Source organism: Cygnus atratus, chromosome 2 (assembly GCF_013377495.2).
Source record: "Cygnus atratus isolate AKBS03 ecotype Queensland, Australia chromosome 2, CAtr_DNAZoo_HiC_assembly, whole genome shotgun sequence".
Lineage (NCBI taxonomy): Eukaryota > Metazoa > Chordata > Aves > Anseriformes > Anatidae > Cygnus > Cygnus atratus.
The window spans coordinates 40,574,146-40,817,971 of NC_066363.1; the positions used below are offsets into that span (position 1 = coordinate 40,574,146).

Consider the following 243,826-nt stretch of genomic DNA (forward strand, 5'->3'; position numbering starts at 1 on the left):
CCCCCATGCTGGTGACGGTAGCGGGGACACGGTGCATGATGGCATCCGTCCTCCCAGCGGCAGGTCACACCAGAGGTCTGACAGCAGCAGGGTGAGGATCTCCCGGCCCCGCGGATGCCCTGGGTTGTGCTGCTCCGTGCCTGCAGGCGAGTCACCAGCGGCGAGCCTCAAGCCCCAGCGCTTGCCGGCAACTCCCACGGGGCGTCCAGCACGGGCCGTGTCCGTGTGCGGGATGACACAGAGGGCGCCTCCTGTAATCTGAAATGGGAAGTGGAAATACAGCCTGTTGGGATGGGTCTGCTCCTGGAAGCTCACGGAGCCAGAGACTTTCCAGATGACTCAGAGCAAGGCGATTGCTCGCTGAGAAGTGCTGCATCAATGGTTTGGAGGGATTATATAACGAGCAGCTGTAACTCCGCCGCCGATCACGTGCCGGCCCTGCAGGATTTATGCTTACAATTGACTGTTTTTGAGGAGCCGCGATAAAACGAGATGGCAAGAGTCTGGAGGCACTTCGGGATGCAGCCGAGCTCCTGCCCGGACAGACGTATTGGCTGTGTCTGGATAGGGTGTTGGTGAAAAACTGCCAGTGTTTCTCACTGGAGGTGAACGAGATTCTTTCTATCCTCAGAAAAAGTGTTTACATTCTCCCAGCTCAGAAAACAAAACAAAACAAACTGGGAATGCTTCCTTCTGTTACCACCTGATGTGTTATTCAACATTGCCTTTGGAGATGAGAACTGATTGTGGCGGGGAATTCCAAGTTTTCAGTCCTTGGAGTTGTCTTTTAAACCCCAGCTGGGAATTACAGGCGTTCACTCATGTCCGTGTAACAATAGATGAAGCGACCCTGATGATTTGATTAAAACTGTACGTGCCTCACCAGGAGGTTTTTGCTCATCGTCACTGGAATGAAAGAGAGAATTTGCTTCATTCATTCTTTTTTGTTGTAATGGTTTAGGCCAGGAAACACTTCCTCTGACTTTCAGCAGAGAGCCAGTTCTGCCCCACGTGAAGCTGGTGGCTGACTCTGATGAAACACGTCCGACTACTCACCAGGCTGATCGTATCCAGCTCCGTTTCCAGCCTCGCTGCGTCAGGAGCGATCTGGGCAAGCTGCTGAGGCATAACACAGACAGCCCCAAGATGCAAGGCAGCCACAGAGCTCAGCATTTCCTCTGTTTGTTCTAGCACCAAAATTACCGGTGTAGGTTAGCTTGGATCCATAGCAACATTTGTATCCAGAGGTATCCCACAAGCATATTTCTACGACCATAGGAACACAATTTCGATCTGACACTGGTGTTATGGGATTATAACCCTTTCCCTTTCAATAGAGCTTTTCCAGATTTACCCGGAATCTGAGTTATTTTACGAAGGGTTGTCTATTTCCAAAATAGTTTGGATACCTACGGTTTGTTTCTAGCAAAATTTCCCTCTAGCTGCCAATGCCTCGCATAGAATTTTATGAGAAACTACATTTGTTTTAATGGTTAAATTTTTTATAGCTGGAAGCAATTTTCTTTACTGTAACATTTCAGAAGCCCTTTATGGCTAGCAATATCTCATTGAAAGCCTGAAGATTGAGAACGACTGCATGACTTTATCATGTATAAAGCTTATTATCTGACATAATTTGGTGCATAGCAGGCTTATTTATTTAAAAGGTCACACAATCATATTTCACCACTGGTAATGGCATTTTTATCCATTTAATAGGTTTATCCTAAAGCATATTTATTCCTAATGCATTTTATTCTGAAGGCAGTTAATAGCTTTAACTCTTCGGACCCTTGGCAGAACAGAGAAGACAGCATTTAGGAACTCAAGTTTCATCAGCTGGGACTGATCCAGGAGGGTACAAGGTCTGATGGGGTATTTCATGCTTTACCTCCTGATGTAACCCGGCACCATGAAGCATCAGGCCCTAAGTCATCTTCCAACCTCCAAGTTAGCCACACTGAGACAACAGTCGGGAAAAAAACTCAGCTCTACATGGAGCTGGTAAAAGTGTGAAGCTGTCCTGGCCTTTAAATTGCCAACTATCCTTTGGGTAGTTGTGTGTGATCGTTCTCTAGGCTGGAATATGCTTTGGTTTGTCCCCCAGAGAAATTTCACTAATTTCAGTGTAGTAGCTTTTGTTTTGTCTGGACGTAAAAAGGGCAACCCTCTCCCTCTGGACCAACACACCAGAACCAATGGTCCCTGTAATGTAAGGTTGGGACCCTGTGGCACTAAATCTTGGTATTTTGGTGAAAGTAAGGGGCAGTTTTTATGCATCCTTAACACAATCTGCTCTGCTTATCTCCCCAAAATTGCGATCGGCCCAATCAAGTAATAAATACTCTCATCTTTGCTTCATTAGCTGACGATTTCCTTGCTGGATAAGCAGATGATGTAGCGGCAGATGAAGTAATTTATAGCACAGAAAGGAAAAGGTGGGCAGCGATATTACTGCCATAAAAAAACAGGCTTTATTAATGCAAAATAATGTTTTGTCTTTCTAGAATAAAGGTCCAAGTCCTCACTGTCCATGAAAAACTGCAGGGGCAGCTGAGGCTAGGTGTAACGTGCCACTTTTACAAGAGATTATTTCCTGTACTTTTAATTCTATTATCACTTGTATTATCAGTTTCTGTGTATAAAAAGCACATCTGCAGTAACACTTGGTTAAGACAGAAAAGCTTAAGTGTTACATGCTTCAGGCCATAACCCGTCTGCTAAAGAGCTGAATCAGGAAGAAAGTTACCCTATGGGCAAATTAGCATTTAACTGGCTATTATGAGCTTTTATATCTTCCTCCAAGCCTCTGATACTTGGCACGGAGAGACAGGATGTGTGAGCGGGTGAACAATTTGCGAGCCAGTTCCTCTGTTTCGGTTATACTTAGCTCCATGACTACACTGCTCCTGGTACCCAAGCAAGTTGCATTCGTGTCATGTAGGCATGCCCTTAATGGGTAGGCTTTAAACTGGTCTATATTTAGCTTTTGCTTCTTCCTAAAGCGTTCTGCACACATTCGGTCCACAAAGGGATGCGATGACAAGCTGAAGACCCCTGGGACCTCCTTATCAGGGTTTTGCTTCAACAGGGAGAAAAACAAAGCGCAGCCAGCTGAACAGTTAGACGCGTATGTGAAACAGAAATGGAGAATAAGTAGGGCAAGGGGTCAGGAAACACTGTGTAGGACTTGACCCATTACAATCAATAGAAAAAAATTCTACTGGCTTCCAGAGGCTGAGATTAGTTAGGCGAGTTATTGCTATTTATATCGTTAATGTAGGTAAGAAGTCGTGGCCATAGCTATCATCATAGCAACTTTTAGAGAGCAGCATTTAAGCTAGTGACAGAAGATAGCAGGTAAATCTTTGCTGTAAAGAAGCTGGAAACGCTGGGGTAGGGTTTGGTATCAGCTGCCTCACCTAAGAGAAGCGTGCTTGTATGAACTGGTTCCACCTGCAGCTGCAGAGCACAAAATCGATCAGGACAGACAGATTACTGCGTGTTTCAGAAGGACCTCGGGAAGCAAACTGAGCAGACAGAAAAGCACTGACAAAGTATTTCATATGGGGCAAAAATAACCTTCATTATTTGTAAACCATCATTAGCTGTAAATTAGCAGGGAAGAGACCTTGGAGTCACTGTAGATCTGTGAAAATGCCAGCGTAGTTGTGAGCATCAGTCAACGAGAGAAAGAATAGGTTATAGGATTTTTTTCCTGGAGTAATAGGAACAAAGAAGCAGAAAACACCAGGAGGTGTTGAGGCTTGAAAAGATGCTGCTCCTTGGCACGCTTCGCGTAAACATATTTTTCCTCTTTGCAAAGTAGGTGTTTGGGGATCAAATGAATCCTGCTGTACGTGTTCCAGGCACTTAAGAAACCCAACCCCTCCAAAAGCAGGCACATCCCTGCTGACAGAAACTGGTGGGTCCCTGGCTGGCATGGTGTGGGTTAGGAGGGCCTCTCCACACGGACCGGCCTCGTGTCCTGACCTCAGCAACCACCAGGCCTGAGGAAAGAGGAGTCATCGGATGTTGCATACCTCTGGTGAGGTGGCCAAGGTGCATCCTGTCCCACCATCCAGCTATCAGCTGCAGGTAGCAGCCCAGTCAGCCTTCGTTGCGGCAATGCTGCTGTGTGGTCTCCCATCCAGGGGCAGGGGAGTGTTTAGCACAGGCGGGGAGTCACTCTGCTATCTCTGGAATTTAAAGATGCAGTTCGGGCTGCTCCACAAGCGTGGGGTGACGGGGGAAGAGGGGGAAATTCTTGTATTTCTTCCTAGGGGTGAGAAGGGAGTGTAGAAGCTACAGGTGGAAGCTTCCTACCTCACTTTCTGTGCTTTTCCCCATTTTCTGCCCCTTGGCACGTTGATGCCCTGCTTCAGTCTCTCCCCAGCACCGCAAGCCTCCTGCAGGGAACAGCAGATAGAATCACAGAGTCATTAGGGCTGAATGAGACCTCCAAGATCACCTGGTCCAACCATCCCTCTACCACCAGTGTCACCACTAAACCATGTCCCTAAGCACCACGTCCAACCTTTCCTTGAACTCCCCCAGGGACGGTGACTCCACCACCTCCCTGGGCAACCCGTCCCAGTGCCTGACTGCTCTTTCTGAGAAGAAATGTCTCCTCATTTCCAACCTGAACCTCCCCTGGCGCAACTTGAGGCCATTCCCTCTAGTCCTGTCACTGGTTACCTGTGAGAAGACGCTGACCCCAGCCCCCCACACCTTCCTTTCAGGTAGCTGTAGAGAGCAATGAGGTCTCCCTCAGCAAATGGTGGCTGAAGTACCAAAGACATGGACTCCAGACCGCTCTCCAGGCGGTCACCAAGAGCCTCCCTGACTTTTGTGTGGGGAAGAGAGGCCACATGAGCACAAACGCCGGCAGCACGCTGCCTCTCCGTGACAGGATTTATTCTGCCCTATGTGAAGGCAGGAACACAGAGGGAACCGTGTCCCTCGGGGGGCTGGGTGGGAACCACACCTGGAGGGGAGGGCTGAGAAGCCCCCCAAGCAGCAGCCCAGTCACTGGGGTGGCGGTGCCGTGCGGCCGCCATGTTGCCGCCGACCCTCCCCCCCCCACCCCCGCAGTGCCGCACGCGCCCGCCGCACGTGAGCGCGCCCGGGGCGGGCGGCGCGGAAAAGTGTGTCACTGGGTGAGGGGGCGGGGCCTGCCGGCGGGAGGGGGCGTGGCCTCGGCGCGGCGGGGGGCGTGGCCTCGGCGCGGAGGCGGGGCGGGGCGGGGCGGGCGGCGGTGCCGCACTGTGCGCGGCCGCCGCTGGCTTTTGTTGTGGAGGGGCGGGCGGCGCGGCGGGCTCGGCGCCGCGCTGACAGGAGCCGGGCCGCGGCCGCAGCCGGCACCCGGCGCTGCTCCGGGCACGGAGACACGGCCGTGAGGCAGGGCAGGGCAGGGCAGGGCGCCGCCATGGAAGTCAGCGCGGGTAAGCGGCGCGGCGCGGAGCGGAGCAGTGCGGCGGGTGCGCGGTGCAGCGCGCGTCCCCGTCCCCCTCCCCCCCCCCTCCCCAACCAGCCCTTGTGCGCGCCCCCGCGGGCGGCGCGGTCGCGCGCCCGGCGCCTCACATGTCCGGCGCGGCGGGGCCATGTGCGCGCTGTGTTTACGTTCCGCGCGGCGCGCCCGCTGATTGGCCGCGCGGCGCCGTGACGCGCGCCTTGCATAATCGCGGCGGGGCGGCGGCGCGGGGCGGCGGGCGGCGGGGACACGTGAGGCGGCCGCCGCTGCCCTGACCTACATTCGGGGGGGGGGGGGGGGAGCGGGGGGGGGGAGGTGACCGTTGGCGGAGGGCGGCGGCCGTTGGGGAACGGCGCGCGCGGGAGGGAGGCGCGCGGGGGGGGGGGGGCGCACGCGCGCGGCCGTGTGCGCGCGCCCCTCACGTGGCCCGGCCCGGTGCCGGTTAGGGAAGGGGGGGGGTTGGAGGGGGGGGGGCGTTGTGTAACGGGGCCGGGCAGGGCCGGCACCGGCCGCGGGGGAGGGCCTGGCGCCGCTTGTTCCGTCCGCGGAAAATCAACGTTTTTCTCTGAAATAAATAAAAATAATAATGTTTTGTTTTTTTTTTTAAATGGGTTTTTAACGGGGGTGATGAGCGAGGAGCGGGGCCCCCCTCAGGTGCAGCTGTCACCACGCGCTGCCTCAGGGAGCGTCCCTCGTAACGGCTGCCCGCACAAAACCGGGGTTTTTGGGGAAATCAGGCTTCAGAAATCACAAAAATACCACGGACCGGGGCTGTGACACGCACGGCACCGGGGGCCGGGAGCAGCCCGGCCCCGCAGCCCGGCCCCGCAGCCCGGCCCCGCCGCAGATAAGGGTGGCGCCTGCCTGCAGCCCGGCTCCTCCCGGGGCCCGGCGGACTCTGAGCTTTGCCCCGGCGGCTGGCAGGAGGCACGGAGCGCCCGTGAGATCCCTGAGGCGGGCAGCATCCCTCGCCCGGGGTCTGTCAGTCTGTCTGTCAGTCTGACCGACTGCTGCTGCGACCCCCGTGTCCGTGGCGGCTTCCGTGGTGCTGCCCTGCAGTCCCTAAAGCCTGACCCTGGCCGCGTGCCACGCTTTTTCGTTAAAAATGAAAATAAACCCACACAGGGATGAGGGCAGTGGCGTTCGGGGACGCGAGGAGCAGCCGAGCACACGTGTGTCGGGCGGCCGCCAGGGCTGACCTCTGCCACGGGGCTGTCAGGGTGTTGCGCGCCCAGCCACGGGGGCTTCCCCAGTAATAAAAACGGCAAGGCCAATACAGCTGGTGCAGAAATGCTGGGAGAACCGTTGTGGTTGATTAAAACTCCTGGAATTTTTGTATAACTCAAAATTTCTGCCTGCAAGCGCAGGTCGTGTGGCACCCCAGGGGCACATCGGCTTTTAGCCGTGAGGGGGCAAAGCCAGAGCCGCCACACAGCGCAGTCAGTGGTCAAGGGCTCTGCTGGCACAAACGCTTCTGACCTGCGAAGGAAGCCAGCCCGTGGCTGCTTTTACAGCTTTTCATTCTTGCTGGCGTGGGGAATTCCTTGCTCCAGTGTAACGAGCTCTCGCTGAGGAGGCTTCCTAGAGCAGCGCGTGAGTGAAGCGGGGAAGATGCTGGGTGTGATCTGTGCTGCGTGACTTCTGCTGTTGGACTCTTGTGTGCGAAATACAGAATGCTTTTACGTTGGCTTTGGAAATAGCGAGTCTTAGAGACAAACTCAAATGAAGTGAAAACAATTTCTCTTACTTATAAGCGAGAAAAAGGAGGCTGTGAAAAGCCGCAACTGCTCCCATGTCTGCCCGAGGACAAAAAGCTGTTTCATCTGAAGGATCCTCGAGTGTGTCAGATTGCAAACAGTCTCTGCCCTGCCGTGTCTTGCAAATAGCAGCCTGGCAGTCAGAGTTTGGCTGCTGCTAGAAGTGCTACAAAGGCTTGCCATAGGACAAATGGCATTTAATAGGCTAACCAGGCTGCAGCGCTATTTCTTCCGCTAGCTTGCTTCCCTTCTGCATCAGGAGTACCTCCCAGCCCTTCCTTTCTGTGCCTCCAGCTTGTAGCCTGCATGGAGCCTTGTGCTCTGCCCTATTTCTGTCCCTCACCTGTCCTGACCTCGCAGCGCTGAGGTCCTGTCTCTTCCCTGGCCTTTGCCTGTGCTCTGACAAGGTCTGCTCGGAGGGCTGCTGGGGAAGCCCTCCCTGCTGCCCCGTCCTGCCCGCACTGCGCCTTTCTGCTCCGTCTTTGGGTGCCGTGGCTGCGTGCAGTCGCGGCGCCGACTGAAGGCAGCTGATAAGGCGAGAGAGGCGGCTGGGGCAGGCGGGGAGGTCACCCGCTGCGAGCTGATGGGGAGACACGAGCGCGAGGGAGGGCTGGGAAGGAGAGCATCCGGGAACACGTGAGAGCCGGGTCTGGCGGTGCTGGGTCATGGCGTGGCTCACATGGCCGTGGTGCATGCCTGCTCGTTATGTCACTACATGCCGCCTTTTTTTCTTGCCTTAGGGGGTGTGATAGCTTACATCAGCTCTTCAAGCTCGGCATCTAGCCCAGCCTCATGTCACAGCGAGAGCTCAGACAGCGGTTTCCAGTCATCCTCTTCGCCTGTACCATCTTCTCCGAACAGCTCCTCCTCGGAAAGCAGCTGCAATGGCCGGAGCAGCGAGGGCTCTGATGGGGCACCAAAGAGCGACCGGCTGGAGGAGACTGTTAAACCAAGCCAGTCGGGCGTTGCTGGTTTGACAAAAGGCCATAATGGAGTCACAAGTATGTTCGGTGCCTCTTCGTGAAGCTGCCAGTTTCCCCTTTACATCCCGACAGTGCGGAACTATATGTGTATTACAAGCAGGTCCTCTCTCTGGCTTCCTTTGCTGGCGTGTAGCAAAGCCTTGTTGTTTTCTTATTTTTGTGTTACATTCCTGACAACACTTATGGTATGATACTACCATACAGATGCTCATGGATGAGGGTCTCATTGCGGCTAGCTTCAAACAGTCCAGAAATACAGTCCTGCTTTATCTCAGGTCTTCACTAATGAAAACTGATCTTTAATAAGAATCAAACTCCCGGTTAAAAAGATGTGATGAATTCATCTTGTATAACCTTGAAGCGTTTTGAATAATGCAGTGATAATAGTGATCAGAAACTGCCCTAAGGAGTATTTATGGAACTGTTTTGCAAATCTAGCTTGTCTGGTTTTTTTTAATACTCCAATTTTTTTGAGGAATAAAATAAATTACCAAAATGTTAAGTTATACCTACGTAGCTGCAGCTTGGACCTGCGTGTGTGTGCATGCGTGTATATATATATATACATATATATATACATGTATATATATATGATCCTAGGTCTTAAACTGTGGATGTTAAAGCAAAGTAATGGTAAGTTGGAACTAACAGATAGCCTTTTAAAATGCATTTAACAATCTAGCTCCTGCTATTTGCTTCATACTTTTTCTGATAATCACAGAAGACCACAATAAGGAAATACATTTGAAGAGTTTCAGAAGGGCAGGCATCATACTAAGTTCTGGAATGAGTATTTCAACAGTCAGCTGTTTTTTTGAAGGCTGGATTCTTTTAATTGGCAGAATCGTTTTATCACTTCAAATTGTTATTAAACTAGAATTACTATCTAACGGTTCTACCTTAAAAATCTGTCAAAATTATCTTTTTTTTTTTTTTTCAAAGTTTTACTACTCTAATTCCTTAGTAAGAAACTTTACTTACTCTTAAATTTGCTAGCAGCTAGGTTTATGGTATTGGCAGAGGTTTCTGAAGACAAAACCTGCTGTAGACTGTAGACGTGTGTGGATAGATAACATTTTAGCTCAATACTAGTTCTGTAAAATATGGAAATTTTGTGGTTTGGTTCTCTTTCAAAACCAAAAAAAAAAAAAACCTCTTTACAAATGAAACCCAAATGTCAAAGAAATTTGCTCTTCTGGTAGAACATGGTTCTGCTGGAGTAATTCCAGCTGTGTCTGCTGCATAGTGCCAAGGTAACTTTGTGGTTACTGAAGTCATTGGTAAAATTCCCATTTGCTTAGTAAAACCAGTGCTAGGCCAGTGCTGAGGATTTGCAAAAGTTCTTTATAGATAAACTGAAATAAAACTGGGCAGGCAGGAAGAAACTTCAAAAGCCTAAGCTATGAGCATATTTACAGAGCTGTGGAGGTATTTTCAAGTTGAAGTGTGTAAGAAAAGATGTCTGCTTTCAGTTGAGGAAACTGCAGCCATTATATGGGCTTCCTTGTCCTGATGCAAAGACAGATTGAGCTGAAACTTTGGTGGCCTAGTTACCTAAATGATCCTTTTAAAAATGTGTGAATGTAAGCAGGCTTGTTTTCCACAAATGAGTACAGTGCTACAGTGATTGAAAGTCCAGTGAATACATGCTTTCTCCTTATTCTGTTGAGTGCTTCATGTTTTTTCTTTTTGTTTTTTTTTCCTCCCCTCCTATTTGCCGGTACCTTCTGAACCGTTCAAGGTTTTCATACATCCTTGTTTTCTGTTCCCTTGCTGTACTTTTTTGTATGTTGAACTGACCTGACATATTTTGTTTTTAGACCAGGTTTTAAAAAGCTGGAAGCGTGTTCCTGCAGTTGTTACTGATTTTCTATATCCTTGACTTTTTTTTTTTTGTTCTGATTCTAGAATTCAATGGAATGGTTCTTCTCTGCAAAGTCTGTGGTGATGTCGCTTCCGGATTTCATTATGGTGTTCACGCCTGCGAGGGCTGCAAGGTGAGGTATATTTCTGCTCACCTTCCTGCTGGTGAAATGCCCTAGTTCTTCCCTTGAGGGAAAAATGGTGATACTGCTGAAAAAAAAACATATATATATGCACATATATATATCGGTATGATTCTCTGTTAAACAAAAATCTGAGAAGTTTCAGACAGCATATGAGCTGTAGGAAAAGGCGAACTAGTTAACAACACGCAGCATTTTCCAAAGTGTAGTACTTCCTGTTCTCACCCTTTTTCCAATCCTGCCTGACCTGGAGTGCATGGCAGAGAACAAAAACGAGACAGAGGTGGTAAGGACCATGGCGCACAAGATATGCAAATGTTAACTGCATTAGGAGACAGTGGGTGTGATTTGTGGGATGGGACACAAAACAAAACAGCTTTGGAAGAACAATTCTTCACCATGGGGGAAAAAAAAAAAAGGGATGCGTGTACATTCATGCATCAGTAGATGTGTATTTTCAGATATTGTAGCACTGCAGATATTGTGTTCTGTGAAGGAGTTTGTCAACTTAATGTGGAAGAACCACCTTCGAAAGTTATATGGTGCAAGAGGATGGTCTTGTTGCCAAACTATGGAGGCTGAAGTCAAAATATCTGATTTTGGCTTTCACCTTCGCAGCTGATGTCATTAGGAGGCTAAGGGCGTATCTCACAAACTGTCAGTACAGCGATGAAAGTAATACAGGAGATACTGTGCTCTTAGGTGCTGACTATGCAGGGAGCAACTTAGCATCTTCTGTAGTTAGAAATCGTAACTAGATTGCTTTATATGCAGATCACAGGCTGAGGGGAAGTAAGTCACGAGGAGTAGCAAGTTCTTTAAAATCACTCCAGGCTGTTGGCCTGAAGCAGACAGTGAGATGAGGTGAAATCCTCTGTCTTTTCAGAGGGGTGAATAATGACAGGAGGATTTGATATGTGCTGTAATAATAGTTGTGGGGGTTCTGTTGTTTGTTTACAGGGTTTTTTCAGGAGAAGCATTCAGCAAAACATCCAGTATAAGAAGTGCTTGAAGAATAACAACTGCTCTATAATGAGAATGAATAGGAACCGATGCCAGCAGTGTCGTTTCAAAAAATGTCTGTCTGTTGGAATGTCAAGAGACGGTATGTTCCTGTGCAGCGATCCTCTGCGAGTGAATCTGCTGCCCACCACAAAACTCATTGCTGAGGGTCTCAATGGCAGAAAACGCAGCTGACCCTATTGTCAGGGCCAGATTCCCCGTCAGAGTGCATTTAGATCAGCTTGCCACCTTGCCCTGTGACTGTCCCAAACTGGTAACATAATGCTGGCCAAGGAACCATCCTCCCTTCCCTGGAGGTTGATGGGGGGGAGCGCTGCAGTGGTCTGTTGGCACAGATGGAACAGGAGTCCTTATCTTGTTTTACTCAGTTAATATTTTAAGTGGTGTCCTTCCCGAATCCAGACAAGATTCTTTGTTGCCGTTGTTTTTTCAATGAAAGGGAATTCTGCCTGGGCTGTTACTTGTTGAACTGAACGGAACAGCTTTTTAATGTGAATTGAGTCAGGCCCACTGGAGTTTATGCAGTTGGGATAGCCTTGGAGTAACCATTATGGAGACAAATGAGTTAGTGTTGGGTGCACAGGGCACGTGTCTTATCTTCTCATGGTTTTGTTTTTTGTGTGTGGTTTTTTTTTTTGTGTCTGTGTTTGTTTTTTTGTTTTCTTGAGGGAGCAGGGAGGAAGGGAATAATGCTGAGCTGAGTGTTTGGTCACGTTGCTGACTATCTAATCCTTGTGACTTTTTTAAATGTAGTTCTGAAAGCGTAGCTTTTAGTCTGCTACAACTTACTGTCACAAACAGGACTCTTCCTTCTGTTTCACTTTTTAATTTTCTCTGGGTTTTTATTTCACAAGAACTAGGAATCTTGGGCTGCTAATAATCCTGTGAGTGGAGTATTAAAACTTATTTTAAATAATTGTTCTGAGTTCTTGTCGTGCATAGGAGTTATTTCATCCCCTAGGCGCTTGTTTGCGCACAAGGTTGCACCTGCTTTAATGAAAGAGATTTAGTTACATTAATGATGGACTACTGCATGAACATAATTACATCAGTCGAAACTGGTTGCAAGCCCTTGTAAGGCTGTGGTTGGACGGGATGGTAGAGGCAGGTGTAGATTCCCCAGGACAGGGTCAAAAGTGCTGCAGCCACAATGATGCCCATCCCTTTGCCAGCAGAAAATGTCTTTGTCAAGGCAGAGTTATCAGGAAAGTTTGCCAAGGTAAGCTTCCTTCAGCATTGATTCTCTCCACTGTTTTGGCAAGTTACATAATTGGTCCATGAGGAGCTGTCTTGTAGGACTTGTGTACAAATATGATATGAACTGTGTTTAAATTGAGCTAATTGTCAGCACACAAACTTGTAGTGATTTAATTGATCCAACCTTAAAGCCTGCCACTTAATTAACTAACATAACTGCGTGTATAGTCCGTAGCTAAGTTTGTAGAAAAAGGGGGAAGGACTTCAGAGATTATGTGCTTTGCAGCTGCCTTTTCTTTGTATGTAAACAGCATCATATAGTTCATATCTCATGCCTATCCTGTGCCCAGGAAACTCTTTGACTTAAGTGGTAATACCCCTGCAGTAGTGCTGCTGAGAGCAGTAAAAGCCCTTAAGCAAGGTTATTGGTCGGGATGTGTATTTTGTGCGTGTTCACGCTGTTTTTTTGTTCCGGTTTGATGTCTGTGCCTGCTCTAACGCTTCCAGGATTGACTTTAACTTTTTATTTCTCCTCCTTGGTAGCTGTTCGATTTGGCCGCATTCCTAAACGCGAAAAGCAGAGGATGCTGATTGAGATGCAGAGTGCCATGAAAACCATGATGAACAGTCAGTTCAGTGGCCACTTACCCAATGAAGCATTAGCAGAACATCAAGATCAAGCACCTCAAGAAGAGCTTTCCTCTAAACCCAAACAAGAGCGGGAAACCCTCAAAAGCCCCTCTCCCCCTCCTAGCTCTGACATGGCTAAGGAAGAAGTGATTGGTATGGTCACTAGGGCCCACAAAGATACTTTCATGTACAACCAGGAGCAGTCTCAAAACCCAGCAGAGATGATGCAGTCCCAGGGTGGGGAGCGAGTGTCAAAGAACGCCGAACAATATATGATGAGCAGTGAGCACTGTGTTAGTGGGCTCAGCGGCCCTCAGTACCCCGAAAGTGAGCAGCACCTTGGCGGACAATACAAAGGGAGAAGCACAGTGCATTATCCAAGCGGGCACGCCGTATGTTTCACGAACGGCCACTGTATGAACTTCAGCAACGGTTACACTCAGCGACTGTGTGATAGGATCCCAGAAGATGTCTTTTCTCCAAACAGGAATACCACTTACTCTTGCAGCACTGGAGGAAGAATGCATCTGGTATATTGATATCAATTGTTTGCTTTGGTGAAAGGCTTAGCCATAGGTGTGGGCTTTTGTTGGGTTGGTTTTTAAACCTTTAATCATTAAGAATGGATTGAGCTGTGCACCTGTAGACAGCGAAGCTCCACACAGTTAATCGGCACAGCTGCTGAAACTTAACATAATAGTACAAGTTTGGTAGCACAAGTTGTGATGAGGGAGAGTAATGGCTTGAGTTGCGTGTAGGATCTGAAATCATACAAGTGATGGAGTTCCTTGGCACGGTTTCTAGCCAGCTGAAAAATAGACTAATCTCAAAGGGCATTGGTTGCAGAAAGCTCCATTTCTTTTATTGATTTAGAAATGAAAAGGGTTGTTATGAATTTACAAATTCCCTTCTTCATTGAACCCTTTTGAAGACTTCATTTTAAAATAATCTACACAGTCAGATGTGTTATATTTTCCTTAAAAGATATTCAAAACAAATTCCTGGAGTGAAACCTCAGGGTTAGGATTTGAAGTCAGTCCAGTGGCATGCCTTGCTAGTGTGTTCTGAAATCTCTCTTCTTGGGTAGGCTGTATTTTATTTATTCATAATGGGTATAGGTTTATTTTGTTACAGGCCATGTAAAATAGAGGTTCGATGGGGGACCCATTGAACTAGGCTAAGCATCCTTCTCATGTAGAACATCTTCAAATCTGAACAGAGTCAGAAGGAAAATGCACTGCTAAAACACATGGGAGAAGTTCAAGGTCTTTCCTGTAGTGGTTGCACAAGTGAGGCTCTGAACACACTTCTAGGTATCTTAGACAACTTTGCTAGACCATTTTTTACACTCCATTCTTAATCAAGATGCTTCCTGTTTTCTTGCATACTTTTTTCTTCCTCTTTCCTTAACAAAGGTCCCTCCCCTTTGCCTTGCACCTGCTGTTTCCCTGCCATTCAGGCAGGCAGTTCTGTAAGCCCCTTAAAATAGATTGTCCTTCTTTTTATCATTGGAACTGCCTGGGATGAGGGAACATAACATCCTTGTCCTCATCCTGTGTTACTGTCGAGAAGCACAAGCCCCTGACCTTACTGAAGTGGTTGAGCTCCCCATGTTTTTCTTCTACCTAGTTTGTAAAGGTTCCTCGCAGGTTCTTGCAGGCCTCTGAAAAATCTCCACATTCTGAAGGTTGTTTGTGTTGAGGCGGGATTTCAGCGTTTCTCTGACTGTGGCAGATGTGGACCATGCCATCCCTAGCAGGCTCTGACCTCTAATTGCAGACTCAGGGCACTACACCGTGGCAAATAGTAATCATTCCCGACCTTTCTTCCTTGCAGGGAAAGTATGTGGAGTCATTATGACAACATTCTTGGTACTCCTGAGAAGCAGAGGTTAAACCTGTCAGCGTGGGCAGGCAGGGAGTGGCTGTGCCTGTAGAGACCCAACCAGTCAGTTTGACCTGCCTATAGCAGCTGCAGGGAGCTTTTACGTAGCCGGCAATAAGGAAACAAAACCAAATCAAACAGAGAACTGCAGGCCCCCGCTGCATCCCTGACATTAAGGAGAGTTTTGCCAGAGAATTCATGGAGAGCAGGATCTGACCAAAAGGAGTCAGTAGCAGTAAGGGAGTGTAACTAGACTCTGAACCAGTGCAGAGGCAGATGTTCAGGGGGTTGGCGGTTTTTATTTTGTTTGGTTGATTTTTTGCTCAGTGACAGCTGGACATGCACGCTTAGAAAAGTACTGCTTACAGTCGTTTCTGAAACAGATTCCCCAAAGAGAGCCAAAAACTTCCTCCATAGGAATGACTCCGGGGAAGAGATCTCTCGAGAGTGTGGACGTAACACACGGCAGGGGGAAAAGTGTCAGCTTCCCCTCAGGACCGTTTGCCATGAGGGTTAGGATGAACAGCCATAGTAGGAGAAGCTGAGGTGTTTTTTGTGTCAGGTCCACAGTGGGATGCTGAAACAGAAATACCTTATTTTTAGAGTACTATGTTTTTAACAATGCCTGCATGAACTTCAGCAGTGGTTAGTGTATGTCTTGCTTCTGGTTATGTGCCTGGACCTTTCCTTCTGTCAGAAATACTGCCAAATGAAAAACATTTCATTTTGATTCAGAGTGATTTTAAGCTTATGGAAAAGATCCTCTTCCAGCCCAGAGGTAATAATTTGGTTTTCGGGGTTGTCCTCAGAAACACAAAATAACATTCTGATTCACAAGTGAACCAAAAAAATCTGCAGTTCTCTTGATTCTCCAAGGTGAGAGCCTTCTGCACATTGAATGCCCATTTAATAACTGATACGTGGGGGGGGCAACACAGAAATATCTGTTTATCTAGTTTTCCCTCTCTGCTTAAAAATAAACACACATACCCACATTGAGTATGCTCTTGTGGTGGATCTCAGGACATAACAAGCAAAGAATTGCTGGATAGTTATCAGATTCAAGATGCCCTGTAAAAGCAGTATAGCTCTAAGGAATTACTAATTTATTTAATTGTTTTCTGTTTGGTTTACTAACATTATGTAGGGTTTCATAGACCATTTAATATACTTTTGAAGAATACTTGAAGGAATTCTTGTCCTTGATGAGAGGTGAAATAAATATTAAAATGTTAAGCTTCATTAAAAGATGTAAGTTTTATAAAGCAGAACTGAAAGTCTCTCAGAACACGTGGCTGAGTTTTATGTAGGGAATTTCCTGGCAGTCAGCCTTGACGAATGTGTCTTGATCTCATTAAATGTATTCAGAGTTCCTTATGAAAAGTTTCTGTAAGTTTGCTTAAAAGAGAGAGCATTTTATCTTTCTGTGATTGAGCAAAACTGGAATACGAGTTCCTCGGTCCTACCTTGGTGATACAAGTAAAAGCAAACATTTAGGATAGGAAGACTCTTCGGTAATGAGGGTGTAAGCCTGTGACTCAGTAAACCAAGGCTCGGTTCCTTGCTCTGGTGTTGACATCTTTGTCACCTTGGCTGAATTACTTAAGGTGCGTGCAAAGCAAGAAGGATCTATGAGAATACATGTAGTAGTGATTGTGAGATTACAATCGATTTTGAAATCATGATTAATTGTGAGATTACAGTGATAATGCAAGTAGGAGAAATCCAGGTGTCAGGTATGCGTGAGGTCAGGGAAGAATAACATGGATTCTCTCAAGTCTTTCATCATGAACAGTGTTTAGAAACAAACTGCTAATGGACTTTTTTGATTGCTTTCCTTTTTTTGAAGGGAGGTGGGGGGAAAATCCAGTTGTTTAGGGAGCTGACTGAGAAATACTGTGTTTTTTTCTCCTCTGTGCGCTATTGCAAAACTTTATTGAAGAACAGACCTGTTTCTTTCAACTGTTTGTCAATATTTGGAATGATATCTTTGAGTTGTTTTCTGTGTATGTTTTGTAAATATTAGGTCTGCCCGATGAGTAAGACTCCCCACGTGGACCCAAACAAGTCTGGCCATGAAGTCTGGGAAGAGTTTTCCCTGAGTTTTACTCCTGCAGTGAAGGAAGTGGTGGAGTTCGCCAAGCGCATCCCGGGTTTCCGAGATCTCTCCCAACATGACCAGGTTAACCTTCTGAAGGCTGGGACCTTTGAGGTGAGATCAGTGTGTGTGTATTGCCGACTTGACAAGCTGTGTGTCAGTTTGACCCCCTTGAGAACAAAAATCAATAGATCTGGGTAGTGTCAGGTAGCACCAGTTTGTTCACGAAAGCTCTGAGCTTTCCTTAAGCTGGTGGTGTCCAGTGCTGCTTGGTCAGGTATTGGTGAGCTCTCTTCCAACTAGCTGAAAAGTACTCAGCCCTCGCATTCCTGGGCATTAATAAATGACTAACGAGGAGCTTCTTGGTTTTATGTAGCAGCAGTTATTCTGATAGCTACCTTTGCTTAGCCTGGAGAGAAGCAGGCTGCACCTGGAAGGGTGGATAGCTTAGAAAGCTGTCCATTGACTTAACGTTTTTATAGAGGAATGCATTTATCACTCTGGATGTCCTTCCTCCTTCTATGATGTTCCATACCCTTGCTGGAGCACCCGTCCTTTGGTGGCAACTGGGGATCACTAAAGCCCCCATTGTTTTCCAGGGCAGTAACGCTGATAGCTAACTGTCCTGCTGCAGCTCTGTAAATACCATGTACCAGCTGCAGCCTGGCTTACCATCCACTTTAATCCCACCAGGTCCTCACGGTTGGTTTCACCCACTAGTGGTCATGACGTATATGTGCACTAGTGGTAGTAAACTGGAAATTATGCCAGAGGGCTTGGTGCTGCTTTGTAATTAGTGACCTTCGTGAGGGGACCTGTACTTAAGGTTCTAACTGCTCTTCTGGACTCTTGTGTATATTTATAGGTATCGTGCACATTTTATAGGTATACAAATGTGAAATTTAAGCATAGAGGACCAGATGACATGGAGCCCAAAATATTCAGTGTTACTATGCTTTTCTGGGGAGGGCAGGGTTGCTGATGCTGATGCTTTTGCTCTTGTTTACCTGACTTATGCTTTCAAAGAGCGATGCTGGATTTTGTATTTACCTGATCTGAAGACATTTCTCTAGTAATGTGTTGGGTCTTTTAAACAGCCCAGTTCTAAAATGGATAATAGTTAGGATGGAAGGTACAAGTTATACCGGAAGATTTGGTGTCTGGGGTGTGTCAGTTTCTCTGTACATTTCCATTTAGCTCTCATGTATTTTTTCCTGTTATTCTTGACCTTTAAATCTAAAACTCTTCTGTAGCTAGGGGCAGTATTTTTACTTCTTAAGTCTCAGCCTCTTACATTGCTGTAAACATTACACAAAAACGTTGGTTCCTCCTCTGCAAAGCAGAATAGCGTCCTGTGTCCTCAAAGGAGGTGGAGGGTGGAAAATCAGGCTCTAACTGTTCATATAAGTTAAAGCCAAACCCTCATGTCTTGCAAGTAAAATGTTTTGTCTTGGCATTTCTTCACCTCCAGCTTTTCTAAACCTTCATTCATATGCCTATTTGCCGGTTACAAGCACTGCTGATAAAAAGGTTTCTATGTCAAGGGGAATTAATAGTGTCTGGCTGCACGCTTATCCCTATTCACTCATTTAAAAGAAACACTAATAATGATTTCTGTTAGTGAGCTGGTACCTGTAGTTAGAGGCCTGTGTGGCATTTTAACAACAGAAAACATCAAAAAGATAATGCTGCAGAGCAATGAATAAAACCTACAGGATTAATGAAACCATTTCAGTAGAAGCAAAAGCATCTTCAAAGCCTGGTGTCTACAAGGTCATTTCTGTCTTCTGGGTAACTAAACTAGGATATCCCAGCATTTGCATGTTAATAGAAAAGCCTGAGAAAACTCCTGCCTCCGACCCTGTTTTGTCTCCCTCGGGCACTGGCGTGTAGCTGTCTTGGCACTGTGCTTAACAGCAGCTCGTGCTCAAGCAGTGCTTATTCATTTGAAGATGAGAAGATGCATGGACTCAGTGTGGGTGCAGAAGCAGCATAGCTATATATATATTCACACGTGTAAGCTACAAACCCGTCTTAGAACGGGGAGTACTGTGGAGCTCAGTATATTGTAGTTGCATTTGCATGGCTTTGTGTGGGAGCCAGCTCAGGAGGGCAACAATGAGCCTAAAGTAAGATCCTCAGCTGGGCTTGAGCTGGTCCTCCCCCACCCCAAATGTAATTAATGGTAGAGCTATCAAGCTCCTTAGATCCACGGGGCTAGTGGCTCAATTTATGTACAGACTCTCTTGGTAATTTGGCTGCAGGTGGTGCGGAAGTGAGCAAATACTTGACTGTGGAGTTTTATGTGCTTGTGTTGCTATATTCAGGTGGTAGGGTTGATCAGGTATGTTCTCAGCATGCACAAGTACGAGTCTGGCTTGAGGTGAAACAGGAAAAAATAATCACGTGCTATACCATAGTCTAAACTGTGCTTCCTTGGGTTAGAATTGTGACGCTGAAATCTCTGAGAGGTCTTTGCCCTATAATAAATCAACACAGCTTCGTGGGCTACAGTTTTGAAGATCAGCATTTATACTGGTCGGCCATTATCCGAAGTTAGTGATTTGTGCTTCTAAAGCCCATTCCAGTAAGGGGAATAGTGTTTTGAATGGGAAAGTTGAGTGTACAGCGGTGGGTCCCTGCTAATGCACGAGTTCAGCTTTGTCTGCACTTCCAGTCTCCTTTTGTTGCATTTTTGAGGGCTTCTGTAGAGCCTACGCTTCTGCTCCCTGTAGTAAGTGTCATCCAAAGACAAACAGCTTAGGTGACAAAGGTGAATAATATATAGTGTTTATGCGTCCATCAAGATTGCTGCATGTCATGTGGCTGTTTAAATTTAGCATCAGGTCACGTAATGTGCATGAATGGTGTTTGAATTCTCAAACCTTTTTCTTTTTTTCTGAACCCTCCTGTTTTTTAAGCTTGTCAAAGGCACTAGTCTTTTCTGAAAACCCAGTTCTTCGCTCATCTGTAGTAAACATCATTTAAATTAATGCAGTTATGTAGCATAAGTGAGAAGAGATGACTCATGCCAAGAAGGTACAGCAAGTCTGAAGTTTTAACCAGTGCCAGTTGGTTCACTTTCTCCAAATAAGAAGGCTGTTGTGTGCAACTTAAACCTTGAAAATGTAAATGAGGTTGTTGAACATGAGCAAATGAAACTTTACAAGCCATTCCACAGGGAAACATTTCACAATACGGCTGAGAAACCACAAGAGAAATTTCAGCCCAGAGGGGTAAGTTCAGCACATGTCAACTGCTCCAGCCCAGGTGCTTGTACCAAAGGGGTATTCCCAGCTGCAGCTACAGACCAGGTGCCGTTTCAAGCCCCGCTTCTGTAGCCTTTTGAAGGCTGTACGTGTGGCTCCTTTCTACCAGAGCTCATTAACATTCCTGTGGAAACAGTGATGCAGCATGGTACTTTCCCAAAGAATGCCTAGTGGGCCAGATCACCAGGTGGTGTAAATAAGCATTGTTTCAATGGAGCTGCTTCACTTTACACCAAACAAGAATCTGGTTCAATACCTTTACTTTGCTGCTCCTGAGTGTGGCCAAGAAAACAGTTCTTCTAATGCTCTATATGCCTTTGGCTGTTCAGTGGCTTAAGCAAGTTGTCCTCCTTGCATATTTATGAATGGCATTGTGTTCATGGCTCAGGCTGTCTGAGGCTTAAATTTTAATTTTCCTCCCTTTCATGGTCTATAGCCCCTTTCCTGCATCCACTCCCGAAGCTTTTTGCTCGTTTCTCTAATACTACTGTGGCAGAGCTTGCACTGTTTCCTACAACGTGACAGCATGCTGGGAGTTTCTATACAGAATGCTTGTACAGTGGTCAATAAGAATGAGGCAGTTTTGAATGATGTTAAATTGCTTAATTATTTTTTTTTTGAGAAATCCACCTTTATTTCTCTGCTTTTTGTTTTTGTCTCTTCCTCCACCAGGTTTTGATGGTACGGTTTGCATCTTTGTTTGATGCAAAGGAGCGTACTGTCACCTTCCTCAGTGGAAAGAAGTACAGTGTGGACGACTTGCATTCGATGGGAGCTGGTGATCTGCTCAACTCAATGTTTGAATTCAGTGAGAAACTAAATGCCCTGCAACTTAGCGATGAGGAGATGAGTTTATTTACAGCGGTTGTCCTGGTATCTGCTGGTAAGGAGAGAAGAGTAATTTACGTCTTGGCTAAATTTTGAATATGGTTCTCTACTAAAATATTTCTTTAAATAATATATCTTGTTATTTCAGGCCTAAGTCCAATTTAGTAGGTTTCACACTACTAGTAGCCTATAATTTGCTTTTTTGCTTATCTGTTATGGCTAATACGGTCTTTTGGAAAAATGTGTCAAGGGGCTTGTGTTTTCCTTCTGCTTTCTGTAGAATTCAAAAATACATTGCATAGTTGCCCAATGGCTATTTAGGAGCTAATTGTCTGACTCTTCCCTGACTCATCTAAGTTTCACAGGACGGCATCAATGAAATTACTCCTGACTTGAACAGCCTAAGTCTTGGGATAAGGTGGTATTTTTACTTCCGAGTATGGTCATCGAAGCCTTCTGTGTATCTTACTTAAGTCTAAATCCAACGGTTTGATCTCTGCCTATGTCAGCAAGAAAGCCCTATTTATGTGCATCGTGACTTCTGACAGCTGAAGGTCTGCCAATCCACTAACATCTCCACCAGCCTCGTATCTTGTTTCAGTCCCTGGATATACAGAACACCCTGGCCTGGATTCAAAGAAGGATTAAGCACCTACTTCTGTAGTATTATCTAAAGCCTCGCATTAGGCACATTAGCTTTGCATATAATGCCTGGAATACAAGATGCAGAATCCCTGCTTGGTGGATAAGGAGCTCTCTAGAGGTAGCTAGGAGGAATGCTGGCAGTGCCCATTATACAACAAGCCAGTGTCTGGGAGATATTCGCCTCTTGGCCAAGTGGTTTGCAACATGAGTGGTGTAGGCCCATGTCTGTTATCGGGGAGGGACACTGCAGACACGGTGCTGTAGGCACATGAAGCCTCTGTACACAAGGTGGGACAGTTCAGTCTAGCAGCATCGTGCATGGCCTTACTGAAATTTGACAGCAGAGGATGCAGCAGCTGTAGCCCCTTCAATTTGTAAGCGGTGGTAATGAGCAGTGGGTGGTAGGGAGACTGCAAGCTTCAAAGCTGGAAAGAAAGGTAGCGTGAAGGAAGTGTGGCATCTTAGTCTTTTAGTGAAAATGTTCAGGTAGCGGGCAGAAATCTGGGGGTTTGGTTGCTTTTCCAGATTCTGCTTTACATGTATCGTTCCAAAAATAAATTGACAAGAACTGAAGACAACCTTCAAAGTAAGGACTGAGAACTGGGCCTCCGCCCTCCTTGTGCAATGTCGTAACTAGGCCACAGCCGTTCCTGTTGCTCAGCTGCAGGGCCCTAGAATATCACGGTGTCTGTACTGCCTCTTTTGAGTGTAAGTGCTGTCTCTGCTCTGTTAGGTGTCCTTCTAGCACAGGGTCTCTCTTCCCTCCCCCAACCATTTAAGCACTGCTCCATGCTGTTGCTGGCTCTCAGTACAACTTAGCTGAAGGATGGTATCTAGCTTGAACACTTCTAGGCAGGTACACAGCCACAGTGTCAGAGCCATGGAACAGGACATAAAGATGAGGTGTTTTGGTGTTTAGGTTTTTCGCAGCTGCTGAGGTTTCTTCAGATTATGGCTTTGGACATTTGTGCTGCCTGTCTTAGCTTCCTTTGGACCCAGTCTGGAGTCTGATCACCACTTCACTGGAGCTCTTCACAAGATGTTTACAGAATTTTATAAAGTACAGCTTCATTGGTCTTTAATGTTTGGGCCCAAAGCTGAGTTTGTGCGGTGTTTCAGGCTCAGTGGTAACCTTGGCTGTCACTGGAATTTCAGAACACGCAAGGAATACAACAACGTTCTGACCAACGTTACATTGTCGCTTGCAATAGAATCAAAATGCCACAGTCATGACTTCCACAAGTAATTGAGCAATCTTCATAATTGAGCGTATGCCTGAGAAGCGCCCCCTGACAGAGTTTGGGGAAAAGGAAGAACCTTGTGGCATTCCTGGGGAAGATGCTTGCAGTGTGAGGGGCTTGCCAGAAGTAGAAAGGGCCTGTAGGACTGTGCACTTGCTGATGTGGATCTCTAAAGGCAGGTCCTCTGCACCCTACCCCTCAGGGAGAAGCATGACCCAGGGAGTCATTTGTCATGAGGTGGAGGAGGAGCTCAGTTAAAGGAGGAGGAAGAGTTTGAGGGTACAGCATTAGAGAAAATGACATGGAGATGCAAACAAAGGCAAAAGATGCTGTAGCTGGAAGACGAACTGAAGGTAGAACGGGAAGGCTAGTAAGATGTCTATTTCATGTATGTCTACTTCATATCAGAATGAAAGTTACAAAGAGAAGATAAAAAGGATGGTAGTCAAGATTCACATCACTTCCAGAAACAGACAGGAATGTGTGATTGTTGAATGCTCATTAAGTGATCCAGACTAAAATTCTGTGCTGTGCTATTTAAAAATCTTTTTAAAAGATTTTAACTTGCTTAAACTGTATTTATAAAAATGTAAATGGAGGAAAAAAAGAAGCACTCATAAACCTCTAAATAATGCTGGTAGGGAGAAAACTTGTCTGAAGCATTTCTGCACGACGCTGGTTGAATAATCACTCCTATGAGGAACATTGAGAATAAGCAGGATGAAGAAGCACGGTAGTAGCAAGGAATGTAACTGTGCACAACCCTTGTTTTGGTGCCAAGTGGCAAGGAAAGAAGAACCAGGGCCTAGAAGCAAAGCCATGGAAGTGCTTCTGGTGGTGTTGAGGAATTACACTGGTTCCATTCCAAAACTAAATGAATGCTTCACCTCTGGCTTCAGTTAGCTGGGATTGTTGAAGATGGAGGAGAAGTGGCAGGACAGATCGCTGGCACTGAAGGAGGAAGTGTGATGGAAGCAAAGCTGAAAGAATGCGGTTCGTGCAGGTCTAGAGACCAGATAATCTCTTTAACTGAGGGTGATGCTTTGTGGTAGAATATAAAATACACACCCTCTATTATTCTCCTATTTGGATAGCACTAAGGAAACCTTCAGCTGGCTGTTGGGAGCAACCAGAAATAGACTGAGAGGGGGAAGAAAAACTTAGATTTATTGAGCCAAGAAGGTTACAGCAACTCACCCGAGGCAACCAGGAAAGTCTGGACTGGCTTTGCTGAGGTGAGGAAGCACTGATATCATTGTACAGATTTCTTGAGGAAAAGTCAACCTGACAAACTTCATGCAAATGTCATCATCCCTGCTCGGGGCAGAGCAAAGCTAGAGGGTTTGCCGAGGTGGGGCAAGAGGAATAGTTTCCATAACAAAGGCAGAGAAGTTTCTTTTCGCTCATGATCTCACACACTCTCTCTTGAAGAGCAGCTATCAAACCTAATAGACAATTTCTACAGAAGAGTGGAATGGATGCTAATAGTCGTATCATGATGTTAATCGAGGTTCCTAACTGCTAGAGTGAAAAGTTCTGGAGCCATCTTCCTACAGGAACAAAAAAAAAGGTTAACTGCTTTAAGATGGATCCTTAAGTGGATTATATAATGCTTCTTCCCACAGTGGTAGGGAGCTGCACCGAATAGTCCAGGAGGACTCTGTAGATTCTCTTCACTTGAGAACTCTGATCAGGTTGGTGCTGACAGCGTAAGGAAGGGATTCCCACTCTGACTGTATGATTTGACTCAGTGCTACACCAGGAAGCTGTTGTAATGCTGTGTCCCAGTGGTTAAGTACACGTTCGCATCAAAGTACAATTATGTTCGTGTCTGTCACTCATGTGTGGGTCCTGCTGAATTTCCATGGAGTTTAAGAGCAGCTGGCTACAGCCTGGAAAAAACAGCTACTGTGCATGATTAGTAGGTGAGGTATCTTGCTTAAAATTTATCATTTTAAGCTATTGCTTCCACCTAAGGAAAACAGGCATGTACTTAAATACAGCTTTCTTGAAAGAGATGCTTCAGAAGCAAGGTGAGTGCAGTATGTGAAGATATATTATTTTTCATGATACTGAATTTTTTTCCTTTTGCTGGGGATTTTTGGGTGCATTGTGTTTCATTTAGTCATTGCTTGGAGAACACACTCAGAGATACTGTCCACTCATGTCAAGGCTTGTACGTCTTTGCCATTGGGGATCCCATTGTGCAAGAACAAGCATGACTTGTCCTGAGTGGGATTTCCATAACCAAAGGTGAATCTCAAGTTTAGGGTTCTGTGTCCTGCCTTGAGAATTACTTGTAAAGTCTACTTCAGAGTGCCCTGTCTCTTCTTTGTGTTGAAAGTTATGATTCAGCAAAACACTTAAGTGCATGCTTCAGTCTGTCCTTTTCTGGAAATGTGGGTAAGTGATTACAGGAAGGGTGACTGAATGCCACCAGTTCAGCATGGTGAACTCGATACTTTACATAGTTGATGCTAAATAGTGTTTGAAAAGGCTTCTGGTATATGTGTTTTAATTGTTCATTTGCTAATGGATTAATTCTTACAGTGGCTTTATGTTGCAAACTACATCTGTTCAGTCCTCTTTGTTTTTTTTTTTCCTCCTCTCTTCTCTCCCCTCTTTTCTTTTCTTTAGATCGCTCTGGAATAGAAAATGTCAATTCTGTGGAGGCACTTCAGGAAACACTAATCCGTGCATTAAGGACCTTAATCATGAAAAATCACCCCAATGAAGCCTCTATTTTCACAAAACTTCTTCTGAAGTTACCCGACTTGCGTTCCTTAAACAACATGCACTCTGAAGAACTCTTGGCCTTTAAAGTTCACCCATAGGCCTTTAGGTTTCATTCGTACCCGGACTTGCCTCGTGTTAAACTGTTTTGTGCTAAAATATGTATTTATACAGTTGTACCACTTGTCGGAGAGGGAGTTCACAGACTGTGAGCAATTGATAGCTGTTCCATAACCATGCAATAATGCTTCAGCAGGTGCTTTCAGCTAACAGCAGCGCAGCATTCAGAGTCCTCCAGGATGGCCAGACCCAGCTGTGCTGCACTTTTGCAGAAGAGGTTGCAACAAGCCTGAGTAAATATGGACTGTTCTTTCACTTGGAAGTAGAACCACCACTGCCCTCTCATGTAAACTGAACGCAGAATAGCTGTGTGTGAGCATATGGAAGGTGGGAATGGGGGGGAACAATCCTGTGTTAATAGGAAAATGGAAGAGCTGATTTAATTGGTCTTTCCCTTATCTAATATATGTATGTCTGTGTCTCTTGATAACTCACTCATGGTTTCACTGTTGTTATTCCATTAAACCTGATGGAATGATTTCAGCCTGCACCAACTCTTCACAGAGCGTGTGTTCATGCCATGTGTATATACTATAAATAGCTAAGTAATGGGTGTTCATGACTATATAAAGTACAGAGTTGTGTGTATATACGTGTATGTATATAAATAGTTCTATACATAAAGTATACATATAATTTCTTCACAATATTTTAAACTGTGAAGGAATTTAAACTTACGAAAGAAGGCGATCTATGGAAAGAACCAAATAGATGCACTTTGCGTATTGCTGAACTAATAATCTGAGCATTTCTAATTTTTAGAAAAAAAATCAAATTTGCATTAATACGCTGTGTTTGTTAATTTAAAAAAAAAAAAAAGAGTGGCACCAAAGGGACACAGTCAGATTCAACTTCTAGAAAGGCTTTGTAGAGAATCTCAAGTGGAGGTGGTTGTTTGTGGCACTACTGAGGTTGATTGTCCATGGCCACTGAGGTTCGTACACTCTGATAATGGTTAAAGAAGCACCAGATGCTCTTCAAAAACTTCAGCACAGCCAGAAAGAAACTATCAGATGAGTAACAGCATTTGAGGAAAAAAATGTTAAAAACCAACCCATGGTTGCATTTGGGTGTATGTGTGTTCTGTGACCATTTATTTCTTACCATGTGTCATTTTGCTGCTTCATTGCTAAATGAGAATTTAATATAGAAATGGGAGATTGCCCATGTCTCTTCACAGTTTGAGCTTTGTGGTTCCCATGCCTATTCTTCTGGAGCTCTCCATCGGGGTGTGTGTGTGTGTGTGTGTATGTGCAGAGAAGGTGCACTGGATGGTCTGGATCTTTTTCTTAAAAAACAAAAAAACACAAACAAATGGGACTTATTTTGTTTATGCCAGTAGCAAATTACAAAGCAGATCCTTAAGGTTTAAGATTCTGCTGCTTTGCCCCCCAGGAAGGCGGTTGTCTGTGGGTTTTCTCCATTTGTAGCAGGACCCAACGCCACAAAAGAGATTAAAAACAGTCAAAGCAGTTGTGTTAGCTGATTACGTTTGTTTTGCTAATGTGAGAAGGTGATGTTCTGTTACCCTTGTGTTTAGTTAACTTACCCGAGAGGTTAAGCCCTCTGGGTCTTTCACGTTTGGTAACACTACTCCACGGAGAGGCATCTCCTGTTCATTCGTTCCTGCGTTTAGACGTGCGCAGCAGCTGCGGCCACAGCCAGGCAGCCTTCTTTCCGCAGGGCTCCTGCTGGCCGAGTGGGAGCAGCTCCCCAGCAGCAGCAACTCGAGGGAGCCCTCAGTCCTGCGGTGCAGCTGGAGCAGATGCAGCCCTTCTCCTGCCCACCAGCGTCAGGAGCCAGGGTTTTGGGTCACCGTGGCTCTGCAGGATTTCCCTCGGAAGCTGGTAAGCCGTCCTGCCCAAGGGGGGAGAGCAGGCAGGGGCAGGTGTCCTCCAGAAGGGAGCTGGAGACAATTCAGCTTCAGCCTTGGCTGAAGCAGAGAAGCGCGCCCTTTCCCCTCCTCAGCACCGCAGGGAGGGTTGTCCTGCTTCAAGCTGCTTTAACCACTGGATCCTAGCCCCTGAACACCCATAGTTTTGCTATCCAAATATGCCGTCAGGGCATATTGTCCTAATTTCTGTTAACAGTCTGCATCCTACCAGTATTATTTGTATGAGAGCTTCACTGAATTATGCATTGAACCATTCAGACTTTAGAAAGGACACAGTCACATGTTTTGCATTATCTAGGAGCTGAAATGACTTCTTTGTAGACCCCATTTCAAATGCAGGAAGTAAAAACACTCGGTTGTTTTTGGAGGGAAGGAGGCTTCTTACAGAGGTTGCCACCCTACAACTGTGTTCTGTTTTGTTTTTTCTTTTCTTTTAAAACTGTATTATTAAGCCTTTAGGAATGTATAACCAGGACTGAGTAATTACCGCTTATTAAATTTTTAGTTAGATTGACCATGTATGCCTATAGATAGATATTCTAACTTGTGCAATTTCATTTGAAATGAATCTTCCTGTACATAATGGAAAAACTCGTGTAACAGAGAAAAGCCCCGCACAGATTGACTGAACCAAAAAAGTGGATTAAAGTACGGTTTCAAAGTGACCCGCGTATTACAAACCCTCGCTGGACTCGTAGAAGAAAATCTAAACTCATCGTATTAGCCATGTATTGTGAGCTCTTCTTTTACTGTGTCACTGGTTATACACTTGTTAAACGCTGAGATAATAGACTTCATGCCAGGCATTCGAGTACTGTAGATTGGGTCATTGCTGAAAGATTAATGTACTGTATGACTTAAATGAAATTTTTATTCTTGATTTTATTCTTGATTTTGTTCTTGTTTTAAAAGATTAAATATGGGCATTATGTCAGCAAGCTAAACTGTGTCTCTGTGTTCTTTGCATCTTTCTGTACAAAACCGGGAGGAGAGGACAAGGCGCAGAGATGAACAGAGCAGCTGCTGTAAGGTCACAGGGGCTGCGCTGGAGCACGGTGACTGGGGGACCGTATGTGGGTCGCCTCCGGTATGGGTCTGGGCAGGGGGCTGAATGGGGTTTACTGCACTGCATTTACTACAGTTAGCGGGCTTTTGGGGGTTACTTCATTAAAATAGCAATTTAAACATCTTCACTGCATTTCAAGAATATAACTTGGTAACTGGAAAAAAGACGCAAGGTTTAGTTTTTGGTAAAAGCAGTCTTAAAGCTGGGTTGTGAGAGAACTAGGTGGAAAATAGCATACCAAGGGAGAAGGTCTGTTTGGTGTGTTTTTTCATTTTTCTTTTCCCAGTGTGATTTCCTAATTTGAAGTGTTTACTGTTTTAGGAGATAAGAGAAGCTTTTCCAGAAAGCATTGTATCTATCAGTGTTTTAAAGGAAAACAACAAACCAAAATCAAAACAAACAAAACTGCAGCTACCAACACTGGATAAAATAATAGCAAAAAAAAAAAAAAAAAACACCCTTTTTTGGTTACTCCCTTGCAGGCTTTCTGTGGAGGCTTTTTTGTGTGGCTGTCCTTGGAGCTGCCACGTCCTATTCCCCCCGAGCAGGGCCATGAGCTGTGTAAGGTCCCAGGGCCTGGGAGGCCCTAGGGCAGGGCTCTTCAGCTTCAGCTGTGATGTTGCTGACAGCCCAAAAGTAATTTTTCTCTTAACACAACACATTGGGGGTTGGAAGAAGCTTCCCAGTAAAAATCCAGTTCCACCCCACAACTTCCATGAGCTGAGGTTCCCGGTTTGGCAGGATGCTCTGGGACATGGGTATTCACTATTTGTTTGTGTGGAGCTTGGAGGTGACAGCGCTGCTGTGAACTTGCCCCTGCCCCGCTCCCTGGGCCCTGCGTGCGCTCTACAAGGAAATGGTGAATTTTGCAAGGAAACAAAGGTATTAATGTGGTGGTGTGAAAGTATGAAGAGAGGAGGGTGTGGGCAGTTGCCTCATCCTGGAGTTTGTGAGTGACTGCTTGTACATGGGGTGGGAGGGAATAAACATTAATCAAAGCTCTCTTCAGTTCAGTTACAGAAACAGTTTGTACCAGGAAATAATTGGCACTTCCTTTTCTTTGATGAGTGCAGCAGGCAGCTGCATGATCCCTAATCACTGAATACCTTTTTTTTTTTTTTTGATTTTATGGTCGAAATGGGGAGGAAGGGGGAGAGGAGCATGCAGACAGCTCAAGAGCCTGGAGATGCCCACCCTTGGCAGTGGGCAGCTTGGGAAAACCCTGCTGGGGCTGCCTTTGCCAGGCAGGAGAGGTGGTGAAGGACACGACGGTGTCACCAGCAAGAGAGAGAGGAGCTGAGCAGATGTCGGTGGAGCCCACAAGGGAGCCCACAAGGCTGTGGATGCTCAGGGGGAAATAGATCTGTCCTCTCTAACAAAGTCTGTGCAAATGTTGCGCTGCCATATCGGGGGCCTTCGCAGAGCAGTTGCTACCTGCTGCAAGCGTACACAAGCCCGAGCACTTCTGCTTTTAATGCAGAGCTTGCGACAGCAGAGGGCTGAGTCTCTGCTGCTCTGCATTTCATTTGCCTACAGCTATGAAAATAACTGCGTCTGGCTGCCCTGAATCCCAGAGCAGGCTCTGTGGTTATGGTACAAACTGCACTGCTCTCCTGGAGAGCCTCTACTTCTGCCTGGAGGAGGAACCTCAGGTGGTTGCTGCCAGAGCGACTGCTGTCTTGTGTTTCATTTACCTGAACGGAGATACTGAAGGCTGTGGGGCGTGGGAAGTGGTGATGGTTTATAAAACGAGGCTGGCACTAATGCCCCCCCCCCTTATGCCCCTGTGTGGTTTCTCCTGCTCACATGCAGCTCAAGGTTGCCTCTGACTTAGGCTGGAGACTTACTCAGTCCCTGTGTAGTCCAGGACAGGGAGGATCTGGAGGAGATACTTGGTTACCCCTTGGTGTCCCTTCCTCCTCCTGTGGGCCAAACGCTGGTGCAGAAGCCCCAGGAAGCAACCCAGGTCCATGCATGGATGTGGCATCCTGGTGGCCAACTGCACAATGCTCTGGGAAAGAGAAAACACATGGATGAATGGCAACGGAACGTGCACCAGGGCCCCAAGAGACAGATGACATGAGTTATTTAATAACACCGCATCTCCACAAGGTCTGAACTGGGACCTCTTTGCCTGGCTTGGAGCAGGGACCCCTTAGTCCCCTCGGAGGAGCACACCCAAAACGGCTGGGTTAGCACAGCCGAAAACAGACGCTGGTCTTGTGTTTAGCCAGGGGAGTTTAGTCATCGTCACTTACAGCCACCCGCTGCCTGCCCAGTGAAGGAGCTGGGCTAAACTCAAATCAGGGCTCGCTGGGAAGCCCGGTGCTGTCACTCAGCTGTGCTTTTTGTCATTTGTCTCACCTTCTTTCAGGGGAGCCTCATGTGGCTGCAGGCAGGCAGCATGACAGCAGCAGTGCACATCACCCTGGGGAGGGCCTACCTGGCACCTGCAGCCAGAAAAGTCCTCGGTGTAAGCGAGCGGGCAGCAGGGAGCGGTGCGGGCTCTGTCTGGTTCCTGCACTGCACCCTGCACACGTCCAGCCCTGGAAAGCCTTGAACCGAGACAAGAAATCTTCCCTTCCTGCACAACATGCGTGGATGCCGGGGGCTTTCGTTCCACAGTGTTAGTCGGCTGCTGGGAGGGCCTTGTGCGGAGCCTGTGTGTTTTCCATGGCTGCCACAGGGCAGCCGGGTGCCTCCAGCACTGGGACCTGCATGCGAGTTTTCTGTCCTCTGGAGACTACCGCCAGGCCTGACAGAGGGCAAGGCTCCTGGGGCTCAGCTCCTCAACACACCGGGACTTCACTACAAACTAAAAGGAGCTCCTTGAAGGAAAACAGCGCTTCTCATGTATGAATACAGGCTAATCACAGTAACAACAACAAAAGGTTGCATAATTTTGCTAACTCACCTTAAGCCTAGAGTTATACTTACAAATGAACCATATGGGGCCATACCTCCCTCGAATGGGCAGCCAGCTTCCCTCATGCGTCCCCCGGTACAGGTTCAGCCACAGCCTCCCCTGTGCCGAGACCAGTGGCAGCGTGAAGGGCTGGCCCACAGCCCCTGGTCTGCCTTTCAAGGGGCAGAAGTCACCAAACCAAACTTTAGAAAGCACTGCACACACGTGGCCGCTGGGACCAATTCACACAGCAACCTGCAGCTCAAGCTCACCAAAACATTTGTTAGGATCTTGCTTCAGAGCGTGCTGACAGGGCGAGTGCTGCTGAACCTACAAACCAGCAGGTTATGAGAGCGTCATTCACGAGAGCATTGTAGTCCTGTCACCCATCCTACACCTCCACCAGCAACAAGCCATGCCCCACGGCTGCCACAAAGGCCATCCTCATGGCCAGGCCCCACCTCCCCAGCCCCTTTATCTCAAGCTGCTGGCTGCTGTTGGGTGCTGGCTGAAGCTGTAACCCTACAGCAAGGCTTGGCACCGGGCACAGCTCAGTGTCCCGGTCAGAAGCTCAGCATGGGATAAGGTGTTGTGAAGGGGAAAAAATAAAAAATAAAAATAAAAAATATGTATAAAATAAAATAAAATAAAATAAAATAAAATAAAATAATAAAATAAAATAAAATAAAATAAAATAAAATAAATATAAAATAAAAATAAAATAAAAATTAATAATAAAATATGAAATAAAATATAATAAAATAGTAAAATATAAAATAAAAGAAAAATAAAAATCAAAAAAGAAAATAAATAATAAAATGAATTTTAAAATAAAATAAAATTTAATTAAAAAATAAAACCTGAACCTGCCGGCGCACGGCGCAGCGTGGCGGCAGGGGGCACTCTGTCCCCAGGCTGGGCGGCCCGGGGCTGGTTTGCAGCCGGCTTTGAGGCAGGAGGCACTGGAAGAGGCTGAGCTGCAGCTCCAGGGACGAGGATAATGTGGCAGGGAATTTATTGAAATGTCAGGGCAAATGGGAATGACATAACCGAATAATCAGGGAAAGAAAGTAACAGAGAGGATAAAAAATTAAAATGGCAAACCCAGCACGACAAGGAGCAATTACCCCGGGCTGGAAGGAAGGAAGACGCACGGCGTGGGGATGCACTGACAGCAGCGGCAGCGCAAAATGAAAACAATAAAACACAAACATAATTAAGAACAATTCGAGCCGCCCGGATGCGCCGATAGTTCAGCTCCGGTGCCAGGCCCGGTTAATAACCGCTCCCAGCTGCTCGGCCCTGCGCGGCCATTCCTCACCCTGCCAGGCGGGAGGCAGCGGCCGGGCGCTGGAGGAGGCCAGGGGTCAGGGGCAGAAAGGGGCCCAAATGGTGCTGAGCACAGCTGGGGGGGGGGGCGAGGACACAGCCTCGGCAGCCGAACCCCTTGTGGGGTGGTGGCCGGGGTGCCAAGGTGTGCCGAACCCTGCCGCCTGCCCCGTGCTCAGCTTCTTCCAGCTGGAGGAAGTTGAGGGCGTGAGCCCTAAGAGCAAGCCCCTGGGCTCCTTCCCAACATGGGGTCAGATGATAATAACACTAGATACCTCTCATTTTCCTACTGTGTTTTTTTTTTTTTTCTTCTTTTTAATCTTTAGCTGTGTACCAGGATCCATATTTTCTGAGTTCTTTTCATTTTCTTCCCAAGCCAGATGGTCTCACAATGTAACTTTTCCATCTTTAACCACAGAAACTCCCCAGCCACCGTGTGAGCGTGCACACACATGTACACATATGCACACACACCACACGTACATGCATGCACCAGCACCAGGGACATGATGGAAACCATCACCCACTGGTGTCCACGCATGAACTTGCAGCATTAGCTTCTCCTAGGCTTTCCCAGAGGATGATCTGTGGTGACAAACAGTCCCAGGAGCATCGCACAACCTTCATATCTCTGCTGGAAGACAGGGCATGAGAGTGAGAACAAAGCAAAGACAGAGAAGAGGCAGGAGGGGAGGTGAATAACTTTTTTCCCTCTCCATCCCCGTTCTGAACTAGCAGAAAGTGTATTAGGGTGAGATGAATAGTAGTAGCAGACCTGTCCTGCAGATACCCTGTGACTCCAGTATTGTCCCTTGGGTCTGATCTGAAGTTCAGAAATGGCTTCAGTGTCATTATACCATGTGCAAGGGTGAGCAAGATCACATCTACAGGAAAAAATATTGAGGCTGGGAAAGTACTCGCTAAGATTTAAAGGACCTGTCAACAGTGTGTTGTCGGGCTCAAGGATGTAATGATACAGAAGGGAGCCTCCATGGAGAGCTCTGCCCGTTACACCTGTCTCTGCTGAGGTGAGCTTCTCTAGGCTGCGCTGGTGCCTGCTCATCACCGAAGAAGTCTCGTTGTCTCCTGGAGCATGGCTCACTGCTGGTGTGTGGCTGGGGGAGCAGCATCCCATAACGAACAGCAGGAGCTGCTATCTGAGGTTAGAAAGAGGGCCATTTAAATTCGTAGTCATCGGATGATTGCAGATGAGTATGAGAAGCCACCAAAGGTTTAGCACGTACGGGTTCTCCGGCCGTGCTGCAGTGATTCACAGCTTCGTATCCTCATTCCATGCCTGACAGAGATTTTACATCAACAGGAAGGGGTTTTTCCTCCATCATCCCAGAGCCATTGTGGACTACCTCAGACATTTCAACGCCCTCAGAGCTATATGGCTAAGTCAAGGAGATGGTGCTCGGCTATTTAGCAATATGTGGATGTGGCAATGTGGTTGTACAAGGCTAAGGATTTCTGTCATACAGTTTTCATCAGTGTAATAGAAAGAAATATCAAGTCGATCAAATCTAATAATGATTATGCCTCTAATTTTTGTTCAGCCGAAACAACGCCAAGGACAAGTTTTTCAAGAGCCCTTGACGATGACAAAGTGCTAGCTCCATTTTTTGGCTGCTGCTCTCATTAATTAAAAAGATTTGTGCTTCCATTGTGATGAGAAGCACTTCAGAAAGATGCCAAATATAAACATGAAAATTAACAGCAAAGTGAGATGAAGCCAGAAGACGCTGGATGAGGAGGACACAGCTAAACTTTCCCATGCCATCACTTTATCGTATTCCTTTCCTTATCTGTCCCTTCCCTTCAGAGATCATAAATCCCCCAGAGAAGAGAAACCTTTATGGCTGAGGCTGCAAACGTGAATAAAGATTGCTGAAGGCCCCTGGCCTCCTCACCTATCTGCAGAACTTCTAGAACCCTTTGAGAGCAAGGGCAAATGAAGAAAAGGCATACACCTGACAGGTCGGTTTTAAAGCTCTTCAAAGGTAAACTGTTTTCCCTGAACCTTCTGAAACCACAAAACTGTACAGAAATAATATTTAGGTAGAGTTCAAAAGCATCCAAATCCCTTTTCAGACTCCAGTCTACCACTTGAATGCCACACATCAGTGAAAACCACTACAAAGCCACCTGGGCTCAGCGAGCACGTGCCCCTGAGCATCCCCTCCAGCCAGCAGTTTGAACCTTGGGAGGTGGAGTTCATCCCAAAGCCCTCTTCTTCCAAACCTCCCTGGCAGCCCTTGTAACACCGGGGTGTGGCATCTCGAAGTAGTGCAAACAGCTCACATCATCCTTATCGAGAGAGAACATAAACAACAAATTCAGCACCAGGCCTAAAGTCCTAAAATAACTCATTAGCCTCCTTTTCCTCTTCTAGTTCTCTTTCCCCTCCAGAAGTTTATACCTCCATCTTCTCATCCAACAGCCTCGGAATTAAATTATGTGCATTTAATCTGACCTTATTAATTCCTGCAAAACAGTATACTTCATTTTTGGTAATATACCATGGGCATTTTTGGTAATATACCATGGGCTGCAAAAAGTGTTGAGTGTGGTGATAATAGTCAGCTATGGCTTCATATAATCTTTAACCTGAGCATTTCTGCAACCTGGGCATTCATTTGCTCTCCCACTTTTTCTCCCCTCCCACGTGGAAGCCTTTCTGTTGAATAAGTGCTGAGCGCCTCTTACACCATTGTGAGGGGAACGCGGCCTCTCCTTTGTCTTGAGGCCTCTTGACAGGCGCTCTTGAGACCTCTGTTCCTCTAGAAAACACCATGAATCAAAACGTGATGGGAGGGAAGGGTAAACTTGACAGAGGTATGCAAAAGCAGACAGAGAGACACACACACACAGGGCATGACTGCAGGCACCTTTAGAAGCTGCAATAAAAATTACCTGTATATTTCATTTCCTGTATATTGTATTTCCCTTCCTCATTTCTTCATGATGCTTATGCTTCTCCCACCTTTCTGCTACTTGCAGGGCAGAATTCAATTTGCTGCCCACTGCAGGTCACTGGTAGAGGTCAGAGAACTGCTGATCACACCTTTAATGCCCACCAACACCCAACCCGCAGTGTTTCAGCGTCCTCCGTCTCCACGCGTTATGCCTTGCATCCAGCACGGAGATACCAGTCTCCTGAGGTCCTTTCCTGAGCTGAAACCAGTGACAGCAATTTACCCAAGCTCCCGAATGGCAGAGTAATGAACTCACTCTGAGATTGATCTCTAGACCTTATCTTGCCAGCACTGTCAGCCATCAATTAGTGTAATGGGAAGCACATCCGGAACCTCAAACTTGTGTGCTGTGAGCATTTCTCCCTCAGCATTTATGCACACCTGCTAATGCCACAGCCCAAGAAATCACAGGGGAAATATTATTGGAATTTAAGTTACCTGACCTGTGAAAGCAAAGCACCAAATGTAGCAGGGGCAGGAGCAAACTTTCTGCTCCTCGTGGCTCGTTCCTGGCAAGAAGACCTGCCATTAACACGGGTGCATACTGAGATGGGAGGTGCTTTTGTCTGCTGCAGACATGGAAAGGTGGCTGGGGCACGTGGACCAAACCACTCTCTGCCAGGGCAGCAGCAGCCTTCTTCACTTCACTGCTTCTGTTTCTGTGTCAGAACAGCACGTGCAAAATGCCTGCACTTGCCAGAAGGAAAGGTCTTGTCCTCTCAAAGACTCTTAATTCTTAATTGAACTCTGTTCAATTAGTTTTATTAGCACCCTGTAGACTCAGACCTTGAGTCTTCAGATGACGTCTCATCTTGACAATTGTTTCTTAATAGGAGCCATGCAAAACCTAGTAATGATGCCTGTGCTGCTATTAATTGCCCTGTCAGAAAGCCTGGAAAATCCTGATAAAAGGAGCTGTTTTAAATCCACCATCCAGAGGAATTCATTCAAAGAAGCAAACCTGATTAAGAGGACTGCAGAGAGTTTTGCTAACAGTGTTATACCCAAGGGGTGATATTCAGTGTAGCATGTCTAGAAGAGACCAGTCTGTCCTGCGCTGCTCTTACAGGTGTAGATATGACTCTTGTTGTTGTGCTATTGCTATATCATCAGTGCTCCAGGAAGGCAGGGATATGTTGCTTCCATCTGGCAGGCAGGTTAGTGTTAGACACATGCCCAAGATCCCACAAAGAAACCCCGGATAAGGCAGGAATTTACTTTGGACCTCCTGAATTCCAGTCCTATCATCACCATCATCATCATCCCCTTCCTATCTCAGCCTCAAATAATGCTTAACAAGCTCTGCACCCAAATTGCAACCATGGTGTGTCATGTAAGCCAGGCCAGAAGTCAGAGGGCAACAAGGGACAACTGGGGAAGCCATGGTGCAGGCATCACCTCCTGGTGGGCCTCAGATCTGCAGGCAGAGAAGCTGCCCAAAGGTACCCTGGGAGCAGATACACTTGGGATGGTCAAGGCCCACGGGAGGAAGGAGAAGTACAAGAAGAAACCCCTAGGAACAATCTCTCACTGACCCACACTCCTGGGTTCCCATTTACAGACAATACATCAGAGGCAGGATGGTCCCGCCCTCCCCTACAAAGCTCACTTTGTGGCAAATTGGTAAAAATCAGCTCTCCAGACACAGGGCATTGTGAGGAGAGAGCATGATCTGTACGACTGGAGTGCTCAGCTGAGGGCACATATCTTTGTGGTATAGGACTTGGAATTTTTTTATAGCTCTCTACTACTTTTTCCTACTGGTTTGGGCAAAACTTCTCTCTTTAAAGTAGCAGAACTTGTGATATCAGATGACTGCTGAGAGGTAGCAGAAGGGTAACGTTGTGCAGGCAATTTCTACATCCAATTCATAGTATAGTCTGGCAAGCTCCTTGTCCTGGGGTTTGCTGTACTGTAGACTAGCTGCAGTCACAAATGTTGATCCAAAGAGAACAGCATAACAACTATCTAAGCTTCTCAGTGCGTTTCTGTGTCGACACTCCTCACAGGGATACCTGCATCCTGCACCTTACAGGCCCTCTCTGGAGGCTGATCGCTCTCATTATTTCTTGGCTGAAAACCAAAAAACCTTCCAAGGTGAGTCAGTAAAATACGCACAGCGTTTCGAAGCAGGGCAATCAACCTGTTATGAAGTGTGTTAACTAACACTCATATCGTGAATGCTGGTAGGCTGATGCTAGACTGATAGGGAGATGTTGATGCTGTCAGGCCTCAAACAGATACCGACGTGGTGATGCTGGGATGCTCGATTTGTCCATCCCGGGTGTTCTTCTGCTGGCACGGGAATGCACCCCAGGCCTCCTGGCTGTGGAAACAAGTCAGACGTGTGGGATGATCAGAACAACAGGTTTGCCTTATTGGCCTGCTCCAGGCTGTAGGGATAAAGAGCAGGTACCACAGACAGCTGGGATTACATCATTTACATCTATTACCTCTTTTCCCATGTCTTGATCCTCCTTTTCTCCACCTCAGATAAACAAGTTGTTCCTAATTGCTTTTTTCCCCTCAATCCAAATTTGGTTACATCCATACCCAAACTCTGTATTTCTGGTAACGAAATGTAGGAACTCTTGACTTAATGTGACATGACTGATATGATTACATAGGCAGTATGGACCTCGCATGATCCCACTCCTCAGAAGGTCCCTAACACCCCCTTACTTTTGGCTTTGAAGTTTGGTTATTCCTCATATAACTCACTTTTAACCATCTGTGAAATCCAACCATTCCTTATAGCACTACACATAACTTTTGTTGGCTTCCCACACTGGTAGCTGTCATGTGGCAATTGCTTAAATCATGCCCTGTGGTTTCTTATGTCCTGTTCAGTTAGCCCAAAGGCAGGTCAGGATATAATCATCTGCCTATGCCCTTAAAAATACTACAGGATCTTCAGGCAGCCCATGATGTCCACCTCAGCTGTGTGCTGCAGAAACTATGGAGTGGTCCACAAAAGTCTGGGCAGAATCAACCTAAAATCCCCCTGGATCTCTGACATGAACCCAGGTGCACCAGCCAGGCTGTATTTCTCAGCAGGGAGATTTTGGACAATAACCGGTTCCCCACACCTGTTTGTTGGTATGTCTGTCACAAAAGCTCTTTTATGCTACATAGGTGTACGACCAACATTCACACCACAACGAACCCACCATTCCATGTGAGAACATTTTGAACAGCTGCAGTGCCAGCTTTGCCCCACAGCTGCCATGGTCTGACCAAGCACCCAGCTTCCTAGTCACGAATCAGAGGTGTAGGTCAAGGGCAAAGGCAGGATTCAGTAACATCCATACCTGTACTCTGGCTTTTTGCAAAAGCAACAGACACGTTCTGCTTTCTGACAAACAACGTGATTTTTTGTGAGTGCAGTACTTTTAGAGTGCAGATGGTTTTCATTCTACAGAGAGGACTGGCGTACACCCAGAACAGCCCGCTCTCTTACAAAACCTTGGCACTTGACCTCTGACCAGGAGCATTCCTTCGCTAAGAAGGAAATTACCCAGGAGTCAGGGTGTGCAGGTGTACAAGAGGTAGGAAAGAAGGCTAAATGATCAGTGCAGAAAAGCATCTCCCCTACAGATAAATCTCCACATAACATTCACATAGAGCAGGAGGAAAGTGTTTCCTCTACAACAGACACCACTAAAAGGGATTTCTCCCTTCTCAAATCTGGCTGTTACACACCTCAAGAACCTAGAGAGGCTCACCAGTGGAAATTAAATATCTTCTAAGTTTGTTCTGAATCCCAGAGAAAGGGAAAAATCTTCTTTACTTCCTTAGTAATATCAGGGGAATTGCAAAAGTAGTCCTTAACATATTCCTGGGATTGGCTTGCTGCAACAGTTGAGTAGATGTGCAGCACTGCAGCTGCTGGCTCATCAAAGCAATTCTGAAACCTGACTTATTTGCCCTGACTCTTGTCCTGTCCTAGACACCTATCTTGTCTTGATACCTACTGATTGAAGCCTTTATAACCACTCCTTTTTTGCCACAAAAAAAGAAGAAAAAAAAGAGAAAGAAAGAGGAAGAGGAAGAGGAAGAGGAAGAGAGAAGAGAAGAGAAGAGAAGAGAAGAGAAGAGAAGAGAAGAGAAGAGAAGAGAAAAGAGAAGAGAAGAGAAGAGAAGAGAAGAGAAGAGAAGAGAAGAGAAGAGAAGAGAAGAGAAGAGAAGAGAAGAGAAGAGAAGAGGAGAGGAGAGAAGAGAAGAGAAGAGAAGAGAAGAGAAGAGGAGAAGGATTACATTGCTGGCTTAGTTCTGAAGCTGAAAACACTGTCATCATCCCCGGTTCAGGAAAAAACACATGCGTGGGAATAATGGCATGTGTAGGTGCGTTCAACTGTCTGAAGCCAAGGCTAGAGACAAATCAGATCAGATCAGATCAGCATGGTGAGAAATGTGACAAGGTGTAATTAACATTGGATGACTACTTAATTTCACTATTGATTCTTTTAATAGATCTTTAAATACAAATGCGATTGAGAGGAATCCCACACCAGTAGCCCCAGTGATCTCCGTGTGCCCTTTCTGCTCTGAGCTCAGCTCAGCAGCCAAGCCCCGTGCCCTGCCGCAGGGCACCTCTAAAGGCCCCTGGCTCTCCAGCTGCTGCCCAGGGCACATGTTGACTTCATGTGGTGACTTCACGTGGTGACTTCACGTGTATGTTCCCGGCCTGGGGCTCACTTGCTCTCGCTGCAGGGCAGCGCAGGACTCAGAGAGGTCCTCGGCAACTGAAAAGAGCAGCCAGCCCCAGAAGTACCTGGCATCGCACAGCGCAACAGTCATTAGTTGCCCACTGCCCTCCGTTTGGCCAAGCCTGGGTCTCACTTCGTGCCTTCACCTACAGCTCTGACTTCAGGGTGCACAAGATCTGCCCGCTGACACCCAGCAATATTTCCCCACCTTTTGCTTTAAGGAGCCTGCCCGGGAACTCGCCACACTTCACCCTCCACAGCTGAGGGTGGCCCAGAGGATGCTCACCTGTAATGAAGTGGCACAACGCCAGGAGGGGAGGTTGGCCCCTTCAGCCTCTCTCCCTCCCTTCCTGGCAGTTTTGGCACCAGTGCTCACCACAGGCCCCTGGCTAACGCGGCCCTGAAGCAACGCGTACTCGCAGCCACGCTCACTGACAGAGCTGCAAAGCCCGTCACCTGCGCTTGTCACAGCTGGTCTCTTGCACCTTGCAGATCCAAGGGGCAAGCCTAGCTTACTTTGTCCTTTGTGTTCTCCAAATTCTGCAGAGACAGAGTGATAGCCTACAGCCAGCATGCGTTTCCATCCTGAGCAAACCAACCTCAGGTTGCTTGGACCATGTGAAGTCCCTGTGCGTGTTGAATTGCTCACCCCTGGGCACGCATTTTGTCTGATCTTTGTGTTCTCCTATCAGTGCCGTTTCCTCTTCCTTTCTTTCATCAGTCTCCATTTTTTCAGATCTTTATCTTCTTGTCAGGACTTGTCACAGCCTCAGATATTGCTGTATTGGTGTGGTTTATCCAGGTTGGGCTCCTTTTTTCCTTTTTATTTTCCTGTTGTCCTGCTCCTTAGAGTGGAGAGTCTGTCTCTGTGATTTCACTTCTGTCGTGTTTTCAGCTTTAGACAACGTTTGTTCCCTTCCTTTTTTAAAATATATACATTGAGGACACTCAAAGCTCCAGTAAGTATTTTCTCTATGCTTAACATAATTTTTTGTCTTCAAACTTGTACAGCATTTTTAGATACACATCCAGGTATGCACCAGCTCTCATTTCCATTTTAAATATTAGATCAGGCAGTGAATATTCCTACCTCTATAAGGTGAGCAGAGAGATACAAAGACTGATCTCTCTTCTTGGAAACTATGCAGCATCCCTCTGAACTGAAATGCTTTAAGCTATGAGTTCTTCCATATTCACTCACACTGCCTTTTGCAAATTCACATTCTTCTGGCATTTGGGAAATGACTCATTTGTGGTTTTGCTTTTGATTTGTCTAGGTCCTTTTCTATGTTTTTTAAACTGCGTTTTCCAAACACAATCTACTATAGGTTTTCCCATGTTAAAGGCCACCCTCATCCTGCAGAGCAGGTAGTGAACTGGTATCACTTTTCCAAGTTTGTGATTTTCCCAAGGTCATGAAGACACCACAGGGTCAGGTTGATCTAGGAGCCTTTTTTCTCCCCTTCAAAACTGCAGGGCATATGCCTCACATGGCCTGGCTAATAGGGCTGAATATTTGTTCCAGTAAGCGTCATAATGGATGTTGCTTTTTAATTGAAAAAATGAAATGAAATGAAATGAAATGAAATGAAATGAAATGAAATGAAATGAATATAATATAATATAATAATAATAATAATAATAATAATAATAATAAACAAAACAAAACAAACAAACAAACAGGTTTTAATATACACACTAGACTGCAGAGCTAGTCTGGTATGATTTTGGCAGTGACCTGTTGCCCTGAGATGCAGCCCAGTGTATGGTGGGGGAGTGGAGAAGGACCACTGGGATTCTTCTGAGCCTTTGGACAGTCATGTTTACCAACAGAGGTGAGCAGAAGCACAGGTCACCTCCCAAACCATATTGTCTTGGTCACTTTAAACCAGCTTCTTCTGTTCTCTTCTCTCTGGTGCCATCTGCTGAACTAAAAGCAACCAGCTAGTCCCTGGTGCTGCAAAAGGCAGCTCACAACAGACTGAGAACGTGCTCATTCCAGCAGTGCCCAAAGCACAGCCTTCCCCAGCAGTACAAGCGGTGGAGCCTGAGAACATCACTGCCAGCACACTGAGGTTTGTGGGAGCAGAATTATCTCCTCACCTCAAGCAAACAAGTTTAAAAAGGGATTTAATTTAAGGGAGAGCACGGATTCATTGCCTTCCCCCATCTATGTGAGAGGGATCTTCTCCAACAGGTAGCTGATGATGAAACACAATGTTTAGCAATACAAGAAGTTTGTTTGGACTTGAGTGTCTTTGTAGTGCTATTACTCAAACCTTCTGTAAATGATTGATTGAAAGTGTATTTTTCATATTTAAATATTTCCCCCTCCAAGTTGCATTTAAAGACAGTTTGGGCTATTTTATCCATAGCGTAATTTCATTAAGATAGCTGCCTTTCAATACTTGCCTCTTTAAAGGTAGTAAGGTCACAACTCACCTGCATTTTGGAGCTGATAGTGCTTCACTTTCTGGGACAATTGAGTGCATTCACAGTGCTGTGGAGATGAAACAGTTTTGACAACACTAGAAAATGGTTCAGAAGGTGCTCCTCTTCAAAAATGCAAGGCATGCTTTATCATTATTAACTTTGTATGGTTCAGGCAAACGTGGGCCTTAAAAGACAGTATCTATGAAAGTGCCAGACATGAACTCCTAGCTATATGTATTAGAGACAACACTGAAGTAATATTAAATAAATACTTATACTGATACTCTTAAGATATCTCAGGCTTTCTTTCAATTGTTTCACCCTGGATATATCTTGGAAAAATACTGGAATTATTTTTCCTACAGTACGCTTCTCTAGACTTTCCAGTTCAATTTCCTTCCACTAAGAAAATTCTCTTGTTGTATTGGGTGTCTATGGATGGTCCAAATTACATCTATAAACTACATCCTGAGTTCTTATCTCTGAACAGGAGTGCCCAGCGGATGTACGTTTTGGTAAGATATTATCAATTGGCCTCTACTCTTGAAAAAAACATCTTCCAGCTCTGACACTGGATTGTCCAGGTGGAAAATCTGATGCATGCCTCTATAATTGAAAAGAAAAAAACAAACTAAAAAAAAATATTGAAGCAACCAAAATAGACTTTGTTTAACAAGTCTTTCAAAAAGAAACTTTTAAATGGACTTTTGATTGAGAATTCCTCTAAACAACAGCAGTTTGGGAATTTTAGCTGCAGGCCACATCTGTTTTCTTGAATAGGTCGTCTAAATCTTTTGCTTTGTAACAGCTGTTGACTACATAAACACTAATTGCACCACTGAACAATAGTTGTCTCTATTGAGCTGTTTGGTAGATAATGAAAATAGACTGCAGAGATAAGAAAATGCATCTTCAACTTCTTCTATTCTGCTAGGCATCTCCATTCAAAAGGTTTATCCTTTACTGACATTAATGTATACTTTTGATGATAATAAGTGAAAATTACTTCACAATTACTTCAAAAGCAGTAATTATGTTTTAGAAACAATGCCTAGCTCCTACTTAGATTTGTTTACCTTTGTCTGGAGTCATTTTCATTAAGGAAATGGCATTGTCAGACTGCTGGCAGACCTCTGAAATACAATGAGAAGGCTCATTTCTATTATTACCAACCTCCATTTCACTTCCAAGTACTTCACCGTCTCCAGCAGCACATTGTGGAAGTCCTTCAAGGAAAAAAAGTAGAATTTAATGAACAGCAGTATTTTTTGGGAGAGCAATCAATTGCTACTGCATTGAATTCTTCTACTTTTCCAGTCAGAAAAATGTGTGCTGTATAGAATTTTCGAATGTAAATACAGGTCTCTGAAATTACCTAGTTGATTCATAATTATATTAGACTAAGCTTTCTAGTTTTTCTAGCCAAACAGCAGCTGGCCTAAGCAAAATAATATTTCTTCCCAATAAACTTTGCCTTAGTTATGGCTAACACATTTTGCATTTGGTCAACTAGCAATTAGTGGTTTCTAGCAATGCTGATAAGGTCGTTTAGCCATTACTCATCCATGTGCTTCACACAAATACACTGACTATGATTAAATGAACTGTGTTTGATTGCTTTCCTCTTTGCCATCCAAAAGCCAGTCCTAGTAACTTGCTCCTTTTTTTCCCAAGTATACTTATCAAGATAAAATACTTTCTCATCACTTTTTTCTTACTACTGTTTTTAGTGGTGCTGACAAAGCTGGTTGCAGCTCTTAGAAACACTTAGAGCTTTGTTTCTAAATTTCTAGGTTTTATATTCTGATAATCTCCTCTTTGTTTTAACTGTTACCAAATTGTGCTTATTTCTACATTAGTCATATCTTAAAACATTTGCATTTCTTTGTTACTATATTAGCTTATCTGCAAGCTACCTCCGCTTTATTATCTGATACTATTTATAATGTCTCTTGCCTCTTTCTAGCTCAAGTGACTCTTTACTGTAAGCAAAATAAAGTTTTTCTCTATGAAGACTGATGCTACATTATGTCTGGATTAGTTTATCACAAGTAGGTGTATTCATGTGGCAAAACAGTTGTTACAGTAATGGGAGGATTAAAAGATGCAACATCAGCTCAGGTTTGATTTCACCTCACTGAGGCACACAGGCAGAGTTACATCATATAGTTACGTTACATTAGAAGAATCAGAGCTGTGGTGCTGGGAGCATTCAAGGCACTCCTCACTGGAATTTGAGTCTGAATGTGATGCTACATACTGTTGTCCAACACGTGCTAGAGGGCCAACTAAAGGGCTTTTAAGTCAGAAAAAAAAATGTTTTTCCCATCTAAGCAAGCAGTTGGATCTGAAATATTCTATGCAATATTAATTGGTTGCTTTAGTATGGCTTCCATGATCAAAGTCTCAAAATAAGTGGATTCATAACATTTTTATTAATGTGTGTAAAAGAAATTGATAATCCAGCCCTTGGTAGAAAATAGTTTAAAAATTCACACTGACTTTGAACAAGGGAGCAACTTAAATCACTTTGTCAAGTCAAATGGTTAGACCCACTGTATTTGGTTGTGTGAACTCACTTTTAGTGATGTCCATTGATCGTGTAGAGAATGACCAGAGCAGAAGGGCAGCCATGCTCTGGTGCCCCATAGCAAGTGTTTGTCGATGCAGGCAGCAGGGTATGCTCCAGAAATCCAGCTAGGATACCCACCCATGGCTGCGGTTGCCTCACAGATAGCCCCGGCATCAGGCAGCTGTGATGGTGGTGTAAAACCACGAGGGTGGCTCAGCTTGGTCAGTACAGTAGATATGACCCATATTTCACTACTTTTATCAAAGAGGTGGGTCAAAAACTACAACAGATACAAGAAGGTGCATAGTATGAGAATGGAGAAAAAGGTAAATGTAATACAATGTTAAGTGTAGTATCAAATCTAATTATACTGCAAAGTGTCCTCTTTGTTCCTGTCCTTAGCTGGAAGGGGCATTTTCATGTTTTCTACCCTGGGATAGAAGGGGGGGTTGGTTAGTGAATGGCACGCGGGGCTGTTGTACTTTCAGTTGCCTTTGTAATTTTGGAATATTATTTTATTTCTTACTGCTATTTTTTTTTATGAATTTCTTTAGACAATTTATGTGGTTTTTTTGTTTGTTTCTATCTAAAGCTTCTGAATATTTATAATTGAGTCTGCACATACAAAATAAAAGCAAACAAGCATGAGCTAACTGAAGATGGGCCAACATATGTCTCTTTAAGATAAAATGCATATGCTCTAAATTATCATAGCTGCATTAATTATATCAATGTCTTCCTGATGTACAGATTTGTTCTGAAACATTTTTAGTTATTCACCAGTTTAGAGTAAATAAGTAGATAAATTATGAATAAACATTTTGATCTATTTATGGAAGAAATTCCAGAGAAGAAAATATATACAGGGGTTATCAGATACAGTTGTCTCTTCCACTAGACATAATTTATTATTAATACTTCAACACACACTCATCTAAGTTGCCACAGAAGCTGTCATTTTAGATTCAGATAAAATCTAGAATCCCAGGAGGATATCTTAATCCCATGGCACCGTTACAAAAATACATATACCAATTACTAACATTGGTATTGTTAGTAATAGAATGGTAACACGTATGTTACTATATATAATGAGCAAAGGGGGAAACAGAAGTCAATAAAATGTATATTAGCACTTTTTCTGAATTCTTTCATTGAGGGTATGTCATTAAATCACCCACCAGTTGACTAGACTCCCAGCTTTCTCCATCACACAGCAGCAATAAGCATGCAGTCAGAAGCCAGCAAAAACAAATTTCCCAATACCTTCAGCCCAAAGCATGCCACAAACACCATCACACCCACATACACACATACTGCCCTTGCTTCTGCATGACTGAAATAAGACTTTTTTCAGTTTCTAGGTGGTTTAAAGTAAATGGCTTAAGGACTCGTTGCCTGATCTTTCTGTGGTTCCTCTGAATTTCTTCCCCCTTCTGCTTGCCGAGTCATTCTGCCTGCTCTTTCACCTCATGCAGTCTTTTCAAAGGACTGTGTAACTGAGAGCACAGAAAGCTGTATTATCTGTGTTAGCACCCATATGTGCCCATGTTCTCCACTGTAGCTATGGACCACAACAGAGAGGACTGTATTACTCAGGACATTAAACACATCTGTAACAGCTGACACATCTTCCCAGTGTATTGTATGAGTTCGTGTATGCGCCTGTGCATAGCTGTATGTTTGAGTTTGCAAACCAGCTAGCCCACGTACATTTGGTCAGTACTGCCAATCTGTTTCATTTGTCTCTCTGACAGTAATTCACTGAAGGACGACTCTGAACTAAAGAGTAGGGACTTGCTTCCTCTCTTCTGTAGCCTTTCTCACCCAAAATGACAAAAATGCAAATAATAACAATGGTAAAGGAAATCCTACTGTCTGTGGTAAAATTTAATTAACTAGGAAACAAGTGATCCCAAAATAGCATCAAATGCCAACATCTATCACAACAGTTCCAGATCTCAGCATATCTACTTTTCCCCACACTTTTATCCTTGCAAAAGACGATGTGTGGGATCTGAGTGGGTTCATAAAGTTGGCTTCCAAAGCAATCTGTTTCACTGTCTTGTGCACAATTTATCTCTGCCCTTCAGCCGCCTCACTCCTTTCTTTCAGCATGCCTTTTCTTTCAAATATGGTTATGCAGAACAGATAACAGAACATCCTGCCTCATGGCTGCACGTCAGTAAGCTTCTCCACTTTGTCTGAGACTTCCAATGCATGCTTTTTCAGACCTTTGTATGATGAAGACCATATAGGACGGTCAATTCTACACTCTTCTCATGTTCCCATCACCTTCCTAGAGGCATGTATCTTGCCCATCATCTGGAAGGCTCTGAAATTAATTTGTGGGAAACGGTTTGTTTTCCTTCAGTCCCACTGCGATTTGTTCCACGGGTATTACTGTTGCAGTAACAACAAATTTATCACTTCTGTAAAACAGTTTTCAGTATTAACCAACAGGCATGGGGAAAATAAGTACTTCTCAGCATCCTAGTATCTTCATTTATCACCTAAACCACAGCAAAACAATCTAAGGGGCATGAATTATTGGAACTAACAGCTCTCCAGTGAAATACCAATGTTACTGCTGGCTTGTTGCTGTGTATAGTGCCAGACTCGTATCATCTTAGCTACAGGTGCAGACTAGCAGTAACAGCAATTGTCACTTGATGGAGCCAGATTACTCTGCAACTGGAATGTGCCTTACAAATGGCTTGCAAAAAATGGTCTCAAAGTCAGGATTTATAAATAATCCATTGGAGAAAGAAAGTCGGGAGTCCATGGGCTTAAATATTTTGAGAGATAAAAATGTTTTACAATTTTGCTTATAATCATGCTGGCATTAGAGAAGTTAGGTGCTTGTGAGCTGAGGGAATGACTATTACCTTTTGTTGGAATGGAATAGAAATGCACTACAGATGCATTTGGTAATTAATGTGCAAACATGTGAGAAGCAACCAAAAGCTGTCACTTTCTGGTTTTCTACAGTTTAAAGCAGTTCAGACGGTTGATGTTAAACTGTGCAAGCTTTTTACTGATTATGTTTTTTAAAAAACGTCTACCATTTGTTTCTGTCTCAAACTCTCTTAATGAGAGAGAAATAACCTTATTTATTTACACAGAGCATCCTAAGAGGAAAAAATGAGAGGGTGCCAAACTATAAACACCTTCTCTATACTCCGCTGAGATTAGAAACTCTTTCCTCATGGTGTGTTTCTTTCCTTTCCTGTCTGTGTGTACAGGATATTTTAATTAAAAGGGTGTTAATAGTAAAAGCTCTTCTGGCTTCTGATTCTGTGTTATATTTACTGTAACTGCTGTAACAGAGCTCTGGCAATTTGCATCCCTTGATGTTCAATGAACAGGAGTTATTATTGAAAATATATATGATCTCTGGCATTTATGTATCTTCTCATTACACAGTTTTTCTTTGCATTGAATTGCTCCAAACCGGAGAGGTAATGCTAGAAGGCAGGTCTACATCTGAGGACATGTACTGACTGGCACATAGACAAAGTCTTACCACTTCTTTCCATATCCATTTTTAGACCCATCAGATCTCACACATTAGGAACAGACTGCTAGATGACTCCAGCCTAGTGTTTCTCTTCATATTAGGACTAATTATTTTCTTCATATATAGAAAGTGAGGAGAAGAGAGCTCTTTTTCTGGTCAGTGACCCCACAAGCCAGAAAAGCCTGGCTGGCTTTTTCTGATGCCAGCAACAAAATGGCCAGCAGCATAAGAGCATCCCAGTCCCACTCCTTGTTCAGATAAGCTCACGACTCTTGTGCCCACCTAGAAGTGCATCTCCTTCCATGACACTTCCGTGATCTGATGGCAGTTGAGATTTTCCTGTTCTCCAATACTGGCAAGCCTGGCACTCAGGCTAGTTTTAACAGGTCCTGTCCTATTATACAAAGAGGTGAGAAAGAACAGGAAATTCTTGTGTTACAGCTTAGCAGTTTTTAAGCACAAAAGCACATTAAGGACATTATTAAATTCTACCTAAGATTTCCTAGATAGTTAATTTACTCAATTATTTCTACATAAATCCCACTCTTTCTAGGTGAATGAAAACATCATCATAAAAGCAAACTAGACATGATGAACAATTTAATGTATTACTACAGGCAGCAGCAGGACTTTAATGCAGAATTAAAAGCTACTGCATTATGCCTGTTGAGGAAAGTAAATAGAAGAACTGAAAGTTATACCTGCATGTAAGGCACATATCACATTTTATGGAAAAGCAGAATGAAGTGAATGATAAAAATCAACAAAGATCAAACAGAGTAAATGGAACTGAGGGACATAAAGAAGTGACTTTCCCATGACCATAAGGGCAGCATGAGCTCTGTTAATTCTGTGTGATGGAGTAGGAGCAGGATGAAAATGGAGCATTGGTGCTGCATACCCACGTGAGATGGAAAGAGCCTCTATGATGGCAAAGGCCAGGTGGGAATTAGTATTCTCAGCTTGAAAGTTTGTGGTTTGCTCCCTCTGATGTGTGGCTTGGGCTGAGGACAGGGCTGGGATCTGGGCCTGGGATGGGACGAGCAGCCCCACAGCTGGCTGTGGAGACCAGGGAGGCCCACGGAGCTGCACTTAAGACTGAAATGTCTCTTTCTTGTCCTGGGCCAGTTTGGGATCCCACATTTTTGGGGAAGGTGGTTGTGTCTTGGTGTCCTTTTCAGATTTAAGTTTAGTAAAAGAAGTGATGAGCTATGTTCCTGTATGATTCCATGCAGTGGCCTCAGCAGGATGTGGTGAAGGAACTCCAGACCTGGTGGTACAGTAGCTCCAGACAACCTCTGTCTTGCCGGGCCTGTTTGGTACTTGAAGAAAATAAATGGACATTTTCTGGCCTTTATGGAACAGCTTTGCAATCCCTCTTCAAATTTTAGAGGTTGCATGAAACCATGTATTTAATGGAGTTCATCAGTCTGTGACGTTTTAAACTCTTACATATGCCAGGCTTTTTGCATAGTCACAGGATTTCAGGTTTCCCCTAATGAAGGGCAAATCATGCTTCTTAGCTGGACTGCCTTACTCTTCCTTTTTTGAAAAAATTGATCTCATGCTCTCTTTTCTGAACATTTATTATTTTTATAACCCTCGAGTAAATACTTAGCATTTTCCAATGGGTGAATCCTCTTTAAACCGAGCATTCAGGATTCCTGTGGTGTAAGTTTCCTGTTTTTCACTTTAAGGGGTTTTCAGCTCTCCAGCACTTTTTGCTGCTGGTTTGGGCAAAGCTCCTCTATGTAAATGACAGCATTCCTTCCAAAACTTGTGAAATCAAATGACTGTGGGCAGGAGGCAGAAGGGTAAGTCTAAGTAGATAATTTCTAAACCTTGTTCATCATATAGTCTGGCAAGCTCTTTTTCCTAGGGTTTGCTGTAGTGCAGGTTAGCTGGATTTTTCCTCTTTCTGTGACTTTTGTAGCTTTGGCAAAGTACTTTGGTAAAGAAGGTAGCTAAAGGAAAAGCTTTAAATTCCCCTTCCTCCTACGGTTCTCTATCAGAAATGTCAGAGAGGATTTCTGGCAGCAAGTGGGGTGGGTGCTGTGTCCCCAACCTCCTGCAGCGGCTGGGCTCATCAGCCTCGAGCTCTTTTTGCAGCCTCTGGCATTGTGCAAAGAGGACAGATGGTAAGGGATGAGAGAGGGAGTCTGGCCAGGGGATAATCATCAGTGAACTTCATAAGATCCTATGGTTGTTTTTCCAAATACAGTTTTTAGGTTGTTCCAGCTGAAAGTGTTTGTTTTCCAGCTTTCATGCCCATGCTCCCGTCCCAGGACAAACTGCAATGTTTTATCTGAAGAAGAATCAGAGTCACAGAATGGTTGAGGTTGGAAGGGGCCTCTGAAGGTCCAACCCTCCTGCCATGCAGAATGCCTGAGTAGAATTGATAAAGTTACTGGAAAGAATAAATATATTTTTACAAAACATTTAATTTGGTTGGAAGGGCAGTTTTCTACATAACCCAGTTTGAAACACTGTGTCCCAAGCAGCCCAATGTGCAGTCACAAAGGAAGATCCAAAGGGAAACAATGACCTGAGCTTCTTAGTGCCTACACTGCTCAAAGGGACAAGCTCAGCGCACTTAACAGCAGTGTATCTCACATCTGTGGTGTGAATAGGATGTGATTTCTGAGCAGCAAAAGTTCCTGCCTCCCTCACCCGTGACCACCTCAGCTGTGTGATGCAGGAAACATGGAATGGTCAAAAATATTTTAGGCAGGATCAGACTAAAATCACCATGGACCTTGTGGAAGCTCTGACAGGAACGCAGGAGCATCAGGACCCAAGGCCAGGCTGCATTTCTCAATAGAGAAATGATGGATAATAAATGTTTCTCTGTATCTATTTGTCTGTATGTCGCAAAAGCTACCACTTAAACTACCTAGGTGCAAAACCAACAACCACAGCCCAGGGCACTTTCCTTTCCACGTGGGAAGAGTCCTGACGTTTCAAACATCTGAGCTGCAAACCCTCTGTCCTGCTTTACATCCATCATGGTCTGACCATACCTGCTGTCACGGGTTGCTGTCACAGCATCAGTGCTCAGTGGCATCCACGCTTTTACTTCCTTTGGGCTCTTGCCCCCATAGACAGGCTCTGTGCAGGGTGGGTGGCGTGTAGAGCTGTGGCCCAGTGCAGGAGCCAGGGGCACATGGAGCCAGGGAAAAGCTCCTCCATTGGGGAGAACCTGCAGGGACCACAGGCAGCCTCCCGGTGCTGCGGTTCCCTTTGCTTTTCCAGAAGGGGTTATTTTCAGCCTTCTGTAACTCCTTTTTAAGAAGGACTGTTGTATATGCTTGCCTGTTCACACTATTTGAGCACGTTTATATATCAGACTGCATATTTCTCCTCATCGCCTGTTACCCCATGTAGGAAGTACCACCTCTGGCATACCGTATCAGGGCCAGACTCCTGTCCTTGCAGGCACTGCGAGCATCCTCCTGCCTTGGTGTTGGCAGCGGGACACTCTGCTGAGGCAGGGAGAGCAGCCCAGAGACCAGAGCAGAGCAGCAAGGTGAAACACAAGCCTGTACGTGCTGCCTGCGTGGCGCAGACCTGCCCTCACACAGGCGCACACACCCCATTCAGCTGGCCCAGCTTTGCCAAATCCCTGCTGCTGTGGGTGAGCCCAGCTCCTGGGCAGAGGCTGTGTGGGGCTGGGCCATTGAACCTTTACCTGTCCTTGCACAGCCAGCAAAAAAAGCCAGACTGCGTGCATTGACTAATAGACATCACTTCCCGATACTTTTAAGCCCACTTCAGGAAAAAAGAGATGATGTTTCACTCAGAAAGATCCCTACTGAAATAAATTGTGGGTATGGCTGATTCTTACAGGCAAGATAAGGCCACCTGATTTCTGAACAGCTTTTAGGACAGAGCCACCCCCATCAGCAGCAGGTAGGTAAGATCTTGTCATGTCTAGGTCATCTCTTGTCATGTCTAGGTCATGTCTTCAAGCTGGAAGAACTTTCAGCCATCACTTACCTCTGTGCTTTCTTGTTGCAGGCTGTAGTTTTCATCAGATAGTTTTCATAATTGTACTTAAAAAAATTAAAAATGCAGATTCTCCAATGCAAAAGCAGAAGGATATATTTCCATATTATATGAGGCATTTAGCGCATATACATACACAGAGGAGGGAAATGGAGATATTTTTTTCAACTTCTCCTTTCAAGAAGGGGAATTATGAAAACAGTTTCAAGTCTTGGCTCTTGTTATTAGTCATCAGTTACTTTGCATTATACAAAAATTACTCCTGGCACCCTACCTCCATCAGGCCTGAAATGACAGGGGGAAAAATGGGAAAATTCAGTACAAACCACTCAGTACCCATTTCAGGGACATGAAGGAAGCTCAGAGGGAAAGCGACAAGCAGATTGCTCAATACAATAACATGACATCAAGTTCTAAAATTAGGGCCACACAAATTAAAGTGCAGAATATGCTCTTGCGTTCAGTGCTAGACTACTTCAAAACTGGTCCAAGAATAATGCAGTCCTGAGCCATCCCACAGCCTGCGACAGCGGAGAAGAGCAAGGTTTTCCTAACTGGTTGTTAACTTTTGCAATAGGAAAAATTTCACCATGCTCTCTCTCACCAAGAATATATATATATTTTTTGCAGTATAGTACTTTTAGAGTGAAGACATCCTGTGGAGAGCTCTAGCATACACCCAGAAGAGGCCATGCTCTTACATATCTTGGCACCTGACTTTGATCCATGGGCAGGAGTTACTGCTGCTTGCTAAAAAAGAAAATGCCCAGGAGCCAGGGTGTGCGTATGTAAAAGATGTCAGGGTGATGGCCTAGTGGCTGGTGCAGACAAGCATTCCCTTTAACTGAGCAAACTCCATGCTTAAAATGTACACCAAGCAGGAGGAAAGGGCTTCATCTGCAGTAAGCACACCACAACATGCCAGAATATGAGAGGGGCTCACCAGTGGAAGTCAAACATCTTCTGAGTCTCTTCTGAAGTCCAGAGAAAGCAACAACAACAAAAAAATCTTTACTTAATTGATAAAAATGAAAATATTACTGGGGAGGTGTAAAAGTACAGCCTTGTAGCTTGTGAAAGTGACTCTGAAACCTGGCTTTTTTTGTCCAGCTGCTTGCCCTGTCCTAGAAACCAGTCCTGTCTTGGTGCTTCCTGAGATCCTCATGACTGCCTTCTTTCCCACCATTAAGGAAAAAAAAATGAGAGAGAGAGAAATTGTTAGCTTTGTTTTGGAGTTGAAACACTGACTGTCATCAGCTTCAGTTCAGGAAAAAACATGTGTGGGAAAAATGGAGTGTGTAGGTGCGTTCAACTGTCTGAAGCCAAGGCTAGAGGCAAATCAGATCAGCAAAGCAAGAAATGTGACAAGGTATAATTAATGTTGGATGATGACTTAATTTCCTTTTTTAAACTTTAAATACAAATGCGATTGAGAGGAATCCCACGCCAGTAGCCCCAGTGGTCTCCGTGTGCCCCTTCTGCTTTGAGCCCAGCTCAGCAGCCAAACCCCCGTGCCCTGCCACAGGGCACCTCTAAAGGCCCCTGGCTCTCCAGCTGCTGCCCAGGGCACGTGGTGACTTCACGTGGTGACTTCATGTGGTGACCTTATGTGGTGACTTCATGTGGACATTCCTAGCCCTGGGTTTGCTTGCTCTTGCTGCAGGGCAGCCCAGGACCCAGAGAGGTCCTCGGCACTCGAAAAGAGCAGCCAGCCCCAGAACTTGCATTCAAAAGTCAATCAGAAGAATCCTCACCTGATCTGCTGTGTAGGCTTTTGGGGTGATGGATCAGCCCCATTTGGGTTTTTAGCCCAGTGTTCAATGCAAAGCTGTTGTGCAGACAGAGTCTGCAGGGAGCTCAGACCCCTCAACCTCTGCCAGAACGGCCTCTTCCTTTAGACTCCGACGTTCCCCCTGGGGGTCTTGGAAACAATACTGCCACCTTGCAAACTCTGGTGACACAACACTTCTGAGGAGCACAGACAAGTGGATGCAGGCTTTTCTGTAACAACTGGGCACCCATTTTAATACTGCAGGCTGCTGACAAAGAGTACTTTGCACCTCAACTTTAGGTACAGGATTCCGAGGCAGCAGATGTGTCTCTGTCGTCACCACCCATTTCCTGCAGGCAGATGTTTATGGTTGTCTCTGCCTCAGATATATAGCAAGAGGGTGTCTACATATTTTCTGTCATCCTTAGACACCCCCTTGGAGCTGGTGGCCTTCCCTGTTCCCTCTTCCTGTGCCTCCAGCAGGGACATCTGGGCCACCTCTGTTGAGCTCCTCCTTCTGTAGCCTGGGATTTCAGCCCTCACGCCTGGTTGGGAGCGAGGAGCCAGCACAGCTTCTTGGCAAGGTGCAGCACAACACTCATTAGCTGCCCGCTGTGTCCCTCTGCTCTCTTGTTTGGCCAAGCAGCTTGTGGTTGGCATTTCCTGCCCACAGCAGAGCATGCCCTGGCTTTTCTTAGACCCACAGCAAAGCCACGAACGAGCCAGAGCCTTGGTTAGCCTGAGTCAGCACTGCACTGCTGGGGCCATGCTAGTTCAGAGCCACCCTCCATCTGCCAGGAGAAGGTAAAAGCTTCCAGGCATTGTGGCAGCTTCACTGGCAACCAGCAACCCCCTACAAGGGGCTCTGCCTCTGCTGTGTGCCTCACATCTCCAGCTCCTCAAGGCACACGTGCAACAAATGGCTCCTTCCTTACCCATCAGCACAGCCAAACAGTGCTCAAGGCAGGCCCAGCCTGGCCACTTATGTGCTGGTCCTCCCTTGCTACAGGCAGTCCCCGTGCTGACTTTGGGGGTAACCACGGCTTTCACCAGTGCCCCAGCTGCCGAGCCAGGTACCAGCCGTGCCCTGGGGTCAGGCTGCATCTGTGTGGGCACGGCAGAAGAGCGAAGGCATATTTGGTGCCTTGGAGAGCTCAGCAGTGTGTTAGCGATGCATAGTCTCCTAGTCAAAGGGTTTTTGGTGAGGGAGATGTGGTTTGCATGGAGGAAATGCCCAGACGTGTGGAAAAAAAAACAAAAAAACAACAACGCACCAGGCTTCAGCTGGAGCTACCAAAGTCATTTTGAATGTGGTGAAGGATTTAACACTTTGCAGTGAAGTGATGGCACCAGCCCCCCCATACCTCTGGATCTGACCATGGCGAGATTGCTCACAAACACCTTCTGGGGAGCATGGGCCTCTTCCCACTTGCCTCAAGTGCCACTACAGAGCAGTGATTGGCACTTCCACTGCCAACTTTTACATTTAGGAGACAGCTTGGGCACAATGGAGACAAGAAAATGACACTTGGCAGTCGTAGCAGGAGCTGCAGCACTCCATCAGCCGCTGCAGTGCCTGAAACCAGGCTCCTGGAGCTCAGCCAGGGCAGCTCGTTGCCTTGTGGTTAGCAGAGGTCCCTCTTGCTGTGTGTGACCAGGACGGGGCTGTTTAACCCCGCTTTACAAACCCGATATGCACAACTCGAGTACCAGCTGAAGTCATGTCACTTCGCTTCTTGCCCTCCATCCCAAGTGCCCTTTTGGTGCCCACCAGGGAGTGACAGATGAGACAAATTCCCCTCTGCTCTGCAGGCTGTCTTTTCTGGCACGGTCTTTCTTGTCAGAAGGGGGTGTTGGGGTTCAGGTCCTGTACAGCCCCACTCAGGTTGAGGTTAGCACCCATGCGGTGCAAACCCTCTGCTCCCTGCCAGGAGACTCGGTGGTCTGAGAGCCAGCCTCACGGCTGTGCACAGGGCAGGGCTTACCCGAGGGGCAGGCCAGCCAGCCCAGGCCAGAACTAGGCCAGCTGGGACCTCCACCTGGAGCCATCTCTCCTGCAAACGGGTCTCAAAAGGAAAGCGTGAAAAAAGCAGCAAGTTGTGGTTTGTGGTCAGCAGGAACGGGTGGTCATAGAACAGGAGAGCTCCACTGAGAGACAGGGAGACGTAGCAAACCCTCCGGCATTAGTGGCTGCCCCCATGAATCCCTCGTGCTAAGCAGAGAGGACCAAGGAGATGGAGGAGGAGAGCTCCAAGCCAAAGCCTTTCCCTGCTGTTGGCAGAGGGTGAGGAAGGAAGGGGGGGACACTGGGTGTCTGTCAGCCTCCTTGGGGTCTCTGAAAGGATGGTTATTCCCATCACCAGCCCAGGCCAGAAGTAAAGGGAACCCCTGGCAACACAAACATGCTGAGATAGGTTCCCAACCCCTCCCAGTCCTCTGGGCCACATGGTTTTGCAGCTGGTAGGTTCTCTGCTGCTCACATCCACTGATCTGACTGATCTCTGGTCTTGGCCAAAGTGTGCTGCTTTCCAGCGACAGAACACATTTCTGCATTACAGCCACACAAGACTTCCTTCTGCAGTTAGTGCAAGCAAGTGGCAGGATCTCTCCTGCACACTACAGGAACAAGGAACAACTTCACCATGACCTCAGCCTGGGTCTCACTTCGTGCCTTCACCTACAGCTCTGACTTCAGGGTGCACAAGATCTGCCCGCTGACACCCAGCAATATTTCCCCACCTTTTGCTTTAAGGAGCCTGCCCGGGAACTCGCCACACTTCACCCTCCACAGCTGAGGGTGGCCCAGAGGATGCTCACCTGTAATGAAGTGGCACAACGCCAGGAAGGGGAGGTTGGCCCCTTCAGCCTCTCTCCCTCCCTTCCTGGCAGTTTTGGCACCACTGCTCACCACAGGCCCCTGGCTAACGCGGCCCTGAAGCAGTGCGTACTCGCAGCCACGCTCACTGACAGAGCTGCAAAGCCCGTCACCTGCGCTTGTCACAGCTGGTCTCTTGCACCTTGCAGATCCAAGGGGCAAGCCTAGCTTACTTTGTCCTTTGTGTTCTCCAAATTCTGCAGAGACAGAGTGATAGCCTACAGCCAGCATGCGTTTCCATCCTGAGCAAACCAACCTCAGGTTGCTTGGACCATGTGAAGTCCCTGTGCGTGTTGAATTGCTCACCCCTGGGCACGCATTTTGTCTGATCTTTGTGTTCTCCTATTAGTGCCATTTCCTCTTCCTTTCTTTCATCAGTCTCCATTTTTTCAGATCTTTATCTTCTTGTCAGGACTTGTCACAGCCTCAGATATTGCTGTATTGGTGTGGTTTATCCAGGTTGGGCTCCTTTTTTCCTTTTTATTTTCCTGTTCCCCTGCTCCTTAGAGTGGAGAGTCTGTCTCTCAGATTTCAATTTGAATGTATTTTCAGCCTTAGACAACTCCTTCTGCAACTTCAGACACACATTTAGGTATGCACAATCTCTCACTTCCATGTTAACACTGCATCAGTCAGTGAAGCTTGCTGCCTGCATAGTTATTCCAGCAAAAACAACTTCTTCCCCTTTTTGCTGCTACCTCTGAGCAGGGAGATATCAAAGAACTTGCAGCTACATGGATCATGCATACCTTTTTTCCCTTTATACAATGCTTTTCTGTGGATTTTGCAAAACTGATCTTTACTTCTTGCAAATAGAAATTTCTGCACAGAGTGACACAGCTCTAAGCTATGCATTCTGCCACATCCACTCACACTGCCTCTTGCAAATTCAAATTCCATTGGCATTTGGGAAATGACTCATTTGTGGCTTTTGCTTAAGTCCCTTTCGGTTTTTTAAACTGCGTTTTCCAAACAAAACACACTATATGCTGTCTCAATCTCCTTGTAAAAGGCCATCCTGGTTCAGTACAGCAGGTGCTGAACTTGTATCACCTTTACAGGTCTGTGATTTTCCAATGAACCCCAAGATCAGGGTGATCCATGAGCCTTTTGTCTCCCTTTGGGACCTCAGGCATCCCATGAGTCTTTCAGCATTGCTTGACCTCAGAAGTCTCAAAGCTCTCATAGATGATTCAAAGAGGCTCCTTCTTTCTTCTTTTTTTTTTCTTTTTTTTCTTTTTTTTATTTTTATTTTTTGAATTCCTGAAATCTGCTCCTTGACACAGGAAATTGGTAATCTGTTCTCTGGAACATCTTTCTTTGTGCCTACTGAGGCAGCCTGACTCAGTACCTGCAGGGCTACTGCTTACCCCAGGAATAGACATGAGAGAGGAGACAAAGATGCTCTGTGATCCAGTCTGGAAAGGAGTCTTGACCCAGTAAACTATGCAATAGAATACATACAGTGGAGGGACTTTCATACTTATCCTTTACTTATTTCAAAGGTGGTCCTATCTTACTATGAACATTTTCTTATTTCAAAATCACTGATGCTATTGGGAATTCCACAGTGCACACATAACGTCGAGTAGAATACACAGGTGTTTAGTGTTAGACTCATATGGCCGCACTGGGAAAACCCTTGAGACGTGGCTCAGTTTTCAGGGGGCGAACACCCTCACCCACTGCTGCCACGAGGAAGAACAAGGTGCAGCTGTGTGTCGAGCAAGAGGCTTGGGATGCACAGGGCTGATCACATCAGCCTGCTCCGGCCACACTCATTCTGGCAGCGCCCAGTGCTTGGGGGTGAGAACCGACCATCTTTTGTTACCTTCCCTGCAGTCATGTACATACACCAAAGCAAATACACACAGCTGATGGGTTTCTGCTCCTCTCCACAGACCTCATGCCACTTTTGGAAAAGCACAGCCTTCCCCAGCAGTACGAACAGTGAAGGCTGAGAAGATCATAGCCAGCACACTGAGGTCTGCAGAGTTATCTCCTCCCCTCAAGCAAACAAGCTGTCATGCAGCAAACCAGTCCCTCGCGCCAGAGCTGGGCCCGAGCAGCCCACGACTGCCAATTCCAGCGCAACCCGACCTGGGGCTTTGGCACCACTTCCACACTCAGCTGCCTGCAGTGAAGTGCTTTGAGGGATTTAATTTAAGGGAGAGCAGCACGGATTCGTTGCCTTCCCCCATGCTGTTCAGACAGAGCCTCTGCCTTCGAAGGCAGGTCCCGCTCCCATGGGCAGCAGTGGGAAGAAGCCCTCAGGGACACAAGCCTGGCGTATGTGAAGGGCAGGGAGCTCGGCACCATGCTTGGCAGGGCACCTTGAGCATGAACAGGCAGCCGGCCCATGAAGTCACGGCGAAGCAATGGCATTTGGGACAGGCCAAGAAACCGCCTGGTCCCAGGCCTAGGTCTCACTCCTCTTGCCAAGGGGGGCAAGAAGGGGAGGAGAAATCAACACTGCAAAGGAGTATGAGGGTAGAGAGGACATCTGAACGAGGAGGTCTTCTCCGCAGGCAGCAGCTGACTGAGGTATGGAAGGCGTGAGGAGTCAAGGAGCCTACCACTCGTGTCACAGCAGCCCCGTCTAGACTGGGAACAAAGACGGACAGAAAGGGCGTTCCCTTAGCATCTGTAATTGGTGAGACATAAATCAAGAGTCAGTTCTCCAAAGCGAGTTACGTTTGGCTGATGTAAAGAGCAGGGAAGTGAAAGTCATCGGCTGGGCGCCCGAGGGAGGAGAGGAGATAAGACAGGAGATAGGTGATGAAAGGGATGCAGAAGGAGAGAAACGTGAACAGGTTAGTGACAACACAACACTTTGCTCTGTGCCCTACTCCTCCCATGCCAGCAGCTTGGAAGTGTGTGACAGCTGACTAACAGCCTGGGACAAAGAGAAAGAGAGACCAGGACCACTGTTCGGTTATAAGCTTTTTCTTTTTTAGAATTCAAGCTTACACAGTTATCTATGCCCACTATATTCATAATTACATTTTAATATCTGCATACAAAAGCTATGTAAAAATTATTTTCTTCCCCCAAATATACAAATTTTCTCTTTAGATAGTTTAAAACATTTGTGATCACAGATTTTTTTTTTTAATATATTTTAGGCTGAAAAAATATTACCAATCTAGCATAACTCTTAACACTGTTTGCAAAAAAATACATCATCCAAGGTATTTTGTTTTTTACTGTACTGTGTATTGTTTGCCTTACCCTCAGGGCACGAAACTGATATAAAAAAATAAACCAAATAAGCAAAACCCACAAACCTCATAGACAAAGTAAGAAATCCTCCCAACTAACTTTATAAAAACAAATAAACAACCCAAACCACCCTTCTCTTCAAAAAAAAAAAAAGATGAATGACTAATTTGATGTATTTATGAGCAAACTAAAACTTAAGAGTGCTAAAGAAGTAGGAAAAGAGAAAAAGAAATTACAGTATGTCAGCTAGTTCATGCCCTGATACTATCTTTACCAACATTAAATGTGTAATTAAATAAAGTGTCTTTTAATGTTTTACATTGTGCTCAGTAATTTACATAAATTTAATCTACACCTGGGTGCTGATGTAGATTTACATTTGATTGTCTTGTGCATAAACAAGGTTAGCTTTTAAAGAAGGTAAACTGTGCAATGGACAGTCACAAACAACTTATTACCTGCACAATATTGCTTTTCGAAGGCGACATCAGTCAATGTGGATACACACAAATAATGCATACTCTTTGCATTTGCTAACATCTATACGGCACACTAAAACTTTGTGATAAGGCCAAACCTTTTTTTTTTGTTGTTTTTAATTTTAAAGCAAAAATATACCATAGTAAAAAAATGTGCTCACACTGTTTTGAATCTTTAAGTGGAAAATAAATCTCTATCACACTAGAATAAAGTTTCTCTCTATAAAATTTAAATACGGATCACTTCATTGCTATATCAAAAGGAAACGTCTGGCAATCATTTCCAGATGATCACAATAACAAGACACATTAAGAGGTCCTGTTGCCTCTTCCGTTGTGAAAAGATAAATGTTGAATGCTTTCAATTGCTCTCACAGTGAGAGGAATATATTCCTTGGTTGTGGATTTTGATTCTGTCAATGAAAAAGGTTTAGCCTTAGGAATGCTGGCTACATCTCAAAACTGTAAGACTGATTTTTATAATTTATGATTCATGCAGCAAAAAGTCAATATGACATATACAGGTTAGAGTTCCATAGCATAAAAATACATCACTAGCAATGACATGCTCTGCTTGTGATCAACAGCCCTGTCTTGGCAGATTTCAGATACAAATGGTCTTTCTGGACATATTTTTTTTCTCTTTCTGATGCCTGCCTCTGAAGAAGCAAGCACTTTGCTCAAGGATGGTTTTGGGCCTCAGAGATCTAACTCTAACACCTACATTTTGGCAGAATGTAAACAAAAATCATTATCACGCACTATATGTGTCATTATAAATATCAATAACTTAACTGATATTACACATGAAATGGGCATCTAAATGCACTTGTTACCCAGGGCAAAACCATGAAGGATGACAATCAGGTTTGAGAGGAAGAATCTTCTATGCAACACCCCCACACAGACCACAAAGCAAAAATGAGGGTTGCGTGGCACCGTCAGAAAGAAGATGCTGGACTGCACTGAAAAGTGCCCGTTGTTTCCCTCCAAATGCTGCTGACTGTAGCTGCAGTACTGATGTCTGCCACTCAGGTGGTAAATCCAGTGGCTCCACTAATTCTACAGTGGCCTGAGACCACTGGTATATAAAAGCAGGTACGTCATTGCAGGACTGAGGTCACATCCACTAGTACGAGTCTGCAAGAGCATCCTCATGGGTTTTAATTTTGCTCTCATGATCATGTAGATCAGGAATCAGACTAAGGAAGTCACTGAAGACACACAAACAAGACTGGTAGGAGATCAGAGGCCATTAGATGTCAGAGCATCAAATCTGTCAGAGCTAGTTCTTAGTTTTCAATGAGGAATATTACTAATCCTCCTGTTAATCAGAGCCAGATTCCAATGTAATCTAAAAAGCTAGAAAAGTATGCTGACATATGTCCTTACTGCTTAAAGCACTGCTGAACTATTCAAAGTCAGTCACCTAATTTTACGCACTTTGGCCCACCTGCAGTCATCTAAGAAAGGAGGTCTGGTTTTCTGAACCCTGATTAACCACAACCCCAAGCTGCATCGGCATCTTGGGAAGTCAGGCCATTAGCTTGGATGCCTAAATGCAGCTTACATGCCTGAATTCAGACATCCATTTATACAGGCTCTGTTTTAAAACTTTGTAACTTGCTTTGGTCACCTTTGGAGACAAGTTCCTGTATGAGCAATTATTTTTACAGCAGCCAGTGTGCGAAGTGTTAATTCTCAGCACTGCCTCAAACTGCAGTTCTGTCCAGGGTGTTGCAGGTTCCTTCATCTCTCGCTGCTTCCCAAGTCAATCCAGTAACTCTCACATTTTTTCTAACCTGTGACCTTTTCTATTTTTTGATTAATGCAGTCCTGACACTCCCAAGTGTTCAAAGGCCAGTAGTGGTGGCCTCAGTAGTTACAAGCTACGAGAAGTCACTTTTGGGTAGTGACTGCCAATTTAGGCTACTGATTTTCTTTATAACCCAAAGGATGAGAATTGTTGATCTTAATGAGAGACTGAACCTCTCAAGTAGCAATGTGACTCTAGGAACTGAAGCTCAAGAAAAAAAGGCTTGTAGTGAGGTCACTGTGAATGACCAGGGGAAAATGACATGTTTTTTCTCTGTGGTCTCGTCTGCAGCACAGTCAAAAGCTTGTACACCAATTCAAGCTCACATTTAGCTATTAGATGAGATACTCAGACAGGCTTCAGAAGAAACTCCATGCTCTGGCAGTACAGAACTCCAAAAGACACACACACTTCTTTTATTTTTGAGAGCCATTAGGGGTATAGATGCCAGTAATGGATGGGCTGTTTTTTTGCTCTTCCTACATACTGTCAGTGCCCTATCAAACCACCCCCAAATCAGATATCTAATATTCTTCACTGACTGCAGATGCTGCCCATCTGAGATTCTGCAGAACCAAACACAAGCAAGTTCATCAAGTTGTCTGGTCTCTTGTTCCAAAAAGCAGGAGAGTTTCCAGCTCCTTGTCCCCAAGACATAGCACTCTACCAGGAATTTGGGTAGAGAATGGTGTTGGTACACATTTTGAGATGGAGCAAACACAGCCCACGACAGAGATTCTTCAACTCCAGCAAGCATTTAAGGACTAGTTTCCAATGGCCTGCCTACTTGCTACCTGCAAAAAGCCCTGAACACGCCATTGTGTTTTATATTCTCATGAAATTACGTGCACAACCTGTAAGGAATAACATCAATGCTCACAACTCACTACAGGTGCATACGATACCAAAGAACAGGGAGAACAAGATTCCACAACCCTGAAAGAAGAGCCAACAGCACTCCAAACGCTTTATCAGTGATAAAGGGAAACAGAGGTGAAAATAATTTAACCTCTGGCATATATATTCTGTGTTCCACCTATAAGATTAAATTTTCCTGAGTATCGTGGTCTCATGAGGGGATAAATGTGTAACGTATTGGTTTACGGGCCATGAGCTTTGAAAGTTAACACAACCACCCTAACAATGCCCACTGACTCTCCAGGCAAATATATCAATAAATAGCAGAGACAGAAACTGGTACTAGTGAATGCACAACACAAAAGAATGTGGGATATGAGGAAGTGCGAAATAGGTGAATTAAGTCTCTGAGTTCCCAGGAAGAACAGAAGAATGCTTTTGATGTATCATACAAATTCAGAGAATGGTTTAATATCAAGTTTATAAAATCCAGGGACAAAGCCCCTGAAAGGAGATGGATGACAGAAAGGAACCTCTACCCATAATGCCCTCATTACAGGCCTCCAAACATTCCAGTATTCTGGATACTGGCTTGCAGATTTCAGCAGCAGGACATCCTGTCTTTGCTCACTTCAGTTCCTGCTAGTGCAGTTAGTGGAAATAAATTATTTGAAGGAATCAAGTGAGAAACTAGCCAAACAAAACACAAACGCACACCAAGGAGGGAGAACCTAGCTGATCAACACACATAAACATACACACACACAAGAAAGGGTGAAAGAAGGAGAGAGAGAGAGAGAGAAAGAACACAAAAATATGGAAAAATGTTTAAGACATCTGCTGAAGATTTGTAATTATATATATATAAAATTATATATATATACGTGCATATAAACTTTATATATATATATAAAACAAAAGATTACTGCCAAGCAATGCTATTTGTATTACTGGGATAAAGCTGTACAGTCTCGAGTGTCATTAATAACACAATTGGTTTTTGTTCCATCTGATGGTCATCCCATATGTTTCATTCTCCTTGTCATCATTCTGTGATCACTCACATCCCTGAATAATTCTGAGGAAATCCTTCTATCCTGACAAACAGCCTCCTCCTTCAGAGCGATGGATTTTCCACACACCTCAGAACAAGCAGATCACCCCACTCTCAGGAAAAAGCATCTCAGAGGACCGAATTTCCCTCCTAGCTCCAACAGACCTCCCAGTGAAGTTACCTGGAGTTCAAACACAGTAAGAACTGAAGAATCTTACTTTCTTATACACGTGGAAAAAAATGAATCAGTCCCTTTTACCACTCCGCATTTTCTAGATACTTGATTTATGGGGCACGGTTAAACTGCATCCATTGGAACAATCCTCAGATAATGATGGGATCATGATGGTGATGAAGATCCTAGATCATAATGGTAATTGTCACAATAGAAACAACCATGAAGACTGGAAATTTCATTGCATTAAATGGTCACTTGTGCCCTGCAAAGTGAGGTAATACTAGACAGAATTGCCAGGATCAAATTAACAATAGCTGCTTTAACTTGGAGGCCAATTTATTTTCTGCCACTTCAATTAATCTCCCATAACTTCCAAGCAATGATGCATGTGAGCTGGTGACCACGCAAGTGCTGGTGAATGAGACTGGTCTGTTTGTATTTTCACTGTTAAGCTGTCAAAGCATTCACATCAAAGGACCGAAGAACAAACTGCAATAGTCACAAGTACCTGCATTAAAGGGATGTTTTCATCCATGTGTATGCAACTGCCCCCAGCAACCCCAAACAAACAAACAAACAAAAACAAACAAAAACCCAACCCCGCCTCAAGAATCAGAAGAGAACAAAAGAAGAACAAACAAGGGTGAGAAGAGCTGGGCAATGGAATGACATGACAGCCAGTAGTGCGACAGGGGTGCGGAGGACTGCTCCAGTCTCTCTAATCCTCAAACACCTCCAGAAACAACGGAGGGAAGAGTTCTGTGGGGCACTCCACCTTCATGTGCAGGAAGCGGCTGGCATGGCAGGCTCCAATCATTCGCAGATCTGTCACTTTCATCAGCAGTTTTGGCCAAAAGTGTGCAACATGGTGTTTTCTGTAATTAATGTAGTGTTCAAATGCCAGGAGGAAACCCTCTTGACACTTTTCTATCCTCTCGACGCAAACAAGGCCTGGGCGATCTGCAGATACAAAGAAACAGAATTATCATTAAAACTCATTTACTTTAAGGAATTCTTGGTCATAAATTAGGTAAAATAGGATGATTCTGTCATAAGAAAAGATGGAGGCCAAGGGAATCTGCTTTGACTCAAACAACTTCTTTGACCCTGGGCATCTCATTTACATGTGCCTCAGTACTATCCTTGATAGAACAAGGAGATAATTCTTCCTTTCTTCATCCTTTGTCTGTTTTGCCCGTCTTCTTGAAAATAGCTGTTTGGGAAGTGTTTCCTTGCAGTGACTGGAGCAGCATATCCTTGATTTCAGCTGAGGCTTCTATGTATACCTTACTGTAAAACAACTACTAACCAAAAAATTCCTCGTCAGATATCTAAATTACAGTTCTTTCCTATCTCTTTCACTACAGCCTGCAAGGCTTTGATCAGTCTTTGATCCACAAGTGAGCTGCAAAGGAAACTGTTATGGAGCACCACAGAACAATAAATGCTGAAAGTTTGGCAGAAAGTTTGAATCAGCTCCCATGTGAGTGCTGGAAAAGTTCCTTTCACAGGTCACTCTTCAGGAGACAGTTCTAGGAAAGCAGGTCTTCTGAACTTTCTTCTGAAACTCCATTTGTGTATCACTGTGTAGGGAACTAAAAAGAAATCAAAATGTTTTGATTGGGAATGTCAAGTGCTGTGTTGTGATGAATGTGGAAACCTTTCTGTTTTGAAGACAAAGTTAATTCTTGTTAATTGCTGTCTGTGTACTATTACTCAGTGTCCAGTCTTCAAAGTGGTCTTAAAACAAAACCTTGCCAAATCTGTCGCTGCCCAAGAATGGAATTTCCTCTTTGGGCTGGCACAGTCAGCGGAAGCATATTTGAAAATATATTTGATCTGAGAAGGAAAGAAACTCTTTGGAAATCATACAAAACGGTCTATGCTGCTTCTGTATCATGTCACCAAGAGACCAGCTAAAACAGTCCCAGTGCAGGGAATCAACACAGCTCTCAAATGCCAGTTAGCAAGCGGGGGTGTTGTTAAGTAGGAAAAAACAAAGGTCAAACTAAGCATGTGAGACTGCTGGAAATGCATATTAACTGTACTTCTCACCTAGTGCATGACAGCACTTAGGGGGACAGGGAACTTACTGTAAGGACAAGTGTTGCTAAATTATCATTTTTCTAGTCAAGGCAAACTGGCTCAGAACCAGATCTTTCTGATGATCACTCCTGCCTCCCTGTTAAGTCACTAAACTGAGCTAGATGTGTCACCAAAGCCACTTCTATGCCTGTCTCTCTGAATACCCTTTTTTCCTTGTGCTCACGAAACTGATTTTAAAATGCATCAGATTTTGAGAGAGAATTTTACCCACATTACTCCAATCAGCACTACAAGATCTAACGTGCCCCATTTCTTTAAAGAGAGACTTGTGATGAAGACTAAAGAGTTTCAGAATGATTGGGGTCCCAATATATTTCTGTTCTCACCTGACGACATGAGCAGAACAGCCTGAAGAAGGGCAACCTCGGTGTCATCCAGGTTAAATGAAGAAAGAGACATGCCCAGGTCAAAAATGGCATCAGACACTACGCCAAGACCCCCATTTTTCAGCTGGCCCCTCGTCACCGCCATCTCCCCATTTAGCGTTAAAGTCTCACTCTCGGGGTCATAGCGAACTGCTGCTCGGAGGGACATTATCTCCATACAGCAGCCTTTCAGAAGGATGATCTGGTCTTCACATGGCAGCTGCAGAAATCATAAATGGTAAAGAAAAATATGTGTTTTTCAAACCAAACTGATTTACAACTACAGTAAATTCTTGACCATGAATCCACATTTAACATCCCAGGGCACTACCTGGCGTACAGCAGTCTCCCTACAAACGTGCTGCTGACCAGCTAGTTCGAGTGCACCTCACAAAACTCCAAGACTCGCATTCCTGCTTTCAGAAACTCCTGGCAGGTTAACACCCTCACGTACCCTTAGAAAATCTAGTGATAACACAGTGGTAGGGAAGTGGACCTCAGCAAGATATTCACAGCAAACCAAATCGGTGCAGATGCTCAGGTGAAGTGACGCAACTTTCAGGAGTGCTCCTTTCCGTGAGACCTCTTAGTTTGTGGGAACATTACAAAACGAAGTCCAATAAACCTTAAGAAGGTTTATTCTGAGAGGTTCCTCTCTTCCACTCCTGAGCTCCTCCAGCTTATAACTTGGCATAACAGAATAAACTGTAATTGGGGCTGGTAAAGGCCCAGTCAAACTCACTGCCAGCCCTGCTGATTTCTCACCTGACCACAGTGGAAGATGTTTAGTAGGGTCCAGAAGAGTAGACTGCTTTGTAATAAACAGAATTGAATATATATATTTTTTTAAATCTAAAAGAGGTATCTCAATCAGTGGGGCATGTGCTATGAATTCTCTGTCCATTTCAAAAAACACAAGTTATCAAGCTATATTATCCTAGTAAGGCTGACCTCCCTAGACTCCCTATTTATTGCTGGACAGACAAAAAAATCTATGGCATAGGTCCAGCTTTTATGCTGGTGCATAAGCTGTGATCTTCAGGGCATGTGGCAAGACTTGTCTCTTCTGTAACTTAAAAAATGGTAAGGTGTCCAAATTGGCAGAGGTAGGTTCTGTTTTTATAAAGTATTACCAGGATGTTGACACATTAGGAGAATGTGTTCTATAAAGCATGTCTTTATATTTACATAGGTAGTCCAATAATAGCAAAAATAGTAAAAAAAAAAAACCAAAAACAAGGCTATTTTGAGATCGTCACTAAATGAATAGCAACGAGTCGCATGTGAAAAAGTGACTTGTATCTACTTGCACTGAAAGAAAGCAAAAATTCTTTCATTTCTGATTCATATCAAGTTATATTTACCTGAATTTCAATTCAAGATGAAAAAAAAACAACTCAACAAAACAAACCACAAAACACTGTAAGTTTATGTGGCAACTGTGCACTCACAAAGCAATTGCATTTATTTGGTGTAAAACCATGGAGAGTGGATGCCAGACAGTTACCTAACACTAGAGGAAAGCAGCTGCTTGTTAGAGAAGAGTTTAAAGCACAAAGCCAGCCACAGTCAGAAAAGTAGTTGAATCATGCAGCTATTTTTCCAGCAATGCCAACTTCAGGTGTAAAGTGCTTGATATATAAGAAAAATGACTCATCCTGTTCAGGGCAATCACTTTGTCTGAGGATCACACTCAGCTCAGCGGTAGTGTGTGGAAGGCTGCACAGACAAAGGGGCAGTCTTGTTACCCAACGACACCACCACTGTTTGGCTGCTGAGACCAAAGTAGGGAAACGAACATGGTAAGAAATTAAAGAAAAAGAAAAAAGAAAAAAGAAAAAAGAAAAAGAAAAAGAAAAAGAAAAAGAAAAAGAAAAAGAAAAAGAAAAAGAAAAAGAAAAAGAAAAAGAAAAAGAAAAAGAAAAAGAAAGAAAAAAGTGAGCAACCATGAGAGATATAAGAAAAGGTAACTGCAGACAAAAAACAGACATGAGAGAAAGGAAGGGAGAAGAACCAAAGAGAAATGAAGAAAAAACCCTAAGGAGGAGAATGAAGAATGGGGGAAGAAAACCAGACAGACACTAGTAGGGAAGATATTACTTGACACTTCAGCTGTTTTAGTAGTGAGCCATTAAACCATAGAGAACTTCTCTTCCTACATGAACCTTCTTAAAAATTCTTTGTTGTAGAGGTGATCTGACTTTGCATATCCACCACTTCTTTCCTAATTCTGAAGGATACACCTGTTTCGCTGACACTGTGCCTCAGGTCTTATTTGCCAATAGCAGCATTTACCAAAGACAGGAGGCCTGAACTTCAGTTGTGCTCCCAACTATGCAAGTTTCAATACTACACCCATCACTGAGCATTGCATCCAGAGCACCATCCAGGAGCGGGGTAAACAAATGTGACTGATACCTGCCACACGTTGTCCTTTCCTTTTCTCACTGTAGGGAGAAAATGCAAAAGGCAGAAACCTGAGGTGTTCACCCCAGCAGGACATCCTGGCAGCCATCACTCACATGTAATGCAGTGCGTGGAGCTGAGCTGAGCCACCTAGAAGGGTTGTGTACGCAGACTTATCCAACGTGGAATCACTGATGCCCATGACACCTAAACTCACATCAAACTGATTAAGTTCTGCTTAGTCAGTCTCCTTCACAGAGATACACAGCACTCTCAGCCTAAGCCCGTGTGGAAATTAAGAATGGAGATAATGTTTGAATGCTGTGTATGTCCTATGGGAGAAAGGAGGATTTTTTTCTCATAAACCAGTCCATAGCCCACACAGCATTCCTTCTAAGAAAAAGATATGGATTAAAAAACATGAATGTATGAAATAAAGTCAACAAGACAGTGCCCCTTCAAAAAGGAGCAAGCATTTGTCATTTTCTTTATGCTATAGCAGCAACTATTTGACAGCTCAGGACAGCTGTCCTATCCCTTTGTGTTCACCATGAGCTGCCCCTCACTCTGCTGTCAAACCTCGCTGTATATGGGTGTATGGGTGTCAGGTTCACAGAGTGGCTCAGCTGTAAGCAAAGCCTGTCCTAGCCGAACTGTGTAACTTACAGAGCTCATGCCCAGCTACTCCTTGACTTCCTCAGCCATGCTTCCTGCTCAGCTCTGACACAAGTGGGCCCATGGTAGCCAGGAGGGGTAGGAGATGTCAGATGGGCACTGCAGTCCGTGTCTGACTGGCAAAGCTTTTTAAATTAAAAAGACTACCTTGTTACGTCAGTGCAACTTCCGACCAACAAACACTAAATCAGAGGAGACGGTTTCCCTCAGACACTCAATGCTGCAGGGGCCTCCTGATCTATGGATATGTTCCTTGTTTTTTTAAAAATCTTAATGCTGGGCCACTATTTCATGCTCTGTTGGCTGATGGAGCTAATGCTAAGATTAGCCAGGGAGAGCTATTTACACTATGCCAACCATTGATATTTAGCTCTTCTTACTCTGTAGGTGCCAGAGGAGGTAAAGACCATTAACTGACTTAAATAGCTCTCCTTGACTGACCTTAAAGAAAAGCTGCCAGCCACAGAAGAGTAAAATGCTATGGCTGCCTTAACTGACTGATGTTTCTTTCCTGACTGTTTACTTATTAGAGGGAAAAGCTGTTCCCATGTTAGGGAGCCCAATGAACTCCTTGAGCATGGTCACCCTCCAGCAGAGTCAAGTGTTGTTCTGCAGTGTGGGAGAGCAGGCAGGCATCCTTCCATGGCTGGACTGGGGATATTTCCATGTTAAAACTCTCATGGTTGTGGATCCTAAGGGATTAGCAAGACTTAAAATTATTACAACTATTAAGACTGAAATATTCTTTTAGTTACACTTGGGCTGCAGTTACGATAACGTTTTTTAATCTAGGAAAAAATATCATCAGCCATTACATCTGGTCCTTCATTAAAAATGATACCTCAATGTAAATGAGATCAGCCTAGGCCTCCGTATTCCTAATGTGCAGCCAGGTCTATTTGAGTCTATTTAGGGTACGTTTTACATGTGACTATCTACCTGGAATGACACCCCATTACTTTAACAGATTCTCTTATGCACACCCTCCTTGTTCAGGAAAAACATGCCTAGGGAATACAATGAGGCAAGTGCCATTCCTGGATAGGGATACGTTCCTGCATTTGAAGAATTTGTTACTGCATAGATCCAGCTCCACAATACTAAACCTGCCAAGGAACTGGAAAGCACAGAGGGAAGTGTGTGCTAAAATATCTGACTAAACGTATCAAATATACCTCTAGACAGCTTCCTTTGGCTCATTTGCTTTGTACAAGGCTACCTCTAAAGACATTCAGGTCCCTAATGAACCATGACGACTTCCAGATGAACAAAATCAGGATTTCAGTAATCACAGGAAAAAGAAAACTCATAAAAATCCAGATGATTCTAATCCCATCTATTTTGATTCTTAGTTTTTCTGATTTTAGATGTAGCCATTTTTTAAAGTAAAGTCCTACCTGTTACAGTTCAGTGCCAGTATTTTGAATACAGTATAACTACAGCTATGTAAATGAGGGATGCAAGGATTTTTCTTACCTCACAAAACATAGGCAACTTTTTGGCAAAATCCACCACTCTTGTAATCGCTGGTGTGATAATTTTTGTAAACTGGCTGAAGGCTTCTAAATCCACTTTCCCACCTTCTGGGGCATTAACTATTGGTGCTTGACCAATGTCTTCTGGCTAAGGATATCAAGAAAGATATTTAAAGGAACAATATATCTTCGAGCAAGCATTTGATACTCTTAAAAAGTCCTGCTTGGGGCAACAAAGATACGTTAAAATAAAAAATAATACTATTTTTTTTAAATCCACTTTTTAAGTTATGCCCATTATGCCACAAACTGTGAATTTGTTTGTAAAGCATTTGTGAAAGAGAATACTGCACATGGAAATGGGGGACCGGCAAGCCACTCCCCATGCTGTGTGGGCAGCTGCATTTTTGTGCACATGCAGTTTCTTCCTTGTGCCTCTATCTGAATATTTTGTGGGTGCAGTTTATGTATTTTTTGCTTTAAAATATAGGCATGATCTTGTTTCTTAAGTGATGAGTTTCTCACAAGTTGCTCTAAAAGCAAAGGGCACAGAGGTGACTTATTACACCTTAGAAGATGCTCAGCGCTTTGCAGTACTGGGCTATTTCACCTACTCTAAGTTCTGAAATCATCCCCAGAACAGATTGCCCAATATCACAGAGCTCCAGGCAATTGTCAAGGCCTGTTTCCAAAACTAGGCTAAAACAACTGATGACTACGAACAGGCTAATGCAAAGCTAGTCTGGATAAACTGACTAGAATTTGAACTCATCTGGGTAAAATTCTGGTTGAAAATCATCTTCTGCATGACTTTAGACCAAGACTTCTCCAAGCAAGAAAAAAAATCCTATTATGAAGATTTCAATAGGAACACATAATAAAATAGGTTTGACCAGAATTCATATTGAATGTTTTTCATTCTGACTGCATTTCAACATGTTCTCCCGATTCTCTGACAGTTTGTCAATGTCAGTGTGTATTTTTAAAACAGACAAAGCTGTTCCTCTGTTTGCTAAGTGCAGCTTTGCAGTTGTAAAAGACCTGCCAAACACTATGCAGAGGTTCCACTTTGTTCATGTTAGAGAGTTCAAAATGGGATAAGGCCCAGAGAACAATGCCTTTAAGACTGATGGAGTTCATGACGTTCATATAAGGGCACTTAAGCAGGGGAGGTGCTGAAACTGCTGCCTGTAATAAAAACTTGTGCTCGATAGTTTTTTTTTTTAAAGCAACACATCATAAAAGATCCTTCCCCATCTCTGTCATCAGTCTGAATCCAAATCTAACTTCTTTCAAGAAAAAACTCAGCAGTGCACTAATAAAACAAGAACCAATTGTAAAAGAACAATGAAGAGGACTGGGCTCAATTATCTAGGGGCTTCTCCTGCTAAAAAGCTCAAATAATCCCAGTTTTAGGCTCTCCCCTTCCCTGCATCTTGAAAAACTAAACCACATTGTCTGCGTGCTCATGATAAACAATATTCATCACTTCCAAGCAAGAAGACCCAAAGCTGAAGCCACGCACAACATTGTTAGTGAGAAGAAAAGAGAATACAGCATTGCCTTGGGAAAGCCAGAAGAATTCAAGTGGCTAGCTAAAACAAACACACTCCAGAAGGGCATGCTGCTGGAGAGCCCTTGCCACCTAACTCACCTCAACAGGAAAAGAGGTCCAGGCCTCCAGGGAGCTCCTGCTGTTGAAGGACCACCCTCATCTGCCAAAGGGCTGACCCACAGCTCGTGAAGTGTGGAGTCAGCTCCTCCTGTTCTCCAACAGCTTCTGGCAGGGAGTTTTCAAAGCCCTCTGCCTAGAGTTGTCAGGCCACCCTGGACTTTCCCTTCTGTGCTCACTGCAAGGTGTCAGTGAGCTCCCTACACTCACCTTGAAACTCTAGGGCTTCAGCATGAGTGAAAAAAAACCACGGAGGGCCCGGAGCGAGGGCTGCACCAAGAGCAGTTTGGTCTGGCCTAGAGCCAGCTGTGGAGGTCACCACTGGTTTCTGAACTGTCCATTTCAGCTGCCACCCCTGCCTCTGCCCCATTTTGCCCCTCTCCCAACAGCCCTGTCCTTACATCACCTTACGCCCTGCCTCATGCCTGTACCCCAACCTCAAGCTCCCCAGTTTTATATCACCTAAAGCAGGTGATACCATCAGAACAGTATTCCTGTCCAAATAACCACGCGCTACCGCAGCTGATGTTATAGTTTCAGCTTCTTGGCCTGTTAAAACCCATGTAGCAAATCTTGCTATACAGGAAAACTGGAAATTTCTCTGTTACTTCTTGCCAGTGACCACTGGCTGTGTTTTCCTGACAGCACACTACTATGAACGTGTGGCCTTTCATTTAGAAATCTGGGCACTGCCACTGGAGTTAACAAAACATTATAAAAGGGATCAGGTGATTTGAATATCAAGTTTCTCCTTGCAATTTAACAATGGGTAAAGATTCCCATTGTGGATTAGGCAGCAGGAGCCTAGGCTTGCACAAAATGAACGTACTCTATCTGATTTGGTATACCCAGGCTGTTAAAGGTGCCCGTGTATTCCTGACATGCAGTCTATAATCCGTCTTTTGTGCTGTCTAAGCATTCTGTATTCTGCAAGGATTTTCTTTAAAAATTGATCTAGAAAAATAAAACAAATTATTTCCTAAGCCTGAGCATCACTATTTATTTTCCAGTCCTTGGGTATAGGCTGAAAACTTCAGTCCTCTTGTAGTTTGCAAACCCAATACGATACTGTAGGTATCATCCTGCTTTCATTGAAATTTATTTTTCTTCATCAAATTTACTTTAATTAATGTGCTCACTTTGGAACAAGGAAACAAGAAGTACAAGTTATTAATTAAAAATATCAGTTTCCATTTAAAACTTGCCATTTTTTCTAACACTTTAAATACATTGTATGCTAGTCCCTAATAAAGACAACTGTTCCTAGATATAATACATAAAAAAACATATGGTGCACATTATAGACTGATACTGCTGTTAATCAGGAGTGAAACAATTTTTCTACTTTTTCTTATCATAGCACATTAGAAATATACAGCTGGGTAAGCCTGAACTGAGTAATAAGCTATTTATCTTTTGAAGTACATGGTCTGATCAAATATTGAACCTCAGCCAAGAGTAAGTAAGCAGTAACTACAAAAATAAACAATTTTTCATTTAAGCCAATACAGATACACCAGTGGCTGCAACGCTGGGAAGGGACTTCAGAAGAAACAAAGGAACCTGACTCCGAGAGCAGCGTAAAAGGCTGAAGTCCCTACCAGAAATTTCCTTTTTTGCTTCCAGTGGCTTCCTTGTGCATTGGTGGCCACATGTGCTTCAGTGACAATTTTGATCAGCTCCCATTCCTCATCTGTTGGCTCTGGTTTGTGCCCAATTGTTTTCTGCAGCTCTTCCCGACGTCTCTTCTCTCGATTTTCTTCTATCAGCTTCCTCTTTGCCAACCGCTTGCTGTCATCCAACACCACTAGCAGGGATAAAAACATTCAAAAATGGCAGGGAGCTCTTACGGTTGTCTGAACTTTGGTCTTTCCTGTACCTGATGTACTAACTGATTACAAACTCCTTAACTGATCATAGAACCACAGAATGGTTTGGGTTGGAAGGGACCTTAAAGACCATCTAATTCCAACCCCCTGCCATAGGCAGGGACACCTCCCACCAGACCAGGTTGCCCAAGGCCCCATCCAGCCTGGCCTTGAACACCTCCAGGGATGGGGCATCCACAGCTTCTCTGGGCAACCTGTCCAGTGCCTCACCACCCTCTGAGTAAATAATTTGTTCCAAATATCTAACCTAAATTTCTTTCAGTTTAAAGCCATTATCCCTCATCCTAACACTACATGCCTCTGTAAAAAGTCTCTTTCTGTCTTATACGCTCCCTCTAAATATTGAAAGGCCGCTCTAAGGTTTCCCCAGAGCCTTCTCTTCTCCAGGCAAAACAACCCCAGCTCTCTTGGCCTTTCTTTCAAGGAGAGTTGCTCCAGCCCTCTGATCATTTCTGTGGCCCTCCTCTAGACCTGCTCTAACAGGTCCATGTCTTTCTTGTGCTGGGGCCCCAGAGCTGAATGCAGTGCTCCAGGTGGGGTCTCACAAGGGTGAGATGGAGGGGGACAGTCACCTCCCTTGACCTGTTCATCACGCTTCTTTTGATGCAGCCCAGGATATGACTGGCCTTCTGGACTGCAAGCATGTACCGCCAGCTCACGTCCAGCTTTCCATCCAGCATTACCCTGCAGTCTTTCTCTGCAGAGCTGCTTTCAATTCATTCATCCCCCTGTCTGACCTCATGTCTGGGACTGCCCTGACACAGGTGCAGGACCTGGCACTTGGCCTTGTTGAACCTCATGAGGTTCATGTGGGTCCACTTCTCAGGCCTGTCCAGGTCCTCTGGATGGCATCCTTCCTTTCTATCCTACCAACTGAATCTCTCAGCTTGGCGTCATCTGCAGATGATAACAAACTGAGTGCTTTAATCAGCAAAGAAGTACTTCAATACAGTGAAATATGCTTCATTACCACACATGACATAGTTCTCTTATTTATCTCTCCAAACTTCATTTTTGCAGAAGCCTGGATTGCAAAGAATGATTTAGCATTCTAATCCTTCTAGTAACATTATGTCTACTACAATTGTCTTTGGTGGCTTATTCCACCAATAAAACTGATATGTAAAAGCTTTGTGAGGACTGAGACAAAACGCTCCTGTAACTGACTTGGTGTAATCCACATTGGGAAAGATGCATTTTTGTTTTCTTTAAAGCAGTATTAGCAAAATCAATACTCTATTGTTCATAATGTGCTCTTGTAAGCCAGTATAATATAATGGATTTAAAAGAGTTCATAGATGAGTGGTCTTATTCATAGGAGGATCAACTACCTGTTCCATGATATGACCAGAAACAACCTGCCTTTGGTTCTTTCCCCAAGCCCTACAAATGCAGTCATTCGGTGGCTCGCTAGATCCCCTCTAGTTCCAGCGATGCCAGACACACAGGCCCCAGGGCTGTATATCTCTGACCATCACAGAAGGTTTCTTCCCAATTCCCATACAAACACGAACAGGCCACTGAAAAGACTGGCCTGTTTAAGAGAAGGAGGACCATTCCGATCCACAATCGGTGGCATGCAAGTAGGAGTAACACAAGTCCTGTTTACGCAGTGCTGTTCACACATTTTAATTCTAAGGTGGGAGAAACCTTTCTTGAGTTCGAGATAGCTAGCTTGTCTGCCACTCTCAATGACAGCTCCTTTGACACATCTGTATGTGTTCTCCACAGAGACAGCTTTATGGTATTGACACTTTCTAGTCAGAAACAAACTCAGACAAACTTCTTTTTCTGTACAGCTGCTAAATAGTTGATGCTCATCATTGTCTGATGTGTCAGACTGGGATGGATTTGAACTGATGACCCAGAATTACTCAGTTATTCAGCTCCCTCTCCTAAAGTTCCACCTGGTTAAAATTGAGTCATTTATTCTGTTTCCTTCCATACGGAAAGCATTGTTATACATTACCAATGAAAAATACTAAGTTGGAATATTCTTATGTTGTTTACTGGGTCTGTTTTCCTTCTTTCCTTTTTCTTTTTTTTTTTTTTTTCCCAGAGGATTATGCTGGCAACAACCATTAACATTAATGCACAGGGAGATTTATGTGAGTTCCTCCCATTTGCACTAATTGAAGTTATTGGTGTAAATCCCTGTGCAACGTCAGGAAAAGAAGACCCCTAAGGGTTAATCTTACAGCCATATGTTCTAGTTCTTTAGAATGAGAGTCGAATTCTTTGCAGATAATTTCTTCAGAGCTAAAAATAAAACAAACAACTGCAGGATGACTCATACAATGACATTCAATTTCTCATCCTCCAGAATTTTCTAAACAAGATGTTTTTTTCAAGCAAAGTGTCCATCCAGATGCATTTCTCCCTCCTCTCCTCCTAAGAGTTAACATTCCTACTGCTACTCAGCCTGGTAAGGCCAGGAGAAGGTGCAGTCTGGTAAAGTGTAAACAAAAACTATAGCCTTTAAGAGTGGTTTGATGCAATGAGCGTATTTCCCCAGAACAAATTATTAAAAACAAAAAATGCTGGTAGTTCTACTTTACTTTAACAATCTTCAGCAATCAACATACTTTAGGCAAATAAATACATAAAAAAAAAAGAGAAAGGGAAGAAAAAGAGAAAAATATACTTACAATCTGTTGCCATGCCAACAAAGATACACTTTTTGAAGCGACATTCCTGGCACTGATTTCTTGTTACTTTGTCTATCACACATTTTCCTTCATATTTACAGGAATAGGTTGGATGGAGGTTTTTCTGAATGGTTCTTCTAAAAAATCCCTTAATGCAATAAATAAATACATTGGAAAGCATTAGTACTGTGTAATTTTTTCAAATTGAGAGTCACTTTGGTTTGGTAGAAATGCACCTAAGGATGCAAGATAAAACACTCCATTAAATTCTCAAAGAGGAAAAGAACAGAACAGTTTTATAGTTTTTGGTATTCCTTTTCTGAGTTTCATGGAGCACTTCCGGCCTAAAAATTAAAACATATAGGCATCTGAGATAAATAAAGGCATAAGGACAACTGCCCTGAGTAACAAATAACCATTACATGTATTCTTCCAGTCCTGTGTTTCTGTGTGCTCTTTTTTTTTTTTTTGTATTTGAACAAGGGAGTTTATTTTGAGCCAACTTCTAAATTACACAATCCATTCAAAGGATACTAGGAGACATATACATACTTTTAATTACAGGACAGCTTCTGCAAATAGTAAAGGTGTGTAAGTAATGCTACTAAAGGGTTAAGAATGAACAGTTTTGCTTCCATCTTTCCATCAAAGCCAAATAACCAATCAACCAACCAAGTCTGGGCAAGAATAAGAATTTTGCAGTCAAGCCCAATTCTCCCAGTCTTTGAGTTTGGTTCTAAATAATGGATCCATAATTCTCAAATGATCTGCATTTCTGAGAAAATGAATTAATTCATATTTACCACAAATTTCTGTATTCAAAACAAGTATCACCAATAAAGAGCTCTACCCCTCTCCATATATACTGTATCTACCTATCTATAATAATATATATATAGCCTATTGAAGTACAGATATGAGGTCAGATCCTCAGCTCACACAAACTAATGTACCCCCTAATGACAGTGTACGAATGACAGTAGGGAGTCACTGATTCGTACATACCACAGACCCTGGCCTTAGGTAGAGAGATCAGATACAACTTCTCTCTGAACATTATAGACCTAATCCTGATATTAATTTCAACATAAATTTTCTCAATGTCTTCAGCAAGAGCTAAAGTTCGCAAGACCATGGTAATATGGACAAGATAGGTTGCAAAGGCAGAAATTTAAATTCCATTTTAATTTCAATTGTCATCATTGTTTGAGACTGTCTACATTCAGCAATGCAGATTGGGACCACCTTGACATACAAAACATGCTGAGACCCTGGTCCTGTTTGACTGGGCCCCTGCAAATGGCTCTGGTTTCATTGAAAACAATGTCAACATCCAAGTGAGGAGGGATTTTATCTAATGAATAGTTTCTTCACTTCACTAGGCAAAAGGTCTGTTTTTAATCATGTTAGGTAACACTAGGTAAAATCTTAGAGCAGTGTGTAATATCTATCCCTTAATAAAGATGTATTAAGGCACATGTATAAGTCTATTTCAGCTTGTGCTTCTATCTCCTGCAAAGACAGTGAAGAACTCTGTCCTCATTAGAATTTTATCTTACAACATCCAGCTTGAGCTAAGGATACAACGTTTTCCTCCTTTGAAACAAAAAAACCTAAAATCTTAATTAAACTGACTTCATAAAGCATGTGTGTGACTCTTTACAGGACTGGGACCTGCTCGGTTGAGCCAAAATCCAGAAAGTCAAAGGCAAGATGTTCTCATGTGGAGTTTGGATGAGGTCTCAAATTCTCATTTACCCAACTGGATTTGGATTTTACTCTCAACACTGTGACAAATTCCTAGAGACAGAACCTGCCCCTCTCCTCCCTGAAGATGTCTCTGGACACCTAGGCACACTGAGTAACCTCTAGTTAGAGCAAGAAATAGAAAAACCTCTGATGAATCACAGGAAGTGGCACTGAACTTCTGTCTTCCAAACCTTGCATGGGACTTAATGTAGCTCTAGCTTTATAATTGTAACACTTCTCAGCAGCTGTGTGAGGACCAGCACATTTCATCCTCCCATTTCTTTGTATTCCTCAGATTTTTTTTGTAAAAGAAAACTCTTTGATCATCTCTAGAAAATATGTGATAAGGAAGTTGCTCTCAATATTTACCTAAACATTTCCTCACAGATCAACCATTTCTCTGCCTTGGTGTACAGACTCATTTTCAGCCTTAATCTTGGCGGTGTTTACACAAACGTATGCCACTTTCATTTCCTGTATTCTGTTCATGTATGCACATGCAAAAATAGGTGTATGTTGTTACGATCACAGCCACATTTGATTCCTCTGACAGATGATTCAGACTCCCTTACGTCATTGGAAATTTCACACATACACACAGTGAAGTACAGAAAGGGGAATTTCTAAGCTATAAGAAGAACAAGTAAATTTCAAAAGAAAATCTAGAAGAAAAATCTAGATTTCAAATCTTGAAAACAAGTAAATTTCAAAAAAAAGTAAAGAATCTGAGTATCAACGATAAAAGAAAGCACATTTTATTGTAAGGAAACCTCTCTTTTCCTAAATTCCTTTACTATGCACCTATACAGAAATAGGTGCAGTGGGTACAGCTTGGAGAAATAATTCAGTGACATCTGAATTTATTTATATTTGAAGCCCTTACAATTTACTCTCCAGAAATCATGTGTGAGGATCCTTTGCTCACAAAAGCACTCAACAAAGCAAATTTTTGTCTGTCAGCCCTAATTAAATTTGTTACAAAATGAAAGTAATTTTGAGTAGAAGCAACTAGTAAATGTCAAATTTATTGAGAATTAATCACATATACCTTTGCTGATAAATCATACAACTTGAAACGTATACGCAGACCCTCCAAAGCATGAGTTGAAATTGTCCACACAAAATAGCTGTCAAGCCATCTTGTACAGTGAATACATTTGCAAGAAGAACAACAAAACAAAACAGTCTGGAAGCTAACTATAAGGAGGAGAAAGAAATTTATTACTTGTTGCAAATTGTTACCTTGGTTCTTTGCGCACATAAGCATTATTTTAAATTGTACATCAGACAGAAGAATTATTTATGAAGACATAAGTAGATTTGGTATGCTATATGTTTACAATAGCTGGTAGGCATACAAAGAAACACTTCCGTTAGAGTACCAAAAACTTTAGTAGGAAATTTGGTGAGAAATATAGCTGTTCAGCTAGGGGCAAAAGCTATTTCATAATGCCCCACTACTGCCTACTTGTCATTGTATCTGAATTAAGTTATATTCACATATTTCATGAATTGTTATCATCTGGTATATGGGATGGAAATGGGTAAAAATCACTTGTTTGGTTCCACAATTTTTCTCATATATAAATATTTTTTCATGCATACATGTATGTATGCATATAAAACCATTATGAATATTACCACAAAGCTGTTACACATAGGATATTTAGGTCTTTGTGTATCTCATAAATGTATTTTAGGGTAATGCTGTACAACAGAAGGAACTATTTCAGTACTGTTACTGTGATATGGGGCTCTAAAGCCAATCCAAACCCAAAATTTCAAATCTAAATATTCCAGACTTCAGGAATGAACAGAATATGACTTTTGTGGCTTAGTCCCATGACACTACTGCATGACATGTGTGGTCCCATTTGTTGAGAAGAACTTTTTTTTTTTTTCCACAGGAAAGAATAGTTTTCTTACAGGATCTCAAGCTACTCAGGCAAATTTATGGCAGTGAAATCATGTAAAATGTGCCTGACTGTGTTACTTCTTTTTTCTTAATTTACTTGCCCAAAGCAATCCTTTTTTTCATTTTTCATGTAGCTTTAGAGATGCAATTTAGGACTGAAAGCACATTTAAATATTGTCAAGTTAAAGAAGCAAAAAAATTCTACATCTGTTTTAACTGGGTGTCAATGCCTCCTGAAGTGATGGATGTTACTGCTGCATGAGCATGTGGAAGGCACTTTTGTTTTTATTTCTTTGCAGTGATGATGGGAGGCACTGGAACACTGTTAATCACTACAGACTCATCATGGCCATAGGCAGAATCTCAGCTATTGCATAAACAGCTTCACTGAAGTTCCTGGGAGGATGCTGATGTACACTGGCTGAGAACATGGCCAAAGAAGCATTAAAAAAAAATGGAAATGAAAAAGCTAACAGTTAAACAACAACAAAAAATCTAAATTCATTGTCTTCTTTGCAGAAGCAAACACTGCAAAAATCAACTATATTCCTTATGCATATGAAGATCAGCAGCAGAGCCAGATATGGCTTATCATCAGTACTGGATGTTCTTATTCGCTTCTAATCTTTGGCTTTTTTTTTTTTTTTTTTTGACAGCACAGTTCAGGAAGTCTGTATAAATGGAGGAGCTGGAGAGCTATTTCTGATTCCCACCTTCCCACTGTGCCATTTACCTTGCAACCTTCACAAGTGATGCAGCGATAATGATATCCGGTGGCTTTGTCCCCACATACTACACATAGCTCATCCTTGTCTAAGTAACTGGGTATATACCCTGTAAAGAAAAAGAGGACGTGGCATGTAAACTCTATATAAAATGATATGATACATTCGATATAAAAATATCATAGTAACTTTCACTGCAGATCTTGTCTACTAGCCCCATACTTCTCAACTCACTGGATTTCCTGAATAAAAAACTCATGCTAACAATATCACAGAAGTATTTTAAACACATGGTGCAGTATCTTCCACCTTACACATTGTTTCAGCATCTACTGGTCAAGAGGGACAAGTCAGAGCATGATTGCTCTCTCCTGAATGAAATATTACCTCAAAAAAATAAATATATCTATTTTTACCTCAAAGGCTTTGATGTGAAAAAATAAATAACAGCAAGACACAGATTATATTTCTCTCTTCTGTTTCACAAAAACCTGATATGCTTGTGTACTGAAGATGAGGTTCCAGGTTGCAGAGTGAGTTGAGAGGGGCCTGCTAGTAAGAATATTTACTGACAGTGCCTTTGTTTCAAAACGGCTCTGCAGGTGTGGCTCCAAAAGTACCAGCAACAGATCACAAAAGCTGTATCGATCATAACTTACCTGGGTGTGTTCCACAGTTGCATTTAATATAGCTTGAATTTAGGGCAAAAATACGTGGGCATTCAAATATGTGTGTGTGTATGTGCATGTGTGAGAATATTTTCTCTTCTGAAGTGGTTCGCCAGACACCCAATGAGTCAAATCAAATATTACTACTATGAAAAACATTGGCAATGCTTAGTTCTTTTCCCACACCATTTGTTTTGACAATACAAACATATTCTCAATTTAAGCAAAACAACAACAACAAAAAAACAGTTTTGATGGTAACCAAAGTAATTCTGAACCAAAGAGAACTTTGAAATGGAGTAAAATACAAAACTTTCAAAGTAAGTATTGCCATAATTCATAATTAATGGAGTTATAGCACACAAGTTTTCTTTCTGAAAAACCTCTCTGTACAGATGTAACACAAAGACCTCAGATTCACTTTGAAGGGAGAGAGTGAAGTGCAGCTACTCATGTAACCCTGTAAAATTACTGAAGTACAGTGAATATTTCACAGAATGACCAAGTGGCTGGGGCTGGAAGGCACCTCTGGAGATTACTTAGTCCAACCTCTGTGCCCTAGTAGGGACACCAAGGCTCAGGGCTGTGTCCAGTTGGGTTTTGACTATCCCCAAGGATGGAGACTCCACAACCTCTCTGGGCAACCTGTGCCAGTGTCTGACTACCCTCACAGTAGAAGAAAAGGTTATTTTCTTACACTTAGATGGAATTCCCTGTATTTCTAGTTGTGTCCTTTGCCTCTAGTCCTGTCACTGGGCATCACTGAGAAGAGTTTGGCTCTGTCTTCACCACTCACCCCCATCAGGTCTTTTTACACATGGAGAAGTTCCCTGAGAACCTCCTCTGCCCCAGGTTGAACACTCGGTCTCTAACTCAGCCTCTCCTATGTCAGATGTTCCAGTCCCTTCAGCATCTCTGCAGCCCTTCACTGGACTTGCTCCACTGTGTCCATGTCTGTCCAGTTCTCCAGCCTGTCCCAGTCCCTCTGAAGGGCAGCACACCCACTTCGTGTATCTGCCAGTTTTGCATCATCTACGAACTTGCTGAGGGCAATATATGAGTGCAATGAGAGAGTCCTTTGGATGTGGCTGGCTGTAATATCATCCCTTTCACTGGCTTGCTGAACCCACCGGCAGCACAACACGTTAAACCTGACTCTGAGCTTGCTGCCTCGGTAGGGCTTGGTAGGCCACAGGCGCATGGAGAGCAACCAGCACCACGACTCATGGCACCAGAAGGCTGTTGGGGGATTTTGTGAGGGGATGGCTCTCATCCTCCTGTGACCAATGTGACCAAGGGTCAGCTCAGTAACAGGCAGCTTGAATGAAAGCATAATTAAGAGTAATTATGAGACCTGCACGTTACAGAGAGACAAATAAATCTCTTCAGGTAACGCTGGGACGCAGGACCACTTTGAAGCCATGCCCACCCATCTGCACCTTAGGTTTACTAACACTCCTGCTGGAGTCTGAAAGGGGACTGGTGGTGTGAGCAGTCTACATCATCAAGACTGATACGATACATCTTACTGATCTGTACTGATCTATACTGATACATCTTACTGATGTATCGTATCAGTCTTGATGATGTAGACTGCTCTTACTGATGTAGACTGATCTTACTGATGTATCGTATCAGTATTGAGTACGGCAAAGCAACAGATCTACATTAAAGTTATATTTCCCCTTTATGAACTTGGGTAAAGGCTGGTGGGCACGGAGCTGGTTCCGTGACCTTGAGGGAAGAGAGACAGCAGGGTTTCCATTCTAATTTACATCCCTGGCTCCTAACGGACATTATGCTGGTGGAGGATTAGCAGAGGCTATTATCCCCCACCTGCCCCCCTTCTGCTCACACAACACATGCACTACGTGGAGCTGACACGGGAGGAAGGAGCATCAGCGAAGGGAAACAGCATTTTCTGCTAAATTTCTTATTGCTATTCATGAAAGGCAGACCTAGTTGAGCATAGGCTATGCCCTCTAAAATTCAGTATCGCTGGCTTGCTTACTCAAGAAATACTTCTGAATTAAATGCCTTGATATTTCATTAAGTATATAATCTGGTTAGAACTGCTCATGTAATGGCAGCTTTGTTCTACTGGAGCAGCAGGAGACAACGTGTTTGAACTGCTTCCTTAAATACATACAGCAGCCTGCACATGTGATCGCTGGTGGCCATCTCCTTGGAGTTTCATGACTTTATCCTACTCGGGAAGCAGTTCTCAATCTGATGGAAAAGAAATCTACAGGCAGTCCTAGTCAGAAATGAAAAACAGAATCCCTATATGTAAGCACATTCCTTTTCTTTCCTTTCTTTTTTCTTTTCTTTTCTTTTTTCTTTTCTTTTCTTTTCTTTTCTTTTCTTTTCTTTTCTTTTCTTTTCTTTTCTTTTCTTTTCTTTTCTTTTCTTTTCTTTTCTTTTCTTTTCTTTTCTTTTCTTTTTCCTTTCCTTTCCTTTCCTTTCCTTTCCTTTCCTTTCCTTTCCTTTCCTTTCCTTTCCTTTCCTTTCCTTTCCTTTTTTTTCTTTTTCTTTTCTTTTTTCTTCTTTTCTTTTCTTTTCTTTTCTTTTCTTTTCTTTTCTTTTCTTTTCTTTTCTTTTCTTTTCTTTTTCCTTTTTCTTTTCTTTTCTCTTTTCTCTTTTCTTTTCTTTTCTTTTCTTTTCTTTTCTTTTCTTTTCTTTTCTTTTCTTATTTAATCAGCAGTGTTAACTGCCATCTACTTACGTTACTTCAATATAAAATATTACGTTCATCACTTTTGCAGGATTGTGCCCATGGCACAAGATAAACACACAATCTGATCTCTTTGACTGATTCAACAGGAAACATGGATAGAAAAATCTCATTCCAAGAAATCACTTGCAATAAAAGTGCACAACAAACATCTTTTTTTTTTTTTAATTTCTATTAAAAATCTGAGAGTGATAGCCACACTTTTGTTTCTTTTTAATACTCTTCCCAACAGCTCATTGGGTCAGAAGCTGCAGGAAAGCAGGAAAATTGGACCTTTAGCAGTGTTTTAAAAATATACATGATTCAGACAAACAGACCATGCCAAGAGGAAGAAAGGGGTCTACATTCAGTTCCTGCAAATTGTAACATCCAGTGTAAATAATTTCTAGTAGTTGCAAATATCCAGTCCGACCTCTGTTTAAATTCAATGCAGTTTCATTTGCCCAGCATTGCAGAGAAGCAACTCCAGTACATTTTTGTTGCTACTCACAGTTAGAAACAGTATCAGCAAGAATGAAATTCAACAGTATTTTTCTAAACTGGGTGCCAGCACAGAAGCTACAAATAGTGCAAGGCTGATACCTTGCGAGGTCATGGACAGCAGCAGAGTTGTGTGTTGGCGTTGGATGGTTTGAGGAAGAAGCAGAGCAACAGATTTCTCTCACTCCTTGCAGCACTGAGGGAAAACAGAAGAGGGGTAGACTGATCGGGACTTGTCTCTCACGTCAGCGAGCATTTTGGCTTCTCATGTGTTCAGTAAGCCTGGACCAAAAATAAAAACTCCTATGTGGAAGAAGAAAATGTTGTACGGTAACCCAGGTGCTCTCCAACTACAGAAGAGTGTCTGATGACAAATCTTATGGGAGCAGTAGGTAGGTTCCTATTTCCGGTGTTTGTATTTCATCCCGTATTTCCTGGTCAGAGACTATGAAGTGCATAGCCAAATGGAATCATTCAAAGCAACACCCACCTCACTGAACTGTGCAGTAATAGCCAGTTCTGTTCCCTCGTCTTTCAAGCCTGTGTCTAGCATCCTCATGGACTATCATGTACATCCAGTATGACCCTCAAAGTTGACTACGTATCAAGTACGACTTGGCATCGTCATTCCCATGCCCACTTTGGATCTTTGCTCTGAATGGAGAACACCAATAAACGACCTCGACGTGCCACGTCTGGCGTTTCCCCGCAGCCTCTGGTAACTCCATTGCTCCAGACTCCCACCTGCCAGCCTGCCTAATCTTACCGGCTTGGCAAGGCTAAGTACTCGGCAGGACCATCGCCCCTGTCTCAGAAGAGATGTTGTATAATCCACTATAACCAATCTTGGCGGTGATCTACGGTATCTTTTAAGTTGCAACACTCCTTGTAGTGGCATGGAAAGAAACAAGTCCCTTCTGTAGGAAAATGCCCCTGCAGCTGTAACGACAGACTGAGACCTGCTAACCTATGCAGTCACGCAGCCAGTGTCATTAATGCTGTATGCCCACATTCTCAAATCACCATTTGTGGGAACGACACCTCAATGCACACCCTGCACGGTATAGCAGATTGGTGGGACACAAAGAGACAGTCTGTGGCTATTTCTGCCCCCCTGTAACAAGGCAAAGAAAAGCTATTTAAATGAAAACAACCCCTGAAAAATGATACTTTTTTTTTTCTTTGTACCCTGGCACACGTTATAGAAAGCACATTTTGAGAAAAGCAAAATGCAAGTTTTAGTTTTGTTAAAGCATCGTTGCATGGACTTTACAGCTGAAGGTGCCTGTCTGCACGCACAATTGGCTCAGGGAGTAAACCATCCCTTAAAAAATTCTAGGGCCCAGACTGTGCTCGACTGTCCAACTGGGTACGTGAGACTGACAAACAAATTGTGTCTATGTACCAGATGTTCCTTATCTGATTGTTCCTGATCCACCATAGGCTTATTCCTTGCAAGCAAGGAAAGACATTTTTTCTACTGCACAAGAACACTTGTGGTTTAAGACCATTACTCAGTATTTTGATTTTCATTGCACAATGGCACAGTCCTGTATTGAATTTACTCTCTGAAATCTTTCCCCATCTGGTATGGCTTGCATGACTAGAGACCACTCACTAAAATGAGGAGTTCAGACTTATTCATAAGCTAGTATTCACCTACTAGACACTGCAGTACCAAAATGAAAAAGAAGAAATTAATTACTACCTTGAGAATCCCGAAGTGTTTTAGAACTGAAAAGAAAATTCATACTGCTGTTCTACCAATTTCATAGTTGTGCTGTAACTCCTTGCAAAGCATAAGAAAATTACAAGAACCATCCACATATCGTCCTTGATACATATGTGTAGAAGTCTAAAGGATGTTTATTAGACAAAACACAGAGCTTAGTCAGGAAAAGCATACTCCGTTCTTGTCTGTTTGTACAGTTATTGATATTGATCGGAAAGGCTGTGCTGATACACTGATCCCTGTTTCCCGCTTTCTTTAATTCACTCCCACTGAGACAAATTGCTTACTTCTCCTTCAAGCTTGGAAACACAGAGAATGTTGTTAAAACAGATTCACACTTCTTGGTAGCTATCTGGCTTGCTTGCCCACAATTTTGATTTTTGTTGACATTCTTCCATTTATGGAATTACTAAAATTTGGAAAGAGATTCTGTAAAGCTAGAAATTGGAACATTTTTTATAGTCTCTTTTCTCTTTTCTAATCTTTGGGTTGAGTCGGAAACCTTACCAACAGTAGTGCATTTTGCACAGATGTGCTTGAAAATACTCTAGCCCATACTGTTATCACATAAACTGCTGTGCTCAGTACTATACTTGCATCCATTACCAGCAAAATGCACTACTGTAGGTAACACTCAAGAGTCAGACCTTACAATTTTTTTTCCAAAATTTTTAAATATTTTCAGAGACCATACATTAGTATCACAAGTAACTTATTTATTTACAAATCTCAGTGAACATTGGTTTTACTACTGGCATAAAAACAAAAACAAAGTATGACTTACTCTCCCATCCTTCATTTGGTTGTGCAAGGGTTACACTAAAGGAGCTGAAAACACTTTTTTCACTGACATTTTTATTAAAAAAAGAAATGGATATAATTCCAAATGCATAATGATTTGATGAAAGAGATGCCAATTTTCTGATCACAGCTACCACTTTAGATGTGTGGTCAAGAGCAAAACTAACCATTTCTAAGCTCTAATTGTTAACGTACTTGGAGCTGCTCTCCTGCAGGAGCCAAAGATGAAAAATACTCAGCCTTTTGTAACTTCATTATACGTGTACATACTCCCTGCACTGATAGGAAGACATTTTGACACAACCCCCATGTTGTATTTTCTTGGCCATTCAAAAAGTACCCTTCACACTGCTAAAAAAGTACCCTTATGTTTTCACACCGCTAAGAACTCTGTTTGAACTAATTCAGTAGCATACTCTAGCAGTTACACAGTTTGTATTCTTAGCTGCATGCAAACTGCTTGAGAAAATATAAAGGGATATACTGACGAAAATTACAATTACAGTAATAACTTTCGAATCCCCATTCACTCAGCATATAAAGGCCCTTAAAAAGATGGCATTGACCTCAACCTTACATATGGGAAAAAAGGGAACAAACAGGGTTGAGTAGCTTGCATTGTTACAGCACGACTCAAGAATTTTAGCCTGCAAATCTGTATGTTTTGGGTCAGATCTAGTTACTTCTGGTCCGCCCCCACAGCACCTGAAGTTAAAGCTTAATTTCATGGACAGCAGTGGGCATCTTTTGTTAACTTTGTCTGCGAAATCCAGCCCTCAGCCCAGCTTCAACTTTGCAAACCTATTTTCCATGTTGTCCAAATGGCCAAAATACTTCACACATCCCAAGTTGGGGATATGGAGGTTTCTGGAGATACTTCTTTTGTACTTTGCTGACTGCACTACCTCTGTCCTGTCGCGGGGTACTCCTCCTTACTGAACAGGTGGTGTGAGCTGATGCGGGGACATTTTTGTCTAGACTCTCAGCCTCTGTGCAAAGGTTACGTGGCATGGGCTCGCCAAAAGGAGCACCATCCATCCATCACGCAGGGCTGCGAGTGGCACTGTGAGAGGGATAAAATATTCCAGTGTAAACTCTCTCAGACAGAACCTGGAATAGTACCTCATTCTCACAAACATCAGCCCTGTTCTGCTCACCAGATTCCACGGCCTCATGTCGAAAACAAAGGGTATCTCGTCATCTGCTTTCTGGGGAAGGAAAAGGTCCAAAAGCAGTTCCTGAATAGAACGGCAAGCTCCTGTACAAATGCTGTGCCGCTATCTTTTAGCAGCATACAGTACAGCACAGAAGACCTGAGGCAACAAGCAGATGCAAAGCTAAAACCACACCTCCATCTCCTGATTTTCCAGAGCCTTTTTTTTCCCTTAAAATTTGAGACTTTCATCAGAATTTGTGACAGATAATCAGGAAATTATAGTTTCTAATGTACTGTAATAAGTAGAGCAGCTTAAATGTTTTTATTTTAGAATAACTAGCTATACTTTCAAGGTACTTACTTTTTCCCTTTAGTAACACATTGTTGGAATCTTTCATTCCTGTTTTTTGAAGTTACTTCCTGGATTCTTTTAAAGTGACATTAAGACAGAGAAGTAATTAAACTCCCCTATATCCATGTACCCTTTTCAGCATTAAATGGTGATGTTTCTTTCTTCCCAGATGGAAGAGACTTTAACTATTTAAAACCTAGCAAAAGTTTTGATAAGAAAAGCCTCCATGTGCTGCTGCTTTAAAGTACAACCTGATTTGAACAGACGGAATATTTTTGAGCTTACTAGGAATTTCAGGGGACTAACAGAAATGCCAACTGCAACAATGAAGACTCCTCATGGACACCTGCTTAGGGACTTAATTTTGCTTTAATGGGCTATTACCAAGGCTTTTCTAACAAACTCCCTCTTCTCCCCTCAAAATCAATTCTGGATCAATACAGGCACACATGCCCTGTATGGAGCCTTCTGTTCTTAGGACAGGATTAAAAGATTCGTTAGTTTTACGATAGCGTGGTTAAAAGATGGAAATTAAAAAACAAAAAAGAGATGGAGAAGATGCACATGTCCCACACGGTTAGATCTGGTCTGCTTAACAAACTCAGCATTTGCAAAGGTTCGACAGAAGGGATGCAACTTTGAATTGATTAGCACAGCAGCACAGCTCTGAGGAGTCCCAAAGAATGTTGCTCTATCTCCATGAATGATCAATTAAAAGCCTGCCCGAGAGACAGCTTCCATCCAAATTCACTGCCATTGTTCGTGAAACCGAGGTAGTAGCAAACACGGGCAGACGAGTGGTTAAGTCAGTTCTTTTAACCAAACAAGTAAAAAACTTTAAACAGAGCATAACTTGTATCAGCGTATAAACTGTACTGAAAAAACTCATTTAAAACTCTGACATAGGTATATCAGTTACTATTTAAGATCCTTTAACATTCTGAAAAACATATTCCTTTACTGACTTTGCAACAGCAAGTCTCTATTAAGTTGATACCGTGTAATATTTTTTTAACCAAAAACGAGACACAAAAGAAGTCTAGAAAGAGTTATAAATTCTTCAGCTAAAACCCAATAGTAAATAGCATTAAAAAGCCTTTAAAATGTTGCACAGTACAGAAACATATATTATTTTCAACTACATTTAGTCTACAGTTTGATAATGTTCTTACAGCTTCCTAGCACAGTTTTTTAAAAATATCTCCTTCATTATGAAATACAATGCTGTTCAAGGAACAAAATTAAGACATTTTTCTATCAAATGTATAGATTTATTGCACCAAGTGCTAACGAATATTGCCTGCACAAAGGAATATATTTCAGATTTCCATGTTGTTAGTAATATTAAACAGTCTACTTTGACTACAATGCTACTTCAAAAATAGTAAATGGTGTTTACCTAGCTAGTTCCATCAGATTCATTGGCATTTTGGATAACTGCGTAGAGAAAATCTGGTCTTAATAGAAAAAGGATATTATGTTGATACAACAGACTGTGTATGTTTATTCTTTAATTACGTGATTTTAAAGAAACATGAGAATGTATACTCTGTATGCATCAGTTTGCTCGTCTGACTTCAGAACAAATAACACTGAAAAGATTTTCAAGCATTTGTTGGCGTTTGGGGCTCTTTTTGAGAAGTAATATCTGCTTTGTTTACTTGAGAGAAGAAAGAAGAAATTCTAAAAACAAGCAAGGATTCAATCCGAAGGGAGCTGATATTGCACTCTGATTCTCTCCCACAAACATATTGATTATAGCAACTTTTTGGATTCAGAATAGTCTGTTGCACAGAAAGAAGCTTGAATTTTCAGCCTTTTCTGCTTTGGATAATCAGTAACTGCATGGTTTTCATTTAAAAGAGAGTTACTCTATTAAATGTAATCATTTTTCCCATACGTATTTACAGTTGTATTTTCAAAATATTTTGCCTGAGTTCCTGAGTAAACAGAGTTCACATACACTGGCAACAAGGACTCACACAAATTGTTTGCAGGAAACTAGAAAACAGCTTTAAGATGAAGAATATGTAACGACGGCATTTCAGAAGAGAAACTTTCTTATCTAGCTCACCGATGAATAGTAAATGAACTTAATAGCCACGAAAAGCAGAAAGCAAGCAACAGATATGAAAATGTCTTTTATAGATTAAGAAAAAGTGCTTGGAAATCCTCATTGCTCACAGAAAACCTTACGATCACCTAGCAACCTATGTTACTGCTGCTTTCAATTTTGAACAGGCAGCCTTCACATTCAAAGATGTATCTGAGCCAACTGATGCAACTGTAAGTTTAAAGCAAAACAAAAACAAAAACAGAGATTTTTTTTTTGTTATTTAAATAAATTGCCCCTACCTTTCTTCTGAGAGTACGATGGCGACTGCACTTGAGAAAAAGTAGGTTTTTCTTCGGTGAAATATTCAGGCTGGTTGTACTGATTCAGGGCCATGTCCATGTCAGAGTACTCGCTTTTAAACACGTTTCCAGGGTAACTACAGGTATAAGGCTGATTCACCGCCCAGGCCTGTTCCATATATATGTTGTTACTGTGCAGGACCTGAGCATCACAACTGCTGTAACCCTGATTATCTTCGATATATGTGCAATAATCAGTGGACTGCATGTAGCAATTGCTACCAGCAGCTGGGTGCACTTCATATATTTCTTGCATACAGTAGTTCATTTTGTTACCCTATCTCAGCTTCTACTTTTCGCACACACACACACACACACAGGCATGCATACACATGGAATGGGAAAGGAGCACTGAATATACAACACCAACAAAGTCGACTGCAAAACAGCCCGTTTTACTTTGGAGCGGCACCTGATGTGCTAAAATCCTATTTATACTGGGATGGCTTGTGAACTCCCCTGCCAGTCAAACATATTGGGAAGCAGATTTATGACAGTCAAAGGTCTTAATCTGTGACTGTAAGTTAATTCCAAGGGAAGATGGCAGACAGGTAGCAATGAGCACCAGACAAAGAAGCGACGTCCCGACAAGCCTCCTGTTCCACTGTTTGTCTGCAATAATCATTTTATAAACCGTTTCCAGCCTTTCCCAATATGATTAGAAAATGATTACTAAGGCAAGGACACAGTTATGTCACTGTAGTTGTCAACTTAAGTGTGAAGCATTATAAAGACTGCTTAAGAACTCCCAGAGGGCATACGCTGAAAATCCTAAAATCAATAATCCTGTTTTTCAGCATTAAACCACAGAAAATCCAATAGCGCTGTGTTGATGACCCAAACAGTAGTCTAGTTTTACGAAATTTAGCAACTTAATCTGTCATCAGCTTTATTGATTTTGGTTTACAGAATTACATGCATGAATCTCCCCAGCCTTCCACACACGTACAATCCTCCCTATTGCCTGGTAATGCAGTTATGGGAAAGCAGCTTTTTTAAACTTCAGTGATTTGGGGAGGTAATTTCTATTGAGTTCAACAGGTGGGAAACTTCAGAAATAATATAAGTTAATCGGCAAAAAAGAACGCTACTTAAATATTACCAATAAGCTAATTGTTTTGCAATTTTCTTTCGTAATCTTTTATGTTTCGGTAATGAAAGACTTTCAGAAATGCATCTTTGTGACAACAGCCTGAGTAGAGTAGGCAGAGCTTTTTGCTTGTTTTGGCTCACATATTACACTTGTGTAACACAGTGTGAAAAAGCACACATTAACAGTTAAATTTTTTTTTAGCTCAAGTCCATGATGTAGGTTTTATAAACGGGGATTTTGTCTGCGATAAAAGGCATGTATTAGGCAAGACCAGATTTTTCTAGAACGGATGTGCAGCACTTCCTAAAAAACATGCCTGTGTTTCCTAAGAAACTTTGCAACAGTTGTTTACACAGAAACCCCAAGCCCATACCCGTTTATATGGTTGGTCAGTAATTCCGTAGTACATACAAATGCAATACGTACAACCTGCCAAGCTTACTTCTCCACGCTCCCCAGAAAGAAAACATTCCACAAGTGCAATACGTGGGCTGTTCATTTACCACGAAACAATCTCCTTTAAAACTAGCAGCATTTTATGTCGGAGCTCGCACAGAGGTGAGGCTGCATTTTACAGGTTAGCAGAGCAGAGTACCTAGATATTTTTGCACCACCCAAAAAAGCTTTTGAGAACTGAACTTTAAATTCCCAGTGGGAATTCCTTCCCTTGTGGATTTGCTCTGCCTGATGAGGCAAAATTTTCTCTTCTCTTGTTTTTCTCCCTCTTTGATTTAGGTTTGTTACTGAAAAACTAAACAGAATTGAGACCATATGTAGACAGAGCCATCGCAGCCAGGATGAAACCTGAGGATATGGTTATCATGATGTGGCACAGGCTGTGAATTTCTTTGTATTCCAAGATCAATTCCTCAAACATTATTTGTTTTCTATTGCTATGTCAATAATACTTTGAAATGTGTCGTATGTGCTACTTTTCACAGAATTACTGTAATATTGCAAGGGAATTAAATTACAAGAAACTGCAAAGAATGAGGAGAAAAAGGAAAGCGGATGAAAAGAAAAAGCCTTTTCTGACAAAAAAGAAAAAAAGAAAAAAGAAAAAAAAAAGAATGATAAACACCGCCATGGAATGAGGTTCCCTTACCTGTAATGTGCTAACAATAAAGAGGTTTATAGCACTGCAGATTGCTGTTCCCTTGGAAACAAATCAGTTCAAAAAGATTGCAAAGATTTAGCATCACTATTAAAACTGAAATATTCCTAAAATATTTTCATTTGAATCTCTTAGGGTCCAATCCTGCAGGTCCCTTTCGTGTACCACTTTGAACTAAATCATGTGATAAAAGACAGATGGATCTTTATCAAAAGTCCGAAAGTGGAGGAGAAAACAATATTTACAACTCTTCATCTTGTATTCTGATTTGAATATTAGTCTTCAAATCATGTCACGCTGAGCTTTCACTTCTTTCAGCAATGTAGTATCACATTCGGAATTTTCTTAGTTCACAAGTGTCTGTCTGCTTATGCTAACACATGGAAATTAATCACTAGTGGAGTAAAACCTCAGCTGTGGGCAGACAGGCCAACAATAACAGAAATTTTGACATTGTGGCAGAAGAAGATCCAAAGTTTTAACCCTTCACAGTCGGAGGTGTCAGCTCATTACAACAACAACAACAAAAAATCGAAATCTCTTGCTCAATATGAGTCCTGAATGCCCCAAACATATTGAAATACTCACCCTGCAGTAAATCAGAAACAAGAGCAGAGCAGTCAGCAACGTTACTGCAGCCCGACTGAGAATGCCTGAAATGAGGTTTCTGCATGAAGACTGCCTTCCAGTAGACCATACGGATCTTCATTGACTCAGGTTTTAAATTCTCTGACTAAACCTTTTAATTATGAAGAATCAAATGTCCCACTAAGCTGCACTTCTCTTGTGACTTAACTCGGTTACTAAAATAACAAAATGAACCCACAGAAATTTTAAGTAAAGACAGTATTCCTGTGCACGATCCAACAGAATACTCCAAAACTGCCAAGATCCCCAAAACACCAGAACCCAGCATCATTCAATGTAACCCACCCTGGCTGTGTCTCTCTGCTACCTTCGTGATTGTGCAGGCTGCACGTTACTCACAAGAGTCGCATTTTCCTGACTGCTTCTAAATTGTGCACACCTGGTCTACCTCGAGGCTGCAGGTAAGGCTGCTACCCTCCACTTCCAAAAGATTCGGAGGATGTGGGAAGTATTGTAGAGCCTTCAAATTATTCAGGGAAGAGTGCAGCTCCTGAAGGATCAAACGGAAGGATCTTACGTTCACTGTGTTTACGCTTTATGCATACAGAAGGAAAAAAAATACACTATTTAGTCAAAAAACAACTCTGCACAATTGAAAACGTGGTGCCAAGGATCAGCTATACCTTTCTAAATTCTATCTACACTCATACTATCAGCACCTAGTTTTTAAGACAAGTTTTTACATGTTACAAAATAACTTATATTTCCTATTTACAGTTTTCCTCTTTGCCGGCATTCTCGCAGCTATTTCTAATGAAGGTTATGGGAAAAAATTACTAGATTGCTCTTCAAGATGAATGCAAACCTGCACTTTCAGGACTTGTACCACGTAACATGGAACACATCCGTGAAGACAATAGTGAGAACAACTTTTGAGCAGTAGTAATGTCTTTTGCAACACAACATCAATTGTCGACTACAGCTATCTCCATGCCCAAGGGAATTACAACCTCTCTGTAATATATATATTTGCACTACCTTATTCATTCACTTTATGCCCTATGATCAGAGGAGACTCAAAATGATGTTTCAAAAATACAACACCACAAACTTATTGTTTGAGGAATCTAAATATATGCTTATCACTTCAGTTCTGACCCTTGTGGATAGTGTTATAAACTAAGAAAGAAAAACTTGAACATCAGAATCCAATACCGAGCACTCAGAAGAACAGTATATATATATGTTTATAATATTTATTTTGAAAGCTCTACTTCTGACTAAATCGTGAAGTATGTAGAATTTCATTGCTGTAAAGTTACAAAAGCATTTGACAGTTCATAGAGTATGTCTCAATGGAATCAAAGACACTAAAATTGTCGTTTTGTCTACACTATATTTGTAATATCACATTGTACAGTTGAGGGGAAAAGAGCTACAGCTTTCCTGCATAAAACATTTTATTTGGGTTTGCCACAGATTTCAAACTAGCTGCCTCTTGTTTGAACCCGAAGAAGAGCTTATTTACACAATCATACGTCTCTTCTCTCAGCATGTGTCAGTTAGTTCCTTCTCTAAAACTGCCTCACTCACAAAACCTGCAGTACCTTGGTTATGACATGCCACTGAATTTGTATGTGACTCATAAAATGCCAGTGTGATGTGCCTTTTATTGAAATTATTCAGGCTCATTAGTCTGTTTGGATAACAAAGAATGTCATAGCTTATATTTAAACGTTCAAATTCAATACAAACCCAGTTCTACCTTAAAATATTTGACATCTTGAATATGTTTGGTTAACAGAGCTTGTTCATGGAGCTTGATTGTTCATTATCAAGAATCGTCCAGGGTTTGCTCTTGCTTTTTCTTGTGCTATGAATGGAACGGAATGGGATTTCCTTGCAGTTTTCATGACCAATGAAGGCATCAGACTGTCTTTTCAGAAAGAATCTTTTCCTTGAGACGTTTGCCAACAAACTGGCTAACAAAGTTCTTGGATAGCGTTTGACAACTTTTAAGACAGTCTCTGAATAAATATTACTAAGCGTAATTATAATTCCTGTGACCCAGACAACCCAATTTGTTAAGTCTTCCCATATCTCGCAATTGGAAGGCCCAGTTAGCAGACATCACTTAATTAGGCAGCTTATCTCTTGAGAAAGTAACTGCCAACACTTAAAACGTGTGCCTTTTCCGAGTCATTCCCTCTCCCAACTGCACATGAACACTTTAAGGTAAAAATTGCTTTTATTCAAAAATAGAGCAGAAAGGTAGCTAATGTAGCTCGATAGAAGAGAATTAGCAGACTCTGGGGTGGGACTGTCTGGGTTTGGCAGCCTCCTGACAGCCCCGAGTAAGACGTTAAAGCGATCAACACCTGACATCTGTTAGCAAGGAGGCATTCTGAGGTAAAGAGCAACTAAATCTAAAGAAATCAGGTACTTAGACCAGTTTAACTTTTTCATGAGGTGATATCCTTCCTGACACTGTAATCTTTCTTCCTGGAGTGACGCAAGACTTAAATGAAAGAAAACAACTTGTAGTCTGTCCGTCTTCCTTCTCTCCCTCCTTCCCTCCCAATACACAGTAATTATTTTTTAGGTGAAGAACAACAAAAAACTATTTATCCCAGTTTAAAAATGAATTAAAATAATTTAAGCACTAAATTTGTGCTAATAGCTAAACGACTGTGATTCTTAAAATGAACCCCTTCAGCGCTGCTCTGATATGAACAAAAAAAGCTATCTGAAAGAAAACGGTCAATTCTGACTAGTGAGGCAAATAATATTTATGACAAAAAGTTCCATTTATTTGAGTTCTTAATGTGAACTTACTGAAGCTTTGGGGGACAGTTAATAATAAGAAAGAAGAAAAGGCAAGGAAAATAGTCACAGGTAAGAGATGAAAACCTCGAGAGCAGCAAATGAGTGCTTTACTTTGTCCTTGTATTTTTGATGTATCAAGTAAATGTGCTATTTAATAAGTTCAGGTTCAAAAAAAGATTTTTGATCAGCTTATCAAGACCATAAACAGAGAGAGAGAAATAAATACTTAAAGGGCTATAGGAATGGGAATGATTTTACATTAGATATCACACATAAAACCCCAGTAAGTACTCATCACATTGTCATCAGGGCTCTTCACAAAGCTCATAAATCATATAAAGAGAAATACTAAAAACCACAATTATCTGTGCTGCAAAATAAAATTAAATTAAATTAAAAAAAAAAAAAGGTAACAAGAAAACATCCCATACATAATAATGCTTTTATCAATGGCCAAATCCCTGACTATAAACAAAGACACAGCCTTTTTTTTTTTTTTTTTCTTTTAGCACAGTTTGCTGTGCTTGGCATAGTAATACCAATTACCTTTACACCTTTTTTCTTCTTTTTGAAACTCCTGGGAACTTGACAGGACTTGAAAGTTTGCTTTTGTATGGCCTGGCTGTAAAATTGTGCTAGTCCAAACTGAAGCATATCGACATTGTAAAAACTGCTGTCCATTCCTCTGGGTATCATCATTTTTGGAGTGTCTTTTCCTACAGAAATGGTTTTCCGCTATGCCCACAACATTCCATTTCTGGTTTCTGTCAGGAAGGTGAATCAGTCTGTCCCATGACAGGAGGCCACTTTCTGGATGCTTGGCAAATACTGCAGGGCTACAAACTGTTGGCATTGCCAGAATCCTGCTCAGGTGTGGAGTTTTGGAAATCAAGTGTTTCCCCATCTCTCTTGATGCCGTGGTGTTCCCATGCAGCTCCACTTGCCTGCACTGGTACGATGCTGAGCCTTTCAGCCATGCCCATTCAGCCACCACAGTTCCCCTTCAGTACAATTAAATATAAAATGTTCCCATCTGTGAAGCCTAAACAAGTAGGCAGCTCTACGTGGCCAGGCTAACACTAGACGTAACTTTCACAACTTCACAACTAGGACACAGGTCCCCGGGCAAGTTACCACCAATTTATTGCCTTGCTCATATGATCATTTGAGGTCTTGTAGGTCGAGGCTGGTCGTGAACAATTTTCAGATACTTAAAACACAAAACATCAAGGATTCAGCCTTGTTTGACTTTGCTCTTATCGTAGGCTGACCTGAGGGACACTCTGTTACCTAAGTGTGACACTCTTATGTGGGCATGCTTAGCAGTTCCGCTTTTGCTACCTACTGCCTTTCCCCGGCTGTGGTCACAGCGGAGCATCAGGCGCCGACTTTACCACAGGAGTTCTGACATGTGGGTCCAGGGTTGGTAAGAAACAGCACTAAAGCAGCATGATTCGATCTGGTTTGTCAAAATGCTTTGGTAAATTGCTTTATTCCTTCGTATAACAGAAACAGAGATAGCACTAGTGGATTTATCTATAAAGCTAAATATAGCCCATTTTCTATTTTTGGGTAGTAAAACTAAATGCTATTGAAATGACACCTCAGAGGCTGTATTCTACATTTAAGGAAATTAGTTTATTTTATATTATAGGTACCAAAACTCAACTACAAATTAGTTTTCTAACTTGCATATGGAAAACAGCAAATTCCTGTCATTTGATGACTGCTATCTACTATGGTTTTAATCATGGTAGGATTGTGTTATTTTAATGGACCAAAGAGTTAATTTCACATACTTTTCACTTCGTAAAGTTATTCAGATGTATATTAGCAAGCAAATGCACGCTAAGTCAGTTATTTCCTGAGAAAAATGTTTAAAAATAACTTTGGATATCAATTACCAGATCTAACATAGTATTGGTATTTCTGCATGTTTTGTCTTGAGAGCTCTTTTAAGGGGAACATTGCTAATATAGGACATAATTCACAAGCTTTAATTATGGTTATTATTAAATACTGTTATCCTATGTTAATCCCTGCTTACGTATTTATGAACTTTCCTCAATATCTTGGTTAATTTAAATGTAAATTCATACTTCTTCTTTTTTTTTCTTTTTTTTTTTTCCCTCCTGCTGGGAGCGTAAGCCCACCTGATATTTTAAGTTTAAAGTCCGTTCCTTCCACCCACTGTATCTCGGTTGGGCAACCATAGCATGAATGTGTCTGAGATACTATCTGGCATGACAGACTTCAGTGCATAGGACCAGTTCAGATGACTACAGAATTTGACCTTACCTACTTACTTCTGGCTCTGCAGATCTGATCTTAGTTCAAACTTCTTTTTCTTAGTAAAATTAAGGACTGACTCTAAATGCAGGCAATATGGTAAGAGAATATCACTTGTAGGAGGATAACCAGACTTAAAATAGAATAGTGAAAGTAACACAGAAAAATATTAGGCATCTAAAAAAATTTAAACAGAATATAATATTTTTTTCATGATTGTATCATTTTTATGTCTTCTAGACTTCATAAAAAGCTCAGACTCGGAGGGAACTATTGGATTATTCCAGTAAGACCCTCTGGGAGGTGCACAGAACTTCCCTTAAGATCTGAACCTAACTCGGCCATCTCACTCTTCTTGGCACAGAGCGAGCCATGCACTGTAACCCACCCTGGCACCAGGCGGTGGGTAACCTCAGATGATGTATCCTTCAGCACAAGGCTACTCTCCTCCTTCTTGTTCTCCGTCACATTCTAGCTATCTCCCTGCATGAATAATACAGATTTTCTTTTAAGTCTGGGAGACAACAGTGTGCAATATATATGTTATAGACAGTAATATAATTCACTTGTAAATAGATATTTCTATGCTTTGTCAGTTTCTTGAAAAGACCACTGATCCCATATAATCCTCTGCCTTGTTAAAAAAAAAATCAGTTATATCCATAACTCATTTCTTGCATTAGTACTGGAAACAAGATCAGTGATTCATAATCAAGACTGTTCAATCTTGTTAGGGAAAAATTCCCACATCCTTTTCCCCACTTTACTGTTGTTATTAAAGGCCATCTTTGCTGTCTTTTAGCTCGTATTATGAGGCTTTGCTTTACCTTTGATTTTAATTAAAAGACATACACTCATCATGACGGTAAAGCTTATCTTCCCTAAAGATTCAAAGAGGATATCACACAAGGCTTATAGATTTTTAAGTATACCCAGGAACTCTAAAGCCCTCCTTAACTTAAAAAACAAAATTAAAAGATATTTGCCAATTTCTGTATTTGCAAAGTATCTCTGTGATTCTTCAAATAGACATGTTTCAGCTATGAGAATAAACAGATTCTACTACAGCTTCCATCACCTGGAATTTGCCCAGTCAGAGTTTCCCAAAAGCTAACCCAATATCAAGCAGCTTTGTCCATTCTTTTCCTTTTAGTTCCCTCTGATTTTTTTTCTGTTTTGACTCCTATGCCAGCTAGAGTCTATTTAATTTTACAAGCCTCTATTTTATTTCCCAAATTCTCTTTAGTCACCACGAATGTTTTACATTCAAATTTAACTAGATGAAGAGTAAGCACTGATGGATCTCATATTTTGTCTTCTTTTCCACCACTTCTGTGGTGCAACAGATATGCATATCCTAAGAAATACCATTCAGCTTATTAAAATGTTAAATTACAGTTTCACTACAGGACTACGTTATTTATTCTACTACTTTTCTTTCCACATATCTTAGTTGATTTTGTCTAAAGATTTTTTTTCTTCCCATCAGAATGCAGTTTATATCTCCTACATCTGCTCTTGATTTTGTCAAACCAAAACCCTTTATAAAGGCTGATAATGTAATTTTGTATGAGATCCCTAATTGTAGGAGAAGAATCTCTCTCTCTCCCTCTAGCTACTGTTAAAATGGCAGAAAGCAGTGCAGCCTACTGGGATGAATCATGATTAAAACCACAGGCCTTATTTCAGAGTGAAGAGGGACTAATAAGAAGGGACGAGCGCTCTTCTTGTCAACCTAACTGAAGGAATTAGCAAGTAACTTTAGAGATAGAAAAGCAGCATATCATAGCAATAACTGGCACCTGAGCAGTCAACAGTCCAAAAAGCTTTCTCAGGTTTCCACCAGAGTGTCTGTAAAGATAAGTCTGTTTTATAGACGAAGCAAATTTTTAGCAGATCAAGCAGATTGAGCTAAACTAAAAGTACAGGCAAGGAGAATTCCTCAGAAATTATTTATTATGGGTCACGATAAAAACACCTAATTAGTGAATGTAAAGGTTGTCCTGTTCTCAGCTAGGCAGTTATTATCTGAATGTCAATATATAAAGGATATAAAAACAGTGGAACAATTAATTTGTTTTCATCTCAAATAATTATATGCATTTTTTCTACCAACTCTGCAAAGAGTGGTACAAGAAGAGATATCAAAACCCCTCTCCCTTCTATAGTACATCTCAGGAAAAGGGAGTCATAGCTTATTTCTTCCAGAAAGACAGGAGCTGGTAGCCAGGCAGCCAGGACGATAGCATTTTTTCGCTGGAATGAGCTGTGTACCGACCCTGACAAAAACTTGGGGCATACAGCACAGGATAGAAAAGAGTGCTTGTTCCACCAAGAGTACTCACCAAATCAACCCTATGGGTGCCACGTTAAATCCTCCCTGAGGTACCCTAAGAATTACACCCATTTTTTTTAGCTCAGGATTGTCCCTGTTATTCCCAAGGCTGGCATTTGCATTACCACTGTAATTGTTACGGCTTTATGCTGCAGGAGCTCCAGCTGACAGCTACATCCACTGGTGGTGAAAGCTGTTGTGTGTCCTCCTCGCAGCCCACACTGCTCACACTTTTTGGGAGAGCACAGACATTTCTTTTTCACCCTCAGTAACAGGACATCACTTGGTTTCAAGGCAAAAGACAAATCAACAGTTCTGGGATGTTACAGGCTTGCTATTTTATTTTTTTTTTTACAGTTACAAAGGCATTTCCTCTCACAACAAAATGTTATTTTACATTCCAAAACTGCTCACACCCTGTAAAAATTTCCACTTGTGGCTCATCAAAATAATAGCAGGAGGTGAAGAAGTCTCTGAATTGTCACTGCCGTACCTGATTGGAAAACAAAAGATTGACAGAAATGATTCTTATATAAAGGTTTATCTCTTCTCCTATTGGAAGTTTAATGAAAACTGAGCAGCAAGCGCAACAGCATGTTTAGTTTTTAGTTTTTTTTTTTTTAAACATTGAAGTATACAAGCATCTAAGGACATCTAAATGGGATGGCTTCGGAGAGATCAACTAAGGCAAATGTAATCAGGATTAGGACTGAGGGGTGCATAATAGGTTGATCAAGCTGCCTAGCTTTGCATGGACTCAGTCCAATAGCTCTGAATGATTTTCACCTAGTGACCTAATAAAAAAGAAAAAAAATACATTTAAAGGACACCCCTTCTCCAAGCAAAATTAAAACCAGATTTGTGTTTTGTGCAAGCATTTTAAAGCATACAAAGTAACTAAAACTGAAGGCGCATAAAGTTTTCGTGTGTTTGTGCTGGGAATGATAAAACTATCTGTGCCAGATGAGGCTAAGGTTTCATTTCTTCTCACTACTTTTCTGTCAGTTCCCAGCATTTTCTTTTCATTGCTTTGTTTTGCTCCTCTTCTCTCCTCTTTTCCATTCCCCTTCCTTTCCCTTTCTCCCAAATAACACTAACATTTTCTTCTTATTCTTCCTTATCAAACACTGAAACAATTCACAACGGAGTTTCCCAACTTTTAAACTAGGTTCAAGTGATCCTTGAATAAGAAGATGGAGCACAACTAATACAGACCGGCCAGATTCTTATTTGTGAATATGCAAAACATGCTTCCATACAATATGCTAAATAAAATATTTGAGAACATGTGATTTTTATCCTTTGTTTTAAAATGTAAGAATAACACATTGTAAAAAAAATGTGTACAATGAGAGATAAAGGGCTCTAATCAGAAGGCGGAACTAGTGATGTCTACTGAAACCACTGGTGGTTTCCAGGATTTCAGAAATGTTTGTGTGTATGTCTGTGCTGGAGGAAATAAACAGAGCCAGGATTATTTAATCCAGGACTGTTACACTCTTTACTTCCTTTAGCAGTGGCAATATCATAAAATGTTTAAATACTGCATGCTAATATGAAATACTAATACTTCGTACTAAATACTAAAACACTTTACAATATGATTTTGAATATGAAGTATATTTCAGTACTTTCAAAGAATCTTTTGGACAAAGATGAAACTGTTATGAAAGAACAGTGTGCAGATATTACAGTAAATGTAAAGTGTTCTTAATGTGTAAAAAAAGGAACATTAAGAAACCCGCAATGTAAAGTGCAATAGCTTTATCCTAGTTCTTACTGACAGGTATCATAATGAGCCCTTCAGTGTGAAGCAGTGTAATCGCTTCTTAAAAACACACTGAATTTCAATTAACTACTAAAGTAATAGTGGACACATACTTATCAAGAACCTGGGCTTGATGTTACGCTCAAATTTCTGAACATAAGAAAAAATTAATCAGAGGAAAAAAATATCTATAGGAATGTGGTAGCTTATCTGTAAACTAACCACAGGCAGGTTCTGAGCATAGAGAAGCAAATGGTTCAGGGTTTTGGTATGTAAAGCTGTTTGAAACCTTCCCTCTAGAAAAACGAACAGGAGATCTGTACTTGAATATGAAATCTTGTGACAGCTACAGATACAATCAAAATACTGAAAGAAACAAGTGACCAAAGGTATACAGGAAAAAGCAGTAAGATACCTGCTTATTGGAACTGGAAAAAAGTGGCACTGGAATTGCCAATACAGTCACGTAGATGTTAAATGTATCGGCTCCTTGTAGCTCTGCACAAGACAGGGGAGGTATTTTCCTGAGAACAAGGAGTACCTGAGCATGCCAGCACTGCTCACACCACAGGGCTCGCCGGGTTTCTGTTCTCCAACCGCAGCCACAAGTGGACACCCAGGGAAGAGTAAGAACAAAGCAGGCGAGATGAGAGCTCCCACCAATAGTCTCCCAAATTCCAGCTACTGTCAGCCCAAGGGATTGCCCCAGTCCCCATAGCCTATCTGCACCGTAGGAATACCCAAGGGATCTCTCTTTGAAGTACAGCCCAGTCTCCTCCGGTGTACGCTTCTTGCACTCATGTCTTTGGCAAGGAGTTCCAGTACCTGCCAGTTTTTTGTATGCAGAACTGCCTCTGTTTGTTTTCAACCAAGATTAATTTGATGTCAAAACAGACAGTGATCCCTCTCCAGGATTCATCCTGCAGACCACTGCTTGTATCCGTATGGGAAAACTAATGGATTATTACTTTCTTCATGTTATGTTTGGTAGTTCTTTTATTGCCTCAGAGTTTACCAAAACAAAAGTGAGAAGGCAAAACACTGTTTATAGATTAAGGATAAAATACCATAAAATACATCTTTTAAAATGTGTAAATCACAGTGGAACCATCTGGGAAACTAAGCTGCCCTTCAAAGCAGCACCACAGTTTTGGAAAATCTTGATCCTTAGTACTGCTTTGGCCACAAGCCCTCAAATCAATTCATATGGTCCTTCCTCAATCCCACAGTGGACCTTCCACCCCTGCCTACTGAACGGATGCTGTTAATAAACAGCAAATCCTGGGGACACGTGCATATAACGGGTGCTCTTAGTTTTTTTCAGGATGAAGAACTAATTCATGCTATTCTACTTTTAGAATTGCTGAAAGAGACTCTACATCTTGAAGTAAGACCTCCTGTTCACGGACCAAGGTTTGAGCAATTGTTAGGTAAAAACAGAGGTACTACAACCAGCAGTCTTGATAAATACATAGTAAAACCAAAAACAAATGAAGAAACAAAACAGCAACAAAAACTAATAAAAGCAAAAACAACAAAACCCCCAAAGTTTGTCCAAATAATGCAATCAAAGATATCTTCTGCAAGAAAGGCAAACTGGAATGTGAGAAGAGAATTCTTTAAAATGTGAAATAAACTGAAGCTTGGGACAGACCTAAAATAAATAGTTTTCAGACAGGTGATCACATACACAGAGCAAATCTACAAGTTTGGCCTTCCTGTTTTGAAACATGATTTCTTTAAACATTTCCTTAAATGTTTGTCTTCCATTATTATAAACACCATAGCAAATCTGATGTTTTTAAAGAACAACATCAGAAATGCATTTAGAGAATGTAAAAGGTATTTTGTTTACATGGAAATAACCAGTGAACGTATGATTGGGTAGTAGCTCCCCCATAGTTCATCAGCAGCTTTACGCTGGGCACAAAACAAACAAACAAACAAACAAAAAAACCAGTCCTCTCTACATATAGAGCTACATATGGACGACAAGTAGTGTGAGCTCACTTGTCTGACATATAAGCAGAAGAACTGAAGAGCAGTCTGGGGTCAGGCTTATGAAGAACATAAAATGGCAGTCTGCTGCTCCGGTAGCAAGCACAGCAAAGGAAAGTGTTCTGGTTTATAGGCTAGTGGAGAAGACTTAGAAAAACAAAACAAAAGACAAGGATTTTTTCTTTTTATGATTAACTATTTTGGCAGTTTTTTCTTCTGCAAAGTTAACAAGTATGTTTTATATTGACACTATGCACTCCCTCTAACTGAAGGCAGCAGTGTAACAGACAGTGTTATGCAGTCTAAATTTCAAACACTTAATCTTCTGATCCCATCAGAAATAAATTCAGAAAGATGAGTTAACAAAAAGAAGCACCTCTGGTTTAAATAAAATTATTACAGAAATGGACTAAGTATACTGGTGAATTACAGAAAACATAGAAAGGGAGAAAATATCATCACTACCACAAAAAAAACATACTTAAGAAAATGGCTAGCAGATGTTGCAAAGCTAAAACAAATGCATGTTTGTCTTCTCTGTTCATTGTGAAATTTAACCAGACCTGTATTTTTTGAAAAATAAGTGCATTTAATCTGGAAAATATAGCAGGTATCCATGAGCTGTAAGTATGAAACTTAAACACCCTTAGAAACCGACAGAGGTAAGACCTTCACATTCTCCTAGAACAGCAACAAAACCAGCCAAACAACCCCCCCCCCACACACACACACAACAACAAAAAAAACTCTTTTGAGAGCCTTTTTTCCCCTTGATGGGAAAGAAAACCCTAACACATTAGAGAACTGCATGAAACACTGCAAAATACACTTGCCTTTCAAAACTTCTGTATTTATATAGTACTTTTTAAAAGCACTTAAAACATTAATGATTAAAATGAAAAAAAAAAGTTAAAATTAAGCCAGAATGTCTGTAACCTAGAACTTACTGAGTGTGATATTTTTAACTGCATATTCAAAAATACGCTCCTAAGTAATAAGAGCCATCATGGAATGATTCATAGCTTCATGCAAAAACATCCCACAATATAAATCTTGTTAACCTTTTGAAAATCCCCAAAAGCTCATTACAAAGCTGCTGAATCCTGGCATAACAAAACCTTATATTAAAGTATTTACTGTCCTTCTAAAAAGTCCATTACTAAAAGAAATAATACACTTGAGTTAGTCGGATTTTATCATGGTCTGGTGGAAAAAGAAGTGTCAGACAGTCATTTCTGTGAAATTAAATTATCCTAGGAAAATGATTACAGAAGTTCAGAAGAAATAATTTCTCAACTAATGTTACACAATAAACTACCGTCCCTCTGAATTAACGACAAGTTTACAGGCTAATTAGCATTCAGTGAAAAGACTCATGAAGAAAAGGGGATATCTTTCCTACCCTATTCTCCCAGTTCTTGGAAACTACATACAACACCAGATACTGGCTTTCAGATGGATTTGTTTGCATAAAAGCTGGTTAATTTTCTTCTCCAAATGAGGGACCTGTTACAAGAAATGCTGCATATTACATTCCACTTATTGAAAACATGCATTTATGACATTTAAATGATATTCCCTAATGTAAGCACTTCATTTTATCATAATTCCTATCTTGATCTAACTTTACAGTCATTACCAAATAGAACAATGTGAATATTTGCGAGCAGAAGCACAATGTCTGGGTCTATTATGAAACCAAACACACTCCAAGTAAAATCACAGGTAAATCCTGGCCTTACTGAAGTAAGTGAAAGAGCTGCTGCGGACTTCACTGAGACCACTGCTGCGCTCCCTACATTCCATCTGTATCTACCATGAAGGGGAAATGAAACAGAGTTACTATATTATACAAATACTGTGTTCTGATTTTTAGATCCTGTTCTTGAATTCCCTCTTCGGTTCCCACTCCAGTAAATGAAGTAAGAGGGAGATCTGTCCTGGGGCTTGCCCTGCATCTTGGGAGAAAATGCAGAGCAAGCTGCCTCCAGAGTTAGATTACTGTAAGTAAACAACGATACCACAGCCAGAAGCTTCACTAGAGTGTTTAGACAGCAAGAACTTTGTTACGAACTATACTGCACAGTTATTTGAAACTACTGTATCTTCCCAAAGAGAAAATATTACTAACTTTAAAAATTTTCTATTTTATTGTATAAATATATGGCAGGAAGAATTGTAGTTAATGCTGAAACAGGACTGATTTTTAAATACAACTATTTTCCATGTGTTACTCAGTGGACAGTAATTGCTGGTGTCAACTGTAAAGCTGCCGATGAACTATGGGAGCAGGCATTTTCCAGTTACTTCCATTAAAAAAAAAAACAAAACAACTTTTCATTCCCCAAATGCATTACTGATGTTCTTCAAAAGCATCAGATTTGCTACAGCATTTCTCATAAAAGACTATGAACATTTAAAGAAATCAGGTTTCAAAACAAGAAAGCTAAACTTTCAGATTTGCTTTGTTACATTCATATGTGTGATAACTCGTTTGAAAAACGTTTTATTTCAGGGATACCCCAAGCTCCAGTTTAACAAATTTGATTTCCTTTTATGATAAGATCACCCATCTAGTCGATCAAGGGAAACCAGCTGATGTGATCTTTTTGGATTTCAGTAAAGCTTTTGACACAGTTTTCCATAGGATCCTGCTGGACAAAATGTCCAGCATGCAGCTAAACAAAAACATCATACGATGGGTGAGCAATTGGCTGACGGGCAGGGCTCAAAGGGTTGTGGTAAATGGGGCCACATCTGGCTGGCGGACGGTCACCAGTGGGGTCTCCCAAGCCTCCATTTTAGGGCCAGTCCTCTTCAATTGTTTTATAAATGATTTGGATGTAGGACTAGAAGGTGTTCTGAGCAAATTTGCCGACGACACCAAACTTGGAGGAGTTGTAGACTCGGCTGAGGGTGGAAAGGCCTTGCAGAGAGATCTGGACAGATTGGAGAGCTGGGCGATCGCCAACCACGTGAAGTTTAACAAGAGCAAGTGCCGGGTCCTGCACCTGGGATGGGGCAACCCTGGCTATACATACAGACTGGGCGACGAGACGCTGGAGAGCAGCCCCACAGAGAGGGATCTGGGGGTTGTGGTTGACAGCAAGTTGAATATGAGCCAGCAGTGTGCCCTGGCAGCTAGGAGGGCCAACTGCATCCTGGGGTGCATCAAGCACAGCATTGCTAGTCGGTCGAGGGAAGTGATCGTCCCGCTCTACTCTGTGCTGGTGCAGCCTCGCCTCGAGTACTGTGTGCAGTTCTGGGCACCACGGTACAAAAAGGACATCAAACTGTTGGAGAGTGTCCAGAGGAGGGCGACGAAAATGGTGAAGGGCCTAGAGGGAAAGACATATGAGGAGCGGCTGAGGTCACTGGGCCTGTTCAGCCTGGAGAAGAGGAGGCTGAGGGGAGACCTCATCGTGGCCTACAGCTTCCGTGCGAGGGGGAGTGGAGGGGCAGGCGCTGATCTGTTCTCTTTAGTGACCAGTGACAGGACCCGCGGGAATGGTGTCAAGCTGAGACAGGGGAGGTTTATGCTGGACATCAGGAAGAGGTTCTTCACCGAGAGGGTGGTCGCACACTGGAACAGGCTCCCCAGGGAAGCAGTCACTGCACCAAGCCTGTCTGAATTTAAGAAGCGTTTGGACTGTGCACTTAGTCACATGGTCTGAAATTTTGGGTAGACCTGTGCGGTGCCAGGAGTTGGACTTGATGATCCTTATGGGTCCTTTCCAACTCGGGATATTCCATGATTCTATGCTTATGACAACTGAATGTGTCCATCTTGGACTTAGTGCTCAAACTGCAAGACATGTATTACGTCCAGCTCTTTGCCTACAGAATGATAGTTTTATCTCAGTGTTTGGCCATCATATGAGTTAGGTGTTATGTGTATAAAACTCTTTAGGCAACTTTATACTGACAAGCATGATGTTTACAAAACCTGTAGGTTGCACTTTTCACTTGTCAGCTTCTAATGTCATCGGGTACACAGTATTAGGTGCTCATTAACTCCATCTGCATTTCTGTGTGAACTCTGTTTTGGTTGCATTCTAAGAAAAAGCATGTGTAAGTTGGACTTCATTAACTCAGTATTTATTTTTCAGGTTATCTTTCTGCATGAAAAAATATACCTTGTGCATTCCTTTTGCTTTGTATTTTTCATTTCATGCACTTGAAAAGTAGGGGCTTCTACACTTCTGAAATCTTTCCATGTTCTCCGTAACTTTGAAGTTCCCCAAACACTTTTGGAAAACTTGAACTCTCTCTTTATTTAAAGCTCTAAGTACATACAAATACAGAGATGTGCCACTGATACATGATTTTAAAGTTGAGACGTCAAAATACACAAAATATTTTTCCTGTGGCAACTGCAAAATGTAGGAGAGCTTAGCTTTACTACCAAGGGCCAAATTACACAATCTTCTGTCAGAAAAAGTCCTGTAGATTGCACAAGAAAATGGAGGCTTTTGGACAGCACCTACCAAGAGAAAAATTCTTACTGCAATAAAAAATGGAGCATGGGCAGAGCAATTATGTATCAAAAATCAGAATACTACAGCCTATTATTTTAGGCAACTGGTTTGGTTTTGGATGCAATTCTGCTCTCTTATTCCAGTAACTCAGTAATGGAATCTAAGCTTTCATTCTCATTCATTAGGGAAGGAGTCCTGTCTGGCTCTGGATTGTGGTATTTAAGCAGTTTTTACAGTTTCAAAGATTTTTATTTCAACTATGCTTCTTTTCACATTCACACTCATGTAGGAAATTTCATTCGTATAATGAGAAACAGAAAATATAAACTGCTCATAATGAAAAGTGCTGGACATCTACAGCTGTGCCAACAACCATCTTCTACAACGAACTTTTATTTTTTTCACACCGTGATTATTTTCTTTGCACATATTTGATCTGCCCACTTCTTTCTAATGCAATGCCAAAAATGGAGGCTCTTCCAGTTAGTCTCTGGGTTTCAGTGAGCTTAGCAGAGCTGCCCTGCTCGGGTAAAGGTCTGGTTTACAGGGGACAGGTCTGGTTAACATGCTAGTGGGAATTCACCATAAAACCCCACTTCACAGGAAGCTACATCCCAAACAGGTAAGAGAAGATAGAGCAGGTACGCTGCATTTCCATCCCCATCTCCTGCCATCACACAGCACAAGCTACTAATCACTCCCTCCAAAGCCATAGCAAAATTATGCCCTGTACGGAAAGGTCAAAAAAGACAGTTAGAACATGAAAGCACATGAGAGAACTGGAGAGACTGTTACACGTCAGTGCTGTAAATTCTTCCAGAAATAAGTATGTGCTAAATGAAATTATCATGCCTAGACTGACTGCACAGCAATATTAAAAACCCTCCAGTGGGCCCTGCCAATAAGGATACCAATTCCCTCCCAACCCTCACGTGGTGTCATACTAATCCAGAGCCTGGCACACCTATCAAGGTTCAGGTAACTTCACTCCACCAAAAGACTCAATGCCATCTGCCTCCATCTTATATTCATTTGCACCTAACTTCTGCTTCAAACAACAGCAAAGAAGCCATAAAAACAGAAGTTAAATATCACCTCTTTGCATTTTTTTTTCAAATAATTCATTTTACTATGTATTTACCAATATTCTGTTTTTCCCCATAAATTTTACTCTCCATCTCATATCTAAGGACCCAAAACTTAAAAGACCAACCCTGTTGGTTAATACAGCTGTTATCATTTGCTGGTCAATAAAAAAGAATGGGAACGGAAAGGATATTTCATCTGCTCAGCCAGTAAAAATAAACTGTTCCTTGAGCAAAACATCAGGAATTCAGTCTTGTTTGTTACGATTTTCTCTACGTAGAACATGCTGCATTTTACAAGCAGGCTTTTAAAAGGTCTCATTTATGCGTATTTCAAGAGACAAACGCCACTTACAAACAGTATCAGCAGAACATTTTCTTTTCTTATGTGAATACTAAAACATGTTCTGGAAGTCTGAACCTCTCTATACGATTTCCGTGTCATATCTGCACTTTTGTAGACATCCTGTTCTTGGATTAGAATATATGTATTTTTTGACACAGCTAATTCATGTATAGCCTTCAAATAATTTACAACTGACAGGGATAGGTGGTGAAGGAGACCTAAAATGGTTAATGGTCATTTCACTCTGGATCTTCAGCCCACCTGCAGACCTGGTCAATTATTATCTAAAGAGTACTTTGTAATCTATGTAAAGTGAATTTGACTGTCTCACTTTGAACCTCAGAGGATACAGCCATGTTACAAAATAACTTAAGCCAACCTACTCAGCAGAAACTGCAGCTGTACTAGCAGCTTCAGCAGAAAAGTTGAAGTTCAATGTGTGCATACAACAAAATTAAACTTGCTTTCGGAAGGAAAACCAAATAGGATGAGAGTTTCAGGGAAAAGTTGTTGGAGAAGATTACTGTGTCCCACTGTCTATGCTCTGGGTAGAGGAAAGACTTAAATTTCCAGCAATGTGTTCAGAACTTGTGAAGGCACTATTTTGCAGTCAATACTGAATAATAACCACTCCAGCAAAGCAAAAATTATTGCATAGATGCTCTTATGGAATATGATTACCTGACATACTGCTGGGAGTTATAGATATGTAATCATTCTTGTTCTTCTTCTGTCACCAATGTCACCTGCCAAGAAAAGGAAAAAATCCCACATGTAATACATCCATAAATGCAAATCTGTAGAACACCATTAACATTTAAACAGGATGGAACATTTTGGATCTTGAATACCACGGTCCATATTTACTGGCTTAACACAGCCATATTAAATTCAATGCACCTTGCTAAACTGCATGAAGCAATGAATACAAGTCCAGGGTCCAAAACCTGGTGGACTGGAGGAGATGAGGGTAACAGGGCTTTGGAAGCAAGGTCAAAAAGCTGACAGCTGCAGAAAAAAAAGTGCTTCTGCCCACTTTGTGGAAGACTTCCCCCCCCCCCCCTTTTTTTTTTTTAAAGTTCCTTTAGGTTTAATATGGAACTTCAGGAACAAATTCTTTTCTCTTACAGTTTCTAATGATACATGCAGATTATTTTCAGCTTCAGTAACAACAGAGGATTCAAAGGTATTAGAAACTCTCTGCCTACAGTTATACTGATTCTTCTACAATCATTTGAAAGCCTATTAACTTTTACAAAGTTTTGAGACACACGGTAGTCATTTTACTCATTTGGTAGAAAGGTAACTTATACGTGCTTAGCTTTTTGAACTTATAACTTAGCTTTTGAACGATAGCATCTTATATTTTATTAAAAAAATAACTGTAGCCGTGAGGACCTAGATTTGTTATCCTAAACTTGTGGTTTTAATATTTAGATTGTCTTCTTTCTTGTGTCCATGCATGTATTGTGTACACTGAAAACCACCGATACCAGTCGCGGCACCTTCATTCAGAGGTAGGTGTATTTACACTAGCCATACCACTTTTCAAAGAGGTTTCACAGGCAGCATGCCCTCATTCGGGCATCTCAGCCCAAAATATGGAGTCCAGTTTGATGATCCCAGCTCTCTCTGTAGTTTTAGGATAGACAATCCAATCCCAGCAGAAATAACCCTCCAGGTATTACTCCGGTACAGAGATAAAACATAATTAGAATTTTTAAATAAGAAATACTGGGCCTACAACTGACCCCACTGACGGCATTGTAAAACCAGTCACCCTCTTTTGGTCACCAGGAAACATGTATCGTTTCATGTTAGCATGGAACTGACATTTTAAAGGGTAGATAGAATCTCTTTGATTGTCCTGAACATTTTAACAAACTGTCTTCTTTCAGTTCTTTGTTTATTTCTCCCTGTACGTTCAGCACCACAGCCCAATCCATATTTCCTCTCAGCCACTGTCTCTTCACAGCAGGAGCATTTCCCTTCCTCGTCCTTGAAATAAATATCTTCCCCCAACAGCTGGCTGAAAGGACATCAGGCGCATCTGCTCTATTTAGGCACAAACTACGAAACCAGAATTAGAAAGCAGGTGAACGCAAGCGACCGCTTGTACCATATAATTAATGTATCTGGGACGCAGCCTGGCAGTTTCACCTCAGCTCATCAACCCCCTGCAGCCCGGCAGGAGCACAACAGCAAACCCCGCCGGGAGGGAGCTCGGCCGCGCCCCGGGCATCTGAGGCATCGCAGGGAGCAGCCCCACGAAATGGCGGCGGGGCGCCCTCGACGCCTTTAGGGGCTCGAGGCGCGGCCCCTGCCCCCCACACCCCGGGCGCTCCTCGCCCCTCTCTTCGAGCCGGGGGACAGCCGGCGGCCGGGTGCCCGGCCCTGCGGGGCGAGGCGCCGGGGAGAGCCGTGCCCTGCCCGCCTGCCCTCCCACAACCGGCATCCGCAGCCACCCCCGGCCCCTCCGGAGCCGGCCCGGCCCGGCCCCGCGGCGCGGCGCGGCGGCTCCCCCTGGCGGCCCCTCCGGGCCGGCGGGGGGCTCCGGCTTCGCCCCCCGCTCCAAAACCCTCACTGAGCAGCCCCTCCTCCCCCAGGTTGTTTCTTTATTATTTTTTCTCTTCCCATGGAAATCTCGACCTTCTGAATTAAAGGCTCTGTTATCTTCCCTGTAATTTATTCCCTATCGCTTCCATCACTTTATGTCTCATGACATTAACCAGGCAGATCTGGTAAATCTTTAAGCTAAATTAATTGCTACTCCAGTATTCAGCATTGCTTCATGACTAAAAAAAAATAAATAAAAGAGTAAAAAAACCCACAACACACAAACCTTATTGTTTACTCTATTTGTAAAGCAAGTGAAAAGTAAAGCCTACTGAAAGTTTTCCAGCAGAAAGTGCTAAAATATCCTCCAGCATACACGCTATAATGTATTTTTATCACCTTGTCTTTTCTTCCAAGCAAACTACTCGAGACTCTGTCTGGGCTCTTCTCAGAAAAGACAGCATCTCCTTAAACTCTTAGGGGAAAAGCAAATACTCTGCTTGATATTTGCCATGTACAAACAACACAACCAGAGGCAACAAGATTTTTCTTTTGCTACTGACATCTTGTGGAACTTCATAATCCTTTACAGTCTGTCAATCAAAAAAGTAAAGAGGATACAAATTTAGATCAGGCCCCCAATTATAATCAGAATCTGACCCATCCCACCGTGTCATGGGACCCCAAGAACCTCAACAATAAGCCATTTCCCAGAATTTAATTGTGGTTTGGTGACTCAGTGACACACAAGCGCTCTTGAAGTAAACAATTGACTGTTTTAAATAAAAATTCTGCCCCTCCTGTAAATAATTAGTTACTAATCCTAAAATTATTGTTTTTGTGCCAATCTATTAAAAATGAGGGGAAAAAAAGGAGAAATATAAAGTTCCTCAATGAATTCTGTATAAAGAGAAAAATTCTAGCCATCCCGGGAGTTTTGCCATTTTTTCCGATGAGACCAGGATTTGCCATGAAGGCAGTTGTCACTTGTGTAAAAAAACTAATTATGAAACAACTGTAGGAAAATATAGTCTTTTGTTTAAAGCATTATACCAACATATCTGGCTTTGGCACAGTCTTCCTGTGTCCCGCAGCTCGAAACAGAGAGCGAAGATCCTCTTTTTCTCCTCCTATCTGTGTCTAGAAAATGAATTTAGTGGAACAGGTTGTGGTGGTACTGTGTGTATTTAACAGCACCCTGAGCAAGGAGATCTCCACTAGGCCAATTCAGCAGCTGCTAAAGTAAACATAGTGAATGAGCCCACTTGTAATACCTGCTTTGTACCTGACAGTGGTTTTAATAAACTTTGCAAATGTATTGGAAATGCTTTCAAAAGTATGCTTTTAACCTGCACTTCATATGCCAGAAGAAATTTCCTATTTTTCCTTTGAAGGAAGGTGGCAGACCAGTGGAAACATTGACTATTATTTAATGTATTTGCCTATTATTCAGTAAATTATTTATCCATTTTGGTATCCAAAACTTGGACTGTCTTGTGAATGCCCAGCACGGTGCACTACTTTACACGAGCAAGAAGAGTAAGCAGTATCTACATTAATTATAGCAGTTTCCCCTTGAAGGCATAGATGTGGATGGTGTTGGTAGAAATTGGATTCTTTTTCAGAGTCTACAACTCAAAAGTCCGTGACCAGACAGGACTGGGAAGGAGTCAGATGAGTCACTGGCGAGGCCTCTATCGCATCAGGCCAATCATTTCTGGGAGTCTTCACACACTTTGCAGATTAAGTTTCTCTCTTGCCAGAAGTGACAGCATTTTTATGTTTAAGCTTTGATAAACACCACAGTGAGCAGCGTTCATTAGATATCTTTTATGTGTTGAGCACTTGTTTGCCCACAACGAGCTAGCCAAGGTCTCATGGCTCTGAGTCACAAGCCCTGAGCATGCAGGACTAAGTCCTGAGGTTGTCTCAGCATCCCGCATGATCTCCCTGCCGGACAGCTGAGGCAGCAGCTGGGCAGTGTGCTCCTTCTCCATCACTAGAGATCAGCCCGTTTTCTTCTTCTTTAACAAGGCAGTCCTCACATTCACACTGGATACCTCAAATAGTAGCAGCAAAACAATCATTCCATTTTTAAACTGAGTTGTGCTTCAGACCTACAGCCCTGTACTAAGAAAAGAATGTTCCTATTTTGTCCCAAATCAAAACCAAAAGACCCGTCTTTGAGATCTTAATCTCCTCTGGCCTGAAAAGGTCATATTTGAAATTCGTTCTCAGCCTTCAGCCTCCAATCCAGCAAAGATGTCAAGCCATATTGCCAATTATTGTGCTTACTTTCTTTTCCCATAATGAAAGGTGATTAACCAATTAACATTAATCACTGTGGTTAAGTGTTCTCCCACTCTCACCAGGTGCCTCCTCCTTCATACAAATGCATTGCATTAACGTGCGAGTACACAAAAGGGTTGTGCTGCTCTGGTGTTGAGGATGTTTTCATCCCTGCCCCCTTGCTTCAGATGTCAATAGTGGCTGCCACTCTCTGCTAGGCCAGCAGCATGGCAATTCTCTGGTTTGAATCCTGATTCCTGTCCACAACATGAACCATGTGCTTCTTGGCAAGCCTCAGACTTCCTTTCCACGTGGTCTTTTCCAGACGTTACATAGGAGAACATGCGGTGCACTTACATATGATGGCTAGAAGGCTACATGGAAATGGGAGATGGCAAGGGAAGCAGAGACTAAGAATATGACAAACAGAATGATAAATAGTGACAACTAGAGAGAAAAAAGTGCTGAATAAGCAAATTTGAGTCCGTTCTGGTTGGAGATTCATGTTTTTCTGAAAACATCTTTGATTGACTCTTGAATCTGAAAGTGCACCTGGAGGCCTTAGCTGAAATCAAGTAACAGGCAGGTGGATCTCCCCAAGATGTTCAAAAAAAATGGAGAGAAAAACAAATGTAGGTCTTCAATTCTGTTATGTTCATCTCTTGATTTTTTTGGAAGTCAGCTCATGAATGCATGAGGTGACACTAGCATCTGAGGGCATCAGACTGATCACACAGATACATGCCTTACTTAAGGGAAAAATAATCCGAAAGCCAGCCAGCAAGGAGAGAACAAAATCCTTGCTAAATCTCAAATATCTCAAATACCAGTCAACATTTTGGGATTCAGGATCCTGACCTTTATGAGGATGTGACAGAGGACATCATAGCCTTCATGGGGACGTGCTCTTGTACCTCCTAGCAGAAACTCCACTTGAGCAAGCCCTGCCCTGAGCCCCGTCACCTCCACGCTGCCTTTGCCTTTTCAAAGTTTGCTTTCACACGTCCTTTCCAAGAAGCAGCTTTGTAACGTGCTCAGGAAGCATGGAGAAAAGCTCCAGCGCCGTCGGACTGAGTGCGCTGGGATGCCATCCCCTCCTACTCTGCCCTGGCATGGGTTATGGCTCTTGTTTTTCTTGGGGACTATCTCAGCTTTGCAGTGCTGAATTACTGGATGTGTCATCTGTACTTTTTGTTCTGCAAAATCCCTCCATGAAAGCTGCTCTCACTTTAACTTAATTTTTAGTGAAAAATCTGAACTAACAACCTCAGGAAAAATGACAAGGTAGTCTATAGGCTGTATTGGTGCCAAACTGAACTTTTAAATTTGTTTTCAGCATGTAACAGGAAATCAAAGTTCATATTTTTGGAGCAGAGTAATACATAGAATTTTGTACTGATACTTATTCAATAGAGAATGTACTAGGCCATGGCTTATGGTACATGATACCTGTATAATGAGCAAGCAGTATCTTTTCACTTGTAAAATACACTGAACAACTGTGCATCATATGAAAAATAAAAATCTATGTAGTCTTTCACATGAATTTAATGAAAAGCCCCCATCAGGATTGGCTTGTAGACACAAGTTCAGAAGCAGACTTTTATTCATGTTTTTTACTGCTAGCCTAGTTCAACCCACAAGGATATTAAAAAAGTGCAATAAAGTACAAAATCAAAAATGAAGTGTATTATCCATATAAACATTTGCAGTCTATCCTGAAAGGCTTTATTAAAAAGGCAAGGAGTTACTGAGTTTTCTGATATGAACATTCAGTAGTTCCATGTAATCCTATTTTTAATTTCTCACCCAGATCTGTGACTGATTTTTTACCTTTCAGGCTAAGAATTTCCTATTTTAACTTGCTTCTTAAGCACTCTAAAAATTGCTGAGCACTAACAAGCCAAGATTATAAAAACTCTGCATCAGTCAGGATCTGACCACAATGTGATATTTGCTCAACAGCGTGCAGGCTTCAGCAGCTATTTTACAGCATGAAAGCCAGAAAATTATTATATGCAGACAATGAGTCTGATAAGTTATAATTGTAGCCTCACTGCTTTACAGATTTTTGAAAGCACTTGGGTTGCAATAAGCAGAACTGCAGGACGAGCAATGTTAATGCAGATAGATGAAATAATTCCTCTTGTAGTCCAACACCAGTGAGACTTCAGTTCTGGCATACTGTTTGCAGGACAGGCTGAATAATAAAGCCATTGTGTTGAACACTACCTACAGAAAATGGAGGTGTCCCAACAGCAGCACAAAATGCTGCACTGCACTGCAGCAAGATAGAAGTCATTTTTACATTTCCATCAGAACCTAATGTTTTATTATATCCTGGGAAATGTATCCTTTTATAAACTAATGGAAAATATAATAATTGGTTTTATTATGGCCATAAAAGAAAAGGCCACACAGCAGCGTTAGTGTTCAGTATTTTAGTCAGTTCTCCAGTAGCCTGACTACACCAGAAACACAGGCACATAAGAATCATGAAAAATGTGCAGGGGAAGACTGCAACCTTACCTTTAAACCACCATCAAACAGAAAACTGAGTTAGTGATCTTTCTTTCACCCGCCATTCATAGTAACGAAATGTTATCTCACTCACAGAGTATCCCCAAGCACTTATAATTGATCATCAGGGTGTGGAGCTGTTGACTGGCCCTACAATGCATGTACCCTAAGAAATCTGCTTATATTCAGCTCAATACTGCGTCAGAGCAGTGCAGTGTAGCTTCCTCTTTGCTTTACTTCAAGCCCTTGCAGAAATGTCAGCAAGCTCCTGTACCTAGCACTTCACTTTGGCCTACTGAATGTGTACACAGGAGGGCATAAGAGGAGCACAGAACTGGAGGCAGCTCTGTTTAGCCACTGCTTTGATAACCACCGTTTCGCTTTCACAAACCACCTCTCTTAAAATTAAGCTCCTTTCACAGGAGCTGCATCTCCCATGAGGTTACCACTGATCAGGGAGTCTTGCAAGCTGCATGAATTTCCTCCTACAGCATAGAGGCATTACAGACAGTACAAACTCCCCTCCACTCACTTTTGCTGTTGTTTGCAGTGCGGGTGATGAAAACTTCATAACTCAGTGCCTATCATATTAAAGCTAAAAAAAAAACCACAAAAACAAATAGAATATTTGGAGCATTAATCCCAAATATTCCCTCTGTGGGACTTTTTTAACATGAAGCATTACAGTGAAAGCTATAATAGATTTACAAAAGAATAGCTGATCTGTAACTGTACACTGGGAGATGTTTATCGTTGGAGATTTAGCCTTAATTCGGAAAGACCTTTACATACTTGCTTAAATATCCAATTGAGCAAGGATCCTGCAGGGCTAATGATGACAGAAAAGCAAAAGGGATTGCATAAAAAGCCTCATATTTAAGTGATTATTCCTGTGTTTTTTGAAGAGCCTTTGAGACACTTCATGCCTTACATGTTCATTGTCCTGCATATGGGAGTTTCATTCAGACAACAGCTTTGACGTAAAACTTTTCTCGTTTTCCTGTTTTGTTCTGTCAACTCAGGAAACATTAGCTCTCACTGAAATTTCACAAGGGACAGTTTATCTTTGATGCTAATTTCTCTTATTACTCATTGTGAAGCATATATTAGATGGTTGTCTTGCGTTACCCACTAAATCTCTACAACTGATTAACTGAAGATAAGCCCAAAGATACTAAATTTCAAAGACTTCTATTGAAACTGGTGATTTTCCACCCTCAACGCGATATGAATTAGGAAAGATGTTTTCTAAATGTCAGGAGGGGAGGTACCTGTATGAATCTTGTTAACAAAAACAAAATTTGTCAATGCATCATATACATGAAGTGCCTAAAACAAACGAACAACAATCAAAAAAAAAATCAAAAGATCAGTGAAGCAGAAATGAGTATATTCCAAACTAGAAATGTCACTCTCCTGGATGGGGATAAGCATTACCCTAAAGATTGGTACTGGCATTTGTCTGAGCTATTTTCAGGGGCTCAGATATGAACAGCAGAATTAATGTAGCTTTAGATTTTCTGCTTTTCTTAACCAGAGCTTTAGAGGTTCCCCACTTGGTTTCAAAAAGAAATTCTGAATAATGAAAAATCATTGCCTATATTGCAGTCCTTGAGCTACAGTCTGCAAATATACAGAAGTTTTCAGAAACCCTTGGAAAAGAAAACAAGAGATGCGGTTACAGCTATGGATTTAGGCTCATCAGTTTTGCATGTTGGGTGACTTGATGAGTTTCCAAACCTGAATCTATTCGTCCTAAAAACTGATAGCCAAATTGCAAAACCATTGAATTCTGAAATGTTCAACACAGATTCCAGACCTGAAATGCATAGCTTAAATTCAATTATAATAGGGGAAAAAAATATAAAGAAGCTTATTTTCAACAAAATTAAGGTCACAGATGAGAACAAGAAGTTAGATGTTTTCTGAAATACATATCTCTAATCAATTGTAGGGGGATAAAGATGAGCTAAAAATCTGCTCAGATTGTTTCTCAATTTCTCAAGTCAAATGGGTGGTCCTGGAGTGTTCAACTGCCACTGAAGAAGCAGCTCAAAAGAAAATGGCATTAGATGGAAGATGGAAGAATGTTATGCACCTTTCTGGATGTGTATGTTCAGGCCTTCTGTCAAGCAGTAGGGCAGGTAGTATCCCTGAAGGCGGCACAAGGGCAAACAAGAGAAACAAAAAAGCATCGATTACAGAAGAGGAAGGACAGACAAGTACAGTTAAATGATTACGGGACTGGACTGACATATATCAGTTCAGAGTTAACTATGGCTTGGCCAAGCGACAGGAAAGCGAGCACATGATGACCACATTCAAAAGACAACATGGGATGACGGAAGAATGCGACTTATGGGAAATTCAGTTAAATTATGCTAATGGTTACTGGTGGACATGTAATTAGGTTAGAGGGCAGCTATATTTAAAAAGTATTCCTGCCTGGTTTTAATTGATATTTTGAAATGGAGAAGCCCATATTGCTATTTCTGAGGTTTACCCAAAAGCTTATTTTTCAAAAGAGAAATTCAATGACTTCAGTAACAATTAGGCTCAAGTTGGAGAAACCTTTCTGCAAACATTCCCTCTGAAATTTCAAAATACAAAACACATGTTTTATACATACATAAATATATTTTATAATTATTATAGATAAATAAAGAGTTTCAAGTTACCTGGCAATAAGCTGGTGGTCATAAAATATGAATGTATTAAAACTATCTAAATGCCCCATTTGCTTATGGTTTTGGGCAGATGGGAGTCATGGAGAGAAAGAATGATACTTGCGAAAATGTAGTAAAAGCTCTTATTTTGCTGATTTTAACAGAAAATTGCTTTCACCCTCTCTAGCAGGGTGCAGCATTGCATGAAGTTAACTGGATTTCAACTGAGGATTTTCACAGGTCAGAAGTTACCCTGTTCAAAGTCCTATCCCTTTTTAGCCTCACTTTTTGAGAACAAACACATTATGGCATATTTCCAACTAAATAATTCAGTCGTTTAATTCAGGCAGAGTTTTCCTAAGAGGTATGCTCTAATCTCAACCACTCTTCAAACTGTTTTTACTGACCTTATTGGGGCCCAGTGCACATAGCAGAGAGGGCTACTACTACTACTACATCTCTGAAGAGGCATATATCCTAGCACAAAGTAGACGTGTTATGGATACAAGCCCACTTTTGGGTGCAGACTGGAAACACACCATGCAGCCTCAGTGTTAACAATGGCCTTTCAGTATGTCTGATAAAACAGTGACTTTTTTAAGCCTATCTTCATGTTTGCTGCCTCATTTGCAGCTAACAATAGCAGAATCAGACCCAGAAATCAAAAGAAAAAGTTTAATCGCTGATGATTTCACTATCTCTCCCAAGCAAAGAACAAAAGTCCACAACCTTTTAACCTTTTTCATCCTATTTGCTAATTACTTATTTTATAATTAACCCATTATGCATCTGTCACTGTATTTTAAATTAAATCCCTTTAATTGCTAGTAAGTAGGATCTATTTAGTTCCTGGTATGGTTGCATGGGGTCATGAATGTGGAGCTGCTGAAACAGTTACAGGTGGCTCTCTGCAAAACTGCTGAAGTTGCTTAAGATAACGATGAGTTAAGCTGCTTTCCTTAGGTGATTTAACATCTAATGGCACATTTCCAATGGAGAAAAGTTTACTGCAAATATCAGAGGGCATTTTTTACTCCTTGTATACATACATCGCATTGGGCGCTATTTTGTTTCTTGAGGGATACAAAGGAAAACTAAGGAAAACACAATTCATTATAACTTTTTCAGTATTTAGATCCTTACATAAGAGGAGAGGCACTAAAGAGTGCATGGTGTATGTTCTAGAGAACGGCGATATGAATTGGCAAGGTTGGACTTCCCTTTGATATTACGTAAAATTAAGAATCTAGTACTGATGCCTTGGAAGTGAGAATGTGTTCCCGGCAAGAACAAGTCCACACCTCTGCTAAGTTAACTAAACGTAACTATGGGTTACCTCCACGGGCAGCACAACCGGGGGTCTCACCTTGTCATGAAACAGGAAGGCAAAGTGGTGACTTTAAAATTCGTAATGAGGAGCCTTTGGCTAGCCTTCAAGAACATCATAGCCTGTCAGCAAGAAGCGATCAAAAGCTCAAAAAATAGTTAAACTTGTTGTACAGAGCTGAATGATGACATCAGAAAGCTTACATTTGATTAGGAGAGGGGAATAGGGGCAAAGATGCAGCCATGGAATTAAATTATGACTCAGATGTTCCTGATAGCTGTATTCTGAATATGCTTAGCATTATATGACCCATCTTGAAATGATGGGGATCTGAGCAGGCCTGCTAGAAGCTCAGACTGATAGAGAAAACCGAATTACCGGAAGATAATGACTTAGGAAGCGGACAGCTCTGAGGGCGGCCTGTGCGTCAGTGTGCTGAGACAGACTCACACTGGACACAACCCCAAAACAGGCCCAAGCTTCCAGGAGAGTGGCAGGGAAAGAATGAGGAGGGAGAAATGCAGTTGTAAAGCCTTACTCTTCACCCCTTACTATGCTTGACGTTTGAGGTGGACAGTTGCCAGTCATTGGCTTGGTACCCTCAAATCTTTCCAGCTTCACTATTGCCTGCATTCATCCCCTATCAGAGGTAACGTATTGGGATCTCAGGCATGTATTTGTCAAAGCAGTAATGTACGAGCAGACACACTTTCCAGAGAACACACCAAAAATTACATGAGGGAAATCTTATCCACCCCCTTCATTATGCTTATTAAACTCTCAGTGCTACACTGCCCCAGTGCTTTTGATGGCTACATGACTGAGGTTTCACCAGGGTGTCAGTCAGAGTTCCTCTGCTTTCCTGAGTTAGCAGGGTGGACTATGCTTTTCTTTTAAACCACAGTTCCCTTCTCTCCCCTCCCTTCATGCCTTTTTCTCCTTCCTTCTGTGTTGCCCTCTCTCTCCTTCTGTTCCAGTTTTTTGCTGTGTTTGTATGGATGTGTAGCAGGAAAGCTGCACGGTGCATCTCCAAAGGAAATCAGACCTTTCTGCCCCGTCCCAATACCAAACGCCAAAGCCACAGCCCTGATTACTCAATGTTTGTCTACTGCTCGTGTGTACCTGTCACTGGAAGAATAAATCCTCGACGAACATAGCTGCTACAAAGGGTGATCACCGTTCAGAGAGAGCTCTCTTTTAAAATGCCAAACCCAAATGACTTTCAGAGGTCAGCAGGAAGACACTGAATCTGACCCAGAATGAAGGCCCCGAAGCAAGGAGCAATAAAATGGGGTGTGCACCCAGCAGCACAGCATATTGGACACATTAAAATATTTTAGAGTTTTCTGTTCTAAAGCTTTATGTAAATGTATTGCACAAGACATGATGGAAATTGGTACTTTTTCAGTGGATTTCATTCCTGCATTTAGTGTCATCTCTATTTAACTAACACGCCGTTTGATTTTAGCCAGGCATTCAGGGACAGCTTTTAGGCCTCATGTCTCAGAAGGAGATGCAGAACGGGATGTCATCTCTGCACTGCTGATAGCAGGCTTCCCCTGATTTATCTCAGCAGCATCATGTGGATATTGAAAAGGACAGTGGAAATTCTTGATCCCACAAGTGATACACCTGATGAGAATTACGTGGAATATCTGGAACCATGCTAAAAAAGCATCAGGGACATCCTTTTCCTTTTGCTTTCTGCACTGTCTTGAGCAATAAAATATTAAAAAATGACACACCAATCTAAATTAAGGATGTAGGCAGCCTCCCGTCCAGTGATGGGAAGGAGCTAATCTATCAGAACAATTTTAGAATTAATCCGTTTCATACGTATTAATATATGGATCTAATCTACATTCAATGCTATCCAAATTACCTTGTGCTGAAAGAACAAGTTCTGTATAATGAAGAGAAACAAATGAAGCTCAGAGAAAAATAATTAAAGCTGGGAATTGGAATTGGAGTCAGCACTGCTTTGTGTTCCGTGTTGAAAATTTATTCTTACAGTAACCCAGCTTCCTCATCCAAAGGTGGAGATGATAATACTCACCTAAGTTCCAAGAGTACGCCACTAAGATCTACAGATAAGCCATCAGGATTGCTATTATTAATATTGTGTATACTTGGCATGCTATTCGCCGCCTCCCCCCCCTTTTTTTTTAAAAAACTTCAAAGCAGTTTCACAGATTTCTGGTCTACTTTGTTTTGGGGATTGTTTTTAAGAATAACTTTTCTGAAGTCTATAATTTATTTACTACATTTGGGCATATCTTTTGCCACTGACTTTAATTCTATTTTACAGCTTATTAGTTTTATGAGATTTTGTTCTCTTTATGATGTGGAAACACGGTAGCACAGTGATTGAATGAACACCAGTTTTACTAACCAGCCAGATTTAGCAGGCTATTTCTTGTTGTATCCTATAAACACAATGAGCAGCCAATCTGATATTTAATGATGCAAACCATAAGCAGAGGTAGTATTTTGTGCCAAGATACAGTATGTGGCAATTACAAAAGCTCATAGTGAAATTTCTGTGGAGAAGAAACAAAAAAAAAAAGGAGCACGTAGTTTCTGAGCTGTTCTTTTGTGGGAATCAAAGTCAGGTATCTTTAGAATGAGAAGCAGATAAATAGATTAATTAGAAAGCCCCCAAAGGTATTAACAGAATGAGAGAAAACTTCCTGTCCCTTTAATCTGTGGAAAGTATCTACAGCCAACTGTGCTTTTTATGGGAAAATTTTATAAGAACAGGATTCATAGATTTATTTTCCTGTTCTGCCATCAGCTAGCTGTCATTCAGACTTTGGACTGAATGATAAAGCAGTTCAATTTTAAAGGTAAACAAAAAAGGTATTAGCTTTTAAGATTTTTTTTGTATCTTTATTAAGATTCTTCAGTAACTTCATCGAGTTCTTTATAATAACTTAGAATTAGGATTTTCTTTGATTATACCCTCCTCCATTTCACAAACCTTCCTAGTATCTCTTAGAAGCTTTTTTTTCCCCTTTCTTCTTTCTCTCCCCTCTCCTTGAAAACATCTTTGTACATCTGTACTAAGTGAGATTTTTACACCATTAGGATTTTCTGAACAGGCACAAGAACTACAGCTTTATTGTCCATGGAACATACTGCAGTGCTGTCCTTGCTCACATACAGACAATAAAAAGAAACGAGTCTTAAAAATTCGGAATGAAAAAGCAGAGTTCCCAGTAATGACCCGACATACGGTTCTTGAGTGCTTGAAGTTGACAGCACTGGATCATTGAAAATATTTTAGTAATACAGAAATAGATCCTCTCCCGAACAAACTGACATCACTATAATCCATCAATTTGCAGGAATTCACAACCACACAGGGCCTTATTTCTCAGCTATTGTGGTCAACAGCTATAGCCAAAATACATGTCTCTCTTCCAGTCCTCTTTTTTCACTCATATATCCATTGACTACATTTTAGGTCTATTTCTTCATTTCAGTTTTATTCATCCTTGCGCTTGTTGTAGTTATGGGCTACAACTCATGAAAACCCTACAGAGTTGTAGAAAGAAATACTCTGTTCAATTCTCCAGGACAGATTTAAGCTGTCACTGTCAGCACCAGGATATCTGTCACTATTAGTCATCCTGCCAGCATTAAGATAATAAGAGAAAAGATAAGGGTCTGTTCTACAGCCCACAGAAGCAGAGGGAGTCTTTCTATTGACGTCAGCTATTTTGTACCACGTTCCTCTAGCATGGATTAGGACACAAAGAGTAGCTCCTCGTGCCAAATTCCATACTTACTTCTTCATGTGCACTCAGTTTTATTGAGCAGACTCAATAAAGTCTACTGGGACTGCCATTCCTGCAACCTTTATACAACTTTTACCTTACTTTATGCAGTCTATCTGGGCGAGTAGCCAGGCCTTCATATTTTACAAAGGAAAGCCTTTTCCTCTGCCAGTTTGAGTTTATTCCTTTGCCTTGATCTTACTTGCTGTACTTCTTTCACCAGGTTCATAGAGGTTGGTCCTTTGTTGGATAATGTACCCTTTGGAAGCAACAAAACTAGCAGCGACATGGCTTTTTCAAAGCCAGGCCCAAAATATTTGTCCACAGGACTACCTCATTTAGGGACATTACCTCTAGGGACAAAGCTGCCTGCCTGCCGAGTGCCATGGCCCAGCTCCTTTTTGACACTTTGCCAAATTGGCTCATGCCTCTGGTTTTCAAACAAGCTGCTGCCCTCAGCCACGGATCACGTGGCAGCCAACGATGCTCCAGCCACCGCTCTCCCAGTCCCATCGCCATACGTAAAGTTTCTTTTCTTTCTGATGCTGGAAACAGATCTGGATCCCAACCCACCCCTACCTCCAACATACACCCCGGGGAAGATGCTGGGCGGGCTAAGCAATGCTGCCCCTGCCCCTAGTGAAGACACCAGCCGGCTGAGCAGGCTGGAGAAACCACGGAAGAGGCACCAGGCACTGGCAGACACGACAGCCACCAGTGTGGGAAGCTAACAGAAGGTACGGAGAGCTGGATTTCACCAACAGGTAAAGGGGAGCTATGCAACAAGTGGCCAAGTGTCACAGATAAGGGAAAGGGAGAGTAGGGGACCCATTGGGTAGCACAACCTTGCAAGGCCAGCAGGACCTATAACATCATATAAGGCCGTGATTACCTAGGTAATGGTGTCTGAAATACAAATTAGGTATGCTGCCGTGGTGGTGCCCATGCCAATGCTGACAGCATCAGCCTCTTCCCGACCTCACCAGCTGAAGGAAACCCTCTCCCACCACCCGTGTCATCTCCCTAAATGGCTGCATCTAAACTGACAGAGCCAGTGGCACTTTTACGTTGGCATAGCTTCATACATATTAGGGAGGTTGCCAGGATAATTTCACCAGCTAGAAGGGGATGATTATTTTTCTATGCCTCTACACAACATATGTATGCTGGCAAAATCGTCAGAAGTCACTTCACTGCTCGCCTAGTCACAAAGGAGTTAGCGCCTTCAAATTAAATAAGCAGTAGAATGGGTAATGAAATTGAGTTGCACATATTTCTTCACAAAAAAAAATGCTACATGAAATTATTGCATTCTTATATTGTAGCATTATATTTTTGTGGCAATAGGGAGTTGGTGAAAAAAAGCCTTTTCCTTTCAGATTCTGTTTTTCCACTAGCACTTTTTAAAAATAACCTTTAGATCACTTTCCAGTTAGTTTCATGCAGATACAATTTTCCTTGCAAGTACTACTGTCTTTACATACTGCACAAATTAAAGGAGTACATAACATATTATCCTCAGAGATACACAAAACCAAAGCTCCCCAGCTCAGAACATAGACCACTGATGCCGATCAGTGAAATAACCCAGGCTTATATTTACAGCAGACAGATGTGCTGCTTGATTGCCAGCTAGACTTCTGAATTTTTCCTTCAAAGATGAAGTGAGATAACTGAGAGGAAAAAGAATTTGTCTACAAGTGTCAGTATCCTCCAAAATAAAAGGGGCGTCCTACAAGAAGAAAAATGGGCTTTTTCAGTAAGGAGAAGCCTTAATAAAATCCAGAGACCAGCTTGCCGAAAGAAATCTGACTGGCTCCACACCAATTCATCTACAGTGGATGTAAACCCAGAAACTTCACTGAATAGATTGTCTCTTACTCACTGCAGAGTGTTTATGAAAAACAACTCCCTTTCCTCAGACACCGTAACTGAATAGCACCTCCTGCATTTATCTCACATTTGCATTTACAACAGAGCAAAGCAGTACTGAATGCTACAGATGCACAAAGCAGTGGAGCATTGGAGAATCCAGCCACTCCTAAGAGGAATCTTGGATACTGGATATTCACAATTGCCAGCATTTTTTTTTTTTTGGTTAGCAGCCTACTAGAATATTTAACAATACAATAGATTCTTTTTTAAACACACACTCATGATGAGGGATATTTTATACATAGTCCACTTTTCAATAGAAGTAAGATTTTAAATGGCTACAGAAAAAGCTCCATTTGCTGGTATTTGTGTATTATTGAAATAGACAATAGTTTCGAAGTTGGTTGTTGGAAGAACAAACTACATGCAGTGTCAAAAATCACATTTACAAGCTAAATAAAGTAAAACAACCTGCACACATTTTTTATTTTTTTATTGTTGCACTGGGGAGAAAAGTTTTGACATGCAGGTCTAACAACTTTTGTTTCTCATTAGAAACTACTGAATTCCCAAGAGATTTTTAAATGAAAGAAATCAGATGGGAAAAAAAAGTTGCACTGATTTCATTTCAAAAAAAAAACCCAACATGTTGAATATATGGGTGACTGCCCATCAAAAGATGAGATTTGCAACTGAAACACTCCAACTCTGCAAAAAGTAAAAACTGACAAGCAGTCTGATCCTGAATCACAGCCTGATCCTGTTCCCATTTAACTCGAGAGAACTTCTACCCACTGTTTATATTCTTTCACGGAAAAGCAGCGAGAGCTTAAGACAGCAGGCAAGGTAGGCAGCAGCCTGGAGCAGAAATCTGCCTACACTACCCAGGAGAAGATGGAGTGCGGTGCTCATTTGCAATTCCATAACCCTTACTAGCACACCGTCTCACAACTCAAATGCACTCAAAGGCCTTCATTTGAAATTTTACAAGGATACGAGCACATATCAATGACAAGTCTCAGCTGCTCTGGAATTGGATAGCTGCTTTCCGCAATACACTTAAAAATTTTTTTAATACCATGTACTTCACCCCCGAAGAAATCAATGCTTTTACATATTCACCAAATAATCCCTCACTCGGTGCTAGGGATTATTTGTTTCTCTGTGTTCTTTCACAGGTTATGGATATTTTGTTTTGTTCTGTTTTTTAAATCCATGTAAAACAACTCTAGGTTGATATCTGTACCATGCCGCACAGACTTCTCCCAGAAGAGACTGACATTTTTCTAGCTGCAGGTTTAGGGAATATTTAAATATTTTATATAAAAAGAACAGTTTCAGCTGGGATCCAGAGAGACCCTGCCACGGACAACACTACCTGCCTACCAAGGAGGCGCAAAGCCGGAGTTCCCATCAGAAAGAAGACGAGGGACTGGAATAGGAAAGGCTCAATGCTGTCCCCCCGACCCAATGTACACAGGGAATATACGCCTGGGTTTGGGAGATGGGCACCGATCTGATTTGGCTGGCTCCAGAATCAAGGTTGTGGATGTGAATCCTGACATGCAGAGACGGTGCAATGTCCAGCCCAAATTCACTAGCTGTAGGGTTCAACTTAGCTCCACTTCTTTCCAGTGTATTTCTCACTATGGGCAGTTGGACTGGGTCCACGTGTAAGTGCCATAACTAACCTTCAGACTCTGAGAAAGAGGCATCACAAAGCAAAGCGTTCAAGTATTTGCCTACAAAGGACTCCTGCACTGTACTCAGCATTTTGAGCTCCAAAGTCACTGGTTTCTCCATGAAAGAAATAAAGCCTATTTCAGTTTGTTAGTCCTCTTTCATTCCTCCTTCATACAAACTCCTAAAATTTTATCTTTCTGGTCTTCCGTAAGAGTCAGGAAATATAAAGAAAGCAGTGGGTGTTTTAAAGCACTTTAGTTGCCAAAGTATGACTTGAGTAGTTATAATATGTGATTCAGCTCAAATGAGACTCTCTCTGTCCTCAGCATTTAAAGATTATACTCCCTTACAGCTGTTTGTATTGCCAAATCCCAAACTTCAAATGAAGATCTGGCATTAGCACATTCTTAATCAGAAACCATAGCAAATGTCATCAGCTTTCCAAAGAATGGCACATAGAAAACAAATGCCACCAATAAGGAGGAAGATTTAAGAGGAATCCGCTGATCAGAAAACATCAGAATTAGCACTAATTCACGGTTTTTACACAATAATATTTTTTGGTTAAGAGAAATAACAGGATGACTTAAAGATGTCACAAAAGTACTGCCAGGGACCTTAACTAAGAAAAAAAAAGTATCCTTGGATGTTGCCAAGAGAACTGGGAACACTTCTACAGGGAAGCATATTCTGGTCTGCTTTCCCAAACGGGAATACTTTCCCAAGACAAGGTCAGTTGCAGACTCCCCCTGTAGGGTTTCAGTCTTCTAGCAATGGTGAGTCCATCATCACTTGCATGAATTCCAATTTGCAAATATAAGCCTTAGATTTTTACATATATCTATAGCTGCTTGCAAAGGATTTTAATTTCAGTATAACGCCACACTACTGAGAATATGCTAACACTCTCAGTCCTTCTCTATATTGCCATTGCAAGTCAGCCTGCTGTTAAGGAAAACCGGTTTCATTAATCTTGCCAATTCTCTGCACTGTGTCATGTGCTGCTCGTTAGGAACCATGGGCAACCAGACTGTCTCAGCTGATCAGCTGTAAGAGTTACAGGAGCCTTCCCAACCCTCTGGTAGCCAAGACATAAAGTCTGCCACTATCACAATTCTCTTTAGGGAAGAAAAGCAGCGAGTGCTAATTAAGTAAGGTGCCACAGTAGGCTGTACAGCAAATGCCATTCAGAATGAACATTCAAGTGTGAAGGACAGAAAGCTTGCATTCTCTCTCCAAGAAACATAGCAGAAAGTTAAACACTGAATAGTCTCTCTGAAATTGTACAATTTGCATGTATTTTCCCCCACTAGTGTACGGCAATGAAAAACCCTTAGACTTTGCTTTAAGAACTTAATCACGGCTTTCAGTGGAGTCTGGCTGTTTCAACAAGGCTGAAGTTCACCCTCTCAGTGCAGACACCAGATCCAACCCAGCAGCAGATTGACATTGTCTGCCCATCTGACACGACAGCAGGATGGGTACCACCATAGATTTGAGATTCATGATCAGGATTTGTAAGAAGTGGTTTTGGGGCAGGGTGAAGTAGTGAAGAGCAGAAAAGTTTAAAAAAGTTTTCATCTTACAACGTTTTATATAAATACTGATATACTACAGGTTACCTCTCGGGACTACTGTAAATGTCTTGCATGAGACAAGGTGTACACCTCACCATGTGGGACTAAAAGAGATTTGCTACTTGGTGCATGTCTCTCGTAAATACAGTGCCATTTATGCTAGCTTCAAACACTACATCTACTGTAAAACAACCTTTTCTATTGCTCATCTCTTTCTTCAGTTAGAGCCTCTTTCCCCGGTGTAGAGCTCTCCTATTGCAAATTCATTTCCCAGTGGGTGTCCTGCCACATTCACAAACAGCGCTGGCTTTCCCTCTCCTTCACAGCTAACCTTTAGGCATTCCTATAGAACTAGTAGCATGGCCTTCCCAATCATCCTTTTGCAAAACTAAGCAGCTGTGCTTTACTAATTTGTTGCTCAGAACTCAAGCTTCCTAAGCCTTTAATATTTCTTGTTACTCTCATCTAGACTCTCCTGTTGCTCACCAGGTACTCCAGCTGGGACCTCAGCGGGACAACATCGTGATGTGTAAGTCTTTCAGTCATTACTTAATGCAATCTACACATTAACTATTCTGGATGCTTTCCTTTGGAGTAAGTCTGCTTCCTTCAGTTCAAATTAGACTATGCTGAGATCACCCTGAAAGAAGAATAAAAGTGCCCAGTTACGTAGTACATCTGGAATAGCTACTCTGCCTCACGTTTTTATCTCATATTTTTCCAAATTAATTTCTGGTTGTACTCCTTGAACTTATGCACTCCCCCATTTTAGACCTGATGTCTAGACCTATACTGCGTATGATGGTTAAACTTTCAAACAGTTTAGCATTTAGTGACAGAGAATGTCAGTCAGTATTTCAGAAAAATAAGACCTAGCTTTGGACCATTTTTTCAACTACTTGGAAGACAAATGTCCCATTTTTATTATTGTAACGGATTAGATGTCATTATTTTTCACATAAGAATATATCTAAGTGAAGTCCTAAATGTTACTTTATGGGAATAATCAAGACATCACAGGACCAGTTTTCATTCACAGCATTTTAAAGGTCAGTGTGCAAATGCAATATGCTAAAAATGGATCTGCTCCGAGTAATGCCCAATCAAGTTAATGAAACTAGATACTGAAGACAAAGTTTATCTTTTTGTTTTACCTCTGATATTTCAATTTTTTTTTCCTACAGACTAAGGCTTTATTCAAAATGTCAGAGAAAAATGAGAAATTAAGTAATGCAGAAATAACATTTTCTTTCATTACGCACAATCTATTTATACAGTTGCAGTCTTTGCACCACTTTTGCCATGAAAAACATTACATTGATTATCACAGTTCATTCTGCTTTTCTTCAACTACAGTCTTATTCTATTTCAATTTGAGCATATGCAATTTGTAAAATTACTTACTGCTTCTATATATATTAAATGAACATTAAAACAACATTATCATAACCTATCCTCTTTTGTATCAGGCATACAATAATCTTTTAAGCTATTTAAATGCAACTACAGGATTCTGAAGAGCAGTTTGGTCAGTATAATATGTAGCCTTTTGTGGGTAACACAAAGAATTTTTCAATTTTGTTGTTAGAAATAGGGTACTTTAAACATCATATAAAACATAAAATCATAAATGAAACGATCCAAAGGCCTGATGACTTCATAAACTCATGATTAGAGTATTTTTCTTCCATTAAACACTTAAAATCTTCAGCTGGATGGGGAGGGAAAAGGGGAAATCATTAAGTGCAGTATGCATACCGCACTTACCATGCAAGTTCGAAACTAGAACAACTGAGACATATACAGAATATGTAACAGCTGTTGTACCTGCAAGTATCTTTGGCATAGTAGTTAGTTTTACATGTCCGTGCTTAATACCTACAGTCATAAGTTCTGCTGGGTTATGCTGCTCAGTTAAAGGAATAAATACACAATTTGATCGGTATAATGCTTGTGTGCACATACATCTGAATCCACCCATTCAAGAAGTCCTTTGAGACTACCATATCCTGGCATAAAACATAATGGAAGACACGCACGCTACAGCAAAGTATGTATAACTTTCCCCGGCCAAACTATCCATATTTACCAAGCAGGGTTTCTGTTCTGCATAAAGCTATTCACATTTGTAATTCTTTCCAGCATGAGATTTCATACAGATAGGGCTTCATTGGTTTTATTTTTCAGATACATTTTATCATATTTTTCCCTTGTTAATTACCAACAACATTAACTGCTAGATACTCCCATCAAAACATAACATACTGATAAGCATTAATATTGGAAAAATAGTAAATAATAAAATTCAGAGTCTACGTTCACCCATCCTTTAGTATTACAGGGGTTCTAGATCATGCCAGAGAATGATTAACCTATTGATGGAAAATACCATGTTCTGTGAAGCCCCTTTCCCAAAGGGCATTCCACTTAGAGCTATTATGTGCTCTAACATTACAGACACAAAAATCCCATAGGTCAGAAGACAATGATCCCATGCCTTGAATTCAGTCATGTATAGAGTGAAACATGGAGAGCATGGCATTTTCCTCTATTTCCTTCCCAAAAATTCCCAATGCTTGTTTTTGACTTTTGATGGACACTCAGTACTTACCATCTATTAAATACTATCACCTTCTGCCTGATTGCTAGCTAGTCCACCATGACCATAACTTCTCCATGTAAAAATCTTAATATTTACTCTCAATGAATTACCTCTGCTGTTTTATTGCTCAGTCACCCTGTGAGATCCCTCTGCAACTCTTCTCATTTGACTCTAGCACTGTCAGCAGGCGTTATTAGTTCAATTTAGCCCCCCTTTTCCATATATCAAACCACCCAGACTCTTGGACAGATGCCTACAGGACTCCATTGGTGACTTCCCTCCATTGTAAAACTTGACCATTTACTCCCCTTTGCTTCCTAACTTTTAACCTGTTATTAATTCAGGGCAGGAGTTTCCCTTTCATCGCACGGCAGCTTTACTTCTTTATGAGCCTAAAAGAAGCCTACTGAAATGTTCTGGAGATCCAAGTAGATAACTGGATCACATTTTTTCCCCCAAATCACTTCTTCCCTTGGAGGACCAGAGCAGACTTGAAAATTTTGACTTCTCCCTGTTAAGCCATGCTGTTTCACCTGCATGATGAAAAACACAATCCCAGCTTGTAATTGACTCGCTATTCCCATTCATTCCACTTCACAGCACTGACCCATAGCTGTGGTTTGGTAACACTCATCATCCTAGTCAGCTCTTTATGCACATGTGACAGAGTTTTCTGGCTGCCAGAGAAGAAATGGTTATGAATTATGATTTTTTGTATTTATTTTTTAAAGATTATTTCCCACATACATTTTTTTCTTTACTTCTTTCTCCAATGCAATAAAAACAAATGGGGGAAGGGGAGAGAGGAGAAAGCCCTCGATGTGGTGAAGGAAGCTTTCTTGGAGTTCATTGCAAAGGAAGTCAACGAACCTAACACCGTAAGAGTAGCCCAAAATGAAGGCTTCCAAGCTCACGGATGACTTCAAACCTTCATACGGCAGAGAAGGAAAATGCAATGCCTTAAGGAAAGGAGGCTTATCAGAGTGGCTGTGAGCCACCCCACCATCACCTTCCCTCCCCCTGCCCTGTCCCTGCTGCCTGTTGGACAGCTTCAACCCAGATGGACATGGACACCAAAGTCTGAAAACCTGACAGCTGTAGACCCCAGGCTATCTAGGCACAGCTGAGGGCTTCGGGGCCCTTGGCTCTTGGGGAGCACACCCTACCCACAAGCTTCAGCAACCACTATGGAGCCGTTTGCCCAGAACATAGGGGGCATCAGGGAACTGCCCCCCTGGGTCTAACACTGGCTTATCTCACCCAAGAGGTTTTGAATTGAATTTTTCAATCAGAATTGTAATATTTCCATTTAGAATTTCATCCTAGTGCTCCTACCTAGTTCTGTTACCAGAGATAAAAATAAAGGAATAAAGCAATATTGCCACGCTGCATTCGACACTGGAGCTGTAGGTATAGGCTGATGATTTAATATTGCGTTTTTACTGTAATGTCTAAAGAATTTTGGCTGGCTGGTAAAGAGGATAGCAGACAAAGGCCAAAGTACAGTTACTCACACCCTGTTTTATGGTTTGGTTTTTCTCATGTTATGACATGAGATGCAAGAAACACAGCACAAAGGTTTCTATCAGCTAGAACAGAGAAATGCATGATTCCTTACAGAAGGAAAATCCACAGTGATATTCCAACAAATATTACTGACTTTATCTTTTGAGATGGTTATGACTATTCAAATATATTCACATGATACGATATATGCCTACACGGAGAAAAACAGAAAAAGCTTGTCAGTCTAGACAATAATTGCACCGTACTGAAAATAGTTCAGTTGTAGCATACTATAAACAACTTGAATTTCCTTTTAAAAGTGACTATATTGTTACAGTTTTGTGTTCATTCAAAGAAATTATATACAAGTCAGCTAGTACTTACTACAAGGGTGATTTTTTTCCTACTGTTTTCCACAGTTTTAATTTTACAAAATAATTCCTATAGATCAATCTCGCTAAAAATACTTGAAAGCAAAGAAGTAAAAGCCAAAGCTACTCTTTCTGGAGGTGTTTTCCAAGCAAAATCCAGGTTCCAGTTCCCTGTATTCTAATGCTGGCAGTCTGTTATTTTTCCTCTAACTGTGTGACCAAGATCCCAAATCTGAAAAAAAATAGCAAGCTCTAAGAATATTCAGGTCTAGAAATGCATGCTACAAAAAACAAAACAAACAAACAAAAAAAAACAACACTACTTTTACTCTAAAATAGCCTTCTTTAATTTTACATGTGTTTTAACAGAAAGTGAAGGCAAGGTCAAAACAAATCCAAGCACAAAATTGGAAGGGGGAGGAAGGGGAGGGGGCTTTCACAGATTAAACTATTATACACTACAGAATTTTGCATAAACCCATAAATAGGTAAGACAGAAAACAAAAACACATGAAAGAGTTGAAAAATGAAACAACGTAGGTTTTAAGAGCCAAGATTAATCATCTCCATTTTCTTTGAAAAAGAGCATTCCAAAAAAGCATAACCAAAATGTGAGATGCCACAATAAAAAGATGTATTATGTACCAACAAATACTTAGTGTTTGAAGAGGCATCACAAAAACTGCATCAGTCTTGAAATAGGTATTTAATCCCACAGCAGACAATCCTTAGTTTAACTGGGTACAAAGAAAAGTGGCTAAGATGTCAGTTTGTCTATATTCAGCTTACAGAAATACGCATTTGCTTTATTTTTATTTATTTTTTGCTGCTGGTAACAAAACCAGAAGAAATGGGATTTTATGTTTAACACAGCATATCTTCGCTGTGTTAACCTGAAAGAACTTCTTATTCTAAATCTCAGCTCCACACACAATGATATTTGTGTGGCAAATATCGTGGATAAAAATGAACCTAGTTTAGTCTTTCTGCCAGGACATATCACAGGCAGAGAGTTAACTTTTCACTTTCCCAGTCACAAAATATCAAGTTTTGTTACATTCTTTGAAATGTTAATATTTGATTCCCTTTTAGCATCCTTTAAAACTCTCACCTAATTTGAGGGCAATAGGTTACGGTAACTTTTATTACTGCCCTGGACACTTTTTTTTTTGGTATGCTTTTATGTTGTGCCAAAATTGCCTAAGTGCATATGAATTAGGTGGTTTTTTTTTTTTTTTTTGGTTAAGAATATGTCTACATTTAAATGAATGATCTTGCCTTCTGCCTGAAGATTCCCCAAGCAGCATTTCTGACCATGTCAGCTTCTCGCTATTGTTCCTGTCCGTACCCACCGCATCTGTTCCACAGAAGTTACATCCCCCCCCCAGCCCCATAAATCACACCGTGTTTTACATGCAAGCCCCTGACGGAACTGAAAGCCTCTGACAGACTGTCCCCTGACAGTCAAGAAGGTGGCAGCGACATGACCCAGGCTGGGCACTGCGTCTGCCCTGCTCTGCCCGGCCGGCTCTTGCTCTGGCAGAGGGGAGCCCAACAGATCTCTGCCGCCTTCTGCCTTTCAAAAAGCTTCCTGAATGCCACATCTTGAAGAGCACAAAGAGGAAACGCACATTTAGGAACGGATCCATTGGCTGCAGCACAGCCTGCGGAGCAGCAAGAGAGAAAAAGCAGAGAGAGGACTCACCACGATACATCCGCACGTAGGGAGCATGGGTTTGGTAGCAACCCTCAACAGCCTGGAAGCTGATACTCTTTTTCTCTGGTCTTTTCCTTTCTCAGTCCCCCCTACTCCTAATTTCCCCATTTAAGGCAGAAAATAACAAGGCAGAAGACGCCAAGAGACTTTCATGACATAAACAATAAGGCCTTCCTGTGCCAACATTTCCTTTAAAAACACTTGCCAATAAAGCTCCTGGAGGCCAGTGAGAGAAAGAAATGCCGAAACAGCCGTGACATGAACTTGGCATATTTTCTGACTCACTCACTTCCCTTGAGACAATCCCGCCAAGAGAACGTTGAAGGATAATGGGAAAAGAAAATTTCTTCCACGGCACAGGGCTCCGGCTACCCGTGCTATACAAGAAAACTGCCAATTAACTTTATTTCTGTTTACCTACAGACACGCTCATGCAGCCACCTCCGCTGCATGTTTCCTGACTCACACACTTGTGTTTGCACATTCATCTTGCAATCCTGATGTCTGAAACAGGCGAGGAGGCTTTTTCTTTTTTTCCTTTAAATACTGAGAATCCCTCACTTGAAATAATCTCTGAAAAGCAGAGAGAATGATCAATAATGTATAGAGGGAAGTCAAACAGCTGGCTGTTTCAACTATTACATCCAATTTTCCTTTTCCCTTATCCCTGCTATTTCTACCTCTTTAGTGCTATTACAATTTTTAAGTGCCAGGCACTCTAGTCTACAAAATATGAAGGATATCTGTATCTGCAAGGTCCTATATCTGGAATGAAAGTTTTTCAAGATCACTTTGCTTTGTTAATGCATCTCATTTTGAGTAATAACATGCTTCAAAAATGCAGTGGCAGGTTAAGGATCAGAAATTGGAGTCCCTCTAGAAACCGGCATCCTGCAGGCACAGCCTCACGGTCACTCACTTGCTCCCAGGGTCAGGCTGTCCCTCGTCCGAAGTTTCTGTCTCTTTGGGGAGGGGATGTCTGATTACAGGTCTCAGCGCTGCGATGGGGAGACGCCTCCTCTTCCTCTCACACATATGCAGTTGTGGGGACCGCGTGAAGCTCCAGCCGACCCAGAGAACGGACCTCGCATCCCGTCACCGCTCACACTCACTCTCTGTGTCTGAAGGCAGCCGAGGCTGCCAAGTGCTCCGCACTCGGCTGAGGGTTGTTATTGTTGCTGGGGTTTCTTCGGTTTTGCATTCGACTTCTTAGATTAGCATCAGGGTATCGCATATCAAAATAACCACTAGTGAGGGTTTTCTGGCCTGCTCAGAAGTGAGGGTTCACCATACCTACAGCTGCATAATTTCACTGTAATGTAGTCTGAGATCATATCCCCCTTGTTTTTTACTCTCTAATAACTTGCTTGCTTGCTGCTCTAGCGCTTTGCCTTATATTGTGCTCAGCCAGCCTCCTGATGATCCTCTAAGAGCCTGTCTACCCTTGAAGACCCTCAGCAATTGCTTCCAAGCCACCTTTCCTCCCAGGCCACCAGAGCTGCTCTTCTCACGGCACTGCTCAATCTACCCCTGAAAATCTGCTGATACAGCAACAGCACCTAGTGGTCACAATTTACTTTTTTTTTTTTTTTTGGCATTGCCAGCTAGCATGGCTCTGCTTGCAAAATACTGGAGCATGCTCTAATGTGTATAATCAACGGTATGATTTATCTGCCGGCTCACCTTTACTCCTGCTAAGCACCTTGTCAACAGGCGCATGTAGTGCAGGCCTCTTTTTTCTTAACCAATTTTTCTGTCCGCTGGCTAAGCTAACACTGGTTTGTTTTCAGGCTTGTTTTCATCAAAACCTGAGAAAAGAGGTGTTTTTTGTAACGACACCACGGAGAATCGTCTGTGGTTGGTTGGCAAACTCCAAAATTCAGGGCTGGGACAGAAATATTCAGGAAAGCTGACTTGCTCAAGAAATGAAAGCCCTTCTGACAATCTTCCAGAGAACCCCTGAGGAAAAGGGAGGGAACCAGAGAGACTCAAGGAAAATGGATGGGAGCCCAGCGTGGAGATTCAAGCCAGAGCGGTTCCTGGCCAAGAAGGAAGGCTGGCAAGTAGACAAATACAGGCTTTCATAGGCAGCATTGTAAACAAGACATTAAAAATATTAATCCATTTAGATTTCAAGCACCAAGATGAGATTTACTTAAGAAGCAGAATTATGCTGGTAATGGCTCCTCAAACATTTCAGCTGAATGTCAAAACTTTTGCTCAACTGTATCAAGTGAAAACACAGGGAGCTGTTGACGCTACAATATTCAGACAGTCAACCCTACGGCAGAGCTGGAAAAACACAGAGGAAGGCAAAGGAACGCTTCAGCCTTGGGCAGAAACTCAAGCTCTTGCAAGGAAACTGCATTCACAAATCATTTTTACCTTCATTTCTGCACCAAAATAATAAACTGAAGGAGTGAGATAGTTTCTCAAAACCAAACTTCCTTGCAGAAATCTTTTCAAATAAAACACAGATTACCTCTAACAAAATCCTTTGTTTTCAAGTAGGAATGGTCACCTAGAACAGAATGTCTTTCCATGTGAAAGTTCAAAAATAAAAACGGGGGGGTGGGGGGGGGGGTGGGGGGGGGGGAGGGTAGAGAAAAAAGTAGTAGGTGTTCAAAGTCTATTTGAAGTTCCTTCTTTCCTATTGGAGCCATTATGTCTTCCCCTTTTCCAATAGAAAAGGCACATTTACTCTAAATGATTATTTTATTTTTTTTTAAGTCATTAGAAATGCCATCTTCACACAAAGTAAACAGGCATTTGGGAAAACTCTGAATCCATGCTGGCTACCAAAGCACAGAAAGCCTGAGACACAGAAGACATACGTGGTTTTGGTGAACACGGCAAGCGTTAAGTCGCCTCAAGCCCAACGTGGCCAGAAGACTCACAGGACATCTTCTATGTGCTGGTGAGCAGGGTTCACAAGCTGGTGTACTGAGGGGCAAGCACGTCAGGGGAGGTTACCTGGCACACAGGGTATGAAATAAGTGCCTTAAACCATGAGAAAAACATGGGCTGCAGTCACTGTACAGGATTTGGGAACAGGGAGTCAGGAACAGAAAGATTCCTTTTCCCAGATTAAAGGAAAGACCAGTATTTCTTGAATCAACCAGGCTGTCCCTTCTGTGAGTCCATTTACTGTGCCTCTGCTCAAAGAGGTCTTTTTCCCTCTCAGTAGCACCCATGATCATTGTAAAATGCCAGGCGCAGAGTGAGATTATCTCAGATCAAAGCACTAGAAGTAGCCTAAAGTAAAGGCTAAAGTTCTCCCTTATAAGAAGCATTAACTTAGTAACAAGGATAGAACAGCATCCTATCTCTTGCAACCAAGGACATATTATATACCCCTCCAAATTATACTTCTTATCAGGTTCCTCAAAAAAACAGAAAAATAGAAAAAAAAGAAAAGAAAAAAAAAGAAAAAAAGGAAAGAAAAAAAAAGTAAGCTTTTTTCCCTACTTATATCTTTAGCCACCCACAAACTTATCTCAAGCTTTCCACAGCATTTGAAATGGAAGATCTGAGAAAAGGAAAACCTCAAAACGGGGTTAAAGAAGGAATAACTTCATTCTTGTTAGAAATGGAAAAAAAAAAGATTAATGTTTAAAGAATCTGAAATTTTATAACATTTTAAAGATTTAAATGCAAATGCAAGTAGCAACACATGAATTATAGAAATTCTGTAGCACTGCTCATCTTATGAATCACACCATGAGATTTGCTTTCTGCACTCTCAATGTAACCAGAATGAAATACTGGCATCTGAGATATCTTGGAGTGATATACAAACAGCACATTTAATAAAATGCTAAGTAATTAAAATTAATGCTATCTCAGATACATCTGTTTCAAAATGTTCTAGTTGATGGTATTTTTATTAAAGCCCATTACATACCACAACCAGTGCAGCTTCACAGTCTGGGAAGTCTTTTTCATCATTCAAAAGGAAAAGCCATGAGCGAAACGCTCCTTAGCAAACAGGACCTCGCACACCAAAGCTGCAGTATTATCCTGGCTTCCTTACATATTAAGTATAGGACTATGTTCAAAGTAAACATGGGGTCATAATTAAATAATAATTATGACTAACATTTGTGTAACACCATTCATCCACACAGTTTAAAGCACAAGGTAAACCTATAAACAATGGGTCTAATCCTGCATGCTTTACTCATATAATACCACTCAGTCCGAATAGCCTATGTAGATCTTGTCTACACAGACTTAATTGTTCTCAATTACCTCCATGTCTTAACAGTCATTCCACCCTGTCTTGTTTCCATTTAGCTTAATTCGCTCACTGCTTACCACAGGTGGATGCCATCACACCGTTCTCACTGATTTAACATCACTTTTACTACATGGATCCTACACTGCTTTTCAAATCTCAGCACAGCCTCACACCTCCTACATGCTTCTAATAAGACAAATATTCTTTTGCAGATGGGGAAATTCACCTGTTCTTATCATGCTTAAAGGACTGATCATCATCCTGACCTGTATCTGTAAACTCAGGACGTACAATTTCTATTCTCATACCTACATCACACAAATAGCCTTCTTCATGCATCACAGTCCAAAATAAAACCACAGGAAATGGTTAAGAACAGGGGAAAATTCTACAGTTCCTAACAATATAATATATTTGGAAGCAGACACGCTAAATCCACTTTTATGCATCTGCGGTACAAACGATGTCTGTTACGGAGAACTGATGTTGCTAAACAAGTTAAAAATCGGAAAGAACTTGTAGACCTTCCTGACATTTTGGTGTCAGTCTGGTGTGACAGTCAAACAGCTGGAGAACAAGGCTGGAGACCTGGAATACCTCAGTCATATCTCATTTGGGCTCTGCTATGGACAGTTCTTTCTTTGCTTCAGCTGCAGTATCTGTAAACTAACCCATCATCCCTCCCTCTGATGGATCTTTTGGAATTCATAAAAATCTTTATGGCCCTTTGAAGACAAATACTGTTTACTAGTACTAGCTATTATTTAGCTTTTATCATGTTTCCCTGTCTGCCTTAAATTTCACAGAGAAAGCCACTGTCACATCTCACTTGCACCTTGATTTAGTATATTTTCCTTCCATTTTCATCTTTCTTTGCAAGAGATATGCTGAATTTTAGCTTTTATTTGTATTCCATGTAACTTTGGCATATGTCTGAAAAGACTGTATTTTTTTAGTATCAGACAAAAGCACTGCAAAATGTTATTCACTGCTGAATTGCCAACAAAGCTCACATTAGCACAACAGTGAAATAAAGTTATTTCTTCCCCTTAAAACCTCCTAACAGGTTTAGGTGATTCTGTGATTTGTTCATTCAGAAAAAATCGCAATAATTGCCTTACCTAGGAACAACTTAGTTGAACCTTAAACAAATCTAATGGCAAAACAGAAACCCTTACAGTATAAGAAACTTTGCAGAAGTCACTGCAACTACATGCGCACTGTGTAAGGACCTCTCATGAATCCATGAGAAGCTGTAAGGTTACTAGCTAAGCAGGACACAGCTCTCCTTGTTCACCAGTAACACCTCCAGCTCTGCACTCTTCATCCTGTATTGTGTCTGTGATATAAAAGACTGGAGTGAAAACAGGGACATTAGTGGTTTAATCCACGGTACATTAACAGCTGAGTTTTCATATGTGTTGCAAGGGACGCACTGTATCAAAGCGCATTGCCTCCGTTTGTGAGCTGGCTGGGGATGAAGAGGTTTGCTTGTCCCGTCCCTGGTACCCTCTGTCAGCACGGACCAGCAGTGGGCAGGGGAGTGCTCTTACCCTGTCCGGACAAAAAAGCAGCAGAAGTGCTACACCAGCTCCCGCCAGGATGCCCACAGCAGCACTCCTGCTCCACAGCACCTTCTCACTTACTGCCGTGCTGCCCAGGGCAGGATGGCAGCTGCAAACGCCGGGCAGTCTCTGTCCCTTGCCATGATCTCACCAGATGCAGAATTTTTTAGGCTCAACCTTTAGTCGAGGCAGAGAAACCAGTAGCAGCTCCATTCAAAACTGTGCTGGAGCCTCCTCTGCTCCCTGTCTGTGCCCTTGTTTTGGTGTCAGGCCAGCAAGAGCCCAAGCCCCTGCTGACAGGAGCACTTCTGGCACCCTGATGCATCGCAGGGCAGGCAGACAGCGCTCAGCCTGCCCAGGGATGGGTGTCACGCTGCTGAGCACTGCAGAGCTGCCTGGGGACAGAGACCCTCAGCACTACCTCTTAGCAAATCTACAGTCCTGGAGGATTTGCCCACAGTAAGACACAAGTGACGCCACGCTCGATGTAAGTCACCAACGCACCACTCGGCACTGGAACAACTCATGCAGGGCTTTCCTAGGGTCTTCCTGTGGCACTGAATTTCAGCCAGGAGGGCTGGGAAATCTGAAGTGAAAATGGACAGTATCTTAAATGAAAGCACACAAGGTAAACAGGCTTGGTCTTGAGTAAAAGGTAGTTATCGGATTTGACACAACAGCTGGCCAGTCCAAGACTATAATTCACTAGCAGTGGTAACTGGCACTTGCTTTGGAAGTTTCTGTGTTTAATACTAGAAACACAGAATCAAATCTGCTTGAGTACACAAGGTGAACTCACCAAAACAGCCAAAAGTTTTAGCTTACATTACTATGGTGTACATAAATTTCAACAGCTCAGGAGTGTTCCTGATAGGAAAAGCAGCAGTGTCAGAGCATAAGAGCTATTTCAGGCATCTTAGCTAAATGCCCCTGAGTCAGAGTTGGATACAAATGCATTTAGAGAGGATACCAAAAAATGTTCAGGAACAGAAAGCAAGTCAAAATTTTTTCCAAATCCAATTAGGACAAACAGAAGTACAAACCTCATTTTTTCTTTCATTTGAAATCAGTTACTTCTTACTGCTGTAACTGCATCTCACTATCGCTCCCATAATTTATTTATCATATGATTCACTTACACACATACCCTGATACTATCTGAGTTTATCATACCACTGATTTTAAAATTTCATATGCTACTATTCTGGGGCTCTTGCTTCCCTGAAGATGTAGTACTCCAAATCTCTGCTAGCAAAAAGGATTCTGAACATCCCCACGGTTCACATTTCTGACATGGAAGTAAATCTAGTGCACAGAAAAATGCAACTAATATCAAAGCATTTCTTCAGACCTGATCAAAATGCTGGTTGCATTTAACACTAAATAATAAACAGGCAGAAGTCACTCTTCTAAGAGACAGGACATATCTGAGTGTAAAACACAGGCTGGATTCTGAAGAGATCCTTCTATTAGTCTAATTTCACTGGCTTGGAAAATTTTTTTTTAAGCTGAGATTATGCTGAGATAGAGACCCAGACTAGGTAAGAGTCCAACTCAGTTGTACACATGACCTCTAGTATCCTCCCTGGCCTCTGTCAGCTACTCTGGACCTAGTGGGAGGTCACGTGTAGCATCAGCCAGGCTAGATACCAACTTTTGGAAATCCCTACATGAACTGATTTGCTCATTCTAAAACATTTTGAATCCGGACAATGTTTTCCCTCCAGTTTCAGGTGGGTTGGGTGTTAGGACCCTTATGGATCCAAGGCATATTTCCAACTTCTGGAGCACTGCAGTGATTCCTGCAGATCTCAATTTCTTAGCAGAGCATGTGGGGTTAGACAATTAGCTTCATCTAAGAATCTGAGGTGAACAGGGATATTTCCATACTCCACAAGCTTTGAGACCATCTTCTTCCTGGGGTGCACACATGCAGCAACCACAAAAAAAAATCCACCAACATCCTTGGGCAATTTCTACTACACTAGGATCTAACAGAGATCATTGACCATGTGGAAATGGCAATTCCTTGCTATCTGTCCTTGAAATGCTGCATATCATGACACCTCAAACCTTCAAATTGAAAAAAAAAGGGTAACCTGATGAGGTTCTTTCTCTTTGGATGGGTGTATTTCAACTTGAAGCTATAAATAAACCTTCCTTTCACTGAAATTGCTTTTTAACAAAACACGTTTCCTTTTCCAAAAAGGACACATAAACATTAGGCTAAATTTTCATATAAACTATAAAATGTGATGCTTCTACCTTATAGCTGTATCACCTTCTAATAAATGGTACGCAGCCGTGGGAGGGCACTTTCTGAAGGGAGGAAAGTCCTAGGAAACAAAATGCTCTTAGTAGAATGCTGAATGGTTTCATTGAGTATTTTTAGTCCGGCCTCCTGAGATGCTCTGCAAACATTTGCAAAACTCTAAAACAGAGCCAGGGTTATGTCACTATCTTTGGTACAAATAATTTGTTAGGAACTATTTTGTTTTGGCAAAAAGATATATCAAGAGAGGATGAGTGAACTGGCTTGTTTTCTTTTGGATTAAAATTGTTTGTCAACTGAAGGCTGTCTTTATGAGGAGAGAGTAAGGTGCCAAGAAGTACATTTCACCATGCCAAAATTAAAGGGAGGAGTTCAGAAACAGTCTTTTATTACCTAATTAGTTTTATCAAATGACACAGATCGACTAACAGGAGATAACTAATAGGAAAAAGGGGTCTAATGAAAAAGTAAGTTATCAGCTGGATGCTCTCCAGAAAACAATTATCTCTCTAGGTAAACAAGTACTGCTGTTGGGAGGTCAGACACAAAGCGCAAGGAATGGAGGTCTTCTCAGGATACCAGCCCTCAACGGAACTGAAAAGGAGGGAAAAAAGCAGTAGCACAAACTACGCTGAGAAAAAGGGATGACCTGTTATGAAAAGGATCTAATATATTTAGATACATTTATTCCTATATGGCCTGTATTCTACCAGTCTGTTTCGTCTTTGTTATTTTTTTAAAATACAAATCAAGTACAGTTTGCCAGATTAGTATCTCTATTCAAAATGAAAATTAGGACTACAGTAAGAACAGCCACATTCACCTGCTCAAGAACAAATTACCAGGATAGCATTTTACACCTAGCAGGGAAAATGGAGGCTCACAGATCTTATTTTATCTTGATTGACCCTGTAATAATGGAAGGGATGATCAAAAAAAAAAAAAAAACCAGTACTGAGTTTTAGATAATATTCTGCTTTACCCAGAATTGCTGAATATTCTATCTGGAAAGTATTTCAAATATACTTACATTTCCTTTTCATTATTTTTCCCATTGCATGACCTAAGCTAGACAGTTCCAGCTCAGGTGGTTCACATTCAGATTACATCAACTTTTATTTCCTAATTTGAACAATATTTTCATGTTTCCTATTCTTGCTTGCTTATCTAGTATATACCTGCAAATATGCAAAAGCTGTCTGATTATTTTAGCTAGTAAAATGACACCAGATACATGTAACAGCATAAAGACATTTAAAAAGTCTTGCTGGAAAAAAAAAAATTCCCCAAATAAGGGTTTAATTGACTAAAGATTTGTGCCCCCCAGCAGCTTGAAGAGAAGCAACATCAATTTTTATGAACATTCTTTGAGAATTATAAGTGATGCAACAGAAGAGTTTTATTATGCTATTCTTTCCCTGCACCCTCCCTCTTCCTCCATCATCACTTAATCTGAAAACAGATGGGGCAAAGAATTAGTGGGAAAGTGCAGACCCCATCTATTGGGGTGTACAGTTTGCTGCAGAACAGTGGGGACCACAGGGAAGTTTTAAATATGCAATATATGTAATAAACTGTAGCAAGGAATGCTAGAAACAAAACTATTGAAGGAACCTAAGAATCAGCCATTCCAAATGAAAATACCAACCACCACCACCCAGAACTATGTTAAGAACAGGCATAAGACGTTTACGAGGCCCTAACACATCCTGGGCAGGGCTGGATGATACTGCTGGGAAGTCCTGGTCCCTTGCCAGCATGCCTTGCCCTGCACGGAAGGGCTGAGCTCGGTATGAAGTCCTCGTTAGGCTAACGTGTCTAGACGGCCCCGCATCGGGCTGAGGGCACCTGCCAGGACACAGCCTTCACCCTCGAGTGACATCTCAGATTCAGGCCCTCACGGCCCCTTCCATGGGACTGCCAACACTTCCACCAGCCTGTACGGGGAACAGGTATCACCACCCCACGTCCGCATGGACTTAGAGGTATAATACTGGACCGGGGGGGTCCACAATAAGACAATCAAGGGAAAAAAAAAAAAAAAGAAAGAGTGCAGTACCAGAATGCAAATGAATGAGCTCACACAGGCACAAATGGAAAGCAGGTTTAGTTGCGGAACTGAATAACCAAGGGAACTTACTCCATCTGCCATCCACCTTTAAAGCCCCACAAAGGAAAAAACTGCAAGATTCATGGTCTTTGCAAGTCTCCAAGTGGCTCTGCAAGGAGTGGGGATTCTCTGCCAAAAACAGTCAGCCTTCACTTTCTTCCAGAGTCAGTCCTTTGCTGGCAAGCCTTAACCACTTGCAGTATGCAGACCTGCACGTGGGGAGGTCGCTGACCACGATCGGCACGTGTGGTGCAGATCTCAGTGCACGAGAGTCAGCTTCTTCCCTTGCTGTGTGACCCTTTGTTCCACAAAACACTGCAGTATGGCTGTACTCCTTCTCTCCTTGCCCCACCGCTGCCTCCTTCTCATTTTCTCTCCCATCACTTCCCATCATGCTAGGACTGACTGCAAGGCATGGTGCCATTGTGCTTGAGCGAAACGATCCTGGGCTCTGCACACTTTGAAAGGCTGGTGGAGGAGGAAAAGCTTGGCCAAGCCATGATCCTGTGCCAGGACAGTGAGTAAAACCAGGAAAGTCACCACCATTCTCACTGCAACCATCTGAAGATCCAGCAACCCACCTTTCCTCTCCCTACAGAAGTTACACAGACAGCAAATTACCATTTTAACTGTGCATCATTTCTCTTATGAAAGGTTTCCAGCAGGCTTTGATCATATGTGCCATGCACAGACAATGAATTTCCACATGCTCTGCTTTATTTTTTTCTTTTAATTCTTTCCCTCTTGTATGCCCTAAACAGCAAGTATCTACCAGAGAGCTAAGTAGCAGGGGTTCCCGGAATCAAGTCCCAAATCCAGTTGTTTAATGCTGGACATTGATTTTCCGGGTTCAATCAGGCCACCCAAATGTATACAGCTCTACTGGTAACACTGTGAAAAGACTGTCCCCATAAACGGGTATATGTCCCAGGCTGCAGCCAGAGCAGCATACTGAGGAGGAGAGTTATCTGTGCTCAAGTTGCAGTTAACACCCAGGTTCATATGCTGCTTTCCAAAAGTTGGGTGTAAGGTCATAGGGCAATAAATCACATTTTGTTTTGGATCATCTTACTGTTTAGGACACGCACGCAAAAAGAAAAAGTATCAAAGGCATTTTGAAACTAACAGTGAATGATTATGTGAGGGAAACGTAATGAAAACAACAGAATCTTTTAGCTAGGGGTAGGAATATTCAGCCAAAGCCTTCCTCTGCCTCTTGCTGAGAACAACGCAATATGAAAATAGCCAAAATTATGTATTAGAAGAATGAAGACCAAAGGCTTTCTGCTAAGTTATTGTTTTCCTGAATTAATTGCAATGCAGCTTTCTATGTCACAACGGCATTTCAGTTTCTGACCTTTTATAACATAAATTCACTATACATTTTTGAGGATTTTAGATTTTATACTTTTTTGAGGATTTACACGTTATAATTATTCTAATATGTCTAGTAGTAATGGTTATAAATGACACTAAGCATTTGGTCCTCAGTTTGCTGTTCTAAAACTGAAACTAGGCAAATAGTTGATAACCAACTAACAGGTTTAACAACATGCAATTAGCTGCAGCCATATTAAGACAGAGTGATTCTTGTGCACTAAGGAGGATTATTTAATTAAGTGATACGCAATTCAGCAGAATGCTGCGCTGAACAGACTGAGTCTGAAGTATCTGCTGAAGAGTTGGAAGCCAGAGCAGGGCTACAAGGCTGGTGAAGGGCCTGGAGCACAAGTCCTGTGAGGAGCAGCTGATGGAGCTGGGGTTGTTTAGGGGAGAATTTAGGGGAAACCTCATTGCTGTCTACAGGTACCTGAAAGGAAGGTGTGGGAAGCTGGGGGTCGGCCTCTTCTCACAGGTAACTAGTGATAGGACTAGAGGGAATGGCCTCAAGTTGTGCCAGGGGAGGTTCAGGTTGGAAATGAGGAGACATTTCTTCTTAGAGCAGTCAGGCACTGGGACGGGTTGCCCAGGGAGGTGGTGGAGTCACCGTCCCTGGGGGTGTTTAAGGAAAGTTTGGACGTGGTGCTTAGGGACATGGTTTAGTGGGTGACATTTGTGGTAGAGGGATGGTTGGACCAGGTGATCTTGGAGGGCTTTTCCAACCCTAATGATTCTATGACTCAGGTGTGTGCTATTTGCACCTATGTTCAAAAGAAGGTTTTCCTGCAGGTTCAATACACATAGGTGGCAACTGTAACAGCCTGTTACCAAGGATTATCCAATGCTTCCCATAAGATCCAATTTTCACTTGCTTATAATTTTGCCAGACTAATTGTTTGGGCTGAAACTTTCCATGTTGGATGTCTGCCTCAGGCTATTTTGTTTCTGACATCAGCCAAAACCGTTTGCTGATTTCCAAGATAAAAGCCAGGAAAAAAAAGACATTGTTTTACAATGAGAAAATAATATCTGGTAGCCTCTCCTTCAAGAATCCCAATATCCTCTTTGTTTTAAACAGAAAAAACGAAGCACCTTCGGCAGGCCGATTAAAGCCAGCTAAAAACCTGATGTTAACTCAAACCTCCGCAACTTTGGTGAGAGGTGATGAGTTCAGGGTACCTCTGACCATCCTTGCACACATGAAGAGGACATGAGATGGCTGTGCTCCCAGTGGTGGGAAAGCTGCAGGGCATGCAAGCAGCAGGAACAAGAGCCAGCTTGGTCAGCGTGGGCAAAATCCCTGTGCCCTCTTTAACCACTGCACACAGACGCTACTTGACCCCCGCTGGAGCCCACCGCAGTCAGTGCTGGGACACCTTCAGCCACCCTGCTGAGGTCTTCAGCCGCTGTCCTCCCTGGCAGACAAGTGCTCAGCCTCGACACAGGAGGAGCCTGAAAGTTTCTGCTGATTACTGAAGTGATTTTCAAGCAACAGCCAGAACGAAATAGCAAGGGTTGGCTGATCCTTTACCTTTCTTGCATTGGTTGCTCAACATGGAGTAGGCACAGCTCATGTAACTACACTAGTGACATGAGCAGAAGGGCAGAAGACTTCCTGTGACTGTAGGCTCAAGGCGCTACCCAGAAATTATACTTAGAAATAGACATAGAAATATATTAATTTAAAACATTAACTACTGATTATAACCTTTTCTTTGTTCTTTGTCTTTTTCCTCTCCAATCTTCAGTTCACTTTCCATGTCATTTATTTTTTTCTCTTTTAAGCAGTGAAACACACCTTACACAACTACCTGGTTATACAACAATTCAGCCTAAAGACAGAGGAAAGAGAACGCTGGCTGCGAAGTTTGACCCCCCTTTTGTTCCTGCCCTGTCCACTATCATTTATTCCCGCAGATATAAACTTCAATGCTCATTATGACATTATGACTATTTTCATCGATTATGCACTTATTAATTCCAACTTTCCTTCAGCGAAGAAAATCACCTCCTCTCAGGAGAAAGATGATATTGCAATTTCACAATAATTGCGGCATCTCTTAAGTAGTTCTAATTTTAAAAGGACAAAGTACATCTCGTTTCACAAGGACAGCGGAACCATTACACAGCGCGGTGCTGCTACAACCTTTTCAGAACACAAGCATTTCCTTAGAGACGGAAGAAAAACAGATCTAATTCTCTCCGAATTATTTTTCTTAGTGTTTACGAACAGAAGCATATTGAGACTTCAGATACCGTGCATCTCAGAAGACAAATGCATAAAAATGAGAGATTCAGAAAAGTTAGGACCCTGAGTAATCTTCCTCCATCACTTCCCTACATGATTTTCATGTAAAGTAACAGATGACATTTGGAATATTTCGGTGGTGAAAAGGAACATGACAAAAACTTCATTTCTGCAGCACCTGAAGAGATGTATTTGTCTAAGACAGATCTTCTGCTCCCCAGTCTCCTTTCGCCGGTGCGTAAAGCTACTCCCACTGGCGCTGCCTGCCTAAGCTCCCAGAAACATGGCACAGGAGTGGCCCTGGTGGATACACGGTCTCTCCTCCCCCTCAATTCTGGCTGCATTCAGTCCTAATCCTTGTCACTGACATCCGTTTCTTCCCTACAAAAATTAGCTCTAGAGACAACGGGGGAATCAGAAATATAAAATCACCTGTACTGCAACTACTTGATTCACATTTGATCCAGTTGCTAAACGGTCTACTAGAGACTTGCTAGATCTGGCCCAAAAGTTGCCATCAACAAATTATGACAAAATGCGTGTTGATGCAAATAAAGTGAAAAGAATTGCCTCAGAAAAACAACACAAAGCACCAAGTGAATTGGAAACGGCCTGTGAAAGGCAGAAGGCATGCACTGTAGCTCTTTCATGCTCTGGTTGTTTTTGTGAGGTTGATTTATGTATAATTAACCACTTTTATCCTGAAAATAATTTGATTTGAAGCTGTGCTATCGTTTTTACCCCCACCCTCCTGCCACAGACACCTAAAGCAGTACAGCTCAGGGTGGTAACAACCAAAATATGCTGCCACAGTACGAGTCCAAACTCTTCATGCTAGCACAAAATCCCACTCTCATGTCTCCCTCCTGCTCCTCCTATCATCGCTGGTATGAAAGAAATTCATAAACCGTAACTCCTAGTCTAACACTGCCTTGGCCAAAATTCAAGCTCGATAATTAATTACATTCTGCCTCTCTGAATTCCCACACTAGGTTGACTACGAGAAATAACTCTTCCTTTCCCCTCCTAGACAAGAAGTTTTTATATTGCTAACAGTCATGATATTCCACCTTGGAGAGCTGGCAGGTGAACTGGAGAGAAATAAGAGGTATGTATAATACTTGGATAAGATGACAGCAGCAGATAAAAAGAGAATAATATGGCAGTAAGTTTGAAGATTATGTCAACCCAAAAGCTAAATCATTGTTCTCTAATTACACTTTCCGTAAGAGAATGAAAGCACAGATGATCACGCAGGACAGGCAGCTGTCAGGACGTGGTGTCTGTGGGACTGTAACACAGACTGAATGATTTGGGATGGCAGAGTATTTCAGACAACTCAGAAAGGGTTATGAAAAGCTGATAAATCTGTAAGGTAAAACACATTTAAACATAGCACTAGACCCTGATAAAACACAGAAGCCATCCAAACCACTTCAGTCTGGAGAACATGGAGCATTACAACTATAGTATGTCCTTAGACAGCCATAAAACAAATCAGTATTTCATGCCACTACTCAGTAAATTACCAATGTATCAACAGAAGGTAAACTATTGCGCTATCCACGCTACACACATAACAAACCACTCATCATGCTGGGATTATAATTGGAATTTTCTTCTGAGGCTGATAGATGAATACTATAACCTTAAGTAGCACTCATACAAGATTTTATTTATGGCATATTCCATATGTATTTGTAAAGGACTTAATTAGCTTCTTTTCCTCCTGGTACAAAAAAAAATAAAAAAATAAAAAGCTTGCATCATTATTAAAAGAAAAAACAGCAACAAAAAATCATAAGGCAAGGCTGCTGTGAAGGGTCTTGCTAATAGCGCATCTAGTTTACAGTGACAAAACCTGGTGCGATTCTTTCTGAAAATTGGAATTATCTTCAGAAGAACTTGGTTTGTTCCTGCCTGAATCCAGCCTGTCATATTTGCTTTCTGTGCCAGTGTTTCAAGGATGGCCTGCACCTGCAGCCTAGAGGTTGTATGCATGCAAGCGTAACACATTAATATATGGTTACAAACTACTTTTTAGCATTGATCAGAGTACTACAGAGAATGCATGCACTGTATGTTGCCAAAAGCATCGGATTGTTCTCCATGAACCAGCTGGTAGCTTTCGATCTTCTGTTTCTGTTTAGTTTCGGTGTCTAAAAACGTCCTCCAATTCTAAATCAAAAGCATGGTGATTTCATTCCAACTTCATTTGAAAGCTGGTGTTGGAACAATTAATTAAACTCCGGTCCAATTGTTCATTCATTCCACTCATTTTCCATCTGTAAGCGTAAAGCCTCCACATTTTTATTCAAATAAGGTCAAAGATACAACAAGTGTAACATCCATGGCATACTGCACACAGTTCAAAAGGGCCCTGTGCACGCTGTTGAGATTTACCTCAACAAATTCAGGGGTCTGCCCCCAGAAGCTGGGTCACCCACCCCAGTCAACAGCCCCCGTCATGCTACCTGTGCAGAAACTCAGGAAAGCAGCTCAGGTAAATTAATTAGTATCATCAACTTTTACTCAACAAATCAACCTTCTTCTTCAGCAGCAGAAATGCTGGGCACATAATACATGGGCTGAATCAGATGGTTAAAACTCAGGATTTTCTGAGCACAGAAATGGTAAACAGAAGGTTTGGGGGATTTTTTTTTTTTATTATTCTACACATTGACTCGATAGTGACTGTAGGGCTTAACATTAATTCTGCAAGAAAAAATGGTGCAAGAGTTTTATAATCTTGGTAATTCTAAGTTTCATATTTCACAAGAAACAGGAACATGTAAAAAAACTTGTACATTGTTTTTCACATTTTATATAAAAGTTTAAATCACCCCATGCAAGAAAGCACATATAAAAAGCCATGACAAGTATCTGCTTGTCTAAATATACATTTGTTACTGGTCGTAAATGGTGGACCCATCAAAGACGACCCCTATATTAGCCTTTATTTCAAACTGTAGCCTGCTCTCAGAACTCTCCCCCACATACATGCAAAAACTGGCAACCCCACAGCTCACAATGCAAGAACCTGATTCACTCTGCTCCTCCTGATCAGCTCTGTAACTCATTGCTATATATGTTTTCCGTTCATTTCAGTTTCTTAACTATTTATGCCAGATATGGTGAGCCTACAATATGCTGTGCCTTCACAGTGTGTAGTGGCATTTTTTGCAGGTCTCCAGTAACCAACTACCATGAGTTAATTCCTGTCTCTTCTAGAGCTGTAATATAGTTTCGCTGATTTAGGTGCAATTATTTTCAAATTACACATATGGCAACCGAGGGAAATGCAGTATTACTGAGTGGGTAGTGTAGACGTCCCAGAGCTTTTTTTCTTTGCAGTAGGTGTTTGTTTATTGAACATCATCATTTGATTTCGAATGGATTATCACACAACTCTATAAGCATGGTCATCAGCATCATGGTTTTCTTCCTGCCATCTTTATTACTTTCACCTGGGAGAGATTTGCAGTATACAATAAAAGAGCTCCAAAGCCAAAACGCATGAAAAAGCAACAGCAATTACAACTCTGTAAATCGTGTTTCATTCCTCCTCTTGGTCACAAAATGTAATTACAGTTGAATCTAAGCATAATGTACAAATTATTCTCACAGTATTTTGCATGTGCATGAAGTCTTTTACCTATAGATCCTAATGCTCTTTAGAAGTTTAAATTTATGCCTGCAGGCTCCCCACAATACAGAGCTAAGAGAACTAGATTCTACGACTACCGTTGCACCAGGACACATAAGAAAAGTGCTTTACTTGAAATGGTTTTCCCAGTTTGAAAGAATTCATACATTTCAGACAATGCACTGAACAACCCCTCACTCCCATCTGGCATCTCTGACAGACTCCATGGAATTCACGCTCCTAAACTCGGGGTGATCAAAGCAGTCTGAAAATAAGTGAAAAAAGCGATTAACTTACCTAGGTTACCCTTAGCTCTTGCTGAGTATCCTGATCAGGAGGAAGGCAGGCCTATAATTACACCGATCCTATGGAGCATCAAGCTGATACAAGGATTGAGATCTCAAAAATTTCTAAGAAAATGTATTAAAAAAGTTGCAATGCTAACGATGAAACACATTGCAGTAAAATGGCCAGTCCATTTCTCAGAGGTTTCTAGAATACCCGAGACACTGATGAATCTTAGTAATTTAGCAACAGTCTGATGTAAGTGATATGAGAAGGATTAAAAAGCTTTCTTGATTTCTAAGAGTAGACTGGAACGTCATTTGGGAAAGTGACTCTTTGATAATGTAACCCTGCTGATAATTTTAGTTTACTACATATATTCTTAATCTGCATGATTCAGTTCTCTGTTTCCTCATTAATTTTACACCTGTTGTCATGAACTATAGCTGGCTAACCTGGCTGTTTGATACCACTGGGAGCAAGAAGAGAATGAGGTTTGCAGATTTCAACTGAAAGACAGAGAGGGATAAAAGAAAATACACAAACAACTAATCAAAAACATCTTGAACAGAAATATTGAAGTGTCTCACACAGAGGATCCATTACATTACAGAATTACTGTACATTACATAGATTGCAGAAATGATTCTTATATTTTGTTTTACTGACATGGTAAATTACCAGTCTTGCTCACTGTAATACATACTTTTAAATTATCTGTTCAGATTTATCAGTATAACTAGATTTATTACACACACGTAGACACCTGTTTTTATAAAACAGACCTACTGTGCCAGAACGACCATGCTGGAATCCTCTGGCTTTCATCCAAGAGGAAATGCACTGCAAACTGCTCTGAACCTCCCTAAGAAGTCTTCAATTTTATAACGAGGAGACCATCAACCAAAGTAAAGGACATTTTAACATCTGCTCATCCTCACGTTAAAAAGGCTAAGGAAAAATATTAAGTTTTGATCATTTGAAAGACAAGATGAATACCAAGATAATTTCTTATTGACTGATATATCTGCTGCCTATCTGGTACCCGTCTCTGGAAATATTTAAGTCTTATAATGTTCGAAAAAGTCAAAGGCACAAGGTTGAAAAAAAACCACCACTAACACCAAGATACTAATATGAGTTTAAATGACAGAATGACTTCACTCTACTCCCTGCTTCCATACACCTTCCCAGCAATCTCTTTAGGGATTACCTCCCACAGGAGACACCCTTCTACAGCCGTGTCTGGAGCCCAAATGGGACACATTGAGTGACATCAAGTATCACTGGACATCAGTGTGTCAGCAGCTGACCCAAGACATTAGTTACATTCCAAAACACAAGACCGCAACCAATCAAAAGCACTCCTCATGATTTTCATTTGTTGCTAATAAGCCTTCTCTATTAGTAATCTAGTGGGAATATTTAAAGAAAGTAACCTCTGGGGTATTCCACACACAAACTGCACCACTAGAGGAAAGGACATTTCCAAAAGGTTTTTGTAACTCTACCTACCAAGATATCTGACTTTACTTACGCACTCTCTAGTACTGCAGTAAATGGACTGGCCAGTATCAGTCCAAGTACAACAGATTAATAAAACAAATCAAGATTAAAAGTTGAAAAATAGCCTTCAATTTGCTTTTACTCAGTGTTCTGAAACCTTCTGACAGGTAGAGTTTTGATTCAGGACATCTCTGCCATACACAGAAGATAATCCACCTGATGAATTTCAAGGTCTGCAGTTTTGAAGGTCAGCTACTCCAGCTCTACAGCCAAGCTCTCACACTATGCCCAAAACTCCCTATATTAAGAAGTATTTATACAGACAGAAAACTTAGTAATGTTGTCTCCTGGCAAAACTAGTCAGAACAGCCTCTCTTCATGTTTATAGCTTTGTTTTAATATTTCACAAGTATGGCACAGAAGTACAGTACTTGTTCAAAGCCAATTGTCCACCTAGGGGTATATAGGGAAACGTAGCGCTGTTATTGTGTGGTGTAAAGGCCTTTACCACAAGCATTGCAGTCTTATGGTAATGGCAAACAATGATGCTAGGCAGCCAGAAAGTGTCAACAAAATTGGGGACTAAGCAATTGCACTCCTCTGTAAAAGTTCACGAGGTTCATAAGTGTAGAAATACATTTCCATTCCAACTAAGAAGATTTACTTTATCTAGTGCTAAGTGGAAAAATGGACAAATTCTATCTCAGGGCAAGACTGATTTCCAAAGGTGTTGAGAACAAACATCAACAGATTAGTATTTTGATGTCTCTGTTTACAGAAGATATAACCTCATATACAGGGGAAGGTAGGAAGGAAGTGAAGACGCTTTTGAGGTATAGTTATTGCAGGACGTTAACAAAAAAAAGAGAAAAAGGGAAGAATACACCTTTGGGTAAAGTACTGCTAAAAGCATGCTTATAGTTGTGAACCAAGGAAGTTCTTTTAGAAGTATGCAAAAAAAGGTTTTAGTGGTAGTGGTTTTGTGCCTTTATTTATTTATTTACATTCCACATTAAGAAAAAAATCTCTCTTTCATGAAGATGTTAAGAAACAAATTTTGGTACAAATAAACTAACTACCATATAGCATAAGATGATGATTGTTACCTATTGGTTATTGAATGTTCCACAAATAACAATGACTTACCTCTAGTAGTGATATGCTTCAGCCTTAGGCAAACTGAGATTTTCTTTTTTACAATGCTCACAGAGGAAGGAGTTACCACACTTGTCTAGATAAATATTTCCAAGTTCAGTCAAGAGGTTTACTTAAATTTTAGACTTCACTTTGTCCTTTACTTTCAGGGCTAGTTTATCTTATTTTCCTTCTTATTCTTCCCTAATAAAGCTGTGTGTTTAAGTTTCGTATACTTTTGTAAGAAAAAGCACTTTATGACAGTGAAAGAGAAATACAAAATACATAGACTGCTTTGGAGCTACAGTAAGAGAATGAAATAGTAGCATTACTAATAAAATCAGCAACTAATAACCACATGTTTAAGGATTATCATTATCTCGTCGTGCTTGAGCTAACAAGCAGGATAACAAACAATTTCATTTTTGAATGGCACTGTCAAACAATTTTAAGAGAGTATTTTCATCTGACCACCCCCCTTAAGAGTTTTGTGGAAACTGGAAATGGGAGAAATTTATTTTCAACATTTCTGCTCCTGCTGTGAACACACAGTAATTGTGTTAGTGGTCCTGCTGAAAAGAGTTAACATCTGGTACTCGCTGTAAAATTGCAATTACAAATACAACAGAATTATCTGGACTTCTCAAAAGACAAGAAGAAATAAGACAACTGAAACTTGATACTTAGCAACTCCAAGGAGATCATTTCCTAGGTCTACACTTACAGCTTACGCGTACCATCAGACACAATATAATTATTACTCATTTTGCACTTTTACAAACAGAACACAAAGGGTCAAAAGTTTGTGCTGCCAACTCCCGATACATTTTGTGGCATCAATAATGCTCATAAACAACATTGAACTCTTACAGCTTCTTCAAGCATAGCACAGAGACCATACCTATTAAACTAGGTAACTAAGTTCTGATCACAACAGCAGAGGTTTGAAATGTCTTCATAGAAATTATTTCTCCTGAAAAATGCATTTTTTCTTTTTAGAAAAAATGCCATATCAAGGAGTTCACTACGAACAGAATCCTGTAGTTTAATATATACATATTTTTGCCTTTCATTCATAAATGAATCTTTTGTGCTAAATAACAAAATAGCACTATATTAACCTGCATTACTCAGTTCATTTACTAAAGCCTGTTCAGCTATTTGTAGTGCGCTGAATCTACCTCTTCGTGGCCATCCAGGAGCCATGCACAACCTTGACAAATTGACATGGTGAATTTGCTCTCCAAGATACTGGAAAATCAGCGTGAAGTACCATGTTTCTAACAACATCTGAGAAACTCCACATAGTCATAGCCAGGTCAAAAATACTCACGGTCCAAATCTAGATGAAAGTCTGCAATTTAAATAGCCCTGACCTAGATGTGAAAAGATAGTAATCCATAACCACTAACCTCAGAACTTTTTAGGGCAAACTATATTAAAAAGTCCCATTCCAGTTTAATCTCATTTTTGAGTGAATGATTCTCAAAGTTTATTGCCGTTTCAGTATACTCAATTTGATTATCTCTGTGATGACAGTGAAAGCATTTTTGTGAGCTGCAATTCGAATGCTTTTGGAGATCACCAAATATCACACTATGCACAGTAAAGTAAAAAATAAATTAAAAAATCAATTTTTATATTTGATGTCAAGAGTAACAGTGGTCTATTACTTACTATAGGATGCAAAAAATGTAATAACTATAGATGGGAATATGTGTAGTGTTATACAGAACTACAATATATACAAGCAAGCAGCCTTCAAATCATTGTATATTTTTACTAAGATTATGAAATTGCTTGTACAAGTGCAGACAGCATAACATAATATTACTTTACTGATGTATAATTTGAATGCTGCACATTCAAAAGAAATGTCATAACGCCTCACACAATCCAGGAGAGTCAAACGTTTTATTCTTCCTGTCAAACAATTAGCTGCTTCTTTCTTTTATCACTGAAAGTGAGTGCGTAAACATTAAGCTAACTTGGAACAAAATGACCTGGAAATCAGATTTGTATTTGGGCTGAAAATTCATAGCTAAAACCAGATAACCTAAATAACCTTTTCCTTTGGAATATATTAAGTAATATTTAATTGGGAAAAAAAATAGTACAGAGCTCCTGCAATGTCTGCACTGAGTTTATTTTGAGCCTTGTTCACCTTACACGGAACAGAATGGCTTCAAACAAAAACATATGGAAACCTCCGAGTTCCAAGGGTAAAATCTGGCAACAAAGAACTAAAAACAAAAGGACGGTTTCAGCTGCAGACGTGCTTTTCAGGAACGGAGTTTGCTCTGTGTTTTCCTTACAAGCTGCTGAAGCCCTCCACAAGAAACGTGGTTACTTAGCCTTCTGCTGCAGCAAGTGGTGCTTACTCCCCAGGGAAACGTGAGCATTGCGTCCAGCCATCGTCACCGACCTGATGGACAACCTGGCCTCCTCACTGGGCAGCCAGGAGAGCTGCCGCAAAATCGTGTGCCAGTTCGTGCCCCGGAGGGATGGATGCCCCATCAGGTTCTGCCTACAAGACAGAAAGATCAGATGGGGGGGGCTCCCCTCGAGGGAAAGGTCTGGGGCTCACCTTGCTGCGCTTGCAGCTGGACTGACAGTTTGTACAGGGGACAAATTCTAACCACGTGGACATAGAAAGCATTACCAGAGCTTGAAACACACCAACCATGGTTGTGCTGCAGAGTAACCACATTCCAGCAAGAGATAACCACCTTGTAACATAAGGGCTTGAGAGCAGTTATTTCATGGAAACAAGCATCAGTTCATTTAAAAAAAATAAAGTTACAAGTAAATGTTGAAATTGAATCCAAATCCTAAAGAAACGCTGTTTTTTTTTCTTCCTCTCCTTAAGCAAAATTATGTGCACATAAAGGACCACCACTATCAAGAGAGAACGACTCCTGGATGGTCATGAATAATGAAATGCTCTTAGCAGGATTTACCCAGATTTACCCAGTTCTAACCAGCAGAGAGAGTAAGGAAAAAAAAACCCTGCACACAAACAAAATGCTAAAAACAAAACAAAAAACAACCTCAGGAACAATAGGAAGCAGTATCATCTCAATGAAAGTCATGATTAAAGCTTTTAATTCAACTATGAACCTTCCCAATTATTTCCAGCACTGAGTAACATCCTGAATTTAGCAGCACTGACCTTCACTTTTTGTTCCCTGCTGCAATGCTGTTTCCTAGCAGAGGAGCAATCTGCAAATCGGAAGTGTAATACATATGCAATGCAGACTTAAAACAAAGGACCATTGTCACATCGAGGAGCCTACCATGAATAATCTCGTCACTGCAATCATGAACGGCCTGACTCACGAAGCATCCGAAGCAACATTTTGGGCTACAATCCCTTGCTTACACACAAAGCACACCTGCTCATTTTACCCAGCAAATTGGTGCTTAATAATGCTACGTGGTTTTATAAAGAGAAACCCTGAATGCAGCACAGCCGGAACTGCAGAGTTAAGTGGAATTTAATTCTTCCATCATTATATGCTTAAATATATCATTCCCAGCTTGGTGGCCAGCACACGTGGGTCGCCTGCACCCACCGTGGCACACTGATGGCACCCAGCAGATCTCATACCCTGCGGTCCTCATGAGCACCACGGGCACAAACATCCAGTTAGAGATGCCATTCATTGAAATGGGGGAAAAGGTGGGAAAAAAGGGACTCAAACTGCACCCATCATAAACAACAACACAGCTGAGGTAAACTGCAGAACTCAGCAGCACCGTAGCCACCAGACAGTTACAGCCACTCAAACAAACAGGAGCCCAGCAAGTTATGAAGTAACTATCTCAAAAAAAAAAAAAAAAAAAAAGAAACCTAAGAGAATATAGAAATGTTTCTTAGGAAGGTAAAAGAAGATTCACTATGAACATATTCCCAAGCTGAATGCACATTTTGTCTTGAAACAGAGGGAGGGTTCTGAAAAAACATTCTGCAGATGTGAGACTGCTTTTATGAAAGTTAATTTAAAAGAGAAACACTCTGTGTCGTGTTTTTTAAATATTACCTAGACAGAAGTATGATCATTGATATATTTGCATATTTTATAGTAAAAAATAACATGCTAACAGGCTATTTGGTGTCACATTACTTTCAAATGACTAAATAAGGTTTGATTTATTACTGTAAGTCTCAGGCTGTAGGATGGTTCAACTTCACTGACTGTGCTTTAAATTAAGATCTAATAAAAGTAATGGAAAAGTCCTATTTATTTCCTAATTCAGAATAAATAAACAGTAGGACATAAGGTGTTTATTAAAATTATTTATCAATTTACCTTATTCATTATCCTAGTTAAAGAACTCATTTGTAAGTTACAAATTTTATATCTGCACTTAAAAGAAGCGTTGAAATTTTCCAGCTTGCATACTGTATCCTTCATAAAGCAGCACCTCTGCTTCAGGACCCCTGGTCACCCAGCCTGGTGTCCCGCTACTGCAGCCACCCACGTCTTGCAGCACTTCGTCTGATTTCTGACCCCACTGTTACCGCTGGGACTCTTTCTGATAACAATTGGAATTGTTATCTCCCAATTTCCATCCTTAATAAACTCCAGATCAGTTTGTAGATCCTCCTATGCCAATGTTGGACTTAGTCAGCAAAAATAAGTGTTGTTTTTTTCCCTCCTCCTCCTTCTCTTGTGCCTCACTGCAGCAGGGAAGGTGGGGAAAGACAGGAGGAGGAAGGGGAAAATAAACTTCAGTGCACAAATACATACACATTTATACATACATACATGTGTAGATTAACATGTATTTGTGTGTATACAGTGTACCTAAAAATAGGTTTACAAATATGGGGTGTATATATAATTAGAAATGAAAGCTGGAATCTTGAATCCACAGAGTCTGCTGCTTTGGCTCCAAGTTTTGCTCCTGTTTATATGAGGCCGTTTTGGAGCAATGCAGCATATATTGAAGCTCACTGGCAAAAACAAATCCAACAGCTGTGATTTGATTCAGTATGTTGGGCACATCCAAGAAAGTCTCTTTAAAATGCTCTCGGTTACACCTGGCATGCACGAAGTGCTCACCATACTGCAGAACTCAGTGCCATAGAGCAAGGGCAGAGATGCATAAAAACCATCCTATATTCATGATTGTATGTAGTGGGAGGATCACATTTAGAGTACTAAAAGGATTCTGTATGTTAACTTTAAAACGGTTTCATTTTTTTCAGAGATGGCAAGTAGATTAAAAGAGTATTCATTTCAAGGGGTGTAGCTAAGGTACTGCAACTCCACGGGTAGATATACCCCAGAGTAAGAGTGCCCTGTTGTAGTTAAAAATCAATCTGTTGCAAAAGAGGATCAAATTAAACCAAAATAAGCCACTCTTAATGCAGTACAAGACTGTCAGCATATTCCTTCAAAATTCCACAGGTATTTTGGAATGGCACAGACCAACCACAGACAAATAAAAAGAAAGAACAATTCCCAACTATATAATTTGTATCTATTTTTTCATTCCCTCCCAATAATAAAGTATTCTCCCTTTAATACCATGGAGCTCTTGCAATTCGACTTCCATTTTACAAATAACAGAGATGTTTCTGTGTAGTAATAATCCCTGTGGAAGTATTAGCAGATTATCATTCCACTTATGTGTAAATTTAAAAATGAAAATTTTGAAGAGCTGTAGCAGTTTTGGACTAACATTTCTTTATGTCATGCTACATAGAAAGAGAGATCTACAGTAGATGCATAACACCCAAACAAAAGTGCTGACAATGTCTTAAATACCAATAAACTGGAAAAAGTTCCCAAACTAAATTAAAAAAAAAAAAGATAAATATCAAATTATGATGAGATTTCTTAACCCAGGTCATCAGCTGTGTTAAGATTTGCAGAATATTACGGGTATTAAGTAGAACAGAGTTTTATTTAAGTGTAAAAGTTGGGGACTTGCCTCATATGACCTTCCTGGCCCACTGCCAAGGCTCTGCTCTTGCTGACATTTAATCTGAACATAATCCCCAAAATCTCTGTGCCATTGCTGGGCTGCATGGGAATGATTCCCTGACAACATACACGGAGTTGTACTGTAAATTTTGTTTTCAGCTCATGGCCCTTCCCTTCCAGCTACTGCAGAGTATTTTTCTGAATATAATAATGTATGTCCTTTATTTTTTATACAGTATCAAAAAGGAAAACAAACCCAATACATCTTATTTCAGTTGTTTTTCTACTGATGTCTACCATATTTTTTTAAGAGAACAAACTCCAGAAAACAAATAAAATTTGGAAGCTGATGAAAACCCTGGGCAATGAGCTGAAGTGGCTCAAGCAAGCCCATCAACTCCAAACAGGAGCAGGACCACACTGCAGCAGAGGAATGAGGGCTCCAGCTGGGGGTACTTGCACTTGACTGCAGTCTTCTGAATGAGAAACTGCCTTTACAAAAAAGCATATGCTTAAAGAGCTTTTTCTTATTTAAAGATGCCTCTGATCTCCGAAGCCAACTGCCTTTTTGTCATGAACACTGTGAAAAATCACTGTGTCCACCATTTCCACATCTGTGATTTTTGGCACTTGTGCAAGGGTAGGGATTGAAAAACTGCTGTTTGAACAACACTAATGAAACTGAGGCAACACAGTAATTTGTCCTGCAGGGAAGCGTAGAAAAGCCCCAAAATCATTGCAACAAGATGAGTATGAATCTCTCGTTGTTTTCTGTGTGCTCAGGGTTTCACTGACCATTTGTCCCCTGTATTCAGGAAGGAGCCAGGTAGGCAAAGCAGCGCTGACTTTAATCTTGTTACAGCAGGTACTGAAGGAGGAGGTCATACAGCAACACGAGCTTTGGCATGGCATGGGGAGACCTACCCATTGACCTGGATACTTACTTCAGCAGCAGTTTAAGTGTCATTATAGTTCGTGTGAGCTGGCACTGGTCTGTCTGCATGTGCTGTGGTCCAGTTTCTGCCTGCAGGAGAGACTGACTCTTACTGAGATTTCTTATTCTTGGAGTGCTCCAAAGCATTCATAAAGACTTTAAAGGGTTATTACCTCTAATGCTGATCTCTTCACATATGTAAACACCTAGCCTGTTTCAAAGCCACTCTTTTGGGTTGAGGTGCAGGGGACCTTTCAGTTCTTCTGCTAAGAAAACTAATCTCAACAGGAAAAATAGGAGCTACTCCAGTGCTCCATTTCCTACGGCTGAGCAGCTTCATCCAACCAACAGCCACTTAAGTCAATGGGAAGCTGTATTTGGTTTAGGCCACGTAAGAGAGTGAAATTGAGAAACGTGTTTTTACCGGGCCTTCAGCCAGGTACACGGCCACCACTAATGAGTGGCTGCTATAATGAGACCTTCTGAAGAGTCATACGGGAGATACGGATCAACGAAAACAATGTAAAACCTCCGTCCCCATCTCAAAAAAGGGGAGTGGAAAAAAAAGAAACTTGCTGCATCTCTGTCATGAATATGTTTAGATGTTCGGGTGCCAGCCTACTACCAAAGGAATTCACTGATAGGGAAGGGCAAGGTTTGTTTGCAACACTGTCCTCCCCCGGGAGACGCATTTCACGGCTGCCAGCCAAAACCTCCCGAAGCCCCGCGGGGCAGCAGTTGCACTGGAGCTGCCCAATCACGCCCTGCCACTGCAGCCAGATTCGCCTATTTTTGCAGCTGGCACCACCAAGGGCTACAGAAACTTGTAGTCAGCACAATCCCTTCCAGATTGACTTTTCATCTCTTCAGCTAATAAATACTGAGAGCAGAACATAAACTGGCAACAACTGCAAACATGGTTTATATATACCTGGCTCTGCACCTCTCTGGAGCTCTTCCTTTTCATTTCTGCATGACTGTTGCCATTGTGGCTTCAAAAAAGCGCTCACCAGGCCATCATTTCACCTAGCACTGACACAACAAAATCCCTTTTGCTCAGCATCTCTAATCCCCACAATAGCAGCACTGGACAGAAAGCACTATGACGAAGAAGAGCTATACTGGTTCGTCCAGTGACTCAGCAGGGGTTCTTACAGCACTGCTCCACAGGCACCAAAAACCAGCTCAGGAGCTTAAATCTTGATACTAAATACATGTTCACTGTGCAGCCAGTCCTATAATTTTCCGGACAACAGCCTACAGCTACTAGTGATGTGCACTCTAGTAGCACGCCATGTACTACTAATGAAAACACATTTTCAACACTGACTGAGGGAGACCTTGGTTTTAATAACTTCTGCGTTTCCAGCTAACAACTGAGACAACAGGAAAAAAAGAAAGAGAGCAACACAGGACTGTAACAAGTATCACATGTAAAGGTATAGCCTATACAACACTTTTTGGAAGAACATGCTCAGCCAAAGCATCTGCAGCGCTGAGGTCTTCACAAACTGGCAATCCCACAGAGACAAGTAAACACCACCTATTTTCCCATACAGCGTTCCCATCCAAACCTGAAGAATGAACCTATGGGTGTGAGGTTCAAAAAGATCCATGTGTGCAAACAAACGTATGATCTGTATGTGCAATTAACTGTGTCCCTGTGTGATAAGTAAACACATACATACCACAGCAGTAATTATTTACCTTAGTTGCTGCTGTGGGCCTGTGACAACATCAGCTTTGTGAGCCACTGCTGTATCTCTGCCTGCAAGTTAGCTGCATTATGGAAGACCATGCTCTGGAAAACTCACCCAAGCTTGACACAAAGTTTGAGCCGTGCCCCTGTGCTAACTCTTATTCAAAGAGAAAAGATGTTGGTGCTACGTAAGCGGTGCTGTAAGCCTCAGCAGATGGCCCACGGGGAGGAGGAGGCGGCGGCGGCTCGACACTGCTGCTGCTAACAGCGCTAGCAGTGCAGTTAGGAAGCAGAAGCTTGCATTGCAGCATCCTCCTCAAACGCTAAGCCTGAGAGAGACTGGTCTAGTACATAACAGGCATCAGGATCCAGATGTTCAGGGGATCCGGCCAGCTCAACGCCATACGCCTAAACTCCTTTGCCCTCCAAAACACAGTTACCTTTTCAGTAAGGCCTTCCTTAGTGTCCTTCCCCCCACTCACACCATAAGTGTCACCTGGGAACGTCCTTGTTGGCACAGGCCAAAACCTTGTCATGGGGTGTGCTAGAAATTGAACAATATGGGCAATCAAAATGTAGTACTCAAATATAAGCCCTGGGCCTGCTGATTTTTCAATGCAGACAAAGCCCTCATGAAGCGAAGTGGAAGCGGAGCCTCTCAAGCCCATTGCTGCAGTAAAACACAAACACCAGAAACAGTGCAGTGCAGCAGGGACAAAGACTGGGACTCCAAATTTTAGTTCCATAGCCACAAGAAGATCATATTAATACCAGAAGAAAGCGGGAAGCACAAATAACTTCTAAACACAAAGTCAAATGTTTCTCTGAAAATAAAGAAGCCAGAAGATGAGTGCTACAATAGATATCAGGGCGCTGGCAAAGGAGAAGTGTGAAGTGGACGCTTTCCAGCATTCAGTTTAGGAAGACAAACATTGTTTCACAAATTCACTGTAGCCCAGCTTATGTTCCAAGCTCCTTAATTCATGCCAAAGGGCTTGGACTTTCTGAACATCCTGTTCTGTTTCCTCCACCACTAGTCTGAGTCCTCTGTGCTAAATGTCTTTATTTCAGAGTCCCATTTTCTATCATTTTATTCCAGACTCCTCACTTTGTAGCCTTTGTATTTTACCTCTGGGTGAGAGTGAAGACAAGCAGATTAATGAGAAGTCTGAGCAGCACATTAAGCTATATCTATTTTAAGAGCCTTCTACAGTAAGCATCCCAAGGCACTGTATAAAAATAAAACTACACAAATCGCATTTAAAACTAACAAAATGCTTGCAGATGCTGGCATGCCTTGAAGCATAAAGATCAATGATTAAATGATTCTATGATTCCCCAAAGTCTAGGAGCCACATGAACCCAGACCATTTTACCTGTCATTACTAGGATGCATTAGCAAGCTGCTCAGATGTAAAGTTGAAGCATCTTTATGACAGCGTACTGGCAGGAAAAATGCTCCCCCCGCGACAAGGAAAGGAAAAGAGCTTTAGTCCACGAGCAGCAGCTGGCTGTTTCAGGGATTTCCTAATTGACTAAAGGCAATGCATCCTGGTCATCTCAAACACAGCTGCAGAACACACTCCTGCTCCTTCCCTTGCCTCCCTACACATGCAAGGAATCCAAGGTGCGAGTGGTCTCATGGGGTGACTACAGTAGCACAGACTCAGGCAAAGACAAGAATGTCATCTCTCATCCTAATGACTTTTAGCTCCCAGATCCCTGCTCTTGGAGCTCCACAAACGCCACAGGAAACCCAAGCAAAGACCTTGGCACCACTATGCTCCAGGGCCCCCCAAATGACCCTCTTTGGGATCACTCCAGGGTGGATCCTCACACCCAGCTACCAGGCTGAACACACTGCTGTCTGGTGAACATTGCTTCCGTGTGAAGCTGCCATGCAATTACTTCATCTCGCCCTGCTAGAGCTAGTTCTTAAACAGGTGGTCCAGTTGTATCTCCGAGGTTCAGCAGCAGATGTGTTGGCCAGCCTGTTGCCTGCAGATTATGCCAAATGCCAAATTCTTAAGAAGCTGGGATGGGCAGCTGGTGCTTTCAAGGGCTGTAAATACAATGGAGAGCTGCTAGTAGGTTTTCAAATTTCTCTTTCCAGCCTTAAATCCCGTTTTCTCTTCACTTTCTCCTCCCTTTCTCTTGCTTGTCACGAGGATGCCGTGGTGACCGCGTTCCCACCCACTTGGGAAGGTACTGAAGGATGAGTAGGGATGCACAACTACGGAACAAGGCAACCTCAGTGCAAACCGTGACGCTTAAAGCAGCTGGTCCTTGATGAGACTTACCTTTCTTCAACCTGAACAGACAGCTTAGGAGAAAAGAACCAAGTGATGCATTAGCTGTCCCTTCAGGCAAGTAATGATGGAAGGTCAGCTTGGGCCTGCAAGCCCTACCAAACAGCAGAGTGGTTAATGCTAGATTGAACCCTGCTTTAAAATTATGTATACATTATTGCACAGAAAGAAGAGGAAAAAGAAGTAACAACACAAGGGGTAAGTAGACAGCAGGTTGCAGTTGTAACAAGCTAAAGCCCACAAACCAACAAAACTTTAACCGTTTCATATTACTTCGTGTGCAGCTGAGGTGATCTCCAGAATTCATGGAATTCCAACCAAAAAATAAATAAATAACGTGCTGGCTGCCAACACAGTGAAATTTGTGAAGACTATTGACTTTAACAAGTCAACTAAAACCGTAGCTATAAACATATGTGAGGGAATAGCATCAACATAAGAAGAAACAGAGGTCTTGAACAATGCTGGAATCACATTCTGAAACCAACTCAAGAATATGTATGTGAAATCAACCAAATGGAAAAAGCTGAGATGAAATGTGCTTCGCTTTACACTGATGCTTTAGTAAAGAAGGACAGACAAGATTTCAAACTCTCACTGCTCAAGCAAGGAACACTTTCCACACTCACCATCTGGCTTTAAAATTACTTGGATTCCAGAGTGGCCTTCTAATCGCCAACAGGAAAGCTGAGAAACTATTTTAAGTAAGCATCACTAAAAATAAAATGGGAGACTCAATGAAAGGAAAAAGAAAGTGGTCAGTGATAAATACAGTATGGAGATTTCACTATTTATATTTTAAAGGCTATTTATATTTGAAAGCTTTCCCTTTGAAACACTGACAGGCAGGCTTCCACATTCATCAGTCTGGTATTCATTCAACTATACAGTATTTATGGAAACACGTAAAGGCCAACAGAAACAGAAAAGACATTCAAATTAATTTCCATCACAATTTGGGGTTATTATTATCACCTCACATGCAAGTTCAGCCACATATAAACAAAACATTTCACAACATTACACTGATGGTTGCTTTGAATGCTGTCCATGAAATTCTGCTCCAGTAACATACCACAGCATGAAAAATCTAATGCAACAGTTTGATACAGTCAGACACAACTTACATTGTCCAGAGATAAGCTCTTTCAGATAAACTTGCTGTGTGGGCTTGATTTCCCAAAATAGCTGAACACCTGATGTCATCCAGGACACTACCAGCACAGCACCTGTGACTGCAAGACCACGATGAGCCTGTACAAAACCGACTCGCTGCAGAGCAAATCTAAATGGCAGAGCTGAAGCAGAAAGGATCTGTGAGAGCAGGATACATGGTGAGAGGATGATGACATGCTGGAGGAGAACCACTGAAATATCCTGCACAGTCTGTTCCAAAGATGTTGTATTTGGCTCTTCAGAAGCTCCAATATTTGAAGACAAAGTGCAACTTCTCTTGTGTATCCCTGAAGTTCCTCAGAAAACACTGCCTGCACTTCTGGTTAAGAACAGATCCCATTTAGAAAATGCCAACAGAGGCGTATGCTTCTCTAGAAAGGTGGATGGTCTAACTTAGTTTCAGAATCAACTGACTGCTTTCTGCTCGAACAGAAAATTGTTATTCTGAAGTTTGTAAATGTGTCAGCACTGTTCAGGTTAATTAACTAGCTTTCCACTCTAGGACTTCCTTCCCTGATGTATTTATTAATTCTGGCTTAGCATGTCTCGGTTTTCACTTTTCTTGTCTATTCTGCAACAATACAGGCTCTCAGAAACGCTCTTCTTTCTGCACCTGTTCTAGTATGAAGTTTTCTTGACTTTAAACCCAGAGTTATATAAAATGCAGCACATGAAATTTCATTTTGTACATTACTCTACAATCACTATAAAACTTCCACACCTCCACTGTCTTCACCTTACCCCTGTTCCATCCAGATATATATTTATCTTCTTAGGGGGCCACATGACTTACCTACTTCAGTCTGGAGCTTCCCCTTGTTTTGATACATTTCAAGTATGTATTTTTTAAAGTATTTTCTCCACTTTTAAATGTCAAGGCTATTTAGTCCAGCCAACTTAACTACCTACAAATCTCACTAACTTGTTTCCTTAATTTCACGACTTGCTCTTCTGTAAGAAAGAGCCTTATTTATGGACCTACTTTTGCTTATGATTGTATTTATGTATATGAAAACAAATTCATGCTTCAGCCAAGCTTATATTCTCTAACTAGCTCTTCTATAATATCCTCATGCTAAATTAAAAGGAAATCTGAGAGAGCATTTCCACATCTCAGTTCAATAACCTTTTTAGTAAATCCTATTTACTGACTGTCACAACTTGCACCCACAACAGTCAGTGTCCTAAGTTTCCAAAAATTGCATCTACTGAAGGAAGCCATTTACTTCTGTATTTCTGCAAGCAAAATAAACATGCCCAAGACTGCTGAGGCCAGCTGGCACAGAAAGGTGCCATGCTATTAAATTCTCTCACCCTTCAGAGCAGGGCAGTTGCTTCCAAACTGCCTATCCAGAATAATCCCAAGATAACTTTCAAACTTTACTGGGAATAGTTCAGGTGAGTTCCTGCAGATATAAGCCAATACTATGCCAGGAACAGGTAACAGTGGGTACAATCAATTTTCAGGTCCTGGGAATGCTTCCTAGCACTACTTAATTGACCAGTACAGACATGGCTGTTGTGTGATATTAATATGATGTATGATAAATGTAGATATTAAGAGGTTATGACCCTAAGTTCTTCACAGTTGTTTGTAGATCTTCATTTGCTTGTCATTCTCTCACTTTTCTTCTTAGGGATCAAAATAATTGTACTGATAACACAACAGTCACAGCTTTTAGGAGAGCTTTTCTCTGGCTTGGCACATTAATCTTTGTTCTGTTCCAACAGGGATGCTGAGATCTTTGTCTCAAGATTCTTCTTCAGGACCTTTTTGGCTTTATGTCAATACGGTATTTCTTTGTCCTAGAAAAGAAAACATTGCTCTTTCCTCTAGCTATGTTCTGCTGACAGATCTTTCTCTCCACCTAAAGAAACGGAGGGTTCAGACACAAACATCTGTCTATTCCTCGTACTGTTAGGGATTCCAGATCTGTTGTTTTCTTTTGTTTGTTTTCTGTTGTTTTTGTTTTTGTTTTGTTTGTTTTGTTTTGTTTTTTATTTTTTCCCCAGCTGCAGCCCAATCATCTTTTAACTATTCTCTCCCCCTAGCTCCTTAATAGCATACTTGTACCTCCTCAGCCTCAAGTCTCTAGTTATCTCCATCTTGCCATCCTTTTTTTCTGGTGCCACTCTTCTGCTTTGCTGTCATCTGTTTCAGCCTTTTTCTCACAAGTTCTCCATCATAACAAGTCTGTCTTTCACACGATTTCCACACCGCCAATTAGTGTTTGTCTTTACACTGTGGTTATAGCCACATGCATCCACAGTCGTCTTCCTGAAGGACCCCCTCCTTCCAACTGCTATTTTTAAATACAGCTGTGCATTCAGACTACCTCGACTGCTTCTCCTCTTTTCTCATGCCTTCAGCTCCCTGTTTCTAGCTGCATCTAGACTACGTGGATATCCTCTCCCCTGAGTTCTGTCAGGTGACATTTCTATGTAAAAATAGATCTTATCAGGTACCACCGAAGAAAGAAAATCTCCTTCTGTTCCTGCATCCAGTCTCAGTGTCTTCTCTGCTATGCTTCATTCGCTGCTGCACCATTGCACATCCTTCCTTGTCTCTGCCTTCAAGGAAAAAGAAAGCCCAGACAAAACCCATACAAACTCTAAATTTTCATTAAGCACTGGCTGCTTCCTCTGGCTACTGACTTTCTAAACTTTTGGCCACCTCTGAAAGGCAGTCATCTGCCCAGCCTAAACTAAGCTCACTTAGGTGAAAGGTTTTGGTTGTGACCAAAGGCAGAAAATATCTTTCATATCGTTTAGCTACAAGAAGTTTAATCCGCCAACAACTGCAAATAGTTCCCAAAAATTGCAAGAAAAATGATGTATATACAAGTGAAAGGAAAATAATACAGTGTAATCACCATGTAGGGAAGGAGTTCTTGAATGTGTAGCTTTGCTACAACTTAAGGAAAAATGGATCCCTCCTCAATGGAAGAAATGAAAGAAGCAGTAGTAGGAATTTCATGTCAGAGGTTAACAAAGTTTGAGTAATTTTCATTTTCTGCTAAGAGGACAGGTCATAAGAGTTACTTCCTCATGCCTGTACAATAAAACAGAAGTTAACATGAACCTCTGATACAGACCATACTCACTGGGATCTTCTGCAAAACTGGAAATGATTGCAAAAGCATGTGGCTAAAAACAAAATGTACTTTAAGAACTTAACAAGGATATCTTTTGCATATCAAAGTATTGACTACAATCCTTGATAAAGGATTGATAAAGGATCATTCCTGTCAAAGTGTGAAACCATATTACAGAGTGGATCATATAATCTAAACCGTCCTGTATTGGTCTTTTCCCTTGAAACAATACAGATTTTTTAGAACTAATAAGATTTTCAAAGGACATGTGGATGTGAAAGAACAAACTACAAAGCAGTGTCATCTCTTGAGAACCTTATGACTATATAATAAAAACAGACACAACTCTGGTTTGAAAATTGAGAGTTTACCAGCTTCATTTTCATCCACATGTGCACAAAAAGACAAAGAATGAAATGCAGGAAAGCCTCGTGCCCATAGCACTTTGGTTCATCTCCAGACCTTAAAATCCAGCAATGCTGCTAAATAAATACGACACACTGAGACACAAACAGAAAGAGTGTGCTGATTGCTTTTATGTAAACAAGCATCTAGGCATCAAATTTAATTGTCAGTAACTGGGAGGATTTTAAAAGACACAAATGGACAAGTTCAAAAGATTTTTGAGGCTGGCCTAACCCATCTAATTGTTCCTGTAAATCTACAGCTCCTGGAAGTTATGAAATCTCCTTCACTGTTGTTACACATTTTGGAACATGTATCCACTATAAACACCATACTAATTATAATTAATTACATTAATTTTCTCTCACAGTTTTTGCAACTACTTTCCTAAAACGAAGCAGGCGAAGAATACACCCACACACACACCTCTGCAAGGCCAGCACAGCACAGTGTTATACTCTGGCCTACTGGCCTCAGCAGACCTCTGCCTGAAGCTGATTTAGGCCATCAATGAAAATGAGGTTGAAGAGCTTTTTTTTTTTTTCTTCTCCCTTTGAATCATCATAAAACCACCAGGAAAGCTGAAACTGCTAGACATTTCTTGCCCGGAAATATCCTGAGACTTGAGCAATGTATTAGCAGTCAGGCTGGAGGTACAGCCAGTCTTACACTTCCCCCGACTGCTCTGGCCTTGCCTCAACAGCTGGAGAAAACCTATTAACACCTTTCCAGCACATCAGATTTATCAGTGACCTCTACTACAAAGTACAATGTGGAGACTGATCCATAGATCTTAGAAATAAATAAATAAATAAAAGGAATCTTTTATATCTTTTAGTTGGCTTTAAATTACAGTCATTCTTTCCTGTAATGATGCAGACCAAGGTACAGTCCCTGCGTCTGCCCAATGCTACAATTAATATTTTTTGGAAAGAGATATTTCTAAATATATTTCTAAAAAGGAATGTATATCAGAGTGAAAGCCTAAATCATCAATTCCAAATTGATATCAAATTTGTGGAGATGAATCAAAGTGTAAGCCTGTCCCAATTCCCTCTAAAACTTCAGAAACCTTTCTCTGAGTTCCCAGTATGTCTTTGGCTCTCTTGACCAATGCTTTGCCAGAGGTGCTATTTAATTGTTTATGTCTCATCTAACCTTAGGTGGAAGTTGAAATCCAATAAATAAATATGCAAATATCTGCAGGTGATTTGTACTTGCAAAATATAATCCAAATGTTTATTGCCGTCCTATTTAAGAAGTTCCCAGCAGACATTTTTCTAGCTACAGACTAAATGCCAATAGGATCTGATTTCCTAAGAACCAATAGTGAACGACAGATAAACTTGTGTAAAGAAGTTCCTGAACAAGATTCCAAAGATAAATCCTTTTGTCATGAAAAATATTATAAAGAATTATACTTAACAGGGAAATCTGAATGGCTATATGAGTACTCAGCTACCTGCCACACATTTACATCAAGGAAAAGCATTTTTCCCACCAGTGGAAGAATTTAACTGTGTGGAATACGTGAAAAAGAAAAAAAATCCATTGTGAAAGGGCTCTTTCACCATTCCAGTCAAAGTGTATGTTTCAAAATACGTCAGCTGGACAAACAGAAAACACAAAAACAAAAGATGATTAAAAGTAGTGTATCTTCACCTAGCAATTGGTAACTATGTGTTCCAGCAAGAGAAAACACTGGGAAAGCTACCGGAGGAGTTTTCCTTTGGCTCAGGGAACAGATGAGCAAGAGTTCTCCTAAGGCACTGCTTACAAAGCCAAAAGCTGTTAAATTCAGTGGCGGCTGAAGCAAGTTACAACACAGTCTGCTCCAGCCTATGTGGACAGAGCCAAGCTGCAGTATAATAACATTTAGGGAAAAGAGAGAGGGAGGGAGGGAGAAAACATACCTTATGATTTTATCCAAAGTCTGAACTAGATTCGTGGAGCTGTCTCAACCAAGTGAGAAGACAGAGGTGAAGCAGGCTTTCTGCTCAGACCCTGCTCGCCTCTAACACTGCAGATTTCAGAGTTACATTTTCTAGTATTTATTCAATTGAGTTTTCAATTCCAAAAGAATAGGGACACTTTCTTTGGAAAACTATGCCACTTACTGTCCCTAGGGAAAGCTTTTCCAGTCCAATGAAACTCCTCTCTCCTGACATGCATTCTTTCTCAGTTAATCTAATTTTTCCTATATGACAGTTTACCATCCCAAGCAGCTCTAACTGGCGCTTTTTGATTAAACCACTCCTACAGCACTGCTTTCTCCATGCCATTCTCCTACAGGAAATCTCTCTCACAATCTGTCCTTGCACATTTCTTCATGTCCATGGTTCATTTTCCTTTCTCTTCTCAGAATTTCAGTTCAAACACATAAATGATGCATAAAAACTAGGAGGAAGTTTAAAAAGCCCTTGAAGTGAAAAACCTGCTGGAATTGAGAACAGCAGCGAAGGACTGTTTTCTGGTCAGCTGTGCAGTTCTATCTCATTACGTAAGCATGAGTGTAAAATAACTCCTATTTGTGTAATTTCCACTTAATTAAAGAATTAGCCTGAGCAAACTCTACTGGCACTCTAAGGAAGACAGAAAGAGTTAAGAGGATCTCAAAGGCTTTGACACAATGAGTAAGATGCTATGTCAGCCAGAACCAAGTTTTAGGATTCCGTAAGAACAACAAATCAGCACAAGTTCTGTTTTAATTTTATTTCAAGGAAGCAGGGAATAATAACATTCAAACAGAACTATGAATGTTAACACATTTTACATCAGGCTCTTGTTTAACTTTCACATCCTCCTATATGTGAAAGCTCTACCTTTCAACAACTTTCAGAAATGCAGAATATAGAGTATAAGCATGCAGAATGGGAACCACCACGGTCAGCCTGCCGTTTTCCAGCTGAGGAGAGGTTGTTGAGAGAAGTTAGCATTCCCTGCCATTTTCACTTACCTTCTTCTGCCAGCTAAGCTGGAGCTCTTCCCATAAATCCCAGTAACTTCCCATCAGTTAATTTTACAATTTTGCCAGAAAAATACGACTTCCCATATCTCAAGAAATTATGTGGTAAAGAACATCTGCGTTGTGGCTACTTATTAGGAAATCTTGATGGGCTAGTAGTGTCACTTTGTGTTAAAGTGGCTCTACAATTAATTTTTTATTACCCTGCATGCATTTGCAATTTACAAACCCACTCTGGAACTGTCAGAAATAAGGCACGCAGCATCAGCCCCAGTGAGGGGTGAGACTAACAGTGTGTATGGTTACTGTGTTAATATAAAGGAAGCCAGAAATGTTAAACTTGTCACAACTGCTCAATAGGATTTTCTCTCAGTACTACACATCTACTATAACTAAAGGCCTAAGAAATGTTTTAACCTGACCTCCTAGCCAGCAAAAATTCGGTACTTCTTTTCTGTGGTGACAGTCGGATGTGGCAGAGAACATCCTCCTTGGTTTCTGGGTGACCTCCATGGACACGTGCTAACTTTCTACAATGTACACATGCACTTCAAGTGCAAGTTCAGAGTGTACAATTTCCCTCCCTGAAATTTTATTATTTTACTCTTCCTTCTGCTTTTTGTTTTTTTTTTCCTGTGCTTATGAAATCAAAGAAGGGATGATTGGTTTCTAAATTAATTTACTAAAGGGCAGTGAAAGATGCTGATGGCCAGAAGGATGGGAATAAGCTTCTAACAGATCAGAAGGGAGGGAGAGCATTAATGGACAGATGTGTCTGGAAAGTTTCCTTAAATGCAAACATGACAACTGCCTCAAGCCTGATTCATTACAAATACAGGCCTCCCCGTCACGTTACAGGGGAAGAGCTTGTACTGTTTCTTGAGTATACTGCAGCCTACCTTTCCACAGATGAAGGGAAAATTGCAGAAGGAGCCTGTCAGCAGCTTATGTTTATAGGAAAAATACAGCGGACTCTGTTCAGTCCTTGCTCCCTCTGAAAACAAAATAATTCCCAGTAAAAAAAAGACAAAAACAAAAAACAGGAGGAACAAGAAATTTACATCCTCGTCTCCCATTCTCCTGTCTGAAGAAGATGTGGGGAGCTGAAGCTTTTGTAGGAAGCCATCTCCAAAGCCTGCACCAGCACCCAGAGCTCTTTGGGGAACAGCTCGGACCAGAAGCACAACACCCTGTGCACAACATCCTGCGAGTGGGGCCTCTAAATAAAGAGCCCAGGATACCACAAGAGATTCACTGTGCACCGTTCACGTCAGGCGTGGGGTTGGCATGGGGAGGCTGCTTTGTAACTGGCAAGAACAGCATTTGAGACTGTACTTATGTTTGGGATTTTTGCAGTGATTTTTTGCATTTTGTGATTTTTTTTTTGCATATGTTTGGGATTTTTGCATTTTAACTGACCTAGTTCATCACACTACCCGAATCAATCAAACAGGCATGCTTGCTTGCAATTTGGTTTTCATTATCTTTTAGGGTTCGTCCGCCCCCACCACCACTTTTTTTTTTTGGAGGGGGGAGTACTTTTTAACTTCAAGATAAATTGTTCTTTGTCAGTAACAAAATTAGCCATCCATCTTGGCTGGCTGCACCTCCAGTTCACTTTCAGAAACCCTAGGATAGGTATGCATTTTACTTCAAACTTCCTGCTAGACTGCATTTGCACTTACTTGAGTAAAAAGTTAGAACTTCCACATCTCTCACTGCCTGAGGGAACCAAAAATATTAGCTCTGATTAAATATTTATTTTGCAGAAACATGAACTATATCATGCTACAGAAAATTATTTTGAACGATACCTCTTCAGCAAGGCTGTGACTTACGGCTTTTCCTCTTACTGAGTTATACATTCAGTCAAACTACAGCTGGGCCAAGAAAACTCTGTTTTGTTTTGGCAAGGCATCAGACGGTATCTTCTGGTTTGCCAACACAGGCAGAATCTTGTCTAACTGTGGGATGCTCTTGGATTTACTACCTATTACCGAAACTATTAAGAAGCACTGAGAGGTTCCGGCCCCTTTTACGTATTCTTAGTCGAATCTCATTAGTTTGCAGGCTCTCAATTTGCACCCAAAAATACAGCAGTCTTTTCTCACCTCTCAGGGAAAATTTAATAGCAGAGTGTTAAGTCTCATGTTACTAGGGCTTCATTACTTTTACAAGATATGCTAAATAATTAAAATGCACTTGTCAAATAAGTGATTAGAGAACACGTTGTGCTGCAGCGTATGTTTTTACTGTCTGTTTACCTCGACTGACAAAATTAAATAATTCACATTAAGTCTCCCACACAACAGTGCGAACAACTGAGACCCTAAAGTTGCAGAGGGGGAGGGCTGGAGGACTCAAAGGGACACGTGTATATAGGATGTAATTAAAGGAAGAGTGCTGGATTAAAGCCACAGAGGAGGAAATTGAAACTACAGAACCAAAGCTTGCTCCATAGAATGAGAATGACCTAAAAGCCGATCTAGCCAACACCATTTAGATCTGCAGGAGCTTCTAAGCAGGCCTTCTATGGAGTCTCAGACCCTAAAAGTGGCAGAAATGCAGAGAGTGGGTACATACTGCTTAGAGAGAACAGGACTAATGATTTTCAGCCCAGCATTGATTTTCTCAACCTTTACATTACCTTCTAAATCATCTGGCTGTAACAAGCTGCACATTTGAATTGGCATTTCAGAGAACAGGCCACATTCTCACACACTTTTACAGTAATACATATTTTTCATCAGAAGGCTTTGACTAGTGCTAGTACTAGCATACAATAGTCTGAAATACCCTGTAATAACCAGGATCCCTCTTGAATAAAAGAAGGGGGCTACTACTGTGTAAAATGACAAAGGGAGAAGAATTACATGAGCAGCCCACCCTTCCAGCAGGTCCAGGAGAGAAGACTATTTCCATAGTGCCAAAAGACAAACCAGATTTCTGACGCGGTGCCTGCTGTCCTACCTGCCCCTCTTCTCCACGACACTGGCAGGTTTTAGGAGCCCACTGCAGTCAGTGGGATGACCCGCACGGCCAAATGAAGCAGACGTATCCAAAACAACAGCGGGCTGCCTCTCCTGCTGATGGGAGTTTATCTGTTTGGCCAGCCCATCAGTTTTTCAGAAGCAATCTTCTAAAGGCTGCCACGATGGGAGCCAGGGCCATCCTCCCAGGGCTGTACCAAACTGCAGGACCCAGTGCCCTGGGATTTTAACATCATCGTGGTGTTCAGGTTAGACTCAGTCAATGAGCACACAGGCACAATCTGCTGTTTTTCAAACGCACTCGTCACCAAAAGCCACGTTTCCATTAAGCAGGAGGGAACGTTCCCGACGCTCTCGTTCCCTCACGGCATCCGAATTTCCCTGAATCGACACTTTTTGCGGCGTTACGCAACAGCGAGCAGAGCACGCTTAACTCTGATCTGAGCAGACACTGCCAACACAGTGTAAGCACGAGGGCACTTCTTCACACTGAACTGTGCTCTAACACAGCATGGGGATTAAAAATAAAAGGGGTACGTTTATTTCCTGGAAGGGAACAGGCAGCTCCCCAGACAGAATCGTAGCTTCTTGTACAGGGGTTATTAAGTAAACAAAGTACAGGACACAAGATTCTATAGCTTTGAAATGCAGTAAAACTGAGCTTCTAATGGAAGCACCATTCTTCAAAATAAATACAAAAATCTGGGCTAGCATTACACTGGAAATGAGCCAAAGGAACTCCCCAGACCCCAGTACAGCTCCTCATTTTGTCATCTGAGTGCTTTCACAGTATTGCCTGAACCAAAAGAAATGACATGGAAGCTCTCAATGATACCCAAAATTAATTTTGCAGCTTCATGTATCACTGTCCAGTAGAGGAATTTATTCTGTGTTATGGAAGACTGTTTTCTTTTATATTAAATAACTTAGCCATGAGCTTTCACACAGAAGAAAACAGCAGTGATTTGATGGCTCAAATACATTTATTAACAGAGACAGCAATTTTCTTCCCATGGCACAACCTCCTCCCCTCCTTTTCGTAACTGAGGCAGCCAGTAAGAGTGACTCTGTGGTAGCAAAAACACATGAATAAAGACATCCTGAAGTTTGTTTTGAAATGCTCTCCGCAGCCAGTATTATGGCTATCGGGAATTTGTGAAAACCATAGATGTGTATATTTTCAAGACAGACTGTGCATAAAAAAACATCATACTAAAAAATCACAACGGTTACTTCACAGCAAACAGCCAAACATGATTGAGTCCTGACTAACCAAAGCTTTCTCTCCTTTCTACCTCACCACAGCTGCGAATCCCATTCCTATCAGCAAGGGTAATTCACCTTTTCATCCTTTTCCAGCCTCTCATCCATACCTAACCTTTCCCTTTTCCTTGAAGGTCTGTGAAAGCAAGTGTAGCCTCCATGTGCAGAGACACAGACTTACTCATCTCATCCATTTCGCTTTGGATTATCAAGTGCAATGGCATTTCTCTTCTCTGTTTTTGCTCTTCTTTTGTTTTGGTCTAGTAATTTTTATAATTCTAGTTTAAACTGCAGGTGCCAAAGTCAACCTCTATCAAACAGGGACAGCAGAAGTCGCAGGAAGATGATGCTTCAGGTCTTTGTACTCATCACCCCAGCGCAGTCCTAATTCAGGTGCACCACCTGTGTGCCTGTGGCACCTGTGTGCCAGCACTGCACCAGACTGCCCCGTCTGCCATCATAGTTAATAGGGGATGCCATTGCTCTGCCTGTCCTGCAGCCACGTGTAAAACACATGAGAGGGTTATGGGGTTATTCCGGGAAGGGAGAGAGCAGGGATGGTCAGAGGACAGGAACAAGTCAGGTACAGGCTGCCCACCACCTGCTGGCATCACGTGCACTGGGACTCAAAATCTTCTGCTATGCCTGGGCTCTCCATCGAATTACCCTGGAGAGCTCTAGCTTCTGAAGGTTTAACAGAACAGCTTTTTTTTGCAGGTTTTTAAACAGTCAGAATGACATGAAAATGCTCCTGAACTATTTTTTACACACACATATGGCAAACATAACTTTCAGTTATTACTTCTGTCCTATTACTGAGGAGTTACATCTACAATCTGTAATAGATGCTGTGCTATATAGGTGCAGTAGGATGACATCATTTTGATCCCAACTTGATGGATTTTTCCACTTGCAGTATCTTGCACAGTAATTCCCAATTAATTTTGGATGTTAAAATTAATGATTTAACCAAAGTAACAAAAAGGACTCAGAGCTATCCTTGCTCACAGTATTTTTGCTCACAGAACACAGTATTTCTTCTAGTAAAGAATTACTTTTTGATCAACTGTTTTTAAGTATTTTCTCTGAAAAGGATCTGCTGCCTCTTATCCAGTAAAACAAGGATGCACTTCCCTGTAGCAGATGAGAACTGGAAGACAAGCGTCTTCCACACTCTACCAGTATTCCATGCAGGTTCCAGAGCAAACACACAGGTTATTTCTTTTTCAGTTTGGGGGGAGAGCAAATTACTTTGTATTAGGAATTCTGTATAATCTACTAGAAATTTACCCTGCCCTTGCTACTCATATGGATATTAAGATTTCAGATACAGCACTTCACTACAGAAAGCCCTACCTTAAAGATGGCATTATGCTCACAGTATAACTGAAAAAAATTCTGAATTTATTCAAGATGTTAGTTTATATCACAGAAGGGATTCATTAAACATCATATATAAATTATTACTTTTCAGTGATCTTAATACAAATGCAAACTACTAAGGAAGCCAGTGGAATATTAGAAGATTTATCAAAAAAAAAAAAAAGTGCCTTTGGACTATGCATCTACTCAAACCATAGCAGAAACTGGTTCATTGCTATCATGCATCAATGCAGCATGAGCATGCAAAACCTGCCAACTCAGCAGCACTGTACCCACCACGGAGCTTCTTCATGGATCTGCTCAAAGACTTTTCAACCTTTCAATGGATCACGGTAAGTCACCACTGAAACAAGAGTGAGCTGCTTCAGCGGTGATTTTGGAAATTCTGTGGCTGCCTGTACCACATAAGAGCCTTTGTTCATGGATATGTGGATTTAGAAGGCCTGAAGGAACTATTATGGTAATCTGGTCTGACTTCCTGCCTGGCACAGGCCATAATACCTCACGCAGCAATTTCTTTACAAAGCACAAGAACTTGTAACTCTACTAGAAGATATTTCAGAAAGAGATCTAATCTTGATTTAATTACTCTAAGTGATCTACCACATTCCTTTCTAAGCATTTCCAATGGTTAATTACACCTACGGTATCTTATTTCCAATGTGAACTCGCTTATCTTGCTGTGTTTTTGTCTGTTGGAGCCCTATCCTATCTCCCTACACAGATATTTTTAGATATTAACCACATCACACCCCGAAATTCTCTGACTTGAGATAAATAGTTTGCCTGCCTGGCACATCAAAACAGAGATTCCTGAATCCAACGCACACAGCTGCTGGGGGTTATCTTTCCTGGTGGTATTACAGATAGCTTTTGACTATATAGACTAAAAGAGAAAAGTCAATTCAAGTACAAGAAGAAGGCACTGAAGATCTTTAATAAGTTTTCCCAGCTTTCGTAGCAGTAATGCGTTTGTAAGACCTCAAAATTTGAGAGAAATAGCACTGCGATCTGGAGGGTTTCCCTTCTAACTTAATTGATTAATTCAAGCTCCAACCAGATCATTAGTTCCTAAATACTGCAGTTAACTCATAAAGAAATCAATGGCCTATGGCAGGTGGTTTTCTACTACATCAAAATCACTTATAAATCCTGTTTACAGAATGAGCCAGTACTTCTGCAGGCTCTGCCAAGGCAGGAATCCCGGAGTGTACAATATGTACCCTAAACTACTTCCAGTTGTGACTCCGGGAAACAAAATGAGTAAATTTCCACTACTGCTGTCATGCTGTATTACTTACACATATTACTTAGACGTTTATATTACTGTAGCATACAGGAGCTCCGCATAAGGCTCTCTTGTGCTAGGTGATCAACTAACAACAGAGAGAGCTTAAGTCGTTTTTGCAACATTTGGCCAGTTCTTGTATGACTGAATCCTGGTGAGGAGACAGGAGGACTTGTGTCCTCTCTGGATCGTGGACGCTGATGAGATCAGTGTACAAAGACTGCTCAGAACGAGAATTTCCTCTGGCATCTACTAAATCCCTGCACTACCCATGTGATTCTCAACACATTAAAGTTCCTTAACTGACTGTATGACAGAAGGGCTTTCAGTCCTTTGCACGGACCTGGTGCAGAACAGCAGCATCTTGCTGTCTCTCAGATACATTATGTATGCACACACCTTTGTAACTGCAAATACGTGCACATGCACATGCACTCCGTGTACCAATACACAGCAAGAATATCCAAAGCTAGGTTGTCTGCTATTTACAACATCACCTTAAAACCTTCCGCAACAAAAAATGTGATATGACACCTCATTGCTTTTTCACAACGCTTCTGTTTTTTTCCACTAATATTTCACATTTCTACTCACTTGTGGCTTCAGACAGTTTACATTTTGCATAGCTTAACTGTTTTTCCTTAGCCTCCCTCTTCCCTATTCCAAAGATGTCCCTTGGAAATATGGAACACAGTTCACGCAGATGTATCAAGTTTTATTGGTTTAAGATGTCAGCAGGTCTAAAACCCCTTCCTTTTAATCACACTTCTGTTTGGAAGATGTTTGACTTGAAATAGGTGCACAGAGTCCACATAACCCCAAAAGCTTTTACTTTAACAACCAATAAAAAACAATTCAGGCAAACATGGGTAAAAAGGAAAACAATTACTAATAACACTTCCCTTCCTCAGTATCCCATGAATGGCTACAAAAACTGAGGAAATTACCTGAAAACCAGTGACTGAAAAGTAACTGCATATTTCTGTTATGCTCTGGACAGGTTCCTACTGCAGCTGCCTGGCTGAACAACTTGCTGTCACACACCTGATTATAAATTATTTGACATTGCTGCTTCACAGTCTAAGCATACAGCTTTCTAGATAATGCAGCACATGAAAGTCAGCATCCTCACTAGTGATGAAAGAAATAAAAAGATTAAAACCCCATTTTTTAAACGCCCCTTCTAGTTGGTAACAAACAAAAAGAGCACTTTCTGTCTCTTGCTTAGCAGTAGGTACATACAGCATCAACTTCCAGAATGCAGCTTGAATCATGTCATGTGGAAGAGGAGAAAATATTTACTCCTAGACGAATTTGCTCCTTCTCTGAAGATCCATTTAATTACCTGTGTAATTCATAAACTCTGACCACCATATCTCATAAACCAAAAATCTGTTACAAGTTACTCATCAGCATATATTCTAATGTTTCATTTTCAAACTGCAAGAAAGTTCTCTTTACAAACAAACATTTTAATTTCCTGAATAGTGAAATTTATAAAGTCTGAAGAAAAATAATTACCTGTAAATTTTCCACAGGCAAAAAGAAGTTTCCAAATCTATGCAGGTATCTTATTGTGATTAAAAGATTAAATACTGGCTCAGTAACCATAAAAAATCGACAAATGTCACTTGACTCGTTCTGCAATATTACTTTCTTTTTTAATTTGTGTTTTGTCATACTGACCCACACTGTATCTAGGATCCACTCTGAAATGCTTAGCATGTTTGATAAAAATTAAGTGCAATTGACTTGAATATTTTACTGAAGTGGAATAAGAAATTCTTACCTTATTAGAGCTTCATTTTCTGTTCTTTCACTGAAAAAGAGTACAGAAATGTGTATTAAAGATCCGTTTGGTAAAAAGTACTTTTCTTTATTTCAGTTTCACTTCAATCAACACAAAGCTACGGGTGTCTTTTTATATAATGGAAATGAATTTCCGTTTTTTTTGATAGTTAATCATTCTCAGCAATTTGGAAGGTATTTATTTACTTATTTATTATCTTAGCTAGCCACTGTTCCTGACGAAACCTTTCAAATACTCTGGAAATAACAATACAAACAACCAATTTAGTTAATTCACCACCTGAACTACAGGCTGGTTAGGTATGCTTTGTAGGCTGTTCAGTATTTGTATTGCTATTACTTTTATTTAACACTGGATATTTTTTTCTTTTAAGATGGATTTGCATTTCAATATGCCCATTCAAAGCTGGAAGTTTTGTTGTTTGTTTGTTTTTAAATAAGGTAGGTTCTGCTCCATCCCAAAACAGGTAAAGTCAGCGCCAGTTGTGGAAGAATAAAAACATCACACCATTTTATTAAACATCTGCTTCAGCTAATCCATTCTAAAAGACACATTTGCTAACAGTTTACCAATGTACATCATGAAACCTCAAAAATAAGTAAGCTGTAACACTCTTCTGAAAAAGTTCGAGCACGACTCAGAATAACTGATGGATTTTGAGGCCTGCAAAAATAATAACGTAAGTAACCCTTAATTTCTTTGTGACTTGTTCAGTCCTTCACAACCAGTGAGGGCTACTTACAAGTATGGAAGCATTATTACTGGGAACTAGATTCTGGTAACTCTGAAGTAAATGGGAATTTTGGCCACTAATATATACAAGGACAGAATTACACTTCATTTGATTTCATTTTCTAAATTAGTACAATACACAGCATAAAGTAGAAAACAAAAAGGCAAGTCTAATAAAATGACAACTATTACTGGTAGTTGTTGAAAAGCAGAGAAAATCACAGTGAGTCGCAGGCAAAGTGTCTCATCCTCTAGCACTCCGTATACACATCACTGGCCATCATTCAATGCATTTAGGGTTTTACACAGGGAGGGAAAACAAGAAGAGAACTTGTTTGTCTTTGTCAAGGATGAATTCAAAGCTTGGCCTCAAAGCATGGGATCAGTGCCATGGCTGAAGATACGAATTCTCAGATCTACAATAAAAATACTATTCTGCAGGGGACAGAGGAGTTAATAACACAGTCCTCTTAAGAATGGCTGTGAATCTGTTGATCTACGGCAAGAAAAGCTTAAGTGAATAATAGAATCACCTCTTTCCTTAATTTAGAGCACATTCACCGAGTATTTTATAAGAGACCTAACATGGACCTGTGTCAGAAAAAGAATGAGTAAACATGAAAAGAGACATTCATGAAGTACAGAAATTCATTAGATTAAACATCCATTTTGTGAAACGGCACAAGATCTCATTTTTACAGAATCACAGAATCGTCTAGGTTGGAAGAGACCTCCAAGATCATCTAGTCCAACCTCTGTCCTAACACTAACAAGACCTCCACTAAGCCATACCACTAAGGGCTACATCTAAACGTCTTTTAAAGACCTCCAGGGATGGCGACTCAACCACTTCCCTGAGCAGCCCATTCCAATGCCTAACAACCCTTTCAGTAAAGAAGTTCTTCCTAATATCCAACCTAAACCTCCCCTGGCACGACTTTAGCCCATTCCCCCTCATCCTGTCACCAGGCACGTGGGAGAATAGACCAACCCCCACCTCTCTATAGCCTCCTTTAAGGTACCTATAGAGAGCGATGAGGTCTCCCCTGAGCCTCCTCTTCTCCAGGCTAAACAGCCCCAGCTCCCTCAGCCGCTCCTCCTAAGACTTGTTCTCCAGACCCCACACCAGCCTCGTTGCACTTCTCTGGACTCTCTCGAGCACCTCCATGTCCTTCTTGTAGCGAGGGGCCCAAAACTGAACACAGTACTCGAGGTGCGGCCTCACCAGAGCCGAGTACAGGGGGACACGCACTTCCCTAGACCTGCTGGCCACACTGCTTCTTATACAAGCCAGGATGCTGTTGGCCTTCTTGGCCACCTGAGCACACTGCTGGCTCATATTCAGCCGACTATCAACCAGTATTCCCAGGTCCTTCTCGGCCAGGCAGCTTTCCAACCACTCATCTCCCAGCCTGTAGCGCTGCTTGGGGTTGTTGCGCCCCAGATGCAGGACCCGGCACTTGGCCTTGTTGAACTTCATACAGTTGACCTCAGCCCATCGGTCCAGCCTATCCAGATCCTCCTGCAGAGCCTTCCTACCCTCGAGCAGATCGATACACGTACCTAACTTGGTGTCATCTGCAAACTTACTGAGGGTGCACTCGATCCCCTCATCCAGGTCATCGATAAAGATATTAAAGAGGGCTGGCCCCAGCACTGAGCCCTGGGGGACTCCACTAGTAACTGGCCTCCAACTGGATTTGGCTCCATTCACCACAACTCTTTGGGCCCGGCTATCCAGCCAGTTTTTAACCCAACAAAGCGTGTGCCAGTCCAAGCCACGAGCAGCCAGTTTCTTGAGGAGAATGTTGTGGGAAACGGTGTCAAAAGCCTTACTAAAGTCAAGGTAGACCACATCCACAGCCTTCCCCTCATCCACCAAGCGCGTCACTTGGTCATAGAAGGAGATCAGGTTCGTCAAGCAGGACCTGCCTTTCATAAACCCATGCTGACTGGGCCTGATCGCCTGGTTGCCCTTCAAGTGCCGCGTGATGACATTCAAGATAATCTGCTCCATGAGCTTTCCTGGCACTGAGGTCAAACTAACAGGCCTATCGTTACCCGGGTCTACCCTCCAGCCCTTCTTGTAGATGGGCGTCACATTTGCTAGCCGCCAGTCGACTGGGACCTCTCCTGATAGCCAGGACTGCCAATAAATGATGGAAAGCGGCTTGGCCAGCTCTTCCGCCAGTTAGCTCAGTACCCTCGGGTGGATCCCATCCGGCCCCATCGACTTGCGCACATTCAAGTGCTGTAGCAGGTCGCCAACCTGGATAGTGGATAGTGAGGGCCACATCCTGTTCCCCATCCCCTTCCACCAGCTCAGGGTACCGGGTATCCAGAGAACAACTGGTCTTGCCGCTAAAGACTGAGGCAAAGAAGGCATTGAGTACCTCAGCCTTTTCCTCATCTTTTGTAACTAAGTTTCCCCCCACATCCAGTAAAGGACGGAGATTCTCCTTAGTCCTCCTTTTTGTGTTGATGTATTTGTAAAAACTTTTTTTGTTATCTTTAACGGCAGTAGCCAGATTGAGTTCCAGATGAGCTTTGGCCTTTCTAATTTTGTCCCTGCACAGCCTCGCAACATCCTTATAGTCATCCTGAGTAGCCCGCCCTCTTTTCCAAAGATTATAAACCCTCCTTTTTCTCCTAAGCTCGAGCCACAACTCTCTGTTCAGCCAGGCCGGTCTAGTTCCACGCCGGCTCGTCTTTGGGCATGTGGGGACAGACCGCTCCTGAGCCATTAAGATTTCCTTCTTGAAGAGTGCCCAGCCTTCCAGGACTCCTCTGCCCTTCAGAACCTCCTCCCAATGGACTCTGCCAACCAGTGTCCTGAACAGCTCAAAGTCAGCCCTCCAGAAGTCCAAGACAGTGGTTTTACTGGTCCCCTTCCTGACTTCGCCAAGAATAGAGAACTCTACCATTTCGTGGTCACTCTGCCCAAGACAGCTCTCGACCACCACATCTCCCACCAGTCCGTCACTGTTTGTGAACAGAAGGTCTAGCGGGGCACCTCCCCTGGTAGGCTCTCTAACCAGCTGCATCAGGAAGCTATCTTCCACGCTCTCCAGAAACCTCTTAGACTGCTTTCTCTGGGCTGTGTTGTGCTTCCAGGATATGTCTGGGAAGTTGAAGTCCCCCGCGAGAACAAGCGCTGACGATTTCGCGGCTTCTGCCAGCTGCCTGTAGAATTCCTCATCTGTCTCCTCATCCTGGTTCGGTGGTCTATAACAGACCCCCACCAGGATGCCTGCCTTGTTGGCCTTCCCGCTGATCCTAACCCATAGAGACTCAACCTTATCATTCCCAGCCTCAAGTTCCTCAACATCAAAACACTCTCTAATATAGAGAGCCACACCACCACCCCTTCTGTGCTGCCTGTCCCTTCTGAAGAGCCTATAGCCAGACATTGGAGCACTCCAGTCATGAGAGCGGTCCCACCACATTTCCGTGATGGCAACCAAGTCATAGCCTGCCTGCTGCACGATGGCTTCCAGCTCCTCCTGTTTGTTACCCATGCTGCGTGCATTAGTGTAGATGCACTTCAGTTGGGCCATTGCCTTCTTCCCCGGCTTTGCCATTGTTCCCCCTGGTACAGCTCCAACAAGCCTAATTTCAGCCCCATCCCCCTTCTTTCCTAGTTTAAAGCCTTCTCAACGAGCCCTGCCAGCTCCTGGGCTAGGATCCGTTTTCCCCTTAGAGACAGGGATCCGTCTGCGGTCACCAAGCCAGGTGCCAAGTAAAGCGCCCCATGGTCAAAAAACCCAAAATTAAGAATCAGGAATTTAAGAATCAGCCCAGCAGAGCTGACATTTACAATGTCTGATTTACCACAGCTGAGCATCTGCACACGTGTGCCTACAAAGGAAGGAGAATAACTATAAGGTCATTTCATTACTTAATAAAATATATTAGAACTCATAGGTTTAATTTTCTACTGCTCTTTGTTCTAATCAGCTAATAAAACATGCATCAGCTCCAGATTACTTCACACTTACCAATCTGGCTTTGGGTCACCACTAGAGATAACTTAAGACAGGTTTTGCATACATCACAGGAATCAAGGGACAGGACCAGTAGGTATTGTATCACTGGATGCTACGCAGGATTTCAATAGGATTGAACGGGATTTATTACAGCATGAGCCAAATCCTTCTTACCTTTCTCACGCAAAACATCCATTGAAGCTAGCCAGAGTGCAGCTGAGGACATCTTATGTCTCTTATTCTTTGTTATTCACCTGTCCCAATACTACAGTGGCCCACAGCACACAGTTTACAAGATCAGCATGTGACTGTGGAGGCATGGAAAGGAATATCTTACAGGATGGCCTGTCTGAATCACAAAGCAGGTTCAGAGGGAAGTCTGAAGAAGACTAGAAATCATTCTGGACTTGTGACAAGATCCCCAGCTTTTGAAGCGAAGTATGTCTATGCTAGAAACACTTACAGTATGTACTGCTTTGAAGCATACTTAACTCATCCTATGTACTTTTAAAAGAAGAATGAAAGCTGACTTTGGCAGGTTTTATGACTTCAAAATAAATAAATAAATAAATCTCCATACATGCTTAAAGAAAGAGTTGGCTGAAGTTTACCTTATCTGGTCTAGCAGCTAAGAGCAATCTATAATGAAACCATGAGCACCTCCTATCACATGTTCTCATGGGTCCCACTACCTGCCCAGCTTGATGGTCCCAGTAGCAATTTGGCGAAGAGGGCCACTTCTAGAGAAAGAAGTGCACACTATTGTTCTCCATCAGGTAGCAGCAAGCTTCTTTCCATCTTCAGATGACCTATAGCACCTCGCCAGTCGGAGATAACCTCCACCACACCGTGCCCAAAACCACGCTGGGTAAGTGAGGCCCCAGGCACTCAACAGTCCCTGCAGGAGATTTGTCAGGCCTCCTGCCCTACCTGCCTCTGACACCTTGGCAAAGCTTCACGTGGGCTCTCTGCAGCTATGTAAAGAAGATAGCATTTCCTGCTAACTGTCTGCATTGCTTTCGTGCTTAATGACCTCCTTGCTTAGGTGGAGAAGATCTCAACAACAACAAAAGACATTTTCATTGCAGTATTCAAATGTGTCATATTTCCAAGCATATGTCTCTTTACAGTAAAAATTGTACTTGTTGCCTGTCACCAACTGCATTAACTTTGGATGCACTCACAGTGTTTCTGCTAGACTGCCTCAAGAGCACAGCGCTACCACTGAGCTAAACTAAGCAGACTACTGTCCGTGCTCAGTGACAGAAGGCTCTGTAATTTCAACAAGGTATTTAACATCATCCTCTCAATTCAGACACAAAAAATCATAAATCTCTTTGCAAGCTCCATCTTTCTCGGAACAGCTCCTTACGAATCAGTTTTATAAATACTAAAACTAACACTTAAAAACCCACTGACAGAAACTGTTTTAATAATGTACTTCACTGCTGATGCTCTTCGTGAGTCTTCTTAGGGAATGCTCACCACCAACTGCAGACAAACCACAGAAAATTTATACTGCCAAACTGATTGGACAGCAGAATTGATATAGATGAAAATTTCCTCCTTTACCAGACTCAGAAAATTCTTGACTGCATGGAGCTGTATGCATAAAAGGGTTCTTTCTTGCTTCAGTCATTCTTATTTCATCTTTCTGTTGCATACTGTTTAGAAGACATTGCAAAGCTGAAGCTATGGCAACACCTTACCATTCACCAAAGCATGGTTTTGATCTCTATAATGAATACATCCAAATAGTTAAAACAAGTTCTTTCCAAATGATTAAGCACTTATCCAGTACACAGTAGGACAAAAGGCATCCAGGTGCACTTCACAAAATTTAGATATAAATTACATATTCTGCCTGCAGAGCAGGCCTTTGAGCAGGTATCATGTGTAGGGATGAGGGCACTCCTCTCCTCTTATACATACATCATTATCCAACAAAATACCATTCATCCTATTTCAAATTACTTCTATGCACCTGAAATCCTTCACAGACCACAACTGGAGACACAACTAGGGGAAATCTTTAAAGTTACCAAAAGATCCAAATCTTTTCAGTTTTCTAGTCTTCACCATTGCCCCAGACTTTGCTTCAGTTTACTTCTGTAGCCCCTGCAGGATGCTCTGATGCTCAGAGCTCCACAAGGAGACCGACTGAGCAAAGCAGCTACAATTTCCTTTTCCATAAAAGATCACAGAAAGCCAACTGAGCCTGGAAAGGCCACTGAGTTCTCACTCCATAAGAGCTGGAGCTGAGGAAGTAAAAAGAAATGGGTGGGGGACCAAGAATCCTGACCAGGAGATAAACTCATTCCCAAAGCCACCCCTTTAATTTCAGCTTTCAGTGCTACTCTTTAGCAGCTCCCACTAAGAATTAAAATATACAACAGTAAAAAATAATAATTAAAAAAAAAGAGAAAATCTCACTGACCTCCCTTCACATGATGCAAAATCTGCTGGCACAGAAAAGCAATTTAATCCTTCCTGCCCACCACTCTTGACTCAAGGCCATTTGATTTCACAGTTCCAGCACTTGCAGCAGTTAGCAAGTTGTGCCACGCACTTTGTAGAGTGAAAAGCCACTGCTGCAGCATGCCGAAGTCTGAACCGTGACAGGCGCTTTCATTTCTGAAACACAAGACGGTCTGAATTGTTTGGTGCTTCCTTACTGTGACTCAGTCTCTGCGGGTATGGGAAGGCTGTAGATATGCCTGTTTGCACAGCCCAAGCTCTCTGCAACATACAGATGCATCCTGAGAATGTTTACTGCTAGTACAATGCTAATCATAACTATCATGCTGGTATATGCTATCTGCAGGATAACAGGCTAGAAGACAGCCCATGTTTAGATTGGACAGCAAAGACAAGATCATAGCTGGAAGGCAGACAACACATAAAAAAGCTTCATATAAGGCATACGTACAGACTAAAAATTAACCATGATTGCCAAAAAAAGCCTGAATACAACCCCAGCTGCAACTACAGATGCCTACACATCATTGCCAACTGCAAGAGGAACATGTGGTCTGTGTACTGGTACCCCACCAGCATGAGCAGCACCACTTCAGACCTACCACTGCAACTTTCTTCTGCCCAAGAAAAAGCTGAATGCAAAGCACAAGCCTCTTTCCTCAGCCATGCTTTTGATGACTGGCTACAACAGAAATCATAGAATTCAATGATTTGCAAGCCAGTCTTCTCTGGGGGTCTAAAGAAGACTTGACTTTCAGCCAGGTAGGTTGACCTTGCTGTTCAGAGCTGGAATAATGAGGAACCAACAATCACCATGCTATGGTTACCTGTTGCCCAAGACCATCCCAAACAACTGAAAATTCACAGCTGCTTTACTGGCGAAGGTATGGAAATGCTAAAAAGAAGCTGTCCAGAAGCTATTATCCTCTCCAGCAACTGGTGAATCCACAGACAGTCACGTCTATAGTCCTGTTTTTCCAGCATTTAGGTTACAAAGCTCTGCTTTAATGAAGAATTAACAAGATTAAAAGCTATTTTGGCTAGTACGCCTTCAAGTTCCATTACAGCAGATTGTATTTACATTATAAATATTAATGTCACAATTTTCCTTGACTTTAAAAACGACAAAGAGAAATCCATTTACTTTTAAAATAAAAACTGTACTTTAAAAGTAATTGCTTCAAATCCACACTTATTTTTCTACTCTTTTTACAAATTCTATTATTTGTGGCATTAAAGAGAAAAGCTAACATATTATTCTAATGTAGGGATTTCATAAAATTCAAGAGAGCTAAGCAGGTCTGAGAGAAAGGCAGCTAATTCTCTCTGTGCATGACATAATCACATGCCTTAAACCTAAATCTTTTTTCCCTCTGAAAGGTATTTGAGGATGCCATCTCTGTAGGGCCTGACCCAGGGCTACCAAAGTCATTGCCATGACTCACATTGAAGGTAATGAGAAACCTTCCATTCACCTCAGGCTTCAAAATCTGACCTAAGCTCAAGAGGTCAGTTAAGAGAGGCAGCAAGGTGCTGAAAACAAGCCTTTGTATGTATTTTTGAACTATTAGCATTCACCATTTTTCTGAGTACTGCCTAAAATGTTAAAAAAACACTAACAATTTCAAAGCTGGGTGTACCTTCAAGCTTTAAATGCAATGCATGAAGGTGGTGAAATGGAAAGTTAGGGGGACTGGGGTATTCATCCCACATGTCTTTAACCAAACACTGTAGTTACAGGTCGAAGCTGCCACTTCTGAGAGTGGAGGTGCAAACAGCTGCCTAGAATTTCCTCAGCAGCTCACTGAAGAGGAACCCAGAGAGCAGGCAAGCTGAGACAGCCAAAACGAGGGGAGATTAATTTCATCCTTAGGTTCAAACCAGACGCCTGATTTTAATCATTGTCTGTATGTCTTGAGTAAGCACAAACTATATGAGAGCTAAGACTTGGACATTCAAGCCTTTGATCAGAAAGCGCATATTTTCCTGCTTACACCCTCTCCGCTGTATGAGAACAATTTCGGTTGTCTTGTTCACCCTTGGTGAGTTTTATGTGAGATGGCAGAACGAAGATGGCCAGTGCCTTCAAGAACGAATGTACAGTAGATGTTGCTGTACAATGTCCCCAGCCAGTGCAGGTCATTACTGAGTCCTGGAACGAAACAGGACAGACTTTGCTATATTACCTCTTCCCGGATGCCAGTCCCAACCCAAGACATTACAGAGCTGAAAGCTTGGCAGTCTCCACTTACTCGCGATACACCCAGAATGCATATTTGTTCCCCAGAACATTTTGTAAAAGCTGAGTCAGTGGTGCCAGGTTTTCCTCGGAATGGCAGATGACATCCATGACAGCAATGCACTGGAATGCAGGTCTCACGGTACCTCCCAACCAAAACTAAAGCAAAAAAGTGCTATGAAAGCAGAGGCTTAATATACGCATCTAATGAAAAAGAGAAAAACAAACAAACAAAAAGCAAATTGTGGTGAACTAGTCCATAGCACAATAACTCCTTCAAGATCCCACTGAGGTTTTTGGTTGATGTATTTCTTTCTTCATTTTTTTTCTACCTGTGTGGCGCATGCCCTAATTTAAGTCCCTGTTTGCCCCAGTGAACAGTCCCAGCACAGTGCAGAGCTGTGGCTACAGACTGCGTGAGCATGTAATACGTCCTTAAGCTCTGCACACAGGTGGAAAGCTACACAAATACCCTAAGAAGAAATAAAATGGTTATCTGCCGTTTGAAAGTCAGTGTGAAGCAAGCCTAAAGAGGAGAGTCATTTCTTCTTGTTTATGGTACAATAATGATTTTAAGGAGTATTGCACAACTTGACATAAGCATCAGGCCAGCAACTCTGCTGGGAAGCGTTTCTCTAATGGCACTTTTGGTTGCCTTTATAAGAAATAGATAACAAAATAGAAACAGGTATTGCTAAGAAGTGCTTTGGAAAATGTCTCCCTACGCACAATATATACAGCACATACACATCTTCACTGAAAAGCAACTACAGTTAATTAGTCCTTGCAGCTGCCTAACCTCTCTTCATCATTTTTGGAGCGGTAAAACATTGCTACTGACAATAAAAACACTTGCTAGTGATAACCAGCTATGACTAAACTCAAAATACTGTTGAATCAAGACTTTCTGGCTAAGCTAAAAGAATAAAAGCCTTAATAAATTGTATTTGCTTTATTTTCTGGAGCTAAGGTCAAACATGCTGAAGCTCCAGGGTTTTTCTGAAGGGTGGAACTGGGCTAAACTCTGATTAAGAGACAAACTGACAGATTTTAACATTTGTTTAGTAAATACGTGGTGATGTATCAAAACCATTCTGTTGCAATAGCCTTTTATGTTTATTTCTACCCAAGGAGACTGGGAAAAATTCAATCCAAGTACTCAGATTCAAAACTACAATCTTTCACATTGAAAACATCTGAACGCGTGAGTACCAAAAAGAGGGAAAGTGCTATTTTCCACATTTTGGACACTCCATAGGAAAGTTTAATTTACATTTTTGTATTTTTAGAAAGACAATGGTATTTGCATGTGTGGTTTTTTTTCCCTCCAGAATATCACAGATAATACTCAGCTGTCAGGTTTATGAGGCATTTGCTGTTGTAACGCAACAGACAAATCCTTCGTTATTAATGGAGAACAAATAATGGGGATTTACAGAGCCGTAATTATACTGAGAGGGTTTATGAATAAAGATGCATTAAAAGAAATGCTACATGCAAAATCATATTTTAAAGAAATCCTCCGAGTATTATCACCATTTATGCTACAGACCCTTCTGCAATGTTTCCATAAAAGGGATTTTAACCGCGTGTCCTCCCTAAAGGATGCCTGCAGTCTCTGCCAAGGTCTCCTACGCAGGCTGAATTTGGTAGCATATACCTGTTCTAGTTAGCACACGGAGATAAACAAGCGGAACAAACTCCAAGCCCAAAGCAGTAAACCACACCAAAGGCAGATGATGCACCCCAGCAAGCTGCCAAAGCATGCCAGGCGCTGCAAGTCTTGGCAGCAACACGGGAACAGAGACCAAAGGGTCCCCACCAGTGGCCATTGAGCAGCTGCACAGCTGCATGAGCAGGAGAAAAACCGACCTAGGAGCCCACTGCAGCTACCGATCACGTCAAGTGCCATCAGCACAAGGAATAAGAAGAACACAGTGCTGAGGACAAAGACCATGCTCTCGTGTTTGTGCTGGACCAGCTGTGTAAGAGGCATTGGTGTCTAAGGATGCTCCAAAGCAGGCCAGGGGCCAACTGCCAGCCAGCTTGTCCCAAGACTAGCGAAACACCAAAGCAAAGACAGCTTCAAGCATCCCACCATCTGCACTAAAGAGGATGTTAAGTTTCACTCCGAGTTTCCCGTCAGAGGATCTAACTTACAAGTTATTCTACAATACAGTGCACACTCTTTAGTTAGTTAGTGATGGATACCACTATTTCTGTTCTTGTCAAGATTTCCACATCTTCTCACGATCAAATACTGAGTCAGAGATCAGAAAAAAAAGTCAAGATATTTTGTACAAAGTTATCCTGAGATCTTTTTGACCCTACTAGCTTACTGTTAAACTTACTGAAAATGGGAGAATCTGACTGTTCGTTATTCAAGAAACTCCAGTAAACTTAACTGAAATTACTTTCCCAAACCTCTTGTCTAAGATCAGTGATTAATTATCATAGTTCAGATTTTGTAAATAATTAATTATTGGTAGGCAGTAGCATGTGGAGTTATGTACTGGATTTTCAAGGTTACCCTTCAACACTCAAAACAATTACTAACGCTATATGGGACAAAAAGTACACCAGTTGATTAATTGCTTTGATCGAGAGAGGCACTACCAGCAGTTAGACGGCAAATAGGAATTCTAATCCCATGCAACAGATGTCAATACCCTGAGTAATGTCTCCCATGTAGAAATTAAAAATATATGTACTAATTACAATGTTTTGACTTCTGGCATGGATCCCTGAGCTAGACAGGGATGCAGGATGGCAGTGCGATGGAAATGCGCAGGAAGAAATACGATGGTATGAGGCATGTGCAACAAACCCCCGGCACACGGGGTATTAGCAGTGGGGAGAAATGGGTACCATCACCTCCACGCTCCTCCCACGTCAGCATGGAGCTGATGGGGAAAGTTGATGCTCAAAGCCCACTTGTACAGGAGGGGGGCAGAGAAGCAACTTGGAGAGAAAAGCGGGGGGAGGCAGAGGACTCACTGTCCATAGTCAATATTAGGCACGAAATATCCTACTTTCTTGTTTCTATAATTATTTCAAAAAAGGCTCTCATAGCATGTTTTGCTTCATGGTTATAAGGAAGGAATTCTCTTCTGCAAATGCATCAGAAGTACAGTATGACAAAGCAGCTGAATATTGCAGCTAAGTTACAATGGAACAGAAATTTGCATTTTTTCATGTTACAAACCAGAAGAGCTTTTTTCCATATAATATTTCAACGCTGCCTTTTTTTTTTTATTTCAGGCTCAATCTATGACGTCGGTATTTGGGATCGGTCGTATGGGCTATGTAATGGAAAAGCTCCATAACTTATCTGAATCATTATTTTATTTTGTTCTCCTGTGGTTCCAATTGTTCACTGTTAATTAGATCCAGCCACAACATCTCATTGTGCAAAAGGCATATTCTGTTTTAATCAAAATCTTGGACTGCATTTTGGATGGCATCTTCAACAACTTGGACAGAATATTCTGTGGTTTCCTCACCGATGAAGAATCAAAACGATTAACTATGAACATGTCTTCCAGTGAATGCTGACAGCTATTATCAGGTTATTTTGATGAACCTCTGCATGATACATGGAATTATTCTAGATTTTCTTGTATTTTTTTACATGATTTCTTCACTCAAAACAATACTGAACTGTAAACCTGTCACATAGGATGTATCCATGGTGAATTCCAAAATCATTTTTGAATTATTCATCTTATGCTATCTTGGAAGTCATGTTGTAAACACAAAAGATGGCTGTGCTAGTCTCATCTATTTGAAATCAGACCTTTTTACTTATGATTTTGAAATGATTTTTACCATTGTTTTAGCACTGCAGAGAAACTGTTTCTGAACAAAACATGCCAACAAGTGAATGCTTACGGACTGCTTTCGTAGCCGTGCTTCGGTGACAAGGTACTGATTCAGGTTATCCTCAAAGGTGTTTACTGTTGACAAGATCTGAGAAATGTCTCCTCAGCAGGAATAAACACAGTGCTCCACTTTTTCCTATCAATACATAATTTGTCATTGAATGGCACTCCCAATCGCAGTGCAGCTGTTCTGAGAACCCTCCTGAGGTTCTACATTTGCCCCCCGATATGTACCCATCTTTTTTACATCACCCCATCCAGCATCCTCCTCCCAGCATCCTCCCCCTGCTGAATCACAGACCGAGGAACTGACGTCTGCTCTTGCCTGATCACCTGCTCATAGCAGCACGATCGCTAACTGCAAGCAAAAAGGAGAAAGAGCCACTACATCACTGGGTGCTGTAAGGACAGTAAAGAGAAAATTATAGAGAATCTTGTTATCCAGACAGAATTGTCTGGAGTTCAGGAAAACAAGACCATCTCTAATGGAACCTTGTTTCCAGTAAGAACTGAATACCATCTTTCAGATGTTTTAGGTTACGCGCTAAGATGGTCTTACGCCAAATCATGAGTCACTTCTGAAAATTCACGATCCTGTATCTAGTATCAAACGCCAGCAAAAAATAAATTCCTGTAACTATTATCAAAGTAGCACCATAATTTGGAGAAAATGAAAAGCCCATTTGGTTGTTTTTTTCCCCTAAACCAAAACAAAACACCACAGCAAAGATTTTCCACTGACAAGGTGGAACAAAGGGAATATGCACATGCAATAACACACAAAAATAAGCCTCTTACTTAAATGGGGAAATATTTTACATTTCTCACAACTAAACACCTTCTGCCTGTATTTTACAAGAAAAATCAAAATAGCAGTAATAAAAGTTTGTCTACTTTTTGACATGGGGGTACATATGCTAGCTATATCAGACCATTTCAAGCACCGTACCTCCAGAAGATTAAAACAAACTTATCGTATTTCTACCACTGCATATAAATGCTAAGGGTCAAAATTCCCCAAAATGTACCCAGAAATACTCTCATTAGCAGCGGTTTGCCTCGCAAGGCTTGAAGGACTGACATTCCACAGGTCTCTCGTTCTGCTTTGCCCTGAGTCTGCGTGCTGTTGCTTCTGCTGCCCAGCACCAAATCCTGCACTCGCACTCAAAGACAACAAAAAGCAGACACCAGCGGGAAAGCAGCTGCTTCCTTGTCGCACAATTTCTGCATTAGTAATTCCCAGCCACTTCCATAAGTGACTGACAGACATAAACTTTCTGAAAAAATAAAAAATGAACATAGCTGAAATTGTGTCGGTTTAACACTACAGCACAGAAGACAGCAGCTCTATATGCCAGCACAGCAGGAAAAAACTAAACTGCTTTTAATAGACAAGCGTTTAGTACAACTTGTATAATCCGCAGTGACATTTCCCCCCTTCTATTATGTAAGCCAAAAGCTAAACTTTCGCTTTTATACAGTATGCTGGCTGTCTCCAACAAAGTGGGTAGGGTGCTTTATCAGCTTTCTCTCCATTTTTGAGATATTTTAGCAAAAAAGGAGGAGAGACTTATCAGATTCCTCAGGTCCTTTCCGCAACTACTGTCTTCTGCTGTGCTGTGTTTATGTTGCTATGCAGACATCAATTCAACGGGCTTCGACAGGCACTGCTATTTGTTTATTTAGCACAGCTCATATTTTAAGTCTAAGAACCTCTATGAGCAGTTGAACTCTCCGCAGAAACCCATTTAAAAGATAAAGAAAAATCCAGGAAATTCCACAAAGAGATGGGATTTCGAAAATCAAGAAAGGTCTATACATTTTGCTGGTGTAATCCCCTAATATCTTTTTTTTGTAAATTTAAGGAAAAAGGAAAAGAAGAAGGAAATCAGTAGAGACATCACAGTTTTTGTAACCACCCCGGTATCATACAGAAAGTAAGAATACCTACAGAATACCTATGAGTGCATCTAAAGTGCCTATCTTGTCCTAAGTTTCTGCAGGGTACAAAACCTAATTTTTAGGGGCACAGTTAGAAGTCCCAAATGTTATGATTTTGAACACTATTTTCAACACCAAAGACAACTCATGCCTGTGAACTGACCGAGCCTTGTTGCAGATCTCCTGACCAAACAGCTTCACACAACTCCAAGGATGCCCTGGTCACCCATGTGCAGCCCTCACAGCCACAATTACCCATGAAAAGACTCTCAAAAGGGCATACAGCAGTGGATTCAGAGAGATTGGGAACTGCTCAGAAAAACAGGTAATGACAGACCTGTTCTGGTGGAAAGTCAGTTTATAACCCCCAAATATTTAAATTAATAGTCAATTATTTCCCTATCTTTCTGTCCATCTATCTACCATTATCCTCCTCAGTGCTGCCACAGGCTAAATCTGGTATCTTAATCCTAACCCTTTCAAGATAGCCAGCTCCGATAGACTTACTTGTTTTTAATGTGTTTTGATAGACAAATAAAGCTCTCTGAGTGCCAACAAGTCTGCATATTTAGGATTCAGTACTCAAAGAAGCACTTGATTAAAATCTAGTGATTTTGCAAGACAAGTTCATAAGGGCTATACATATAGCACATCAAAAGACCTCATCAGTCAGACATCAGAGTGCCAGAGTGAGGCATGAAGCATAAAAGAAATCAAACCTTCAAAAACAACAAGCTCTAGACAAATTGATTAGGCAATACTGGACGAATGAGTCTTACAAGAGACACTTTATGGTGTCTATATGCCAAACATGTTTACGATTTCTCTTAAAAATATCATCCTGCATTATTCTGCTAGCAGCAGATAGCTCGTGTCACGTCTGCCTTCCCACACTGTGTATCCCATAATAAATGACACCGCCGTTACGAGACAGCATGTTCCTTCCAGGTACATCTCACCTCCCAAGCGAGCACTAAGAGCTCCCTACTGGGATGCTTCCAAAGCCGGCCATCAGCAGCCATCTCCAACTTGCTCCATCAGAGGCATGCCCTCACCCCTCTGACAGCACTGCGGGGTGGGCCTGTAGCCCTGTAGACTGCCCATCAGCCTGAAAACCCCCTCTCCTGAGGGAGAATCAGGCATTTTCTGAACTGTACAGCCAACAGCACCACGTGCCCTTCAGGTGAAGCCTCGTCCCAAGAGCATGGAGGAGAGCTGCAGCAGCTCCGCCGGCTGACTGAGCGGGGCGGCTTGCCCATGGGAACCGGGCTCCCAGCTATCCTCTTACACAGCCCAGAGCAAACCCGCCAGCTCCCCGGCGACAGCATCACACGGCAATTCGCAGGAACACGGCATGAGAAGGACAAAAATCCACAAAGCCACTAACAAACGTATTTAGAAATCTCGTGATGCTCAGGCACAAATCAGTGGAGTTCAGACACAAGATATGCCATGTACCAGAAAGGGATCCCTGGCTTCCACCAAGATTTTGTACAGAGGTTGAGACCTACTGTGCCCCTGGTTTAAGAGAACTGTGTGTGCAGTCAGCACCTGCTGATGCTCTGCCTTGTTTTTTTTTTTTTCCAGAAAATAGATGCTGAATTAGTCAAACAACAGCCTTAAATTGTCTTGGTGCAAAAAACATGGGGGGGGGATGGGAAGTACTTCTGTTTCATTTTCTTTCAGATTGCTTTCCAATTTTATTTCAGGCAGGTCTTGAGACAGCACGGCTGAGTGCAATCTCTTATCTCCCAGGCAGACCCCCGCTGTGAGCAAGGTGCTCCCATCACGGTAGCACCACCAACATTTTCCCCTGTAACTACTTATGCCCAGTTTTACCTTCTAGAGGTCAAAAAGCAAGGAAGAACTTCATACGCTTAACTGGGATGCCTCCTCCTAAAAAGGATTATACAGAAAAACTGCAATTCAGATTTAATAAAGCCTGCAGTCTTTTCTGCAGAGGCTTTATGACTCCTATAAGCATAAGAGAGATTTTCATTTATCAGGCAGCATACAGGGAAGGGCTTTTCATGAGGTGATTTTGAAATTCTCGGTCAAAGGTTAACTTGGTTAGTAACTTCAAAGTACAGAAAATCTTGGAGGCCAAAAGAATACAGGGGCAAGGGCTGCCCTAAACGTGAAACTTGGTGGAGATGTTACAGACCTGAGACCAGCCCCTTACCGCACATGAAGCAGCTCCCTGCACTTGCCTCGCTCTTTGTTTCCCTAAGAAGTGAAACGAAAAAGTCCATCTCTGAAAGTTTAAAATATAATCAGATTTTTCTGGCTCACAGCACTGAAGAAGGATAGGCAGTTTCACTAATTAAGATCTGAACTTCTGCTTTGACTTCAGCCTTTCATGATGTTACTAGATATTTAAAAATATGGTACTCACTCATTGCAGGGTGCAGCTCCCGCAGGGCAGTGAGTAATGGTTTTACTCTTGCTCCAGTACTGGCAGCAGCATGTTGGACGGGAAAACAAACCTCTATTTCCTATCTATTTTTACAATCTGTTTATCTATCATCTGCTTAATTCTTACTCCCATATGTATGACAGAAACAAAGCACTTAAGTCTTGGTACTACGCTGAAATACATTCGTAAAGCTCCCATTGACTCAGACAACCAACCAGCGACACCGACTTCTGAGGACAGAATTTGTCCCTGAACAGCAAGTCTGTAGTCCACATGAAAAATTCATGAGTTAAATCTTTTCACTCCTTTTATAAATAGGAGACAAAATGAGGGAGTCATCACAGGGAATGATTCAAAATCTAAACCTAGAATATCATTTTAAGGAAAGATCCTAGAAATAGAGACAAAGTATTCCTTTCACATAACAGGAAAAGGAAAGGATTAAATTATTTTCTTTTTATCTTACACAGGGCTTTTTGCTTTCTTTAGCTGAAAAAAAATGTAATATACCAAGCAAACATAGTAGTGCACAAAATACAGAACTGAACTATTATATGCCTGAGTATGTTTTGCTGCAGACCTGAATTCCTCCATGTTACCGAGTTTTGGTTTACTCCCAGGCTTTCATGTTTCTCTAAACACAGCCATTATTTTGGTATTTTGTAACCAGCTCTGTATTATGAGGTGATATTAGCTGTGGGGGTGACAGCTGGCAGGAGCTTTTGAATCGAAGGGTCTCTTTCTAACTGATACACATGCAGCTCTGTATTAGCTCTCCCAAGATGCAGTGTTTACTAAAGATGATTACCCATGAGTAAATAATGAGTCATGATATCCTTAAAAAAAGCAAACACACAGAGTTAAAGAATAATTTCCAACATGGGTAAACAGACAGCACTGCAAATTGAATCAGTTACATGCATTTTTTTCATAATAAAGTGTTAAAATTATAAAAGCTATAGAAAATAACCATAATTAGATGAAAATAAGTTGGAAGATCTTGGAAAGACTCCCTCTATTTTCATATGCCTGTAAAGCATCATTTATGGACAAACAGACAAATATAATTGTACATATATACAAGAAAAAATGGAAGAGGGCTTTTCATTTGGATGACACAATGGAAATAGGCCGTGGTAATTTCATTATTCTTGATGGGTTACTGTACTTACTAACAATACAGACCATTGAAACTCCAGATATTGATAATCAGGATGGAAAGCAGTACAGTAAATCTAACATTGTAACATGCAGTCAAACTTCTCTTTTTTACTACATGTTATCAGAAGACTTCTAGCACATTTCCTCTTTTATACTTTGAGAATTTATTGCTGGGGAATTCATCTCTAGTCACTGACTGTGGTGAAATATTCCCCCCTTCATTATATGTTTTCAAGTTCATGGTTAGGCTCCAAGACTTCCTCTGGCACAAAGGGAAAATGAAGGTTATGAAAAATATGCTTATATGATGTCCATTCAAAATACCATTAGTTTGTAAGGTCTTAACCTGCAACAATCTGCTCCCAGCCCTTCTGAGCAACCTCCCAGACACCTGCAAATCTCATATGCCATTTTAAAAGAAAAATTAAATGTAGGCTGATGATCTCTGTGACATCCTGTGACATCTTAGCATCTGTTCAAGTGGTGGCTCTGACATGAGCAAGAAACAGTCACGTCAGATTTGGGAAGTTGTAAAGAGCACTGAATTTTTACCATTGCAACTGTGAATGAAACCTCCGTTCAAGGCTGCCACCACATTTTGGGGAGTGATGGATCAAGCAATAATATGTAGACATTATATATATATAAGTATTAAATATATAATATTCATATACATATACATATATGATTGCAATATATACCAAATCTGATAGTTCTGGCATGGAGACAGTCGTCATTTTTCCCCTTTCTTCCCTGTGTTTTTCTCCTTGCACACTGCTGAACTGCAGTCTCCCATGCTTTGACCAATCTACAGCCTACATATTGTTATTCACAGGTCAGGTTTTTAAGATGATGTGATTTCACATCATAAGTTTTAAAAAACCTTCTTAACATCTTAAGTAGCGTTTTTTAGAAAAGAACCAGACAGCTAGTGAGACGGGCAAGCACAGGAAGGATCACATAACCTGTCATACAAGTTTCTTAAATTAAAGACACTTACACTTCTGAATCAGGGTCACATGCATATGTAACCTGCAGTTCTAAGTGGTACTGCTCATTTTTTGGCTGATTGATGATTGCTAAGATCACTGAAAAGGTATCGAGTAGCTTTAGTTGACAATGATCTTAACAGAAAAGATGACACTTCTTCCTCAACAATCCTCAAAACTGAAAACACTGCCATAAAGAAAAGGAGGAGGAGGAAAACATGAATGCAGGCTGAGCACTTCAACCAGAATAAAGACCCCTTTAGGGTACTTTAACTGCCACAGTCTAAAGCTGAAAGGGAAAATGAAATAACATCTAAAAAGTCACATGGCTCTTTCAAGATTATGTACACCCACATTAGGCAAACAAAATAGAATCAGATTTTTGCTGGTTTGCTTTATATTATAGCAAATGTTTCATTAAGAAAAGTATAACAATAGGAAATACTTCAATGTATTTTCCTTTTTTCTTTTCATGATGTAAACAGTTCATTTTCTCAATGTTGTTATACTACACTTAAATTAGGTCAAAGGCATTGTTTAGTGTTCAACACAAATAAAACCAAAACATGTCACAACTATCAAAATAGTCACACCAGAGGGGACTGCAGTCGCTGCCTATCCCTCATCCTATCGAAGCAGTTTCATTCTATACCATACAGCTGCTAATGCTTTATACAACTTAGATCTTACTTTCAAAGTAATAACACCATCCCAGCCCAAAGTCTCACTTGAGTTCCTTCCAATAAAGGATCCTGTTATAAAAAATCAAAAGCACTTCCACTTTTTACAGTTATTCTTTACAAATATTTGCAGACAATTTAGACACGTCACCAATATACTTACGTAGGCACCTTTCAGTCTTCACTAATGCCATTTTCCTTTCACTCTCTTTACTGTTTTTCCAGCTCCTCCCTGAACTCTCTCCTGTTTAATCTCTTCTGGTCAGAAAAAATAATAAATAGTGAGGAGCACAGAGCTGGAACATGGTGTTCTAGAACCAGTCATATGTGAGCCACAGGGAAATGGTACAAGGTTGAGAAAAGCTGTGATCTCCACAGAGCGACGTCATGACCTCTATTTACAGCCATAAATCTTATCAGCAAAGAGACAGTGTTCTGCATGATAGTGCATTGCTTCGTTTTTTCTTCCTGTATTATTGCCATGCCTGTCTTTGCTTTACCAATTCCAGTTACTTCCTCCAATTTGATAACGGCCTAACCAAACAAGGATCTGTCCTATCTGTCCAAGCAGACGACCAGATTTTACTGTCTACACTACCAGTTCAAAGCAGGTAACCCCTCAGGGAAACATCAAGGCCAAGGCACCCTCATAAAGTCACAATTTCTTAAGTTAACCAAAGTGACAGCATTATTCCTAACTAACAATGGGTAATTCAGCAGAAACATGAACTTCAAGATAAGTTTTGACAGAAAATGAAATATATTGACTCAAAAATATAATGCATTTACTGATAGAAATCCAGATATTGACCTATAAAATACTCATATATAATATATATAACATATGTATATATATTATCTATTATGTTATAGATATAGAAATATCTGCTATGCTGTACATACAGAGAAAACAAAAGAATACAGTACTTTAATTTGGTAGTTTCTCTTATATTTGTTGAATTACATGATGTTGATCAGAATACAGCTTGGATTAAAAAGGGAAGAGCATTAATTGCTTTCAACCACTGGCTAACCGACATATAAAGGTATAAGAAAAGGATTCTTCTGCTGAGTTTTCAAAACCTTTCACCAAGTTTTTCACAAAGATATCAGTAAACAAGAAATGCAACAAAATTCGCTAATGAGATTCCATTTTACATTAGGAAAAACAAAACAAAACAAAACAAAATGTGATATAGCAGAAGTCTGAAGAAAAAAAAAGAAAAAGCAAGAGTTAAGTATAAATTTAATCCCTAAATCAAGATATTAAGCTTGACATATATACAGATGCAGATGGCTGGATATACTGATTCCAAATTTAGTACTGTAGATAAAATGATTTCCATCTTAAAAGCACACTTTAGCAGATCATTTTCCTCACAAAACTGTTGAACTTTGGAAAATATTAAGCTTCAATTCACTGCTCACCTACCTTTATTTTCACCTTTCTCAGGCAGTAAGAACCACTGAAGCCAATCTCAGCTGTACTTACATATAAGTTTCATTTTTGGGTCCTGAGCCCTGGTTTCAAACATTGCAGGAAGATGTGTAAATACACATTTAAAGATACATAATATTGACTGAATTTCAAAAATCAGTGCTGGGATCGTAACTTCTTTTTCATGACATAACACTTCGGGACACTATTGAAACTGCTGATCTGTCTTTGATGCTCACCAAGATTCTTTCACTTTGAAATGAGACAGTAATTCCACTCCATTGATATTAACAGTTAACTCATTCACATAGGAACTGAAGAAACACATCTTAAGTAAATTAACAGTAAAGTATCACAAAGTCTGCTGGCATCTGTTGGCTACATCCTCTACCTTAGATTCTCCATTCTGATACTGTATAAAAAAGAGTAACACCAGCCATTGTTTTTTCTGACTCGATTAAACAGCCTCCATCCAAAACTGCAAAAAGCATATAACAAACATGAATCCCCAAAGATTATCCTCGATACAGATAAGCCCTCTTTTAAAAACTCAGCTCAGCAAAAGTAAGTGTTTAAACTGTAACTTCTGAGCTGCCCATCTGCTTTCCCCACTTAGCCCTTCTTTCCAGATGGGAAAACAGGTGAGGTCTTGAATTACTCATATGTCGCTCTGTAGTTTTACCCACACCCTTCTTCCTGTTACACCATCACCCAAGTGTTGTGAAATTTGGATCTCCTAGCAGAGATTGCAGGTCTTAAGCTCCACACAGTAATAGGTAAATCTCAGTCCTATTCTATCTGAAGCCTTGCAACATCTGCCAAGTTGAGTCTCTCAAATTCTTCCTGTATACTGCTCTTTCTGGGTTTCAATATTTTACTCTTCAAGAAGACAAAATGATACTGATGTTTTCATAAACCTAATCTGCAAATTGTTTCAAACTCTTTTAGATCATATTACTTTACAAAGCAAACAGTAATATTATATTGCTCTCATTTCTTAAAAGCAGCCTGGCCTAGAACTGCATAGGGCTTACAGTGCATTTGCTTCTTCCAGCTACCCATGTTCACCAATGGCTTTCATTGACTTGAAGAGGTCTTTGCAAAATTATGGGATGCTCATTCAGAGCTATTTAAAGGGGCAAGACCTACAACAAGATTAGGCATGACGTACCAGGAAACCCTTAGCAACAAAACATTAAAAAATAATAATAAATCAGACTGTAGATTTGATCTTTTAAGTTTCCGCTTACAAGTGGTAAAGCTCTTCCTTTAAATACCTTTCCTTCTCCATCATTTCATTAATACAGCTGCAGAGTTATGATCATCAAAATGGACTATGGATATATCTACACAGACATGCTTTGAAGAGACTGAGCTCAAGTTATAACTTGGCATGGAGTTGAACATCCCAAAGGGGAGCCCAAGCCTTACATTTTACTGCGTGTTATACCTGCCCGGACAGCAGGCACCATCCTGTCAACAATCCACTTCCCCTTTGCCCTCCACCTCCAAGGTGAACTGCTGACAAGCCTTCCTGCTGGTCTTTGCAAGTTGAGGAAATAAAATATGTAAAAAATACTGAGAAATTGAAAGCTTTTAGAAAAAAAAATCAGCCTGCAGTATTGCTACAAAATACGGGTTAAACTAACATGCACTTATGTTTCAGGCACAAGTTTGCAGCAGCTGCTTGTGGATGTTCTCAAGCTACCAGCAAAGGTAAGGAGATGTCTGGCAAACGACTTGGCTGCCAGCCAGTGTCCACAGTGGTCCCCACTGGGATGCCTCATTAGACAGTTTGGTAATGGTAGAGGGAAGATTGCTTGATTTCAGGTTTTGTGGCTACAACTATACCACTTTCTTGCTTTAAGAATTTGGGTTTCTCACTGGAGAGAAACATGTAACCCAAGAAAAAGACCTCTGGAAAAGCTCTGGAAGCCAAGCTGGGCAGCAAAGGTCAAGGGAGAGGGGAGGGCAAGGGTTCACAGAGTAGTTTGCTTATGTAAATTTGGCTTTTTACGCTTATATTCCTGTGAACAAAGCATGATCAGAAAATTACTCCTAAGCTCAGTCAAGTTCTGGCTACTTTTTATGCCCATATGACTCTTTATATGGGATCAAAGGTGCTGATCTTGAGCACTGGCTCCACATGTGCAAAGGCAAGAGCATGAATTCTGGTTCTAAATTTGAAACAAGCTGGCAACTTCAACACGTGCATGGAAAATATGTGTAGGACATTTTTATAGTCACAGAGCAGCTCTAGTTGTTTGTGTAGACAGAAGCGGTAAGATTTGCTCTCTGTTATTTTGGTACGAATTCATAATATTTTTATTGACTTCCCTGAACTTATTATAGGCAAGACTGGTAGACCAGCTTATTTTTAAAGTGTGCTCTACAGTTCTTATCACATTGATCTATCTTAAATTATTTATTACTTCACTCATGCTCTAAACATGTGAACTGAAATTTCCCATATCAGACTGTCCATCCTGGGATGAACTTTTTCGGAAAGCTTCAGTCAGAGAATGGCTGTGACTGGAAAGCACCCCTGGAGACCATCTAGTCCAAGCCTCCTGCTCACCCACCTCACGCCCAGGACCGTGTCCAGTAGGGTTTTTACTATCTTCAATGATGGCGATAGCGCAACCTTCTCTGTGCAACATGTGCCAGTATTCAACCAAAGTAGTCTTGCTATTTCTGTGTAAGTACCCAAACGAAACAGCTGTGGTTTTTGTTTTTTGTTTTGTTTTGTTTTTGTTGTTGTTGTTGTTGTTTTGTTTTGTTTTGTTTTTAGGTCTATATGCAAAACTTTAGACTCTGTCTTTCAACTACTCGAGTTCTCCTATTCCTTGGAGCAGAACTTGTAATCTGGCAAGCAAGGCCAGTATGTCATGAATTAACCCGTTATTCCTGTGAAAACCTAGTCATAAAGGAAAAAAAATGGAGAGAGGGTGCCAAAGTTTATTTGTGATCCACAGAAACTTTACAAGTATTTGGGAAAAAAAAAAAATTGTTTCATTCAGCTTCTTGAATTTACCAGCTATCAGGCATTTCAGAAGACCTAAAGACATCTGAAAACAGAAGAAAGCACGCTAAATACACACGTTTCTCCACATGCATAGCTCCATGCCAGGTAACAGGCACTGTCAGGAAGCCATTGCAGAGCCTGAGGGCAGAGGTATGGTCCTGGCTGCAGAAACAACTGCGGCTGGGGCTGCCCTGTCCCCAGGAGAGCCCCGTGCCACCGGCAGAAGTTCAGCGCCTTGCAGCCAGCTGGCCATGTGCCTGCCCCATGATGACCCATGGACTGCAGCCCTCACAGCCAGCTGGCCACATGCCTGCCCCATGATGATCCATGGACAGCAGCCCATCAAACCCAAACAGACTGGCACAAAGAGAGGTCCAACCTGGCACACTGACCCCCCAATCTGGGGCTTGCTTGTCCCTTTGATTTCATCAGACCAGAAGTGTGGCCTGGACAGGGTGGAAAGGCTTCATCCATGTCACATTGTCTGGTTTGGAGCTACAAAATCCCCTCAGCAACAGACAAGAAGTGCTGCCAAAGCCTGGTGACCGGGCTCTAAACCTTCCTGTCTCTCATGAGAAAGGTAAAGGAAGGGCTTAATAATGAAGAATTTATTATTATGCAGTTGTGGGGAAATGCTCAAACAGTCCACAACCACAGCTGACAGGTTCGATCCCAGCCACGTTTGACCAGAAACGGTGAACACTGGCAGCAGGCAGAGCTGAGCCCCAGCCCATGGCCTCCTCACCCACACCTAACTTCCTAGGACAGTGAGCACTTATGCAAAACAAAAGAGGGTTTTCTGATGCGAGGCCTCTTGAAAGCATCCCAGCAGCAGATCCTTCTGCCTCACAAAACACAGTGCCACCATCCACTCCTTGGAAAGGACCCTGTCAGAGACAGCCAGGCAGTGCACGTGCAACCCACTTACAACACTTAAAATGGCTTACAACAGTTGAATGCTAAGCTGGAGAATAAGGTTTGATACCTTCTTGGTGGACATCTTCTAAGTGATTTTCAACTCAAAATTCACATTAATCAGTGACATATTATGGTTACATGTGCAACTCGCAGTCACAGACCACATGCTCCCCATATTGTACACAGCCAACTGCACTTCTTGGGATCTGTTGTTCAGAAATTTTATAGATTGAAGTAATGTTAATAGGAGCTGTAGTTTTCAAACACAACTATCACTACACACTAAGTACCCTGAATAGTGAAGCTGTACTGTCCATGGACTCTAAACCTTAATTTATCTGCATGTTCTCAAAGATCCTGGAATGAAGGCTGCATAATCAACCTTAATTCTAGTATTTCTTTTCCTTAGTGCTTGACATTATAACCTTAATAATCAGTAACTTATGCAGTTAAAGAGATGATCCAAGTCATCTGGCCCAGCTAAGCTGTCACATTCTAGTCACAAACAGCACTTCAATAACCCAACTCACTTCAGCAAGTCACATCAGCCAAACGGTACAACATAAATTGCATACAGTTCAACAGGGCATACGAAGTACTCTGTGTTCCAGATATAATTCCCTGTATTTGTAGAAATAAAATTATACATTAATATTTAATGAAAGTACTCATTTTGCTTCAGAAAAGAAATTTGACACAAATGCTTTATAGGCTAACACTCCTTTAATGCACATGTGCATGTATATTCTGGATTTACACAAATACAACTGTACAAAATCTTTCCCTGTTTACCTAAGCAGATAATGTACATCACCTTATCTTTTTTTTTTATTTTTTTCAGATAATAAATGCAGTATGGAAACTAATACACATGCGTTAAAAAAGAAAGCTTAAGATAAACCGTTCCATTTTCTGAAGCCACGAACAAAGTCACTCTAAGCCTTACACAAAATGCTACAGGTCCTAACTACACTTGAAGCACCTTGCACACAGATGCACCCTATTTTTTAAAAGTTGTTTGATATATATTAAAATTGAGAGAGAAAAAGAAGTAAATTAATAAACCATGAAAATATATGTTTTTTAATCTAAAGCTAGAAAACAGATGGTATGATGTCATGCAATGCCAATCCCACCTGTCAAGAGTGGCAAGGAAGTAGGCAGATGGACCAGGAATGACAAGGCTGTACTAAAGGCCAGAGGAAAAAACAATGCTAAGGAAGAAATGCCTCCAATTTATTAGTGCTCATTCTTTTTCTAGGTAGGAAACCAAGCAGCAGTAGCAGCAGCACTCCATATCTACTGACATATAGCTCGGCTGGAGCATCTGGCAAGTAGTGGGCATAGATGGGTCAAGGGAAATGATGCAAAGTCATGGATGGGAGGTGCAGAGTTAAAAACATGCTAAGGGAAGCCAAGGTGCAAGACCAAGAGGGTGGAAGAAAGATGTGAAGGTCTGCACGAGAGAGGAAAAGGCCCAGAGTTCAAGAACACTGTACAGCTGTAAGTAATAAGAGCAAACATGTCATGTGTGACACCACGAAGCAGTCTTGCAGTGGTGATGAAAGTAGCTGTTCTAACCCACAGAAATATACTTTTCTTGTTAGTATTTTTAATACAGATGGTTTATCCATATGTGTGTCAGTAAGATATCAATTACTGAGCAACTGTCCATTGATCCAACAACTTATTTAGTTGGAAAGTACTTCTAACTTTCCTCAAAGAGCTCCTTTCTTTTCTGACACCAAAACAGTTCTTCTAAAGCATATCCTACAGCCAAGTAATGTTGCCATACCTGTGCATTGCAGTTAACTCCTACCAACTTCCATGAAGTAATCCAGAAGGCATCCAAACATCAGTGTTAAAATAGGCAGAAATAATTAATGATCTCCTCTCCAAGTTAAAAAAAGTACGCATTGTGTATGCAGACGTATAAGTAATCTGGTTCTACATGTGCTAACTTCACTCCCTCCTCACCCAGCAAAAGAAAGACTTGCATTTTGACTCTAAATTCACTTCGGGAAACACTGATCTCCTTGCCCTGTTTTCTACCTTCCTATTATGCAGCTTGACAATTGGTCCTTTTATTTCTTCCCATGGAAAACAGAATCCTAATTTATTGGGTTTGGTTCACCAGAGGACACAGAACAACTCTGTAATCTAGAATGATTACACTGCTTTCATGCATATAATCTAATTGTAACATAAGAGTATTTGCCATTTTAGTTCATCAGTAAAAATTACACTTCTATATACTAAAGATATGTGAGGACATACAGTAATTTTTTGAACTGCAGTTTATTACTTTATTCTCTGACTAATTCATTGGTTTATGTTTCACAGGACCTTTAATTTCTAATAAACTACAATAGGTTAGGATAAAATGAGATTTTTATGATCAAAAGCATTCCGAATTGGATACACAATTTAATATTCATATTTTAAAAAGGCATTTTGTTTGCTTACAATTTCATCCTGCCTAGTTTCAGGCTGTTGCACACATCTTGGCAATATGACCATAAATTGAAAAGGTTAACAACAGAACCAACTTTTTCAATCAGTCTTTTTACTAGCATTGTCCCCCTACCACAGCATGATTAAAGTAGTTGTGATGAGTAATGGAAACGATGTCATTCACATGTTGTGAATTAAATGAGAGAAACAACTTATGCAAGATTCATTTACTTTATTCAAAATGTCATCTCGGACCACAAACAACTGATGAAATAACAGAGAATTGAAATACAATTCTTTAATCTTTACACAGAAATTAAGTTTATTTATAGTCTGCCCTTCATTTTCATAACAAAGCTTCTTGTAATACATGGGTTACTTGTTTAGTTATCCCTGTAAAATATGTAAAATCCCAGCTCATCCCAGAGAAGACAGAGTATTCCTCCACTGCTCAATGACAAGTTCAAAAAGCATCAAAAGCAGTATGGTCACGCTAACAGCTATGTTGGTTATTCTGCTCACTTCTTTGATGGGTTAAATTAATTCAAGCAGACCCCCAGACTTACATACCTACACTGCACTTGCCAGTACAGACTTCCACAAAGATTCGGGGGCCTTTCTTCAGGTAAGCAGATACAAGGAGTACCTTCACAGCCTAGCAGGATTCTGCTGTTGCAAACCTGGAGTTACTGGACAGCATTCATTTATTCAAATGCAGCCATGTAGGACAGCATCTAGTACTGCATATGCAACCACTTCCAAAATTTAGAAAGGAGGGGACAAAGATGAACAGTGGAAATACTAGGGAAATCTTTCCTGACTGGCCCCCTCTGACAAATTTCATAAATTTAGATCCTGACCATACACTCCATAAGCCAATGCATCTTCTGCCTCACTCCATGTGGGCGGGAGGACAGCCCTCAGCATACCTCCTCCCTTCCTCCAGATGCCAGATTCTCATCTATTTTGGAAATCCAGCATGCAAAAGGACACGACAGAAGAAATAACACATATCCGCATTGCTACTCTGCACCCTGCTCTACAGCTCTGCCTTCTGCTATGACAGAGATCTCCAATTAAAGAGCAAAATTGTTTTCCTGGAAGAATTAGCGCTTCTCAAGTCTGATAAGGAAATCCAAGACATGAGGACCCATAAAAATTGTGCTACCTTCCTTCTACTGGCTTCCCTCATCCCAGGCTATTTACCTGAGCTTCTTCATATTCATGCCTCTTTTGCCTTCCTCAACTTTTAGTAATAAGCAAACCCCAAATCAGTAAACCAGAATATGATGGAGAAGAGATAATGAGCTCCAGAGTTTCCTTTTCCAGCAAGCCAAAATTCCTGGTCTCACCCTTCCTGTAGCAAATGAGATTCTTGCTGGAGGATGTCCTGCCTCAAATCAGGTGGCTTTTTTGAGGTTTCATCTCTTGATTCCCTTCCAAACAGAATCAAATTTCAAGACAGGCTACATTAGACAATAAACTCTGACAATCTTCCATGATTTAAGTTTAGTAATCCTTCTCCTCCCTGCTTTTCTCTTGGCTGGATTTTTACATAAAGCCAAGAGGAAAAATCCTGCTCATCATCAACAGGGAAGCCAGGAGGATATATGTCTACCACAGGTATGTGTTATTCTTAAAGCTTCTTTAAGAAGCACCAGTATCTGTTACCACTTGCAACTTTCTCCCCTCCACATTAAAAAAAAAAAAAGAAAAAAGCAGGTAACAACAGTATAGTGAACAAGGGAAGTACAATACGCACATCAGAGAAAGCACGTCTCATGACTTCAGATGTTCTACTGCCATTAACTCTTTGAAAAATACCTGAAGAAACCTGTCCTCTGGGGAAGCAACCTTCAGTGAAAGCAGATTCACTTTTTCTAAGTCTCCTACTTTGGGGGAAATTTGGAAAAAGCATACACAGGGTCCTCACATAAATGGAAATGATCGTATAATAAAATTAATAGCACATCCTACAAGAGGGTGAACCCAAGCACCAAGCTCTTCCTACTCAGCAAACTGCAAGAACGTTCCCGCAGAGGAGAAGGAGAAAGCAAAACAAATTTGGCTTTATATAATGACTTGGATACGCAACGATTCCAAAAGCACTGACAAGTTCAGAGGAGACATGACGTGCACGACACCAGTTCATGCAAGACTTGATCCAAACCCCCTAAAATCACACGGGGGGGGGGTTTCCATCAACTCTAGCAGACCTTGGTTCAAGCCATTTCAGCTCTGAACATCAGAGCCTGTACAGCTAAAAGCTGACACAAACCGCATCGTTGCATCCCCCCTCTTGCAGGACAGAGCCATGGAACGACTGCACTTCCTCGGGACCATCACGTGGCGCAGACCTCGGTTTCACCGCAGATTGCTCCATCGTCAGCGAGCAACAGGGGAGCGCACGGACTCACCCGAAGGCCATAATTAGCTGAAGGAAAGCTGAGGCTATTTCAAGGGTCCCGGGACTGTTACGAAGGGTGATTTAGAGCCGGTTAGTAGGAACATAAATAAATAAATAAAAGTCTGGTGAGGAAGGAAGTAGGCATATCCAGTTTCACAAAACGTTTGTTGTTATTGTCCCTTCAACAGCTGTTCTAGGAGAAAACGAAGGGCTGTGCTTCCCACTGACTTAGCCCAGCTTCTCTCCACGATCAAGTCGGTTTTAAAAAGGTTATATGTTCAAGGATTTATGTGACATACTGTCCAAAGTAAAGGAGGGAACCCCAGGCTCCCATCGTAAGGCAGCGCCACTCGCTCATGGCATTGCACTGATCACAAAAATGACATCCTTACCACGGAAATTTCTCATAAACAACAAACCCTCTGCTCTGCCTCTTCTCTAAGCTTTATTCCGAAGCCGGAGCTGGGGAAACAGCAACCAGAAGAGCCCAGCGCACTGTCTCGGCGCCGAGCCGCGAGAGCGAGCCGCACCGCACCGCTCCGCTCCGCGGGGAGCCCCTCGGGCACGCCACGCCCCCCCTGCCCTGCCGGTGCCGTGCCCGTTCCCGGTGCCGTTCCCGGTGCCGGGGTCCCGGCTGGCCCCGTCCCCGGGCTGGGCAGAGCAGGTGCTGCCGTGCCGTGCTGTCCCGTCCCGTCCCGTCCCGTCCCGGGCAGCCTGCCGGCCTCCCTCCGCGCTCCGCGGGCTGCCGTCCGGGGAAGTCGGACGCAACTTCACCGGGCAAACTCTCAGGCCCCCAGCCCCCTTACCGGCTGCCTGCCGCCGCCTCCCCGCCGCCGCCGCCGCCTCAGGGCTGCGGCCGTGACCCGGCTTCCCCCCCTCCCGGGGGTCCGCGCACCCGCCGCGCTGCGCCCCCCGGCGCCGCCCGCCCGCCGCTCACCTCCGGCCGCCGCCGCCGCCTCGCCTCGCCGCGCCTCCGCCGGCCCGCGGCGCCCTGCGGCCCGGCCTGACGCAACGCCGCTTAGCGGGGCTGCGGGGGCACCCGCGGGGATGCGGGGCTGGCCAGGGGAAAATCCTGCCGTGGCGGCCGGGCACACGGCGAGGAGGAGGAGGAGGAGGAGGAGGGCTCCGTGCGACCGGAGGCTGAAGGCAGCGCAGCCTGCCAGCTGCTGTCCTGCGGGCACCTCAGGCAGCAGACACACGGCCGAGGGGCTTTCTGTGCCCCCGGTGAGGGGACACAGCACCACAGCACGACACCGAGGGGTGCGGGTGGCCATGGGGCACCTGGGGGCTCCCCGCTGCGCCTCCGTCTCTGGGCTTGGGGAGCCAGCCCCACGGGGAGCAGGCAGGGATGAGGCACCTCAGTGCTGGCCTACACAGCTGGGGTGGTTGGGTCTCACAAACGTGTCACTGAAAGGTTTCTTCCTGCTGGTGGCAAGTACGAGGGAGCCATACGTTGTGTGACCTGTGGTCACACTCGGAAGGATGTGCTAGGAAGAAGAGGGCAGTGCATCCCGACCACCAACCGGTCCATAATTCGTGAGGTGGGGAGGGAAGGGGAAATATCTAGGGTCCCACTAGCAGCTATCGACTTGGAAGGAAGATGGCGGCTGAAGGCACAGGCGTGATAGCAATAGCTACTTGAAAGAATAAGATCGGTTTGTTTTTCCTTGAGGAATTACAGGAATATTAAACCCTTCTTGCAGTTATAAATCATTTAATGCAAATCACTTAATCCAAACAGAATTTTTACAGGCTCATGAGGCTCACTCATTTTGCCAAGAGTGAGTCATGTACAAATAAAATGAAACCAACAAAGAAAAGAACTCTCATACCATGTGTATGTGGGTGATCCTTTGAAAAACTTGTAATTATTTTTTAACTCTACCACAGCCAGGAAGACAGGTTTGTGAAGAAGGAGTGAACGTCGATAACTGAACTGCAGCCCATCGGCATGCAGTTTTTCCTTCACCTAAAGCCATAACACAACAGGTCCCTTGTCAGCCCGACAGCAGTAATGGCATGACTAATGCTTCAGCAGCCCCTGAACACCCGTGATTTCAAACCAAACTGTGTACTGACATACTATGGAAACAAAAGACTTTTAAAAAATGAAAATAATGCTAAGTGATTAATACTTGGTAGAAGAATGCAGTAGGCAGTTAATCCCTCACTTAAGGGTTAGTTAAGGACATGAGTTAAACTTCATTCTTCGCTCACCATGTCATAAATACGTGCTGCTAAACACAGAGCACACAGTGAGCCAGTGGGGCGGTGATGCACTGCTCTGAAATGACTGAAATGTGGGGACACGGCATCACGTGACGGTGACAATACGAGCCCTAAGTTGTGTCATCGTCCCCGTCACACGAACCGCTCCACACCACCATCCACTGACGGCAACGGCAAGTGCTTGCGGATACCCGACAGGCACAACGTTGTAACGCCTTCTAGTGCTGCTCCCCGCAAAAGACAAAACATGGTTAGGAAGGGATACATCAGTGTCTCAAAGCGCCCCGCCAGCCACTGACTTCGCAGCTCAACACCAGGACATCTCTACTCCCGGTTCCTCACTCAGCTGCAGCCGTTCCACCTGCCTGGCCAGAGGATGTTACTGTGCGTGGACTTCAAGTCCCTCGCAGGCAGTAGGGCAAGACTGGGGGAAGCGATGGAAGGGGACCCAATGGCATTTCAGTGACAAACGAAGAGGCTGGACATAGGGTAGTGCAGCCGTGTGGTCTGGACACCAGTGAAGCAGAGAGCCCCAGATTTAGGTGATCCAGGACCCTAAGCCCTCTGTGACGTTATGACTAAAAATGGCCGTAGCCATTTTTACTCCCAGTGCATCAGTTACCTGTGGGTCATGAGTTCGTTCCCAAACACAAGAGGCAGAAACTTCCCTCAACATAAAAGCAAGCTAACGCTGACCTCTGTAAATGACCAAAACCTGGAGCAGAAGCGCATATGACAAAATCCAGTTCTGAGGTGAGCTGGAAGAGTATCCGCAAATCTTTCAAGGCATGAGGCTCTTCTCAATGAAACAGTACTTTTTCTTTTGCATTTTAACATAAAGAAAGTACTTGGTACCTTGGTGGATTTCAGCTTTTTATTCCTATTTACTTTTCATCATAAGTATTTTTTGCCTGGCTTCCAAACCAACACATTGGGGGTGGGCAGGCAGAGGAGAACTTTAGTTCAGCTGGACTTTCTAACGGTAATGGATGTCTTGAATCTACCATCAACTTGCAGATTTCCTTCTTACTGGTTATTTGCTTGTTTTGCCCTATGGATCTTTGATTTGAGATTGGCTGCTTAGCAAATCCGTTCGTATACAAATGGATTTGGAAGTATTAAAAACCTCAACTGTTTTTTCTTTGTTGCTTTTTTTTGGTTTGGTTGGTTGGTTTTTGGGGGGCAGCCATTTATTTGCTTATCCACCAGCAGGCAGATAGCACAGACCAATAGAACAAGACAGCAGCTAAATCACATGGCCACCGTTATCTGGTGGACAGGGGAGCCCCTAATCACTTGCTTGAGGACGGTCTTACAAAACATTCAGTTTTCCCTACTATTTGCAATTTTCCAGACCTCTCATTTCCTCAAGCCTCTGAAATAGCATGCACCACAGTGCCTGAGAAAATGGAGTTTGAAGACAAGATCAGTTACTGTACAGCAGCCCAAAGCTTCAGTAATTTAAGATTGTTGTGGAGTCTTCTGATTAAATGAGAACCTTACCTTTTGGCAAAGAAAATCCAAATTGTTTCATTTTAAAAACCTTACAGTGAATGTGGAAATCAGGGAAGCATAATTCACATTTTGGACTACCAGGAGTGACTCACCACAACAAAAAGCATCCCATGTGGGTCCCTCTTTAAACCATTAATGACCAGTGCTTATACATAACATCTAAACCACCAGGTAGTACTTGAATACAACGACTTTAGAGTAACTTCCATTTATTATTAATGATAGCTGAAGCCAGTCTGCTCTAAATGCCATGAAAGACTGAAACATTTTAGTGGTAACCAAAGGTATTTGGCCAACATCCTATAGTCTTTGTGTGGGGCAAATATCCATTTACTGTAAGAATTCAATACTAAACCACTAATGCTATGTATTGTTTAACTGTAACTCTTTCCATCTTCGATTTCCAGTTTACCATACAGTGCAATCTATGTCTGTTTCAAAACTTCTGGGGAACCTAAAAATAACCTAATGAAATAATACTTTGTTTTTGCACAGACATCCAATTCCATTCTATCATCAGAATTCAAAGGGAACCACAGCAGATGTGTGAGAAGAGAAGAGACGTATGAAAATCCAGGCAAACAGAAAAGAAAAATAAATAACAAGGAAGAAAGCAAGTGAAATAAACAAATCTAGAGGCACAATCTAACCTCCAATACACAGTTCACATCACCACACATTTCAACAAATATCCATTTTTGATTTTGCATGAAAAATCCAGCAAGGGATTTTTTTCAAGCTATTCAGGGATGCACATGGCACACAGGATATTAATGCTTAGTCCACAAAACCAAATGAACAAGGGCAACAAAATATGCATGGAAAGAAAAACAGCAAGATTAAGTTATCACCAAAAATTTTTAAGATCTGTGTTTCTAAACTGCAATAACAAAGTATTTGGGAAGGCAGTCTGAGCTCTCCTACACTGAAGCAGGCTTCCAGACTAAATAGGAATTTGTGCATATTCTCCTTTTTTATTGCAAGAACTGTTTTACTAAAAAAGGCTATTTGGACTGTCATCAAAGGATGATGTGGAGGTTCAAAAAAGTTCAAAACAGACCAGACAATTTATGGTCAATAAGTCTATCAATGGCTAGTAAACATGATGATGCAATCCAGTGAAATCTCTGGCTCAGGAAATTCCCATAACCTCTGACTGCCAGGAGTTAGGAAATTCTACACTTATCCTATTTCTTCCAGTCTTACAGTGAACATCCTCTACTTGTCAGCAACAGTCAAAGGTGACTGGGCTAGAAGGGCTACTGAGTAAACAAAAATGGTCATTCATCCTTATCTTCTGGAGAAATAATCAAGGTCATTCTTGTGCTGCCACCTGTGATGACAATTTTTATGACTCCAAATCTCACAAAAATGACAGTGGGCCTAGTTGGGATTTCATAAAAATACACAGCAGAAGCTGTACTAATAAACTAATATTAATTTGAAAAAGTAGATGACAAATGACAGGCCCATTAGCTCAGATGTGTTGGTCTCCCTTCATACTGAGTGGAACGGACAAAGGATGAGACTGGGACAGTAGTGAGGACATCCTGTCAGGCGAGAAGAAACACCGTTTAACTGACCTGCAGAAAAGTCTCTAGTTTGAAATGGGTGTGACACCACCAAAGCTTTCCATACAGCTCCCTTTCAGTGGTGGATAAGGGACATCTCCTTCAACACGAATCAAAGCAAGCATGAACGCAGCTCTGTAAGAAGGTAAAGTGGAAAGATGGCCAGAAGTCCTATTGAAACCAGATCTTTTGTCCCAAACCACTGTGGTTTCAGTTAAAAGATTAGGGCTTGGAAAGACTCCTGCAGTTGCAATAATTATAACTGGGTTACTTTGAGGGAAAGCTAAAACCCGCTGGGTAGAGGTTTGATTTTGGAGGCCTGACAGAAGCAAGAGCTTAGGAAGTTCTCTCGTTCCTAATCTAAGACCATTCAGACCTCAACTACCAGGTGTGTGGGGGGTTAATTGATGGAATGAGCAGCTCGTCGCATTCTAAATCTACGTGTTATTTGTAATTGAGCATTACTATGGAACACTTAGCAAGAAACATACAGATGCCAGGAAACATAAAGTGATAAAAACTAGAAATTTAGATTCAACCTTTCTGCTAAACTCAGAACAGAACTTAGAAGCCTGGTATCTCTTCTCTGGAGAAAATCAGGACATCTACTCATTTCAGTAAGTGAAAACGTAAAACAATGCACTCTCATCTTTCTACTTCATTCTCCATCTCTTGCTTTAACGATCTTTTTCTAAGCTTTACTTCAGCAGGCCTAAAACATGGAATGAATGAGCTCAGTTTACTTTTTCATCCCGAATCCAATCACAGTTGGATTTTTTGAATAATTTAGGCATGTAGTTTTCATTGAAGCATTTTGGTTTCCAAGTTCTCTTCAAAGGTATGGAAAAGAAATATTACCATGGTGCTAGCAGAAACGCTATAATTGTATAATACTGTAATTCTGTTATTTTAGAATGCCTCTTGCCATTTTTTACTGCAAGCGTAGCACACAGTGTAGTATATATACCTGCTCGGTGTAGTGTGTAGAACTGGCACAGTTCCAACAGTCCTATTTCAGTAAATGCCAATTTAAGCAAGATTTGCCTGATTTACAAGAGGAAAGCGTCTTCTGAGTGTGATTATGGGCTTCGTGTTGTGATACTTATGCTAATAGTGTCTGAAAAAGGAAGCAGTTCCTTCCCCTAGAACACCTGATCTGCCAGGAATCCCCAAAGATGCTTTGGAGGACAGCTTGAAAAATCTCTCTGTAGAACCTGCCAAGGAGGAGTCAGTCCTACCTGAGTGAAAGCTCTGGCTGTTCAAGTGACCTTATGCAGCATAAGCTTGCTGAAGCAGAGTGGCAGTGATACCAAACGTGCGTCAATCTTTGCAGAGGAAAGTGCTTCAGTGAAGGCTTAGGTTTTACTCCTGAAGAGTAAGTACAGCAAGTCATCACACAGCACTCTGTGTACACATCTATTGGCAGAAACCACTACCTGAACAGTGGCACCAAGGAGGCATGAAAAAATGACAGACGTAATCATTTCCACTCTGAATTCACCATGCAGAAAAGAACATAAATGTAATTGGAGGACATGCTTTTCATAGTTACCTGGTCAGCCAAAACCCAGTAACATTAAAATTAAAAAGCTAATTATGACCCCAATGACAAGTAGTATGTAAACAACTACAGATCCTGCCTGGTGCACTCAGACCCACGGCTATGAACTCCTGGAACAAATTAGAAACGGGAGCTACCCTAATAGCTGGAAATCTCTTTTCTTTAGGATACATCTGAATGAGCAAAACGTGAACAAACAAGCAATGGATGAGACAGATAAGTAGCTAATTCCAACATGTGGGAACCTCCTGCTTGTTACCTTATCCACTAGTGTCAGCCCTCTCTTCAGAAAAAAAAAAACAACAACAAAAAAACTTTCCATCAAATCTATACCCGTGTACCAGGGAAATGAACAAATTAGAGATGTGCTAAAACTGGCTGAACAACTTGCACATTGCTTTTTAATTATCTTTATAAAAATGAGAGCTCAGGGAGGAGTTGAGGATGATTAGAAACTGATGACTGTATGCACTGCCTGATTTTCCTTCCTCCAAACATATCACTTCATTTCTTTACATTCACTAGTCCTTCAGACACATCAATAGCCGTTACTTGTTCTTTCTAAAGACTTTTTAGAAAGCTGGCGCTTACACTTTTAGCACCATAAAGAGCCTTTATGGTGCTAAATAATTTAGTAATTCACCTTTGAACAAATCTTTCTAGCTAAAACTAGTTTCTAATGGTCTAATGATTTTTTTAAAAACAACAATTTGAATTTTGCCAAAAAATGTAATTATGAAGCAAAATGAAAGTGTTTCTCAATCCTGTCCATAGAATTCCTGGTACAATGTAATAATCACCTGAAGCGAGGGGATTCTCTAGAAAGAAATGTACATTTACAGTTCATTGCAGTGCCATATTTCAGCCTTCAACATTGAGAATGCCCATTAATAAAACAGCACTCATTGGTTTTCTAACAATGCCAGTTCAAAATCTTCATTTTGGAACTCTAATTGATCCTTCAAATGAGCTTTATTAATCATTGACAGAAAACTGGCAAAATCCTGGTCTGTACATTGGCGACCTTCCAAAATGTCCAATTAGGTCAAATCAAGAAAGCTCTAGAAACCAATTACAGAAGCACTTCTAAGCCAAAACAAAACAAAACTTACAGTATTCCGATTCAACTGCAACATTACAGGAAAGGAAAGGGAAAAAATCAAACCAAACCCTCAATCACAATCTGGGTATGCACCTGAAAATACCACCTCCATAGAAAAGTGCCAAAGAGCCGCTTCTTGAACCACATCAGATAATCGTATTTGCTCACAGATTTTCTTTATCAGTGTCATAAATGTCACTGAGTAGTTCACCAGAAGGAACAGTGCCAACCTGTTCCTTTATATGTCAAGCGAACACTGGCTCCCCTTTAACATTTTCTATACATCTCGTCTTCAGCACTGTAATTTCGCATGTATACCGAGTCTTCACCTTTTCATGAGTTTCGTGAGTTCTGTACCTCACCTGCACGTTTGTACATTAACACATATGTTGACAATACGATAAAAATAATCTTGGCAACAACAACAATAGCCACCTTTATCTAACTTCTCAAGAATTTGATCTCTGCTTCTGCAGGACTACTGCATGTACAGCCATAGGTGCTGGTGGGCTGTTTGAGGTGCAGGTTGCTGCCAATCCTAATCCCACCACCCACAGGTAAGAATTAATTAGGACTTGAAGATGCCAGAGGGAGGCAAACCAAACAAAAATAGCATTTTAATTAACTGTAAACAATAATTAAAATTCTGCATTATGTTTAGCATCTGCACATTTCTAGACTGAGTGCAGTAACTCTAATCTAATGAAATCATACAGCTAAATCCCAGAGGACACGACAGATTTCAGATCCTAAGTATATCTCCTATTGTATCTCAAAACAGCAAATAATTCATGCATCCTTATTGTGAAAACCAATAATTAAAAATTAAAAAACTAGCATGGTAAAAGAACCAAAATCCATATACCCTGGCTAGACCAAAGGAGAACGAAACATGCACCCATACAGTAAAAACTTTTAAGTTTTCCATGCTAGATATGCACTTGTTCTGTAGTTTCATATCAGTGGCCCCACTTTACTAAGCTTATTTAGTTAGTTAGTTTATTGTTTATTTACAGTTCCCTTTTATTTTTTATTAACTTTTTTTTTAATTAAAAGGTTATTAACCTGCCATTATACTAAGAAAATTAAGAAGGTTACTACAAACTTTTTGTACTCCTAACCCTGTTTAATTACAATGTTGGCACAGACCCACTAAGTTTCTTCCTATCAATTTTAGTTACTCAGTTTTCTCTTCCATTTGGTCTTCAGCCGGCTAGATTACAAATTGGATCTCATCAATTCATCTTCACGCAAAGTATTATATTCCCTGAACTCATGCTGGAAACGGTCATTCAGAAATCAAACTTCTCAACAAAAATCTCCTTACCTTTTGTCAGGAGGACAGGTAAACTTCCTGAAGTTTTACTTTACCACGAGCTTGATCAAAGGTAACCACCAGGACCTAGCCATACAGAAGAAAGGCAAGGGTTTCTCTTGCGCCCATCTCTAGAAACCTAAAGGAAAACATCTGTCTGAAATAGCCACATGGCTTCTGTATTCTGTCATTTTCCAAAAATGGCTAGACTGAACCTCTTAACATTTATTAAGTACAGCTAAAATGTTAATTCACAGAAGAAAGATAACAAAATCCCTAATTCCATTAATATAAGGCACTCAATTTTACATTCCTCAAATCTCATTTAAATTATAGCCACTACACAATTGCACTATTTTAGCTAATATGCTGAAAGCTTTGTGTGGATTCTCTTTCTTCCTCCCATTACTTGTTCACTAATCCATTAATATAAAAATCCAAAAATGTTTGGAAGATCTGGTGCATTTCCAGCCCTCTTCCAGCTTGAGTTTCATAGCTTCCTCAGGTTTCATAGGTTTCATGTATTCTCCCTGACATTTTACTAAACTGCTAAGTACAGAAGATTAACTGATTAGAAATTATGTAATTAATGTTTTCAGTTGCAGCGCGCTTTTTTTGAAATGCAAATTGAGGAATTGTAATGGAAGTATTATGAACGTCGTAAGGCACCAAAACCAGACTGCTGTGTATTCAGAAAACCAAGGTCAGGCCTAAATGTAAGGTCTACATAAGGATGTATCCTTATGTAAGACTACCTCTTGTAATGAATGACTGCCATTATTTACGACTGATTGCAAGTACTGCTGAATTGCTTTGTTGACCTGGAGGGCTTAGGAAGTTTACTACAGACATTTTGTTTTTCTCATTTTATTTATTTATGCCTTTTCTTTAACTATCTATGCATAACTGCAACACTTCACTGCTTTTGTCTTTCTGTAAAAGCTTTCCTCAGTTTTTCCTTTTTATTTTTTTTGATGGCAAACATCACATTTAAAGTTCTACATCTGCTTTGGGTGCATGAAGAAACCAGAGGCAGTAATTGCCTCCCCCATTCTTTTAAATGAAATTCTCATTTTTCTGAGGCGTGGAAGGCCCAGGTTGATAAGGGGTTGATAAGGGCTCTAGAGTGCCCGGGGCTTTGGGCAACGCTCTGTAACATACAGAATAGTCATGTACATGCTGTTGTACGTGAGCTTCTGAACACCAGCCCCTATCACAGTTGCTCCTTCTCGTTGCTGATACCTTCCACTAAATTGCCTCTGATTTTTTTTGTCTTTCTTTCAGCTGTACAGAAAATCTTTACTTCCTACGAGCACTCCTGGCTGGCAGTGCCTCGTGAGGGAGTTTCAATTTTTCCTCGTTAACTTTCTTGGCCTCCCCTCTGACATTCTCCAACTAGGGCAGACACACCATTCCGTATCAGCTGTTTTCTCCTGCTTCATCTTTTTCACTTTCCTGGAAAATCAGCCCTAAGAGCATTCAACAATTTCTCAGGTTTCTCCAGTGCATCTTTGTTTGCCCAGAAAATAAAACACTAAGATCTCAGGGTCTTATCTGGTGTCCACACAGCAAAACTATCCCACGAGTCCCTAGGACAGAAATTCGGCAACCCTCCCTCCCAGACAGAAGTCCCCAGGAAGATCGGACACAGTTCAGCTACCTACTGATGCTCTGTTTCCCACTCCCTTTTAGCCATTCTTTTGCATGACTTTCCTACAAGCTGCTTCTCTTCTGGGGTGGTGCTCTGGTTGATCTCCAGATCTGGACGATTCATGTGATGAAAATAAATTTATCATTTTCTCCTCCCAACCTGCCTCTTTTGTGTTTGACTCTTCTAACTCCAGTCAACTAACTCAAATATAACCTGAAAATTTTTATCTTATCTGGAGCACTTATTTTTACTGAAAGGTTTCCACTATTATCAAAGACATTTCATTGGATTTCACTTTTTTCCCCAACCTTTTTTTTGCTTAAAAGTTTTCCATTTCAGCTTTTTCCATAAAAACAAAGCATTGTTGCATTAGCAGGTTCCCATTCTTTCCTTCCACTAGGCCTCATTTTTAAAAGATTTCCTTTTTAAATCCGAGACAATATGTCTTTCTTCATTTCCCTCATATATCCTGATACCATTTCCCAAGACTTTATTGCTAACAATGCCTTTTCATTTGTCCTGCTCAAGTTTTATGTCAAGTGCTCAGTATGAGTTTATACTAGAAGCTGTATATTTTCATTTTATGTTTATTGATGCAATGGAAAAGACCAAGACCTTAAACTTTTCCAGACCAACAAGCTGTTCTGCTTGGAATTGTTAACCAAGTCTTACTCCTTTTGGAAATCCTGCTTCTCAACATAGACCCTGCTGGCTTTTAATGACGTTATCATCTTTCTGCTTTCTCTCGCTACTTGTTTAGTCTCCCAGACCCCGCGCAGTATTTTCTTTACAGCATACTCAGTTTCTGGGGGAAAATATGTCTCTAACACGTGAAAGAGCGCTGATGTAGCTACCCTACAGATATGTCTGCAGTGCTTTACTTTAATCGAGGCTCTCTCTGCTTTTCACTCTCTCGCACCTCCCGACTACCCCGCGCACAAACCAAGCACGCCGCCCAGCTCAGCAGAGCTTCCCTCCTGACAAGTCGCCTCTGAACACACAGCGGCATCAGACCCCAAAAAGACCTCATTTTCTCATCAAGCACCGCTCCTCTGGTCACAGGGCTGAGGCACAAGCGCGACACATTTCTTTTTTGCCCAGAGGTGCCTTCCTGGTCTCATAAAAATAAATGAGCCTCTCGGTTCCTTACCGAAGACATAGCGAGAGCGGATCCTGCCTCTCGCAGGCAGCGGCGCTTTGCCGCTGTCAGAGCGAGCGGGGAGGCTGTGCCCCGATGGAGGAGGACGCCAGACGAGCAGCCTCTCCTCAGCTCTGCCACCTGTTGCCCTGGCACTCGGGATAAGTTACTCCGCATCCCTGCCTCCCGCATCGTGCCGAGCAAGCACCGGGGCGCCCGGCTGCCTTCGGGAGGCCGGCGGCGCCCGCCGGGCTTAAAACACCGGTCGATTACCCTCCGTAGCCACGAGCACAAGGAACAAACAGCGGTACCCCACACGGCTCCTGCCTGCCACCTGCGCCCGGGGGCCGGGGGGAGCACGATGGGGCCCGGGGGCACCCATCGGGGCGCCGGGAGGGGACCAGCGGCATCCCCCAGCCCACCGCGCCCGGAGGACGGAGGGGAACCCCCCGACCCCGAGCCCGAGCCCGAGCCCGTCCCCGCGGGGCTCCCCGCCGGCCGCCGCCCCCCGTCGGAGCCCCCACCCGCCGCCCCGGGGGGCTCCCCCCGAGCCCCGGCGCCTCGCCGCGGGGCCCGGCGGGGCCCGGCTCACCTGCCTGCCACCGGCGAGCGCCGAGCGGGAGGCGCCGGGGCGGCTGCGGCGCTTCCTGCGGCGGGAGGCGGGCGCCGTCCCCGGCTGACCCCGCGGGGAGGCGGCGCGGGAGGACGCGGGGAGGGAGGGAGGGAGGAGGGAGAGAGGCAGGGAGGGAGGGAGGCGGCCGGGACGGGCCGAGCCGGGCCGGGCCGGGCCGGGCGCCCGGCGGCTGCCGCCGTGGCAGCGCGGCCTGGCGCCGCGGGGCCCCGCGTCCCGGCCCGGCGCCGCCGCGGGGAGGCCCGAGGCGCCCGCGGTCCCCGCGGGGAGGGACACGGAGGGACCCGGCCGCCCCGCTGCGCTCCGCTCGGCAATTAATTAATTAATTCATTGCGCTCGGCGCACGCCGGAGGGGCTGAGGCTGGTGAAGGAGCGCCCAGGCGGCTCTCGGGGCTCCGAGCCGCGTTCTGCGGAGCCATCCGCGCTGGGCGAGCGGGGTCGGGGCGGCGGGCTGCAGCCCCGCCGAGCTCTTCGAGCCGGCCCCCGGGGGACACCGCGTCCCTCCCCGTTCGCAAAGGGTTGCTTCTGGTTCGGGTTTTATTACTCTTTCACCGGTGGCCGGGTGCAGAGGCTCCTCTACTGAGCACCCAAAATCCACGCACGTTTGGCTTACGGCTTTTAATTAGCTCTGGAAATTACACCTTTTTTTTTTTTTTTTTTTTTTTCTCTCTTTGCAACTCCCTCACCAGTATTTTTGACGTGTAATAAGAAATGAAAGAAAAAAAGAGAAGGACAAAGCATAGTTTAGCTATCACAGCGCTGCCTGCACTGGAAATGTATAAATAAGCTAAGTGCCTACATGACTCCTACTAGGGGGTGCAATTAATTTGACTAGACAGGCTAATAATACCACAGCTGAGACAGAAGTGCAGTTCAAAGGTGGTAAAACGATTAAAATACCATCCCGTTAGCGTTTAAACTTCGTGAACGCTGTTCCCTTACAACACTGTTCTGCTCTGAAAATGCAGCGTGAGGAGGCTGCATGTACTCGCTGCGCCTCAGTGTTTTCAGCATCATGTTTACGTGGTAAAAGCTGTTGCCACTGAATTCCAGTCCTGGAAAAACATCTGTGCCTTTCAACTATCAGAATAATCATCTGACTACAGCGCACTGAAATATATTGAAAGTCTAACTTCTCGTGTACGCAGTGTAAATTACCATTACACAGAAAGCACACAGCATCTTTGTAATCCAGCTAAAACATAACATGCATTTTAAACTGCAATTAATTTAATCATGTAACTGAACAAATGGCAACAAAACTCAACAAACGTGAATTGACCCAAGCAGGAAATAGTCCAGGCAGGCAGACAAGCTTCTCTATTAAGGTTATCTAATACTTTGGTCCTGACTCTTGGCAGTACGCTGCAGAGGGTCTCCCCCAGTCACGCCCATGGATATTCCGAATTTGGGACTCACTGTTACAAACAATGGTCTATAAAGGTTTCAGTGTCTTCCAAAACCAATGGGAAGGACTGTTCTTGCTCCAGAAAAAGCAAAAATTACATGCTTTAAAATAGCAAGGGGTAATGAGCTGAATTAAATACATTCATTTTTACATAAATGTACAGTTTTTCACCTAGTAGAAATATATAAGGTGTGATCAAACCATCTTTATCTCTCATACCATCATTTACATCAAACACGGCTTGTTGCTCTGTACAGAAGGGGAAGGTCTGTAAGTCAGGACTGTAATAAGCTAGCGAAAGAGCTGATGAGATTGCACTGCTACAGGACAAAAGATGAGGAGAAGGATGATGCTTAAATAAAAGCAATCAATGACAAAAGAGCAAGGTGAAGGAGAGTAAGGACATAAACTTCATCTTAATGTAGGCGGGCAAGGGAAGCCAGCTGACCACTCAAAGAGGGTGATGTAGCCAGGAGCAAGAGCAAGGATGGTGACTATCAGGAGACAAGAGAACATGGTGTCCTCAAGACCTTTCTTGAGATACATCTTAAAGGTTTGGGGTTTTGTGGAAATTCCATAGTTCCATCCAGCAGCGAGTAAATACCTCTAATCTACGTTTGGTTTTATTGGTGCGGTTTTATACCTTCTACTCCAAGGAACTATAGAGGAGGACACAACTGGCTGGAACTGGGAAGTATTTTAGCATAGAAAAGGCCCAGTGTAATGAAAAGCAATGTCTGGAGGGGGGTCTGAAGCTTTGCTACTCACGCTTCCTTGTAGATTGTTGCAGTATTTTCTGTAATGTCACAAATGATTTCTTTGAAAGTATAGAAATAAAAATGAGCAGAAGTGCCTTTCTGTATTTTCTCGGGGGAAAAAAAAAAAAAAAAAGACATATTCTCAGATTTTGTCCTTAAAAACATGAGTGGAGTAAATCTACTCTAAAACTTTGAGCCACACAGTGCAATCACGTGAAGCGTGCTGTAGTGCTTACTTTGCTGTGTGTTGCACAGACTCCAAAGAACTCACAAATGCCCTCAATATCGATGACTTTAATTTCACAGAAGTCCATGTAAAATACAGGTATTTATTTTCCGAAGTCGTAGCTGCTGGTTCCAAAGCAGACTTCCGAGCAGGAACAGAGCAGCCGTGCTCTGGAGTCCCAGGGAGAAGTGTCCCAGGGCTGAGCGGGAGCTGTCCTTGGTCACGGACCTGCGGCTCAGGCAGGCACGGCGGAGCCCCTCACCCTCTGATCTCTTTGAGCAGTTACTATCATCCTCTCCACGTTACCGAGTCCCATAAGCATTACCAGTGTTCAGCAGAGGATGCCCTTTTTTTTCGCCCTTTTTGCGTGTACTTCTGCTTCTGAATATACTTTTAACACTGGAGTTTCTTCCTTCCGGTTACTCACACATATCCCAGATACAGCCATCTTCTTTTCTGGTTGATATATGGCATAAGATATTGTTATATTCTGGAAAAAAAAAGCTACATATTCATTTATTTAAAAAAAAATATTATTTTTCTAAGTTTAAGGTTTTTTTCAGAGTATTTTATCAGACTTCTTAAATGGCTGTCTATACTTTTGGTAGATTTCCAGCTCTCACATCCATCTGTTAAGTTGAAAATAGCATGAACTGAATATTCAGTTTGTTCTTTAAGTTGTAGATTTTCAGGGACTGAATCTTATTTAAGCAGATAAATGCAGTTGCTGCTTTGCCAATTTGTGACATTATTCCCTTCCAGATGTCCCCACTGGCTTGTATATTACTGCCAAGGTATTCAGCTTGACTCATTTCTTACACTCCTTTGCCTTTTAAAGCAATGCTTGAATTTTAGGTTTCTTGTTGGAATTATTTTTGCATATGGTCGTTACTGTCATGCACAGCAGCCTTTTAGTTCACCTTTTCAGACACTCTTAACATCTCATCCGAGTGGCCATTTAAGACCTATGTCACTACCAAAATAAAATTTCAGCATGCTGCTGTTGAGCCTAACAGTCTAGGTGTCTAAACCTTTCTGATAATGAATCAATAGAAAACCCAAAACATTTAATGGTTTTCCACTGAGTTTTTTTGATGGGCTTTCATATAGCTTTGGCATCGCCTTGTTCATTGCAACCGTGTTCAGTGTTAATCATCAAGCAGAGTATTTTGTCTCATTTCACCCATGCTTTATCTGTGCATGCACCTGGATATAAAGCTGTGTTGATAGTAATTACTTTCCTTGATACAACACATTGCTTCAAGATACAACAAAGCAAATAAAGATAGAGGCTGACAAATGCTTCTGTGATTTTTTTATTTTTATTTTTGCTTCTCTGTTGTTCATATTAGCGTGTTTTTGTCATTCAGTCTTCCTCCAACGACTGCTTTTAGACTATGCTGATAGACAATATAAGTTACAGTAATAACAGACTATTAGAAGAATGATGTTTCTGAACAAGAGTTAATTCCCTTTCGACACTTGAAAAATAAAAATAAGGCAAAGCTTATATGGCGAAGGATGTATTTTAGCTTGCTAGGTCATTTGCTGACCAGCCACTGCTGTGGCTGCTGCACAATGTGTACTGGAGCTAGGTTTTAACTTGTTAGTTTTAAACTAACCAGCAGTGACTATTGTGTAACAATCCATTGAGGTGAATATCTAGTTAAACTTCATCTGGACCAAAGCTTCTTCCATGAGCTTTGCTTCAGCCAGCTCACCATACAAAAATGTTCATCCACAGAAGAAATAAAGGGACAAACAAATTTAATGAAGATCACTTTGCGGATTACCCTGGTATTGTTGCTCTAAGAAAATTGTTTTAAGAGCTGAAAATTTTCAGAGAGAGAAAAGCCCTCAATGTTGCAGTCATTCCCATCTAGTGAAGAAAAAGCAGTCTGCTTGGACAGCTCCTGTCTTCATACAGCTCCTCTGGCACACGGCCCTTACTTTCTTCCAGCTGCATAGCTCTGCTGTGGCCATTCCTTCTGTCTCCAGTCTTGTAGCTCTTCCTCTCACCCTCCTAGTTAATTCTTCATGTGATTGCTGGATGAGATCTGCAAGAAGAGATCTTACAGGACTAAGCCCTAAATGATCTTCTGTTTGTGCACCCATAGGAATGCATGGCTGCTCAGGTTTTGAGACATGGATTTCAGAGAATAAAGACATTTGATGTTTCTGAAAAGAACATTTAAAGCATGAGCAGCTTCATTGCTTGTTTCCGATCCAAAGTGAACTGAAAGATGCCATTCTGTTATCATTCTGTCAGGGGGAATTGCTGGTTTAATATCAATATTAGACATGCAGTGGTTGAAATGGCAATTTTACTCAAGATTTCTTCTGTTGAAATAGGCTGGCATACGTGTTCAGAGTGCCCATATGGCACACTTCCATACACTGCCTCACTTCAACCAAAGTATATCCATATTTCTCCTTATAACTGTCTGCAGAAACAGTGAGGCGAAAAGCCTTAGAGTAGAAACTCTTTCTGAGCTCCACAGTTTCACTAGTGGGTGAGGAATTCATTTCAGAGAAGACATTACTTGCTCATTCACACAGGGACCAGGTAGGAAACAGATTCCGCAGTAACAGGAATTAAAAAAAAAAAAAAAAAGAAAAAAAAAGAAAAAAGCCACCTTCCTTCCTTTTATTTGGTTCTATTCTCTGACCATATTAAATGATGAAAGAAATGAGTGAAGAATTGTTTAGATCCAGTAGTACACAACCATGTTAGGTCAAAAACTGCTCTACTGCTAGCTGATAGTATGAACTGGCCATGAGCAGAACTGGTGCTGTCATTTCACAACATATTTTTAGACTTAAACAGCTACAGAAATACTTCCTAGAACAAACAGAGTCCTTTGCTACATGACAATTAACACCCAGAGCCTAAAGAGAGGCCTGAAGTGTTTTTTTAAGAGCTCAAATGCCTCTTGGGTAGGCCAATGGAGCATTAATGGCTAATATAAGATTCTGGCAGTAATTCTTAAAAATAGAGTAAAAATGAAACAAAACAAAACAAAAACATACAAAAAAACCACCAACAACAAAGAAACACAACCAGTGGAACCTCTCAGGATGTACTTCTGACTAACCTAGTTTTACCTGAGTGCAATTTTTTGTCCTGCATCTCGTACTTACTACGCTGATTTGCTGTGAGGTTTTAAATTACTTTGCAAATTCCACAGGGAAAGAGCTATGACTTGGTTTGCATCACACGTAGCCTAGAAGAGATATACCTGGGACTGAAAAGCAGCATTTCTACATATAGTGAAAAAGAAATTGAAAAGAAAAAAAAAAGTGAGAAATTTGACTAATCACATCTTTGAACCTAGGATAGGGAATGGATGGGTGTCCTGACTTGATCGAAGTCACAGTCCAACCACTTCTAACCCCTGTGTTTAGAAGGATGGACTGTAAAGAGGCATCGAGGATCACAGTGATACCACACTTCTGCAAGAGAAACATGGTCTCATCTGGGCAGATACCAAGGTAATTTTAGTTTGCAAAGAGATACACAGGAGAAGAAAAGTTTTTTGCATACCACACTGTCTCTGTTCAGAATTCTTCTGGGTCAGCTCACCTCTCACAAAGTGTCATTTCTTGACAAATCTACCTTTTTCGTTACTATTTTTATGGGCTACATGGACAATTAGTAAATGTTTCCATGGCAATTCATCGACAGTTTCCCATAAATGAAGATAGATTTTAGCATTCCTAGACAAAGACTCTGTTCTTCCTTTCTGTTTTTAAAGTATTTTTAAGGCTAACCAAGTAGGATCATGTAGGAGTATGTTCTGTTACAGTAACAATACCCCTGTGAGGATATTCAGGGAGGTCCAAGTTAAAAGTAGGCTATTAAAAAAAATATCTAAAATCTTGAACATCCATGTTAAAAACACATTCAGATGAGATCAGAGTGTGTTAATTACCATTTTTTTCTGCTGCAGACAGTGAAATATCTTATGTTCTTCTTTCCTCAGCTGGAGCTGCAATCAGAATAAAGTTAAGGAAGGATGTGCAGACCCTGGTGTCAGTGATCAACCCCGGTGTCAACCTCTTTATCCTTCCTGGAGGTTTGGCTGCCTGTGCCGAAGGCTGACCGTGGTATGGTGCAGCTGCCTGACCTGGGATCAGGCTGCTCCAGCGCTGCATTCATGCCCCAGCCCTTGGTACCTGCCTGGGTTAGGCTGCGGCTATGCCTGCACCTGACTTCTTCATCGTGATCCTGCCCCTGACCTGCTGACCTGACTTCCTCGCTTGGCTTCAGACCCACCTTGCCTGTGCCAAGATCAGAGCTCTACCGAGAAAGAGGTCTGGGATCCAAAACAAAAACCGCAAACCTTCAAAATAGTTACATTTTGGAGCTTCAAAGAGGATTAACGGTGTGCACCTGGGCACAGCTGTGGATGGACTCAACTAGTTTAAGAGTCATGGATCAGTCACTTTGTGTATTTCATCTCAGGCAGCCGTACAGGGAGACGCTGTGCAGACATACTCAGCTTTCACTTTTGAAGTGCACTTGGACAGTCCACAGGAAATGTTTTGGAAATGAGAACTGCAAAAACAAACAAACAAACAATGGAAAAGCACGCCAAGTTATTTAACAAAGGTCAGAAGGAAAAAGCCTGCTCATTCCTCTTCCACTGGAAAGGCACTTTATGAGAACGTCCTTTGGTGAAAGGAGAAAAGGGAGAACTGCTGATCCTTATTGCAAAGTGAAACTGTGGCTGCCTAACCTATGGCTGTAGCCCATTAGTAATTTCCCCTGTGAGCAACTGGAATGGAGGGAAGCAAATAACAGGGGGGCAGGCATAGTATTGCACCCCAAATTCAAAATTTAAGCAAGAGTTTCAATTCTATTCATAAATTATTTGAGTATCAACGTTAAAATATATAAAGCTAGTTTACCACATTACCTTCTAACTATCATATTACCTTGCCTTTCTTTTTTTCATTGCTTATAAACGAGATGTAACTTTTTGCAACTACTGTCTGTTATAAATAGTCCTCTTTTACCATCCTGCCAATATGCAGCACGTAAGCTGAAAAGAAATATAAATTCTCTCTGAGCTCATAATACGGTGTGTTTTCCAGAACTACGACATTTTTTACAATTCAGCAGGCTCTGCAAACATCCAGGAGAGTTATTCTGTCTCCCAGGTCATGGGTGTGTCATATTTTCACAACAGGATATGCTGGCTCCATAGGGCATCAGGGTTTGCTGTGTTGAAGCACAGCAGCATAAGGTATCTCACAAGCAGCTAGGGGACAGAGACTGGTGTTCCGAAGAAAAAAAACTTCTCATTTTGTTGATTCTTAAAAGTAGCTAAAACATAGATGAAGCATGTCACATTTTTAAAAAGTAGGATCTTTTTTCTCTGTGAAGGAATGACTTTTCATTAAGGTTGCAAAACTGGTGAAACCACTTCTTGTAGGAAGTGCTGCAGTGCGGAGACTTTTGAGTAACTGTGAGCTCCCACCAAAAGCCTTACAACAAAAATCTGGTGTCTTAGACTTGTTTGCGCAGGCTGTGTGGCTTCTCAGACCAGTTGGTTTCCTTGCTCAGAGCTGAGCTTTAGAACTAAGCCTTTATACACAGGTATACGTATTTATGTATATATATTTTTAAATAAATATTCTAAAAAAAATCTAAAAAAAAGCTAAGTATATATACACATATATTTGTATGTTTTATGGAGAGCAAATATGTCACATCTTCTTCTGAAAGCAGTTTTGCATCGTTTACAGTTGGACCACTATATTGAAAAGATCTTAGTAATCTTCTGGAAATTGAAATTAATTGATATTGTACAAAAAATACTGTGTTGCAGAATATTAGACCTCCAAGAGTATATTAAAATAAAACTGCCTATCTACTGTTCGACATCCTCCCATGTGTGTATTGGAAAATTTCCCTGGAAAGCTGGGTCTGCAAAAGTGCATCCCCACTAACCCAGCTTAATCATGAGGTTCTTTTTGGGTGATGCCAAATGGTAGCTCAGTCAAGGGCAGTGGCATGACACTCAGTACCAAGGGACTTAAGCAGAATTTCCAGGACTGCCACCATCTTTCGCTGTGTTCTTAAACAGGCTTCTAATTCTCTTTGCTTCTTGTTTTCCCTTAGAATAAATGGAGGTGAGGTTGCTTACCCACTTCAGCAAAACCATTTAAAAGCAACAGACAAAAAACAGTAAACATAACAAATTCAATAAATTTAGATGCAACTTCACTGTACTGATAAAATCTAATAGACGAGCCAGGGGATTTAGAAAGCCACTTAATGACTGCATCATCTGCACAGCAAAGACCACTGAAACAATTTGAATTTTCTGAAGTTCAGACCTACTGCAAACAAGCTCAGGGTGGTAAGGAGCAGAGGTAAAGTCAGAGGTAAAGTATCTGATATCTCACTGCACAGTAATTAAACAAATCATTACAAATCAAACAGCCTTATAAACACCTTGAAAATAAATACGAGTACTAACAGAACATCTGTCAGGGTGCAAACAAAAGAAATTGCATAACAATTTTAACATGCAATTCTCAGATTAGATCTGCATGATTACTGTTATTTTTTCACAGCAATAAACAAATATTCGTACTGACAGCAGATGCTTTTCCTCGATACTCAAAATAGTATCGCAATACGCTGCTGCTGCATTTCCAAATTATCTGAGGATATCACCAAGAAGGCTGCCACAGAGGAAAGAACAAGACTGAAGGGATAATATTGCTTCCGTGCTATAATATTACTCCAGCTATACCGCTGTGGAGGCAGCTTTCACAGTTGTGACCGAAGACACAAACAATTAGGTAGTTTCCACCATTCAATTCCTGTAACTAATGTTTATTTAACTAAATAACACTTTGGTGTCTGTGTGTGTTTTCTTCTCAAGTGTGGGCTAAACAGAGGCGTAGTGAAAAAAATAGATTGACTTCACATTGACTTCAACAGGGTTGAATTTCACCCAAATGTTGTTAACTGTGCATTATCTCTGTTTGTAAAAGCTCTGCTGAAATTCCATTTCTTCCGCTTAATATTACAAGCATAAATGTAGAGAGTGGGTTAAATTTCAATCCCACTGGAGTTAGCGGCAAACCTCCTGCTCACTTCACTTACATGTACAAAACACAAACATATGGCTGAATTAGGAACAGAGGAAAACAAGGCAACGCTGTCTCTGGCTGAAACCAGGGCAGGTGGGCAGTGCCCAACCTTGCCCATACAGTTTTCTGCTCTAATTTCATTGCAGTGTAGAAGAGCTGCTCCTTCTCCCACCAAAAGCAATGGTTCCTACCTAACAGAGCTGGCAGTAACTAGATGAGGGCATGGCAAGTGAGGAAGGAGCTGAACAGCCCAAGGGTACTGAGGCAGGTACTGAAGGCTGTGGAAGACCATGAGAAGGTGAGGTGGAGAGGAAGAGCCTCCTCTTTTTCCTCAGCAGGTTTGTAAGACATGTCTTGCACATAAAACATGCTGGAAGAAGTCCAGCTGGAGAACTGGACGGATAGTATTTCAATACTGCTATTTTTAGCATATAAGAGATATATTTTAGCATATAAGAAATATATATTTTATATATAAGAGAGAGGGCTTCTGGGAGTCTGTAATTTTAAAACAAATGGTAGGTTGCTTTTTTCTCTTACACACATAAAGCTGTGTCACGACTGAAAAATAAACACATGGTTGAGAGATTTCTTGAACTCCTGCATGGTGGTTAATTTTTCAGCAGTTCTTTTAATGGATATGAGAGCATAATACAGAAGAATCTACTCAGAGTCAACTCTCACTGTCAGTTCCTCAGTACGCCCCTAGAGAAAATCCCATCTGTCTTCTAAGGTTTTATTTTTTAGCTGTGTTCCTCCCCTATCTCTCTCTGGTCAGCTTTTGAATGAATTGCAAATTTTGGATCAGATTGTTGAAACTGTCTGCAAAAGGATTGCTTTTTGAACCACGTTTGCATAACTCTGCGTCTGTCTAACCTGTGATATTCCATGTCCCAGCAGACATACAGAAATGACCCATTTTCAGTGGTGTGCTGAATTAAGGACTTACGTGTATAAGTGTACTTAAGGACTGCATAGGTTTACATGACAAGCCATGAACAGTCCTTGAACTGATAACCTCTGATTTTTTTATTGTGCTAGAATGAACCTTTTTTTTTTTTTTTGATATTTCAGCAGAGCAATGGAAAGAAAAAGAACTAGCTGAAGTAGATTGGAATGCTTGATGTCTTAAGATTTAAAATCCAAAGCCAGCTCAGTTACATGTGGCTAATCATTCTTGGTTTATGATGGGCTATGGAAAACAATAAAGTTCTCATACTGTTCCCAGTGGCCAGCTAGTCATATCCCAGGCCTACCAGCATCTGAATTACTAGCATGCTTTTTGGCAATCAGAGAAGACTGCAGGCTGAACGGGTGCCAAGATGGATGTATAACATGGGCCAAAACTCCAGGAAAACTCAGATATAACATTGCTGAGTGGACCTGGCATTCAACACCACAATTTTAGGAGCAGCAAGGGGGAAGGGAGAGAGTGCCTGTGCCTCGGGCGTAGCCTCCCATTGCATTCTGAGGCAGGGCAGCTTCCCATCAGATCCTGCTGAAGTCTGAACATTATTGTTGCGGCCTGTGTATCTTCATATTGACTTGTTTGCTTGGGAGCTTGAGGGAGTTATTTTTTACTCCTGTTAGCTCTGCATAGCTAAGCCAACCAGAGAAAGTGAAACGGATTCTTTTATTTATCTTGCACAACATCGGACACACATACGTTGTATGTGTGCACAGCTACTGAAGACAATCAGACCGCCAAGTGTTGCTGATGGCATAACTGGCCTGCTGATGACAACACACTGGAGGAACAAGAGAAAGAATCTTAACTCACATGCAGCTTCTGAGCAAGTTGACAGAGCCAAGTTTTGGCAAGTTAATACACTAGGACTGAGAAGGGAGATAGCTTTCCTTTCTACTTGTAAATTGGATACATTTTGGCTAGGACAAATCAGAGCAATATAAAAATATAATTTGGTTGTGTCATTTTTCTAGCATCATTTTTTTTTTGCAAATAGACTTGTGATTTAAGGCCGTATGCAGTGCCTGGGACAAGCTCCATCTAAATCAGCAGGAGCTTCTCCTGATTTTTATGGAAACTAGTTCAAGATGCTGAAGACCTACTTCACTGCCAACCACAAAAGCTCCAGGAGTACAAAGTCTTATTGATCTGGTTATCATTTAAAGCTTTGTTTATTAATCTCATTAGACAGATTTGTGGGAACATGGTGGGAGAAAGAGTTTGATGGGGAGGAAGAGTTTAGCTGTGTAGTGAATACAAATAAGAAGATAACTGTAAGCCTGCTCCCTGAGTGGGAGGGACACTGCACCACTCCTCACGAACACAGCAGTCTGTGGTTGCTCTAGTGAATAGAAGCTTTGTACGCGAAGGAAAGCTGGCTTTGAAAAGCAGCTAGTCAGACTCAAACAAATTATTTTAGTAAACTGAGTTGTTTTGTCCCTTGTATTCTGAGGGAAATACATCTGCTGTGACTGTTTTTTTATAAACCTGTTTCTCAATTAAAAAAATGTGTGAGCCTGTAAATGTTATGATTTCATCATCTTTGCCACTAAAGTACTCTTCCGGACACTGGATTCTTCACTCTGCCAGCAGCTCAATGAGTTGGACAAACTACTGGTCAATGACCCAAAGGAGAAATTTAACTGAGTTAATAAAGAAAGTGGCTGAGAAGATCTGGCAATAATTTATCTGGCAAGAATGTATTAATGGAAATACAAGCCAAATCATCAAGGTCTCCTGACACTATTTTTCCAACAAGAAGATACCAGAATTATATCAGATGGAAGACAAACGAAATGCAAGATTAAACTTAAAAACTTTAAATTCCTTTGAAAAGAACATTTTGTTTACTGATTATGTCTCTCGGGTTTAATGAATTTAACAATGAAGAATAAGGGTCATCCTTGCTAATGGACTTTATGACATAACCCTCTCAGAAGCAGATGATGTAAAGATAGTTATTACAATAGCTAGTGTCAGAGAACATTTTGTAGCAGAAAGAAATTTACCTGTCAGAGTAAAGCTCAATAGAAAAGCCATAAAGCTGATATCTAAGTCACTTTCTGTTGTGTAATGGGAATATAATTAAAGAGATGAAATCCCATAGCTGTGTTATATATCTTCCTTTGAAGCTGGTGTGCTTCCAATACCACGTGTCGCAGAAAGAATACTTTAGTTGCATGTTAAATGTATTAGAGATGTTTTTTTATTGTTTTGCTTTTTTTGTTTGTGGAGTGTGTTTATATTACTAGAAAAGATTTGGCAAGTTTGGGTTGGGTTGGGATTTTTTCTACAGGAACAGACTAACATCTGTACTTGATGGCCATACCTGCAGTGATTTCAGCAGTGGGCAGCCAA

General features: G+C 41.9%; 2 protein-coding genes across 11 annotated transcripts; one reads left to right on the plus strand and one right to left on the minus strand.

Annotated features, from left to right (window-relative positions):
* Positions 1-5,250: 5,250 nt before the first annotated feature.
* NR1D2 (nuclear receptor subfamily 1 group D member 2) lies at positions 5,251-28,740 on the plus strand. Of its 2 annotated transcripts, XM_035556452.2 has the most exons (8): positions 5,251-5,444; positions 7,971-8,231; positions 10,122-10,210; positions 11,180-11,324; positions 12,983-13,599; positions 16,980-17,165; positions 20,993-21,203; positions 25,672-28,740. In XM_035556452.2, the coding sequence occupies exons 1-8, from the start codon at positions 5,429-5,431 to the stop codon at positions 25,866-25,868; spliced, it is 1,722 nt and encodes a 573-aa protein (XP_035412345.1). In that variant the 5' UTR covers positions 5,251-5,428; the 3' UTR covers positions 25,869-28,740. The 2 variants fall into 2 exon arrangements, with proteins under 2 accessions (XP_035412345.1, XP_035412344.1); XM_035556451.2 differs by lacking the exon at positions 5,251-5,444 and having other exon boundaries at positions 7,910-8,231.
* A 37,126-nt stretch (positions 28,741-65,866) lies between these two features.
* On the minus strand, positions 65,867-231,058 carry THRB (thyroid hormone receptor beta). 9 transcript variants are annotated; one of them, XM_050708567.1, is made up of 11 exons: positions 230,961-231,043; positions 227,592-227,718; positions 187,521-187,550; positions 162,714-162,815; positions 114,116-114,180; positions 83,185-83,285; positions 78,788-78,935; positions 75,852-76,057; positions 72,580-72,726; positions 67,984-68,242; positions 65,867-66,511 (listed from the first exon to the last, which is right to left on the minus strand). In XM_050708567.1, the coding sequence occupies exons 5-11, from the start codon at positions 114,120-114,122 to the stop codon at positions 66,270-66,272; spliced, it is 1,110 nt and encodes a 369-aa protein (XP_050564524.1). In that variant the 5' UTR covers positions 114,123-114,180; positions 162,714-162,815; positions 187,521-187,550; positions 227,592-227,718; positions 230,961-231,043; the 3' UTR covers positions 65,867-66,269. The 9 variants fall into 9 exon arrangements, with proteins under 9 accessions (XP_050564524.1, XP_050564522.1, XP_035412250.1 ...); XM_050708565.1 differs by lacking the exon at positions 162,714-162,815; XM_035556357.2 differs by lacking the exons at positions 162,714-162,815; positions 227,592-227,718 and having other exon boundaries at positions 230,961-231,058.
* Positions 231,059-243,826: the final 12,768 nt, after the last annotated feature.

Excerpts from the sequence above, each read along its gene's own strand:
- NR1D2 (XM_035556451.2), top strand. The coding sequence starts at position 7,910 with ATGGCCGTGGTGCATGCCTGCTCGTTATGTCACTACATGCCGCCTTTT. Across the intron at positions 8,232-10,121 it reads AGGCCATAATGGAGTCACAA|AATTCAATGGAATGGTTCTT; the intron begins GTATGTTCGGTG and ends TTCTGATTCTAG. Across the intron at positions 21,204-25,671 it reads GGTTGTCCTGGTATCTGCTG|ATCGCTCTGGAATAGAAAAT; the intron begins GTAAGGAGAGAA and ends TCTTTTCTTTAG.
- THRB (XM_035556354.2), bottom strand. Across the intron at positions 76,058-78,787 it reads TGTTGGCATGGCAACAGATT|TGGTGTTGGATGACAGCAAG; the intron begins GTAAGTATATTT and ends TATCCCTGCTAG. Across the intron at positions 72,727-75,851 it reads AGCAAAAAAGGAAATTTCTG|CCAGAAGACATTGGTCAAGC; the intron begins GTAGGGACTTCA and ends TGATATCCTTAG.